Genomic DNA, 288,358 nt, shown 5'->3' with positions numbered 1-288,358 from the left:
GTCAGTTCGATAGTTAAGATTTGATAGCAAAGAAAGCAAAGGTTGGCAAATAATATATGTCTCTTAGCATTTTTTGATATATTCTTAAATGCATAGACTTGTTTAGATTTTTTCTCGTATTGAATTTCGTTTGAAAAGTTTTCCATGTGTGATTGTACATGAGTGCGATTTGTGATAGCAAGCTATGCAATTTCAGACTTTGCGGTGTGGTGTGGTGCAATGTCGTGTCGGGTCGCTGTCGGTGATGTGGTGTTAATGAAATAGCAGCTACCAATTTTCTATACAGCCTGTGCTCCACAAAACCTATCATACTACAGTACCCTTAGGATCAGCAACTCTAAGTGTAACCAGCTAAAGGATAAAATTCAAGCCTCTTTAGTGTAGTTGATTCTGGATTTATAAGCTCACTCAAAGTATGCCAGCCATTTTCTCTTCTCATTCATGGCACCATGTTTCATGTACTAAGTAAGCCTAGAATTGAAAAACTTTCAGACTTGTAGTAAAAGTTGTCTACAAAGTTTCATTATTTAGTTCAGTTTCCTTCTTTTTTGTATATTATTTCTACTAGTACCCTGTGAGCCATGAAAAATCCTCAGGTGTAACAACTATTAACATAACTATTCCAACAAGTAGCATTGTGGTCATTTGATGTGGGTGTGAGAGTGTCAGTTCAGTAAGTTGAATGTCAGAAGTTTATAAAGTATCCACTGCAACCATTTATTATTCCTCAAGAAACTACACCATTTTTAATAATATATAAGGTAATAGATATATGTTTGCAAATATATAAATATGTTCTGTGTATGTATGCTCAACAGACAACTTCATGAAATGAGTCTTTTCTGTGATCTGTCAAGCTCTGCTTGATTGGCTTATTTTATATAGTAATTGCTGGCAGACTCCGCCTATTTAAAACCGACCTACGTTTGAGTCGACCTTTACGACGAAAAGGTCGACTCGGTGGTAAGTTGGTTTTTAGGGGTCGGCTCGATAGCAAGTCAGTTTGCATTTATGTCGTTTGGTTGTCGGTCTGGCTGTCCTTACCGGTCAATGTCAGACCAGCTGCACTTCCGGCCTTTGACTCAACAAGGTAGGTCTTTTCTAGCAGAACCTATCTTACAGCTTGAAGGGTGTAGTGGCGAGAGTTTAGAAGCGCGCCATCGACTGCTCGTGCACTTGCGTAATATGTTTACTTCTCATTCATAAGTATAAGCTATGTTCTTCTAAATGACCAAAAAATGAACATGCAGCTATCCGTTGTATTTGTCGTAAGCGAACAGCTAATTATTATGCTTAAACCTTGAATAGTATATAACTTATGACATATTTAATAAAAATCAGTCTATAGTAGATTGAGCTACATGTATTATAAATATGTTAACAGGGCACAATCTGAAATATTGGCTAACTACATGTAGCTCAACTTTTTGATATTCACATTAAACAACATACAGTCATACTACATAGACAATCCACCTAAAAAAGGTACTTGTAGCAACATTTTGTACTATTTTGTAAAGTTCGAATATGAAAGCTAGTGTCTTGTTAAATGAAGGTATGAATTGCGATTGACAAGTAATTTTTGATACAATCAAATGTTGATAGAAATTATGCTGTAGTAATTTGTTTGAGTTGTAGTTTTACGGTTATCAAGGTTATCAAGAATAAATTGGTGAAACCACAACAACACTTCGCTGACTGCAACAACAGGGTTGAGCCATTATATTGACCTTTGTGTCGTTTTTGGTCCCTTGCGGCCCATCTTTACCCTAGTCTTGACTATTGTTTGCTGCCATGCTCTCTGCCCAATAGAAGCCGTGAGGAGCCTTTTTAGCTCACACGCAGGGAAAAGCGTCTAGTCGGACCGAGGGCCGATGCTGCCTGGCCCCTTTCTCTAGCTAGCGTAACTTCTGTTCAGCATTTGGCTTGTGCCTCTGAGGCCAAACTAAGTCAGCTGTCACATAGGCTAGTTTTCTTCATTGCTGAATATCCTCCAGCAATTGCCAGGCCATCTTCTTTTGCTGGTCATAAAGCAAGAGGCCGACTGTCTGACACATCAAAATATGGGCGAGCCGGTCTTGAAAGTGGCTCGGCTTTGGTGGCAGGTTGACTGAGGAGGCTGGTCTGGTGATAACTGGCTCGTTTATTTATGTTGGTGAAAAGGTAGCTCTAGCACGTCAAGTTGGTGAAGAGGCATCCCTACAGTGTCAATGTGGAGAAGAGGTAACCCTAGAGTGTCTAGTCGACTCCTTACTTCTCTGTGAGTCAACCAGCCTCTTCTATTTTTGCTAGAGGATCATGCCTGTCCTTCTGGACCAGCCTCACAATGTGTTTTTTGCTGATCTGGCAAACTGTAATCAAGGAAGGTGTTCACAGCTCTAGAGAGTCTCCTTGGCTACCCCCACACCTTCAAGAGTGGCAATTATTTGGTTTTGTCAATATGATACACCATGTCTCTGCATTATCATCACTGTGTGCCCCCAGTATTACATGACCTGGTCTCTCGCCACAGGTCCGCCACCAGCAGATACATACATAGATGCTGAAACTTTGAACCAATGGTTGTAACTCCTCCAAACGCTTGAGACCAAGCCACATAGGTCACATATACCCGACTAGTTTCTCAATGCTTCCCGGATCCGATCCCAGGTCTCCTGTGAAATAGAGCATCTGGTTTTCACAATAGCATTCTTTGCTAGTACTTTTGGCACTTGTATCAACATTAGCATGGTAGACTTAGCAGCAGCTTGTAGTGACTTACAAGCTATCCCTTCCGCCAACACGATCTCTATATTTGTTTGAGATATTTGAGCCTTTCCCAAGCTTTAATCTTTTTTCACCTCTTCCAACCACTCACAGCTCTCATAAATCTGAAGGGCAAAAGCTCACCTGAGCTAGACTGGCTGGCAATTCTTCCTAGGTCCTTGCTTGTTTTAGGGCATAATAGTAGCCAGCTTAGGTCAGCTCATAGCAAAGGTTCAGGTGCAAACCATGTGTGAGTCGACATGAGTATTTCTGTTTTTTGAAGCAGAGTCACCCACAGATTCAGCCTGGCCAAGACACTCCACATGTTTTCACTTTTCCTCAGTAGAAAACCCCACTGCATAATCCAACTCTGTCAAGCTCGCGCCTTAACGCCCGGCTACAGGCCCTTCATCTGAGTCTAGAAAGCCATCTAGCAGCTCCTCCTTGTCTGCCTCTAAGAGCCTCAGCTGGCTCAGCATTTTTTCAAAGAATGGTTAAGCTTACTTTGTTGAGAGTCCATGGTGACAGGTTTAAAAGGCTGTGAATGGCTCAATAAAATAGTATCAAAAAAGACTTGAACACATAATTTGCTTGTTTTCACTTCAGAGTAGAAATAGCTGCTTTGCAACTCAGTTTTGAGCTTGGTGCCTTGCTTTTATTTTAATATTGTTTCACCCAAATCATAAAGGATTGGCTATCATCATTGCAAAACATGCCCACTCACCATATCCAGCTTTTGATTGACTGAAGATTGAGCTGGATTGAACCAAGTGACCACTGGAGCCTCTACACTGGGCAGGCTGCCTGTACCAGAATACCAGGTTTTTCTACCTTTGTGTTACTTTTCCTGGGCTCCTCCAGAAAAGCTTCTTCATCATGTTTTGGCTCCCAAGGTTACAGAGCCTTTTTCTTTGGAGTGGAGAGCCCCTACATCACTTCTGGCCAGTTTTGCATTTTTTTCCTGGCATGGCTCTCTTTCTATCGAGGTGTCTACAAGGGATTATCATTGCTGGAGCTCATCTTGACTACTCTGGGTTGGTATGGTATGGCCTAAACTTGCCTTTACTTTTGGTTGAGAATTGTTCCCTCTGCCCGGTCAGATATACATGTATGTGATTAGGCTAAACCTTTATCACTCAGTATGTCTTAACAAATCTAGCTTGCAACTTGGTCAGCATTTAAGGTAACAACACATCCTATTCCTTTTAGCCTTTAGCTAGTGCAGCACTCTGAGTGAGCTACCCAGTTGCTGAGTATTACACTCTACTATTTCATTAGCTTAAAAATGGTATGAGGCTATGTGTGACTTTGCCACATGCCCGAGCTGGTGCAGCTTGGTAAACCCTGCTTTTTTGTTCGTGTAGATCTGTTCTGGCAAACCCGTGTAATAGATGACTTTTTTCATCTAGAGTGCTAGCTACCACTAATGTCTTAGTTTCTGATAGAGCCAAAGCATCCTGCCATCGAGTGAAGTGGTCAGTTAACATTAATATCAACTAATTACTCTTTGGTGTTATTAGCAGTGACTTCACCAGGTCTATTGCTACCTTCTGCCTGGGGCGTGCAGCATACAGTCTCTGCCTGTTTTTGGCTGGTTTTGTCTCACCGTGCTTTGCATGGTTCATCATTTCAGATATGAAATAGATTGTTGGCAAAAAGGTTTGCGCACTTTGGTTTGAGCACTTGTGCAAAGCATATTTTAGTGTGTGCTGCGCTGCTGTGTTTGAAACTTTTGTTAGGCATCATATTTAAGGCCCTGATGACTGAAAAGCCAGCCGAGCTGTTTGTGCTATTACTGACATCAATTGAAAGTTTTTGGACCGCCAGTTGGTTTATTACCTACTTACCCCTTTGCTAGTTCTGGCCAAAAACATTGCAATTATGTAGTTTAGTGCTATCACCATCCAAAAAATTAGCTATGTTACTGATGCTAACATCAGCTGATGTTACTGCTATCATCAGCCTATCTAATCAAAGCTATTTAACACGCATGCCAAAACCATTCATCACAGAGAGCTACGGAGCCATCACAGAGCATGTGAAAAAAAACCTCAGCATAATTAGTATCCGCCCAAACTCCCCAACCAGGCTAGGTGGTGGAGTTTGGGCGCGCAAAGCACGCCCAAACTCCACCCAAGCTTCACCGTGCAAAGCACGGTGAGATAAAAATAGTCAAGAGTCTCACCAACACTTAACTATTCTCCCCACTTTCTTAATCAGTCCTGGCCAGTACTGGGTCAGACAGAGACAAATGGTTGTTCCGCTTATACCAGAGTAGGCCAAAGCCTGTGTTGGCCACACAGTGTTATTATGTACAGCCAGTAGACAGACTGCACACCACCTAGTCTAGTTGTGGAGTTTAGGCGGATACTAATTATGCTGAGGGTTTTTCACATGCCCTGTGATGGCTCCCTAGCCCACTGTGATGAATGATTTTTGCATGTGTGTTAAATAGCTTTGGTGAGATAGGCTGATGATAGCAGTAACATCAGCTGATATTACCATCAGTAACATAGCTGTTTTTTTGGCTGATGATAGCACTGAATTACATCATTGCAAAGTTTTTGGCCAAAAATAGCGGACAGGTAATTAGGTAATAAACCAACTGGCTATTCAAAAGAGGTTCAACTGATGTCGGTGATAGTACAAACAGCACGGTTGGCCATTCAGACATCACGGCCTTAAATATGATGCCTAACAAACATTTCAAACACAGCAGCACAGCAAACACTAAAATGTGCTGTGCACAAGTGCTCAAACCAAAGTGTGCAAACCTCTTTGCCAACAATCTATTTTATATCTGAAATGGTCATGCACATGAAAACCTAAAAATTTTCATCGAAAGGTGTAAATATTTTTTTTATCATTTGTGATTCTGGATGTTGTTTTAGATTATCTGACTATCAGGATGTTTCAAGATTAAAATCGGCACAATCTGATTGCGGATAAACTGTTCAGAAGAAAAATGTATCCAGACTGCCCTAAAAATTGCGTCAGTAGTCATGCATATTTTTTACAAATGATACATACATGATTTCATCAGCATTGGATTTTCATATGTTTTCACAGCATTTCGAAAAATACAATGGGAAAAATTCTAACCAACCTACCTGTAAATCATTTGAAACATTAATACCAATGTATCTGAAGCTATATTTGAAGTTTTATTCCAACAAACATGAGCAAATACAAAATAAAACATATGTCAACAAAAGCGTATAACACGGCAGATTTAACGTATTAGCTAATATCATAACAGAAGAGATAAACAGAAGAGTGACTTGTGATGTCATTATTGAGCAGGCTGTGCACATTGTTTTCTTCTGAGTGTTTTAACAACTCTCAAGTTTTGTTGGTTGTCGAAATTTTGAAAGTCTTTAAAATCACTCATCAGTTCACTAATCTATAGAACAACTAGCTTACTCTGCTTCAACTACGAGCAAAATACACCCAACTAGACAAAAGTGACTACTTCAGCACTGCGTAACCATAAAAACTTAAAATGTTTGGCTAATCTGACCGTTGAACTATGCAAATTAGACAATCGTATATCAATATTTTTTGATTTACTGTAACAACAACAAGTTACCATAAAAACAAAAGCAATCTATTTTATTGATGCTAATAATTCCAAATTATTCATTGTCTAAGTTTGTAATATTTAATCAAGTTTTTGATTACATATTTTTAATGCTTCTTCTTGGAGTAAGGCAATATTAGCGAGTAGAAAAATATGTTGGTCACATTTGCACAAAGCATATATCTTGGGGTAAACCATAGCTGTGTGATTGATTACCAATGGGTGGGTATAGGTTAAATTTTTTTAACAGAAGCTCAAATCAGGAGTGTTTAAATAAGTGGCTCTTCCTAGTATCAAAGAAACTCTCTCTATACCCAAACATACAAACTCTCCAGTGTGTTCATACCTTTTTCTGCTAATTTTTTTTGTTAGTTTATGAATAGACAGCTTTGTTCTATTCAAAATTGTTTTATTTAATTTCACGCTAGGCCATGTTATGCTCCTTCAAACTAGATAAACATTATAAGGTCTATGATATGTGTATGCAATATATGTAGCTTTACAGGAGCTGAGGATAGAAACTAGCCAAAATCCTAACAACTATGAGTAAGTGTTTCAGCCTTTGCATTATATCCTTTCAAAAAGAAATTTTTTTTCCCGTAGCAAGATCCTTTATGTGGCGCTGTTCAAAAAATCTGACCTAATTTACACGACTGGTATGATGATGAATGAGCAAAAAATATGAATGAAATGGTAAATTAGAAATGGAGAGTTAGAAAAGGAAGGAAGCACCATCAAAGAAGTTCAAAATACATCTACAGAAACAAAGAATCAGTAATTATAATTAGAAACAGTCTACATCTGTACTGGTGTAAATCCGATATGCAGTATTGGCTAGCTACTGGCGTCAGAAGCTGTATTTGAAACAAGGTTGTGATAAATAGAAAAAAATCATAACGGCGCATTGTTAATTAATTGCTGATACCCAGATGTAATATACGTTACAGCTATGGTAATACTCTGTCATAAAGTATGCAGTATTAATATTGCATTACATACTGTTACTACTGTTGCATGTATACTGTGTAGTAAGCAGTGTACATGCAACACTATCACTTTCTACTATGCAATGAGGAGTACTTGTGTAATGGTGGTATTGCCAACTGCGCAGTATGCAGTGCTGAATACGATGGAAGTTTTTTTTAGTGTGTACTTGTCATTGTCATGAAATTTGATTGCATAACAAAGTAGGGAGTTGGTTTGCATGCAACCAGAATACATTTTCAAAAAGTGAATGCTGATCAGACTTGGTTACGGGTCGGCCAGCTTGTTGATCGCAGTTGGCATGTTGTATATGCTAGTAGTGGAAAGCTATAATGGTTTTAATATATATGTGCACATGTGCATAGATGTGTGCGTGTGTGTGGGTGTGTGGGTGTGTGAGTGTGTGTGTGGGTGGGTGGGTGCGTGCGTGCGTGTGTGTGTGGATTTATTTCATCAATTAGTAAAGATATAAGATTAGGCAAAATGAAAATATGGTTATAAAATTTATTTAGTTTAACAAAACTAATGAAAGCTTTGTTCCTACTTGTTAAGGCATGATGAGGCCTACATGTGCAGAAGCACTGCAGCTAGCCAAGATGCTAGGCCCACAGGAAATTGCACATTATAATCTTATTCACAATGTATATTGTTAATGAGATTGCAGTAGAAATATAGTGCAACCTCAAAATAGATTTTGATCTGTTCCAGGGTTGGCATCATATAGCGAAACATTTGTATGTAAAGGTACAAAAACCATAGTAATTACATAATGCAAATATCCTCTAGTAAAAATTATCAAAATTCTGTATAAATGGTGTAACTTTTAAAAATTAGTAACAAAATAGTATTTCAACTTCAGTAACTATAGTTAACTACGGTAGCTTTATTGTATTTAGTGTATTTAGTGGTTATGATCTGCAATAAAATTTAACATTCTCGTGCTACATTTTACAGTTATACCATTAGAAGTTTTTACATCCAAGACAGACAGACCTATGAAATAAACTTTAATTTCACCTAAAATAAGTTTAGCTTAATAATCACACATTTAAAGCAAAGTTTTAGAATGTATTTTTAACTATCTTACTGAAATTCAACTTGTTATCACTAAAATGTTATCACTTACCAGTTTCTTTCTTCACTTTTACTATAACTTTTAGCGAACCTGTTTATAACATATTTCTACATGTACTTAAATCAGCAAAAAAAAACAAAAGATGCTGTTTTCGTGAAGTGAATTTTTGCTAGCAGGTTAGGAGAAGTTTTCTGACCACTAGACCCTCTGCATGAAGAAGTCGCAACTCCTATTTTCTTACTGTGCCGTAGGAAAAACATAACCATTTTATACACGTGAGTTGCTGAGCTGAGAGAAATTGGTCAACATGTCTCTTCCAGGAGGTATGAAATATTTTTAACCAATAGCGTTTCAGTGTCTTTGTTACTTTGATGTATGTAATAAGACCACCGACAGCCAAGTTTGAACATGAGCAAATATTTTTTTGTTAAATTCGTATAGAGAAATAAGATTCATTCAGTGAGTTTGAAAATTATCATGTTCCACTTCCTAAGGAGAAAAACTGTAATCAGGGTAATCGTATATTGAGGGTGTACTTTACTCCAATTTTATAGAAGTTGATTGATAACTCCTGCTTTCCTATTGTGAAAATAAATAGATTTTACAGCGCAAGTTCATGAGCTTGCTGATTATACAGTTGGACATGTTTACACACTGCAGTACAGATGTTTGAAAAGCCAGCTATGTCAGTTGACTCATACTATCCACTTCATACTAACGCTCAGTTGCAGTGCACAAACAGTTTCAAATCTTGAAGAATGAGTAATTGCAGTATTCGTATATCGTCGGGATATATATGAGTTATAGATGTACATGTAAATGTGAAGTAGATCTCGGTGGACAACTTTTGCGTGAGGCCAATGTCTGCAAAATCATTTGAATGTTGTGGTGCACTACAAACTCACTGCATACTAAGCTGTGATTATGCAGTGCAGTTCTAATGCGTCATGACCCTGGTTGTAAGTCAATTATAGAAAGATCTTGTTAGATTGTGTCGATAGGGCGTTATTTATTTGAAGTGTCAATTTTTGGTTTACCGGCAAAAATTTACACACAGAAATGGCTATGGCTCAAAGAACAAAATCGGCTTTAATTGTCATTTGACAGTATATAAAAAGAATTGGACATTTGGTTTGCAAAATGATAGCCTGAGTTTCTGAATGCTTCAACTAATTACAAATTATTTCTCAAGTGAACAGTTTGTAATAGTGCAATATTGAATAGTCTCTCTCTGTCTTGTCTTTTTCTGTCTTTCTCTCTTTTTCTCGTTTTATCTTTCCCTCTTACTCTCTTACTGTTTTTCTCTCTGTCTCTCTTTCTCTCTTTCTCTTCATTCTCTCTCATTCTCTCTCACTCTCTCTCATTCTCTCTCATTATCTCTCTCTTTGTCTCGTTTTTTTTCTCTTTTAGTTTCTTTCTCTCTCTGTCTCTCCCCCTCTCTTTCACTCTCTCTCTCTATTTCTCTCACCCTCTTTCACCCTCTCTCACCCTCTATCTCTTCCTCTCTCTCTCTCTCTCTCTCTTTCTTGTTTTCTCTTTCTCTCTTACTCTCTATCTCTCTTTCTTTCGCTCTTTCTCTCTCTTTCTTTCTCTTTTTCTCTTTTCCTCTTTCTCTTTTCTCTTTTTCTCTCTCTCTCTTTCTTTCTATCTCTTTCTTTTTCTCTCTTTCTTTCTTTCTCTCTCTTTTTCTCTCTTTCTTTCACACAATTAGTTTGAAATGGTGTGTAACATATATAACTACTGAAGTTGTAGCTAGAGAATAATGGGTTTTAAAAAATTTTAAATAACTATCAAAATTGTTAAAATCTAATCAAATTTAAAACTACATGTACTGCACGTCACTTTTCTTAGTTTCAAGTCACTAGCTTACTTGTACCCACTGTTAATATTATTTGCATCAAAGCTGCTTAAGATGTGTTGTTTTGCTTAAAAGTATTCATTAGGTTTTTGGAGTTTATTTACACGAGAGTGAAAACCTACTAATAACAAATCACAATAAGTTCAATGCTCGCAGTATAGTAAGCAATAAAAAACCTAAAGATGTGCTCCTCAGTTGGCCCACCACCTAAAGCAAACAAAAACTCTTTAAAAAAACATTCTGATAGCATCTGGTATGCAACAAAACAATATTGACAGAGTTTTACCTTGTATAAGTGTGAATTTAAACCAAGACAATTTATCAAAGTTGCTTCCTTGCTGACAAAGTATTTTTGGTCTAAAACCAAAAAAAATTGTAAAAACAGCCTTTTCCTAGTCGCCGACGTAAGATCGAGTAAATGCAGCATTATTTAGTTTGTTCAATTCTGACTGTCACCGTTAGTAGAGTCCAACACTGATTTGACAAATTATATCTTGCAATGGCTTTGAAAGATCTGTTACAAATATATTAGTTGCATTCACAGTGGATCAGTTTAAAATCAATAATAATTGGTACTTACTATTATTATTGTCCACGCTTGATCAGGACATCTGAAATTCAGGTACTCTTATTTGTGTTTATACTGATAAGCGGTTAAATGAAATAAATATCGATGTTGTATTTTATTGGTTAAAAATTGCCACAGTTTGAATAGTTAGTGTTTAAGCTGGTTTGGTGTAAAGTCTTCGCAAAAATATGTTTTAAATTGTAAATTGACTAGAAGCATGTCGAACTCCAACTCTCAGCAAAAACAAAAATTTGAAAAATTGTTATGAAGTAAACCTTAACCAGAAGCTTACACAGAATAACTAAACTACTTCGATTTTCTCAAAGTTGTAAGTTCAAGCAGACTACCAATGCAATAAACAACTAGCACACTAAACATTGAGCCGCAAAATATTGAAACGGATCCACATCAACTCAAGCCAGTGGTGCCATGGTTTTAAGATCTGTTACGGAATCAAAAAGATCATTAATCTGGAATTGCTTCAAAGATCAAGATGAGCGGAAACATCAGTAATTAAAATATTTTAATATGCAAAATTCATATTATTAACTATTCCGGGTCAAAAACTGGCTTCAAAATTAGCATAAGTCTGTTTACAAGCTTAAAACGTAAAGCAATAAGTTAGCTCATTACTAAAGACTTTATATGTGCTATGAAAAATGAGATGGCTTTCCATATATACTGTATAATTACTACAACATTGCTGTAGTGACTAATAAATCTCAGCCCCGTGTTATGATCATTTACCAATTGTGCAGCAGTGATTAGTAAGTTGACCCAAACAGATTTTGACTTTGATACTTTCCCTAGAATGGCACAGTATATCATATGGTAATATAATTTTCTGGCTATGTCTGGACATAAAGTCATATGTTTTATAGACCATTTTATTGTTTGGGTGACAATCAATAGAATATTATGGTTCAGTTAGCAAGTTTTCCAAAAGATGAACATAATTATGTGGTTCTTTGCCCATTTTTGTAGAATGTTACACTAGCAATGCAGCTAGTAGCTGTTAGTAAGTAAAATCCTTAAGTTGTGTGCTTCCTTTCATCAATTTTTATACACAAACGTAACAAACAGTTCTTTCTAAACTGACATGCAATCAACAGCTTCACTGAGAAATTTGATGTCGGCATCGATGTCAACTTGATAGTGTTATCTAATAGGTTTTAATAACGGTTTTGGGTAAGTACTATGATTTAACACTTCAAAGCCTAATCTTGCAATTACAAAAAGGGCGGGCCCCTCTTGTATATTCAAGACTATATAATCCCAGACTGTATTACTGACATTCCATTGACTGTTAAAGCTCTTAAAATGCTAAAAATCGTTTTAAAAATAACCTACTTTTCGGCTCCAAGCTTTTAAAGCTCATAAAAATCAAATGAACACTTGATTCAAAAGATTGATGTTTCAGAGGTGACTTAAACATATGTATTATTAAAAAAATTATTACAATAAATAAAATCTGATATATGATGTGTAAATTTATTTTGAATAGAATACAAATAGTTTTAATGTCAAGCTTTTGGTGCTGATGGCAAAAAGCTTTCTAGCTTTGTTTATTTTAGGTTTTCAATCGTTTATTATAGTGAGTTTCATTCAGTGTTTCTTTAGAAGTGAATGTATTGTTAGCAGCCACTTTTCTTTTCTTGAATTGGTCAGAAGTGCGTTCGACGTTTTAGTAATAGTAAGTAAGTAATAATCCAATAGATTTTACACTATGAAATTTCACGGAAACATCTTACGCTCAAACCGGCCAAAATTTTGTAACCCATTTTTATATATAATTCTCATAGTTGGGCGTGTGTATTTGTGTATCTGGGTAAGTGTGCGTGTCCAGCTATAGCAATTACAACCTTGGAATTAAAATACCATTTTGTGATGAGTTTGAACTTACCATGAATTCATCCACAAGTTTTGTTATCCAGGCGCTCTACCACTGAGCTACATTATGCATCTTGATCAACAAAGTTATTATATTCCATATACCGTACGCACACGCAAATTTTATTAGCATGGCACCCACGCGTTACGACACCCTTGTTAAGAAATGATTTTAGTAAGGTTCAATTACTATATCTGGGGTCAAGGCCTATTCTTCTCACATAGACAATTATATTATATCTTTAGGAAGGGCCTCAGCATTCTCTCTCCAATCGGTCAGACACAGACAGTACCATATCTCATTTTTACATTTGTGCCAGTATCGTCATATTGAAAGTTTTGATAGATGGCTTCTAGTAAAACAGTAAATTTTTTATACACACACACACCACACACATACCACACACACACACACACGCACGCACGCACACACGCACGCACACACACACTACACACACATCACACACACGCACGCACACCACACCACACACACTACATACACCACACACACCACACACACCACACACACACCACACATGCACTACACACGCATCACACACACACACACCACACTCGCACTACACACGCACCACACACGCACCACACAGGCACCACACACACACCACACACTTCTATGCAAAAACTGTTATTATTAGTTCTACATATCCAGGAATTTTATTTTGTTTTCTCAGTTTGTATTAATTGTATCGTTACCGAATCACCTTTTATTGTGATCATAACAAAACAGACTTAATTTAGCTATTACTTGCTAAATATTTCACATTTACATTTAAGCGCATCTATCTGTTTTATTTTGTTCTTTAACTTATTTGACTTTCACAATGCATTTTCTTTTTGATATGAAGTTCAAAAGTTAGAATTGTTTGACAAAGATTAAAAACCTATACAGTTGCTTTATTTTTTTCTCTTAATTTATTTAAACTGCACAAAACACTTTTCGCATGATATGAAGTTGAAAATATATAATGGTAAATGGTGTATATGTTAAATTAACACAAATTTTCTATCCAAAGACTTCTTCACTACCCGGGCAATGCCAGGAATACAGCTAGTCTATATATAAATCTCGAAGTTTGTGCGTGATTCTGTGTATCCAGCTATAGCTATTGATATCTTGGAATAAAGAATGTGTACTGCATAAGATTAGATCTCAGATACTTCCAGTCCTTACACAATCTGTTAAACCAATGAGCTAGGCAAGATTGATGGATATGTTGGGCGATCTAAGTCGATATCTGAGTGAAACTACGCTTAGCAATATACGTTACGCAAATCACGGCATTAAAACTTGTTTTCACAGCTCTTACTAGTAAGTTTCGCAATAGGTATACTAGCTTACTCAAATTAACCATTGGCACTTTGCCAAGCTAATGGCAAGTGGCAGACAACTACATTACTTCTCATTGTTTATAAGCTGATTTTTATACCCGTGCCAATCCAGGCTTTTCGCTCGTTTTACATAAAACTGAAGAGCACGAAAAAATGAAGCTACACGGCAAAGCTTACTCAGGCAGAAGAGAAATAGAAAAGACAACTTTTCGAATTACTTCAGGTCCAAGTTTTTAAAGCTTAGAAAGTTTTTTCAGGTTTGCAGGATTAACTAAATTCTAAAACTAATGCACAATTTTAAGAAATCCTTTATTATCAACAGTTATTGCCAGAGCTTGCCAGATGTCAGTTGTTATTAATGATTATATAGTAGATAACATCCTTTTTTCTATAACTCCAGTTTTAATATTGTTTCAGCGCCATTACACCTTTTTTTGAGTGACTTCTGCCCTTTAGTTATATTTTCTTTTTGCAAGACCTATTGCCTTTTTACCCTAAAAAATACCAGTATTCTGTTTTTATGCATTTTCAATGTTTCTCTCCAAAATAACTAAAGCTTATGTTGTATAAATTTTTTGAAATTTTCAAATCAAATCAAATTACTATAATATATAAAAAGCAGGTTCAAGTAAAGCAAAATTATTTAACTATATCAACTAAACTAACATAGTCAAAATGATATACTCTTGAAAGATGCTCTAAAGAAATTGGGTTTTTTAAGCTCAATCTGTAGTTACAAAAATAAAAAATCTCTAGTTGAAACTTTGCATTTTGCTGCCTCATTGTAACTCCATGAATAGATTTGCAGAGCAGGCATTGGTGTTAAAATAACAGCATGATTTGTTTACCTTCAGATGTATTATATGATCAGCATGGAAAGGATTTTAGTATGTTTCGCTGCTAATTTTGTTAAACTTAAAACCTTGTAAAAGAAATCTAAGCAGGCATCTTACACGGCCGTCTGCAAAGTATACATTACGGACACTAAACTTAACAACACGCAGCGTAGTATATCGTCATTGAAACTTATTCGAGGACTAATTCAAGCATTTTAGAATGAGGTCACTCAACTGTGATCGATGATAAGTAGGAACTAGAGTGCCATCTGGTGGAAACTTTGAAAAAAGCGGGTTCAACGAGTTCAGTATACTTAAGTCATTTCATATAGCAATGGCTAGCAAGGTGAAAGCAGTCTTTTTGCGCTTGCTTGTGCACTTTTGCCACTATGTTTGGGAGTTCATGGTGCATTTAGTTTGGAAGGCAAATGGTAAGCCTAAAAATTATCAAATTAGTCACCTTTATGCTTTTGAATTATAGACACTGTTCTTTATTTTAACTTTTATTAACTGTTTTTGAATTATAGATAACAATATTTTTAAACTTAATTATCTGATTATTTGCTTAATTTTATGAAATACTACATTTGTAAATAGTAGTAAGTAAATTTCTTTAATTTTCCTTAATTTTCTTTTTATTATAACTACAAATTACTAGCTTAGATTTTAGCTTAAATTACAAATTTGATCTTTTAAACACAAATCAACTTTTGCAATAGTTTGACATAAAAACTATATATTGGTGTTCTTTGGAAAACTATTAAAACATGGTTTTAGCCAATTAGGCACCATTTTAAAAACTATACCATAATACACTTACTTGGTCATTGTTATACTTGCAACCATTCATATCAACACCAAATTGTTGGTGTTTTATTAGGTTGATTATTTGCGTAAATAAATTTAATACAACACGAAATTGATCAATCATGTCTTGCAGTGGTTCCAAAATAAAACGGTGATATATTCAGTTAATTCTTTTAATTGATCAGTTAAAAATACCTTTAATAGCATTAGGTACATTTACATCATTTTGGTTTAAAATAAAATAGAATTAGCAATGAATAATTACTTTAATTATTATTACACATACTTTACAAAGTTTACTTTACAATTTGGAATGGATGTCGATATTGTATTTTATTCGCTAAAACTATAATTGCCCAGCCGTGTATAGTCAAACCTTGATTTGGTTTGATGTTGAGTCTTTACAGAAACCTAACGCAACAACAAAAAATCTTTTTGGTGTAAATTCACCTTAACAACAACTTTACTCAAAATATGTAGAGATGTTTTGTCTTGGGATTATCAAAATTTTGGTTTTACGCAAATTACTACTGCATTATACGACTAACACTCTAAAATTGTGACATAGTTTGTAATCTCTTAAAACTCTTATATATTATCTCTTAATCTTAAAGACTTGCTCTGGTGTTAAAAAGTAATGAATCGAAATTTGCTCGATAGACTAGGACATGAGGAGACATCACAATATTATAATTGACTACGAGGGGTTGTAAACAATCTTCAAAATTACCATATATCTGTCTATGTTATGTCTGGCTATCCGTTGATATCTGTCACGATTAAATTTCAAAAAAAAGGTGAGCTTACCACTAGACAAGCATGTCATTTATCACTAAGCATGTTATTGAAAGAACATGAAAACATAAACCACTCATACCTGGTATACAGCTACTATAGCCTTGTTGCAAAGAATAAAAAATCTCTGCTTAAGAAAGCAGGCAAAAATTTTAGTTAAAGCAAAATACTAAAGATTCAAAAAACAAAATGGTTACACCTATTTATCAACCTAGAATCATTGTCATGTAATCCAATTTTGATTTTTACATTGATCCTGATAATCGAATCTTCAAAAACTACCTTTTTTATTATTGTTTAAAAATGCTCGTAACGAGCTGTTTTGCGTTACAAAGACATAACGTAAACCAAAAAATGGTTTAAAATTAACAAGCTAACTAAAGAAAATGTGCAAAGCAGAAAAAATTAAGCTGGGTTGAAAGTTTAAAATGAGAGTCAGCACTTTTGCTTAATTTTGGTGTATTTCCATCAAGGCGTGAGTTTTTACAAGTTTAGTTAATTGTGTCATGTAGGTCATCCTTGGACAGCGCAGTAGCCATAAAAATGATGTAATTCATTAGTGAATGTATGTGAGCACTCATCGGGTGGTCAAGTGGGATTCACCAACCGGCACAGGATGTAAATACGCTATGTAGTTTAATTGTTCGAAACCATCAACATTCTGTCTGCCTCATCAGTGGAGATTAAAAATCTTTTGCTTTTGCCAAAATAATTACACAAGGAGATAAACAATGGTAACGTAGAAACGTGTACACATGTGTGTACGTGTGTGTATGTGTGTATCTGTGGGTTTGTGACCAATTCATAGTTTAGCGATTGATGATTTTGCTCACATTAATCAAAGATGTACACGCAGAGTTGGTACTGGGCTCAAAAGTCCAAACTGTAATTTAGTAATTAGCCTTATTAATTAATACTATGGCTAAAAGCATTAAATTCATTGTATAGTTATTGTGTTTAAAAGCACCCAAACTGCCTCATTTGAAAAAACGTAATGAGCTTTTAATTTCATGGCACCTTTTAAAATGACAAATGATTAAAAAATGGTGGCATTGCCATTACATTTCTATTTTATATGATAAAGTCTTGCAACCTGTAAAATTATAACAAGATTTGAATTAACACATAGTTAAAAACATTTTAAAAACTCAAAAACTTCAGCAGACAATAGGTTAAAATAATAGAGAAAACAATATACACTGATACATGTACATATAAATATATATATATATATATATATATATATATATATAATAGATAAGTTGTCAGGCCTACTGCTAACAGCACTCTACGCTCTAAAAAGTGTGGAGTGTTATAACTAACTAGAGTGTGGAATAGGTTAATTTTACTTATCTTTGTTCCAGATTGATGTTTTATTCTGGGGTCACGACAGGTCTGTTTCGTGCTGGTGCACTCTTCAGGTGACTTGTGTTGAATGGCGGGTGGAGTTGCCTCTCCTGATGTTGTTGGTGGTGTCTGTAGCTCCGCCTCTGCCTGGATCGTATTGGCTGAGTAGGTATTTCTTGGAGTGTCTGCATGTATTGTTTATTTCATTTCTTTTGTTTAAGGTGGCTGTTTCTGGCCTGCAAATGATGTAATATTTTTCACTAAGGCACAGATGACATTTCTTTGTTTGGTTTGAATAAGGTCTAGCTTTCTGCATAATTTTCCATTTAATCCTGTAGCTTGCATTGTCATTCTTAAGTTTCCAGATGTGTTTACTAAGTTCTGTGCTGTTTTGCTTGTCACTGTGTGTGAAAGAAGCTGTGTGGTTTCTAAATCTGGATTTGAAGTCGGTTGTGCATAGTCCTATGTAGGTGCTCTCGTGCCCGTATCTTCTCTAGTCACTATGGCCTGGTATATTATGTTTGTGGTTAAGCAGTTTCCATCTAGTGGGCAGTTGTTCCTTACTCTACAATTGCAGGCCCTGTTTGTAGTTGTGCTCTGCTGGCTGCTCAGCAGGCGTCTGTTGTGTGAATCTATGTGCTGTTTCATGTTCGGCATGCAAGAGTAGCTGAGTTTTAGTGTGTGTCTGTTAAATACTTTGTGCAGTGAATGGGTAGGCGGGAAGCATGTATCTATAATGTTTATAAATTTTCTGCCTATACTTGTCTGTACGTCGGCGTTAAAAGGGGGGTTGTACCATGTTACGGGTCGCTTACGCTGTCTCTTGTTAGTCGCAGGCTGGGTCGGGATGTGTTTATATTTAAGTGTGTGGTTATAACCACTGTCATTGAGTGCTTTTTGGTAAGGGGGTGCTGCTTTGCTAAATTCATGCTCATTACTGGACAGTGTAGTTAGTCGCAAATTAATGTTGTGTGGTAGATTTTTTATTACAGTAGGTGGGTGGTTACTGTTTTTGTGGACATAGAGTGTTGTATTGCTAGGTTTGGCATAGGGTGAGTAAGTGTTTGCATTAAGGTTAAAGGTTACGTCAAGGAAATTTACAGACTTTTTATATATATATATATATATATTTATATATTTATATATTTATATTTTTATATGTACATGTATCAGTGTATATTGTTTTCTCTATTATTTTAACCTATTGTCTGCTGAAGTTTGGGTCTCTTGCAAGAGAGACCTGGGAGTTTGAACACTCATCTCAAGATTTTATCTGTTCCCAATAGCGTGGCTTATGCAACTCACTTGTTATGATTTTTGATGGTATTTGGGAAATTCACATTTGAAGCGCAGGTGTTATTGCACCTAATGCTTCAGTGATTGCTGAAATTACAGCCGTTCTTATTTGAATGGAACATATTTCTTCAGTAATAATAATAATAATATTTGGAGCATTTATATTTTAGGAACAGCTAATGAACTAGAAACTATGCTTAGAGACAATATGGATTCAGTGCAAGTTCTACGTATAGTCTGGATCAATCCATTTGAAGCGGAGGGCATGGCCTCACCTCGGACCTTTTTTACCACTCATGACAGATTTGCTTCAGCGAAAATCATTTTGAGTAGCAGGCTTCATCTGTTGTTTATCAATTCAAGAATAGCAACTTTCACAGAAGTAGACTGTGATATACTTAATTCAAGAAAACATCCATTCATGTGGCAGGGTCAGAACAAGCATGCCATAAGACTCATTGTGTTGCCAGTGAAAACTTTCTATGAAGCCGCTGAAGAAAATGATGTGAAAGATAGAAGAGTTGTTTGGATGTTTCATACATCGAGATGTGGTTCAACTGCTTGGGTACAAGCGCTCAACTCTTCACCAAAGTGGAAGACATTTTCAGAATCACAATCAATGTATTATAGCATTACGCATGGTGATCACGGCTACCACAGTTTCAACAGTTTTAGTAAATCATCCAACTATAAAAGAATGGTAGTTGCCAACATCAAAATGCATCTTTTACATGCCTCACCCGACGAATTTGTGCTATGGAAAGGAACCGTGTATGATGTGCATATGATTGACACAATTAAAGAACAATTTCCTAAACATCGAATAATGGCTGCATATCGGGACTCCTTGTCGACAATTTCTTCATTTCATCAAGCATTCTCTACAAATGCTATGATTTGTTTCATCGTTGACCATTTTTTACAACATGAACCTTCCGATGACAAATGGTGGTTTAAAATTTTTAATACCTGCTCATTTACTGGTGGATTTGACCACCATTTCTGTAAAAAGGTTATAACATTAGTTCAACCAAAGACTCTCGCTGAATGAAGCTGCTTTTTGTGGGCATCGCAGTTAAAAACTATCCAACTAGCAATTCAGAATGGTGCCAAGATTCAGCCAGTAAAATATGAAAATCTTTTAAAAGACACTCGTGGAACAGTGGCAACAGTGTTTGAATCGTTAAACATTTCTTCAGATATGGTTGGTGTAGCTTGTGAGGCATTGACTGTTGACAGTCAAGCTGAAGTCAAGTTTGCTTGTATGTCAAAAAAGAATCGAGAAAATATACCCAGAATGGGCTGGTTAAATGACGGTAGTGTTGTGAATAGATGCAATCTTATATTAAACAAATTTAATCTTTCAGATGTGTCCAGCTCATTCACTTTTGTGAATAGCTTTTAGGCAAACTAACTCGGTGGCCCAACTCTCTTATTACTGTATAGCCCTTTTAGAAATTTGAGCGTTAGCTCCACTTATTTGCATCTACATGTATTTTTAGATCAGATAATTTTAAAAATAGCCAAGTGATTTTATATCATTTATCAAATTGGTGTGACAGATTAATTTACTTGCTAACACTAGCATTTTACTTATTTGTTTTTGGCGGAAGGTTTGTTTCATTAATATCTAGAAATAGAATGAGGGCAATTACAAACACTTAAGTTGTAGTTGGAACCATACTGCTTTTATCCTTTTGAGATCAATACGTTGTTTTTTTCTCCAAAGAAACGAACATTTTTCATTTGTTCTATTTTCTTGATTATAACTTGAATATGGTTCAAATAAATATCAACTTATTATTTTTAAACACTTTTATGCAGATTTTACCGCATATTTTATTGGTATGACTGAATAATTCATTCTATAGTCAGGTTTTTGTAGCAAAAGCAGTAACAAAAACATTAATTTTCTTGCATGTATTTTTGACAAACTAGGAATTAAGTGAGCAATCCGTCAAAGGTAGAGTATGATTTCTCCTTAGCTGGAAATGGAGCACTGACCTGACCTAGTGGCAAACAACAAGTCAGAAATTCTAGATCCTTTGGTCACAGATGATCTCTCTCCCTCTGTTTCTTTTCTCTGTCTATCTGTTTTTTTTTTCTTTTCTCTCTCTCGCATTCTTTCTCTCTTTTTCTCTTTTCTTCTCTCTTTCTGTGCCAAGGCTGCTTTTAATGAACTACTAGAGCTTAGAAGAACATGTTCCCATGTTTACATCAGCGCTCAGTTCAGTTGTGAAATTATGCCATTTAATTTTTAATTTCAATGCCAAAACTTTAAAATGTTCAAACGTGTCATTTTTTAAATTTACATATTTGGGTAATAGCTGGGTTTTAAAAATCATTGGTATCACAAAGACAGCATGACAGCTTCGAGCAACATACCAGCCAAAGTCATGCAATCTTGTTTTTGCTGATTTTCTTTGTTTACAAACTGGCGAAAAGCTCACGAGGTCCCTAGCTTTAATAAAAGCAAGCATTCTGCTTGCATAGCCAAAAATATTGAGCAATATTTTTAACAGGTGCGTATAGCTAAGAATAGCGTCCTGCTTTTTTATGGTGTACTTAAAATGTAATTTACTCATTAGCCCAGTCGGCTATCAGCTTAATATAAACACTAAATAAACAGTAACTGCAGTATTTCAATTCTTCAACAATTTTAAACACCTAGTAAATAAATATAGCTTGTTAGGCACTGGTTATTTGTTATCAAGCTAGAGTGTAGTCAAGGCCGATTTAAGGAAAGAAAAGGGCTTAGGTAGAACTACCACAATAAAGGTCAGTTAGCTGTATGCATTACTGTATTATAGTAATTTACCATGCCTGACAAGTCTGGTTCACTTCCTTGTGCAAGTAATCTTCTAAGCAAACTAACTCATTAAAAATAAACCATTTTTTTACAAGCACTAAATAGCTTGTAACACTAAATATTGTTTCCACACTTCAAACTGTACAAGAGCATATAACTCCAAAATGAGCTAAAATAGTCCTGACTAAAAGTAGGTTTTATTTATTATATCGATTTTAATTTTGAAATATCCTGGCAATCAGATTCTTTCAAATGTCAGAAACAATCACAAATGATAAAAAAGTATTAAAACTTTGTGATAAAATCTATAAAAAAAAACTTTGTGTACAGTAAATTCATTTTTAAAACTTTTTTTACAGCAGTCATAGACTGAACTAGCATCATGATCATTTCTGATTGATTAAACTCATCCTTGAGCATCCTTAGCATGTTTACTACTGTTTTTAGGTTAACAAAACTCGGAAACATTTTCAACTAATTCATTATTAGCCGTTCTATTTTGTGTAATATATCAAAGAACTGATCTATTTAGTAGTTAATTGTTGAATACAGATAGATTATGAAGTCAAACTACTACATCCTAGAACTTTGTGATACAGATTTTAAACAAGATTTAGTTTAAATTTTGAATGTTGTTATACATGTTTGCCCACAGACATGTTCGCCCATGGACACATGTTTGCAAATGGACACATGTTTGCAAATGGACATATGTTTGCAAATGCACACATGCTTGCAAATGAACACAGGTGCACAAAACAGTTACATGTTCACCCACAGACGCAGGTGCACAAACACAGTTACCTGTTGGCCACAAACACATGTGCAAAAAAAAAGTCACACATCATCTGTGTGGACAACTATTCTTCAACATGAATATTCTGACAAAAAGTAAAGGTTTGTTAGTTTGTCCATAGCTTGTCCATTTGTAAGCATAGCTTGACGATGGTCCTAAAAACTAGTTTGCCAATTATTCTTACAAAAAACCTCTCTCACTATAAGGTCATTAAAGTATTAGTTTGCTGGGGTACACATTAGTATAATTTTAGTAAATTTAATTCTTCTACAATAGCAACGCTCCTATAAAATAATTAGCAAAAAACTTACAACTGAGAGCTGAGAATGATCTGTCATTGTCATAGGCAATCAATCATACAACTTTTAAGAATCCACCCTCTTTCACTTAAATAGTGTCAGTTAAAACAACACCATCAAGTAAGTTTTTATTTTTATAAATAAACTTCCACAAAACCTTAGTGAAGTCTATTAGAAAGTATCAGTATTTTATATTATTAGCAATTGTTTTTGATATTTAAAGTGATTTGACTGCTAGGATGTTTCAAGATTAAAATCGAAAAACACTGAGACTAAAACAATCATAAGAAAAATACGTGCAAATTGATGTCATTAGTTGCTATCAATGCCCTAGTTGATATCAGCTATTGCATTACAGTTGCAGAATTACACGTCTCTATTGCATCGGTTTTTTTACAACTATAGAGATCAAAATTGCCATTTCGCTTGATCTGAACATTTTTTCCGCAAATAAGTCTTGTTGATTTCAATCGTAAAGCATCCTGGCAGTCAGATCACCTCAAACATCAAAAGCATTCGCAATTGATAGCAAATACCAATACTTACTGATAAGTCTACTGAAATCTTACTTTTATACAAATCAAAATTTAATGTTACGCAGAATAGCAAAAGCCTTAAATCAGTAGAACAGCCATTTGTCATTTCATGTGATCATTGGGAATGATTTATTTTTCTGTTTGCTTGGCATTAAATTGCTCCTGATGACCAAAGGCTACTGATTCAATTCATTGACATACACAATTACAAGTTTTTAAGTATGTCATTTATGGTATATACATTTATTATAACCTATCTCCAATATATGTCACTACTGATTTATTTTTGAAGCAAAAAAGAGCTTTTCAGCTAATTGCAAATCTATATAATGTTCAAGCATGTTGTATTCCAATGAGGGATTATTCCTAGTTTTTGCATTTTTCACTTTACCTATGCTAAATGTTTATTTTACATCAATTAAAGGTTTTAACATCTTTCATGGTTTTTGTCTTTGTTTTGGATATGGCAATTAAAAGTTTTCAACAGGTTTCAACTTATGTTATATAAACAAACCGAGGTCATCCAGCATCTTGGTATCACTAAATGAGTGGTTTAGGTGGCACCACTCATACCACTTATTAGCAGGTATTATTAGTACCACTCATGATGTGATTTTATTAGCATTACTCATACAGAGATACTTATCTTGACGATTTATTATAAAGTATATAGAATGCAGCAACATAATTATAACATTGTTTAAAACCACTCAAGCAATAGCATTAGTTTAGTACCACTTGTGGTGTAGTAGCAATTAAAGGCGGGAGTTGTGCACTCGTTGCACCATACAATTAAGCACCACAATGTTTTTGTTTACTGCATTCTAGATATTTTATAATAAATCATCAAGATAAGCATCTCTGTATGAGTGATGCTAATAAGATCCCATCATGAGTGGTACTAATAATACCTGCTAATAAGTGGTATTAGTGGTGGCATCTAAACCACTCATTTAGGGATATTAAGATGTGGGATACACTGAACAAATCGCATACAACCTCTAACAATTATTTTGATAATATCATTGTTCATTTCTTTAACAATCTTCTCCTTAATATCGGGTCTTTTAGTAAAGAAAAGTATTTCATATTTCAAAAGACTATTTGACTATATATGTCAAATAATTTGACAAAATTTGACTATTTGTCAAATTATTTGTTTTGATTTTATTGACTAGCTGTTGCTCTTTTTATTTTATGATTTTTGTATGGAACAATTTGGAAAAGATTTTTGTTTGAAATGAAACTATTGCCTATAATCTATAATTAATATATAAACATAGTATATAAATACAAGCACTGTTTCTAGAAACTCAGTAATCCACCACCACTAACAATTTACCAACGGCATACACAATAGAGAACTGGCAATCTTTTCATTGAGCTTGTCTTGATCTAGATTGAAAGAGTCATTTGCTCTCCTCTTGGAAAAGCTGAGAATCAATGAGGATACACATTTTAATCTAATTTTATTGATAATTAATAATCTTTGCCCTTGACCTTTTTTGGGAATTTACTTCAACTCCCACAAAGATTCTTGGCCACAACCATTACTTTTTAATTTCATAATTTTAGATTAGCTGCAACTTCCCTGTCTCTGTGTGCCAGCATGTGCTTCATTATAAGTAATTTCATCATTTTCCATGAGTGTGTAGTTTGAAGTCATATCGTCTGTTACCGGCAGATAAGATGTCAAGTTCTAGCAAAAGAGTTGTTAGTGGATGTTTGAGCCTACTTTACTTTATCAATTAGATGCATGTCATTGGTTTTCCTCAAACAGCCAGATACAAACACACCTTCCCAGCTAATACAAAATGCTATTTAGTGGTTTTTTTATCATTTTTAAGAATATTGTGTTATTTATTGTGGTAAGAATCGATGTTATTTTCTTTGAGAATATGTTCATTGCGAGCTGATACAACAAAAGATTTATTTTATAATATCACTACAACTGTTGATAATATATTAAATGCATATGAGCAGCACAAAAGTGCTTCAAGTGAATAAAATAAAATAACTCATATTCTGTTTATAGACAGCCTCAGCTCATCGCTATGTAAGCAAATAAGTTGCCTGATTTAGTTTGATATATTAGATTAGTTTTCTTGCTTCAGTTCAAAATATCAAAGTTTTGCTTTTGATCTAACGTGATATACTAAAGGTGTTCTTCTGCTTCTCTGTAACAAATCAGAGTTGTACTTTTGCAACAGTGTAATATATTAGAGTTGTACTTCTGCAACAGTGTAATATAGCAGAGTTATTCTCCTAATTCAATGTAACATATCGAAGTTTTTCTCCTCATTCAGTGTGATATATTTGAAGTGTTCTCCTGCTAGTTTACAAAATACCAAATAAGGATTTGAGTTTCAGTGTGAGTTTCAGCTGTCTAGCAGTGTTAAATAAGTATATTCAGAGAGAATAACTGAAGAGGGTTGTTGAAGGTTGTGGAAGATTGTTGTAGAGTTGGAGTGAGAGCAAGAGTAAAAATGAGAGTAAAAGTATTTTAGGGTTCGCAGTAGAAAGCTTATGTTGAACAAGCCAGTTGACCCTTTGAAGATGAGAAGTCAAAAGTGCGGCATGACACCTCATGACTCAATAACATATGGTGCATAGGATTTTTCTGTGTTTGTTTTAAAGTTTGAAGTATTTTATTATTGTTAGTGTTGAGTTGTCTTCACTGGTGAAGGTTTGACAAATCCTCGTAAAATATGATATTTATTTCGTTGTTGAGTATAATTTGAAGAAGTTGACTTGGTTTGTTATCTCGTTTATGTTGAAAGATGTTGCTTGACAGCACTAAACATGTGCAGCTTTGGCATAATTTTCTAATGTTAAAACTAGACTGTTATACTGTCCATCACTGTTATTTGTCGTAGGTTTTATGTTTCATGTTCATTTTAGTTAGAACTATGCATGCCTAAAATATTTGTACAGAAGATTAAAATTTCAACATTGAACTTGCGTCGAGTTTGAAAGTTGGCCTTTATTCTATTGTAAAAAGTAACAGTGCTTCTTATCAATATTTTTTTGATTTTAGCAGCATTTTAGTTGAACATAGTTTGGTAAATAAGCAATAGAAAGCGCTTAGTTATGGAGATAAGTAGTTTAACAAAGTAGGAGAGATTTCATGAAAATTGTGTTTCAAATAAAATTGTGTTCAAAGAATGAACGCTGCCTTTTAATCACAAGGTTGCATGGCAGAAGTTTATTAAAGTGCTGTAGTAAGACAACCGTGCTCATAAGTAATCATCTTTTGCACATATTTTGTCAACTTTTCTCTTCGCATTTAAACAGCGTACCATAACTTTTCAATAAAAAAAAGCTCTGAATTTAATTCTCTTGTCCAATTTAAGAAAATATTTTTATAATATCTTTATTCTTTTTAGAAAAAAATCAGGATTATGCTTTCAAGTTTCTAGTAATTTCATGAATATTAACTACACCCTTTGTTAAATGTTGTTAGCACCAGTGTGCCTTTTCTGAAAGCGGTTTTCCTGTTTTCAAAAGTTATCCTCACAATAAATAATGATGAATATCTTGTCTCAAAACACCTCATCTGACAACAACGTTTTAATCCACATTTTAAACTAATCTATGGTCACTCCTTAATTGCACCGAATAATTCAGTAGATATGTAATGTATTTCATTGATGACTTTTACCCATTCTAACATTGGTGTCAGAATGGTAAACAAAGTTTTTGATCGATATGTTAGCAGTTTCAAGTCTTCAATTTGATTCCCAGTAATATTTCAAACATTATTTTAAAAAGGAAAACATATTGCCCGTGGCTAATTGTAAGTTTAGATTGTGGCGTAGTGAGCTAGCACTGCACAGATTTTTAAAGTAAGCAGTTCTATTCCGTACAACTATGATTAACTATTGCAGCTAGCTTACCTAATTATTGTAGTACTATAAAAAGAGCTCAAAATAGTTGAAGCAGCAGAGTTTCTATGACCTAATTATTTTAAGCTTCACTTATTTCATTATTACTGTGTATAAACTCTTATTAAACAAATTCTAATTTTGGTCACATTCATTTAAAAAATATTTTTGGACTCGACCCCCATTAGCTTTATGTCCGCCAAGAACATTATTACTGTCATCCAAATGTACTAAAGCTAGGAGCTTGCTGATAGTTGGTTACTAGCTTTACTAGCGAAGTTTACCCAAGTTCATTAGGTAATTGCATTTCTGTTATTCAGGAATCAGCTAGCTTGGCAGGTGAGATTATTACATTATCTATTCATTACCTGAAAGCAGGTTACATATTTTTTAGTTTGTTCATCTTGTTTATCTTCATATTGTGCTTCTCATATGCATTTAGTAAATTATCGACAGCAGTAATCTACTATATAAACGGCAATCGTTGTCTATCTGTGTATCTGTCTGTCCGCTTTATAGAGTACCATACTTTTCGGACTATTAGCCGCTACTTTTATATAAGGGCGTGTCTATTCTGTGGTTTTTTTCACCGCTAGGGCGCATTAACGGGAATCTCCGGTTAGTACACGCCTCTATTATAATACGTAACCCACTATTCATCGTAGGGATGGACGATAAATACTGATATGCTAATAGTATGAGTTGTCTTCTTGATATATTGAGTCACCGATAACTCCCAAATATGAGCAGTATAAATAAATTATATGGCGGTCTTTTTTTTCGATTCGATCGTACGAAGCAAACTTAATTAATATGAGTAAGTAGTAGAATTAAATTAGTAGTAAATATTAGTAGTGAATTAAATAAAATTTACTACTCTTTAAATAAATTCATGAGTAGTAAATTATATCTAATTAATATTTACTGCCAACGTGTACCGGGAAGGTCATGTGAACATTTGTTTCTTGCAATCACTAGAAAAACGCTGTTCTCTGTCTACTATATAAACGGCAATCGTTGTCTGTCTGTTTGATTGAGTGTCCGCCTTATAGAGCGGTCTTTCCTTTTATCGTCGTACGAATTTCGGTCGTACGAAGCGAACTGAATTAATATGTGTAGTAACAGTAAATAAATTATAGAGCGGTCTTTCTTTTTCCATTCGGTCGAACGAAGCCAATCGAAATAATATGATAACTAAATATCGTAATTTTGTAATATGGATTATTAGCCGCTACTTTTCTCTGACGATTGGAGCCAAGCAGCTTATATAAAGGTGTGGCGATTCTGTTGTTTTTCTTTCACCGCTCGGGCGCATTAACCGAAATCCCCGGTTAGCATGCTTTTTAAACAGCAACTTTTCTGCCGTGTTAAAAAGCGCCTTCCTGAGTTCTGCGGCCTATACAAAAGTGTCTATACAGCTATACAAATGTACTATTTATTAAATTAAATAATTTAACAAGTATTTATTTACATGCAATTAATATTTACTGCCAACGTGTACCGAGAAGGTCACGTAAACGTTTGTTTCTTGGAGCCACTGGAAAAACGCATTTCTCACCTACTAAATTTCCACATCAAAAAGGTAAGTGTTTCTTATACGATTTTGTATTGTATATGAATTGCCACATCTCCACTACTTAATAACGTTGGATTTGCCGCTGTTCGTGATAGTGGGTCATGTTCATTTCCTTCAGCAGCCGAGTTACTAATTTTTTTCCAGCTACGAGTAGGCCTATTACAGAACTTTCACGAGTACTCCGAGGGTTGCGATACGCTATTGTGAAAAGAAAGAGAGCAGCTGCTATCGACTTACTGTCACCCTGCATCAGCCATGACCAGCTATACGTCGCCTGCTCAAAAGTAGGCAAACGCCGAAAACTGTTTCTTCATATGCCCGACAGAAAAACCAAAAATGTTGTCTATCCGCAAGTGTTGCGTTGAACTAAGGGATAGAGAGAGAGGGAAAAAGAGGGAGAGAAAGGGAGAGAGAGGGGGGAGAAAGGGAGAGAGAGGGAGAGGGGGAGAGAGGGAGAGGGGGAGAGGGAGAGAGAGAGGGGGAGGGAGAGGGGAGAGAAAGGGAGAGAGCAAGGAAGAGAGAGGGGAGAGAGAGAGAGAAAGGGAGAGAGAGGGAGAGGAGAGGGAGAGAGGGAGAGGGGGGAGAGGGAGAAAGAGAGGGAGAGAAGGGGAGAGAGAGGGAGAGCGAGGAGGAGAAGGGAGGAAAGAGAGAGGGAGAGAAAGCGGGAGAGAGAGGGGGAGAGAGGGGGAGAGAGGGGGAGAGGAAGAGAGAGAGGGAGAGGGGGAAGAGGGAGGGGGAGAGAGAGAGGGGAGAGAGGGAGAGGGGAGAGACAGAGAGAGGGGAGAGACGGAGAGAGGGGAAAGAGGGAGAGAGGAAGAGAAGGAGAAATGGAGAGAGGAAGATGTAACTGCATATTTGGAGTTGTTTTACAATATGAAAGCCAACTCTCAATAAACCTTATGCTGCCCGTGAATCTGTTACTGTAGGCGGGTAATGCAGCTAGTGATATTATAAAGTATTTTTTTATTGTATTAATTCATAATAAACATATAATTAAAGAAACTAACACAGGTATTATACACAAATTTATATAATTATACCATGAGAATAAAGAGAGAAAATCAAAATTCTTGATTTAGGCACCATAAAAATATGAACGATAAATATCTTAAGCAACCTGGAGACACTAATGCAGGGTGAGACAATTTCTAAAGATAACCACAAACAACAGGAGCTGAATGAGTCGCAAAAGTTTCTAGATACTAAAGTATAAAACCTCTAGTTTAAAAATTAAGGTTCTTAAAAATGGTAGAATACCAGCAAGTAGCCTTTGGTATTAACTGGGAAGGTGTGTTTTTATCTGACTGTGTAAATAACTTGGAAGGTGTGTTTGTATCTGGCTGTTTGAGGAAAACCAATGACATGCATTTCCTTGACACAGTAAATTAGGCTCAAACATCCACTAACAACTCTCTTGCCACAACTTGACATCTTATCTACTGGTAGCAGATGATATGACTTCAAACTACACACTCATGGAAAATAGTAACAGACGATATGATCACCAACTACACACACTCATGGAAAATGATAAGGTTACTATCTAAAAGCAAATGCTGGTACACAGAGACAGGGAAATTGCAGCTAATCTAAAAATACGAAATTAAAATGTAATGGATGTGGTAAAGAATCTTGGTGGTAAGGTAAGTTGAAGTGAATGCCCAAAAAGGTCAAGAACAAAGGTTAGTAATTATCAATAAAAATTAGATTAAAAGTTGTATCCTCATTGATTCTCAGTTTTTCCAAGAGGAGAGCAAATGACTCCTTCAATCACATGGTGCTTGATAAATAGATTGCAAGTTTTCTATCGTGTATACCGTTGATAAGTTGCTAGTGGTGTCGAATGACTGGGTTTCTAGGAATTGTGCCTGTAGTTATAGATCATATCTATATATTAAAGTTATGGCTGTAGTTTCATTTCACACAAAAGTGTTACTGGCTCACTCAACATGTTTCAATGTTTCAATTACTGGTTCTATAAAGGAAAGCATAGTGATTATAAATACATTATTTTATTTTCACAAGGCAATGGCTGTGAGTAAAGTCATTTTGCATTTCCTTCAACTGTGACTTATAGCTTAGGAGTGATAGAATGATAATCAGTTATAAACTCATTATTTTACATGATTGACAGTAACTCTTGTTTTCTGTGATAAAGGCTTTAACTTGACCAAAAATTTATTTTTGTTGATTAAACAGATTTATTTGTTTAATTACTAGTGCAACGCCGGTCATTCAGCTAATCATGCATAAAGAGATATTTTTAACTCTTTTTATTACGCTTTCAGTGTCATTTCTATTATATAAACTTATTGAGTGAAAATTCAACAATTCAACTGACATATAAATTGATAAATGATTCCAAAGGTGTCAATCCCCCTAAGCTGCATGCCTGAGTGATACTGTTATGGCCATGCATGACCAGCCGCATCTCCGAACTTGTTTTAACCACCCAAGTAATTGTATGGGTTAATCGGTTGATGTCTGCCTAATCGCAAATTAATGTTTTGGTGATTCACGTGTTCATCCACTATGGCACACACATTTATTGGCAATACTTCAAAACTAGAATACATTGGCCAAATTATTAGTACTTATTGCAAAGATTCCTCACGCCCAATTATTTTGCACCTCATTTGAATTTTTTGACAACTAAAAAATTAATATTTTTTCAAGCGATTTGAAAATAGTAAAAAAGTGAATCTAACGACAAAGTTGTACAGCTGACCAAAGTTAAAGTGATTGTGCTAATGAATGTATTTAACAGCTTGATTAACTCCAATAGGAGTTTTTCTGTCAAAAGTGATTAATATTAATTCGCCGTTTTTCTCTCAACACTAATGGAATGTTTCATAAATGATTTTTTTGAAAAGGGATAATAATGCACTTTGAAAATTAGCAGTATCACCTTTTGTTATTGAAACCATCATTCTTAAACTAGCATAAAAATTAAATTTATTAGTTTTTTTAACAAAATGTCGGTAAAAGTTAACTTGACATATTTAATTATTTTTATTTTAAACAGCCACTTTCATCACCTGGCTTTTCTGTTTTTTAATTTATTATTATTCATTATTATTATTAAAGAAACATTCTGGATGATGCATAATAAAGTTTAAGAAACACAGTTGCGTTTATTATTTTTATGTGCTTGCGATTAGTGCTGTATCCGGTATATTTTACCTGCAAGCACTGCGATACGCTACATTCTATATCAGGGCGACAAAACAGCGTTTTCAGTGGTACGCCATTCATCATACAGACGATAGATCAATCTCTATAAAGAAAGCTGTTAATACAAATAGTTGAAAGATACAACACTTTTGATATACTCTCTCGTTCGCAAAACTCAAGCTATCTTTCTGCATCTACTCTTGCACTTCTGCCACTACCTTTGGGAGTTGATGGTTCACTTTGTTTGAAGGGTTAATGGTAGAATGGAGATATGCTTAACAAGTTTAGTAGCTGTGTTGCAGCATGTCTTTAGACATAAAAAGTCAAAGGTGAAAAAAATTCATGCAATGAATGCAGTCGTTCAGCATAAAAATATGCGAATGTTCATTTTAATTGGAAAGAAAAAACAGACTACTTATTAAAGAGTCACAGGGCGCGGTAAATCTATGTCAGTATATCTCAGTCATGTGATTCACTACTTCAAACATTAATTTAACAAATTTTTTGTTAAAATGGTTGTTGTAATTATTGTTCAGATTTGAGCTGAATATGGCAAGCAGACAATAACTAAACTTGCATGAGTTGTTAAAACATTAATTATTTGATGCAGTGAATAGCTATACATGGATTAAACAGCGTTCAGTGTCTGATTCCACAAAATTTTTAAAATTGAATGCTAGTAATTATCCAATATATAATAGTTTACATCAAACAGCTAACAGCTTAGTGATTGGGTAGCTGATTTGTCTTAATTCTAAACAGTTATATTTCTATAGTTGCCGTAAAAAGAATTGCTTTCATACTATTAAAAAGTTCAAAATGTTACACAACTTCCTACATGAAATTGGAGTGGTTTTTCGCATTTTGAAATAGCATTGATTGTTAGTGGACTGGCCATCAGTGAATTAATTTTTTATTATGTAATACCAAGACACGAGTCGCAGAAGAGTTAAATACTTGGAGAAATTTTACAACGTACTAACTAACAAACTGTTTGTTGTAAAAGATACCATGCTAATTTTGGCCTTTTGAAAGACATTAGCAATTATCAAAAAATTACATTGTTTTAGTTTTACATTAATTAGCCGCATAGGCATTTAGGATAACTAACAAACAATGAGGCCGAACCAAGTGAAAATAATTTGGTTATACTTTCCAGCAAAAATGTTGACTGTTGAAATGCAACAAATTTCTTATTCATGTAGATTGTTTATCAAGCTAACATTATTTATCTATGCTGTTGACTGGCCATTTTGTCACCGCCCACCCCAACTCCATTACAAATTATTTTGTTGTTGGTCTTGTTTATAGGATAGCATAGTAAGAATCAATCATTTATCTCGTAGATTTCAGTTTTAACGGTAAAATATTCATAATTTTCTTTTCCATTTTTGTAAAAAAATATTTTGGAGAACTTTTGCAAGTGGCAGGTTCTTTAACAAAAAAACTATCAGACAAAACAAGATTGCCTTTTGTAATTGCTTGAATTACTAAACTCAGTTTATTTTTAATATTTTTGCACTTTTTGCAAAAGAAATAATTTGTCATTCCATGTTTTTTATTGTGTGCCATAGTTAATTTTGTTGGCATTGAGTTATATTCAATAAAATATTATTATTCCTAAAAATTAAGATGATTCTGTTTCTCAATAATGATATTCTGATTTTTTGATTTCAGGTACCACTAAGGAAAGAGATGAAATGTTTGAACAAAACTTAAATTGTGTACAAGTTCAGCGCATAATCTGGACTAATCCGTGTGAAACCACAAGTATGGCATTGCCTCGCACTTTCTTCACTGTTCATGACAGATTTGCTTCAACCAGTGTTGTTTCAAATAATAGACTTCATCTGTTGTCTATCAATTCAAGAATAGCAACTTTCACAGAAGTAGACTGTGATATACTTAATTCACGAAAACATCCATTCATGTGGCAGAGTCAGAGCAAGCATGCCATAAGACTCATTGTCATGCCTGTAAAAATATTTTATAAAATCGCTGAAAAAATCGATGTGAAAGACAGAAGAGTTGTTTGGATGTTTCATACATCGAGATGTGGTTCAACTGCTTGGGTACAAGCTTTCAACTCGTTACCAAAGTGGAAGACATTTTCGGAATCACAATCGATGTATTATAGCATTACGCATGGTGATCACGGCTACCACAGTGTTGACAGTTTTAGTAAATCATCCTACTATAAAATAATGGTAGTTGCTAACATTAAAATGCATCTTTTACATGCCTCACCCGATGAATCTGTGCTATGGAAAGAAGCTGTGTATGATGTTCATATGATCGACACGATTAAAAGGAACTTTCCTAAACATCAAATGATGGCAGCTTATCGAGACTCCATGACAACAATTTCTTCATTTCATCAAGCATTTTCTACAAATGCCTTACTTAGTTTTACCTTTGAAAATCACTTGCATCACAACCCCTTAGACGATAACTGGTGGTTTAAAATCTCAAACACCTGTTCATTTACTGGTGGCTTTGACCCCCATTTCTGTAAAAAGGTCATTTCAATCGTTAGACCAAAGACTCTCGCTGAGTGGAGTTGTTTTTTTGGGCATCTCAAGTAAAAACTATCCAACTAGCAATTCAGAATGGCTCCACAATTCAGCCAATTAAATATGAGCGCTTGATGAATAACACCCGTAGAACAGTGATTACTGTTTTTCAATACTTGAGTATTCCAACAAGCTTTGTAGATAAAGCCTGTGAGGCATTAACTGCAGATAGTCAAGCTAAAGCAAAGTTTGCTTGTATGTCAAAGAAGAGTAGAGAAAATCTAGACAGAACAGGCTGGTTAAATGACGAATGTGGTGTAAATGGATGCAATCTTATATTGAAGGAGTTTAATCTTCCAGACTTGTCTAGCTCATTTAATTTTGTATAATGTTGCAATAATATAATATAAAGCGTATATATTATATGTAATATTCTATCTATAATTTTACATAATATATAAAATAAACCATATACATTGTGTATAAATTATGTAAAGGAGGTGGGGGTGCATTGGGACAACATTCAATCATTATTGATTCAAATGAGCTATTTTGTAGCAATTTTGATGTAACTCAAAGTAATTGTAAAGTATAATGTTAAGCATCTGTAGCCATAATCATAATGCCATGAGATGAATATTTCAGAATTTATCATCAATTTCCTACTGTCTTTCTAATTTCCCAATGCACCCCAATACTGTGGTGCATCGAGACTATATATTAAACGACTGTAGTAGCGTTAAACAATAAACAGAAGTCTATTTAGGATATTTTATTTCATTCAAATCATAAATTATTAAAATATTAAAAGACTATAGTAGCGTGAAACAATAAAAACGATATCAAAAGCAAGTTCCCTCAGCATCTTTCTTGTGAATTCAGCATGCAGCTTAGATGCCATCAAAAGGTAGTCAGTCATAGTTTTCTTCTGGTCACCATTGAATACTCTGTCATTTCAAACCTCTGATGATAGGTCAAACTGCCTACAGGTTGACTCTGTCCAGTTGAACTTTTTGGCAACATCACGTAAAAGTGTCAACTTTATTTTAATGCGTATGTATGCATATGCATATTCCATTCAAATGGAATGTTTGCATTCCAATGAAGTTGACACTTTAACGTTATGCTGCCAAAGCAAAGAATTCAATTCAACAAGGCCAATTTTCAGGCAGTTCAAATAATCAGCCAAGGTTTGACTATGGCAGAGCACCAGCTAACTCTATATACTCAAAATCGAATGCCTCTAACTTCTTTGTTGTAAAAAATAAAGGCCCTCCTTTCTGCTAAAACAAAAACACTTCAAAACATAGATAATGATTTTGTATTCAGTCACAAAGAATTGGCACCAAAGAATTGGCATAGCATAGTTTCACTACACATATTGGCTCTTAAGGGACTATAGAATACTTTATAGTCCTTTTAGACTATAGAGCACTATAAAGGGCGTATATGAAACCAATCCTTGCATCACATAACATGGGATGCATGACGATTCAAATTGTGTTGTTTTTACAGGTCCAACATTTTTCTTTTGGTAAGTCAGCAATCATTTTACAAAGTTTAATTGCAGTTTTAAAGACCGACGCCATGGCCGAGATGTTCAAAGCGGGATATTCAGCCAATGATGAGCTGACTCGGCAGACCGAGAGAAATTAGTTGATACCACCCAAGGACCAAAAAGACTCATGGGCGGAGCCAGTATATATAAGGAGGCCAGAAAAAAAACAAGAGCTGAGATTACGTCTCTGCCTTATTGCCCTGCACTCGAAAAATTTGATTATTGTGCAGCAGTGTAGGGAACTGGCAATTTCTTTTACAATAAACAAACTTTGTGTGACGTAGGTTTCTTGTATTTTTAGACTACTAAAGATAATTACATCTATTAGTTTTAACTTCTCATTATACAAACACTTGTCTTTTAAAGTTGGTGGCAATTTAAGTAAAAATAATTATGAATAATTTAACTAAGCTGTTTTTATTTGACTTCGGTGTTTAACTAAACTCATAACAAATATAAGCACAAATCCAAAAAAAAATTTAACATGGCAGTAGATGTAAACATTTTTTAACTTTACTAACTACCATTTGTTAATAGCAGAATGATTACCTAAAGCTGTCAATGTTGTGGTAGCCGTGATCACTAAATGTAATAATATAGTATGTCATATGAGATTCGGAAAAAGTTTTCCACTTTGGTAAAGATTTAAAAACTTGTACCCTCAAAATTTAACCACATAGTGATGAGTTTTTCTAAACAATGTATTAGTAATGAACACCATTACTTGATTAGTCATAGCTTCAAAAATGCATGTTGTCCTTATTGAGCAGCTGTTTTAAAACAAGACTTCTTGAAAAGTACCACTCATCTTCTGATGTATTTTTTTTCATCCTTTGGCAACAATGGTAACCATGCTGACGTTTTATTAGTTCAACACATATACTTCTGAAAAACAAAATGCAGCTATATTTAAAATGTCTTTATATGATTCACAACAGAAAGGCATTAGAATTTCTATAGAAATAAAGCAGTATAATATGGAAACCACTCCATGCCTTGCGTTAGCGAAACTTTCAAGAAAATAGTAAGTATGCCTACTTACTATGTTAAGTTACTTTTAAATAAGCAATTCTAATGCATTCACAGACATTTTACATAAAACTATTGTTTGAAAAACAATCATTAACATTATCAAAAATAGGGATACCATAAAAGTTTTGTGAATGTCAGCTCGCCTAAAATGATAAAAATATTTTTAATCTTGTTTCAATAAAAACTTATTGCAACAGCCTTTATTTGTAAAAATAAAAATACACGGTGGAAGCTGGTTTTAGAACAACCAAAATAGACAAATTGTCAGCCAGGTTCTCTGTACGTATAGATTATGGTTAAAATATTGGGTGCTCTAGTTACTTCATTTGAAAAAAATTTTAACTTTTGCTTGTTTGCTGACTTTTTCAATTGGAAAAAAACCAAAGAGTATACACCTGTTACAGTTTTTTTCTTATGTAGCCTGTTGGCAACAACAAACTGGATGAACAATGACTTTTGTCCATTTATGGTTGTCAAAGTAAGATATTCTTAAACTGATTGTTAGTCTAAAAATAGTTATCAAAAAGGGTAATAATTATTACCAAACATAAGCTGGTAGAATACAAATGAAAAGTTGGTGATTCAAGCAAGAGGAGACAATTACAATAAATAGAACAGAACCTTGTTTTCTTTATGTAATTCATATTGGGCTTCACAGATGATGAGACTTGAAAACACAATTAACTCAGCAGCAGCCTGAAGTAGTTTGTTGGGGTAAAATGTATTTTACTACTTGATCAGATCTGGCAGCCTTATGAGCAGAAACTGGAATTTTTTCCAAAAGCAGTTTTACATGAGTTTCTTAGCGACAAGTAGATTGCTATGTTTTAAAGCATCATTTGCAAATTTTTTTTTAATTTTACATTATAAAAAATGTATACAATCATGTGCAAGAGTATAACATTGCCTATTAACTTTCATAATCTTCATATTAATACTTAAACTATAGGACTCAATAAGCCCGATATATTAATATTAGATAGAAGAAAGTTATATATCAGTTTAATTTTAAAAATATACACCTTTCTGTTATTGTAATGTATTGTTTGCGATCTAAAATTTATTCTTCTCAATTTCATAATGCACGTACACAATGAGATATGCTCTGTATCAATGAACCATTAGCAAAATTTAATGGGTAGAAAAAGAAATTTTCATGCCAATGTGTCGCAATCTTTGGTTTTCTCAAATATTTAGCATTTCTGCTTCCCTAGCAGTATATTTTCAGCCATTTTTGACAGTTTAACTACTTAATTCCCAAAATAGCAATCTGTAAATAAGAATATTAACATTTAACACTGCTTAGCGACATAACAGCCAGAGTATTGCTTTCAAAGACTAGTATATAAAGATTTATTTATTTTAAATTTATATTTCTAAGACAAGAATTACAATGATGCCGAATTTTTGTATTCATGTCTTTTTAAGGCAAATTTCAACTGGTTATTTATGCTTAGGGAAAACAAGGTTACTTCAGGCAGTCCGATACATTTGCGCATGACTTTAAATTCAAACTGGAACATAAGACTGGCTAGTACAAAAAGGCAAGACTGTATAATGTATGTAGTATAGTTGAAGATCTGGATTGTTAGAATGAACAGTAAGTTGGAAAACTATTTGCAAAACTGTCCCTTTACAACAATCACATTGAAAATGACAAAGTGCAAGCTATTATTACTGAGGGTCTTACCATGTTTTATGACGATTTTGACGACCTGACGACAGGGATAACTGAAAAGTGACAGACGAGACGACTATTATCACTCTAGGTGACGTTGTCAAGGTGACGATGATTGTGTAAGTAGGATTACTAACTGCCTTATTATTTGTCCATAAATCAACACGAGTTTCAAACCGAAACTTTATTAGTTTTGGTTTGAAGCATCTGGCTCAGCATTTGTAAACTGACAGGTAATTTATGTAAACAGCTATGAAATGCTACAATGCACTGACATCAAATCCCTTTCCAAGTCTGTTACTGACAGTGATTATTGAAAACAATCTCGGTCTATTTTCAGCACAGGAAATGTAGCCCTAAAAACCTAAGACGCCTGTCATTTTCGGCAGAGTAATCAGCAACACTCCCAAACATCACTCATAAGTTTGTGAAGGTCACTGGTTGAGCCATGCTTTTGACTAGCAGAAGTTCAAGCTGAGAAAGTTTCAGGTTTTCAACGCAAACTAGTGCCACCAGAATAGATATTTGTATTAAAATAATAAATGTGAAGAAGAGGTTGTTTTGTTTAACTAAGGAAAAAGGTTATGAAAGTGATGACAGTGATTTAAAAGTGATGAGAGTGATTTTAAAAGTGACTATTCTGATGACAAGTTTGTGTGGTAGGACCCCCCATTACTTGGTCTCATTTCTTGTACAGTAGACAATGAAATAACAATGAAAATAATCCCCTACAAGGAAAATTATGAAATAATCCATTCCAAAAACATTTATGCTCCAGAGATTTTAAATTGCAGTAAAAAACGTGTAAATTGCCCAATTATTTCTAAAATATTCCTCAACACACTATTTTGATCTCTTAAAAGGGTAAAAACTAAACTTGGCTTTTTAATTTGATGGTTGCAGAATACATATTCTATGGTTTGTTTATATTGACAACTTCTCTGTCCTTTAAACCATTTTTACATGGTTCAGTGTTCATGATTACAGTAATTTTACATTAAGTCAAGAGAATTTCACACCTTCAATGCAAATTTAAATTATTTTTGGCTTTCTTTTCAGACAGCAAGGGTCTATGTTACAAATATGTTTACCTCGAAAACAAAATAAAACAAAAATATAACTTTACTATCTCAAGAAAGGTGTCTGTCTGTTCGTTTGTTTGTCTGCAGCCATGGTTAAAGGTTGGGATAAAATATTGCTCTCTAGTAAGGTTATGCTACAGGATGCAGTAGTATAATATTGTATGCTACTGCACCCAGTATCATGGTTAGTAGGTATGAGGATCTATTTGCTCCAAGGCCAAAGAAGCGCTACGCCGAGTGGACATTGTATAAAGCTGTCATTAGACATCTTTTGTCACTGATTACACACACAAAGCATATCTACTTGGCTCAATAATAGCTACACGCATGACCAATCATACAGCTTCAGCCATTGCTTGCTGGTACAAGGTTCAAACATTTACTGGCAGCATGAAGCCTGCTGGATCAAACACTCGTCAATTTACACTCTTGTTTCTCCTTGTCACGATTCCTTGGACACTCTACATCTGTTTCCAGGACCAATCACAAACTGTGGTTAATGGATTCTTTTCTTCTGCTTCAAGCAGGCCTTCTTCAATACAGGTAAGAAAGAAGTGTCAGCTAGGTATCATAGTTTATGTTTTGGTACTAGGTAAGGCTGGTGCACATTATTTTGCTGCCTGTCATAAATCCCATAATACTTTGATTATCATTTGTTATAACAATGTTGACACTATCACCAACCTAAAATATCATTATAAGGTTAAAAAATAAGGTGGCAATGTAACAATGAAAAAGTATTAGCCCTGCAGCAACTGTCGGCAAAAAATGTAGATTATGCAATCCATGACAGCCTATCACAATCATCACAGTAGTGCACATAGTACAGTACATGCCGTGAATTCTTGGCAAACTATCACGAAAGCTAAGACAAAGGCGATAGCTGCAATCTTTCCAGCTATTGCCATTGTTTCAGGGATGTCATAGGTTTACAGTGTACAAAGTCAACCAATAATCGCTAAGAGGACACCGCCTACATACTTCAACATTGTATGAACCAGCCTTTATTATTAACAAGATATTAGTAGTAAACTAGGCATTTGTGATACAGTAGGTTACTAAGGAAGTGATTATATAATCACTAGCTGCATTACCCGCCTACAGTAACAGATTCACAAGCAGCATAAGGTTTATTGAGAGTTGGCTTTCATACTGTAAAACAACTCCAAATATGCAGTTACATCTCCCTCTCTCCATTTCTCCTTCTCTCCCTCTTTCCCCTCTCTCCCTCTCTCCCTCTCTCCGCCTCTCCCCTCTTTCTCCCTTTCTCCCCTCTCCCTCTCTCCCCTCTCTCTCTCTCCCTCCCTCTTCTCCCTCTTTCTCTCCTTCTCTCTCCTTCTCTCTCTCCCCCTCTCCTCCTCGCTCTCCCTCTCTCTCCCCTTCTCTCTCTCTCCCTCTCTCTCTCCCCTCTCTCTCCCCCCCCCCCTCTTCCCCCTCTCTCTCTCTCCCTCTCTCTCCCCCTCTCTCTCCCTCTTTCTCTCCCTCTCTTTCTCCCCCCCCCCTCTCCTCCTCGCTCTCCCTCTCTCTCCCCTTCTCTCCCTCTCTCTCTCCCTCTCTCTCTCTCCCTCTCTCTCTCCCTCTCTCCCCCCTCTCTTCCTCGCTCTCCCTCTCTCTCCCTTTCTCTCCCTTTCTCTCTCTCCCTTAGTTCAACGCAACACTTGCGGATAGACAACATTTTTGGTTTTTCTGTCGGGCGTATGAAGAAACAGTTTTTGGCGTGTGCCTACTTTTGAGCAGGCGACGTATAGCTGGTCATGGCTGATGCAGGGTGACAGTAGGTTGATAGCAGCTGCTCTCTTTCTTTTCACAATAGCGTATCGCAACCCTCGGAGTACTCGTGAAAGTTCTGTAATAGTAAGTTACAGTAGGCCTACTCGTAACTGGAAAAAATTAGTAACTCGGCTGCTGAAGGAAATGAACATGACCCACTATCACGAACAGCGGCAAATCCAATGTTATTAAGTAGTGGAGATGTGGCAATTCATAGACAATACAACATCGTATAAGAAACACTTACCTTTTTGATGTGGAAATTTAGTAGGTGAGAAATGCGTTTTTCCAGTGGCTCCAAGAAACAAACGTTTATGTGACCTTCTCGGTACACGTTGGCAGTAAATATTAATTGCATGTAAATAATTACTCATTAATTTATTTTATTTAATGAATAGTACATTTGTATAGCTGTATAGACACCTTTGTATAGGCCGCAGAACTCAGGAAAGGTGCTTTTTAACACGGCAGAAAATTTGCCGTTTAAAAAGCGTGCTAACCGGGGATTTCGGTTAATGCGCCCAAGTGGTGAAAGAAAAACAACAGAATCGCTACACCTTTATATAAGCCGTTTGGCTCAAATCGTCAGAGAAAAGTAGCGGCTAATAGTCCATATTACGAAATTACGATATTACGATATTACGAAATTACGATAATTAGTACTCATATTAATTCGGTTGGCTTCGTTCGACCGAATGGAAAAAGAAAGACCGCTCTATAATTTATTTACCGTTACTACACATATTAATTCAGTTCGCTTCGTACGACCGAAATTCGTACGACGATAAAAGGAAAGACCGCTCTATAAGGCGGACAATCAATCAATCAGACAGACAACGATTGCCGTTTATATAGTAGATTAGAATAAAATGAGTGGTTTGACCATCATCCAATCGCTGTGCATAAAAATAAGTCAGGACTTGAGACCAAATTACTTATTGTGTTTCCTTCCTATGTATTATTAATCAGTATGCAGTCTACAAAGAGTATTTGGTAAATTTACTGTTTAGTGGATTTAACAGCTACCTCAATAATCATTATTAGTATTCTTGGCAAGCCCTGTGGGGCACTTTCAAAGATAAAAGTGTTTTTTTAAATTAACAACTTCAAGTATGAGTTGTTAAAAGCTACTTAAGTTGTGAAAGGAAATGTATTTTAGTTTCACAGTAAAAAAGAGCAAAATTTTTTATGATTACTGTCAGTAACCTACAATGCATTTCCTACATTTGGCTATGCATTTTTAAACAAGTAGAAGCAATAAAGAGTTTTTAACAAACAATAATAGTTGACTGGGCGCAATTCAAAAATTGAAATATTCCCATTGGCAAAGTTCCATGATCAAAGACTAATAACTCATTTTTATGTCTAAAAATAAAAAATAACCAAATGGCTCATTTTACTCTGGTGAATATTTGCTGGCTACTTCGATATTTTGCTTTTTTCTCTTGTCTCACCTTTTGCCTGTTGATGGTAAGTTTGTTATTAGTTAATTAGGGTATGCCTCTATGTCTAGACAAGACAACAATTGACTGGTTAGCAAAAAAATCTAATCTCTACACACAAGTTAAAGTTACACATAGTCAAAGTTCCTATTTTCCCTGTCGACATAATGCTATTCGTTAATGTTTACTCAAAACAGTTGGTTATGAAATATTCAGTCCAAAGATGATTACTTAGTTTATAATGTTTACATCTTGTAATTAATTTGTTTATATTTAATTTTTATTTAATAATTATATTTAATTCATAATGCACTCTTAAGACTGGTACACTCTATATCGCAGTATGTCAGCATCCTCTTTTCGGTCATCTTTTGTTGACTATGTGCACAGTAAACCGATGGCATATGAAATGGAACGCGGATACTTCGGGAAAGATTGCAGCTATCAAACTTTCTCCATAGTTTGGCGAGCATCTACGCCAGCTTGTACAATGTGCATGCTTTTGAGGATGTGACTGGTTGTCGCGGATTGCTTGATCTGTATTTTTTGCATGACACTTGCTGCGGGACTAATATTTTATCATTTTTGTCATAGCATTGTAAAATGAGAATGCTATGCAGCGGACTAATTTTAGATGTGAATGAGTTTTCCATTGTGTGAACATTGTTATTATAGATGATCACCGAAGTATTGTGTGATTAATACTGATATATATAATATATAATATAATATATGATATATAATACTGATATACAATGTATGGTGGTATAGGGTGAATCAGCCTTAACAAACAGGGAATATAAGGGTAACCTTATTTTAACAGTAGGTTGACAATGTTTTCATTACCCAATCTCCACTCATAATTGTTTAAAAGCAAGTGTTTAGCCAGCCATCAAAGCAGTTGGCTGTGTTTCTATCTCACATATTTTTGCATTCAGGTTGTATATAAAGATTTGTCTAGCTGTCCAGTGCCACCTAAGTATTTTCCAGAGTTTAGAGCTCATTGCTGGGCCACCTGTTACAGTAATGAGTCCTGTTCTTCACCGCCATCAATGAATGATGTAGACGGTAACCGGTAAGTTGTGTGAATAGAATATTTACTTGCTAAAAATCGATTATTTTACATTGGCACTGTAAAACTTGTGCCTGTTTGCTTTAACACCCAATTTTTTGTGGTACGTGGTGATTGATGTGTGGTATATGTAGTGTATGTTGTGAAGATTGAAGTGTCTGTTAGTCTTTATGAATACAACTTGTTTCCACATTTTGGTTGATTTCATCCAAACTTCACAGCATGCTCTGTAACTTCTGCTATATCACTAAAAATGTTTGTTTGAAAACTGGATAGGGTGTTTAAGAAGCTGGGTCTTAAAACTAGCTTCTTAAACATCCACTTGCAGGTTATCTTATTGAAAATAGGAGAAATACTAGACATCCCTTTTCGTACTGCTAGTAATATCTAAAATACTTTTATGGCTAGTATAATATAATATTTAAGCGAGTTTTTCACTGTATGCTGAAAACTGCAACATGCAACATTCCCTGAGTCCTTGATTAAAAATCATTCTACAAATAGATCAAATCTAAAGGTAAAACTTCAAACAAAAATGAAAAATAAACGAACCCAATCTATTTCAGATTTGCATAGCTTTTATCAAAGTAAATTATGTCGCATATCTCTTCAACCATCTTTGCCAATGCATTGCCTGTTTTCTACAATGCTTTCATTTGCCCAGTGTATACTAAGGAGAACATATAATCCAGTATATGATCAGATAAAATTTGTATGCAGAGGTTTTGTGTATAGGTGTATTATTTTATTTACAAATAATAGACCATTGGATTATTCTATAATTATTATATTATTATATTAGTAAACTGAAAGTAATAATACTGCGCTGATGAGTTCATGACATTTGCTAATGAGTTGATTGTTAGATACACAGCTGTTATGGTAAAATTATAAAGTGCTATTGGCCTGTGTCCCTGCTTTATCCCTGAGCATGCTGAACTAATAAATGTGTGCGCATGTGATGCATAGATACGCTCAAGATCACATCACGGTGTGTGGTCTGTGTTTAATTGGTTCAATGAGCAAAGTGTATTGACTACTAAGCAGGGCTCTACTAAGCAGGGCTGTGAAATGGTAACGCTTGACTGAGGTGCAGTATTCTCAAGGCTTGCCATAACGTTGCAAGCAAATCAATGAGAGAACCAAACAAACAAAGCTACCTCTAGTAGCTGCGTCGGTCTTGTCAAACTCAAATATACCAAGCACAAATTTCTTGATTTCAGAGCTAAGCTAATTTGCCTTCCCAACATGCAACTTGCTGGAGTAAGAAAGTCAGGCACAACAGACGTTTCTAAATGGAAGCGATATCGCAAAGACATTTCATTCTCAACAAAGGTTGGTCGCAACTCTACGTCAGGGTCTATGGTGCACAGTTTCCAAATCTTAATCAGTAAGGAGTAGGAAGGTTACATAATCCTTTTCGTCTGCAAGAATGTCATTTGTGACTAATAAATTTCTGGGTGCATTTTCTGAGCTGATAAAAGATAAACTCATAAACTCATTGTGCAGAAAACAAATATAAATGTTTTTGAGTTGGCTTTAGATGCTTCTTATAGTACTGTTAAAGAACCAACTGAGCATTTCAAAAACCTTTCAAAAAGCTCTTGCCTTGCTATCTTAGACTGCTTGCTGTTCAATATTGTGGTAGTTGCCACTCTAGTACTTCAAATTGCCTCCCTTTTAATTGTCTGCTAATCACTAGTGTTATTTGTGTAAATTTCCTTATGTCTCTGTGGTTTGGATTGTATGTTTTATTTCATTTTATACATCATTGCATACCTTTTCACTATTAATTATTGTTATTACTAATTTTTACTGTTAATTACTCGATTAAGTGTATAGTATTTTGATGTAATAAGTAATGATTGCCCTTTGTCGACTGAAAAACCCCGCTCAAGTAGCGCTTTCCCACCCAGATCACTTAGCAAGTATACAAAAAGTGGCTGGAAAACATAAAGAAGCTATCCCTTAGTTAGGCTCTGTAGAGTGACTGGTCGGTAAAATCCAAATGCTAGTTCTCCCTGCACAGACAGAGGCCTGGGGACAGTTACTGTAGCACAGCCACCTCTGAGCTGAGCTCTGTGGATAAATTGGTCAGTGAAATTTTTAGATTGAAACCTGCAGTAATCCCACAGACTGTATCTTAGGGTCAGAAAGCAGTTACATTTACATTTAGCTGAAGTTCAGTAGAAAAAAACCAGTTGGCTAAGCTATATGCCAGAGCTTTCATCCACCAATTCATTTGAAGCTTTTTATTTCCTTGTGATATAGATGGAAAACTAGTAAAATTCTTAGTAGATAGTGAGGTAATGTTAAACTGATGACGAAAGCATTCTTCAAAAATTTTCAACCTCAGTAAAATATAGCAGGAAAGAATTTACATCTCACTGTTCCACGCTGCAAAAGAAATGGAGACTAACAAATGCCCCTAAAAATACAAGTTTGCAATTAGTCACTTCAGGAAGAATGTGATTTTAAGCATCGCTTTTCTGCTGAAATATGTCTTTACTTTAGGCCTAAGCTTTCAGTGCATGCTGAAGTTTGAGTTCTTTAGTGCAGAGAGTTAAGGAGAGGGAGCTGAGTTGTACTACAAAATGCAGCCAGCTGTTGACCTGTACAGCTCAGGTGCCGAAAAGACTGTGCTACCAACCAGCAAAATAGAGAGGAAGAATGTTGAATGCCCTCTCAAGATTTTTACAATAAACAACTTTCCCTTGAAACAAATGATGTTAGCAGTTGACAAAAAAGACAGTTGTTCTGTTTCGATTTCAGAGGGCAACTAGGAAATCACCTCGTGATCACTCGATAGCAAAGAAAATTCAGATAAATTAACAAAAAACCCATAATGAGATTTGAAAAAAGAAACATCCCTGAAAGAAATTTAAAGTTTATTTATAGCTTGAAATTTTGTCATGGTCTTATGATTTAGGGTTTACGTTTACCACTTATGTTTATGATGCCATGCTATTCTTAGATAGTAGTTAAGATTTTTTAATAATAAGTATTTTCTAACAATTCAAGAAAGACCTTGTAACCTACCTTTAACCAACTTTATTGAATCTGGTGTTAAATTTGTTAGTTTCCTAAGTTTTGGATACTTTATTTAATTCCCTACCATAGATATACATGCATGAATGTTGTATTGCAGTGTTTGACATCGTATGCTAACCGCCTCTTCTTTGGGTGCACTACTTTTTCAGAGGCTGTGTGGGGACCTATGCCAGAATGTTTTATGCACTCACAACTCTGAAGGTTTCTCAAAACCAGTCGCCATCAGACGCTATAGCTGAACTGCCTACTCCATAATGACTGGGTCGTTACCTGGTATTATGGCTGTGCTTCCCAGTAACAAATCACCGATAAAGGTTGTTATGGTCATGTTACGGTCTGCCCACCCTTTTGAGACTGCTGGCCACAACCAAATGCTATAGCCAGACAACCAAACCGTCTGCCTTCACAGCCATTTCCACCAGCTACTATGGCCAGTCTACCTAAATGGTTGCCTCAGGAACAGACAGCCACCATCATCTTTCACTACTGCTAAAATTTAACCAATCATTCCTGGTGCCCTCCAAGACATGCCAAACCCAGCAAGCGGAAGAGAATTAGTGGAGTTTGTTTTAAAGGTGCCGGAAAGTATTACCAGCCATAAACTAAAAACAGAAAAGCGGACAGATGTTTCCTAACCACCACACGATTAGAAAAAAATATCGGAAAGACTTATCGTCACTGACTGCACGCTGCCTTAGAAAAACAATATTATGATTAAGATGAGTTTGATTGAGCAAGAATCAACATTAAAACTAATGAGAACACTACATCGTTGGTTATTATACAATTCTATAGTTAATTTCAAACTTTAATATTGCATTGAGACATGGGGCGACGCAATTCCCACCCAACTTATGAAGTTCATAATACTTCAAAGCGCATGATAAGAACCATTCACACAAAAAATCCCGCCTCACTCGCACCAAACCTTTTTTGAAATCATCAGCCATACTACCTACCAGTTTACTATATTCATACTTCATTATACTTTTAGCCGATCATAAATTTTATTGTAATAACATCCCTCACACAATATAACAAACTCAATTCTCAAATTTCTGTCAAAATTTCCCACGATCTTTTGCCCGTGCAAGCCATTGCAAAGTGGATTACCAACAGGCCATTTTCAAGAAAAAATTTAAATCTAGATGAATCTAGAATCTAGATTTAAATTTAGATGACGACAAGCCCGACTAGCTATGCTAATGCGTACTATGGGTCTCATCACTCTTCTAGCTTTTGTTCTTTTGCTTAATGACTATTGTCGATGAAAACAAATCAAAAATCAAAATCAAAAACTTATCATTAGACTTTTAGGGAAAGAATAATGAACAAAATTGTGCAACAAATATTTTAGTCTCGGTAAACAATCTTAGTCATGGCTAGAAGTCGATTTATCTCGATAGCTCAACAACCTAAAAAAGTGCAGCTAGAATAAGTGGTCTATCAAGCCTGGTATAGCGACATGAATGAAGAGTGCGCGAGTTATAGAAATACAAATTGAGGCACTGAAACTGGCATAGAAGTTTCTCAATAGCGCTGTTGGTTAGAAGAGAGCAAGTGTATGAATACTAGCGATGTACTTAAAGGAGCGGAAATATTGATGATTAGAGGGCGTGTCCATTATTATAAAATGAGTCTAGGTGTTGGTTGCAGCGCTAACATTTGAAATTGTTTTCTTTTAATGTCTATTCAATTATTGTTTTTATTTTTGCGAGTTTGCATTCCAATGAAAATATACTGATTTACTCAAAACGCTCTCCATGTGCTTAGAATTACGACTGAGTTTGAAGTACATTTTGCAACTACAGTAGCTAAGATCTTTACAGCAAGGCTCTTACGTCTTTTGGTCGTAGCAACTGGTGGTTGTCCGTTCCTGAGGCAACCATTTAGGTAGACTGGCCATAGTAGCTGGTGGAAATGGCTGTGGAGGCAGACTGTTTGGTCGTCTGGCTATAGCATTTGGTTGTGGCCAGCAGTCTCAAAAGGGTGGGCAGTCTGTAACATGACCATAACAACCTTTATCGGTGATTTGTTACTGGAAAGCACAGCCGTAATACCAGGTAACAACCCAGTCATTATGGAGTAGGCAGTTCAGCTATAGCGTCTGATGGCGACTGGTTTTGAGAAACCTTCAGGGTTTTGAGTGCATAAAACATTCTGGTATAGGTCCCCACACAGCCTTTGGAAAAGTAGTGCACCCAAAGAAGAGGCGGCTAGCATACGATGTCAAACACTGCAATACAACATTCATGCATGTATATCTATGGTAGGGGATTGAAAGAAGTATCTAAAACTTAGGAAACTAACAAATTTAACACCAGATTCAATAGAGTTGGTTAAAGGTAGGTTACAATGTCTTTCTTGAATTGTTAGAAAATTTTTATTATAAAAAATCTTAACTAATATCTAAGAATAGCATAGCATCATAAACATAAGTGGTAAACATAAACCCTAAATCATAAGACCATAACAAAATTTCAAGCTACAAATAAACTTTGAACTTCCTCTTTTGATTACTAGCCAGTTGAGAAATATAGAAATAAAACTTTGCCCCTAACTTCTAAGTTGAAACAATAACCAAAAACTTATGAATTCAAGTCTGCTTTGTGAGTAGATGGCAATATTTTGTTCTAAGCCTAATCTCATTTTATACTTGTTAAATGAGCACCTCTTGCATGTCATCTAGAGTAATTTTCAGAAGAAGAATCTTTAACGGTCAAATAATTACGGATTTATTTAACTTTTTATGAAACATTATGTGAGTAATTTATTCCAATATTTGCAGGATTTCAAAATGCGGATAGCTAATAAAGATGCGTGCCCAGTGAAGTACTTCACGGAAGATCCCATGAAGATAGATGCAGACCATCAACATTTAAAGAAAGGTTTATTTTTAGATGGCCCAGGTAACTATCAAAAGTATTACAAAAGATGGAATCATTTCATGGTTATATAACGGTTAGTGTTATTAGCATTTATTTATGGCAGTTGAAATAAAAGCTTCTAAGTTTATTTAGTTGTTTGTTTAATGCTGACAAAAACCACATAATTTTTGTTTGTATAACAGTTTATACAAACCATGTCTGCCAAAAATATACAGTGAAATATTTCTACCAGCACACGCATATATTGATAAAAAAAACTGTTAAATGTTAGTTCGGTTCGAACCGCCTAAACTTAAAACCTACATATTTCAAGGAAGTTCAGTTAATTCTTGATCTCCGTGTGGCAGCCATCACCAAGGTGACATTGTCACAAAATAAGCCATATGTACTTCCAAAAGCGGATATACATTGTAGATTTAAATTATACAACTACCACGTTTGTGTACAACTCTTCACGCATTTGTCGTCAAAAACGTTGTAGTCTTTGTACGTTTCATACACGTGTAGAGAAAAATGAGAATTGCACAGGATTGGAACTTTAACCCTACAAACCTGAAAACAGGCATGCTAAACCAATAGGCCATGCAATCACATTGCTATACAACAAAATAGCACTTCATACTTATTACGCCGGCCAATCTCAAATGCCGATTGATTGAAATTCTTAGACATCAACGACCACACTTAAAGAACATGATAGAATGTTTGTTCTAACACTGGGTTAAGTTATAATAACGGTTTTTATATGAGTGCTTAAATAATAGCTTGAGTTACTCAAATTCATTGAGTAAAGAAACTTTACCAATTAAAATAAATGTTATGTGCAAAAACTTTTTATTACCCATGCTACAAGGCGTATTCACCTAGTTTACCCATAAATAAATGTTATTAATAATTTATTCAAGAAAGGCATGGTATAGACTGAAATGTAATTGAAAAACTTGATATGTCTGTATTTTGTAGGAAATCTTATGTATCATGCTAAATTATCAGAAAACACAACACACTTGACGCTAGTCACAACTATTCAGTTTCTTGGCTTTATGAGAACACCAGACACAAGATTCTATATTCAGCTAAGACATCCTAGAGAAAGGTATGTACTTGGATATTTGATTCTAACGCTTGTGAGATATGTGATTCTGAAACTGTTAGTGATTGCAACCATTTTGTAGACAATTACTCTAACTGAATGTAAAATCGTTGCAAGCAATAATTAATAAACTATAATTTAAAATAACCACTCATTTTCTCTCGTTTCTTTCTGTTTTCTTTGGCTCACTCATTCTCTTTATCACTTTCTCTCTTTCTCACTCTCTCTCACTCTTTCACTGCAGCTTTCTCTCACACTCTCTCTCGCACTCTTTTGCACTATCTCTTGCAAGCTTTTTCCACTATCTCTCACCCTCTCTTGCACTTTCTCTCACACTCTCTATCTGGTTCTTTTTCTCTCTGTCTCGCACTCTCTCTACCTCTCTTGTTTTCTTTCTCTTTCAATCTCTGACTCACTCTCGCACTTTTTCTTTTGCTATTTCTGTCTCTCTCTCGCTCTCCCGCTTTCTTGCTCTCCAAATCTCTCTCTCACATCCTTGCTTTTTTGCACTCTCTAGCTTAAACTCTGTTCATCTCACATACTTTCCTCCTATTTCTGTCTTCTCTCTCTTTTCTTTTTTAATCTCTTCTTCCCTTTCTATTATTTTTAACTGCTGTTGCTTGTGCTATACACTGCCATTCAACAAATATATACATGTAGATGTATACCCGGTAATTTATCCAATAAGCAAAATCTTCCCATACAAACAACAACCTCCATCATTAGTATTCCACTCACTTTTCTGAACATGGAAAGTTGGTCTTTGACTCAAAAACACAGGCCGGTCATGATTATTTATTGATACTACTATTGGTAAGTCATGAGTATCTATTGATACTACTGTTAGTAGGTCATGAGTACCTATTAATACTAATACTGGTAGTTCATGAGTACGAATTGGTACTACTATTCGTAGGTTATGAGTGTTTATTGATACTACTATTGGTTGTTTATGAGTACTCATTGGTTATAATTATACCAAATTCACATACTGTACCTCTCAGTTTCAGTAAAATTTAGAATCATGTTTTAGAGCTATATCAAATCTATTTTGGGCACACAAGGAAGGCAATATATTCAATGACATCTCTCACGAACAGATGGATGCGCAGAAAGTGGATGGAATTATTCATGAAGAGCTCAACAGACTTAAGAGATGTATAGATACCAATGGAGAGGTTTACTGCGCTTACATGGGTGTTGGATCTGGACGAATAATGGAGGTACAATGAGATATTGGAGTAAACTTTTTTATTTTGCTGCACTGAAAAGTTGAAAGTCACTAGCTAGCAACTAACCAGTCATCATCATTTTGACCCTTAAAATAGCACATTAATATAAAGGTTTTATGAATACGGTTTTCAATTGTCACGATGTGGTGGTGTTTGTCATCAGGCAAGTAGGATTGAAGTCTGCAAAGATTAATGGTTGAGTCAGTTTCGAGGTAGCTGTAGTTGCTGATAAGCGCCGATAGTTTTTTCAGTGCTGCAGAAAAAAATAAGATAGAAAAATAAAATAAAAATACTAGAAAACAAGTTCGAAATACGAGAAAATACAAAAACATACTTTGCAGAGTTGTCTTGAAATATTGTGAATTGCTTATTTAATAAATAACTATTTTAGGCTTAAAAAAGGCTTTGCCCTTGTAAGGTAATTTAGTGTATAATGAACAGAGTATTAACAAATGCAATTTTTGTGCTCTGAAAATATATTCTCAAGGTGAAACGACTATTAGATAACATCTACCTGAAGCAATCTAGTAAATAAGGGACAAAATTTTACTCTGCTATAACTTTTATACCCCAATGTAGCTATCCCTGTATGTTTGGAAATTTGAAAAGCAGCAACAGTCATACTTTTACTAGAAAATGTGGGTTATTTTTATTATATGTAATACAATTCTGATAAAAACTAGAAATGAGAAAGAATTATGAGCTGCCTAAGAATATGAGTTAAGTAAAAACAGTATTATACAAAGCAAAAATAACAGTGAATGCAAACCAACAACATTGCAATTAATCTTTGACATGAAAACCTTTGAGTAAACATACCTACAAATGTATGTTGTTATCTATACGGTAGAACTATGATTAGATGGTTGATGACCACTAAAGGCTTTAAAGTGCTGGGCACATCTGAAGGCTTTAAACTGCACAAGTTCGAAAATTCAACAAGTGGCATGACAGTGTGACAAACATGATGCATGACTTTAGAAGTGCTCACAAACATCACATACCCTACAGGATAAAAATGTTCGGGGAGTTCAGTTTCGCGCAAATCGCCTTTTTCATGCATATTAGCGGACTAATTTTTTCACGGATGAACATCTATTAACATTGATTAACTCTGTTGCAGCTAGCAATAGAGTTAACCCTTCAAATGTGTACACCGTGTGTTTAGACTTCTATTTAACTAAAAACTATGAGTCGATCATGCTAAGCAATGAATTTCTTGCTGTGTCCAGAGGTTATCGCGAATATTCATCACTCTGGAGGGTTTTGATGAACCAACAACTTGTGGTAAGTAATGAGGTTTTTCAAAACCATTTACTAAATTAGTTGAATTTTACTTTGGTTCTTTAATAAAACACAATATTTATTTTTTCCATTTCTACCGCTTCGATATTCATTTTAGTGTGAGAGAGAGTCTAATAATCTGCACGACCCATGTGCAGTAAAGCTAATAAACCCAGACCGCGCAACTGCTGGTCATCTACCCTGTGAAATAAGTAGAGTAAGCAGCTTTTCCGTCATACACAAAGGCACAATGACTGCAAGGGTAGTGGATGTCATTTCTAAAAAATCACCAATCATTCAGGGAGGTCTTGAAATTGAAGTAGAAGTGACCGCAGCTGCTAATGAGGAGAACAAATTTGTTTTAAAAAAGTAACAAAAACGCCTTTACGATCACAAATTTTTGGCCAACCGGCAGAAAATTGCAATAGTAAGCCACGAGACGAGTTGTGATGATAACTGCCTTACCAGCGATGTAGTAGCAAGAGAATTGCTTTCAACATCTACCTAAGACAGTGACAGCGATATAGCGCTGCTATTGCCAAAATAACTAGTTTGAGAGCACCATTAGGCTTACAAGCTAGTATTTACCTATCAAAAGTATCAATTTAATTTTATTGCCAGACAACTGCCATATGGGCCAAACTGTTTTATTTACTCTATTCATTGTTTGTAAATACTTATTTGTATTTAAAATATTTTATTTGTACACTCAAGTTTGTAATTAATTAAATATATAGGCCTATATACATAAAAATATTTTTATATTAATTTTTCTAAAAATCTTTAAAAAATATACATGTAGATTTATATCTATACGTAAAATATGTAAATATATATTTTATATATATACATATTTTACATATATTTTATATATATATACATATTTATATATATATATTTTATATATATATCTACATATGAATATATATATATAATATAATCATGTTTCCAACACTCCTGCCTTGGTGAACTCATTCCATATGGTAGCCCTCTGTGATGGTAACAGAAAGTGCCTGTAAATCCGTGAAAGCAGCTAGCAGTAGAGTAAAACCTTCACGTGCATATACCACGCGTTTAGGTTTCTGTTTAGCTAAGATTTTTATGTCGCTCATGCCAAGCTATAAACTTTTGGCTTCATCCAGAGGTTTTTATGAATGTCCATCATTTTGGAGGCCTTTGGTGAACCAACAACTTGTGGTAAGTTACGATTTTTTTCAATGTAAAGAACTGCAGGATATTTTTTTCTATGATGATGCCGGGCCGAATTCCAAATAACTTTTGGCAGCCTTGAATAATTTTGTAAAGAGGTGTGATGCATGAGCAATGGAGTTAACTCAAAGCCCCGGCAATTATTTTTAAAAAATTTTGTAACTTCGCTACGTTTACTACTTTTGCCTAGCGACTAGTTTTTAGTTTGAGGCAGTAGTTATTCTCCTTTGTGTTTAAAAATAGAACTAATTATTCACGAAATTTAATAATTCGGGGAGTCATCTGTTCGCGAAATCACGAAGTATTAAATCCATCAAATATTTTCATTCTGTAGGGTATAAAGCTCAAACATCAATGATTCTGCTTATTGGTGCCATTAAGTAATTTGTTGGTAGACAAACAGTTGTGGTATAGCTCAGATCATAGTTTTATTCAGAAATCTTTTGTTAGTTTTATTTAAACCTTACTGTCGCTTGTATTCTAACTGTTGCTGTTTTGTTATTGACATTTAGGATATTTTGGCTCACAGCATGTATGTGGTTTACATCAAAGAGGCCTTCAAGTTTATACCTAGAGAGCAGTTTATGTTCAGGACGTCAGAGGAGTACAATGCCCGGACGGTAGGTAGTGCCAGTTTATGACATAAAAGCCGCTTAAAGTTAAATGAACATAATTCTTTCCCTTTTTTCCTTGTTTACAGCAACCATTTAACAAACTTCAAATTGCCACTTATTATTTTTCCCCTTTTTGTATAGCAAATATATTTTGACACTAAAACAGTGGTTCTTAACTTAGTTGAACCTACTGAGTGTCAACACTTACATATGCACTTTCACAAAAACATTAAAATATGGAAAAAATGAGGGAGGGAAAAAGCGGAAAAATAAAGAATAATTTTTTTGCATTTCAGACAGGTACATTTTTTACTGTTGGGTAAAATAAGCTACGCATTAATATAACTGCATTCATTAAACAAAACTAACACGATATTTATACAAACTATTTTTTACAAATTTCGTATTTTGCTTTTAAGCCTGGTTTCCATATGATAGGGCAATGATCGGGCGCGGCCCATTGATCATGCGCAATGTATTTCTTGGGCTGCGACGCAGTGTTTCCATAGCAAGCGTAGGCGCCATGCTTGCATTGGAAAGGGTGGGTAATTTCCTTACTTTTTTGTACAGAGTCCGAGTTCTTTGTAAAACCCCGCTCTCCATTTGAATTGTAGGATGGGTTGAAAAGGTCAAGCGGTGAATTGTGGTATACATCATCGCGTGCACCCGTCGCAAGGATCCATTCTGTTAGATCCTTGCGATCAGCCTATGCACGTCGTGGGATCGTCGTGCGTTGACGTTTCCACATCCCAACTGGCTCATGCACGTCGTCGTGCGCCTTGTTGCGTGCCTTGCGTTGTCATATGGAAACTAAGCTTTATCCTTCTACTTTTAAAAACAGTACTCAATTGATTACATATGAAACACACCATTATTTAATGGCTTTACCATTTCTTCTTTTTTTTGCATTGGATAATAAGCAGACCATGTTTAAGATTTCGGCAGTATGAAACTTTTTGTCAACAATCTTTTAACGAAAGCAATTTTTCTTATTTCAAATCAAGTCTCAAGCCACACTTAAATTCACTTCAATAGTCATTGTTCATTTTTTTATCTAAATGAATTACCAACTAACTGCTAATCAGGACCCAGTCCTGTGTTTAGCTATTCTACTGTTCATGTGGGTCTTTATTGCACTTTTTTTCTTCTATCTTTCATCTTTATGTACTTTTTCTGTAAAAAAAAACAAGCAAACAATGCAAGAACTCACAACAAATTATGAAAAGCTCACTGCAGATTGAATACTTGCTGTTATTTTCTGCAGGGCATAATATAAGTGTATATATGAAAAAAACATTGTTTCCTCGCAACGATTAATTTAAGTACGTGGTAATGTCTACTCAATCTTGGGTTAATACTAGAAATGTGGAAGTTTGAGAACTTGCCTCAAGATCTTAGCCATTCTCAACAGCAGACTTTTCTGCAACTGACTCTTGTTGATTGCTGTCGGTCTTCGGGCAAGCCACATAGCTGCATAGGATGTACCAATTTTATTGTACTCAAAGCTTTCGCGCTTACTGGAATTGCAGTGTTCTCATGGTATATCTTAGGAGGCCTATATAATATTTTTGTATTCTGTAACGGTAGCTGTTTTATCAACAAATCTAGCTTTTTCTCATTAACCAGGTGGTTGTTATTTACCGCTAGGTAATCAACTTGGCAGCAATTTGTATCTTGATGTCATTTGCAGATTACCAAATACAATGGTAAAGTGTTTATGCTTAAATTGAAAATGATTTTATTGGAAATGTAAAAGTTAATAACAAAATTTACAAATTTTCGAATGTAAGTTGACGTGTGTTAAAGGGGTTAGCTTGTTCATTAAACAATGACAATTAAATTATAGGCCTACTAATCTAGTCACTTGTAGGAGCTTTATTGAGAGAAATCCAATTGATACCGTACAGTATACTAAAAATATAAATATTTGTTAAAAAAGTTGATAAGTATTTGAAAAGAAATTTATAGATGTATCTTAAACAAAAAGATTCACAGGCCAAACTATATAACTAACCTAGAATATAATTTAAACAAGTTCAATTATCATTTTTTATTATTCATTCTATTTTTTCTGTGTTTCTATTAAACAAGAATATAATTTGATTGCACTAATTAATTTAGAATATAATTGAAAACAGTTTTTATCTATTTCTAGGTTGACATGATAAAGCAGATGGATAAGGAGTTTTTTAGAATTGAATTCCGGCCTATTCCTCCAGTATTCATGAAGAAAATAAAGCAAACAGGGAAAAAGAATGCAGTTTGGAACTCGACTTTGGCAGCCCTAGATAACTTCTATAGACCTTACAATGAAGAGTTAGCAAAACTGCTTCAGGATGATCAATGGCTGTTTGATTCAGATCGAAAATACTATTGAATTAATCAAGCAGCCACACTCCTGTAGTTGCCTCCATATATGTAGTGATGTAATAATTTAGCGATGTAACAATAATAACTTTGGTAAACCATTATATTGATCTGTTTCTTTTCTTATATTATGAAAGTAAAAGCCATAGCAAAATTTCTGCAACTGTATATACAAATTCTGTAACCTGTGTTTGTGTATAACAATGTTATCGTATAAACTTCATGTGGACCATTTGTTACGCGATTTTCTCTCTCTGCAACCCTTTTATTTTAAAGCTATCTAAAGCTTATCTATAGCTAAAAAAGTAGAGTTAAATTTTACACACTGAAATAAACTGTCAAATTCTTGACTTGGACAACTTTGTGCTGTCAAAAATTATGAGACCACCCAATAATTTACGGTTTGGTTCATTTTGGCACCATTTCTAGTGCCATAATAATCCATTTAATTACCACATATTGTAGACCATTAGCTGAGGGAATTCTTTTTTTAATTAAAAGCCCTTCGGTATTATTTCATAGCAGAGGTGATAGAACTAGTATCATTATGTTACATCTTCAGTTCCTGATTACAAATCTTGTTAGTAATAAAGCATCGCGTCATCCCTCTACGTTGTGCCTTCTGTAACCGCACAGACAAAATTTTGCCGTTTGCGAATAAATTTATTGATTGCGAATAAATTTATTCTGCTCACTTGGGTTCTTTGTTGTAAAAGTTTAGCATGTTTTATTATCATCTAATGATTTATATGGTAGGATATGATTTTTTTTTCAAATATTACAGTTTTGAGAGAGCGTCATGAAAAGGCATTTTTCAACCAGTTTTTACAAGCCATTTGTAAGAGTATATAGGTCACAGAAGAAATTATATTTTCCTAAAACACACTCAAAGTGATTTAAGTTAATAATACAAGCTAAGGAAGTCATTTTTTATTAATTGCTAGTGTGAAGAAATAAAAGATGGTTGATAATTTTGTGCTTAGTACAAGCTAAAAGAAGTTTCATCTATTTTGCATTATCCTAACAAGAAGCTGTCTGTTCAGCGGAAAGAGCGACATTTGTAATTGGTTCTAGCAACCCTGCATTCTTTTATGATATTATTCCAATTCCCGGTCCAAATTCTTAGCTTTGCACGGCTAATAGAATAATGACCTAATAAGTTTGAGTAACTTACCTGAAAAGCTAGATCTTTTCTAAAATCTTTACTAAAACAATGCCAACGTTTTTGGGCCAGCTTAACAATCGTTACACATAAATATCAACAGTGCTAGTTATTAACCTCAAGCAAGTGCTTCAAGCATCTTAACTAATGTAATGACTATTAACCAAATGAATCCATTGTATTCCACGCAGTTTAATGGTTAAGTTTGCCCATGAAGATCTGTAGGTTCAGAGATCAAATCCAGTGCCGAGCGTATTTTTTATTGCTAGATTTTAATTACTATTGCTGCACACAGGGTTCAACAAGACGACAAAAAGACTTTTGACAAAAAACTGAATGTCCTTCCATTGAGAGCTTCAGTAAAAAGTAAAAATATCTTATATTTTTTTCACTTTTGCTGTTTTATGTGCTTTTCAATTTGTCAGCAGACACTCAATGTTTAAGGATGTGCTATGATAGCAATAAAACAGCTCTGCACAAAGGGTGAACTATTAGAAATCAAAGAATTAATAATTATTTTATGGCTCAGATCATAACTTTTTGAGCTTTTGGAAACAGTTTTTTATAGTTTAAACAAATTTTCATCTTTACCTTGTTTTCGTATTTTAAATTTTCATTTGTCTATTCAACTTTTTCAACAAAAACTATATCAAACTGTTTGCTTTGTAAGAAATAAAAACTGTGAAAACAATTTATTCAGAAAACTTCAAAGGTTAAAGGTCAAAGGTTAAATCAACTCTCACTAAACTTGCTCAACTAAGAATTGTCTGTTGTACGAAAATTCACAAAGAAATACGTGAAATGATGACTGGTAATTCATCGGTCCTTAGTTTATGCTTTTATTAGCTAAAATTGGCCAATATAAAACAGACATTTTAAGAGCATTAGGTGTCTAATTATTAAAAAATATAACCAAATCTTTTATAAAAATGCGTAGGCAAATATTTTTGCCTACGCCTTATGCAGGGCTCTGGAAAAAGGGATACAACTGTTATTATAGTAAAGGTTGTCTGCAATAGAAAATTATCCTAGCCTAAAGTATTGAAAGCCAAAAGCCATGTGGTCAGCCAAATAAGCTAAAAATAAAATATCACTCTCATTTTAAAAAATTATTGGATAAATGCAAAAGGTTTACAAAACAACACTAGCAAAACAATTAAAGCTCTATACCATAAGTAATAACTTTCTATAGACTGGGAAGCCAAGATGTTTACTTATATTATTATAGCCCATTCAAGGAGTAAAATGCAAGTAAGTTAGGCATGAAAGTCACAATTCAAGTTACAACTATTCAAGTTAAGAAGATTATCAAATACAATTTGATACCGTGCAAAAAACTTACTATTAATATAAATCCTCTGTGTGATGATAAAATAATAAAAATAATGTAATAATAAATAATAAAATATGATAAAATATAATAATAAAATATATTATCATGTGTGTTGTTTATTTACTGGTCTAGAACCAGGCAATTGTTACACAATTAGAACGCTGTACGATGCACTCAATGTGATGTTTTCATAACTACTATGCACAAACAGTAAGAGGCTTAATGATGTTTATGACTCATGAAGTTCTAGAAAGTTCCCTTTTTATCACTATATAAAGGTGACCATATATCATACAGTGTTTAGAATTAACCAATGAAGGTAATATAAGTCGGTATACACAGTTGAAGTCATGTGAATAAAAACCCAAAGGCGAAAACTCCAGAGTGATACAATAACAGTTGATAAGTATATAAAAATTTATCTTTTATTGTTATCTACTCTCATTTGTCCAAAAATGATATTTTGCATCCTTATCAGTTTGGTTTCAGAAAAAAGTCATTCGCGCACTGTTGCTATTCATAAACTAATCTCAGACTGTGGGGATCTAAAAACCAGAGGTTAAAGGATTTCCATAATGTTTTTGGATTTCAGCAAAGCTTTTGACTGTGTCAATCACAAAATATTATATCATAAACTGAATTTTGCTGGTTTTAGAAATAAATCGTTGCAAATACTTCAATCCTATTTTCACAAAAGGCACCGAAAGGTTGTCATGAATGACAAGGAATCATTGACACAAGAAATAGATGTTGGTGTTCCACTGTGGTCAGTTACTGTTCCTGTATTATTTTTAATATATATAAATGATCTTCTTAGACTTATTCCAAGAGGCTTTGCCTACGCCGATGATACTGTTTTATAAGTTATTAACAAGATGTGCAACTTCTTAAGGCAAACTGCAATCTCATCATGCCAATTATCAGCAACTGGTGTACCTCAAATCATATGACAATCAATTTACAAAAATCACACTTTCTTCTTGATAATACTGATGAAAACCTTTGAAACAGCTTTACTCTTTAGTTTAACAGTCAATCCATCACTTATAGATATGAGACAAAATTGTTAGGATTTGTATTGACAGATCGACTCTCTTGGAATAATCATGTCAACACTATTTGTAGTAAGGTCAAGAAGTCATTGACTCTGCTCCAGTTTTGCAGGCCATACATGAACTCAAAATCTGCTATTGCATTTTATTTGTGAGTTTATATTTTGCCATATTGTTTATGGTATCCACATTTATTATAATCTATCTCCAAGATATGTTACTAAGGATTTATTTTTGTTGCAAAAAAGAGCATATCGACTCATTGCAAATCTACATCATATTCCTGCATATATTATTCTAACAAATGATCTTTCCATCTTCTTACTTTGCCTATGCTAATATTTATTTTACTTCAATTCAATGTTTCAAGATTTTTCATGGTTTGTGTCCTTGTTTTTTACATGACAGTTACAGGTTCTCAACTCATTTCAACTTATGTGATATGAACAAATTGCATACAATCACTAACAATAATTTTGAAAATGTCATTGCCAGCTGCTTTAACAATCTTCCACCAAATATCCGTTCTCTTAGAAAAGAAAGGCATTTTAAGCACTATTTGTCAAACTATTTATTCAAATTTAATGACTAACAGGTTGCTTTTTTTCTTTTTTTGTTTTTGTTTTACTATTGTTGTATGGCCGAAGTTGAAAAACATTTCTATTTGTGGAATTAAATTAGTGCCAATAAAGTACTATATTATTATGATGTGATTATGATTATAACTACTATTATTTATTATGATTATAACCACTATTATTCATTATGATTATAACTACTATTATTCATTATGATTATAACTACTATTATTCATTATGATTATAACTACTATTATTCATTATGATTATAACTACTATTATTTATTATGATTATAACCACTATTATTCATTATGATTATAACTACTATTATTCATTATGATTATAACTACTATTATTCATTATGATTATAACTACTATTATTCATTATGATTATAACTACTATTATTCATTATGATTATAACTACTATTATTCATTATGATTATAACTACTATTATTCATTATGATTATAACTACTATTATTCATTATGATTATAACTACTATTATTCATTATGATTATAACTACTATTATTCATTATGATTATAACTACTATTATTCATTATGATTATAACTACTATTATTCATTATGATTATAACTACTGTTATTCATTATGATTATAACTACTATTATTCATTATGATTATAACTACTATTATTCATTATGATTATAACTACTATTATTCATTATGATTATAACTACTATTATTCAGTATGATTATAACTACTATTATTCATTATGATTATAACTACTATTATTCATTATGATTATAACTATTATTATTCATTATGATTTAAATGGTGTGATTATGTATTTTCCTATCCGATGCAATTCAAATCTTGCTAACAATAATTATCATTACAGATATTTTATACAACATGATTAAAAATTGTATGAAATAATTGTTAGGTCACAATTAAATAAGCGATGGAAAATTACATCAGTGACAAAAAGCTAACATATACTTAGAAGCAAAGGCGTTCACTGAAAGTAACACGGCACATTTTTAATGAGTAGAAATACGAGTAAAGGTGCTAACGAGGTCATCAAAATGCATATTGAGATTTATGGAATAACTTAGTATTGCAAAAAAATGAGACCTGGCTGGAGTAAGATAATTTCCAGCTAACAATGCAGTAAAAGCTTGTTAAAATGGAAGGCAGAATTGATTAAGAAAAACCAAAAAATTTGAGAGAGCTTAATGTTTGCTACTGTCACTAAGAGTCAGTATTATAGGTTGCCACTAAGAGTAAGTATGATTGGTTTTTACTCTCACTAAGAGTAAGTATGATTGGTTATTACTCTCACTAAAAGTAAGTATTATTGCTCATTAGTATTAGCAATAATAACACACATATTCTTTTATTTTTTATAACTGCAAATTTTATTACTAACATAAGAAACATTGATGGACAAATCATTTCAAAAAACCTAGAAATTCTTATAAATGTTGAAAAGATTCAATACAACTTTGTCTAAAACATTCTCAGCATATGGTTAGGTTCGTGTAACAGAAAACAGCCATTTTTCATCACCTAATAACTGTGCTAGCTGCTGATTATACGGTTCATAGAAATCATCTAACAGTTGTTGAGTAGATGGTAACACTGGGTTTTTAATACCAGCATTTACTATTTTCTTCTCTGCTGCCGGTAACTTCACTAGTTGGTCTGGCAGCTCAAAAAATCCTTCCGTTATTGTCTTCGTGACATTTGCCTATATAAATAAAATGCAATCAGTATTAGACAAATTTAACTTTACCAAAATATCTACACAGTAATTTTAATTATTTGAAACAGATTAAAGACAATAAAGATGCCAAACATTCAAATTAGCAGAGGCTTCATAAAAAATGTCGCTTTGTTTAATTCCTATTTCTATTTACTTCGAGGTGATTTGTCAATTTCCCTCATCAACAAAACTATCTTACAAAAGTGTTGCACAGCAGTTAAAAATGCATTTGAATTTAGCAAAACTTATTTTCTTAATTGGTTTTAGATTAGTCTGGCAGTTATGGTTGGTCAGTCATAAAACCAGGACATTCTTTTAGCGCGACATATGCTTAAAAGCGCAAAAATATTTATGCATTGCTTACTGAATCAAGCTTATCAAAGCTTTGTTTAAAAACATTGGTTTTTGATGCTATCTTTGAAGATACTAGCTGTGCTATCCAGCGTTGCCCGCGTAATAGAAGAGTATTTGGACAGAAAATTGATTTGTATTTAACGTATTACAACATTTGCCATTCTAACTTTCAAACTACATATCATGAGAAAAATTTTCGTCTTATAAACAATGAGAAGTACTGAGAGTTTTGCTATTAGGCAGTTTAATAATGTGAGCGAACAGCTTCTCGTGACGTTATGCTATGACCCGCGTCACTCGTTAGCAGCCTAAAGCAGTTAGACATTGCTCTGATATAATGCCTTATATTGGCTGGATAGCAGTTTGACTTCCATAGTCCAGTGGGCTAGGCATAAGACTTGTGAAGGGCTTGGTCCAAGATCAAATCCTCTTTGGTGTGGAATATTTCTTTCAAGATTTTAAGATCTATAGCCGGATTTCTGACACATGGACACACGGACTTAGAAAAATTAATATAGATGAACATACCCACGAAACTTTACCTAGTTTTATCAGAATGAATCGGTATTATTATATCTATCACGATTGTTTTTAGTGTTTGAGTACATCTAACATCCAGAATTTTCCAACATTAAAATTGACAATACTCGATCGCGGGTAAAGCGCTAAAAAAAATCACATGACAAACTGATGACGGTATTTCTCAATGGTCTCGGTCTCGGTCTCTCTCTCTCTTTATTGATATTGGCTATTACGTTCTAGTTGCCATGTTACAGGTTATTATTTTGTTGGCCTCTTTTTCCCGAAGTGAAATTATAGCAACTTAATAGCACTTTCATTTGACTTAGAGCTTTTAACCGCGATCAAGTTTTGTAATTTAAATCTTGAAACAATCTAACAGTCAGGTCATTTCAAACCTCAAAAGCAATTGTAAATGATGAAAAAATGACGATACATTCGAACAAAATCTTCTAAAGAGATAAGTTTTTAAATTTCTATAAGCTCAGAGAATATTGTATAAGTGAGTTAGAGGATTAAAGGTTATAGTTTAAGGGATGTATAATTGTTCGTAGATCTAATCGAGTGCTCAACTTGCTACAGCATAACTACCGAAGTTTGTACAGTCTGTGCTCTAGGTCAAACAGTCGATAAATAATCTAACCACTGCGCTCTGTCTAACCTAAAGGCCCTGCAAGAGATATTCTCACGGTTGTATGCAAAATGCGTGGAAATGTCCAGGCTAGTCCATATTATTAGCCATAGAGAGAGTAAGGATTATTATGCTGGAAAGATGCTATGCTGGGGAGATTATTTTGTGAGACATTCACTGTTTTTTCTTATGATTAACTCTTTAACTGATATGGCTCAGCACAGCAATTTTGTGTGGCCAAGAGCCACGTGATGCGGCTTTATTAGACTTCAAACAAGCCATTTCTGATTGGTTAGTAGATAATCAATTACCCTGTCGTATATTTGTACTTCGGCAAAAGAGAACAACTATCTGCATGTGTTGAGTCAATAGAAAATATGCTTGCAACCCATTCTGAGCGCAACTTCGCTTTGCAAAATTATTTTGTCGCATTTGCTTCTTAGCGATGACAAGCCGTGTCAGATGCATTAGAGCTACAAATTTTAGATATATGGAAGTCGGGTGATCTTTATTATTTGTCTGATTAATTTGGTATTAAACCATTTTAGAGATCTTGTGGTTCAAAAGTAACAACGGATTTATCCCCGTCCTTGTCAAATATTCAGTTTCACCCAGTATATAATTATATCTTGGTAAGAAAACTAAAATTAAGTACATGTATGTTACTGAATCTACAAAGCCCCTCAAAAGTCATAACTTGTAACAAACCATCATATATGCAGTTATAATAATAAAATATATCATTAGCAAGATATTCAGACTCACTGTTTTCTTGCTGTACTCTTCAGTAGTGACGAATAAGAACTGGTCTGTAGGTATAAATCTGAAGGCTTCTTGAATATACACAACATATAAACTGTGCACCAACAGTGCCTAAAATAGAAACATGTTTGTTTTTTTTTTAAACTAATAGTGGCTATTGATCCGCAAAGTTGTCATGGGCATGAAAAATTACAAAAACATTAAAGGATAACTGTAAAAACCAAGTATTAGTGTACTAACCGTAGCAGTAGGTAATAGTACAGATTGAGTTTAATTAAGGATCTGGTGTAATTTCAACCAAATATACCAGATTTCTACGTAATTTTTAAATGTATGGAAAAATTCAACTAAAAAATGCTATGGCACTATGTAGCGTGGTAGCTGTATAGCATCGTAAATATATAGCTATGACGCTATGCAGCTATATCAAAACCGCTCGAATTGAGAACAGGATTATTCAGAAATTGTATGCTCAATTTTTCATTCATAAAAGCAGAGTATGGGCTAATAGATTTTAAACATGACTTTGAGAATAGCTGAGTTTTATGGACACGTTTTTAAATTTTCAATTAAAGCACTATAGTAAAACCTTAACATGCGTATACCACGCGTTTAGGTTTCCATTTAGCTGGGAAATTTATGTCGATCATGCTAAGCTATAAATATATTGCTGCATCCAGAGGTTTTCATGATTATTCATCGATTTAGAGGTCTTTGGTCAACAAAAATTTGTGGTAAAGCCTGAGTTTTTTCGACGTAAAGAACTGCAGGAGAGATTTTTGCAAGGACGATGCCACGCCAAATTTTAAACAACTTGGCCAAGCTTGAATACTTTTGTAAAGAAGTCTGATAAATTGGCACTGGACTTACATGTAACTCAAAGCTCCGGCAATGATTTTAAAAAGGTTTAAAATCATTTTAAAATTTTAAAAAGGTTAAAAGGCACTGGTATTGAACTCGAAACCACCAGTTCTGCAGACAGGCGAGCTAACCACTACATTACATTGTTCTCATCATACTGTGAAATACTTGTGAAACTACTATCAGCCTGAAAAAAATGACTACTGTGGCTATCTAACTGCTATAGGTCAGTCGTTAAATGTAGCGTCAAGCTCATGGCTCGTATTATGGTTAATATTTAGACTAGGTTAAGTTACTTGCTTAAATTACTCAAGTTTATTGAGTAATGATTTTATTCCTCATGCAATGCCAAGCATTTAGTTAATTTTTACTATAAAAAGCCATGTATCTGAAACCACCTTGACATTTGTATGTTCGTGCATCTGAAGTCACGTTTACAGGTTTGGAAAAGGGATTACATTATTTGGGGATCTAACCTGTAACAAAATGGTTGGCCGCCTTTTACCAGCACAATTCTTTTACCTTCACTTGTTTTAAAATTACTAGTACCTTAGAAATCTGGTGCACTATAAGAGGTCACCATGTGTAGTACCTATACGCACACTTATTCCTAAATATGTATAGAAAAATGGTAAATTGGCGCAGATGCTTGCAGACTTGGCTGCAAAACCAATGTTTTTCCCCAACATTTAAGCATGGCTTCAGGCATATGGACAAAACGATGATGTCCTTATTACAGAACATTTGTGCAAATGCTTGTTCTTTGTGTATTGTTGACTCATCTGCCATATTCTCATAGCATACCAGGCTGACAGGGTAGGCTACTGGTAACTAAGCATATTGACAGGGTGGCTTGCTGTCTGTCGAAAATCGAATGTGACTTGCATTTTACGGATGCATGCTTGAATCGAGCGGTATGGTATAAAAGAGTTGACCCAGTTCTCAATATCTACCATTTCCGGAACTATCAGATTAACCTGAACGGATGCCTTTGCATCCTGTCCAGACTGACAGAGCCAGGTAGTCAATCATTTTATTTGCCCAATGTGCAAAAGACACATATTTAGTAAGCCCGCGTTGTCAGCGTAGAGCACGAGGCCTCCGAGTTATGGTCTAGATCCGAAAGACTAAGCAATTTATTTTTGAAAGCTTGCTGAGAACTTTTTGTCAGATTTGCATTAAGCAGGACTGGAACCACCAACCACATGTGTGACAGTCAAAGACAACACCACCAGGCCACCCTGACACCTACTGACAGGGCACTGGTAACTAATCATACTGAAAAGGTACTGGTAACTAATCAGACTGACCGGGTACTGGTGACTAATCATACTGACAGGGTACTGGTAACTAATCATACTGACAGGGTACTTCACAAATCATAAACGCTTTGTGAATAATATGAAAGCTAATATCAAATATTATATACTGCTTATTTATTGGTATAGATTACTTGCCTTTTTTCGAACCACTTTTTGCTAGTGTAGAAAGTAGATACGCCACAAATCGTTAACTAAGCAACCATGCAATAAAAACGTGAGAATTATTCAAAACCTTACATTCATATCTCCGTCTATGCCATCAGTAAGATATGAGCAGTAGGTCACATCATGATCAGTGATACATTTCTTTAGTTTAGTGAGACAGTCTCTTATGACTCTGTCAACAAACTCAGCTGTGAACTCTTTATGAGCCATGTTTGTATATATTAATTTCTCTCGGTGCCAGTGGAATAGATAAGATATAGCTCTGGAACACAAAAGTAAATGAGTATGACATTATCGGTTCCAGACAGTATGTATCTGTAACATAAGGGTAATAGTAACAGTTATGGTAAGGCTCTGCCAGAAAGACAGCTTATCTATCATCTATGATGCATATATGATACAACTTATGTATCATGCATGCTGTATGTAATAGATATACAGCGTATATGAAAGCGTATAAATGTTCATTAGAAGCAAGCTCATCATAGGGAAGGCAAATCAGAATTTGAAAGCTTTAGTAGTCAGAAATTGTAATTTTATCATCTTAGAAAGAAGAGAAAGTCATAAACTCCCATTTAAAATATGTAGTACACTAACATCTGCTTACTTTGTGGTTCACAACCTTACAGAATGAAAGTATAAATAGTACGTCTAAAAAATAAAAATAAAATATAAAGAACAAAAGAAAATAAAAAAGAATAAGTAGAAAGAGAACAGAACTAAAATTAATAAATCTCTCTCATACTCTTGCCCAATGAGATCTTTCCACAATCATGCTATCTGAAAAGCAAAACTCACTAGATGCCATTTTGTAGCAGAAATACAAACCTTCGTTTTTGTATAAGCATTCCTGGATGTGAAAAAAAATTTTAAGTTACATAAGCTCACCAGACAAGAACCGGACAATAAAGAAAAACAGCGGCGTTACCTTGACATGGATACCGTAGGAACCATGAAATTAGGCAAATTGTTTACAGAGATTATCGTGAGAGAATGACGGAAGTTCGAGCAAAGAATAATTGATGTGAGAAACTTGCAGTTTGTGCCATCAGCGGCAATGCAGGCTAAAAACAGTTGGTGTAAAGCAACCTGTCTGCTACTCGAGACTTCATTTATTTTTATATGAAATCAACCCATCTAGTAGCATGCAGCATTACTTTACTACTTCTTGGCTTAGCTTTTAAAATATACTAATTAAAAACATTCAGAAAAAAATCTATATCAAAAACATAAATCTCTCATACTCTTGTCTAATGAGATCTCTAAACGAGCTTCATTGTGATACCAGTCTCGGCAGTTCGCTGTTTCCTGTTACGTTTTGTGAAGAGTTAAAGTGCAAAGTGATTGTCACACCTTTAAGTATGCCTCTTAAACACTCCCCACATTTGCTATTGTATAATGAAGCTAAAGTAAAGGGAAACCTTACAATTTAAAAAATATTACTTTACTAGACGCTAACTGGTTTTTTATTTACCATATACAATAATTACCGTTTCAGGTTTTGAACTTCACATCCCGGGAAAAGTGTTTTTCTGCAGTTCAAATAAATTAAAAGAAAAAATAAACAATGAGTACATAGAAGTGCATGCAAAAGGGTTACTGTGGCAACAGAAGCCCGTTGTATTTAAAGTTCTGGTTAACGGCTAATAGAAAAGTCTTCGCGCTAAAAACTTATTCCTATTGAACATATACAACATTTACCATTCTAACGTTTAAACTTCATATTTAAGAGAAAATATTTTTGTGCGATTCAAATAAATTAAGAGAAAACAAACAATGAATACATAGAAGACCGTGTCTAAAAAGAGTTACTGTTGAAGCAGAAGCCTGTTGTACAGTCATACCTCTACATACGAGTGTCTCAACATACGAAAAACTCAGGATGCGAGCTGAGTTTCCAGCAAGTTTCTTCTTCGAGATACAAGTAATAGTTGAGATATGAGCATACCAGACAGTTCTCCATGGCTACGACACAATATGGCAAAGTATGCCGAAAGGCCTCTTTTGAAAACAACATCACTCGGTCTTTTTCTTCGAATCAGTTAGACAAAAGTTTTTAAAAGGTTGGCTACTGGCTATAGTGAACGTAAGGTAAAACGCAACTAAATGGAAACAGAGATTTAAAATAAGATAAAAAAAACTTGAGTAAGTTTAGTAAAAAATTAAAACTTAGCTTCAAGTGTGTGTTTAGTAAGCTAAAGTCATTCAAGTTTAATTGGCAGTTTCTATTACAAAGGATACCAATTGTTTATATTACTGAATGCGTTGCTCCCAAGTCTCTGATATCCACACTGTCTGTCTCAAAAGTAAAAACTCCATAAAGGAGTGTATAGAGTGGTGTAACATTTTATTGCAGATCATAACCACTAAATGGGTATTTCTTATTTTTAAGCGCATGAACTCAATTACAACAATTAAAAACAAGTTTTTCTACTGTAATACTGATATCGTGTTTAGGTGTTTTTTCATGGTAAGCTAACGATTAATTTGTACTTAGATATTTATATAGGAAATACCGCCTTAAGATGTAAGTAAAGTAGCATACGACGTCAGTCCCAGAATGCATTAAGCTCGTATGTCGAGGTATGACTGTAATCATAATTTTGATGGATGATACTGGTACCTCTCAATACTAATACAATTTTAAAAATGATAAATCGGATTTTCCTTGTCTGACACTTTGTCTGACTAAACAGAGAGATAGAGAGTGTAGAGGCAATTCCACAATGCAAAATTCAAAAGCATTCAGAATCTACAGATTCACAAAACCAGAAAGATAAGTGTAACGGCACATTTCAAATTGCAACAGCACATCTAAAAACAACAATTAAAAAAAACAATAATAAAAAATTAGCTTTAAAAAACTTTTTTAAAATAAGAATTGCAAACAGTAATATTAACAATAAACAGTGTACACTTGGTGTAGGCAGTCACAAAAAGGGTATACAGTATATGGTAAGAGTGATGGAATGATAAGAACGGCTTAGTTTTGGGATTATGCGTGCTTGTTGAGAGACTTCCAAATTTAATTTGGCGAGTTCAAATTTTTTGCTAAGACGATTTTTTTGTTTCTAAGACCATTGCTATAGCTGGACAAACGAATGACAGACAAACATAGAGATTTATAAATAGATGAACAAGTGAGGCAATCGTAACCTAAATCAGTTTCTATGTTATATATGTTTGCTTTTTTTCGGCGTTGACCGTTCCAATTTATCTTAAAACACTGTTGGACATGCATCAATAAACGCAATATAATATATATTCCAATTCACAACGTAAAATGGTCAAGGCAAACTAGAAGTAACATGACTTTGCCATTTTCAACAAACAATGAGAAGCATTCCTGGTTAATTGTTTGCCTTCAACCAGAATTAGATTAGCCAATTGTAGTCTCTTCACAAAATACATTGAGATTATTTGCTTACCTATCAGTAGGATTTCGCAGAAGAGCAAAGTACTTGGTGGTATTCATTGCCATATAACCAAGGTACTGCATAGGGGAAACTAATGTTATGTGTGTAGCATTCACCTCAATCTTCTTGCTCATGACCAAGTTTCCTACAAACACAGCAAATAGCTAAAAGTGTGTGTCAAGGCATGGTTTATAAAATTTCATTTTCCAAAATTTCAGACCGAATAACCTATTAAATGCATATTAATAATCTAATCTGAGTGTGTCCAATATACAACCAAATAAAGTGTTGACTGATTTAATCTTAAAAACAAAAGAATGTCTCCACTAACATTGACAATGTTTGCTGAGGTTTAAATCTAAACAATTTTACAGCACTCAGATCCAAATGAGTCGAGTTTTTTGGTTTACATCAGTTTACGGTAATATGAAAAGAGCAAATTTACAGTAGTAACTAGTGCGGTACACCAACCTGGACCACATGCAAAATAACCATTCTTTATAGAGGAATCTTCTTTAAAACAGTGTTGGAAGTATTCCGTGGGACATTTTATTTTCCCCATGTAGATGTCCTGTAAAATGCAATTACCACGAAACGATTATTCTATTTTGCCCTTTATTGTATGATGCACTCAACAATTGTATTGTTGTCTTTTGATCCTTTGTAAAAAGAGTCGGTAGTTTGAAGTCATTATTGTATAAAATTTTCTTTTTTGCATTTATGACACTGTGAGGCAATACTCTTTTTTGCCTTTCTCTTGTGGCAACATATGTAAAATATTAATATATAAAAATAAATTATAGACCGCAAATTGAAGTTTATATATTCATATTATATATCTATATATATATATATATATATAATTCATATACTTTATTTATATTGCATATATAATATTATATGTATTAAATGCCTATAAATATATATAAATTTAAATATACATGTATATGTATTTATATATGTGTATATATGTATATAAATATATATAGATTTATATCTATATATATATATCTATATATATATAAATATGAATCTCAAAGTTCATGTTCGATTTTGTCCAGCTATAGCTAAGAAAATTCAGTCATTAAATATTCACTTCATGCTGAATTTGATCTCAGAACCTCTCATTCACCAGAGAAATGTCTTACGAATTAAGCTACGCAAAATTGATGGATTCCTTTGGGCAATACATTTCGCTATGTGGGTGAAAACACGCATAATGCTCTGCACGGCGCAATGTCATGCAATGCTTTCATAGCTCTTATTGGTAAGTATTGAAAAGTAGTAGCTTACTCAAATTAGCCAGGGGCAATGTGCCAAGCATATGGCAAGCGGCAAAAAATTACATTACCTGTCAATTTTGATAAGCTGGTTGTTAATACCAATGCAATGCCGAGAATTTTGCTGGTAACTACATATATATATATATATATATAGATATATATATATACACATATATATACACATACATATACATATACATATACATATACACATACATATACACATACACACATGCACACATGCACACATGCACACATACAGCAAATAGCTAGAAGTATGCGTCAAGGCACGCTTTATAATATCGTTAGTGTTTCTCATATTTCATCAATTTTAAACTCGATGTAAGGATTGTAGCGATGTTAGCAGCGAATATAAAAAATTGAATTGTTTCCTCACCCCGGATACCCCGTATGGATGGTAAATTCTGCTCTAACTCGGGTCTCCTACCAGAGACCTAGGGTTTGAGCACTCGCCTCAAGATCTTAGCTGTTCCCAATAGCGCACTTTTTTGCAGCTCACCTGAGTTGATTGTTGTTGGTATTTGGGCAAGCCACATTTTATGCGCCGGTGTTATTTCGCCCAGTGCCCCAATGACTACTGGGATTACAGTTGTTCTTACATTCCAGCATTTTTCAATCTCTTCTCCAAAAGGGAGATATTTCTCTACATTTTTTTTCTTTGCTGGCTATATTGTAGTCATTGGGTACTGCTATATCTATTATACTAGCCCTCTTGTTCTCCTTGTCTACCACCACTATATCTGGTTGGCTTGCTAGGACATGCTTGTCAGTTCGGATGTAGAAGTCTCAGAGGATCTTAGCGCGGTCATTTTCATTGACCTTACCAGGAGCTTCCCACCAGTGTTGTGGTTTATTAAGGCCATACTCATCACATAGACTTCTATACACAACACCTGCGACATGATTATGCCGCTCAGTGTTTGCGTTGCAGCGAATATGTTGGTAATGTATCGGGACCGTGATCATTAGGTCCTCGGTTCAAACCCCAACAACTGCACTTTTCTGGTGGTCCTTAGACAAGACCTTTGCTTGTATAACGCCTACAACCTCTATGATGAGTGCAATAACCAAAGCCAAGCCGGCTCGGACGTCGCCCGGTCAAACAAGGTCCGCGCTGCCTGTAGCTGAACCAGGACAAGGCAGTGAAAAATGGGCTACTGGTTCAAAACGGATGAAATGGACTCGGACTGATAACACGGACCTCATGCAGTGCTACTTTATTAGCAGCAAATATATATATATAAATATATATGTATAGATATATATAAATATATGTATATATATTTATATATAAATATATATATATTTATATATAAATTTATATATATTTTTATATAAATATATATATTTATATATATAAATGTATATATTTAATATTTGTAATAATTTATATAAATTTGAGCTTTGCACAAAGGCACTATTAGCCTTTGTGCAAGGCTCATCACTTTTGTGATTTGAGCACTCTGGTGCCAGCACATTGACTTTCTTACAGTCTGTGAGGCAACCTAGTTGTATCATGGCAGGAAGTCAACTCACATTGGTAATGGGATTTGTTTCCCTTGCCTAAGCTCTGAGCTGCACTGATGAGGCTTCAATAGCTGAGACAGTACTGTCTGTAGCATGAGTATATGCTCCCTCACTTCGGTTTGGTTGAGCAGTCTGTGAGAGGTGCGGCACTATTAGCCTTTGTGCAAAGCTCATCACTTTTGTGATTTGAGCACTCTGGTGCCAGCACATTGACTTTCTTAAAGTATGTGAGGCAACCTAGTTGTATCATGGCAGGAAGTCAACTCTCATTGGTAATGGGATTTGTTTCCCTTGCCTAAGCTCTGAGCTGCACTGATGAGGCTTCAATAGCCGAAACAGTACTGTCTGTAGCATGAGTATATGCTCCCTCACTTCGGTTTGGTTGAGCAGTCTGTGAGAGGTGCGGCACTATTAGCCTTTGTGAAAAGCTCATCGCTTTTGTGATTTGAGCACTCTGGTGCCACCACATCGACTTTCTTAAAGTCTGTGAGGCAACCTAGTTGTATCATGGCAGGAAGTCAACATTCATTAGTAATGGGATTTGTGTTCCTTGCCTAAGCTCTGAGCTGCACTGATGAGGCTTAAATAGCCGAAACAGTACTGTCTGTAGCATGAGTATGTATATATATATATATATATATATATATATATATATATATATATATATATATATATATATATATATATATATTTATATATATAAATATATATGTAACTATACAACTAAATCCTTAGATAGAGTTTAAAACAAATGCATTAAATAAAAGTGTGAATAGTACATGCAAAAATACTAAGATTTATACAAGAAAACCAACAGAACGTCCAGCGTTGCATTGATATTAAAAATGAGCTTATAAACAATGATAGCAATGCCACAATTATTAACTCAGTCTCCAAACAATACCACCTGGTATTAGCCTGGGACATTGCCTATGGCTAATTTAAATAAGCTATTTACGGCTCTTACTAATACATAGAATGACGTTGCATAGTAACAGAGAGCGGTAATGTATTTTCAACCACTTAGTGACAAATATCGGCCAATGAATTCATCCGTCTCGCGCAACTCAAATGGTACGGCGTTTGCTTGGTGATCGAGAGGTTCTGAGATCAAATCTGTTGTGATACGGGTTCTTCACTTCAACATTTTAATAGCGTCAACTGGACAATTGATCTACAAACTTTAAAGGTTGACTTGCAACAAAATTCACATTACAGTTATTTAGTATCAAAATATTTACCATGTCTTACTTTGTTGAAAGGTAGGTGCAAAATGTATGGGAATGCGATTACGAGCTCTTAAAAGCTAAAAAACGAACATATATAAACTTAAGTCTATGAACTTAATCTTGAGTCTTGAGCCATCTATAAACTTAAGTCATGATAAAACAAATACAAATTGCTAATGCTAAACATGGCTGAGTACTGACCCGGTGTTTTGAAGCTATGTCACTCCTGTGTGCCATCCATTTTTGAAAATCTGTAGTTCCACTCTTTCTCACTCCTACTAGGTGAAGGTTGGCAGCACAAACAAATCTAAAAGGTGCATCAAGTAGATGAGGACAATATGATAATAGACGACTATTTAAATATTTTCCCAGTATATATTAGTATACCATATATGCAAATGCACACTATATTTTTTTTTCAGTGTATATATTTCTGCAATATATATTTATGACAGATGCTTGTACAGTATATAGGTATGCGAACGCATAATTGTAAATTAAAATATATTTGTGAAAGTTGTATAGTATATATACAGTGTATTATATGTTAATATATTTTATATACTATATATAAAAACTTTATTTGCATTGATCTCATATATTAACAATGTTTTACGAACATTGCTGGCAACAAAATCTCTAAAGGAAAAACATGGCAGAGCTATTTCATTTTCAAATCTTTATGAAGTGGAATAATATACATGTTGATTGTTTCTTAAAGGATAATATATGATATGAAGCATAACTATAATGGAAAATCAGCAAATTTTGCGAAGAACAATGTCGTCAGATAGGCACGTATCTGAAAAATGTCATAGGCCTATGTGATTGACTCTGAAAAATATGATTAGTTGTAAAATTGAAGGACTCGCAGCATCTTGTAGCACGGATGAAGTCAAAATCATGAGTGATATTTAGTAAGCAGTATTCAAAGTAACACCTTAGGCCAATTATTAATCACATTTAATTTGTTGAAATAGTGATCAATACACATCAATAACTTAGATTACAACTGACACCTTGACACCTTACTTGGAATAAGCTGCAGTATAGCGGGTAGTACCTGTTTTTATGAACACAGTCTGCTTCCCATACAAACAGAGATTATACGTTTTCTAGTTCATAACCTTTTAATGCACTATTCACATTGCCTATAAAATCCATTCATATAAATCAAGGTAAATCAAGGAATTTTTCAGCTTTTGGTCATTTTCTATTTTTCGGGACAAATCCAGCCAACAAAAACTTAAAATTTTCAATGTTGTAAATTCAAAAAAGGATCTACTGCTATTTTTTGTGGTAGGCATAGCATTACTGGGTTGCTATGAACTTTGCTTCATACCGAGCGCCGTTTTCATTTTTGGAAGGTGAACTGCACCCCTTGGTATCTGTCGTCTCATACCAACAATGAGCTTTGTACCCAGGCAGATATTCTGGTTTAGGTGAGCAGTCCGACAGATCGAGGTATATTAACTGAAATATGAGAGAGAAAATACAACAAATGGATCAAGAAATATTAACTGAACCTTAAAAAAGCAAATAAAAACGAAATACAAAAATAATGAAGATGCAGACAGAAAGATTATAACATGGTCGTTAGAAGAAGAGATACAGCAGTATTATGATACATTAACTTCAACCATGCAAGCGGATTTGCAGACAGATATGGATACATTAACTGTACCACAAGAGAGGAGATACAGCCATATAATAATATGTTATTAGCAAGAAAAGAGAGGAAAGGGGAAGAGAAGAGCAGAGGGAGGAGAGGAACAGAAGGCAGAAAAGAGGGGGAAAGAGGAGCAGAGTGGGAAAAAGAAGGAGGAGAGAGGAGTAGAAGAGGGGAAAACAAGGGGGAAAGCAAGTGGGGTAGAGAGGAGTAAAGGGAAAAAAGAGGGGGGGGAGAGGAGCAGAGAGGGAAACGAGGGGAGAAAGGGGCAGAGAAAGAAACGAGGGGGAGAAAGGAGCAGAGAAGAAAAAGAGGGGGAGAAAGAGGAGCAGAAGGGGGGAGAGAGAGAAGCAGGGAGAGAATAGAGAGAGGAGCAGAAAGAGAAAAGAGGGGCGACAGAGGAGCAGATGAGAATAGAGGGGCTAGCAGAAGGGTCATATTGTCCTATTAAATCTCCTTGTTCCAATGTATTGACCTACTAAAGCTTTACATGCTGCTTTGGTAGTATATTGAAGTCTTATTCAATATTTTGGTCAGAAATTTCCAGATTTTAAAAACTCAGGCTATACTAGAATATCAGTTGGAAATGGGCCAAGCCACTTTGTCCTTATCTGACATTATCATAGTACATTGCATTTTTTTATTATTTCTCCTCTTGTTATATAGTACAGCAAAGCACTTGGATTTAGTGGAGGATATTTGTTTGTTCTTACATTCTGGGTTCTTACATTCTTACATTCTTACATTCTTACATTCTAGGTTCTTACACTCCTACATTCTTACATTCTTACATTCTTTCATTCTAGGTTCTTACATTCTTACATTCTTGCATTCTAGGTTCTTTTATTATTACATTATTACATACACACAAGGGTTGCCTGTGCTAAACTAAGGTTACCTGTGTTAAACTATGTTTACCTATGTTAAACAAGGGTTACCTATGCTAAACCAAGGTTACCTGTGCTAAACAAATGTTATCTATGTTAAACAAAAGTTACCTATGTTAAACAAGGGTTACCCAAGTTAAACAAGGGTTACCTGTGCTAAACAAGAGTAACCTATGCTGAACAAGGGTTAACTAAGTTAAACAAATGGTTACTTATGTTAAACAAGGGTTACCTGTGCTAAACAAAAGTAACCTATGTTGAGCAAGGGTTACCTATGTTAAGTAAGGGTAACCTATGTTAAACAAGGGTTACTTATGTTAAACAAATGGTTACTTATGTTAAACAAGGGTTACCTATGTTAAACAAGGGTTACCTAAGTTAAACAAGGGTTACCTGTGCTAAACAAGAGTAACCTATGTTGAGCAAGGGTTACCTATGTTAAATAAGCGTAACCTATGTTAAACAAGTGTTACCTATGCTGAACAAGGGTTACCTAAGTTGAACAAATGGTTACTTATGTTAAACAAGGGTTATCTATGTGAAACAAGGGTTACCTAAGTTAAACAAGGGTTACCTGTGCTAAACAAGAGTAACCTATGTTGAACAAGGGTTACCTATGTTAAATAAGCGTAACCTATGTTAAACAAGGGTTACCTATGTTGAACAAGGGTTACATATTCTAAGTAAAGGTAACCTATGTTGAAGAAAGGGTTACCCAAATTAAAAGAGTTCACTAATATATCAATAAAGTTAATGATTTGCTCGGTAAGCAACTGAAATAAATAATTTTCCACTAAAACTTGATAGACTTATTCAATAACTAAGACAACAAATATAGAAAGCGTAGTATGGTAGTTTTTTATTATAAAAATTTTACTTTGTAATTTAGCTTTTTATCATGTAGTTTCAACTCAACTCCTAAGCAAATGTAAGCTATAACGCATCACCCAATCGTGCCACCCCGCCATGTCACCCAGCCGTGTCACCTGAATCATTTTTGATTTTCAATTTGGGTATGAAAACAAATCTAGCATTGGTTGCTCTGATTATATAGCTCCATACTAGATAATATAAAATAATTAAATTAAAACAAGAGCGGTATTGTTGATGACTTGGGGTCATTTCTTTTCAAAGTATAAAGTAGAAATTTCTTACTTACTGAACTTTTAGTAGCCGTTTGACGTTTCAACATCTTTAGGGGATCATATATAGGCTGCTGCAAAACAGACGAATATTATACGGTTTATTGTTTAAGCAACGTTTTAGTAAAAATCAATAAAAAAATTAATTATACAAAAAGTCTCATTGTGTCTATTCAACTTTTACAAGCTTTTTTCAATATGAAAATTTAATTGAAATTGAACTGCATAGTTTAAAAGTGAAGAATCATTAGGCTCTATTAAATCTTTTAATTAGATTCAAATTAAATTGTTAACCACTTCAATTATGATTAATCTAAAACCAAACTTTTTCAATAGCCAAGCAAATGAGCTTCAAAAGATTTTTAGCTCTGATTTCAAGCAAAATCAACAAATGTAAGCTTAAGCAACTTTCTTTTTAACAAATGAAGATCTAAGATTTTAAAAGAAACTTTACTTTGAACAAGCCCAGTAGTTCTTGTTCTGTACAAATAAGCACCGTGTTATTATATATATTATATTATTATATATTATATTTAAATTATATTGGAGGGCAAAATTAGATCAATCTGTCTTCCATAGCAAGCGTGCAAGTAATAGAGAGTTGTCATTTTTCCCACTTGTACTAAAAGCAGATAACTCCAGCTGAAGACATATAAACAGCACATATTCAATACATCAGCATTTGGTAGCAAGCCCCTAATAGTGTCAAAGTCTTTCAAATCAGAAATCCTGTTATTAGCTCTCATTTAAAAAATTCTTTGTTAAAAACCCTTGTAATTACTTTTTCAAACAATAACAAACTGTGTATCTTTATGTGTGCAAATTTTTTGTTGAGAGATACAGCCAAAATCCTTGCACTGTTTAGCAATTTTTAGACATAAATAAAATAACCGGGAAATAACCTCACCGATGTGATGCATTCTTCCCTCTGGCAAAGTAATTCTGTGGAAGTTCTGTAGAGCTGAATATATACAAAAGTATTTATATACAAAAATAATGACAAAAATATTTTATTACCACATTTATATACATAGCATAATACAATGTATTAAATATAACACACACTAGAATATATTATACCACATTATATACTTACAACATACTGTACTATATAAAAACAAAAATTATAGAAAATAAAATTTGCTATCAACTTTGGTACATATTGTCAAATGATAATGAAAAGGCTAGGCTCACTCACAAATGATATTATAGTTTGGCCTAAGTTTATAAAATCTTGATATTTAAACCATAACTGTCACGAACAACTTTTATTGTATTTACTAGGTAAATCAGACACGCTGATTCCGATTTTGTACTCCAAATAAAGATTAGTCCACTAACCTTCAAAGTCATTTAGGCTTTTTTAAAGCGTTTCAATATCCGTTTCGAAAACAACACAATCGGCATTACAAGCTCCGCCCATAAATATGTGACGAAACCTAGCTTTTTCAGAAACGGAAGTTAGGAAAGTTTAGTCCGATTTAGAATAATAGAGATGGGTGTCTTAAAACCCATTATTATCTAAATCCAGCCTGTAAAATAATTTCAGTTTTTTATGAAAGGGATATAAACTATTTAAAATTGCTCGCAGCTTGTTACATGACGTTTAAATGGGCTGAACGCCGAGAAAAATGAGCTCAAAAAGCGCGGTTTTATCACGAGCTAGCGTTGTTATCGCGCTTTTTAAATATGCAATGCTAAATAGCTTTCAGAAAAGACTGATGTTATTTTTAAAGCTGGATTTAGATATTAATAGATTTTAAAACACCCGTCTCTATTATTCTAAATCGGTCTAAACATCTCCACGTAACTTCTGTTCCTAAAAAGCTAGGTTACGTCAAGTATTTATGGGCGGAGCTTGTTATGCCGATCGTGTTGTTTTCGAGACCGATATTAAAACGCTATAAAAAATCCTTTATTACTCTGAAAGTTAGTGGCCTAATCTTTATTTTGATTACAAAATCGGAATCAGCATGTCTGATTTACTTAGTAAATACGATAAAAGTTGTTCGTGGCAGTTATGGTTTAACTAAAATATTTAAAAAGGCTTCAATATATTACCAAAGCAGCGCGTAAGGCTTTTATGTCTACAAGAGGCAAACAGAAAAAAATACGACATTACATAATGCTGAAAAAATGGCCAGACCTATTTAATGACAAACTAGTTTATCGAAGATTTCTACAATAATACCTTATACTGAAATATATTATAACTAGCTAAACGTTTGGTATTGGCTAGGTAATATAAATCCTTTGGACAAAAAATTATTTTATTCAACATATAACAACATTTACCATTCTCACTTTCAAACTTCACACCACGAAAAAAGTGTTTTCTGCGATTTAAATAAATTGAGAGAAAAAATAAAACGACTATAAAGGTTTTCAAACATTGTCAAACAACTGAAACTTTCAAACTTCATCTCATGAGGAAAATGTTTGTGCAGTTCAAATAAATTAAGAAACAAAATTAAACAGCTATAAAAGTGTTTAAATGTGGATGTGAAAGAATTAGCAAGTAATAGCTAAATTGAGTCTGTTTTGCTATGATTACGATAAAAGATATTTGGTAATGATACAATTAAGACAAACTGAGAAAACAAAATAAAAACCCTGAATATGTTGAACTAATAATAACAGTTTGTGCCTACAAGTGTGTGTCTGTGTGCGTGCGTGTGTGCGTGTGTGCGTGCGTGCATGTATGTAAAAAAAGTTACTGTTTTAGCAAAAGCTATCCATGAAAGCTTTAAATATGACAATAGTAGTACCTCTTGATACTGGTACAAATGTAAAAATGAGATATCAGACTGTCTTTGTCTGGTACTTTGTTTGGCCGAAAAAAGAGAGAATGTAGAGGCTATTCCTACTCAAGATAATACATTTGACCGCGTGAAAAGCATTAACCTTTATAGGTTTAGCAATCGAACCTTATGAAAAACCGGAAGTAAAAATGATAAATGCACACTTGAAGTTGAAACGGCACATTTCAAAATTACAATTTTAAAAATGGGTAATGCTAGCAAAAAAGTTTTTAAACAAATTCAAATAATAACAATTTATGCAAAAGGTAATATTAGTTGATAATCAAAAGTGCACATTTAGTCTGTGCAAATGGTGTATAGTATATGATAAAAGCGGTAGAATGCTAAGAACTGCAGTATAGCTCAGGGGTCAATTGTGTGGTTTGAAACTTGCTGTTGCAATTTTTGTAGGTTCAAATCTAGCACACAGCGAGCTTGTCTTTCCAAGATTTTAATAGCTATTACTCACATGCACACACACAAACTTTGAGAATTATATATATACATGTAAATTTATAAACAATAGCACAACTTAATTGATTTAAACATGATGGAAATTGTTATAATATAGCACATTTTGATAGAATAGAATATATTATAGTACATTATTGTAAGAAAAAGTATTATAAGTGGTATCATATAATGTAATGTGATAAAATGCTATAAAATGCCATGTTATGCAATGCAGTTTAGTATAATACTTGATGATGTAATAGAAAGTGAAATATCATGGTATATTATTTATGATACAATAAAATGAACATTATTATGATAATAATTTTGTTCAATAACGTTGCACTCTTGCACAGATTTGTTTATTTTATATTAGGCAGCATTTGCTTGAGGTCTGAACTATCTGTTTTGTAAGTGTCATGGTTTTTATCAAATCACTTGTTTTATGACTGCATTGCAACATACGTCTTCGACTATGCTACCTAATGAAGGTGCATCTATGAATATGATATTTAAGAATGGTACATCTATAAATATGTTGCTTAAGAATGGTTCATCTATAAATATGTTGTTTAAGCAGAGTTCATCTATGAATATATTTCCCAAGAAGGATACTTTTTGGGAAACAAGAAAACATGTTTCACTTCCTTGACATTTGAATGTCAAACAAGAAGAACATTAAAAAACAACAATTTTAACTTTTGCTGAATGATTTTTTTTATATTTTCATTTAGGAAAAAAAATATTTGACCATTTTAAAAACAAAACTTGCTATTATAATTAAAAAGAACAAAGCTAACCTTGGATGACCTTGGAAGGAAAACGAACAGCGTCAGCAGTGCAAATACACTCACAACTAGAGTATATATCTTCCGATTATGTCTCATCATGATTTCTGTATGGCAACAATTAGGTCTGCCGTGTTCTGCTGCAATACAAAGTAGTTGTTAGGTGGTACTTAGTTTAGTTGACTTCCGAATCATTTGTTACAACCTTTTTACGTAACACAATGCAAAAAGGTTTACGTAAACTCTTTAAGCTAATTGAAATTTATGCAAAAGGAGATTCACATTATTAATAGGGGTCTCTACTGGATATAGTTTAGCTGACCAGTAAAATTATCAGTGAAATTATTCACCTTTGTAGCAGATCCCCTGGTTTTCAGTTATGTTGTCACAAATGGGTGATGTGATACAGTGTATATTTTATTCAAGTTTGTTATTTATGCTTCTCAAAACCGTGAAGCTGCAACAAATCAATAACTTGATTGTCAATAAAGGGTTGTTGGAAGTATGTTATTATACATTTGATCATCTGTGAAACCAATTGGTGACATATAAAATATAATACAAGATGAATGATATAACATTGACCTTAAAAACACATTCAGGAGATTGCTAAATAGTATGTGATTCCCTTCTGGTTAATTCTTGATTACATATGTATTTGATATTAAAATATTGAAGAAACTTATATACAAATACAAGAAAGTACTAGCATTGAAAACAGCTGAAAAAACTACATGTTTACTCAAAGGCCGACAGAAAACTGACTTCGAGGACACGCCTAATCAAGTGTACTACGCTATGGCAAGTCAGACTGCTCAAGATCAACAGATCAACTGGCATTCATTCTGGGCAGGAGCAGTGAATCATGTAAGGTGTCTAGATTTTGAAGTGCACTATCAAATTATGAAATTTAACAAAGACAGCAGAACCCTACAACTTCATTAACAGACTATAAACACCCTGTGCCTGTACTGTAGAGACTAGCAAAAAATACCATGGTCAACTACCGATGATTTAAATGAAATAAAAACTTTTGTAGTGCAAAAACATTTAGCAAATAACTGTACGATGTAAACTGACAAAAAAACGATGCATCAATGTTATTATGAATCGGTATGAGCAATCCCTTGAAGATTAAAAGTTATATCTGTTGAACAGGAAGTAATTCAATGAACATTAACTCATAGATGAGGACAATGTTTACATGAGCCACAAGTCATCAATGTGGTTCTTGACCTTACTTGAACTCAGGTTAGTTTGTTATTGTCAAACTATTGTTTTTACATCCGATGTGTATATATATTCTGGTAGAATTGCAAATAAATCAGTTAGTCAGCATACACCTGAGAAGATATTTCCAACAATATCTGTGTAGCTTACTGCAAGCAGAAGATGTGTTTGTTTTAACGATGTTGTGCAAACAATAGCTGTGACCTTGGCTAGCCATGTCTGAGCCCAGTAGTGAGTGAACCCATGACTAAAGACATGCCCAGTTGCAGAGAGTGAAACTGAATCCCGATCTGGTGTTTGGAGGTCAGGCAGTTTAGACCACATGGCCGTGGCTGCTCTTTATGGATCTATAGTGATTGTCTCTCTAGCATCAGTCTAAAATGGACTGGATAAATACGGTACATTCAGCTTTCTTACATGCAAGACTATAGCTCCCATGAGGCATGCTGATTCCCATTGTTTGTCTCTCATAATTTAAAATATATAAGCGCTTTTGCTTTGATTTACATGTAGGTGGATAATCATGGGGGATAATCAAGTCAGGTGGCATTTGTTGGCAGAAGATAAGTCTGTGCGTAGTGGAGCATTGGTAAAGGTGGTAGCCAAAAATTATAAATTGATAGATATATTAAAATGTAATACTTTATATATACCTTTATAAACATTGCAATATTTTTAATTTTGTGAGAAATGAATACTTCTTCATAGCAAACACAGTCAGTGTTTACTAAATATTTGTAAGCTTATGCATATCATCAATGAAATTATGTTTTTTATTACATGCCAATAAAGAGAAAAAACAAAAATCAAATATTACTTGGTGAGTTGAACAAGTGAGCTTTAGAAGTTGGTAATCTAACAGTATGGCGGAGGAATCGGAATAGTGAACTGTAGGTTGTAGTAACAGAAAGTTCATAAGTTGAAACATAAAATGGTGGGTGTAGTAGTTTGCTGTTGCGAAATAGAAAACATGGTTTGGTATATAAATTGAAGGATAAATAAAAATATTCTCGGAATAGTTTAAGCTAGGGCTGAACTTGGAACCATGTAATAAAATGCAGAAACTAGCAAGTTTAGGACAAAGCAATATGTCCAAAAGTTTGGTGATGTGACGGGTGGGAGTGTGGTGAGCCGTAAATCATGATCGAAACTCAATGCTGCATCTTCTGTCAGAAGATAAATCTATGCATCAATGACTCATCATTAACAGCCCTAGCCAAAGAATTATAAATTCATAAGTCATGTATCAAGAAAGTAATAAGTGAATACCTTTGTTGTACCAGCCAGCAGTTGAACTAAACTGAATCATTATCATTGGTTTATGACTTGTATACTGAACCCAAACCATTTTGATACTGGCAAATTGCTTCAGAGCTGGTACCTTAGAGCTAGTGCCAGCTTCTGAGGCACTGAGCTGTGTCTCAAATGCTGCCGAGCTGGCACCCGGATGTCGTAGAGCTAGAGGCTCAGACGCTGTAGAGCTGAAGCCTTAGACGCCGTAGAGCTGGCTGCTCAGACGCTGTAGAGGTGACACCTCAGACGCTGTCGGACTAGCGCTGCAGAACTGAAGCTGTAGATCTAGCTTCAAAACTATAGGCCTACCTGTTTTTTAGAACCAGTTTAATAAACCTAATTGACCACATCTGCCAAAGCAATCTAATACTTCCAACTAGTTTTCTGCTCACTTAACTGCCAGGAACTAAATTTACCAAAACACCAGTTACTCTACTGTTAGCTGTTGTAACAGAGAACCCATATTGACTTGGCAAACATTTCAGCAGCACCCTTGTGTAATTTAAACTGCATATGCTTAGGCATTGGGAATCAAGTCTAGAAACCAAAAATACACAAAAAGCACAGAAAAGACATATACGAACCTTTCCGCTAACTTTACTACTAGCTTGGGCTAGCCATAAAATCAATATAATTTTGTAATAACTTTGCTGAGGATTACAGACTTGAGCTGAATATAGAAACTATTACATAATGCTCTGCAACCTATTGACTAGCTACATGTATATACTCAAGGACAAATAAGCTAAACTATTATTACTTGTCTCAGGCTTTCCCAAAATGCACTGCATAATACAAGCGTGGAAACCTGACTGCTTTAAGAACATGAATTAAATTAAGCCACAGAAAAAGCATTTGAAAATTTTGAATTATCCAAAAAGTTAGCAAAAATGTTTCATGAACAGTTCCAATTTATGCTTTTAGCTATCACATATATGTCGCGAGAGACAATCTTCATCAGCAAAAATAGACAACTGCGCAACACCACGGGTTGTTGTAATTGTTTTAATAAAATTTTAATGTAATTAACACATGCTAGAAAAAAATAAAAATAAGTCAAGAATGCTATAACTGACTATTTCCAGCAGAAATCACAGTTCTTACTGTCTTAGCTAAATCGACATAGACCAGCATTTTGGCTTCTAAATGACCCACTGACTGTAGGCTGGTGGCTGGCTATAATGCTGGTGAATTAGCAGATTAGTTGGCAGTGCATGCTGCTGGCTAATCGGCTGTCATGGACTTGACCGGTGTACAACAAAAAGTTGACCAATCATATCTCGCTATAGCGCCAAGAATACAAGCATAGAAGAATTGACAGTGTATCCTGTTCTCCCAAATAATCAGTTAAAGGTTCACTTGCAACACATTACAGTTACTTGGTATCAAAATATTCACCATGTTTTATTCTGCCGTGTCGTAGGTGCAAAATATGTGGAAATGTGATTACAAGCTCTTAAAAGCTCAAAAACGAAGTTAATCGCGGCCATCAACTTTTAAAAATAGTATTAAAATTAATAAAGACTGAGCAACTAATTGCTGAGTTGCAGCCAAAAACATTTTCGACTGAATTTAAAGCAATAACGGCTGTCGTTGTAGCTGCAGCACAACATAATAAGCCTAGTAGATAGTTCTTTTTCATCATTGGCTTAAGGCCTTTTTGTTCAACCCGAAACAAGACTATGCAAGATTGCCCTCATTAATGTTAGGGGGTTCAAAGGAAAAAAATAAAGAAGCTCTGCTTTAGTGAGTGTTCAAAAACTTGGTGAGTCAAAAGCATTAACCCTTTTCCTGCCGCTATCACTAGTCCTACAGCTCTACGAAGCGAAGCGCTTTAGTACAGCTAAAAACCAATTGATGTGGCTTAGCAGGCTTTGTACACTACAAATCATTTTTGTTTAGTGAGTAGTTAATTGATTACACTATGTATTGGCATTTGGACAAAAAGAAACAATCATTTGCCTGCGTTGAGTCAGTGCAAAATGTGTTTGTAGCCCACAGTGAACTTAGTTTCGCTTTGCAAACTGTATTTCGTTTATTCTAATTTTTTCCGCAGTGACCAGCCATGTTAGAGGCATTACCGCTAAGGAGGTTTAACAAATTGTAAACCGATGAACTTTAGATGATCATTATTGAACAATAATGCTCCTAAGAGTGATTATTTTTAGTTGGACCAGTGATAATAATGCCGTAAACTGTAATAATATTGATAAATCGTCCGACTCATACATGCCCACAGTCTTTTCAAAAACTACCGAAAAAATGTTTTTTCTCATTCTGCAACGCATTTGTGATATTTTCACGGTATCAGCTAATATAATTTTTATGCTGATTAACTTGGCATTGAAGTATTTTTATAGACAATCTGGCTCTAAAGTTATGACAATTTATCCGTACCTTTATCAAATATTAGGTTTTACCGAATGCGTTATTATGTTATAATTATCAACAATTAATTAAATTATTAATAAATAATTGTAATTAATTGTTATTATTATTATTATTTATTATGTTATAATAGAAAATTAATTTGGTAGCAAAAGAGTTTATTTGCTATTTTTGCTCATAAAATCTTTAATTAGACGTACTCCAACAATCTATCTATGATTATTTTATTTAACATATGTGAATTTTAAAGGGTTGGTTCAGAAAGTCATTTATGAGAAACCAGCAATCAGAACTAATGATTAAAACAAAGTAAATACTTCAATCACAGAGCCATTTAGAATTTATCATTGGCCCATGCCTGTCTTATGCAATTTTACTAGTTAGCTTCTTGTTCATGTGTTTAAGGGGGGCCCAGATCACTCTGCCTAACATGCTCAACACATTAACGGCTCACAGGTCATTCACACTGTATTACGGTAAGCAGGCGCTAATCCTGAAAACTTTTGTGATTGTTTGTGATAACATTGTTTAAATTATTACCACACCCATTCCAATTTACATCAGTCAGTCAATGGTCAGTGGCATTGTGTTTTTATTACACCACACGGTTGCTGAATTAATGATTCAGTCTTTACAACTGAAGTACTAGTCCTGCAGCAACTATAATGAAGAGAAATATAGATAACGCCAAAGTGTTGCACATTGCGCAGACGATCGATCGGCAAAATATTGACAAAGTTTGACAGCTGCAATGTTTCCTGACATATCCGCATATGCCTCAGCAAGGTCATCATTTAATAGTGCACTTAGTCAGCAAGAGGGCAATCCTGACATGTATTTAGTAGCATATGCCAACTAGGCAGTAACCATTACGCTTGGGTGACCTACAGACCAGCAAATTGTCATTACAATTGGCTAACTAAACAAAATTCATACATGCATGCATAACCGTATGCAGGCATCTATATATATATATATATATTTATATTTAGGCTATATATATATATATATAGGCTATATATATATATATATATTTATATATAGGCTATATATATATATATATATATATATATATATATATATATATATATATATATATATATATATACATATATAGGCTATATATATATATATATAGGCTATATATATATATATATATATACATATATATATATACATATATATATATACCTGTATATATATATATATATATATTGCTCAAAGTTTATCATCTGTTTTCTGTTTTTGGTATGTTCAGCTATAGCTACTACTACAATCTTGTAATTAAGAATCCATATCAAAGAAGGTTGGATCTCGGAACCTCCCGTTTGCCAGTCTAGTTCCATACCAATTAGGCCACAGAAATTGATTTCTTGGCCAGCAGATGCATGTTGCTATATGGGAGCAACTACTCGATGGCTTTGCGTACTAGCCAGGGTGATTGCGTAACCTCACATCAGAGAAGAATAGCTCTCAGTAGTAAGCTCGATGAAATTTTCCATTGGCAATGTGCAAGGCTAATAACAATTGGCAGGCAACTCTCATTTCTTCTCATCATTTGTAAGCTGATCTTTAATACCCAGGCAACACCAGTAAACACAGCTAGTAGTCTATATATATAAATCTCAGTGTTTGTCTGTTTTTTGTCTGTCTAGTTGTAGCGATAAAGTTTTAGCAACGAATAATCACTTTTGTACTGTAATTGAACTCTCGATGTTTACATCGCAAGTGTACTAACAAGCGTGCGCAATTACAAGTTTAAGTTGTTGTTTTAACACTTATTGTTCCTACCGTATATTATATGTCTTTTACACTGTTGCACACTTAATGTGCACTTTTTTATTATTAATTCATGCAGTGCGCCCTCGGGTTGCAATGCCCCTGTTATAATATTTTTTGTCTTAATGAGTGCAACAAAATATTTTTCCTTCCTCGCCCCACCAGGAAAAAAAATTTTTAGTTTTCTTTCCATCGTATGATATCAACAAAAAATTTATTAAGATTAAAATTTGGCAGTCGGTGTGCTGGCTACGTAAAAATAATGAAAATACTGATTTGCCATTTGCAGAAATCTCTCCCACAATGCCTGAAAGAGATAAAATGCACAATCACTCTCTATCTCAGTTCAGCGTTATTCGTTATAACTTATAGCAAAAATGAAGCTGAAAACAAGTAGGTGATGAAACTTTAGCTGATGACAAAGTTAGAGTTTAGTTTAGTAAAATACATACTAAAACTTAGCTTTAAGTATGTGTGTTTAGTATGCTAAATTCATTTAAGTTAAATTCAGCGTTTATGTTACATGCCTCTCTTGAAAGTAAAAACTTCCTACAGTATGTACAGCATTTAGTACATTGTAATGTAACATTTTATAGGAGATCATAACAACTATAAATACACTAAAGCTATCGTAGATACTAAATTTTATTATTAATTCAACATGTTCATGATTTGCAATTTGTTTTCTAAGTTTGCATAATTGTATCATTACCAAATCATTTTTATTGTAATCGTAGTAATACAGACTTTATTTAGACATCACTTGCTAATTATTTCATATTCACATTTAAAAGCTTTCACAGTTGTTTAATTTTCTCTCAAATTATTTGATCTGCAGAAAACACTTTTTCTAATGATACGAAGTTCGAAATTTAGAATGGTAACTGGTGTTATATGCTGAATGAAAATTAAGTTTATGCGCGAAAACCTTTTTATTACCCGGGCAACATCTGACATTCACTAGTCTTTACTATAATAAGATCTGTGTTTGTTGTTCATTAGGAAAAAACACTCTACACAGGATTGGGTGGTGTTGATTGAGTAAACCACTGACCAATGCACCACTCCATCACCCTGCAGCATAGTAGAATAACTGTGTATTATGATTACATATGGTGATCTCTCTGCCAATGTACTATCTTCTATATATATTTCTCAAAGTATGTCATATGTGAATGGATATGTTGGTATGCATTCCAGCTATAGATCTTTAAATATTGGAATAAAGATTCTGTACCAAAGTAGATTAGATCTTGCCGTTGACCAGTCCAATGCCCTACCACTAGACTACAAAAATTGAACAGCTAGCTTGCCAATATAAGTCATTATATGAGAGCAGCGTACGACGCGGGTCTTAGCATAACGTCACAAGAAGCTGTTCGCTCAAATTATTAAATGTACTGGATAATAGCGCCCAGGCTAATAGCGAACAACTCTCACTACTTCTCATTGTTTGTAAGACAAAACAGTTTTCTCATGATATGCACAGTATTTTAATAGTTAGAATGGCAAACCTTGTTATATGTTAAATGCAAATCAATTTTCTGTCCAAAGACTTTTCTATTACCCGGGCAATGCCGAGTACCACGGCTATTTACTGTATAACATACATACACTGTATGCATATATGCACATATTGTATACTGTATACGTGCTAATGCTGTATACATGTATAATACTGTATATTACTGTATACATGTATCATCTGACTCAAAAACTTTAAAACAAGTTTATCAAACAAATACCGTACTTTTCAGACTATCAGCCACTATTTTTTTCTGATGATTTGAGCTATTCGGCTTATATAAGGGTGCGGCTATTCTGTAGCTTTTTCTTTCACCGCTAGGGCGCATTAACTAGAATCTCTGGTTAGTGTGCCTCTAGCGATGAAAGAAAAACCGAACCAATGCCTAACGGTACTTTTCCGTTAGACACTAGATTAAAAAGCGTCGGTTAATACGAAATAATGCCGTTAGGCTCTGTTCGGTTTTAACCAGGAAAGTTGCTGCTGCGTTACAAAGCACTGTCCTGAGTTCTGCGGCCTATACAAAGGTGTGGCTTATGTATTGTTTTATTATCATTTTTTTGGAAAATAAAGCAGATCTAGGCTATAAAGCAAATAAAGGCTAATATAGAGGTGTGGTTTACAGCCTGAAAAATACAGTAGTTCTCCTTGGTACACTCATCATCCTGATATTACTGAGAATAAAATAATACAACTTCTAAAATCATGAAACATTATTGGTAATGCTACTCAGCCATATAATGAGCTGCAACAATTGAGAAAGCTACCTTCAATAAGTTACCAGCCATGTATAAAGTTAATTTTTTGGTACTGTTAAGAAAACTGCCGGTCTCTTTAACTCTCCACAAAACAGTCAAACATCAACACTGGGAGTTAAGTGCCAATGAAATGCATATTTACTAAATTAATATATCATTTTACATGCATGAAAGGCAAAAAAAAACAAATTGAAAGCATGCAGAGAGGGTGTGCATACCTCTTTGCTGAAAGGATTAAATCTTCTTCATTTCCTAATTTTACTTTCGTTTTAGGCTCCGCCCTTTTTCCTTCGCTCTACGCTCAGGTTCTCTTCCACAGTCTTCACGGTTTTTTTCAGTCTTTCGGTTTCTTCTCTGTATCTCGAGTGTTATAGCGGTGGCTAGGCTTTCATTAATATCTTGAAGGCTCGGCCCTACGACTTTGGTGACCAGGAGGTCTATTACTGCGGTCCTAATCACAGCTCTCTGCCCTAACAGTACAACATAATCACATTAGGCACACTGTTTTTATTCTGAGCATTGCCAAAATGCTTTTTTAATTGTCTGATCATAACAGGCCCTAAACTTTTATCTTTTAAGTGACAGGTGTCAAGTTCAAGCAAGTCTGATATAATTTCATCTGCATGTTTTGCACGGGAACCTTAAAGACAGTGCGTGTGTTATTCCACAACATGCTATGTCCATTGAAATGCTTATCACATAGTAAATCAATGTGCGCACAATTCCAAATCTGCATAATGGAAACATTGCAAATGGCAATAGAGGTCCATGCTGCTACAAGTAGACAAAATGATCCCGCACTTTATCTATGTGAATATTATCATTTTCATAAAGAACATTTCACTTAGTAACTTTGCTGCTGTATGGTCTTTGGAACACAAAAATCAAAGTAGATCATGCTGGTGTGATTGGCTCCCAGCAAATTAATTTTGACAACAACAATACTGTTGACTTGAAGGTGTTTATGGCTTTGATAGCATTTTACTGAGGCTTATGCTGGGTAGGTAACAAAAGCTTATTTGAAATACTTTTTTTATTTCTATAACTTTTTGATTAGCTCTACATAGCTTTAACTAACATCAGTAATTTCATCATTTGCTACCACCCGCTATAGCCTTGGAATGTAGTATTACTCCCTACTTTACCACAGTTACGTATGGGGTGGGCGTGTTTTTCCTATTTTTCATGCAATTCATTCCGGCCAGCGTATAAGCCAGTCAACTAGCGTAGGTTTAGCCAAGCTACTAATTAGGAAAGTTGCATATGCTACCACCAAATTAGGAAGAAGTCTTACCGCAAAGGCACCTCGTTGTGAATTGACCCTACTTGTTTACCTGCTTTATAGCAAAGTAAAAATTGATTGGTATATCAGTTTTTAACACAAAGAGTTTTATTGCTGCAACATTGGCATAAAGGTTTCATGACCTTTGTAGAGAAATTAACCCTTCATTGGTTCTACTGTCCAGTGAGCAATACTAATGGAATGTTATGAGCTACCAAAAATCACTTAGAGGTGACAAGTCAGCGTTCAGCTATTTTCTTGCTCTCCGGGTGGTCCACTTGATGCTTATTGTTCGGGTTTGGCGCTTGGCGAGCATTGGCCGATTGACGTAAGAGTGGCGGTAAACTTGCACCAATTATTTTACTCTTTTTCTCATTACCTGCTATTTTATCCAGTCGAGTTCTAGTTGCAATTTCTGTCACATCAGTTTAGTTTCTGGTGTCACCATGCTAGCTCATACATTAGAGACAGTTGAGCGTTTTACTATTATTCAGTAGAAGTTTTGTGGCTCTGCCACCCAGTTTGCTTATTACAGCAACTTTAACATCAGAGATAGAAGTGTTAGAGGGTGCACAGACAGCACGAAGGTGTGTAACAATTATGCAATTTACTCGAAGCCTATTATATCATTAATTGCTTTGTTTGTTTCTTTAACTTGTATTTTGTTCTGATTTTGTATACATATTTTAAGCATGGTTATTCATTTTCTAATAGGCTTCACGGTCATCACTTATAAATAAAGAGATCAGTGAACCTCAACCTCTCCAGCACCCTTTATAATTGTCACACTAGAGATCGGCATAAGTCTCTATAACCTTCCCTTACAATTTAAAGAGACGTGGCGTTTTCTAACGCCCACCCGCTAGTTCACACTACTGCTCAAATTTAAGTTGAGCTGGGCCATGGACCGCAATAATTAGCTTCTTTGTTTTCATCACCAATGAAAAGGTAGACACACTATGAGTGATTAGCTGTAGGTGACCACTAAAGCCTGGTTCCCATATATGCCGCAAGCACCGGCGACAGCACCCCAGTGCTCTCAGCGGTGGACTGTGGACCTACGCACTGGGTACCGCCAGTAGTTGATGGCAGTCAATACAAGAGTTCAGCACTGTTCAACTTTCGCGAAGAGCAGCAGACAAAATCTTTTCAAAATGCACTGTATAGGTAAAGGTCAGCCTTTTCTCGACAGCATGGCTAGTGGCCATTTTATGCGATCGCCAGAGACGCATCTTTATGTGAACAGCAGTCGCCGAGCCTAGCGCTGCAAGTGTTTTGCTGCGTAAGATTTTCGCCGAGGTCTCGCATTTGATATGAGAACTCGGCTAAACCAGCCACCAATTAGTACTTACAAAATTGCATTGGTAATATCGAGGGTCCTTTTGTTAACTTGTAATTATTTCTTATTCCAATGGATACTGTTTACAAATATTTGCATCTTTATACTCAACCTACAGTAAATGTTTATTTTATGTTGTTAATAGGTTTGAAGACATTTCATGATTTGTGTTTTTTTTTATTTACAGGACAATTACAGGTATGCAACTCATTTCAGCTTACGTGTTATGAACAAATTGCATAAAACTAAAAATTATTTTGAAAAAGACATTTCAAATATTGTATGCCAAACCATTTAACCATTTTGATCGCCTAACTGTTGCACTTTCCACGATTCCTGTATGGCATAATTGGAAAAAATTTCTGTTTGAAATGAAACTATTATCAATTAAGTAATAGGTTTGATTACGTAATTCGTCACAAGCTTGGTTCTTCGCCATGCTTGTAAATATTGATTAACATTGATCTTCACAACTGTTGAAATTGGGTCCGATGCTGTCAACAAATAGCCAATCAAGATGCTAACAGCAAACAGTTGAGATCATCAGTGTCAAAGGTCAACATGCTGAATGTCTATCGTGTTGTCTGTTGTCTTGAGCAATGATTACGTCGACCCCTCATCACCAGCGGAAACGCATTGTTGCAGTCAATCGCACAGCTAATTGTTGATTGGAGTGTGTCCAGGGTTATAGATAGGTGGCTAAATGAGTGACAGACGCATTTGACAGGAACTAGGTTAAAAAATACCCAAATCTAAACCATTCGACTTGTTAGAAATAGGAGTTCGAATCCTGTACGAAGGGATTTTTCATTCAATCTTTAAATCGGACAAACAATGGAAATAAGTCAAATAGCTGTTAGTAGCATAATAATTTGAACATATCTCTGCTGAACAAGAAGTGTTCTATTACAAAACTACAGCTACCGAGCACAAGGCTGACTTGTAGATAATAGCAAACTTCTTTATACTAAAGAAATTTTGCATATCTCTGTATTCCTTCCTATTTAGCCGCTGTCTAGGACCAAAATTAGGTCAGCCTTGTCAAATATCTATCAATATTTGCTAGCTAACTCCTGGCCATTAGCAAGATCAATATATTAGTCACCTCCTTGATAGCTGACGATAAGAATCTATAATAACTGCAGCTGCCATGCCAGAGATGCGTCAATGTCGATGGTGAGAATTGCAAAATTGTGAGGCTGTGCATTGGTAGTTGCTTTTACTTCTAATTTATAATTTTTTTAAATTTTTTCTTATTTGAAAGTTTTAATTATAGCTTTGGATTTTTACCAGAACTATTGTAGCTGACTGCCCTTTGTGTTAAATTAATTAGTCCAGTGCAGTATGTCACCTGAAGTCTAATGGGCTATTTTGGGCTGACTCATGCTTCCGAATCTGGCCAGTTCCGGCTGGATTAATGCTTTCAGTATTCTTTGCTTTGGGTGCCATCAATGGAGCAGCAATTATTTTGGTGCAGTTTCTGGAGCTTGGCTTAGCGACTCTTGAAATTGGGTGGGTTTATGTCCCATTTTATTGCCTCTGCTTTGGCGTTGTCTGCGGGGAATCAGTGCACCAGATGTTCAGCTTATGACAGTAACCCATTAACCATTTTTTATAACTTTTTACATGCCTGGTACACCATATAAATACACGTCAGCAACTCACCCAGATCAGTCTCTACAACTCATCAAGACAGCAACGTTACAAGTTCGCTCTTCAAAACTTTATTTATCAATTTATGAACATGATACTTTTATTATAGTAGAGACTTTTCAAGCAATTATACCTGTTGGATAAATATTTTAAATATCTTCCAAAGTACTAGCAAGGCTCCAATGTGAGGAGAATAGAGGTACGTTAATTTTTATTCATGACATATACATCTGATTTATTTACCTTTTGTAATATCCGCATACTCTATTTGCATATTTTATTCATACATTTTATCCACTGCTGACATCATCATAATCATATTTTACTTTTTATAATTTCTAGTTTTTACGGGATTTACTGGTCAATAAACCAATTATCTCTGTCCAAAAAACAACTCCAAAAACTCGATATGGGCCTCAGCTACAACTATCAAATTTTTCCAATTATTTAAAATTTTCAATTTCCTATATATTCATACCAGCCAAATGACCGGCGTTGCTCGAGTATTAAAAAGCAGCTTATAAACAGTGGCAGGCAATGTAATTGCCATTGGCTAATGTCAGTAAGCTAGTATCCGTATTGCTAAACTTACAAGTAAAAGCCGTAAGAGCAAGCTTTAGTGACGTTTCGCCGTAACGCAGGGTCGCTATGCATATTTTAGCTTAGATAGTGACTCATATTGTCTATTGAATCCAATTCATTTTGTGCAGGTTGGTTGATTAGCATCTCACTTTGCAAATGGCAGATTCCAAGATCAAATCTTGTGCGATACGGATTTTCATTGCTAGAACTTAATTGCAATAGTTGGGCAGACGAATGACAAACTTCGAGATTTATATATATAAATAATATATATGTATATATATATTATTTATATATATAAATAATATATATGTATATATATATGATATATAGATAATATACAGATATCAGCTTCCTACGAAACTTCCGTTGTCAAGATTGAATTTTCAACTTAAATCATGATATTCAAAATGACTCAGTTTCTTTCAATCTTTGCTGATAGGGTATCGCTCCAGAGGTCATATTATTTCCTTTTAAACGCTGTCAAATGCAAGCAAATGCTGCTCAATAAAAAGTAGAATGACTAGGAAATAACCATGCTGCATGGAACACCAAATATTTAAACCAGTAATATATAATCCTTATTATCAATCACACTAGCATGTTTCAAACAAATGTACTTACAGTTACAAGAACAGGTCCATCAATAATAGATCGATATAGATAAAATCTAGCAAACAGTAATAAAGTTGATGAATAAATCAGAAAAAGAAATACAAATACAGAAATATCTTCACACAGAGCACTTTCTTTCCTATAACCGAATCAGTTAATTACCTCTTGTCTCTAGGCTTGGCGCTTGGCATTAGGCCATTTCTTGAGCGCCGTGATAGTTATTCTATTATGGCTCGCAATTCCCTAGCAGGTTATTGGGTGCTCAGTTTAAAAGCTTATTCTATTGGATTATTGGGTCAACAAGCGGATTTGATTGAATGAGAACAATTCTTGTATATCTACAGTCATTTCATTGGAAGCTTAACAGAGACAGATTGTCCGGCTGCAAGTGACCTTGTCCACACAGTAGTGTATAGGGTTTGCCATTTCAATATATGCAATTTCAACTACAACGGTGTGTCAAATAAACTGGACCCCTTTGTTGGAAAGCTATTATCTACTTTGTTTTTCCACATTTGGTGATAAGCAGGTCTCGTTTCAGGTGTCGGCGATATGAAACTTTCTCTAAACTAACCTTTGACAATTAAGCAATTCTAAGCAATTCAAACCAAGTCTCAAGCAACATCTCATTGATTTACTTGAATAGTCATTGCTCATTTTGTGCAACTATAAACTAACTAACTGCTAACCAGGGCTCAGAGCTATGACAAGTTATGCTAGTGCTCATGTGGGTTCATGTGGGTTCACAGATTCTATTTTCCTATTATTCACTTGTATGTAATCTTTTCTATGAAATAAAACAAACAAACAATGCATTGACTCACAACAAATTATGAAATGCTCACTGCAGACTGAATACTCGCTGTTGTGTTTGAGCAAGTCATAATATATATAATTACATATATATATGTAGTTATATATATTATGACTTGCTCAAACACAACAGCGAGTACTATATATATACTATATATATATATATTTGAAAAATTATTGCGAAAAAAGTAAACTTTTAGTATTTGCGTTACAAGTTTGTTTCGTGCGAAGCACTCATCAGACGCAATTGTACTAAAATGAAAAGCTTTACCGAATGTGCCAAAATATAAGAAATGGGCTCGCTGTGTTAGTCATGTAATTTAGTGCTAGGTGTAACCGAGAAGATAACTCCTAGCATGTCTGCAATTAGAAGCCAGTTCATTTCTTTTATTTAATGTGCCTAAGTGTGGTTTGCATATTATGAAGTATTTTTCAAGTGAACATAATTTGCATCGTTTTGTTTGTATATGGTTGTGCTTGAGCTAATATTTTCCATGTTATGTTGTATGTTGAGTTGCTGTCTTTCAACTTCCAAATGTGCTTGCTCAATTCTGTGTGGTGTTGTTTGTTTTTGTGGTTAAACGAGGCTTTATGGTTGCTGTATCTAGTTTTAAATTTGGTTGAGCAAAGTCCTATGTAGGTCGCTACGTGGTTGTTTGTATTGTTGCTTACTGTTGCTTGATACATCACATTTTTGGCTCTGCATTTTCCTTCCAAAAGGCAGTTGTTCTTTTGTCTGCAGTTGCAACTTTTTTCATTGTCTTCTCTTTGTAGTGTACTGGTTTTGTTAAGGGTTTTGTTGCTCCCATCAATGATTGTTTTCATGTTTGGCATTACTGAGTAGCTCAGTTTTAAGGTTTGTCTATTAAATATTGCTTGGAGTGGGTGTTTCTTTGGGAAGCATGTTGTAACTATGCTGAAGAATTTTTGTCCGATATTGGTTGCAACATTGGCGCTGAATGGTGGGTTGTACCATGTGATTTTTCTTTGTCTGTTACGTTTTTTAGGTTTTTTCATGTTGGTTTCATATTGTAGTTTGCTGTTGTATCCACTCTTGTAGAGTGCTTCTTGGTATGGTTGCACTGTGCTGTTAAATTGTTGTTCATCTGATGAAAGTGCATTTAATCGTTTGTTTATGTTGTCTGGTAAGTTTTTCAATATGGAAGGTGAATGGTTGCTTTGTTTGTGGACATATAATATTGTGTTACCTGGTTTTTGGAAAGGCTTGAAGCTGCCATTTTGTAGATTTAAAGTTACGTCAAGAAAGTTCACTGATCGTTTGTTCGCCTCAATAGTAATTTTCAAGTTGTTTTTATTAAATATGTTGCATATTAGTTTCTTTGTTCTCTCTATAGCTTGGGGTGTACCCTTGCAAACCGCAAGTCCGTCGTCTCTGTATAGTCCAATGCTGCAAGTCAATTCTTTGGGTATTTGAGTCAGTAAGTAAGTCCCTACTGATTCACAAGTCTCCGCTCCGTCGTAGCTACCCATAGTCACGTCAAACAATTTATTAGAGTTCTTCTTTGACCAGGCCGTGTCGTTGTGAAATACAAGCGATCTTTTTGCATGTAGTATGATTGCCTTTTCGTCTTCTGTGATATTTGTTATGCTGCTTGCAAAATCTAATGCTTTTTTTAATAGTGCCTCTGTTATTGAAGGGTAAAATTCACAAACATCAAAAGTAATAAATGCTTGCTGTTGCTTTTCCTTTATTTCTCTAAACCAATTCAGTACGTCACCCGTACTCTGCCATAATTTTACATTAGTTTCTCTTGTCACTTTTTTGCTGATACCTGTGGGCAGGGTATCAACAAAAAAGCTAATGTGACTAAAACCTACAAAAAAGCTGACAAGACAGCAGTAAATCAAATTACATCAAAAGACAAAGAAATAGCGCACAAATTAGGACTTGAGAAAAGAATTGAGACAATAGCAGAGAAACAACCATTCATAACGTTAAAAGACTACAAAGATAACTTCACAAACCACCCCATGTGTAGACTAATCAATCCAACAAAATCTGAAATAAGAAAAATTAGCAAAACCCTGCTCCGCTCGTGTTTGGTCGTGGAATAATAACTTAGAAATGTAACAATCATAATGTTTGTAAACCATTATATTGATCTGTTTCTTTTCTTATATTATGAAAGTAAAAGCCATAGCAAACTTTCTGTATTTGTATATACAAATTCTGTAATTTGTGTTAGTGTATAAAAATGTTATCATATATGCTTACTGTGAACCAACAAATGTTACACAGTTTTCTGCCTCTGCGGCCATTCTAATTTTAAAGCTATCTAAAGTTTTACTATCTAAATAAATAGAGTTCAATTTTACACAAAGAAATTGTTAGATTCTAGACTTGGATAACTTCAGGCTTTCATGAATTACGAAACCACCCAATAATTCACGACTTTGCACCATTGCTGAAGCCATGTTAATCCATTTAATTGCCGCATGTTGTACACTATTAGATGAGGGAAACATGCAATCCCTTCAGTTCCTGATCAGAAATTTATTATCACGTATTGATTTACACGGTAGGTTATGATTTATTTTTTGAAATATTACAATTTTGAGAGAGCGTCAAGAAAAGGCATTTTTCAACCAGCTTTCACAAGCCATCTGTAAAAGTATATTGGTCACAGAGAAAAATGTATTTTTCTAAAACACCTAGAAGTGATTTAAGTTAATACTAACTACAGAAAAATCTAAACTAGTTATGAAGACGCACAATATTGGATCATGTCAATAGGGCTGCTAAAGAAGCTGTCTAAATGTTGCTGTTTAGTTTCCTTAGGCCAGTATCAATTCAGTGTTTAGCCATAACAACAGTTGTAGTTCATATGGTGCTAAGGCTAAACAACAGAAAGTTTTTTTTTTATTTCATGTTAAAACGCTGAGCAAACATAAAAGCTCAGCAAAGCTGAACAACAGAAAGTCGTTGCCAGGTAAAAGCAGATGGAAGACGCTTTTTGTTAATTGCTAGTTTGAAAAAACAAAAGTTTGATAGAGATTTGGTGCTTAGTCCAAGCTAAAAGAAGTTTCATCTATATTGTATTAAGCTAACAAGAATCTGTCTGCTCAGTGCAAAGAGCGCCATTTGTAATTGGTTTTAGCAACCCTGCATTCCTTTATATCACTAGCCAAATTCCCGGCGTTGCACAGGTAATAAAATAATTACCTAATGAATCTGAGTAACTTACCTGAAAAGCTAGATCTTTACTAAAATCATTACTAAAACAATACCAACGTTTTTGGGCCAGCTTAACAATCGTTACGCATAAATATCAACAGTGCTAGTTATTAACCTCAAGCAAGTGCTTCAAGCATCTTAACTAATGTAATGGCTATTTACCAAAGGAATCCATTGTATTCCATGCAGTTTAATGGTTAAGTTTGCCCATGAAGATCTGTAGGTTCAGAGATCAAATCCAGTGCTGAGCGGATTTTTTCATTGCTAGATTTTAATTACTATTGCTGCACACAGGGTTCAACAAGATGACAAAAAGACTTTTGACAAAAAACTGAAGGTCCTTCTATTGAGAGCTTCAGAAAAAAGTAAAAATATCTTATATTGTTTCACTCTGGCTGTTTTATTTGTTTTTCAATTAGTCAACAGACACTTAATGTTAAGGATGTGATATGCTAGCGAGAAAAGAGCTCTGCACAAAGGGTGAACTATTAGAAATCAAAGAATTAAGAATTATTTTATTGCCAAGATCATAACTTTTTGAGATGTATTTAACATCTATAGCTTTTGGAAACAGTTTTTTTACAGTTTAAACTTGTTTTCATCTTTACCTTGTTTTTGTATTTTCAATTGTCAATTTAACTTTTTTACCTAAAACTGTATCAAACTGTTTGCTTTGTAAGGAATCTAAACTTACCAAACAACTTATTTAAAAAGCTTCAAAGGTTAAAGGTCAAAGGTTAAATCAACTCTCACTAAACTTGCTCAACCAAGAATTGTTCGTTGCACTAAAATTATCAAAAATACGTGAAATGATGACCAGTAATTCATCGGTTCTTGGTTTATACTTTTATTAGCTAAAAATTGGCCAATATAAAACAGACATTTTTAAAATCATTAGGTGTCTAACTATTAATAAAAGATAACCAAATCTTTCATAAAAAATGCGTAGGCAAATTTATTTGCCTACGCATTAAGCAGGGCTTTGGAGAAATGGATACCTCTGTCATTATAGTAAAGTTTGTCTCCAATAGAAAACTATCCAGACCCAAAGTATCGAAAGACCATGTGGTCAACAAAATAAGCTACAAATCAAGTATCACTGTAATTTGGATAAATATTGGATAAATGCAAAAACTTTTACAAAACAGTACTAGCAAAATAATTAAAGATCTATACCAGAAGCAAAAACTTCCTATAGACTCAGAAGCAAAGTTGTTCACTTAAATTAATATAGCCCATTTTATGAATATCTATGGGTGATAAGTATATATAAAAAATTATATTTTATTATGATGCGATTATGATAATAATAATTATTATTTATTATGATTGAAATGATGTGATTTTGTATTTTCCTATCCAATGCAATTTAAACCTTGCTAACAACAATTACTATTACAGATTTTTTTACAACATGATAAAAGATTGTATGAAATAATTGTTAGGTCACAATTAAATAAGCGAGGAAGATTACATCAGTGGCAAAAAGCTAACATATACTCAGATGCAAAGACCCTCACTGAAAGTAACACGGCACATTTTCAAGGAGTAGAAATACAAGTAAATGTGCTAAGGAGGTCATCAAAATGCATATTGGGATTTATAGAATAACTTAGTATTGCAAAAAAATGAGAGCTGGCTGGAGTAAGATAGTCTCCGGCTAACGATGTAGTGAAATGGAATTGGTTATATATCTCAAATAAATATCATTCCAAATCAAAAACACGGGTCCTTTGTCTAGTGAGTATTTACTTTATTCCAAATGAATACTATCTGGGTTGTACAACAAGTTGTAGAATCAACCCAGATTCAAAACATACAATACAACGATACAATACAATACAATTTACAATTACGATTACAAATACGACCAGGAAAATTAACAAGTCCGATGGAATTCTATTTACCTCTAACACACTCTTCTTAAAACACGTCCGAATTGACTGAATGATCATCAAAAAGAGAGTGAGTTAAACGCAAAACAAAAAGCTATCTCATTTAAAAGTAAAGCTAGCCATCTGATCACAAAAGAAAAATCACACAATACAAAAAATAATTCTAGGAACATAAGCTATAAAAATTAGTATCATTGGACTCGCCAAAATGTAATTTCATAACATTCTCCGCCCCTAGATGCGACACAGTATCAACATGATCTTAGCATCGATTGCCAACAAAAAGAAATTACATATAAGTTTGTTCTTCGACAATTCGTCGAAACTTATTAATAGGAGAAGTTGTTAAGTTTTACCCCAATTCAACATTGGAAACTCGTACAACTTTAATTCCCTATAAATTTGTGAATCAAATCTCTAGCCATTCCCAGGTGTCTCCCAATTTGCTGGATTTGGGAAAGGTGCTCTTGTACAGTTCCAATCGTCTGTCGAGCGCCTTGGTTTTCCACTCGCAGAGCAATGTTCTCTTCGCGGAGGCGATCACGTTCTGCAGTAACCCTCTTTAACTCCTCTCGAAGTACCAAAACTTCAGCATTGCAGTGTACATTGGTAGTAGCCGTATTTAGCGTAGTTGGTCGGGGAACCGCTGTGAAAGGAGTCGAGGGTCTAACAACACTACCGCTCATTGTTCGTTTCAGGGCAGGTCGGAGGGCAGCAACACATGCCGAGGATGGTTTATGGGATTGTTGTTGCTTTTGTTCCCGACCAGCACGAATGCTTGCTGCGGCAGCAGTCGACTCCTCTTCATTCATAAGTAGCCGAACATCCCGATTCCGTTTGTTGAAAGTCACACTGAGGGATGACGCATCATTAGAAGTGGTGGCTGGGGCAGTTACTGTTTCCACTTTGATGCTGCGAGCACCATCCTTCCTGTGCACCAGTTCTCCAAACGCTGTAGAATCTGGTAACCCCACAAACTGTAGGAAATTCTGGAAAAGCGTTCGGTCCACTTCATAACAACTCGTTATGTCCTGGTGATCGGCGGCCAAGTTCCTCTTCTGCTGTTGAATATGCATGCCGATCAACGATTTGATACTTTCCGACACACCACAGGAGCAGAAAAACCTTGTGAAGTGGGTGCGGATATGCTCCGTAAGTTTGTCAGGGATAGATATGGTAAACGAACACAGTTTGCATCCATTAGGGTGAAGGCGGGCATTCTTGACTTCCACGGATGTTTGTTCATCGACAAACTTTACAGTGCGCAGTCGCTTTCTGACGGGGCTCGTGGTCGTAAGCTGAGTTTCGGGCTCCTCTACATTGACCACCGGTTCTTCAGGTTCCGGTGATACCGTTAAATTTTCGTCTTCATTATTATCCAGCACAATCTGTTCCTCCTCTACGTCTACTTCAATTTGGAGTGGGACCGATTCCGCCATCTGTAGTAAGAGACGTAACCAACTTCAGAATTGGAAGCAAGGAAGAGTTGCTGGTGCCATAAGTAGTTGTAGGTGCAGCATGCTGGTGTGTGCAATGATAGACAGAAAGTCCTTCACCTCGTGCATAGGGAAATAAACCAAACAGTCTATGTTAACAATTACATATGAAAAGAGAATTAGATCTACATGCTCATAATTATCACAACTGACACTACCAAAGAAGTCAATCTACTTAGTTTAGTTTTGCACCGCTACTCAAAACTAATACAATGTGTAATCAAATAAATGCCTCGGTCGGCGTCGAGTCCTTCCTAACCTTCCCGTAGGCAACACAGGTTCTGGAACAACAGGATCACCAGCCAAGTCTGAGTGAACAGACCTGTTGTCAGGTTCATCTGTGTACTCTAGAATAGACTGATGGGTGGTTTGTCCTAAATGAGGAGTTTGTCGACCGTCCGCGTCAGCACAAGGAACAAATAATTTCAATCGACATTCGTTGACTACTCCTCGGCCGTCTATTTTATAGGTGCCATTATTAAATGACTTGCGAATAAAAAAAGGACCCTCGAACTTTGGCAGAAGCTTAGGGTTAACTCCTTTTTTCTTTCGCTTGCGTTGTACCAAAACCAACTCGCCGGGTTTAAATAAGGGTTCCTTGTCAGAGTCAGGCCATCTCATGAGTAAACTCTGTTGGGACCTCAACAGATCATGAGCTGACTCTAGACGCTCCTTTAGTCTTTGGGCATACTCTAGCCTTGTGTTCAGCTCACATGAATACGTACCACCAATCAACTGATCTGGCAGGCGACATTCCCGTCCAAACATGAGAAAGTTGCTAGTTTCCTCAGTTTTTGAATGCGGAGTAGCTCGCAGAGCTCGCATAATTTGAGGTAGCAAACAATCCCAGTTATTCTGTTCTTGTCCGGAACTGAGGAGCATGGATCGAAGTGAGTCACCAAGAGTTCGATTACCCCGTTCCACCACTCCATTAGACTGAGGGTGGTACGGTGTAGTACGTGTTTTAGTTATTCGCCAAAAACGACATAGTTCGGTCATAAGTTCACCTTCAAACTGCGAACCACGATCGCTATGAAGTTCTTCAGGGAGACCAAAATAACAAAAAACTCGACTATCTAAAGCTTTGGCAACAACGGGTGCGGTTGCATCCGAAAGAGGCAACGCATCTTGCCACCGAGTAAAGTGATCGGTAAGAACTAAGACCCACTTATTTCCTCTCAAGGTTTCTGGCAACGGTCCCACTAAATCAATAGCAACTTTTTGCCATGGTCGACCAACCCAGAGTGGCCCAGCCCTGGAAGAGGGAAGAAGGCCCCCGGACTTAGCACGTTGACAAATTTCACAAGTACGTAACAGCCTACGTACATCAGCGGTCATGCCCGGCCAATACCAGGTTAGCCTCAACCTTTTTAAGGTCTTTGTCCGACCGGAATGAGAAAGGGTATGGGTGGACCATATTAAATCCTTTCGCAATGTCTTAGGACAGACAATGACCTCTTTAGTTCTTTGGCCATTGAGAATTCGAACAACCAGGACACCATCGTCTCGAATTCTCATTAATGACATCATTGAATTGAGTTTTCGTAGTTCCCAACTTCCCAAATTGACGATAGATGCATCAATAGCTACCTGGTCATCAACAGCCTTATATACCGTTGAAACTTCTTGTTCCTTCTGAGCGCCACTCAGTACAAGGTTGGTTTCGGTAGAATCAGGCGTTGGTAGCGGTAGAGATACTTGTTCTTCCCCGCTGTCTTGCAGATTGTCTCCATTAACTGGACACACAAGAGAACCATCTCTGGCTTTTTCCTGCAAGACACTATGGCACTCATTAGAGGGATTATCATAGTGACTAACAAAGTCAGAAGCACCATACAGTTGCTCGCCAATAATATCAGTGACAACCGTATCTTCCTGGGTTCTCATGTCTGAGAGTTCTTTACGAATATCAGGTAAACTAGGGCCCCCACCAGTGCGATCCATTCTGTCACACTGTGAACAGTCGCGGCATGGGCGGCGTGACAGGCCATCTGCATTACTGTGGACTCCGCCGGGCCTATGCTCTATACCAAAATTGAATTCACTTAGAATTTCTAGCCATCTAGCCACTTGTGCTGAAGGAGTTGTCTTCCGGCACAGCCAGAGCAGAGAAGCATGATCGGTGCGAATTCTAAATCTTCGACCGTATAGATAAGGTCTGAAATGGATTACCGCCTTCACAATAGCTAGGAGCTCACGACGTGTGACACAGTAATTGCGTTCTGCCGATGAAAGAGCTTTGCTGTAATACGATATCACTTTTTCCTCACCCTTTTGAATTTGGGATAACACTGCGCCCACACCATTTAGAGAGGCATCCGTGTCTAAGATATACTCCAACTGAGGATTAGGATAAGACAGGACAGGTGCGGTCATCAAAGATTGTCGAAGAAAATCAAACGCTTTTTGGCATTCCTCTGACCACTGGAAACGTGTATTTTTCCCAGTTAATTTAGTTAAAGGGCGGGCTTTACATGCAAAGTTGTCGACAAAACGACGATAGTACCCCACGAACCCGAGGAACGATTGCAGCTCTGTCAAGTTCTCTGGAACTGGCCACTCCTGCACAGCGGCTATCTTATCCGGGTCGGTAGACACTCCTGCATCACTAACCACATGACCCAAATATTTCACTTTTTGTTGAAAAATGTGACATTTCGATGGTTTGAGCTTTAACCCGGCAGCGCGAAGACGTGATAGGACCTCTTCTAGATGCAAACATTGTTGCTCAAAGGTTTTACCAATGACAATGATATCGTCTAGATAGAGTAACACTGACTTCCAATGAAGACCGTGGAGAACCCGCTCCATCGTACGTTGGAAAGTGGCCGGGGCGGCGGTCAAACCAAATGGTAAGACTTTCCATCGCCATAACCCTCCCCGAGTACAAAAAGCAGATTTGTTCTTCGCGTCTTCATCTAAAGGAACCTGCCAATATCCACTCATTAAATCAAGAGTAGAAAAATATTGACTATCAGCTAAAGCTTCTAAACTTTCGTCGATTCTGGGAAGTAGGTAAGCATCATGTACCGTGACGGCATTAAGTCGTCGATAATCGATACAAAATCTCCAGCTTCCGTCTTTCTTTTTAACCAGCACCACTGGAGAACTCCACGCCCCCTGTGCTGGTTCAATAAGATCTTGCTCGATCAACTTCTTAACCTGCTTATCGACCTCCACCTCTTTCTCCGCCCCTAGACGACGAGGTGCCTGTTTAATGGGTCTAGTTCCCGGTTCGATAGGAATCGAATGTTGAACCAGAGTTGTGCACCCCATATCGTGATCTCCGGCAGAGAAAACATCTCCAAACCGGTCTAGTAGGCCGGCAATCACTTTCTGTTGTGATGTCAGTGTACAAATGCTACTGGCTTCTCTGTATAGATTTTCCAAGTGTTCTGGTACAGGTTTATCAGATAGCAATTCCCCTTGCTTTGAATTCTGACCTGTGTCACACTCGACTGGCGTTTCGACAAGCTGGTCACTTTCCACACTAAAACATTGACCAATAATTGACCCAGACGGAATGAATACCGTCTTATTTTGTGGATTCAAACATCTGACCACAAACCTATCTCCCTTGGTGCAGGCTACAACACAAGAAGCCAAAGCTAAACCTCTGGAAACTGTCGCTCTACTCATTTCTACCATTCCAACAGAAGAATTGATAACTCTTGATAATTGGCAATCCAACAGTTTTTCAGATTGCGGAGGAACATCTACGTCAGACACTACCTGCACAGAGCTAGTGTAGTCCACTCCATGGCGGTCAGAACATCGTAGAGTTTTACCATTCATTACTAATGTGAAATTACTACAGAAAAGTTGACAATTATTACCTAGCAGAAAAGGCATACCTAAAATGGCGTCAGGTTCAATGTTGGCTACTACCCAAGACACATTGATCATTTCTGATCTAAGTCTACTATCCAACTCTACCTGACCCTCAATTGGCAACCCTGACCCATCTGCCAAGGTTCCAGTATTGCAATGAAAAGGCTTCATACTCTTCTTAGTAACCTGAGGAAGTTTATTAAATATTCTTTTGGAGAGAATGTTGAGGGTACATCCGCTATCCAATAGATAGCGAACTGCTATACGCCCAACTCTTCCAGGCAAATATAACGCAGGTGTGCATGATGCCATGTTCACGGAAAAGTTTTCCGATATTGTGCAAGCAGTGGTTTGGTTCGAAGTAGTCGTAACTGAAGAACCGTACGTTGACGCAGGTAACCTGTTGGTGAGTAGGTGATCAGGCATCTCAACTGGCTCTTTTACCACGTCTCGGCTATCAATGTTAACTACTGTTTCCTCCCCACCACTGTTTATGCGGAAATATGATTCCGGTCTACCACCAGCCTCCGCAGTGTTCTGTGCAGACCTACTTAGTTTTCCGAATTGCTAGAATTTTTAGATTTAGCACTGGTTAATTGTGGACACTCTCGCTTAAAATGCGATGTACTGCCACACTGGTAACAGGCCCGACTATTCTTTTCTGCATTAACACGATTTGAAGAAGAATTAGGCCTCAACAAATTGTCAGTCTGACGTCGGTTACCTTGCTCGTAGAGAGCAAGACGACGTGACTGTTCCTCAATTTGCTTAGTCTGTGCATCCAACTTCTGTGAGAATGAAGCTAACAGTGTTTCAAATTTGTCGGGTTTCGGGCAACCGGCTTTGAATCTTGAAGTTTCGTCAGGTGTGGAGTCCACTACAGCCACTCTAGCACTTCGCTCCAGTCGTGGAGCAGGTTTAGGAGGTACTTGTGCAAGCATTACATAGCGCTCTGCAGCTTTAACAGCTCCATCCAATGTATTGACTTTGGCTAGGGATATATATTGCCTTAATGCTGGGTCGTCTAGCGCTCGATCAAACGCTTCCACAGCAAGAGTACTTTCCACCTCTGAACCAAGACCCCCATAACTAAGACGAGCCAGTCTTCCTACCCGGTTTCCCAAGTTCATATAGCTTTCACCAGGCTCACGTCGGGTTTGATGAAGTTTCTCACGTGCTTCCTCTGGTAAAAGACCAAACATGTATAACAACCGTCGAAACACCTCTTTAACACTATCAGCTCTGCCGGCTTCTTTTGCTCCTTTATCGAGAGCACCTCTCAGCTGTGCTAAAGCCACCCTTTCCTCCCAACCACTCAATGCGCATACATCATTATACTGTTGTATAAACAGATGTACATCTCCTGTACCATCAAAGCGAGGGGTTTTCAATGTTGATTTGACTACATTTGAAGTTGACCTTTCCTCTATAGCGTGGGTGAACTCGTTGACCAAAGTCCGCAACATATCTTCGGTATTACTATTAATTTGAGCTGAGGTTGAAGAATGCAACGGCTTTGGAGCCGACTCAGCAGCACTGGGTTTATGTAACACAGGCAGCCCTGTACTTGCGTAGGCGTCGGAAACCCAAGGAGTCGTTTCAAACTTATTTACAGTTTGGTTAGGCCTACTCAATCTCTTCCCTAAAGAATCAGGATATTGATTTATCCTCACTAATTTTGACCTAGCAGTGGGCACCGGAGAAATGTTTAGGCCTATCTGTGGCTCTGAGCTGGGAAAGCACCTATTATAGGCATCATCTATCACAGTCTCAGCAGATAACGTTTCTCTGGGGGTGACAGAAGGATAAGATGACCCAACTACTACGGTAGATCTAGGCCTAGGTGTAGGAGGAATAGTTCTCTGTGGAATAAATGAAGGTATAGTAGGTAAACCTACAGTGGTAGATTGGAAAGTGTCTTCCCTACTGTCATAAAATATGTCATCTCCATCAATATACCCAGCCTCAACAGAGTCATCATGGTTTGACATAATTGCAATTAGCTACTGCTAACACAGACTGACAAATTCACTAGACAAATAAACTCAAAGTTAAGAATCTTAAATCCCAACTCTAAATTTAAATATCCCGGACAAGCCCCCAATGAAATGGAATTGGTTATATATCTCAAATAAATATCATTCCAAATCAAAAACACGGGTCCTTTGTCTAGTGAGTATTTACTTTATTCCAAATGAATACTATCTGGGTTGTACAACAAGTTGTAGAATCAACCCAGATTCAAAACATACAATACAACGATACAATACAATACAATTTACAATTACGATTACAAATACGACCAGGAAAATTAACAAGTCCGATGGAATTCTATTTACCTCTAACACACTCTTCTTAAAACACGTCCGAATTGACTGAATGATCATCAAAAAGAGAGTGAGTTAAACGCAAAACAAAAAGCTATCTCATTTAAAAGTAAAGCTAGCCATCTGATCACAAAAGAAAAATCACACAATACAAAAAATAATTCTAGGAACATAAGCTATAAAAATTAGTATCATTGGACTCGCCAAAATGTAATTTCATAACAGTAGTGAAAGCTTGTTAAAATGGAAGGCAGAATTGATTAAGAAAAACTAAAATTGTTGAGAGAGCTTAATGTTTGCTACTGTCACTAAGGTTAAGTATTATAGGTTGCCACTAAGAGTAAGTATGATTGGTTATTACTGTCACTACGAGTAAATATTATTGGTTATTACTGTCACTAAGAGTAAGTATTATTGGTTATTACTCTCACCAAGAGTAAGTATGATTGGTTATTACTGTCACTAAGAGTAAGTATTATTGGTTATTACTCTCACTAAGAGTAAGTATTATTGGTTAATATTGTCACTAAGAGTAAGTATGATTGGTTATTACTGTCACTAAGAGTCAGTATGATTGGTTATTACTGTCACTAAGAGTAAGTATTATTGGCTATTACTATTAATAAGAATAAGTATTATTGGTTATTACTGTAACTAAGAGTAAGTATTATTGGTTATTACTCTCACTAAGAGTAAGTATTATTGGTTAATATTGTCACTAAGAGTAAGTATGATTGGTTATTACTGTCACTAAGAGTCAGTATGATTGGTTATTACTGTCACTAAGAGTAAGTATTATTGGCTATTACTATTAATAAGAATAAGTATTATTGGTTATTACTGTAACTAAGAGTAAGTATGATTGGTTATTACTGTAACTAAGAGTCAGTATGATTGGTTATTACTGTCACTAAGAGTAAATATTATTGGTCATTACTATTAATAAGAGTAAGTATTATTGATTATTACTCTCACTACGAGTAAGTATGATTGGTTATTACTGTCAATAAGAGTCAGTATTATTGGTTATTACTGTCAATAAGAGTAAGTATGATTGGTTATTACTGTCAATAAAAGTAAGTATGATTAATTATTACTGTCAATAAGAGTCAGTATTATTGGTTATTACTGTCAATAAAAGTAAGTATGATTAATTATTACTGTCACTAAGAGTAAGTATGATTGGTTATTACTGTCAATAAGAGTAAGTATGATTAATTATTACTGTCACTAAGAGTAAATATTATAACTCATTAGTATAAGCAAGAACAGTGCATATTTTTATAACCGTGATATTTATTACTAACATAAGAAACATTTCTGGACAAATGATTTTAAAAAACCTAGAATTTTTTATAAATGTTGAAAAGATTCAATACAACTTTGTCTAAAACATTCTTAGCATATGGTTGGTTCGTGTAACAGAAAACAGCCATTTGTCATCACCTAATAGCTGTGATAGTTGCCGATTATACGGTTCATAGAAATCATCTAACAGTTGTTGAGTAGATGGTAACACTGGGTTTTTAATACCAGCATTTACTATTTTCTTCTCTGCTGCCGGTAACTTCACTAGTTGGTCTGGCAGCTCAAAAAATCCTTCCGTTATTGTCTTCGTGATATTTGTCTATATAAATAAAAATGCAATCAGTATTAGTCAAATTTAACTTTAGCAAAATTTCTACACAGTAAGTTTAATTATTTGAAACAGATTACAGACATTAAAAATGCCAAATAATCATAAATAATTATAATTTTTATTCGCATGTTCTTGGTCTTTTATTTACCCAAGAGTATACTTTACAAACCATGTGATGTTGCTATTCATTTATTTGGTTTTTAAGTTTTTTACAGACTACTTGCATTTGTTTTTAGACTTTGCGGCGGCATCGTGAGTAAAAGTCAAAATGCAATGTTAATAAATTTTATTACAACCACACACATCAGTAAATTCATAACCTCTCTAAAGTTCAAAAACCTAGCAATGTTTCCACATTACTAAAGAGATAAGTTTTTAAATTTCTATAAGCTCAGAGAATATTGTATAAGTGAGTTAAAGGATTAAAGGTTATAGTTTAAGTAATATATAATTGTTAGTACATCTAATCGAGTGCTCAACTGGCTATAGCATAACTACCGAAGCCTGTACATTCTGTGCTCTGGGTTAAACAGTCGATAAATATCTAACCACTGCGCTAACCACCTGAAGGCCCGGCAAGAGACATTCTCACAGTTGTATGCAAAATGCATAGAAGTGTCCATGCTAGTCCATATTATTAGCCATAGAGAGAGTAAGGATTATTATGCTGGGAAGATGCTATGCTGGGAAAATTATTTTGTGAGACATCAACCGTTTTTCTTATGATTAACCTTTTAACTGATGTGGCTCAACACCCCGCTTTCGTGTGGCCAAGAGCCACGTGAGGGGGTCCTCCCATGTTTTGTGATGATACTGACGACCCGCTGACAGGGATATTTAAAAAGTGACAGATGAGACGACCATTTATCAATGTAGGTGACAAGGTGATGATGATTGTGTAAGTAGGATTACTAAAGGTACGGCGACACGTAACGAATTTTTCGTTAGTTCTGAGTTCTGGCCGAAATCACGAAAAACGCAAAATTAATCAGTCGAAATTCACAGAATTATTTGAGCTGTGCATGCCCACCGAGTTCGTCGATGAAACGCCTATAACAGATTACTGTAAACAAATTACTAGCGAACACGATTCTAGCAGCTTTAGCAATTAGTATAGTCCAAGACATGTATTGTGACACACAATAAAAGTATGAAAGCAATTCAACATAGAATACATCATTTAACTGTTTAAGTTGCGCTATTCTTGGTGAGCGAGCATAACTTTAGCAAAATAATTTTGAAATTTATGTAGTCCGAGAACATGATGCGACACACAAGAAATATGATATGGAAATTCACCATAGTAAATACGATGCAACCGATTTGATTGCGCTAAAGATGGCAACATTTTCTACCACAAAACTTTTGCTGCTAAAAATAAATACAATTAAAAAATAAACAATTTGTAGCTATAGCGTCCAAACAATAAATACATACAATAACGCAATCTAAGCAGTTGCATCGTGTGTACTATGTTGAATTGCACTTATACTTTTATTGTGTGTCATTATACGTCTCTTGGACTATACTAATTGCAAAAGCTGCTGGAATCGTGCTCGCTAGCACGATTCTGGTAGCGCAGAATAATTCTGTGTGTTTCAATCATTTCGTGATTTCGGTTGGAACCAACAAAAAATTTGTTATGTGTAGCCTTACCTTTACTAACTTATTATTTGTCCATAAATCAACACGTTCAACCGAAACTTCACTAGTTTTGGTTTGAAGCACCTGGTCCAACATTTATAGACTGCCAAATAATTAAAGTAAGCAGCAATGAAATGCCACGACATTGACAGCAAATCCGTTTCCAAGTCTTTGACTGACAGTGATTATTAAAGACAATCTCGGTCTATTTTCAGTACAAGAAATGTAGCCCTAAAAGCCTGAGACAGATGTCACTCTTCGAGGAGTAATCAGCAACGCTCCCAAACATTACCAATAAGTTTGTGAAGGTCGCTGGTTGAGCCATGCTTTTGGTTAGCAGAAGTTCAAACTGAGCAAGTTTCAGGGTTTCAACGGAATCCAGTGCCACCAGAATGGATATTTGTATTAAAATAACGAATGTGAAAAAAGAGGTTGTTTTGGTTACCAACTTGAAAAAGGTGACAGTGATTTTAAAAGTGACGACAGTGATTTTAAAAGTGACGACAGTGATTTTAAAAGTGCCTATTCTGACGACAACTTTGTCTGGTAGGACCCCACGTGATGAGGATTGATTAGGTTTCAAACTAACCATTTTTGATTGGTTAGTAGATAATCAAATATTCTGTCATATCTGTACTCAGGTAAAAGGAAACAACTATCTGCATGTGTTGAGTCAATAGAAAATATGCTTTCAACCCCTTTCAACCCACTTCGTAAAATTAATATTGTCACATTTTCTTCTTCGAAATGACAAGCCGTGTCAGAAGCAACGCAGCTACAAATTTTAGATATTTGGATGTTGGGGGAGTTTTATTTAACAATAGGCCTGCTGATTATGATTATTTCTACTTTTCTCAGCAATAATAATGCCGTGAACTGTAATAATATGAATAACTCGTTTGACACGGACACCCTCATACCCGCGAGCTAATTCTGCGCTAATGTCCGAGCTAATTCTACAAAGTATTTGTGGTGTGTTTACTAATACTATCTGATGTAAAACTTTATGTTGATTAATTTGGTATTAAAGCATTTTTAGAGACCATGTGATTCAAAAGTTACAACGATTTATCCTGTCCTTGTCAAATAGTCAGTGTCACCCAGTATATAATCACATCTTGGTAAGAAAACTAAAATTAAGTACGTTACTGAATTTAATAGGTTCAATAGTTTTCTAGTCATTTGTCTGAGAAGCCTTGAGTTAATATATTTAGTTAGCTTGAACAATCAGTCTTGATTTCATGTTCTGATTATCTCTGGCTTTTGGGAAAAAATCCCGTCGCTTTGAAAAACATACTGTTGCTTAAAAAAAAAAGTTTTTTTTTGTGTATACTTAAACTTCCAGGTGCACTTATTTAATGTGAAATGCTATAGTTTTTTTAATTTTGACATTTGTTTATCACAAATAACTGTATATTCAATAAAGGTAAAACGTCAATTTTTTTCCAGTATGATTGGTACGAAATATTCTGTCAGAAAAAAACCAAAAACACAAAAATCTACAAAGCACTACAAGAGTAATATCTTGTCAGAAACCATCATAAATGAAGTTATAATAATAAAATATAAAAATAGCAATGTATTCAGACTCACTGTGTTTTTGCTGTACTCTTCAGTAGTGACGAATAAGAACTGGTCTTTAGGTATAAATTTGAAGGCTTCTTGAATATACACAACATATAAACTGTGCACCAACAGTGCCTAAAAATAGAAACATGTTTGTTCTTTTTTAAACTAATAGTGGCTATTGATTCACAAAGTTGTCATGGGCATGAAAATTTGCCAAAACATTAAAGAGTAACTGTAAAAAACAAAATATTAATGTACTAACAGTAGCAGTAGGTAATAGTACAGATTGAATTTAATTAATAATTTGGTATAACTTCAACCAAATACCAGATTTCAACAAAAATTTTAAATGAATGAAAAAATTCAACCAAAAATTGCTACGGTACTATGTAACATTGTAGCTGCATAGCATCATAACTATATAGCTACAATGCTATGTAGCTGTATCAAAACCGCTCGACTTCTGAACTGGATTATTCGCAAATTTTATGCTCAAAATTCCTATCCATAAAAGCAGAATATGGTCTAATAGATTTTAAACATGACTTTTGAGAATAGCTGAGTTTTATGGACACGCTTTTAAATTTTCAATTAGAGCAATAGCGTAAAACCTTAACATGCGTATACCATGTGTTTAGGTTTCCATTTAGCTGGGAAAATTATGTCGATCATGCTGAGCTATAAATATTTTGCTGCATCCAGAGTTTTTTTTATAAATATTCATCAATTTAGAGGCCTCTGGTCAACCAAAATTTGTGATAAGTTATGAGTTTTTTTTAACATGAAGAACTGCAGGAGAGATTTTTGCAACGGCGATGCCACGCCGAATTTTAAATAACTTGGCCAACCTTGAATACTTTTGTAAAGAATTCTGATACACTGACAATGGGCTTAACTCAAAGCTCTGGCAATGATTTTAAAAAGGTGTGAAACTCAGCTACTCTTACTAACTTTTCCTAGCCGTTAGTTTTTAATTTGAGGTGGTAGCTATTCTCCTTGTGTTAAAAATAAAACTACCTATTCACGGATTTCAAGAATTCGCGGAATTGTCATTACAGGAATTTGCGGAATTGACTACACGAATTCGCGAATTATTAAATCTATTAAACAATTTCATTCTGTGGGGTATATATAAATCACAGTGTTTGTCTGTCTGTTGTCTGTTATTTGTATGTCCAGTTATAGCAATTATAATCTTAACTAAAATATCACTTGGCACTGGTATTGAACTCGGAACCACTAGTTCTGCAGACAGGCGAGCTAACCACTACATTACATTGTTCTCATCATACTGTGAAATACTTGTGAAACTACTATCAGCCTGAAAAAATGACTACTGTAACTATGTAACTGCTATAGGTCAGACGTTACGCGTAACGTCAAGCTAATGGCTTGTATTATGGTTAATATTTAGACTAGGTTAAGTTACTTGCTTAAACTATTCAAATTTATTGGGCAACGATTTTATTCCTCATGCAATGCCAAGAATGTAGTTAATTTTTACTATAAAAAAGCCGTGTATCTGATACTACCTTGACATTTGCATGTTCGTGCATCTGAAGTCACGTTTACAGGTTTGGAAAAGAGATTACATTATTCGGGAATCTAACCTGTAGCAAGATTGTTGGCCGCCTTTTACCAGCACAATTCTTTTACCTTCACTTGTTTTAAAATTACTAGTACCTTAGAAATCTGGTGCACTATAAGAGGTCACCATGTGTAGTACCTATACGCACACTTATTCTTAAATATGTATAGAAAAATGGTAAATTGGCGCAGATGCTTGCAAGCTTGGCTGCAAAACCAATGTTTTTCCCTAACATTTAAGCATGGCTTCAGACATGCAGACAAAAGGATGAGGTCCTTATTACAGTAAAATTTGTGCAGATGCTTGTTCTTTGTGTTTTATTGGCTCATCTGCCAGTTTTTCACAGCATACCAGGCTGACAGGGTAGGCTACTGGTAACTAAGCATATTGACAGGGTGGCTTGCTGTCTGTCGGAAGTCGAACATGGTTAGGGAGGGATGCATGCTTGAATTGAGCAGTATGGTAGAGAAGAGTTGACCCAGTTCTCAATATCTACCACTTCCGGAACTGTTAGATTAACCCGAAGGGATGCCTTTGCAACCTGTCCAGATTGACAGAGCAGGGTAATCATTTTAGTTGCCCGATCATTTTAAGGACAGAGGTGGATCTTTAATGCAGTCAGCGTAGAGCACGGGGCCTCCGAGTTATGATCTAGATCCAAAAGACTCGGCAATTTACGTTTGAAAGCTTGCTGAGAACTTTTTGTGAGATTTGCATTAAGCAGGATTCGAACCACCGACCACATGTGTGATATTCAGAAACACTACCCCCAGGCCACCTGACACCTACTGACAAGGTACTGGTAACTAATCATACTAAAAAGGTAACTAATCAGACTGACCGGGTACTGGTGACTAATCATAAATGCTTTGCAAAGAACATGAAAGCTAATATCAAATATTATATACAGCATATTTATTGGTATAGATTAGTTGCCTTTTTTTCGAACTACCTTTTGCTAGTGTAGAAAGTAGATACGCCACAAATCATTAACTAAGCAACCATGCAATAAAGAAGGGAGAGTTATTCGAAAAACTTACATTCATATCTCCGTCTATGCCATCAGTAAGATACGAGCAGTAAGTCACATCATGATCAGTGATGCATTTCTTTAGATCGGTGAGACAGTCTCTTATAACTCTGTCAACAAACTCAGCTGTGAACTCTTCATGAGTCATGTTTGTATATATTAATTTCTCTCGGTGCCAGTGGAATAGATAGGAAATAGCTCTGGAACACAAAGGTAGATGAGTATGACATTATGGGTTCCAGACAGTATGTATCTATGTACACAAGGATAGTAGTAACAGTTATGGTTGGGCTCTGCCAGAAAGACAGCTTATCTATCATATATGCTGCATATATGATACAACATATATCTATCATGCATACTGTATATAATAGATATACAGCGTATATGAAAGCGCATAGATGTTTATTAGAAGCAAGCTCATCGAAGGAAAGGCAAATCAGAATTTGTAAGCTTTAGTAATCAGAAATGGTAATTTTATTATCTTAGAAAGAAGAGAAAGCCATAAACTCTCATTTAAAATATGTAGTACAGCAATACCTGTTTACTTTGTGGTTCAGAACCTTACAGAATTAAATTATAGGTAGTAAGTGTAAAAATAAAAATAAAATAGAAAGAACATAAGGAGATAAAAAAGAATATGTCAAAAGAGAACAGAACTAAAATTAATAAATCCCTCTCATACTCTTGCCCAATGTGATCTTTCCGCAAACATCCTATCTGAAGAGCGAAACTAGATGCCATTTTGTAGCAGAAATATAAACCTTAGTTTCTGTATAAGCATCCCTGGATTCAAAAAAAAATTTCAAGTTATATAAGCTAACCAGACAAGAGCCGGACAGTAAAGAAAAACAGCGGCGTACCTTTGACATGGATACCGTAGGAACCATGAAATTAGGCAAACTGTTTACAGAGAGTGTTGTGAGAGAATGACAGAAGTTCGAGCAAAGAATAGTTGATGTAAAAAACTTGCATTTTGCATTTAAAAATTAAAATTAAAAACATTCAAAGAAAATAAAAATAAGAAATTAAAATATATCAAATACATAAACCTCTCATAATCTTGTCTAATCAGATCTCTAAACAAGCATCATTGTGATACCATTATTGGCGGTTCGCTGTTTCCCGTTACGTTTTGTGAAGAGTAAAAGTGCAAAGTGATTATCACACCTTTATGTATGCCTCTTATACACTCCCCACATTCACTATTGTATAATGAAGCTAAGAAAAAAGGAAAACCCAACAATTTAAAAAAGATTCCTTCACCAGATGCTAACTGATTTTTTATTTAACATATACAATAATTACCATTTCAGTTTTTAAACTTCACATCCTGAAAAAAGTGTTTTTGTCAGTTCAAATAAATTAAGAGAGCAAATAAGCAATGAGTACATATAAGTGCGTGCAAAAAAGTTACTGTTGCAACAGAAGCCCGTTGTATTTAAAGTTCTGATAGACGGCTAATAAAAAGGTCTTGAAGCTAAGAACTTATTTTTATTGAACATATACAATTTTTACCATTCTAACTTTCAAACTTCATATCTAAGAGAAAAGATTTTTGTGCAGTTCAAATAAATTAAAAGAAAATAAACAACGACTACATAAAAGAGAGTGTATAAAAAGAGTTACTGTTGTAGCAGAAGCTCGTTGTACAGTCATTCCTCTACATACGAGTGTCCCAACAATACGAGAAACTCAAGATACGAGCTGACTTTCCAGCAAGTCTCTTTTTTGAGAGACAAGTAATAGTTGAGATATGAACATACCAGACAGCTCATCATAGCCACTACACAATATGGCAAAGTATGCCGAGAGGCCTTTTTCGAGAACAACATCACTCGGTCTTTTTCTTCGAATCAGTTAGACAAAAGTTTTTAAAAGGTTGGCTACTGGCTATAGTGAACGTAAGGTAAAACGCACCTAAATGGAAACAGAGACTTAAAATAAGATGAAAAGACTCAAGTAAGTTTAGTAGAATATTAAAACTTAGTTTCAAGTGTGTGTTTAGTAAGCTAAAGTCATTCAAGTTTAATTGGCAGTTTCTATTACAAAGGGTAGCAAATGTTGATAGTACCGAATGCGTTGCTCCCAAGTCTCTGCTATTCACAACATCTGTTTCAAAGGTAAAAGCTCCATAAAGGAGTGTATAGAGTGGTGTTACATTTCATTGCAAATTATAACCACGAAATCGGTATTTGTTATTTTTTATCGCATGTACTCAATTACAACAATTAAAAACAAGTTTTTCCACCGTAATGCTGATATCCTGTTTAGGTGTTTTTTTTCATGGTATGCTAACGATTAATTTGTACTTAGATATTTATATAGGAAATAGCGCTTTAAGATGTGAGTAAATTGACATCTGAGCTCAGTCCCGGAATAAATTAAGCTCGTATGTCGAGGTATGAATGTATTCAAAGTTTTGATGGATGATACCGGTACCTCTCAATACTAATACAATTGTAAAAATGGTAAATCGTATTTTCCTTGTCTGATACTTTGTCTGACTAAACAGAGAAAGAGAGCGTGTAGAGGAGGCAATTCCATGATGCAAAATACAAAAGCATTTAGAATTCACAGATTTACAAAACCAGAAAGATGAGTATAACGGCACATTTCAAATTGCAACAGCACATTTAAAAATGACAAATAAAAATAAGTAATAATAGAAAAATTAGCTTTAAAAAAAAATTCTTAAATAGCAAATGCAAACAGTAATATTAACAATAAACAGTGCACACTTGGTGTACGCAGTCGCAAAAAGCGTGTACAGTATATGGTAAGAGCGATGGAATGATAAGAACGGCTTAGTTTGGGATTACGCGAGCTTGTTGAGAGACTTCCGAATTTAATTTGGCAAGTTCAAATTCACTACTAAAACGATTTTTTGCTTCTAAGACTGTTGTTATAGCTGGACAAATGAATGACAGACAAACATAGAGATTTATAAATAGATGAATAAGTGAAGCAATAGTAGCCTATATCAGTTTCTATTTTATAGATTTTTGCTTTTATTCGGCGTTGACCATCCCGATTAATCCTAAAAACTGTACTGAGTTTCTAACATGTTTTAAATTTTTATTCGCTATTATTGGACATGCATCAATAAACGCAATATAATATATATTCCAACTCACAACGTAAAATGCTCAAGGCAAACTAGAAGTGACATGACTTTGCCATTTTCAACAAACAATGAGAAGCATTCCTGGTTTGTTTGCCTTCAATAACAATAATTGAATTAGCCATTTGTAATCTCTTCACAAAATACATTGAGATTATTTGCTTACCTATCAGTAGGATTTCGCAGAAGAGCAAAGTACTTGGTGGTATTCATTGCCATATAACCAAGGTACTGCATAGGGGAAACTAGTGTTATGTGTGTATCATTCACCTCAATCTTTCTGCTCATGACCAAGTTTCCTACAAATGCAGCAAACAGCTAGAAGTGTGCGTCAAGGCATGGTTTATAATATTTCAGTTTTCAAAGCTTCAGACCAAATAACCTATTAAGTGTATATTAATAATCTAATCTGAGTGCCTAAGATATACAATCAAATAGATTGTTGACTTATTTAATCTCAAAAACAAAAAATGCCTCCGCTAACTCTGACAATATTTGCTGAGGTTAAATCTAAACAATTTTACAGCATTCAGATCCAAATGAGTTGAGTTTTTTGTTTACAGCAGTTTACCGTAATACGAAAAAAACAAATTTACAGTAGTAATTAGTGCTGTACACTAACCTGGACCACATGCAAAATAACCATTCTTTATAGCGGAATCTTCTTTAAAACAATGTTGGAAGAATTCCATAGGACATTCTATTTTCCCCATGTAAATGTCCTGTAACATGCAATCACCACAAAACGATTATTTTATTTTGCACTTTACTGAATGATTCACTCAACAATTGTATTGTTGTCCTTTAATCATTTGTAAAAAGACTTAGTAGTTCGAAGTCATTATTGTATAACATTTTAGTTTTTGCATTTATGATACCGCAAGGCCATACTTTTCTTTTTCCTTTTTACTGTGGCACCATATCTAAAACTTTTTTTAATGAAAGTAATTATAGACTCGCCAATCAAAGTGTATATATAAACAGGCATATATATATATATATATATATATATATATATATATTTATATGTATGTATATATGTATGTATATATTGTATACAGGACAGATAGCGCAGTTGGTAAGGTATCGGGATAGTGATCATTAGGTCTTAGGTTCAAACTCTAACAACTGCACCCTTCTGGTGATCCTTAGACAAGACCCTTGATTGTATAATGTCTACAACCTCTATGATGAGTGCAATAACCAAAGCCAAGCCAAACGGTCAAACAAGGTCCGCGCTGCCTGTAGCTGAACCAGAACAAGGCAGTGAAAAATGGACTACTGGTTCAAAACGGTTCAAGACTAATGGACTACTGGACTACTGGATAACATAATGGATAACACTGACCTCATGCAGTGCTACTTTATGAGTGAACCTCAAAAGTGGGGCTATATGGGAAGGATGCGTCAACTGTGGATAAACTGCGCCCTGAATTGCCACTAACCGCTAAGCTACTTGTAGCTCAGAGGAGCAAAGCCACAATAGAAGCTTTAGAATCTGCCAAACAGCAGCTAGTAGCACTCTCAGCATAATAAAACAATGAACAAACTGTTCATCAATAGTCCATCTAAAGTGTATTCTCAGTTAAAAGGTGAACTGCGGAGGCCAATGTCAGATCCTCCCCGATCCAGCACTTCAAAGTTCTGGAAGGACATCTGGGAGAAAGAGACTACTCATAACACCACTGCAAATTGGCTGAAGAGGCTTAAAGAGAGCCACCAACACACTGTGGCTCAGCAAGGACTCACCATCAGTGAAGTGGACATCAAGTGCAGAGTACAGCGTATGAAGAACTGGGCAGCACCTGGCCATGACATGATTCAAGCCTTCTGGTTGCAGAAATTGACATCACTGCACACTAGAATGGCCAAGCAGATGGAATGCCTAATAGAACAAGGTGACCATCCAGAATGGCTGACCAAAGGACGAACTGTACTTCTGATAAAAGATCTAAAGCAGGGGCCGATTCCCAAGAACCATCGACCAATAACGTGCTTGCCCACCACCTGGAAACTGCTCTCAGGAATAGTTGCAGACAAACTGGAAGGGCACATGAGTCGCTATATGACCAGTGCTCAGAAAGGAATTGGGCGCAACGCCCGAGGAGCCAAACATCAGTTACTGGTGGATCGGACAGTTTGTCAAGACAGCAGGAGAAGGCATACCAATCTTGCCATGGATTGGATTGACTACAAAAAGGCCTATGACTCAATTCTTCATAGTTGGATACTTGAGTGCCTCAGTATGTACAATGTTCACCCTGCTATTGTGGCATTCACCAAGATGTCAATGACCAAATGGAAGACGGAACTAGAGGCTAATGGCAAAAAGCTGGCAAGTGTCCAAATTAAGCGAGGCATCTATCAAGGTGACTCCTTATCACCGCTGCTCTTCTGCATATGCCTAAACCCTCTAAGCAATATGCTGGAGAAGACACAATATTGGTACCAGTTTAAGAGTGGCACCAAGATAAGCCACCCCTTCTATATGGATGACATCAAGCTGTACGCTAACAAAGAAAGGGACATTAATTCGCTAATACACCTCACTCAGGTATACAGCAAGGACATCAGAATGACCTTCGGTATTGAGAAATGTGGAAGGCTAATTCTTAAGAAAGACCATTCTATGCTCACAGATGGCCTAAAAATGCCAAATGGTACCATCAAAGATATAGAAGAAAGGTACAAGTACTTGGAGATTATGCAAAGCAACATCAACCACAAAGCCGAGGTACGTCACAAAGCCATTACTGAATACAAAAAACGCCTTCGGCAGGTCCTATGGAGCCAGCTCAATGCCAAGAACTAAGTCATGGCAACAAATACCTACGCACTGCCAGTAATAAGATATCCAGCAGGCATAATAAAGTAGACTGAGGAAGCCATCAAGGAAACAGATATAGCAACTCGTAAACTGCTGACCATGCATGGAGCACTTCACCCAAAATCTGATACTACTAGATTGTATCTCGATAGGAAAGATGGCGATAGGGGACTCAAAAGTGTACAGCAGACAGTGAAAGAAGAGGAGCAAAGCATCAAAGCATATGCAGCCTCCATGGCTACTTCAGATAAGTTGCTAGCTGAATTTCAATTGGCTGCTCTTACAATGGACCTTCGCCCTGATGATAAGGAAATTGACTGGCACGCGAAACCTCTTCATGGTGCTTACCACCGACAAATATCTAAGGTTGGCGATCTTCACCAGACATATATGTGGCTGAACAATAGAAACCTAGCAGCCAATACAGAGGCGCTAATCATGGCAGCCCAGGAGCAATTGCTCCCAACAAGGCAACTCCCAACAAGGCAACTCCAAACAAAAATCTATCACACTAGAGACGATCCTAGATGCAGATTGTGCAAAGATGCACCTGAGACCATCCAACACATCATCAGTGGATGCAAGCAGCTAGCAGAAAACGCATACACTGAGCGGCACAATCATGTCGCAGGTGTCGTGTATAGAAGTCTATGTGAAGAGTATGGCCTTAATAAACCACAACACTGGTGGGAAGCTCCTGGTAAGGTCAATGAAAATGACCGTGCTAAGATCCTCTGGGACTTCTACATTCGGACTGACAAGCATGTCCTGGCAAACCAACCAGATATAGTGATGGTGGACAAGGGGAACAAGAGAGCTACTATAATAGGCATAGCAATACCCAATGGCTACAATATAGCCAGCAAAGAAAAAGAAAAGGTAGAGAAATATCTCCCTCTCTGAGAAGAGATTGAAAAATGCTGGGATGTAAGAACAACTGTAATCCCAGTAGTCATTGGGGCACTGGGCGCACTAACACAGGTGCATAAAATGTGGCTTGCCCAAATACCAACAGCAATCAACTCAGGTGAGTTGCAGAAAAGTGCGCTATTGGGAACAGCTAAGATCTTGAGGCGAGTGCTCAAACTCCCAGGTCTCTGGTAGGAAACCTGAGTGAGAGCAGAAACTACCACCCATACGGGTTAACCGGGGTGAGGAAACAATTTTTTTTATATAAATTAATCTATATATCTATATAAGTATATAGGTATGCCTGTCTGCGGAACTAGAGGTTTTGAGTTCAGATGCAGCTTCTAGCGGATTTTTTTTTGCTATAACTTTGTCACTGTAACTCGACATGCAGAGTGACAAACAGACAAACATCGAGATTAATATATATAGATAAAGATAATCTTTACCTAACTGTAATCTATGTTGTTATGATATTTATTAATGTGTTTATTATTAAATATATTATACTGTATACAAATAGCTGAGCTTTAAAATATCAGCAACTAAATTTTTGCAAAAAATTTAAAAATTTGAAAACTTATATCAGCAGTTGTCATCACAAAAAAAGGTTCTTATTGATTAGCTCCACTTTTTTCCTTTGATTATAATAACACTGTGTGACTTCGAATTCAAATTAAAGCTTGGTATCTGTGACTACTCAGCTATTTTAAATAATGGCTTTGGGTAACATATGTTGACAAATTTATAAAAAATGATGCAGAAAAGCTGTGCGTATAACACATTGTTTGTATATACATGTATATTTACCGAAAGCTTTGCGATACATACTGGCTGTCACAAATGTTGACTGAAGCTTTTGGAGCTGAAGCTTTTAGCTTTTAGCTTCAGCTCCTAATAAGAAAAAAGTTTGAAAGTTTTGCAGTTTTATACTAGAATTTTTACCTTTCATCCTTGCTATGAACTTACCCTATTTTTATTTTTATTAAAATTTATATTGTTATAGTTGTGATGCTTTTGGAATCATTATAAATACCGAATTAAGCTATGTGTAAAAATATCTATCATAATTGAAGGTTTGGGATGAACAGTTTAGGTCTATGCTTATCCAAAAAATTTTGATATTTCACTATTGCCTTGCAACAATAAACTGTCGAAAACAGTAAGACACCCAAACGACTTTTTTGACAGCATCTTTAACATTCACTAAATATGCCTGTAGGCTATATTGCAAGCAGTTAATGACAGTAATTCAAAAAAATTATGTTTATAAGTATTTTGGGCAGTGGTTTTACTGATGCATCAACAAGCTTACAAAACCATTTAGTATCCAATCCACTGCATCAACTACAACAATTTTCTGCAATTATAAACGCCTGTGATTCGTTCTAAATTTTTTTTAGTAAAATGTGGCCTATTGTTTGTGTTAAAAGATGCACTTTTTACAAAACATACTCTTTAGTATGAATCTTATTAACAATAAGTCATGGTAAAACAAATACAAATTGCTAATGCTAAACATGGCTGAGTACTGACCCGGTGTTTTGAAGCTATGTCACTCCTGTGTGCCATCCATTTTTGAAAATCTGTAGTTCCACTCTTTCTCACGCCTACTAGGTGAAGGTTGGCAGCACAAACAAATCTAAAATGTGCATCATGTGGATGAAGGCAATATGGTAATTGATGACTATTTAATTTGATTGATTGATTTTGATGACTATATATATATATATATATATATATATATATATATATGCATGACACATGTTTGTACAGTATATTGGTATATAGACATATCTTTGTAAGCTAAAAATATATTTGTGCAAGTTATATATTTGTATAGTATATATATAGTATAATATATATTAATATATTTTAAATTCTACATATAAGAACTTTATTCGCAATGATTTCATATATTAAAAATGTTTTACAGATGTAGTCGACAACAAAATACCTAAAGAAAAAACATGGCAAAGCTATTTCATCTTCAAATCTTTATAAAGTGGAATAATATATACTAATATATATTAATATATAAATATACATGTTGATTGTTTCTTGAAGAATAATATGTGATATGAAGCATAACTATGATGGCAAATTGGTAAATTAAACAGACAACATTGCCATCAGATAGGCCAGTATCTGGAGAATTAGGTATGTGATTGGCTCTTTAAAAAATATGATTAGTTGTAAGACTGAATGACTCCGCAGCATCTTGTAGCAATGATGAAGTCAAAATCATGAGTGACATTTAGTGAGCAGTATTCAAAGTAACACCTTAGGCCAATTATTAATCACATTTAATTTGTTGAAATAGTGCTCAATGCACATCAATAACTTAAATTACAACTGACACCTTGACACCTTACTTGGAATAAGCTGCAGTATGGTGGGTAGTACCTGATTATATAAACACAGTCTGCTTCCCATACAAACAGAGCTGATACGTTTTCTAGTTCATAACCTTTTAATGCATCATTCTCATTGCCTATAAAATCCTAACCTAAATTATTTTTCAGCCGTTTTTAAATAAATCAAGGTAAATCAAGGAATTTTCTAGATTTTATTCACTTTCCATTTTTTCGGGACAAATCCAGGGGAAAAAACTTAAAATTTTCAATGTTTCTGTGAATTAAAAAAATGATAAACAGATTTTTTTGCAGTAGGCATTGCATTACAGGGTTGCTATGAATATTGCTTTATACCGAGTGCCGTTTTCATTTTTGGAAGGTGAACTGCACTCCTTGGCATCTGTCTTCTCATACCAACAATGAGCTTTGTACTCTGGCAGATATTCTGGTTTAGGTGGGCAGTCCGACAGATTGAGGTATATTAACTGAAATATGAAAGAGAAGATATAGCAAACGGATCAAGAAATATTAACTGAACCTTAAAAAAGCAAATACAAACAAAATACAAAAGGAATGAAGACGCAGACAGAAGGATTATAAAGTGATCCATACGAGAAGAGATACAGCGATATTATGATACATTAACTTTACCACGCAAGCGGGTGTACAGACAGATATGGATATATTAACTGTACCACAAGAGAGGAGATACAGTCAGATAATGATATGTTAATAGCAGGAAAATACGGGGAGGGGAGAAAGGAGCAAGTGGGGGGAAGAGGGGGGCGAGGAAAAAAGGGGGGAAAGAAGAGGGGAGAGAGGAGGAAAAAAAGGGGAAAGAGGGGAACAGAAGAGCAAAGGGGAAAAGAGGGGCTAGCAAAGGGGGGAAGGAGAAAATAGGGAGGAGCAGAGGGGGAGCGAGGGGTCATATTGCCCTATTAAATCCCCTTGTTCCTATGCATTGTCCTATTAAATCTCCTTGTTCCTATGCATTGTCCTATTAAATCTCCTTGTTCCTATGTAGTGTCCTATTAAATCCCCTTGTTCCTATGTATTGACCTATTAAATCCCCTTGTTCCTATGTATTGTCCTACTAAATCCCCTTGTTCCTATGTATTGTCCTATTAAATCCCCTTGTTCCTATGTATTGGCCTATTAAATCCCCTTGTTCCTATGTATTGTCCTATTAGATCTCCTTGTTCCTATGTTTTGACCTATTAAAGCTTTACATACTGCTTTGGTAGTATATTAAAGTTTTATTTAATATTTTAGTAAGAAATTTCAAGATTTTAAGAACTCAGGCTAAACTAGAATTTCAGTTTGAAATGGGCCAAGCCATTTCGTCATTATCTGAAAATATCCTAGAACATAGCATTTTTTATTATTTCTCCTTTTGTTATATAGTACAGCAAAGCAGCTGTATTTACCGCAAAGTGTTTGTTTTTTTTTACATTTTGAGAGGTTATAAGAATATTGCACTTGAAAACTAAACCTACAAACAGATAGAATCTTAGAAAGCATATGACTAATTCAGAAAGGTAGCAAATGAGAGATGGTCAGAGGGTAGCTGCGTTGCATTAGCGTCTGCAAACGTATTGTACATATGCAATGGTATGTGGTTACGTTCACAACTATGCTGCCTCTGCACCATTGCAGATAAGAGAAATCTGCATTAACCAGATATTGGAGCAGTTTCTAAGTTCGCCGTTGCTCCAAGCTGTCGTTTACAGAGTGCCCCGTTAAACAAGGGTTACCTATGCTAAGCAAGGGCTACTTATGCTAAACAAGGGTTACCTATGCTAAAAAAGGGTTACCTATGCTAAAAAAAGGTTACCCATATTAAACAAAGGTTACCTATGTTAAACAAAGGTTACATATATTAAACAAAGGTTACCTATATTAAACAAAGGTTACCTATGTTAAACGAAGGTTTCCTAAGGTAAACAAGGGTTACCTATTTTAAACAAGGGTTACCTATGTTGAACAAGGGTTACATATGCTAAATAAAGGTAACCTATGTTGAAGAAAGGGTTACCTATGTTAAAAGAGTTCACCTAAATCAATAAGTTTAGAGATTCACTCAGTAAGCAACTGAAATAAATAATTTTCCACTAAAACTTGATAGACTTATTCAATAACTAAGACAACAAATAGAGACAGTGTAGTATGGTTGATTTTTTATTTAAAAACTTTTACTTTGGAAATTAGCTTTTTATCATGTAGTTTCAACTCAACTCCTAAGCAAATATAAGCTATAACACATCACCTAACCGGGTTACTCCGCTATGTCACCCAGCCGGGTCACCTACACCATTTTCAAGTTTCAATTTGGCTATAAGAAGAAATCTAGCATCGGTTGCTCTGATTGTATAGCTCCTTACTAGATAATATAAAATAATTAAATTAAAACGAGAGTAGTATTGTTGATGACTTGGTGTCATTTCTCCTCAAGGTATAAAGTAGAAATTTCTTACTTACTGAACTTTTAGTAGCAGTTTGACGTTTCAACATCTTCAGGAGATCATAGATGTATATGGGCTGCTGCAAAATAGACCAATATTATACGGTTCATCGTTTAAACAGCATTGTAGTAAAAATCAAATGAAAAATTAATTACACAAAATAGTCTCATTCTGTTTTTTCAACTTCTACAAGCTTTTTCAATATGAGAATAGGATTGAAGACGAACTGCATAATTTAAAAGTAAAGAAGCATTTGGCTCTATTAATTCTTTTTATTAGATTCAAATTAAATTGTTAACCCTTTCAATTATGGTTAATCTAAAACCAAACTTTTTCAATAGCCAAGCAAATGAGCTTCGAAAGATCTTTAGTTTCGAGGTCAAGCAAAATCAACAAATGTAAGCTTAAAGGTTGACTTGCAACAAAATTCACATTACAGTTATTTGGTATCAAAAGATTCAACATGTCACATTTAACATTCACATTCAACATGTCAACATTGCACATTTAGCGTGTGCAAATGGTGTATGGTGTATGGTGTATGGTGTATGGTGTATGGTGTATGGTGTATGGTGTATCGTGCATGCGTGTGTGTGCATAAAAAAGTTACTTCTTTAGCAAAAGCTATCTATGAAAACTTTAAATATGACATTCCTTTGTTTTCATTCTATCGTTGTCCGCCATATTTATGGACAACTTTTACCGTTAAAAACACGAAGTTTCTGCAATTACTTATTGGAAACGATGCTTTTATTTGCAAATTTGTTATTTTAGTATTAAAACAACACCGAAAAATACTATTAATCAAGAAAATGACGATCGTTTTCTACAAATATGGCAGCTTTTTTGTGGACGAGCGCATGTGCAAACAGGGTGATGACGTCAAAAAAACCGATGAATACCGGTACCTCTTGATAAGGTACAAATGTGAAAATGAGATATAGGACTGTCTTTGTCTGGTACTTTGTTTGGCCAAAAAAGAGAGAATGTAGAGGCTATTCCTACTCGAGATAATACATTTGAACGCGTGAAAAGCATTAGCCTTTATAGGTTTAGCAATCGAACCTTATGAAAAACCAGAAGTGAAAGTGTAAATGCCCACTTGAAATTGAAACGGTGCATTTAAAAATTACAACTTTAAAAAATACGTAATGGTAGCAAAAAGCTTTTAAACAAATTCAAATAATAACAATTTATGCAAAAGGTAATATTAGTTGATAATCAAATGTGCACATTTAGTCTGTGCAAATGGTGTATAGTATATGATAAAAGCGATGGAATGCTAAGGACTGTATAGCTCAGTGGTCAAATGCGTGGTTTATAACTTGCTGTTGCAATCTTAGTGGGTTCGAATCTAGCCCACAGCGAGCTTGTCGCTCCAAGATTTTAATAACTATTACTAGACAAATCGAAGTATGTACACACGCGCACACACAAACTTTGAGATATATAAACTTATAAATAATAGCACAATTTAACAGATTTTACCATGATGTAAAATGTTATAACATAACACATTTTGATAGAATAGGATATATTATAGTACATTATTGTAAGAATAAATATTACAAGCGATATAATGTAATGTGATAGAATACTATGAAATGCAATGTTATGCAATGCAGTTTAACATAAAACTTGATGTAATAGAAAATGAAATATTATAATTTATTATATATGATACAATAAAATGAACATTGTTATGATAATAATTTTGTTCAATAACGTTGCACTCTTGCACAGATTCTTTTATTTTATATTAGGCAGCGTCGCTTGATGTCTGAACTATCTGTTTCGTAAGTGCAGTGGTTTTTATCAAATCACTTGTTTTATGACTGCTTTTCAACATACATCTTTGACTATGCTTCCTAAGGAAAGTAAATCTATGAATATGATACTTAAGAATGGTACATCTATAAATATGTTGTTTAAAGGTTGACTGCAACAAAATTCACATTACAGCTATTTGGTGTCAAAAGATTCACCATGTCTTACTCTGCTGCGTTGTAGGTGCAAGATATGTGGAAATGTGATTACAAGCTCTTAAAAGCTCAAAAACGAACAGTTGATCGCTGCCATCATGAAACTGACGTAGATTAGAATCCCTTTCCAAAACGGCTCAAATGGGACGTGGATGAATAGGATGGCTTCTGTTTACACTTTCATGCAACCTCATCCGTCGAAATGTTTTCACAAATATACTTCACGCATTCAATAAAACCAGGCCTATTGTTTTCACACGTCTATTTCATCATCATTGTAATGCTGTCACTTTGAGCACTGATATCTCAAAACCTACCATAAACATTCGTTAAATTTCTTAACCTTAGTTCAAAGGATTGCATACCATCCTCTGATAAACATGACGAGCCTGTTGGTCACCTGTGATAGTCGGAAAATGCTGCACAAATTATTCGTGCTGTTTGGCAGGAAGTATGGATCACATCATCAGATTACGACTAGACAATAGACTAAGCCGAAACAAAACTGGAAACTAGCGTGCATCTATATTTGGTAAGGGCTCTTCGGTAAAACCCGAAGTGTTTGTCATAAACTAGTGCTACGAGAAGTTTTATTGACCTTTCAATTCACGTGAAAACATCACGTGTCAAAACCATAACCAAATCGTTTGACTACATCAGAAAAATAAATTGATTTCGATCTACGGCGGTTTTGTTATGGCGGCAATTAACTGCTCATTTTTGAGCTTTTAAGAGCTTGTAATCACATTTTCACATATTTTTCCCCTACAACACAGTAGAGTAAGACATGGTGAATTTTTTGATACCAATTAACTGTAATGTGAACTTTATTGCCAGTCGACCTTTAAGAATGGTTCATCTATGAATATGATACTTAAGCAGAGTTCGTCTATGAATATATTTGCCAAGAAGGATACTTATTGGGAAAAAAGAGAAATATGTTTCTCTTCCTTGACATTTGAATGTCAAACAAGAGGAACAAGAAACAACTATTTGAATGTTTGCTAAAAAACATTTTATATTTTTATCTGAAAAAACAGTAATTATCTGAATATGTTAAAAAAAACTAGCCATTAAAATTATAAAAAAAAACAAAGCTAACCTTGGATGACATTGGAAGGAAAACGAATAACGTCAGCAGTGCAAATACACTCACAACTAGAGTATACATCTTCCGATTATGTCTCATCATGATTTCTGTATGGTAACAATTAGGTCTGCCGTGTTCTGCTGCAATACAAAGTAGTTGTTAGGTGGTACTTAGTTTAGTTGACTTCCGAATCATTTGTTACAACCTTTTTACGTAACACAATGCAAAAAGGTTTACGTAAACTCTTTAAGCTAATTGAAATTTATGCAAAAGGAGATTCACATTATTAATAGGGGTCTCTACTGGATATAGTTTAGCTGACCAGTAAAATTATCAGTGAAATTATTCACTTTTGTAGCGGATCCTCGGGTTCTCAGTTATGTTGTCACATACGGGGGATGAGATACAATGTATATTTTATTCAAGTTTGTTATTATTATTTTATGCTTCTCAACACCGTAAAACTACAACAAAACAATAACTCAATTGTCAATAAAGGGTCGTTGAAAGTATATTATTATACAATTGATCATCTGCATGTGAAACCATCGGTAAACATATAAAATAAAACACAAGATGAATGATATAACATTTACCTTAAAGGTTGACTTGCAACAAAATTCACATTACAGTTATTTGGTATCAAAAGATTCACCATTTCTTACTCTGTTGTGTTGTAGGTGCAAAATATGTGGAAATGTGATTACAAGCGCTTAAAACCTCAAAAACGAAAAGCCACCGTAGATTGGAATCAGTTTATTTCTCTGACGTAGTCATTATACTTGGTTATTGTTTTGTCACGTGATGTTCTCACGTAAATTGAAAGGCCAATGAAAGGTTCAATATATAACTTCTCGTAGCACTAGTTTATGTCAAAAACTTCGGGTTTTATCGAAGACCCTGTATCAAATATAGACGTTCGCTACTTTACAGTTTTGTTTCGGCTTGGTCTAATCGTCTAGCCGTAATCTGATGATGTGACCATACTTCCTGCCAGCCAGCGCAAATATCTTCTGCAGCATTTCTCGATTATCACAGGTGACCAACAGGCTCGTCATTTTTATCAGACAATTATATGTACTCCTTCGAGCTAAGGTTAAAAAATTAAACAAATTTTTGCAGTAAGTTATAAGATATCAGTCCTGAAAGTGACAGCATTACAATGACGATAAAATAGATGCGTAAAAACAATAGATATGGTTTTATTGAATGCGTGAAGTATATTTGTGAAAATATTTCGACGAATGAGGTTGCGTGAAAGTGTAAACAGAAGCCATCTTGTACAACTCCCATTTGAGCCGTTTTGGAAAAAGATTCTAATCTACGGTAGTCTCGTGATGGCAGCGATTAACTGTTCGTTTTTTAGCTTTTAAGAGCTTGTAATAACATTTCCACATATTTTGCACCTACAACACAGCAGAGTAAGACATGGTGAATTTTTTTATACCAAAGCTGTAATGTGAATTTTGTTGCAAGTCAACCTTTAACAACACATTCAGGCGATTGCTAAATAGTATGTGATTTCTCTTCTGGTTAATTATTGAATATATATGTGTATGATATTAACATAATGAATAAACTTCTATACAAGGACAATATAGTATCAGCATTGAAAACAGCTGAAAAAACTACACGTTGGCTCAAAGGCTGACAGAAAACTGACTTCAAGGCCACACCTAATCGAATGTACTACACTGTGGCAAGTCAGACAGACCACACAAGACCCACAGACCACTCAAAATCAACAGATCAACTGCAATTCATTTTGGGCAAGAGCAGTGAATCATACAGAATTTCTAGACCGTGATGTGCACTGTAAAATTAAAAATTTGACAGAGACAAGCAGAACCTTGCAACTTTATGAACAGACTATAAACACCCTGTGCCCATACTGTAGAGACTAGCAAAAAGTACCCTGGTCAAATAGCAGTAATTTACATATTATAATTAAAAATTTTGCAATGCAAAAACATTTGGCAAATAGCTGTCTGATGCAAACTGGCAAAAAATGATGCATCAATGCTATTACGAATCTTTGTAAGTAATCCCCCAAAGATTAAATATGATATCTGTGTAGCTTACTGCAAGCAGATGTTTTTTTTGTAAACGATGTTGTGCAAACAATGGCTGTGATCTTGGCTAGACATGTCTGAGCCCAATAGTGAGTGAACCTATGACTAAAGATATGCTCAGTTGCAGAGAGTAAAACTGAAACCCCAATCTGTTGTTTGGAGGTCAGGCAGTTTAGACCACAAGGCCATGGTTGCTCTTTATGAATCTATAGTGATTGTCTGTCTAGCATCAGTCTAATATGGGCTGGATAAATACGGTACATTCAGCTTTCTTACATGCAAGACTATAGCTCCCTTGAGGCATGCTGATTCCCATTGTTTGTCTCTCATAATTTAAAATATATCAGCACTTTAGCCTTGATTTAGGTGGATAATCAAGTCAGGTGGCAATTGTTGTTAGAAGATAAGTCTGTGCGTGGTGGAGCATTGGTAATAGTGGTAACTAAAAATTATAAATTGATAGATATATTAAACTAGAAATTCCCTGCCATACAGCCCACAACCAAAGCGATATTGGAAAAAAGAAAGGGTACTGATGGTTGAGAAATGCAATATTAGCAGTTAAATGGCACTGCAGTGCAATAGGATAACTGCAATGGTAGCTGTAATGTACTGGGTGTGGGTGTTATTATATATACAACAAACAGCAATAATGAAAGGAAAAGATTATATGTTTATATTTCTCCCCTGCAATAGGAGAAATGCAATATTAGAAGTAAAATGCACTGATATTATTAGAATAACCAATATTATTAATATAGTAATACAGTAATAATAGAAAACCAATGCACAATTTTGTTTACATTTCAAAACGTCATAGCTAACAATATCAAGAAGTTGTGATATTTATGTAGATTTTTAGAAAACCTATTTAACAAAACTATTTATAAAAAATGATAGCAGCAACATATTGCCCAACATAGATCACTATATACTTCGAACTTGTAAATTCGAATGCTTATTCTGTTAATTAAATCTTATAAAATCGAATAATTATTATTATAATTAAATATTGTAATAATCTCATAAGAAGCGTTAAAAAATATCATCGTCTTTTTCTTTACTTTCACTGCTTTGGACATCAGTTAGAATACCAAAGTACTCAAAAGTGTCAGAAATGTCAGTTACTTTAAAATCTGCAAAAAAAGAAACGATTATATTTCAGTACTTCTACGTTAATTACAGAAACCTTCGGCAATTCGACAATGCTATAGACTGGTGAAATGGGCACGTTATTTTTTGTAAAATGCGCACGACTTAATGGTTTGATTTTCTGTCGCTCGGTGTTTCGTTTGCCGGTCTTATTTTTGATAAAAATAAAGCTTGTCAAGTTTTAATAACGATTTTAGGTCGAATTAATCTGTCTATTTAAATAACAAAGACTTGGTAACATATCTAAATAGGTTTATATGAGTATTGTATTGTTATTATACTTAAACGACTCCATTGAAAAATGATTAAATTTGTCGATGAGATTTCGGTACAAGGGTTTGCGACGACCGTTTATGAATAATTTTCGTGAATTGTGTGCACATATGCATTTATCATAAATCTCCCAGCAAATTGCTTCACTAGTGTTTGGTCGTGGGAATATAATATTTTATATACCTTTAAAAACATTGTAAGATTTTCAATTTTGTGGGAAATGAATACTTCTTCATGGCAAACGCATTCAGTGTTCACTAAATATTTGTATAACTTTTTTGACATTAATGATCATCAACAAAATTATGTTTTTACAGACCAAAAAAGAGAAAAGACAAAAATCAGGAATTACTTGGAGAGTTGAACAAGTGTGCTTTAGAAGTTGATAATCTAATAGTATTACGGAGATATTGGGATAGTGAGCTGTAGGTTGTAGTAACAGAAAGTTCATAAGTTGAAACATAAAATGGTGGGTGTAGTAGTTTGCTGTCGCGGAATAGAAAACATGGTTTGGTATATGTGTTGAAAAATAAATAAAAATATTCTTGGAATAGTTTAAGCTGGGGTTGGACTTGGAACCATGTAATAAAATGTGGAAACAAGCAAATTTGGGACAAGGCAATAAGTCCAAAAGTTTTGTGATGTGATTAGTGGGAGTGTGGTGAGCCGTAAAGCATGATCGAAATTCAATGTTGCATCTTCTGTCAGAAGATACTTCTATGCATCAGTGACTCATCATTAATAGCCCTAGCCAAAGAATTATAAATTTATAAGTCATGTATCAAGATAGTCATAAATGAATACCTTTGTTGTGCCAGCAGTTGAACTAAACTGAATCACTATCATTGGTTTATGACTTGTATACTGAACCCAAACCATTTTAATACTGGCAAGTTGCTTCAGAGCTGGTACCTTGGAGCTGGTGCCAGCTTCTGAGGCGCTGAGCTGTGTCTCAAATGCTGCCAAGCTGGCACCCACATGTCGTAGAGCTAGAGGCTCAGACGCTGTAGAGCTGGAGCCTTAGACGCCGTACAGCTGGCTGCTCAGACGCTGTAGAAGTGTGCACTGAGCTGTGTCTCAGATGCTGTAGAGCTGGCACCCTGACGCCATAGAGCTGGCATCCAGACGCCATAGAGCTGGCAGCTCAGACGCAGTAGAGCCGACGCCTCAGACGCCGTAGAGCCGACGCCTTAGACGCTGTCGAGCCGACGCCTCAAACGCTGTAGAGCTGGCACTCTAGACGCCATAGAGCCGAGGCCTCAAACACCGTAGAGCTGGTCTGGTAGAACTGAAGCTGTAGAACTAGCTTCAAAACTATACCTGCGTTTTAAAACTAGATTATAAAACCTAATCAACCACATCTGACAAAGCAATCTAACACTTCTTAACTAGGTTTTCACTCACTTAACCACCAGCAACTAAATTTACCAAAACACAGTTACTCTATTGTTAGCTGTTGTAACAGAGAACGCTTATCAACTTGGCAAACATCTCAGCAGTACCTTTGTGTAATATAAACTGCATGTCTATGCATTGAGAATCAAGTCGAGAAACCAAAATACACATAAAGCAAAGAAAAGAAATATACAAACCTATCCGCTACCTTTACTACTAGCTTGGGCTAACCATAAAGTCAATACAATTTTGTAATAGCTTGGATGAAGATTACAGACTTGAGTTCAACATAGAACTATTACATAATGCTAAAGGCTACTCAAGAACAAATAAGCTAAAGTATTATTGCTTGTCACAGGCTTTCCCAAGATGCACTGCATTTTACAAGTGTAGAAGCGTGATTACTTCAAGAACATCACTTAAATATTTGAAATTTGGAATTATCAGAAAACTCAGCAAAAATGTTTCATAAACAGTTTCAATTTATGCTCGTAGCTATCATATATATGTCACGAGAGACTAGCTTCATCAGCAAAAATAGACAACTGCGCAACACCATGTGTTGTTGTTATCGTTGTAGTAAATTTTGAATGTAACTAACACAAGTTAGACAAGAATAAAACCAAGTCAAAAATGTTATAACTGACTATTTCCAGGAATCACAGCTGTTACTGCCTTAGCTAAATCGACATAGAACAGCATTTTGGCTTCTAAATGACCCATCCACCACAGGCTGGTGGCTGGCTAATGCTGGTGAATTAGCAGATTAGCTGGTAGTGCAGGCCGCTGGCTAATCGGCTGTCAAGGACTTGATGGAGTACAACAAAACATTGACCAATCATATCTCGCTATAGCGCCAAGAATACAAGCATAGAAAAATGGCAGTGTATCCCGTTCTCTCAAATGATCAGTTTAAGGTTGACCTGCAACAAAATTCACATTACAGTACTTTGGTATCAAAAGATTCACCATGTCTTACTCTGCTGTGTCGTATGTGCAAAATATGTGGAAATGTGATTACAACCTCTTAAAAGCTCAAAAACGAGCAGTTAATCGCAGCCACATGAGACCGCCGTAGATTGTAATCAGTTTATTTCTCTGACGTAGTCAATCCATTTGGTTATTGTTTTGACACGTGATGTTCTCACGTGAATTGAAAGACCAATAAAAAACTCAATATAAAACTTCTCAGCACTAGCTTATGACAAACACTTCGAGTTTTACCGAAGACCCGTATCAAATATAAATTCTAGCTACTTTACAGTTTTGTTTCAGCTTGGTCTAATGGGCTAGTCGTAATCTGATCATGTGACCCATACTTCCTGCCAAACAGCGCGAGTAATTTCTGCAGCATTTTTCGATTATCACAGGTGATCACCGGGTCGTCATGTTTATCAGAGAATGATATATACTACTTCGAGCTAAGATTAACAAATTAAACGAATTTTCAAGGTATGTTATAAAATATCAGTGCTGAAAGTGACAGCATTACAATGATGATGAAATAGACACATAAGGACAATAGACCTGGTTTTATTGAATGTGTGAAGTGTATTTGTGACAATATTTCGATGAATAGGTTGCATGAAAGTGTAAAAAGAAGCCATCTCATTCAACTACGTCCCATTTGAGCTGTTTAGAAAGAGATTCTAATCTACAGTAGTTTTGTGATGGCGACGATTAATTGTTCGTTTTTTAGCTTTTAAGAGCTTGTAATCACAATTCCACATATTTTGCACTTACGACACAGCAGAGTAAGGCATGGTGAATTTTTTGATACCAAATAACTGTAATGCAAATTTTGTTGCAAGTCAACCTTTAAAAATAGTATTAAATTTGATAAATACTGAGCAACTAATTGCTGAGTTGCAGCCAAAAAGTTTTTTTTGGACTTAGTTTAAAGCAGTATCGGCTGTAGCTATAGCTGCAGCACAACATAATAAGCCTAGTAGATTGTGGTAGACTTGTGCAATAATTGCAAAAACCTACATTAGACAAAGTAAGTTATTATTGCAATCGCTATTACTATAAGAATTACTGAACAAATTAGGATGTATGTAATATGTAGCAATGATGTGACTTCCTTTTGTGTTTATGGTGATAAGGGGGCAAAATAAAATCCATATCAATGTTGTATTTTATTGATTAAAAAGGTGACTCAATTTGAATAGTCAGAGCTTGAGTAGGTTAAGTGTAAAGTCTCTGTGAAAATGTATTTCAAATCATAAACAGACTCAAGCTGTTCCAACTCAGACTCTTTCAGGGTTGAAGCAACTCCAATAAATCGTCCTTGTGTAAACACACTTTTAATTGATTTTTTGATTAAAATGACATTTGAAAGGTAACATGGTCCAAATTAGCTGGTTTATGTTCCCTTAAAACATTGCTTTCCAATTAGAGGTGTTCACACCTCCAAAACAGGTTTTAGGCGTGTTTTCATCACTAATGAGTGCAAGCTGTGGTTTCCGTGCAGCAGGACTTAATTTGCATCTCTTCTATACATTAAACATTAAAGATGTAGTTGCGTCAAAAAAGTCAATTTAATGAAATTAGGACCCATAAAAGGCTAAAACATCAGCTACCATTTGATGCCATTTTTGTCTTTGTAGACCAACCCTGTCCAGAGATATATGCGTTTGAATGAGGCCCTCTTTTAAAAAGCTCACGTTCCAGCGGGTGCCTATTTCGTGACGTCACTAGCAAGGTATCTGAAACGAAACCACGAGCGATAAATATGAGGTCGATTCGTTAGCCAATCATGCGTGCGAAACTTTTATATAGGCCGTAATAAATGTTATCACTCGTAAAACGAGTTGTCTGTGATCTCGAAGATTCTCGACGTTAGAGAATTCATTCTCATCGTTACTGATTCAACGCGTTTCAACAATTACTAAGTTATACATAGTTTTAAAATGGCTTCAAGTTCGAGCGACCGCTACTCAGAGTTATCTGAGCAACTTTTAGTAAAAGATTAGAGTAGACAGCCTATGGCCAAAGCTGACAGGCGTCAGCAGCGTTTTGCTGCAGAAGAAGACAGAATGGAGGTAAATTAACTTAGAGTCTTCTATACTTTAGTAAATATAATATTTTTTATAGTCATAAATACATATACTAATTAATAAAATGATAATTCTTTGCTATCTCCAATCATCGTTTCATAGCTTGTCTGCCGTTTTACCTAGCTATAATATTTTTTTCGAATTTTCTTTGGTAAATTAGAGTCATGATTACAAATTATTTTCACTCGTAGGAAGTGGGTAAAATCGATTGATCATTGCAAATCTTTAATTTCCAAAACCAAAGCTTCGAATCGTCGGCTTGGCGTACTTGTGCCTTTATTAAATGTTTATTCGTTTTTAAAATTACACTCGCAATCTATTTAACTCCCAATTTGGAAGCTGTCAATAGATACGCTTTAGAATGACATATCTATGAATGACATATTTATTGCATCTACTTTGTTTACATTTACTTGTTTTACTGATTACAGAATGTTTATGTCGTCCCACCAGCCGAAGAAGCTTTGTAAGTGTGGAAACTGCCATAAAGGAGAAAGCGAGACTTGAATGCGTGCTGGATGATGTTTTGTTTGAGTTTGTTGCAGTAGATCAATTTGTCTTATTGTATCAGCTAATACTATGTGAGTGGCCACGACTTGATGAATATTTTTAATAAAAGCTTTATGCCGAGATGAAAATATTTTTGCTTGTAAAAATTATATATAATAAAATAGTATTGTTGAAGATAATGCAAAACATGATTTGCAGAATATTGTAGTGAATCGGATATGGTATATGGGTGTCCGCAGAACTGGAGAATGTGAGTTCAAATCCAGTTTGCAGCAGACTTCTCATCCTTAAAACTCTATCCCTGTCTATATTCTTTTCAAAGAGGTGGCTTGCTTATTTCAATTATTTAGCATTCGGTAAGAATACTAGTAAGAAACTAGTACGTAGGCAATAGGTAATAGGCGACATAATGTGGGCGGGGCTTATGGGAGGCTGTATATCGTTTATATGGGTAGCTGCAGAACTGTGCTGATACAAAGACCGCGTTCTACATAAAGTGACTTGACAGAATTACCATAGACCGGTAGAATTGGTAGTCGGTACCCAAATGTTTACACAAAATTTGGAGAAAGTGAGTAGAACAAATTTTCAATTTTCGTTATTCGAGGCCTTTTAAACATTCATAATAATGCATCTGTAGCAGGATTTAAAATTTTATTTTAGCCAACACGAGCAAATACAAAATGAGATATATGCCAATAGAGCCGCGTAAGACTAGACTTTTATCACAAATAGCCGATGTGAATACGAGAGATAGAGACAGGTTGCCAAACGCGTGACATCATTTTTGGCGAGGCTGGGCACGTTTTTGTGGCCTGAGCGTTTTTACGGCGATCAGATTTTTTCGGTTTTAATCTTCAAATATCTTGGCAATGCGATCGCGTAACACAACAAACAACATATCAACTGATAGAGAAAAAAAATGCTTTCTTTTAAGATCAACTTAAATTTTGACGCAACTACATCTTCAATGTCATAACTATATCAATAACTAAAGTGATCTGCACTAAACTACAATGAACTATGTTTTGATCAAATAATAGCAAAGAAGAGGCAGGTAAACATGTAAAAATCATAAAAGAATCTTTTTTATATGCGGCGTGAAAAGGTTAGACTCTTCTTTGAATGACCTTCCAATAATATATTGTTTTCATATATTCCAGATATGTCTGTTTTTCATTGAGTTTTGAGCCTTTTTTGTTCAACCCAAAACAAGACTATGCAAAATTGCCTTCATTAATCTTAGGGGGTTCAGAGGAAAAAAATAAATAAACTCTGCTTTAGTGAGTGTTCAAAAACTTGGTGCGTCAAAAGCATTAACTCCTTCCCTACCGCTATCACTAGTCCTACAGCTCTACAGTAGCTAGCCTGTCAGATAGTCTGTATGGGAAATACTGGGTGCATAATACGAGCACTATTGATATATTTTCAATCCTTTTGTTATGTTTCCTTGATTCCACTAATCTACAAACTTGTGCCATCTACTAGATGGGAACAACAAAAACTTGCAAGTCTATCAAATTTATTACTCATAAGTTTCTTGAATCTTTTATGCTGGTTAAAGATGGAAACGATACCTGTAAATGATAGGCAAGAAAATGTTGTGCAAGCTATTCCATTTTAAACATTTTCCACACCTAAGTCATTCCTCTTTCAATTTGATGAGACAGGGGCCCCACTTTGACCCCTAGAATACTTTATTCATCTTTAGCAAAGTGCCTGTGTTATTCCACAACATGCTAATGTCCATTGAAAAGCTTATCACATACACTATGTTTCCATGATGCGCAGTGCTTCGGAGTTGCGCTATCTCCGAATCATGGAAACGGCGTCTTCGCACTGAAATCACTGCGCACTAATCAGTGCGAAGCCAGTGCAAATTCGCAGCAAGAAAACAGCCACTGCGCAGTGGCTGCGCATAGCTCTCATGCCGTGGAGACGGATTCTTCGAGGGCCATAAACTAGTAGCCTACAAATTTTGTCCTGCTAATCTTGGTTTTTTTCTATTCTTCCGATCTTTTTTCACCTAAATTTAATTATGGTCTGCATTCACAAGGATGATGAGGTGATTACTTTCCTGGACTTTGTTATCGACGCCAACACTTTTCGAAAAATAGGTGGCAAGTCCTAAATTAACGTTTAAATAATATATTACTTAAAAATACTTATTAAAAATATATTACTTTGTAAAAAGTGTGTTAAGGTTTGTAAAACCTTGTGAATGTGTATTGTAAAAAAAAGTATAATGACGACAGAATCATAAAAAGACCGTTTATGACGTTCGGTATACGTGATCGATTCTATTTCTCCACCAGGTGATTCGATTTATACAATTTCTCTTCTCTGGCTAATTTGCTGAAAACCACTGCGCAGCATGGAAACGTATAATCCCCTCGACTTAAGAGGGGGCTGCTTCGCAGTACTGCGCACCATGGAAACATAGTGATAGTAAATCGATGTGCGCACAATTCCAAATCCGCATAATGGAAACATTGCAAATGGCAATTATTATAGAGGTCCATGCTGCTACAAGTAGACAAAATGATCCTGCATTTTATCTATGTAAACATTATCATTTTCATAAAAAAAACATTTCACTTAGTAACTTTGCTGCTGTAGGCCTATGGTCCTTGAAACACAAAAATCTACGTAGATCAAGCTGGAGTGATTGGCTCCCAGCAAGTTAATTTTGACAACAACAACACTGTTGACTTGAAGGTGTTTATGGCTTTGATAGCATTTTACTGAGGCTTATAATGGGTGGGTAACATAAGATTATTTGCAATACTTTTTTATCGTTACGACTTTTTGACTAGCTCTACATAGCTTCAACTACCATCAGTGATGTGTTCATTTGCTACCACCGGCTATAAACCTTGGAATGTAGTATTACTCCTACTTCACCGCAGATAATTTACATAATTTACGGGCTGTGTTTCTCACATTTTTTATGTGACTAATTTCAGCCAGCATATCCGCCAGTGCACTAGTTGGTGATTAGCCAAGCTAATATTTAAAGAAAGTTGCCTATGCCACAGCCAAATCATGAGTAAGACTCACCAGAAAGATGAGGCATTGCAAATTGATCCATGTTTACTTGCTTTGTAGCCAGGTAAACATGGATTATTATACCGGTTTTTTCAACACAACAAAATGTTATTGCTGCAACATTAACATAAAGGTTTCATGACCTTCCCTATAATCTAAAGAGAGTTGGAATTTTCTAAAGCCCATGGACAAGTGCCATGGACGCAACAATTAGCTGTTTTGTTTTCATCAACAGCAAAAGGTGTACACACTATGATCGATTAGCTGTAGGTGACCGCTACAGCTTGGTTCCGATATACGCTGCAAGCACCGGCGACAGCGCCGCAGGACTGTCAGCGGTGGAATGTGAGCCTACGTGCCGAGTACCCTGGGTAGTTGCCGGCGGTGAACGCAAGAGTTCAGTGTTGTTCAATCTTTGCGAAGAGCCACAAGCAGAGCTTTCCCAAAACGCACTGCACAAGTGAAGGTCAGCACTTTCGCGACGACATGGCTAGCGGCCATTTTTATGTGATGGTGATGGTCAGCGACGCAGCTTTATGTGAACATTAGCTGCTGAGCCTAGTGCTGCAAGTGTTTTGCTGAGTAAAATTACTGCCAAGGTCTCACACTTGATAAGGGAATCAGGCAGGCTTAACCAGCTACCAATTAGAAATTACAAAATTGCATTGCAATGTTGCAGGTCTTTTTGTTAATTTTTAATTATTTTATTACATAATTCATCACAGCTTAGTTCTTCGCCACTCTTGTGAATATGGATTGAAATTTATCTTCACAACTGTTGAAATTAGATCTGATGCTGTCAAAAAACAACCAATCAAGATGTTAACAGCGAACAGTTGAGATCATCTGTGTCAAAAGTCAACACGCTGAATGTCAATGCTGAATGTCAATCGCATCGTTGCTAGCAACGATTACGTTGTCCCCTCATTGCCAAATGACATTATAGATAGCAGCCCATCGTTGCAGCCAATCGCACAGCTAATCGTGATTGGAGCAAGAGTGGGTGGGGTGGGGGGTGGGATCGATAAACAGGTAGCCATATGAGTGACAAACAGGCTTGGCAGATGACTGCGACTAGCTTGAAAAATACCCAAATTTAAACTGTTTGACTTGTTACAAATAGAAGTTCGAATCCTGTACAAAGTGATTTTTCATCCCAAACTCAATTCATGGTTTTGAACAGACAAATGGACACAGCTGTTATTATAGTAATAATTTGAACATAGCTCATAGACTTCATAGAACAAGAAGTGCTCCATCACAACACAAAACCTACAAAGCACAAGGCTGACTTTTAGATTATAGCAAACCTCTTCATACTAGAAATATTTTGCACATATCTGTATTCCCTCTAATTTAGCCGCTGTCTAAGACCATAATTACAAAATTAGGTCCGCCTTGTCAAATATCTATCGATAGTTGCTAGCTAGTTTATGGCCATTAGCAAGATCAATAGAGTGGTCACCTCTTTAGTAGCTGATACTAAAAATCTGTTATAACTGCAACTGCCATGCTGGAGATGTTTTAAGGTCGATGGCGGGAATTGCAAAATTGTGAGAATGAGTATTTTTAGTTGCTTTTACCCGTAGTTTTATAATGTTTGAAAATGTTTGGTTACCTGAAAGTTTTAATTATAATTTGTACCAGAATTACCAATTTTTTTACAATTCTCAGTTTCTTATATTTTCCTACTGCCGCATGCCCGGCGTTACTCGGGCATTAAAAAACAGCTTATCAACAGTGACAGACAATGCAGTTGCTAATCGCTAATTTCGGGAAGCTAGTATCCATATTGCTAAACTTACTAATAAGAGCCATGAGAGTAAGCTTTTGTGACGTTGGGCAGTAACGCAGGGTCGCTATGCGTATTTTAGCCAAGATAGTGACTCATATTGCCAAAGGAATCTATTTCATCTCGTGTAGCCTGATTGATTAGCTTCTCGCTTTGAAAATGGGAGAGTCCGAGAACAAATCTTGTGCGATACGGATTTTCATTGCTGGATTTTACTCACTGTAGCTGGCAGACGAAGGACAAACTTCAGAACAAATATACAGAGATAGTGTATAGATCTTAGTTTCCAACGTAACATTCGTTGTGATTATTGACTTTTGCACTTAAATAGTGATATTCATATTGCCTTGACTTCTTCCAACCTTTGCTGGAAGGGTATCGCTTCAAATGCCATATCATTTCTTTTTAAAGGCTGTCAAATGCAAGCAGATACTGCTCAACAAATAAATAGAATGACTAGGAAATAACCATACTGCATGGATCCCCAAATATTTAAACCAGTAATATATAATCATTATTATCAATCACACTAGCATAGTTCAAACAAATGTACTTACAGTTACAAGGGCAAGTCCATCAATAGTAGATCAATATAGGTAGAATCTAGCAAACAGTAATAAAGTTGGTGAATAAGTCAGCAAATGAAATACAAGTAGAGAGATTTATCCCTAATATTGAGATATCTTCACACGAAGCCCTTTCTTTGTTATAACCGAATCAGTTAATTACCTCTTGTCTCTAGGCTTGGCACTTGGCATTAGGCCATTTCATGAGGATTTCAATAGTTATTCTATCATGGCTAGCAAATCCCTAGCAGGTGATTGGTTGCTCAGTTTAAGAGCTTATTCTATTGGATTCTCATGGCAACAAGCTATTCGATTGAATGATAACAATTCTTATACATGTATATCTACAGTCATTTCATTGAAAGCTTAACAGGGACAGATTGTCCTGCTGCAAGTGACCTTGTGCACACAGTACTATATAGGGTTTTATATGCCATTTCAACTACAGCAGTGTGTGAAATAAACTGGACCTCTTTGTTGGAAAGCTAAAATTCTCTTTTACAGCATTGTTACTCATTGTGAATTTAGTCAATAACCGTGAATTATATATTAAATTTAAAATTTAATGCGTAGTTTAAATTAATAATTAATTAATATAATTCAAATTAAATCAATCCAATTTTGTCCAGATTTGAAGTATGCTAACTAAATGGCAGTAATATCATGCTTTTGAATGGTTATGTAAGCTAAATTCTGAACATTCAGTTCGCGTCGTACACCGCTGTAGATTACCTGTAAATTACATCTACATGTGATGTCTAGCTCTCTTTTGCAATCACTCTCTGCTGTTATCAATGAATTCCAAACAATTCCTTACAAAAGTTAGCCTTTGCAATAATGAATGGAATATTAGTCAACTAAACATTTTCATATTAAAAAATTTTGTGCACAACTGGGTAATGTGATACACCAGATACTGACCGTGTGTAGTTTGGCTGGTGAGCCTGATGATTCTTAGAAGGAAGCAAGGCATAGTCATCCCTGCTTTGTAAACTTCTTTTTCTTTTGTACCTGATACGGCAACAACCAACAGCAATAGCAAACAACAACTCTCATACGAGAGACTCACTACCATAGGTCATGCATTACGTTTAACGCACTGTCATGCCGTTACATCGAATGTACGTCATACGTCATACGTAATGTCATACGTATGTAACGTCATACGTTATGTCATGCAACATTATAATGCTATTATGTGGAACGTAATGTCATGCTACTTGCTTAGTTTAACAAACAGCTCAGAGCTATCAGACACACACATCATTTTAAAGCCAATTAAAGCCAACAATCCTAGTGACACTGTTTATATAACAACAAATGTATGTTTGCATCTGTTATTACAATCTGCAGTTTGTTTGTAATTACCCTAGGACACTTATATTTCGCTAGTATTTAGTTTCGTGAGTAGCATACAGAGTAAAATTTCGCTGCAACTTAATTTCGCAGCTCTGATGAGTGCGAAAATATAGTGATGTGAAAATAAATGCAGTGGAACAAACATCATTAGATTCCTCAGGTCCAGGTCACTGGTACGAAATATTTTTCAATTTGGGGCTACAGTACTTTTCAGACTATAAAACGCACCTCTATATAAGCTGCATCTGCTTTATTTTCCAATAAACGATAATAAAACAATACATAAGCCGCACCTTTGAATAGGCCGCAGAACTAAGGACTATGCTTTTTAACGTGGCAGCAACTTTCCTGTATAAAACGGAACAGTGGAGAACGGCAGTTTCGTATTATCCGACGCTTTTTAACTTAGTGCCTAACGGGACAGTACCGTGAGGCATTGTTTCGTATTTTCTTTCTCCGCTAGAAGCCACTAATTGGAGTTTCCCGTTAGTGCGCCCTAGCGGTTAAAGAAAAAGCCACAGATTAGCCGCACCCTTATATAAGCCGCATAGCTCAAATCATCAGAAAAAAATAGCCGCTAATAGTCCGAAAAGTACGGTAGTTTTTATTTGTGAACCACAGGTAGAAATGTGTAGGCGATATCAATAATACAATTTGATCGCTTGCTGCCATTTGTTTCCTGGACTATCAATGACATCAAGGTCCCTGCCGTAGTGAGCTATGTGGTACATATATTAGAATTCAAGTATTTATAGCACGCGGTGGCCATGGCTCCAGGTTGTTATTGCTTTTGGCTGGTAATAAAATTCATCACCACAATAATTATTATTCAATTTTATGACTTTCCCTATTAGACTGTCATCCTCATCAGTTACAAATTCAATGACTAAACTAATATCATCATCTTCCTAATTTGTCTAGGCTTTTCCAAAAAAACTTATTATCTTAATTTGTTTTGCCATGCTGCTCAGTCGGTGTATTAGCTATAATGAGTTTAGCAAAAAATTACCCAATGAGCCAACTACACACGAAACTTGCCTGAATTTCTAATATGACGATTTTATTGTGAATATCAATGAACAAAGCCATTTAATTTCGCGTTTTCGCTCGTTCGTTATGATAGTTTAGTTTCGCTCATGAAATTTTCGTGGGAGTATGTTGCCGCGAAAATGCGAAAGTTAGATGCCGCGAATACATAAGTGTCCTAGGGTAGGGCCTAATGATATTGCCACTCCATATAATACTCTCATTATCTTGATGCATTCCTATGCAGTCTTTCTCATTTACTATGTTCACCAATGTATTAGAGCACATGTGTCAAACTAACGCCGGCGGGCCACATCCAGCTCACCATGTAATCAGATCTGGCCTCCAAGATCATTTTACATAATTGTTATTCGTGGCCCATTGATATGGAGCACTGACAGACATAATACTGCCCAGAACTACAAATCCCATAATGCAATGCGTCAGTTGTCTTGCTGAGTACTTTTTGCATCATCTTAAACTGAAGTTTGTTTCTGAGTGATATTCCTGTATGTCTTTATCCATATTTACATGTATGTTCCAAAAACATTTAGTTTTACTGCATTCAATAAACGCTTATCTTGTTCGGCCCCCTCCCCCCTTGGACCTAGATTGTGTTTTGAAATTTGGCCCCTTGTACAATTGAGACATCTCTGCATTAGACAATAAAAGCATTCTGCATTCTCTACTAAAAGTTGGATCATCGCCGGGGTTCAAATCTCTAAAGATACCACCGACCGCAGCTACATTAATTTTAAACTGACCACATTTACTAACGACATGATAGACCATGCCCTAAATGTAGACCATAATGCGGTGAAGATTAATGTGTTAGAAGCAATGGTAATAGTTACTACTGCTTTCTAGTCCCTGACACCAGCATACTAAGCCATAATCATATGTTTCAGTTTATGAACTTTATGTTACTACAACCTTCATTTCACTATCCCAATTCCTTCACAATTATACTACTTGATTACTAGATTTAAAACACGTCTGTTCAACTAACTCAATAGTTCCCAGTATTTATTTTTTAGCATGTAGCAAAAACACCCTTATATTTGTGGTTACGATTTCTAGTAAATAAGCAACAAAATCCACCTGACTGAGCATTTGTATTAGAATCACCTACTGAATTGATACAGTACAAATATATAAGAGAATGGAAAAGAAGGTAATGCGAATGAACGCAGAAAGAGAACTCAGAAGAAAGGTACTACATCACAGTTACTCAGAGTATCTAACTCACCAAAGAAGCAAAAACAAGGGGGGGGGGGCGCTGCAACCCCCAAGAGCTGCATAACACATTTACTAATAGCTAATCTCAAGCACAAATGATAATAAGAGAATGATTTCAGACAAGACTAAGACAACAACAACCAGACAAAAGACGCATATTAAATTTAATATGATACATACACTCAATTATGGATATACATAACTACATTATTCACAATTAATAATTGCAATAACTTCTTTTTTTGGTCAGATGCGGCTGTATGAACCTGCTATCCATAATACGTGTACCCAGTTTTATGTATTGTATTGCTATATGCATGTACCCATGTTGCCGTTATATGTAACATATAACCATACATGGGTACATGTATGGCTACATACATACATATTATCTATATATATATATATATGGTTACATATATATATATATGTTGTATATATATACATATATACAACACACATCATATATAATATGTATTATATACATACATTATATATGTATATATACATATAGTATATGCAATATATATAAAATATATACTACAACATACAGTTTTTGATATTTTTGATAAAGATTACAACAATGTGATACATGTAAATTTGTAGAAAATTTCTCATTTTCATAAGCAATTTCCAAGTTTTTCGCCCATCACTGTGAATTAGATTGAATAGTTTTTGGCTGAAGTTTTCAAGTCCTGAGGAAAGATTCAGGTCGACCTAATTCACAAACAAGTTCAGAGTTGTGGTCATTTTGCTGAGCAGGATAAGAAGTAATATATGAGTAGGTCAGGCTGCAAGTTAATCTATATTACATCACCGTTGGATTATGCCATACTGAATGATATGTAACCTCGATTGCTAGCTCCGGTAATCAGTCAATTTGAGATTGAGAAGTGGAGAACTTTTCAGAGAACTTTGAGTGTCAGGTAATCTTGGCTCACACAGAGCCTAAACCGGTGCAGTATTTCCTAAATAGAGTAGCCCAAAAATAAGACACCAGCCAAGAACCAAAAATTTAAAAATTCATAACTGCCGTTTAAAATCTTCCAAATTTGAATTCCATTCAAATCTAGATATCTATTTTGTGCCAAATCTTAAGCTCAAATTTTGAGAGAATATTTAAAATACAGGACATTACTCCAATCTAAAAAGGTTCCAACTGGCCTGTGCACTGTGACAGTTGTTTGAAAGAGATGACGGACACCACACACAGTCATACCGACTTTGCGATATGAACCTTTCAAATACTTCATGCTTTTCTCATGCTAGTAAGCATAATTATTGTTAAATAATAAGCTTATCACTGTTATCATTGTAATACTCCGTTTTAAAAAGACATATGCTCTTGCAATTCTACTTGAGCAAATATAAAGTCCTGTATTATTTATAAAATAGAGCTGTCACCGAATATGTTTGACAGTAGCTCTATACTCCATTTAGTCTAGTATTGCATCACCAACAACTCATGAAGCGCTGAAAGCTGGTTCATACAAAAGCACTGTATGTCTGGGTTGACCTCTCGGTTATTATTCGTCGACGGCGTACATCGCAAATCGATTGCACCGCCGAGGCAATGCAGATGCCGGGAAATATTGCAAACTTTGCCTATATTTCGCCGAGAACTTGCAACAGCCTATACAATGCGCACAACTTCAGCAATGGTGATTAGCTCTCGCGGAAAACTTGATTTACAGTTTCTTTCATGATAGTTGCTGCGGGACTAACATTTCATGCATGATGAGAATTTTATGCCATTGATGTAACAGCTTATATGGGTTTGTGAAAGGGATCACTGATGATCCTTGAAGTATATCGACATACTGCGATACTGGGTGAGCCAACTTTAACCAAACAACTAGTCATCCAAACTAAACATAGACAGTACCTAAAGTTCTCTGTCATTACCTAAAACACAGATAATTTAAAAAGGTGTTTCATACCATAGTCTTGTATTATTGGATACAAATACTATATTACATGAAAATGTGTTGTGAATTCAGTCACAGTGATAATTAAAATGTATTGTATTAAAATCAAATAACAGAAAAATAATATCATATAGCTATATAAATCTGCCTCATGGTATCTTCGGGAGTCGTCTCATCAGTGCAAGTGACTACTTCTTTCCTTTTTTCGCAAACTAAAAAGAAACAGTTGAGGGTTATTCCTTGAAACCTCTTCAGAACATGAAAGTTTAATAGCCAATCAACTCGTGAGACCACCTGAATAACAAATAAGAGACGGTGCAGCAGTCAATTTCAGCTGAGCCAAATATTGACATATTGATGGTAGAAAAGCATCTTCATAAACATCACAGCGTCTCAGCTCCAAGCTACTATGCAAAGGAAACACAGATGCTTGAAAGTGTCAACGAGTCTAATATTTGGCACTTATGTAGTGGAAACATATGCTTTTGATTGTATTGACATGTCAGACAGAATACTGGTGCTAGTCACTCCCTGAAGATCAGCGCCCAAAGGCAAATGGTCTGTAAAGCCTGGTTCCCATATACGTCGCAAAGCACCGGCGGTAATATCGCGCAGCAAAACACTTGCGGTGCTCAGCGCAGTTTAATGTTCACATAAAAGCCACATCGTTAATAATATCGTAAACATAATTGCGTAATCAAATAAAATGCTCGCTCGCTACGCCGTTCTTATAATGGTGACCTTTACCCGTACAGTGCATTTCGGGAAGGTTTTGCCTGCGGCCGTTTGCGAAATTTGAACAGCGCTAAAGCCTGGTTCCCATATACGTCGCAAAGCACCGGCGGTAATATCGCGCAGCAAAACACTTGCGGTGCTCAGCGCAGTTTAATGTTCACATAAAAGCCACATCGTTAATAATATCGTAAACATAATTGCGTAATCAAATAAAATGCTCGCTCGCTACGCCGTTCTTATAATGGTGACCTTTACCCGTACAGTGCATTTCGGGAAGGTTTTGCCTGCGGCCGTTTGCGAAATTTGAACAGCGCTAAACTATTGCGATGCCGCCGGCAACTACCGGCGATCCTCGGCGGTCCTCGGCGCATACGTTCCCATTTCATCGCTAATAGCCTGCGGTGTGTCGCCGGTGCTTTGCGACGTATATGGGAACCAGGCTTTAACTATTGCGATGCCGCCGGCAACTACCGGCGATCCTCGGCGGTCCTCGGCGCATACGTTCCCATTTCATCGCTAATAGCCTGCGGTGTGTCGCCGGTGCTTTGCGACGTATATGGGAACCAGGCTTTATAAAGAGAAACTGATAGATAAGCGTGACCAGCTATAAAGGTGTGCTTCGCCTGATAAGATTTGAGAGGACAGCATACTGTGCACTAGCTTATTGAAGTTTTCACTCATACATGCTGACGCATCAGATGCTGCATCAAAAGACCTGCTGACATTACACGACTAATATGCCAATAGGGGGCCAGCAAGCATTATGAGAATCCTTTAAAAAGTGAAGCAGATCTTTGCCTGTGACCATGAACTTAATGAGTTGTTATAACTTATGACCTTCCGGCTTGTTCAGAAATCTAAAACCGCTCGCTCAAACCAACCAAATCGTGAGGCTGGATGAGACTTTAAACAGGTAACCGGTGGTACTCTTGCGAGTTTGTATGTGCTTTGAGAATTATAACCAGCACAGCGAGTAACTGATTATCACGTATTACCAGGTTCAGCTACAGGTATACAAAGCGGATAACTTAAACAGCATTTTATGACTATTGCCACAAAAATGGACTTTTATATAGCGTGTGAAACAATATTTATATATTTTTAACGCCATTCATTAAATATAGACTTGCACAAAACATTTGCAGATTGTATCAGAAAGCATCGGCATTTTTCTATCAGGTTTGTTTGTTTATTTTCATTTATAATATAACTACAAAAATAATATGAAGAATGTTTCTTACAGTATACAAGAACAAGAAAAATAGAAAAAAATGTCACTCCAGGGAAGGTGATGATGAGGTCCCTGTGCGCAATAGCAAGGCTAATCAAGGCGCGGAACCTGAAAATGTGCGACTTTTTTGTTTGAGTCAATCTGACTGTCATGATGTTTCGAGATTAAAGTCGACAAAATTTGATTGCGGTTAAAATTCTTGGAAGAAAATACATGCCAAAATGAGTTGCAAAACTAATTGCTTTGCTGCCTGTCGCTCTCTTTATTAATATCGACTATTTCGTTGTGGTTCTATGGTTACGCGTCTCCAGTCTTTTTGCAACTATAGATCTCAAAATCGCCCTTTCGCTTGAACCTGAGTGTTTTAACTATGGTAAGTTTTGTTGATTTTAATCCATAGAATATAATATATAATAATATATATCAATAAAACAGACTATAACTTTAGATAAAACACTTGATTACTATTAGTTTCTTGCTTGGTAAAATTTGATAGTTTCATGCTCTTACCAAGCATGAAACTAATAATAATAATAAAGTGTTTTATCTAAAGTTATACGTAGTCTGTTTTATTGATTTTAAAGGAGGGAGTGGAAGAGTTTGCGACAAAGAGAGGGTAGAGACGTAAGAAGAGGGATCATTGCATCAGGCTCAGTATTTGCTCAAAAAGACAAGCCTGAAATCAACGGCTTACAGTATATCGTTATTGATTCTACTTTCCTTAAAAGTGTTTTGCATTAGCTATGCGTACTCTAGACCGGATATCAAAAAATATCCTCTTCAGAATGTGAGTAAGTGGTAAGCATTCGTTAAGTCTTATGGGTCCTTGTAAACTTGGAGTTGTCCTCTACATGTCCCTTTCTGCGATATGAAACGGTCACATTAATTACACCGTCGATGACTGGCGAGCAAAAAACATCCTAGAGTGGTGTGCAAAATAAACTGAACGCCTTTGTTGGAAAACTAAATTTCTCATTTACAACATTGTTACTTATCGTGAATTTAGTCAATAATCATAAATCATATATTGAATTAATCCTCGATTGTCCTGAATTCAAATATGTCAGCCAAATAGCTGCGAAATTATGTATGTTTTGAAAGATCATGTAGGCTAAATTCTGAACATTTAACTTTGTTATGGCTAAAAATAACATTCTGTGCATATATGCTTATACTAGCTACATCTGTGTTTGCTTAGTTCAAATCATATCTGCGCATCATAAAAGTAAAAAATGCTGTAAACGAAAGATTTTAGTTTTCCATCTAAAAGTTCCAGTTTATTTCGTGCACCACTGCAGCATATATTGAACTGGTTTGTTAGCAAGCATGTGTGTTTGGCTATTGTAGCCTAAGAACTTTAAATTAGTTATAAAAGTAAAAGGAGGGGGCGCTACTCCAATGCCCATGACCATGCAATCACTAATTCGCGGTCAACGAGACCTAACTCAATTATCCAAACACTAAGTATTCCAAAATGTAGAGCAGTACACGATCGGACTTCAAATATCCCACATTTACCACAGCTATATGATTGCTTCAAGTAAGGAATCTAAAAGCGACCTCGAAGAATGCCCTCAATGACACGGAAACCTGATGAGATGGTAAAAGCTTTCTCTCCAACTTGAAAATAAGCTAAATTATTATAGGTGATCGGCTTCTACCAGCTGACAATAATAACTAATAGATCAACTCATGTCTATGAAGTTAAATTTGTGTATCATGAAGACAATATTGACAAGTGCTCAAGTTCTACACCCGACTAAGTCTAACATGATTCTTACTACACCCACCCGCAGTTGTTGCTTGAGCTCTTCAATTTCATCTTGTTGTGAGGCTAAGTTGCCATTCATAGAGGCCAATGCTTCACTCATCGTCATCAGTTGGGCATCATAACTTTTCTTTGTTGTAAGGAGCTCATCCTGTAAAACGTAGAAAAGATTGAGAACATAACTCTTTTATAACTGGAAAGGATCGTTTTTGGCGCCACTTTTTTATGCCCATTTTTGAACTATTTCGGCTCCAAATTATTTCGGCTCCAAATTATTTCGACTCCAAATTATTTCGACTCCAAATTATTTCGACTCCAAATTATTTCGACTCCACATTATTTCGACTCCAAATTATTTCGACTCCAAATTATTTCGACTACAAATTATTTCGACTCCAAATTATTTCGACTCCAAAATATTTGGCACCCAACAGTGTGGCACCACTTATTATTACTACTGGCCAACTATAATTATTACTTATTGTCGAAATCACTTTTAGAAGTTTTGAGGTTGAACTTTAAATTTACGGATTTTCTACCCATCGCCAAATTTGAAGAAACGATACCAAGCAATTAAGCTAATTTGAATTCTACAGCTTTTGAGCGCCATCAACGAATTTGAAATATTGCATTGTAATTTGCATTATTGTCAAAATAAAGGTTTGCTTACTTGTCTAGTTCAATTAAATCCATACAGTTCAATAATAATATGAAATAATATTTATAACAAATATATTTATTTTTCATTGCATGTCAAAATGATTCTTTTTATTTCGGTGGGCTTATAAAAATAAGTCAAAACATCGATGCCAAAAAGCACTAGACCACTGTATGTAAAGACATGATCTTGATGATATTGTTTACCTTAACCTCTAAACCTGGCTTTGGATAAACATATGGACAGACAGACTCGGCTCATATTATAGTAAAGATATAATTTTGTTTTGCTTTACTTGAGAGAAAAATTTCTTTTTCATTTTCTAGTTGCGGCAAAAACCTTGCTGTCTGTGAAAATATTGATTTAAATTGGCATTGAAAGTGTGTGCTCCCTTCAACTTAGCATAAAATTACACACAGCATAAGACACCCTAAACCAAGGATTAAAAAACCCTAAACCAAGTGATAACAAATTTTTTTTTTGATACAAACTGATAATACTACAGTTACTGTAAATCCTTAAATTAATAAGTTTGGCTTTTTTGTTTTTGAACAGACAAAGGGGTGAGTTTGAAAGACCTTAGAACCGATTATTCACCTGTATTTTACATTTGGTACAACATAAAATTCCTATAATGTAAAAATTCTTGGAACAGACTATTTACATAGTAGGAGCGCCTACTGTAATGTGGAATACCTTCAAGACTTGTTAACTAATGCAATATAAACAGAAACTAAAACAGGAGGAAGACCTATCTGTCCACACAGCAAAGCTTACATAATGGAAGTGTGAGGTGAGCCATTTAAAATTACGTACAATAATAACCTCATCACTCTTAGATGTATGCTAAAACTAATTACAGATCTGTTCCCCCTGATCGGTCCTTATTGTGATGGAACATTGAAATGCTGACAACCAGCCATTTTAATGGCCCACCATGCAATACTTGACAATATAGGATTAAAATAAAACATGGAGCGGTTTTTATATTTTAAAATGTTTAATACAGCTGAAAATGTGAGCTGTTTTTGTGTTATTTAAATAAATTTGATAAAAATAAACAAACTGCAACTAATATCATACTCTACGGCCTTTTGAGCTGTTGCTAAACCGATATAATGCAAGTTGTATTGATAGAATTGATTTAATTGAATTCCTTTGCAATATATACCTAGAGAATTAGGTGTTGCTACAATGTACTTTAAATGAAATGAGCGATATTTGTTTTGGCAAGGAATATTAAATGAGGGGATGACAATTCATGACCCAAAGCGGAAGCTTTTAGTATAGTATACAATAGCTAGAAGAGTGTATTGAAATAACAAAACTGTATGTCTGACCTTTATCACTACTCAAAGTGTAAGCATGTCAAACAATTATTCGTTGTATCATGAGAAACTTCTCTGTTGTCTGCCCTACAACCGCCTGCCACCTTGACGAAACAAAAGATGCAAGTGATTCCCTGGTGAGACCATTGCTTCAAGAGCCTTTTATCACAACTATACTATTGAATGAAATCTGCTAGCTTTGCCTAGTGAAAATGTATCGATGCAATATCACAACATATTGATAAAAAATAAACGACTGCATCAAACTCTCGTGGAATTTAGGTCTGACAAGCTGAACTATGTGAGTTCCAGTTACGTATGAGACAATCTTTTCTACCGATCTCTAACTGGGGCTTCAGACAGACAAGCATTTATTATTTTGGATATGGCAACTACTAGCTATGTTATACTTATAACGTTTATACAGCTATTATTATGCCCCATCAGAATAGCCATTAACATTATATCACTAAAGGTTCTCTTTCTATTATCGATAATTTATATTAGACGGCATGAATACCGCTAAGTACCTGTCACAGGCTGTCAACCTCTTACGCCCACCAGCTATAACCACTGATTATGCAACTGGTGGCTAACAATCGTGGTTATTGATATGTGATGCAAATGCACAAATTCTACCAGTTAGTATTTGTGCATAGACATAAACTCTAGTACCTATAGAGTTGAAATATGCAGGCATATTCTACCTGTATAAATACTTAAATGTTGACAAATTGACAAAATGTTCCTTCCCATAAATTGTTGCGCTAAAACATTAGCGTGTGTTTCCACGCCTTAAACACAAACAAATGCTGCTAATTTTGCTTGTTCTTACCATATACAAATAGTAGTGCGCAAAATTATGGTAATCCCATAAACAGTACAACATGTTATGGTTCATTTAAGGCTGCCATGCTGAAAATTACCAGAATTAAGCAACTCTATCTTATTTTATCAGAATTTGTGAACAGTTCAAATATGCAATTGAAACTTAAAATGTTTCAACTCTGTTGTTTTCTAACAAAAAACCTAATACATGTCTCATGTTGCAAAAATTTAAATTTTAAATTTATTTTGCTGTAGTTTGAACCAAACATTTACATATAGCCAGCTCTTTGCTCTTTGCTCTGCATTGCTGCTGAATTCCTCAGATGTTTTTCGAGATATGCAATGATTAACAAGTTTACTCTGCGTTTTGCAACGAGAGCTCAGCTTAACTTTTAATTATCTGTATGCTAAGAACTAAAAAACTTTATATTTCATTAAATGAAGAGAGTACACACTAAGTTTTAAAATGATGTATAGTTTTATAAACTTCGAGCTGAGATGTTATATGAAGATCTTATAATCAACAACTACATGTAACATAAGGGTACAAAGGTTTTGGACATAACCGCACGAAAAAATTAGGCTTGTCATGGTAACCATAGCGTATTGCTCACTTAGCTAATGAACAGTAGGCTGTACTTAGCTACGATGACATTACATACGCTGTGCACGCATACCTACCAATCGTAAGTTTTTTCAATGAGGAAATAGTTCCTTCTGAGGATAAAAGCATGGTTTCTAACCATTTTTACCAAGTTTGTGCACTTTGCTCATGTTAAACTTCCTTAAAAATTGGTTCTATTTTTCAAGTTTGCAGTTACATAATCATGAATCTATTCTCTAAGCTGACTATTATGCTGAACCCACTCTATTTCTCATCAAGAGACCTTTCCTTGCATCTTTCTCAGATGGTTAATGTTTGGCACCTCCTGTGAAGGGGATACCTGCCGGTTTGCGAATTTTGTTTTCCCAAAAAGGTTTACATATGGCAGTAAAATTTTGATTCCTGATTGGTTTTAGTAATTGAGTTTTAGTAGCCAAAACCTACATCATTACATTAAAAATTAATAGTTATAATTAGAGAGGAACACAAAGTTCCAAATGACTTAGTAAAATTATGTTATCATTCAAAAGGTGCTGTTAAAATGTAAGAGGGCGCTCACTTAAAACTCATTGATTTAAACCATTTTTAATCAAATTTTGAAATTTTGTGTTAGGTTGTTTTGTTTAGGTTTTGGTTACTAAAACTCAATTACTAAAACCAATCAAAAGCCAAGATTTTACTGCCATATGTAAACCAAAAGAATTTCGCTGCCGGGTGAAAAGGGCTAGAAAAAACCATAATTTTGCACATCTCATATTTCTTATGCAAACAAAACACTTGTGAACTAGGTCGCTAACAACAACCACTTATTAGCCATGTATCCTATAATTAAAGTGTCAGTAGCCTTAGTCCTGAAGTGGAGCGCAATGAGCCGAAGTGACTCTTGTCTATAAGAAGAGACTTGGCTAACCACACACCTCTTAGAACACTGCTATGATACATCAACACTGAATTATGATTTATCACAAAGCAAGAGCCCAAGGGTTGAACCATCCTCATTGGAAATATATTACACTGTTAACTATTTGTAACAACTTCTGCAAGACTGGGTAAAAGAACCAAGAATCAACAATACATTTTATTGCTTATCTCATTTCTTATATATTAAACAGTTATTTATTTGTCATTCCTGTTACTGTAACCTTCAAATCACTAACTTGACTCCACAATACAGTCAACAATCCTGTAACATAAATTCCAAATAACGTAAAAAAAATTCAAGTGAAGTTTTTGCTTCCTACTACATAAAATATTTCATATAATGTAAAGTGTAAAGTCGGGCGAGCTCTCAAATTCGATTAGAACGCTACTCGATCTCACCGCACTTGCGAGAGAAAAATATTTACGTGCCTATTATAGCATTATATCTATTTTATAAACAACTTCCATGACATTTTAGTTCGTCGTGACAGATCATCAAATGTGACGACAAAATAGAAAATAGATAACTGCTCAATTGTTCATAAATACTTAAAGGTGATCGATTGGTGCAGGTGTTGCAGCGTTGGTCTACCAATCTGAATGCCATGAGTTGGGAGTATCATAGAAAGTTATCTTTGATCCTAACCTTGACCCCCCAGGCACAGATAGAGGAAGAACAAATAGAATCACTTTTATAGTAAAAAGTTTTTACTGTAACACCGGCACCATTCGATCTCTCAGACATTCCAGAATAATGGTATGTACAGTTATTACACCTGATGACCTGGCGAACTAGACTAGCATAGTACCAGTTCTTATAATCTTTGTTATAATGAGTGAGAAACATCACAAAGTGTTACATATACAATCATTTTTTATTTATAGATTGTGCATAGAGGTTGCCTCAGCGACTTAACGCGAGAGAATGAGCAGGAAATCAACTGCTTTTGAAAGCCTAGGAACCATACCTGCAAATGGCTTATGGTTGAGTTTGCCTGCGTCAACTCATCCTGGGATTTGAGCTTAGCCTTATTATATATTTGGAGTCGTCTGCCCAAAGCTCTGCACTCGGCGTGGCACGCAACTGCTTTGCTATCAGCTAGCTGTAATTGATTAGTCAACTCTTCTATTCTCTTGCTGAGATGGGACTTCAACAGCGACTCCCGTGTAGCCTCATCGGTATCTGAAGCTATGGGAGTTTGGTGGAGAGTGCCCAGCTACAAGAATATGAAGCTGCCTTATGTCATTGCAAACAATATTCTAAAGATACAGAAGAGGCAAAAAGGTTTCAAAAGCGCTAATGTTTAAAATTTGCTGTGTTTGATGGGACGTTATAACAGGTGACATAAGCAAATAGCAGCGATGTATCAAAAAATTTGATTAGACAAATGCGGTGAGATAAAGTCAAATCGATGATTCTAGCATCGATTAAAAAGAATTGCTGTTAGGCCAGTCCGTTACAATATATCAAGGTAGTCATATCTACTTCAAAGCTTTACCTTTATTTAAAACTAAGCTGATTGAATATTCACCTCAAGTATGATCAAAGACTTCCGATTTTAAATTAACTGACCTTATTTAGATTACATTTTTGGCAGCAAAGGTAGCAACATGTAAGGCAATTCCTGGGGCTCTCTGAAGAGCAAATCTACCATTGAAAACTTAGCAAACCGCGTCTGATATAAGGGATAGAATGCTATACATTAAAATTAGCACCATAAAAAGCAAACGATGAATAAACACGCAGCCTGACAAGTAGAAAATGTATTTGCATCATGAACAGTAGAACTATGGTTATTTATGGTACTGTATAATCCCAGTAGAACTATGGTTATTTATGGTACTGTATAATCTCAGTAGAACTGTGGTTATTTATGGTACTGTATAATCCAAGCAGAACTAGTCATTCTTGATACTGTATAATCCCAGTGGAACTATGAGTATTTATGGTACTGTATAATCCAAGCAGAACTATAGTCATTCATGGTACTGTATAATCCCAGTGGAACTATGATTATTTATAGTACTGTATAATCCCAGTAGAACTATGGTTTTTATGGTACTGTATAATTTCAGTAGAACTATGACTATTTATGATACTGTATAATCCCAATAAAACTATGGTTATTTATGGTACTGTATAATTTCATAAGAACTATGGTTATTTATGGTACTGTATAATCTCAGTAGAACTATGGCTATTTATGATACTGTATAATCCCAATAAAACTATGGTTATTTATGGTACTGTATAATCCCATAAGAACTATGGTTATTTATGGTACTGCATAATCCCAGTAGAACTATGGTTATTTATGGTACTGTATAATCCCTTGATACTTCGTGATTCATCTCCCGCGGCTTCAGGACCTCACGGAGTAAAAAATATTAACTGAAAAATTATGAAAAAATTATTAAAATAAAATATAAAAAAAACAATATATATAATATACATAAATCTCTCTAAAACTTTGGCCCAGTGAGATTCCTTAGCAAGCATCAATGGGCTAGACGACATCGCAGTTTGTTATTTATTGTAACATTGAGTTTTGTGAAGTTTAAAAGTACAAATTGCTTGTGACGCCCCTTTATTATGTTTCTTAAATGCCCTCGACTCTCAAAATTGTCCATTGAACCTCCATGAAAAAGAAAAATGTGTACAATTTATAAAAACAAGTGACTTTATTAGATATGAGATTATTAGTTTCAATTTTATGGGTTTTCGCTTATCATGCAGCACATGTCCAGATTAAACGCAAAAAGGGAGGAGTTACTGTAGCCTGATTGACAGAGATTGCAGTAATTTAGACATGGTTGTCACTAGTCGCAATCCATTTTTCAATAATAAACTATCTTTATACGATTCCCAAAAACGACTGTGACTGATTCAGTGTGACAAGCTTGCCGAAATGCCAGCATACCAAAGTAGTGACTTGATACATCGTTAACCGAAATGCCTACAATTATGTCATTAAGGAAGAACATAGTGGGAACAGACCTCGCCATGCTTTATGGAACTGGTAGGTAGTGGAAGGGTGTGGCCTGAACCCTCACCAGCTTGTTGAGCTGAGGCATCTGGTGACACCTGAAATATGTAGTATACTTTTAATTCTTAAACCGCCGTGAAATATAATGTACAAATGTACAATGAAAAACATCACGCTATGTGTAATAAACTTTGAAATATCAAATGTAATATAATATAATATATTTGGAAATACAAAACAGTACGAATAATTTTTTGAAATATTTTAAAATATAACAAACTTTAAAATATATAACATACGATGAAATATAAAGTATATAAAACTTGAAATGCCATGGAACAACATGTACATTCACATGAAACTTTATGGAGAATGCAAAATTCTACAGAACCTAAGATAAAGCAAAATATAAAACCTTATGAATAAAATATGCTTTGAAATATAAATTTACATTTCATAAACTATAAATTGAAGAGAATTTAGTATGTAATGTAATATACAGTGAAACATGGATAACTCGCCCTCGGATATATCGAACACATGGTTAATTCGAATGGATTTGCCTGGTCTGTTCCCACGCAATGATAAATGGCTCTATATAACTCGAACTCAACACTGTTAATTCGAACTTTTTTTTGCCCAACGGCTACTGAAATGGTTGCTATCGCTTTAGAAAATCACTTTATTTCAAGCCAAAGAGGTAAACCTAAACTTTTCTTAATTCATAAGCGCCGTTATTACCACCATCGGCAAAATATTTTTGTCAACGACTTTTCTAAAGGTTTGGTGAAATTTGATTTATACCAAACATCCGCGTAGCGATCGCCTTTCGGAAGCGAGGTAAAGTGAGGTAATCTTTGCATAAACTTCAAGAAAAATCGGCAAAATTGATCATGGGTAAAACGCTCAAAAGAAAAAGATGTCTTTTCTTTTGAGCATTTCAACAACGATCAAGTTTTGCCAATGTCAATCTAAAAAACGTCCTGGCAATAACATCACCTCAAACAACAAACCAATCTCAAGTGATAGAAAAATCTCTATACGTTTTGATAAAAACATTTTAAACTTTACATTAGAAGCATTTAATTTGAAACAAGCCATTTGTGCTTTTGATTTATATTATAGATTGTATATGTACATGTATCTACTAATAAATAAGTAAATACATGGACTTGTGACAGTGCTCTGATAACTTGAACGCTCTGATAATTCGAACACTTTTGCTCGGTCCCTTGAAGTTTGAGTTATCCGAGTTTCACTGTACTTTAAAAGGGTATCTTAACAGCTTGTTACACGATACGTTCCAGAAAACCTTCATCATTATGGTTAGCGTGGCCAATAACAAGTGAACCCAAAAGCAAGCGTCTCAATCCCAAGTTGACCAAAAGGTCAGTGTCTCAATCTGAATTTGACCCAAATGTCAGTGTCTCAATCTGAAGTTGACCCAGGTCACTTTTGTCCTTTTCACAAGACTTCACATATACATCTCCCGAGTCTCTATACAGTATTACCTTGACATACAAGCTTAATCAGTTCTCGGGCGATTTCTTATGTTAAATAATTTGCATAGCAAATCAATTTTTCCACCATGAAAAAAGAACATGTAAGTTAATCTGTTACTAACCTCTGAATAAAACACCTAAAACATGATGTTACAAAGGCAAAATGTGTTTTAATTGGTCTAGTTCACCTTAGATTACTATAGACAGTCAAACAGACTTGCAATAAATTTTGACTTTATGTAGCACTGAACTAAATTCTAATTTTGCTTTCAGTTTCATCTTTTTACTTTTCTTCCAGCTTACCTTTTTCGCCTGAATTTTCACCTTCACCTTTAGCTGGTCTTTATAGACCCTTATTGATCTGATGAAAAAGACCAAGCGACGCTGTTCTCTTAAGCAGCCTTTTGCATGCTGGGCCATCTCGTAGCCGCATTGAAAACCGTTTCGTATGCTCATATCTCAAATTTGTCTCGCATGTCATAGCAAAAACTTGCTCAAAATTTCCCTCGTATCTCACATTTCTCGTATGTTGGGACACTCGTATGTCAAGGTACTACTGTAATAGCTTATAACTAAAAAGTAATGCAGGTTTCCAAGGTTCATTGTCTTGGGAAACACAGATGAGTTTTCAAATTAATCAAAATTTAAAAAATGATTGTTTCTAAACTTTGCTATGAACCAATTTCTGGTTTTACAAAAATGAAAGGTCAAGGATATTCGTGTAACTGCCTGACTAATGAACCAGCATTCATAAAGTCGGACTACTAAGTATATCTCAATGGCCAAAAGGCAAACGTCTGCCATAATAAGCTGTCATCGGTGAATAACATAACGTCTGACAGGGGAGTTGATAACAAAACGAATAGTTGACAAACTAAGAGTTCACCTTTTGTTGCTTTTCATATTTAATTTTAAAAAGTTGTGCTTCTAGCATCCATTTTTCTTTCTCCTCCTCAAGCCTGCTGACCTTCTTGTTAAGTTTCGTAACTTGTTCGTGGAGGCTTTCCCTGCTCTCAGTTGAACTGAATAACGTTTTCATGTTCTCTAATGCCACCTCGTATGGTATTGATGGGGCCACAGGCTACAGGATCAAAGACAATTGTGGTTACAAACTATTTCAGCAGAAGAAGATACATTAGATAAGATTAGAAGATAATTAGGTAAGAAAAATTACCACATACCACTCACTTGACATACCACAAACTCAAGCCACCCGCTCACAACCCAGACCACCCATCCACCACACCACACATCCACCCGCCCAACCCACACCACACACCCACAAACGCATGCCAAAGGACAATTTTGGCATTGTAACTTACCATAGCTTAGGATGAAATGAAAAGACAACTCTAACTCTTTTAAACTCATTCAAACACAGGGGCTAAAGTGTAGGTATTAAACCTTACACAAGGTCTTGTAATCTATCTACATATTGTAAAACCAAGCAAATTCAGCCCTACCCTTTGTATGGCTTTTAAGTAAAGTGATGACTGGAGCTGTAACTGAGTGACTATTGGGTCACTCCTGTTCGTCACGCCTTGTGGCATTCCAGCCAAACTTGTTGAGATATTCGTATAAATCTCCGTCATGAAAATAGATAACTGTAAGAATAAAAGAAAACATACTAACACATAAGTCTATGCGTCTAGAGTAGGCGTGTCTACATGTCTAGACTAAAACAACTAACTATTCAAAGTTGACAAAGAGAAAGGTCCGAAATCGACACAACCGCCTGTCTAGAGTTGACACAACTTCCTGTCTAGAGTTGACGCAGCTACCTGTCTAAAGTTGACACAACGACCTGTCTAAAGTTGACACAACGACCTGTCTAGAGTTGACACAGCTACCTGTCTAGAGTTGACGCAACTACCTGTCTAGAGTTGATACAGCTACCTGTATAGAGTTGACACAGTCACTCATCAGGAATGGGCACAGTCACTAGTTTAAAAATGACATAACTAAAAATCGAGCCAGTTAGGTGTATACAGTTGATACAACCACAGTTCTAGACGCGATGCAGCTACCTGTTAAGGATTGACACAACTAGCTGTCTACAAGTGATACAACTAAGTGTGAGAGTTGACGCAGCTAACTGTCTAGAGTTGATACGTCTACCTGTTTGGAGTTGCCAAAGTACATATCTACAACTGATACAGCACTAGAATACACTCATTACTAAAGAAATTTTACACCGCAAACAACGTTAAAGCCACAACATAACAGAACTGAAGTATGAATCGCGCAAGAAATTGCCTCCACATGTAAAAAAACTTACAAATTCGCATGCAGATGGACAAATGTGAGCATTTGAGTGATTTGGAAAACTAACAAGTTCAATAATATAAAGTCTAAACAAAAGATGTGTAAAATATTCGTGATTTAGCTTGGTAACACCAAATACTTTGTACCTTTTCTAGCTTGGCTAGTGTAGCACTGGTAGATACGAAAGCCTTCATAAGACACTGATCTGTTGATTCTAAATTATCTTGAGCAGTGGGTAGCTGCGTCTCCAGCTGACTCTTCATATTATAAGCAATTCCTAAGGCTACAAAGAATAAATACTGTGTACACAGCGGTCATATATTGATTTACCAAATATACGAAAACATTTGGAAACATGAAAATATTTGGCAGAAACTCACAGAATTGTCAAAGCTGTGCATGCACACCAAAATCATCGACAAAACGCTTTCAATTGGCTGACCAGGCTATTAGCGAGCGTGATTTTAGCAGCTTTCGTGATCGGTGTAGCCCAAAACGCATATAAAAACAAGCAAGACAAATACCAAAGCAGTTCAACAAAGTAAATATGACGCTATTGATACTATTGATTACAGCAAATTTGTTGATTGTTTCAATATATGTATAAGGTAGATATTGTAAGAGTACATATATGTTGTATCAAGTGATTCAAAGGCGCTATGGTAGTCTTCATCAGTTTTCTTTTTCACACGTTTATTGAATCGACTTAAACAGCCTACAAAAGGATGGATTTAGTCATGTGAGAATTTCCACCATCGATTAATAATCTGTTTGTTATTTTTTGTTATAAATTAATAATTTCCTAAAATGAATAAATAATTAACTAGCTAACACTAATTGCTAAAAACTATCATTAGCTTCCAAGAAAGATCCTATATCAAATAGATCTCAGCCATAGACCTATATATGCAAAATGAGCGGGGGGCTGTATTATAGCTTCAGGTTATTCCTTTCTATAACGTTCCTCCTCCACTAACAGAACATAGTTATCACTAGAATGAAATACGGGCTCCAATTTTATGCCCTTTTTAAATTCAAGTGAAGAGTAAACATATTTCACAGTTTCTCTCCCTCCTTCCTTGTCACTCCTTCCTCTTTTCCTTCCCTCCACCTCCCTTTCTCCTTCTCTTCCCCTCTCTCTATCTCTCCCTCTTCCCCTTTCCCCCTCTCTCTCTCCCTTCATTTCTCTCTCTCGGTTGTAGTGTACACTTTTGTTGTATGGTATATCTGTTTACAAGTAAGTCTGATCATTCATTTATCAACTTTCCATGTTTCTTTGGCAATGCAAGACAACTCTATCCATGGTGTATGGCAACTCATTCATCAAATAGCTAATTCAAAAGGTTTATTCAATATTGAATTGCTAGTTACATTCAGCACTGTTAACTCAATTTTGAACAGATTTTAAAATGCCAGAGTTTAAAACTGTCTCTTTTCATATCTACGATAGATGAAGATCATCTCTGACCAGGAATAAGTCTTTGGTCTATAAGCTGAGTTCAAATTACTGATTGATCAATAATCTTTATTCTTTCAGATTTTCCTTGTAGCTATCCAGCTCTTTCAACTTCCTCTTTCCTTATTATAAATTATTATTATTATTGTTGTTATTATTGTAATTTAGTATAATTGTTATTGACCTATTCGCCGGTGTTTGACTACTAGCACCGATGTCATTGCTTATGAAATAGCAGTTTTATAAAAGTTGACAAGAACTCAAGATGCATTCACTTTACAGTGGATACTCCTATAACGTATACCTCCTATAACATAAACTCAAGATAATGTACAAAATGTATGTAAAGTACTTTTGCTTCATACTACATAAAAAAATTCCACCTAATGTAAGGGTCAAGTATTCCACCTAATGTAATGTCAAGTAAGGGCAAATTCTCAAATTCGATGTGAATGGTAACGTATCTCGCTACACTTTTGAGAAAAAACGACGTACGCATAGCACTATATCTATTATATATACAACTTCCACGACATTTTAGTTTGTCATGATAGATCGTCAAATGTGTCGCCAAAACAGAGAATAGGTAGCTGTGCAATTGTTAATAATACTTGAAGACGATCGATTGGTACAGGTGTTACAGCGTCAGTCTATCAATCTGAATGTGAAGAATTGGCAGTATTGCCGAAAGTTAACTTTTATCCTAACCTTGACCCTAGGGATAGATAGAAAATCAACAGGTAAACACAGCTCTTTTTATAGTAAAAAATATATTTTTGTTCTGCTTTATTAAATAAGCATAAAATATTTGTTATTAGTTTTGCTTTGCAGAATAGACCTTGCTGTCTAGGAAAAAACATACAAGCCGTTGTAAATGGACATAGAATATGCGCGTTTCCCATCAATTTTTTGTAAAATTACTGAAATCATTGTCTATAAAACCAGTGAAATTGATCAGAAAAAGATAAATAATATTACAGTTATGATACAGTCAACAAATTAAAAAATTAAGTCCAATTTTTTCTTTCTGTTTGGCCAAAGGGGTGAGTTTTGAAAGATCCTTTACCTGTATTTTACTGTTAGTGTGACGTAAAATCTCTATAATGCAAACATTCCTGAAACAGATTATTCACGTTATAGGAACACCTAATGTATAGAAACCCTTTAACTGTATGCATAGAGCTAACAGAGCACAAGATGGAGCTTACCTTTGCTAGCCTGATGGAGGTGGGAGAGTGACTGAGACAGCAAATCGAGCATCTTGGTCTGGTTTTTCTTTGGGTGTTCATGGACAGCACTACCTGTAGAAGACACGACAAGTTAATAGAATACATCAAACCATGCAAAAAATACAGGAATATTTACAAACTGAATGGACCTGAACAGGATTTTTAAGGTCATGTGAGACATCAGTCAGCGGGTAAACACTCACTTTGAGAGGCGAGAAGCGACAGGTAAGTCGAGGTCTTATCTAGGCTGTTGCTAAAGTTGCTGAAGGCCGCTAGAGTCTTACTATTCTGAGCACTCATAGTCTGAGAACTGATTGACAGCAGGTTCTCCTCTGCTAAACTAAAATATAACTGAACATACAAACCTATCATATATAAAAACACGTAATAAAGGTCAACTCTCCTCATCTACACAAACCTACATGTACAAAGTCTAACATTCTTACATGTGTCTAACTGGTAATCGTGAACTTGGTGACCTAACTCCAAATATTATAAAACAACTTTTAAAAATACGAGGATGAATATATAAATAATGTAGTTTACAGCAACAAACTGCAACCTTGGACTATATTGCCTATGTTAGGGCACTATCCTTAAAAGTATGTTATCTATATCATGTGCCTAGTTATAATATATATTAGGTATTATAACAATAATTTAAAGTTGTGATAATGAAAGTTTATCCATTTTTTAAAACAGCTACAGGACAGACATATTTGTTTTAATTATGCTAGTCTTTGTGCCATGATTTTAATACTTAGGCATGTTTGCGTTCGACCAGTAGCACAGGGCAAGAACTAACACAAATTACTATCAATATTACCATGTGAATGACTATCCAATCAGAATGGTAGTGAAAAACTTCATTCTATCGACAATGCGTGACTCCAAATCAGTATTTGTATATCTGAGGCTTTTCTAGCCCTTGTTTAATTACTCTATTGGTGGTCAATAAAATCAATTTTGCAGCTGATAAAAGAGTGCCTACTCATCAAACTTGAACTGCTCCAGTACACATCGCTAAGGAAGCTGAGTCTAAGACATCATGATATGCTCTCATCATATTATGATTAGAGCATATCATGATCAGGTAAACCAAGTTGGATTTGTCTCCCACTTCATGGGGGACAAATCCAAATTTAGTTTCTGCATAAATCTTAATACATGTACAAAAGAATTATCACTAAGTTATCCTTTTACGTGTAGTGTGAACATATGTTTTCAATATGAAAAGCCATATACTAAAATGTTAAAGTTTCTCATGCATGTAGTACTATATTACAACAGTGTAGTGTTAGTAGTTGCCTTCTTTTTAATTTAATTACATTGCATCATAAGGTCAAGGTCTGAGTTTTGGCAAGAAAACTGAAAGTTTAATAGCAGGGAAGGTTAGCCATATTTTCTACTTCTTTCCCTCTAACCAATAATTACTGATGTACATTATAATGATAGCTTACAATTTTTTCTATCACTGCTTGAACATTACATGAATAAAAAATAATATAAAACTTTGAACAGGAACACATGCTAAACATTAAACTGGCTAAACATTCATTCTTCCACACATGTGTATTCCACACATTCTTCCACACCATACATAGATTGTAACGATCCATTGCCCACACAAACGTACATTGTGTAATAATATAAATCCATTGTAGTATCATACATTGTAGTGTTGTACATTGTAGTATCGTACATTGTAGTATCGTACATTGTAGTATCAGACATTGTAGTATCATACATTGTAATATCATACATTGTAGTATCGTACATTGTAGTATTGTACATTGATAGTATCGTACATTGTAGTATCGTACATTGTAGTATCGTACATTGTAGTATCGTACATTGTAGTATCATACATTGTAGTATCATACAAGAAAGCTGAGATGAATTTTGCGACTATTATTTGTAGTAAACTAAACATAATCTTGACTTACTTTTCTTAGACAATTTAGACACAATGAAGAAATAAAGAAGCGCCGAGATCTACCACGGTGTAACCGCAATAAAGGCAAGTGATAGCGAGGATGATCTGTTAAAAACAATCAATGACGTCTTTAACACTGCGATTGATGATGAAAGTCATTGTGATTCAACTTGGGGTACTCAGTCAGCGGCTCAGAGCAGCAGTGAAAATGAAGATGAGCCAAAACCAAGTCTCTCATTCAGTCACTCTGTTAAACCTATCGGCTCTTCTAGTGCTAGTCACTAGCCGTCTTCTCCTCAATCATTTGTTTCAAACTCTGCCATCCAAATACCTGAAGCTTCCCATGCAGCAGCCCACAATATTATAACTACCCAGCTATGCAAGCAATCGGCCAAGGGTTGTGCACAAAAAACTTGCAAATTGGCACAGGCAACCAAAAGATAGACGATCAATCTTATATGTACCGGCCAACTTAGACTACGGTTTTGCTAAAGCACCGTCATAGTTTACTGGCCAAAATCAAGTTAACACTAACCTTTCTACAACAGAACCCATCAATATTTTCAACCACATCTCTAAAAACCTCATGGAACAAACCATCTACTAGCCCAAATCATATGCTAATCAGGTAAACACAGACAATCCTCTAAGTCTAAACAGAAGTGCTCATGATTTTTCTTGGCATCAGTAGTGCCACGACCAATATGGGGTGCCCCAAGAGTTCACATCTATTAGTCATTCAACCGAGGACCGCGAAGTAGCTTGTCTGCTGACGCTATGTTGGTGAACAGATTTGAGGAAATTCGTCTCTTCATTCACATCACTACCAACACGGAGCTGGAGGCTTCGGAAGACAAAAAAGAAATTAGACCAATCCCAAAACTACTGAAAGCTTTAGGAAAGCTGCATACACAGGAAAATCTCACAGTCATGATGGGATGGTGATAACTTTCTCAGGCAAAAGCTCTTTGAAGCAATACACCAAAAGTAGGCCGTAGAAACTGGGATAGAAAGTTAGGGTTTGTTCAGGTGTCTCCGGATGTTTATGATTATGAAGTTTAACTGAAGGCTAATGTTGAAAGACCTGAAAAAAACTTGGAGTTTGCGGTGAGATAGTTTCAAGGTCGACCAACAACCTTAAAGGTAAAAACCTGCTTACGACAATCACCATACCGCTTGTTCTGCAGAAAAAATATATGCCATCAGACCAGTGAGAAAGAACAGATTCCTAAGAGCAAAGAAACTTTGTTAAAAAAATAAATTAAAATAGATAAATAAAATATGAAAATGTCCTCTACCCATACTACTAGCTAATGCGGCATCGCTGTTGTCAAATATAATGACAACTACTTAGTTTATGCTGCCAGCACCTTGGCTGGCAAACCCACAAGCATTGTATCTCGTTGGGATTATAAGCAAAAGACATACACATAAAATTCGCAACCTTATTTTATGTACAACAAACACATAGGTGTAGTTGATCTAACATAATTTTTTATATCTTGCTATCAACCCACACCCTCAAATACATCTGTGAATATTTTTCACTTCATGAATATTCCTCGACGCACTCACCAGATTATATCCAAGTGGCTAAATTCATCTATCAGAAAATACTACATCTTTAAATGTAGTTTTGCTATTTGACTTCCTGCTAGAGGAGTCACAACGGTCAAAAAACACAGAGGGAAGCGATCAAACAGTCTTCTAGCTCCTTTTGTCAAAACTAGTAGAGTTTCACAAGCATTGAGACCAGATCTTCAAGAGAAGATTCGCTAGAAAACTGCGAGTCAACGTCAATATGAAGTTTGACAAGCAAACAAGGTACTCTTGTGTCATCTGCAAGGTGTAACATGCTTTGGAAGCTATCATAGATAAACACCCTGCATATAAATGCGACTGGTAGGCAGTGCACATGTAAACGTGTGCAAGCAAGTTATGAAACAAATTTGTCTTTTGTTTTTGCTACAAACGATTGTAGTCAGTACTCTTTGAAGATGCTACTGCACTAGAAATATTTTGTCGTAGACAAATCTCAATTTATTTGGGGTAGATTAGAATTCTAAAAATTCTCACTCGTTAACCATTCTGTACGTAACGACCGCATATGTGTCCAGAAACGATCTACATCTACAGAAATGATAAGGCTTCTGCATGCATTCAGTGCAGCACACATGTAGATGTGTGCTGCACTTTGCATATTGCATACTTACATACAATGCAATAAACGAATTGCATGTAAATGTTACACGGTACTGCACTCTTACTTAGCCGTCGTACATTCTATCTGATCAATAACTTTGTTAGATATTTTTTCGCAAGTTATTGATTATGAATTCATTTAAAAAAGTTACAAATGAACATAAAAAACTGCACGCCTTTGAAGGAATGCTACTTTGTGCGCTTGTGTATGTTGCCCTTATGGCTATTGCGGCATGGCGCACACAAATGTAGACATGAAAAAAATTACAGAAATTCTAAACACAAAACTTTGTAAAAGCTGAATATTTATTGTGGTCAGAAAACAAACATGCACAGAAGTTTTAAACAAATTATCATAAACAATTAATTTGTTCATTTCATGGGAGACAAATCCAAATATATTTTTGACAGCGATTCGAACATAAACCATTTATTACGTGTTGGAGTTTCTCCATTTATTGAATCACATTTTCTTTAATAGCGAATGACATACACCAGCGTATCAAAGAAAGCGGGTTCACTTCTACTGAGCAGCTTAGGGAGAATAAGCGTAACGTACAACTAACCTGAGGCTGATATAAGGTATAAGCTTTTTGACATGCAAGTTAAACGACTGGAAGGCATCTTTAACACGCTCCAGGTCTGTTGCTGTATCCTGTGTGTGTAACAGAATCAATGTTAGAGAAATGAGGCTATATATGTGTGTGCAACATTTTGTAAAAAGAGTAACTAAAACTACTATCAATTTCATTGATACGTTTAGGTAAATGATTATATAATTGGATCGGTAAATAAACATACCCATAGCTAAAAATAAGATTAAAAGAACAAATACATGTACGTCTAAAATTTTTGTATCCAAATAACCCTTTTATTTAAAATGAAATCAGCTACAAACTGATTGATTAAAATGAAATCAGCTACAAACTGATTGATTAAAATCAAATCAGCTACAAACTGATTGATTAAAATGAAATCAGCTACAAACTGATTGATTAAAATGAAATCAGCTACAAACTGATTGATTAAAATCAAATCAGCTACAAACTGATTGATTAAAATCAAATCAGCTACAAACTGATTGATTAAAATCAAATCAGCTACAAACTGATTGATTAAAATCAAATCAGCTACAAACTGATTGATTAAAATCAAATCAGCTACAAACTGATTGATTAAAATCAAATCAGCTACAAACTGATTGATTAAAATCAAATCAGCTACAAACTGATTGATTAAAATCAAATCAGCTACAAACTGATTGATTAAAATCAAATCAGCTACAAACTGATTGATTAAAATCAAATCAGCTACAAACTGATTGATTAAAATCAAATCAGCTACAAACTGATTGATTAAAATCAAATCAGCTACAAACTGATTGATTAAAATCAAATCAGCTACAAACTGATTGATTAAAATCAAATCAGCTACAAACTGATTGATTAAAATCAAATCAGCTACAAACTGATTGATTAAAATCAAATCAGCTACAAACTGATTGATTAAAATCAAATCAGCTACAAACTGATTGATTAAAATCAAATCAGCTACAAACTGATTGATTAAAATCAAATCAGCTACAAACTGATTGACTAAAATCAAATCACTTGTTTGAGACAAATGATATCTAACAAAAAACAACAAACCAAAACATTTGCACAAATCAAATCCCAAAATAATAATTTGAAAACATTTGAAAAACTATCATGTCAAATATATATACAGTCAAACATGGATAACTCGCCTACGGATAGCTCAAACACATGGTTAATTCGAACGGTTTCTTTGGTCCGTTCCCATGTAATAATAAATTGCTATAGATAACTCGAACTCAACACTGTTAACTTGAACTGTTTTTTCCCAACGGCTACCGAAACGATTGTTATCGCTTTAGAAAATCACTTTATTCCAGGCCATAGAAGTAAACTACAACTTTTCGTAATTCATAACCGTCGTTAGTACCACCATCGGCAAAAATTTTTGTCAACGACTTTTCTAAAGGTTTGGTGAAATTTGATTTATACCAAACATCCGCTTATATTAGCGATATTATATTAGCGATCGCTCTTCAGAAGCAAGGTAAAGTGAGGTAATCTTTGCATAAACTTCAAGAAAAATCGGCAAAATTGATCATGGGTAAAACGCTCAAAAGAAAAAGATGTCTTTTTTTTAGCATTTCAACAACGATCAAGTTTTGCCAATGTCAATCTAAAAAACGTCCTCGCAATAACATCACCTCAAACAACAAACCAATCTCAAGTGATAGAAAAATCTTTATACTTTTTGATAAAAACGTTTTAAACTTTACATTAGAAGCAGTTAATTTGAAACAAGCCATTTGTGCTTTTGATTTATATTATAGTTTGTATATGTACTGCATGTATCTACTAATAAATAAGTAAATACATGGACTTGTGACAGTGCTCTGATAACTTGAACGCTCTGATAATTTGAACACTTTCGCTCGGTCCCGTGAAGTTTGAGTTATCCATGTTTGACTGTATATATATATAATGTCAAATATATATATATTACATCAAATATATATTATGCCTTATATATTTATATCAAATATATATATTATGTCAAATATATATATATATTATGTTGAAGTCTTATGTCTTATATACATGTATATTAAGTAGAAGAGTACTATCAATGAATAAGAATATCGCGAAAATCTCAGACTAATTGCAGTTAATATCAATTTACCAAGTTAGCTAAGACCAACTCTCAAATGTTAGTGTGAACCAACTAGACAAAGTCAGTAAAATAACCTCACCAAAACCATTAAAGAGCAACTTACCAAAACTAGTAAAGACCAACTCACCAAAACAACTAGTAAAGAGCAACTCACCAAAGTTAGCACCACATCAACAGGTTGATTTTCAGTGAATATACGAAATGCTTCTGATAATGACTTGAGCACAGATGGACTGTTCTTGAGATAAATACAAAGCTGTAAGCAAAGGCAAAGGTTTGATATGGTTCACTAGTTGAAGATATACCCTAATAAACTACTGTGTTAGCTGATGACTATTCCATTGTAACCAGACCATAGTCAACAAAATATGTTAATGATTTTCTGAAAATATTAGTTCAAGAGACAACAACTCCGAATATGAGTAAAAACACTAACTTCAATTGCTAAATAAATACAATAAATCATCACGCAGCTGAGTATGCAGATGCCAACGACAAAATATAATGAAAAAGAATATGAATTATTATATGTCTTTTCAAGTAAAACAATACATTCTTGCACTAAGCTGTTTAAAATGATGACTGTATCGTAACTTATGAATAATGGTTTTTTAAAAAGGATTTCTGCTAGCTGTCAACCCGCGGTTTTACACCAACAAAATGTTAAGCTTTTCCGTAATGTAGACTCAATGATGCAGCTTTACAACCCATGATAATAAGAAATTTTTTTTACAGAAGTCACAAACTTTGCGCAACCATTTTCCTCAATATATAAACTGATTTTCAACACGAAATGCCCAAATTTTCTCAAAATATTGCGGACTAGCTGTGCAACCCGGCGCTGCCTGGGTAATAGAAAAGCCTTTCTGGACAAAAAATTGATTTGTATTTAACATATAACAGCATTTGCCATTCTAACTTTCAAACTACATATCATGAGAAAAGTGTTTTGTCCTATAAACAATGAGAAGTAGTGAGAGCTGCTTGCTATTAGCCTGGCACATTGTCAATGGAAAATTCCGGTAAGCTAGTTAATAATGCCGGTAGGCATGACGTTGTGTCCCAGCGTTGTTGTCCAGCTACGCTATTCTAATTATAACTATAGCTGGATGGACAGACATACTTTCACATTTATATATATATATATATATATAAATATATATATATATAGATAGATTTGTAAACGGATACAATGCATAAAGTTTTTTGTTTAGGTCTACTTGGCTCTAATAATATTAACCAGTGCTCCTTAATTACTGTCAGCTCTATATATATAATTATATACATATATAAGTTATTGAGCATAATATTATAATGTTATATATTAAAACATATTTATATATATACTATATATATTTTATTATAATGAATTCATCATGCCGATAACAAATTTATCCCCAATAATATATTATATATATATAAACGGCAATAAATTCTATATAACAGTTATATATATATATACAGTATATATATATATATATATACAGTATATATATATATATATACAGCATATATATATATACAGCATATATATATATATACAGCATATATATATATATACAGCATATATATATATATATACACATATAGTATACATATAAAATGCAAAACGTGAGGTGTTTTAGCCCCAATAATACCTCTGAACTGACCTTTTTGTAATCCACTTCAAAGTTTGAAAGATATGATCTGGTCCTTACATAATTGCTTTAAGTAATCAGAAAAGAAAATAGTCACAAAATACTTCCGAATTAGCAATTCCACTTCCACCACTTGCACCATTGACACCCCGACTGCAACATACCTGCCTATTGACCTCTAAGCCTTTAGAGCTGAGTGTGTGGTCAGGGTAAATGTGGTACCTCTGTTCAAGGTATGTGAAAACACTAGACAGGTGCTCGCAAAGATCGTGCACATGGGAATTTATCTGTCGAAGCTGCTCGCTGACTTTTATTTGATACCTTCTGTTGTGCGATGGCACGTTATATGAGTTAAAAGCTGTTGATCCTGTTAAAAAAGAGAATTTACTAGCAAAAACCATTTTAAAACATGAAAATACCTAAAGCATAACTCTATGCATAAAGCTATGCATAGAGTTATGCAGCGTGCTAAACCTAAAATGGCCAGCCATAAGTAAGAGGCATTTCCTATGCTTGCGAGATACACACCCGTCACATACAACAGATAGTAGGTTACATAAAAACTTACTAAAAGGCCAGGTTAATCAATAATTTGCCGTTTTTGCTAAAGACTCACTTAAATTGATCTAATTACTAGAATACACATGCTAATTGTTTCATATGAAATCGTGTGTGAAATAAGGAAACGTTTATATAGTAATATCCTTAACTACAGTGGTGTGCAAAGCTGTGGCAATTTTGGTAACAGAAAAACATTTATTGTACTCAAAATTTAAAAATATACCATAAAACTTCTATTTGAACGCCTTAGCGCTCTATTGTTCAACACCTTTCCCTATAGTGATATTTTATTAGAGGTGACGTTCAAATAGAGGGAGAGAGACGCAGTATTTTTTGACTAGCTTACCGGTATTTTTCAACTAGCTCACCCAAATTTAGGAAAAATAGATTTAACCCTTTTACAGGCGACAGCAATGCTAATGTCGCCTATATTTTGCACTCTCCTTCGGGTAGATCGACATTAATGCCATCGGCCTCAGAATTTTTGTTAAACCATTTTTCACATACGGCTAAGTATCAGACCGAGCTAAACAAGGCACTATTTTGTTTATAAAACACTAGCAAAATACAATTATTAATTGTTTCTATGGTGTTGGTTTCAAAGTTTTAAAAAAAATGTACAGCTTTGGAGTTGGAGAATGGACATAGAATTTTTATGTTTTAAAGATGTTTTCAAAGTGAGAATATGCCATAACAACGGTTGTTATGACATCATACGGTATTCCTGAAGAGTATTCTCATCATTCATCAAAACTCATTAAACTCTTCATGGAAGAATGTAAACTACATAATAGATGGACTGAACACAATGGATAACATTCGGACCTTAGTGACTTCGAATCAGAGTGATGTCATTAAATGCCTTTGAATCAAACTGATGTCATTAAATGAAATCTTATGGTGCTGATGCAATACTTACTGATGTCATTAAATGGAATCTTTTCTGCAATGACTCTCTTAGCCTGCTCGAGCTCAGCTGTGATTGCCTTCTCTACGTGCAAGAGCTTGTCGGCGCTGTTAAAAGATAAACATATATGGTTTAAAGAAGTATTTAACGTTTCAAGGTGTGTTTAACAAGACCACAATACTGTTGCATATTAAAGTATCATTCCATACATTTCTTACAGCTAGACAATAGACAGTAGATGATTTAAAAATTGCCATTGTTTAAAGATATATCGCCAATCGTATAAAAGATATAATCGTGTAATGGCGATTTATTTCACACCTGATGATTTTCAGTGTGAGTGATACTGGAACTAAAACGTACGGACCTTCTAGTCTAATAATAAGCTCATTCCATGGCCCTCCATGCCCACCAGGACTCAGGAAATAAATGTGCCTAATTATCACAAACACAAAACAGTTACTCTTAGGTTACAATATGAAATAAATCTTTGAAAAAACTTAAAAGCATTTTTTACATAATCATATATTAGCGATATAGCGTGAATTGTCTATAAAACGACGATTTGCGACATATCACAGCTCGATGCAAAATTACACATTACAATGTCAAGTCATCTGATGATTATCTGGTGATTTTTAGAAATTGCGAAGCTCTAGCCAAAAGCAATACAATTATGTTAAAAACATTGATTCTCATTACAACGAAAGCTATATATAATTATTAACTGAATGAACCGCGAGAGAAAATCAACATGCAGCCTGGTTTTGCATTTCTACTGACTTTAATTCATGCATATTAGAACATTGGTTCAGACAAACCGCGGTCATAAATTCAACTGCAATTGAATACAACACAAGGAGTTGCCTACTTTTTTAAACAGAATGTATCAAAGAGAAGACAATCCGTAGTTTCATACATTCTTTGTAATAAACCCTGCATTATATTCACTATATATTATAGTTCCCTGCACTGCCATCTAAAACAGCAAACAAGGAATGTAATGGTAAGAAGGTATCTTTAGTAACAAACTGACTACATAAGCTGTCAAGCACAATATAGACAGAGTACCCAAACTGTGACCTCAAGTATAGGTAGTCTGAGTACATAATATCTGACCTCTAGTATAGACTGAGTACCAAATCTGTGACCTCGCTTATATTCTGATTACACAATCTCTAACCTACGACATAGACTGGGTACCTAGTCTGTGATAGGAAATGATTTTCCTAAACTAACCAGTAAATACCTACGCAAGAGAAGCTGCAAGTTTAGCTTCCAGTACAGACTTTTCTTGAGTCTCGGCTCTAACTTCAAGAAGTGCTTTTTCTTCTCTCAGTTTGTCAAGCTGTACTTTGTGCTTAGAGGTCAATTGCTCAAGGGTGTCAGAGTGCTGTTTGTCCAAGAATTCAAGACTGTCTATCCTGTCCTTAAGCTATAATAATAATTATTATTATTATCGTAAATAGTACTCTCACAGTCTATTGTGCAGTGAAAGGATATAGCAGCAGTGTTTGTCCGCCGAGATTAAGTAGTAAGTTTGTAAAGATTGCACTAAATAGGATTTGAACTCATGACTTTCAACATGTAAGACCAACTACAGTCTAACAGCTGCACTGCCCACTGATTTCTTGGCATAATCACACCTATAGTTCTTACATTTGACAATCTCTTTGGACATGGGTCCCACCAGGGTATCTTTATGTAGTAGGCACTAATAACCTAACAGAGTCGATGATGCAGCGCCAATAAAGAGTATTCTATATTTGAACTAGCTGTGCCTACCGGTGTTGCCCGGGTATTAAAAATCAGCTTATAAACAATGAGAAGTGATGAGATTTACTCACCACTCTCCAGCAAGTGGCAGGCCATTGTCAAGTGGCCAGGCACATTGCCAATGGAAAATTCCACTAACATAGTAAATAAGCTTCAAATGCTGGTAGGCAATGTCATTGCATCAGCATTGTTGCCCAGCTAAGCTACTCTAATTATAGATATAGCTGGAATGCAGACAGACATACGACATACAGACATAAAACATACTTAGAGAAATATATATACATATATATATATATATATATATATATATATATATATATATATATAGATGAAACAGTGAAGATAAAAAAATAATATACACTCCAGAGAATAATTGTCTTTCACATCTTTTTCTGTCGCTTAAACCACTACGTATACAACCAATATTCTTCTGGTACAAAAGCGCAAACAGACGAAGGAAGTTTTATATACAGTAGGTGAAAAAGTAGCAAAACATTCATTCTTTAAAACAAATTTTGAATTATTAATTTGTAAACAATAATTCTATGTTCCTTTAGATGACCAGTAAAGCGAATATAACAAATTGAATATTATATTTTCCCCAAGAGACTGTCATAGCTATGCTAAATCTAGAGCTAACTGCTGCTGGTTACAATGCTAACAGCGGCTTAACAACTATATAACTTCAAGGAGTAAGAAGGACATTATACAGTCCTTATAAAAACTGAGTAATTGAAAGTTCAACCATGCACTTATCATGTAATTAAAATGCTACAAAGCAAATCGAAGAGTCACGACCTAAATGACTGACCGATTTACAACAACGAACAAAACTAGTGCTTGCCCTTCAGGCCTTTATATACGATTACCTGTATCATGCCTTTATATACACTGTACGATTACTTGTATCATGCAATTATAAAGGATAACAGCACATTATATTATTATAGTTTATCCCTATTTGACCTAATGAAATAAAAAGGCTTTACTTTACTATTGTGCTAGGTAAAAACAAACCTAACAGCTAAAATGAATATTAAAATTATTACCGCGAGCCTGCAGCTTCAAGACTAGAAAAAGTGTCTTGGTGGCATTTAGTTATGAAATAAGACAAAATTAGGTTTGCATGGTTTAGCCGGTAGGGTATCTCCAGATACAACTAATACATTTCCTACATTTGTATATTATGCTATTAGTTTGGTTGTCTAAGACAATTATAGTAAAAATAGCTGATCACAAAAGAACACATTTGACATCTGTTTGGCCAAGAGATGCTACTACAAACCCATAAAAATGACTAATACTAGGGATGAGTAATACGACTGACTAATACTAGGGATGAGTAATACAACTCTGACTAATACTAGGGATAAGTAATACAACTCTGACTAATACTAGGGATGAGTAATACACCTCTGACTAATACTAAGGATGTGTAATACAACTCTGACTAATACTAAGGATGAGTAATACAACTCTGACTAATACTAGGGATGAGTAATACAACTCTGACTAATACTAAGGATGAGTAATACAACTGTGACTAATGCTAGGGATGAGTAATACAACTCTTACTAATACTAGGGATAAGTAACACAACTCTGACTAATACTAGGGATGAGTAATACAACTCTGGCTAATACTAGGGATGAGTCATACAACTCTGACTAATACTAGGGACGAGTAATACGACTCTGACCAATACGAGGGATGAGTAATACGACTCTGACTAATACTAGGAATGAGTAATACAACTATGACTAATACTAGGGATGAGTAATACAACTCTGACTAATACTAGGGATGAGTAATACTACTGTGATGCTAAAACCATTTCTCATAGTGTACCACTATTTACCAACAAACCTACATGGTGTGTACATCAGAAGGGCCGGCATAGAAAGTCCAAAAATACCCTTTTAAGAATGTAAAAGTACAGGGCACTTCTGGGTTACGACATCCCTGTTTTACAGTTTTCTGCTTCACGATGTGGAACATGATGTTTTTTTGGTTATCTAGTTACAGCATTTTTTTGACATCAACAAAAATGTTTCTTGAAACTCAAATTTGGCCGATGTGCCATTCGCTGAAACCTCTCTCACAACGCCTAAAAGAGATATGGTGTTCGCTTGCTCTCTCTCTAAGTTCAGCATTCTTCGTGTTTCGTAAATGCTTGATATTGGGTGAGTAAAACGAAAATGAGTAAAAAGTAACCGAAAGTGAAAACCTATTGCGAATTTTAGCGTTTAATATAGTATTTTCTATAAAATATAACTCGTTGTAGTTATAAAAATATGTAACTACGTATTAAAACAAAAAATGGTACTAAGATTGGTAACGACGTTAAAAGAAGAAGCATCATAACCATAATCATAAGCAGATCATAACCACTAAATATACTAAACTTACTGTAGGTAACTATAGTTACTAAAGTTGATATACTAATTTCTAATTAATGTTTAACATATACGGTACATATATAAATTTTTTAGGTTTTTTCCATTGTGTTTGCATTAGATAATTACTATGAGCTTCTATACCCCTCTATAAGACATTTTCGCCTTACGATGCCAACACCGGAACAAATCAATGTCGTATAGTGGGGGTCCACTGTACAGACTTACAGATTCAAAAAGATAATCTTAGTTGTGTACTCGATGCTATTACCCTGACATCTACTACCTATGGTTGCTACAGTATAAACTTACTAGCATAACCTCGCTGTCTGTCTCCTGCTTTATCTGACTAAGTTCTGTGTGCAGTTTCTCATTTTCTCGAATCCTTCTCCGCAACTCCTCATCCAGAACATTCTGTGGCAGAGCTTCAGCTGATGTATTTGTCCTCGGCCTATGGTCACAAGCTTTAAATCAAGCCTTTGCGATGATCCAGAATCAAACATGTTCACATAATCTCCAAAAATTACAGAGTGTAGACAGGTTTTGGCATTGTTCTATAAGAATGCAGCTGCAATGCTAGCTCGCGTATCTCTGCCATGCAGGTCATTTTTAACTGCGATGCAAAAACTATTCTCTTACCAGAAATATAAGACTAGATTTATACAATTGATGGAATAAGTTTCAGTTGAGCTCTAATTCATGAGCTATCATGGATATTCTTACAAAAAGTATGATAACTCATAGGCTATTTTTGAAAACAATACTGCTTGGAAATTATTAAAAGACGGCGTGGTATTTGATTAGCATAGGTTTAAGACTTGATAAGAACAAGCGCCGTATCACTCACCTAAATGTACTGATGATATTCATACAGTTCAAGACATCATATGAACCGTAGGCTATGAATGAAGTTTCTGAAATGTTTTTTGAATATGAAAAGACATAGAAAAATAAACCACTAACCCTTTGTTGTGGCATTTTGCAAGTAGGATATTATTTGCACCACTTGAATTAATAAAAACTACAAAACATTTAATGAAGTAGACTTCCTAATTGTTGAAATTATTGTTATACTCATATAGAACTATATATTTATATTTGCTCTTTTTTGTAATTTGACATTGTTGTTTGTCACACTACTTGTATGTTGAGGTGTAACATTGACAAGTCACACCTCAACATACAAGTGCCTCAACATACAAGAAAATTGAGATACGTGCAGCATTGCGAGCAAGTTTTTTTCTTGAGATACGCGCATATGAGCCAGTTTCCGATGGCCACTATATGGCCAAGTATGCGAGAGGCCGCTTTTGAGAACAGCAATGCTGGGTCTTTCCCTCAAATCAGTTTAAACAATTTTTTGAAAAGGTCGGCTAAAGGTTATAGTAAACAAGAAACAATAAGTGCCAAACCAGAAATGAAAATAAAAAAATAATATGACAGAATTCAAATAAGTTTAATAAAAGATTAAAACGTAGCTTTAAGTGTGTGTTTAGCTAGCTAAATTCATTTCAATTAAATTCAAAGTTTCTGTTACGTGGCATCACAAAAGTTTAGTGTACCGAACACATTGTTGTTAAGTCTCTCTAAGACCGCCATTAGCCGCTGCATCTGTCTTGAAGGTAAAAACATAGAACAATGTACATAGTAATGTTGCATTTTATTGCAAATGTTAAAAACTAAATAGGTATTTGCTACTTTTTAGCATAGTTACTAAATTACAACAATTAAAAACAGGTTTTATCAACGTAATATTCAGTTTATGTGTTTTTTTATAGCGTGGTAACCAATTAATTTGTATTAGTTAATTTATATAGGAAATATTGCCTCAAGACACGAGTAAGTTGACACGCTAGCTGGGTCCCAAAACGCAATAAGCTCGTATGTCAAGGTATGACTGTATTACACAATGCTTGATGACTGCTGATATGATCAGACTACAAGTGCGCTTGTCTTATGCTAATTGTAAGTTTGTTTTTACTGTTTTGTTAATTATACTGTTCATTGCTATTTTTATTCATTTTGCCAATTGTAGTTCAGTTGCTGTTAATATCTACTATATAACAACAAACAACTACACACACTATTTAGATAAATATCAGAAATTTCATAATAATGCATGTTTACCATGTTAAATGTGCAGAGACTTCAACACATGGTGGAATTTCCATCTACGTGTATAAATGGCATTATATAAAAAATGATCACCTGCGTTTAGATGCTCCGCCCTTGTCAAGCTCATCTTGAAGTACAGACACCCGCTTGGAGAGTTGATCATTCCGAAAAAGAAGACTTTCCAATTCTTGTTCCTGCTTCCGAACCATCTGACCTTTCTCCTTTAACTCATCCTAAATATTACACAGTAAAATCTAAACATACGGTGTATAAAACATACAAGGTATAAAACCTAAACATGCTAATTATAATACCTCAACATAGCAAGTGTAAAACCACAGCGGACGATGTGTAAAACCACAGCGGACGATGTATAAAACCTCAACATAGTATGCATAAAACCTTAAGATATGATGTATAAAACCTCAACATATGATGCATAAAACATCAAGAAATAATGTATAAAATCTCAACATACCAAGTGTAAACCTCAACATACCAAGTGCAAAACCTCAACATACCAAGTATAAAACCTCAACATACCAAGTGTAAACCTCAATACACCAAGTGTAAAACCTCAACATACCAAGTGTAAAGCCTAAACATATGAGATATAAAACCTAAACATATGAAGTATGGTCAATCTAGGATTCACTTTTTTATGAATCTGTAAACCATTCCAGAAACCTAAGATCCCCTATGACAGCTCCTAAGTCCTTAATTTTTAGATGATAGGATAGTCAGAACTTTAAAGGTAAATGATATGGAGGTTGATTTTGTGCTTGATACAGGGGTTGAGGTTTCAACAGTAACCAAAGAAGCAGCCCACAGGTTAGGCTTACAGTTAAAGTGCCATCAACTGTTTTGACTGCAGTAGATGGTTCTGAGTTAAAGGTAGTAGGCAAAGCAGAGGTTCAGTTGAAAAGTAGACACAGATGTATGGTCACTTAGGTTCATGTTATAAAAGGATTGAGCAAAAACGCATTTAAAACGTTTTAAATGCATTGTGTACAAAAGGTTTTAGGCCAGTTACTCAGTTGCCTCTTAGACCTGTTACTGCTGGTGTACGTTGGCATCGTTCAGATGATGGCAAGTTGCAAAACTTGACAAATCAATCTGATAGAAAAGGTAAATTTCCCGGAGACGGGAAAGGACAGGAAGGAAGGTCAACCTATAAAGTTATCAATGAAGGGTGGTACCAGCTCAGAAGATGTTCCACAAACAATGGTGCATGGTCGTAGCAACAGCTACACAGAGGTAGCTAAGGGTAAACTGCAACCTTTCCTGAATCAGGTAAGCGACTTCCTTTATGAAGTTCAGTCTGATTTTATGTCACGTGAGGTTATCCTACAGCGTAAACATGCCCTTGCTGAATGCAGATCCGGAATAGAGGAGGAGTACAGAATGGCTATTGCGGCCGTAGAGGTTGATGAGCGCCAGTTCCAGCCAAAAATTGAGAATGAGCGGAAATTCAAGGCTGCCTTGACAAACTTGGCTACCCTGAAAGACAACATTCTGAAGGATGCTATGCGTCTTGCTACCCAGGGTGAGGTTAAGTTACCTACAGGCAACCAGCTACCTGTAGGCGGGGAGACCCACTTGACTCCCCACACCTCAAATCAGGGAGGTGTAGAGGATGCTGTCTCGACAGCAACCTGTACTAGCCAAGAGGCTAGCCATGCCGAAACAGGTGGCGTAGTAACCCAGGAACATAGTTCTGTCGCTAAAGCGGCTGATGAAGAGGAGATTCTGATCGAGAGCATGTCAGGCACCGAGGAAGAGTTTGGGATATACCCTATATGTGATTTGGAGGACCAGGTGGCGTCGGCAGAGGGCGAGGGTGACCTGGATGTTTAGTCAAGGCACAGGGACAGGTAAAGCAGGAACAGGTATGTGTTCAGGACTTACAAGTTAAAACTGAAGGCAACAGGTTAGGCTGGCGAGAGCTACCATGACCCGAAGAGTAAGTATAGGAGAGGATCACTCAACCCATACAGTTAAGGCCACTTTCGGTTTTAGTACGAGTTAACATCTGGTTCACAGGCTACTTTCATGCTCATGCACAATTGCTAAGCTCCCGTTTAACACATTAGCGAGCTCATGATGATGCAGGCTTTATTAGTGTACCAGAGAATTATAGCATACATGCATGTCAGACACCATCTCTAAAACTTGTTGCCTCCCAACATGATTGGTGGTGAAACCTATGTTTGAACCCCAATAGTTAAAGGTCCTATGTTCAGGCTTCAAAGAAAAAATAAGCATGTTGTATATGCAGGCGTCCCTTGTGCGCCTAACTATGTTACAGGAACCTGGGCTAAGGGAGCCAGATAGGCTTTGGAAGGCAAAGCCTCTCACACAGGCTTGCAGGATTATGTAGCCTTCTCAGCTTATTGATAAAGCTAAGGAATAGCTAAATAGATATGGAGAAGGGTGTATAAGGGAACATTCTTCTTCCCACTACGAGATAGTGAAGTCGTGATGAGTGAATACACAACAATAAGCTGAGAAAGCTACATAATCCTGCAAGCCTGTGTGAGAGGCTTTGCCTCCCAAAGCCTATCTGGCTCCCTTAGCCCAAGTTCCTGTAACATAGTCAGGCACACAAGAGACGCCTGCATATACAACAGTATGCTTTATTTCCACCTCTGATAAACAAATTACAAAGAGGCAATGACTATGTCTAGGTGCTCAATATGAAAACTTTGGATTGATTTTGCTTCACTCGCCTGCTGCTTGCCATCAGATGTTTTGTTGCCCGAATGTTGTATCTATTGCTCCGTCTTTTACGAATGCCAAGCTAATGCAGGTTACCAATAATTTGAAATGGCTTCAGTAGAATACAACTCCAATGGGCAGTGAATAAAAATCCATGCTTGATGGCCAATATTTACTATAATGAGAGCTGTATCAGTCAAAGCCAGAAAAGCTCTCAAACATGCAACTTTCAGATTCGTAAACCAATGCTCTAACAACTGATCATCCATTAGCATTCCAGAATAATTACACACATAGTTTTTACATCTGACGATCTCCAACAGAGCACTAGTTCACCAAAAGTTTGAGTCTAAACGAAATAATTTCCAAAATAACTTTCGGAGTTCCTCGAAAAAAGGCTAGAAAAGATAATGAAATAAAAAACATAAAGTAGGCTAGCTTAGAAATCAATTAGTTCAAGTTGGCACACTTCTATCATCACTTCTAAACGTAAGCAATGCCGAGGCTAAACTAGGTCTTATTAATCTTTAAGGTAAGGTGACATTAAAAGCATTTCCTTTTATTTAATATTACCACATTAATACTCTCAACTTTTTTATATATAGCTTCCATATTATATCGCTTTTACATATAAGTTTTTTTATTTACATGTAGTTATTTTACATAGTTTGACGTGCTAAGTGCCATTACCTCGATTATTTATAGTTAGGTTTTCAAGCACTGATATGACTTAGGCCTAGATGAAATATAGCATTTTCTTATAGAAATATTTGATCCAACATTATAACTCTGACATACAATCCAAATATTAGAATGAATTAAGTTTGGAATATGGCTGTTTCTACAGCATGATTTTTATTGAGGCCTTCTATGAGGCTAGAATTTCTTAACTAAATCAGCATTAACAGTTCTTACTTTTCAAGGTGTCAACTTGCTCATACTGCCTGATCACCCTACAAAACTGAGCTTACACAGCAGTGCTTGGATTTTCACCTTCTTGCTAAAAATGATGGCTGAGCCAATGTCAAGAGACTAATTGCAACACTAAATAAATTAATGAAAAATTATTGTGATTGTTGTAGTTAATAATAGACTGATGGAAGTTGTATCAGTTGTTCAAAGTTGTATGTTTGTTCTGCTATCTGTTTGACATCCAATCTAACAGAATAGAATTTGGATTCTAATAAAATTAGAATCTAAATAATAAAAATACAATTTAATTGCTCAAGCGACAAAAAAGGCACTAAATAAAAGGAATATAAAGAGAACAAATGTTTCCAAACAAGCTCTAATGTTAACTGCTTGAATAAATCATTCAGTTAGCAAATCATATTTAGCAAAGATGATGAAGCAAGCCAAATGCAATAAGATATCTTACCTGACACAAACCAATTTATTTCATTGAACATAAAAAAGTAGTTTAAAAGCTTCATATATGCCAAAAATTATAACAACATGAGTTTTGTTTGCTATTTAAAGGCCCGTTGGCATAATAAATCTCAGAGGCATACCTTTAACGAAACTTCTTTCTGCTGTTCATCAAGAAATGCTTTTCGAAGTACAGGTACCTGAGCCTTCAGCTACATGAAATGACAAAATCATGTTGAAATATTGCTTAGACAATTCACAATTTCAGATAAAAGCGAACTATAGTCTACAAATAAAATTTATTATAATTACAGGGTTTATAGTCCGAACCTTGACTGGTTTGAAACTCGACGAGTTTGTATATCGACAACGGTTAGCCCAATTCTCGACAGCAGTTTTACAATTTTACCATCTACTATTTTCATAGTAAATGAGCGATTTATATGTAAAAGATTTATTTGCGCAAAAATATCTTGTGATCCATTTGATGCAGCACTCCCCAGCTTATGTAAGCCTAACAATATTTTGCCCAACCTAAATATAGAACGAATGCTAAAACAAGTAACAATCGTAAATATGGTTGACTGTTATGCTAGCAAAATGTTTTATTTGAAATCTAAACTTCGGTGAGTAGCTTTGATTTTTATTTTTTGAAGTGAGGATAGAACTGCAAAAAGACATTGATTATTTGTTGAAGATTAAATTATTGTAAAACTGCATCAGCCTTTGTCGATGTTCGGACCAACCTTTGTCTAGATTCGGACCAACCCCTGTCGAGATTGGGACTTGTCTAGGTTCGGACTTGTCGATGTTGGGACTGTTTCCCTAATTACAGTGGAGACAAACTGGCAGTCAGTAAAAAAACTTAGTTTTTCAGGAAAACAAGTACACGAATAATCTAGAATCTTCAACATGCCAGATCACTATTTGTTTTACTTACAAAGAACGCTGCTACAATGCCTCTCCATTAAACACGATTCGCACTGCAACTGAATAATACTTATGCATTAGGACTACCTTTTATTCCCATTTATTGGAAATCCTCACTAAGGAGATCACACAAAAATTTGAGCCGCTATGCTTTCATTTTTATTCGGTATTAAAATAAGATGACAAGTAAAGCTTGAAGAACAAAACACGCATCATACGCAGTAAGTTTTACAGCAATATACACTTTCTAAAAAAATATTGTGAAAGCAACTACCATCATTACAACACAACAATCAAAATGTCCAATAAACTCTATAAAAAGCAATGTATATTGATTTTAAATGGTAACGCTCGGAATAGGTTTTAGCGCATACTGAAGAGTAAATAATATGAGGTTAGCTTACAATAATTCTAAGTTACTCAAATAAGCGCTTTAGCAGATGATATAATATAATACTGACTTTTGCGTACTCTGTTGCTAACTTTCTATATCTTGCATCCGCTTCAGACATATTACAGTCCTGTTTTTATTTTACACAACCTTAAAATGCACGCATTACTTAACAATTTTATTATTTCGCTCTGGGAAAGGAATAAAATCAGAGGAAGTGGGTGTAGCCGAAGAGTAGTATTGTAGCAGTGTGAGACGTCTTGAACGCCCCTTCAATAGATTATGGTAATTAGGTTGCCTAAAGCGAATGCAAGTGGAGCTGTTACATAGCCTAAACTCCGCGAATCTCGGTAATAACGTACAGACCCGTTATAGCGAAATATCTAATCCCTAAAACACAGTGTTAGCTTACAATCACTAAGCTAAACAGCAGGATTCTTTTGCGCGATTTAAGACAAGCTGTTCGTACAAATTATGTTCACAAGTAGTTGAGTAGTTGGGTTGTCGTGGTTGGTTGCTCATAAGCTGTGCTTTTTAGTAGTGTCATGAATCAAGCAACCGTGGTTCTTGGTGCTCAATGGGGGGACGAAGGGAAAGGAAAGATAGTAGATCTCATAGCCGCCCAACAAGATGTAATTTGTCGGTGTCAGGTTAGTAAAAGGTTATTCACCAATTTGGCCTTTAATCATGCTGGTATAAAACTTGTTTGGTGTGTTGAATATTTTAATCAAAACAAGTGCATTTATTTTAGCGTTTAATATCTTTCTTCCTTTCGTCCATTGTGAGTACCAACCGTTTAAACGTTAGTTGAAATCTGAAGCAAGTTGGTTTAAATATGATATACCATATGAATAATGTTAGTTCTCTTGATTCAAACTACAGTTTAAATTATTAGGTATGTAGAATGTGCTTTGTGCACAATTGAAGGGGTCGCTGCTTTGCACTGACTAAATATAATAAAGCTGGAACAAAGAAAGCCTGTTTACTAGCAATGATATACAGCCCCCCCTCCATGGGGACTGTATATCATTGTTACTAGTAACTCCTTAATTAGTGGTAAGTCATCATGAAGCCTAAATAATGTACATTGACATCACTTATTATTTTTGAGTATGTAAATAGTTGAAATAGGTAGAATATTGAACGTCAATAGTTCTTTTTATGTTGCTCCATGTTTCTACAGTGTTTGCAAAACTTTTTCTGAAAAACTGGTTATTGAAGTTTAGTTGTTTTGTTGTACTCGTCACACATGAAAAGAATCTTCAGCAAACCAAGAATGATTCACCATTATATTAAGGGTATTAGATATTGTCACTTTAATTTATGTAGTTTTTTGTGCAATTATATTTGACCTATCACCATATTAACAGTATTTTCATAACCTAACTGTAGGGAGGAAATAATGCTGGACATACAGTGGTCATAGGAGATGTTGCATATGATTTCCATCTTCTGCCCAGTGGCATCATCAATGAAGACTCTTTATCTGTCATAGGAAATGGTGTGGTAATTCATTTGCCAGGTCTCTTCTCTGAGATAGCGGCGAATGAGAAAAAAGGTCTTAGAAACTGGCAGCAGCGTTTAATAATTTCTGATAGAGCTCATTTAGGTGGGTGCAATGTAATATCTCCTTTCTGCCTAACTGCTCTAGTTTTTTCACATTCATGTACCGTCAAACCTCAACAAACGAGGTTCGACTGTACCACTTTGAAGATGCTTTTTGTCTCTATGAAGTCTGTTTTTCTCAAAGATTTTGCTGTGTTGTACTTGTTGATAATAAAAATGACCTATTTTACAACGGAAGCTCTGTATAGACGATCTTCATTATGAAAATCAGTATTGAAAGTGATTTCACCAAAACCCACTCCCACTAAACACTCAGCGGAACTGTGCTCGTATATCATTTCACTCCTATTTAAAATCAAATTTTCTTATATAAAATAACTAAATGTAAATTCATCTATTACCACTCTGTGAAAAAATCTTAAAACAGGTTATTACCATGGCAAACATGTTTATAATGGTTTTATATCCCCACCTACGCTCACAAAGTAATAAGTTACCTACCTAGATGTTATGCGCAACACTTGTGTGATACAATGCAACATAACATAAACTTGAAATTTGCCATAATCCAACTTAGCTTGTTATGCACTCATTTAAATAAAATATTTAATACTATTTAAATGTGGTACACATAACTCATTTTTTCGCTTTTTTTTCCAGATGTTTTTGCAGGGCGTTCACTTTTAGCCGACTATGTTAAATCCTTTTTTGATCTAAAGTGAAAGATTGGTTGAAGCTGTTCTCATTAGTGTCCTTTCGCATACTCGGCCACATAGCGGCATATCGAGAATCGTCTCATATCTCATATTCTTTTTGTATATCAAGAAAAAAAATTTGCTTGGAATTTTTTCCTATTTCAAATGTCTCGAATGTTGGGATAATGGTATGTCAAGTTATTACTGTATTTTAAGGTTTTACAATATGTTCAGTGTGTTGGACTTTTCTAACTACCTATCATCATTATGCGTGTTCTAGAAGTGGTAGCTCATTACTCACAATCATATTTTACTCGCATGGATTTCCCAAGAAATTTTGTTGTACATTCGATCTGTGTTTCGTAAACTTAGTAAGACATAATGCTGCTGAGATCATTTTAACACAATTAAAAATAAAATTAACCAATATATAACAAGAATGAGGCATCTATAAAAAGGTTCATAGAAACATTCATAGAAACGTCCATAGAAACATTCATATAGTTATTATTTGAACTAGGGTCTAGTCTCGACTGACTTATATGATTTATGATCCTTGAATTATTTAGTGAGTGATTGTTACATAAGAGAGGGGTCATTCAACTACCATAAGCTAAAGTTCGTTTTATGGCCAACTCTATACTGTGCAACCTTGGAGACAAGCGGTATGCATATTTGCATATCTTATTGCAATGCTTCCCTTCACTGCGGTGAAAATATTCTAATCGATTCCTTACATTTAACATCGTTCACTGCCCGCTAGCTGTAACCCTCGATGATTGTTCTTAGACAAAAGCGATGCGTTTGGTTGAATGTCTCCATCGTACTTATGCAGTACAGCGCTATTTTAATCTAGTGGGCGCATTATGGAGTAAAACAATGAGCTCTTTTACTTCGGACAATAGTAGCAATGCAACGAAAGGCCATACCGCTATGACCTGTTGGTGGCCAACTTGGCTCTACAAATGTTGCTGCTGTTGGTTTGTGTTTTGTTCATTTTGGCCGGGTCAGTTTTTTCTGCCTTGTGAACAAGAATAACCTATTTTGTTTTTGTTTGATTTTGAGGGCACGTAGTTGAATGAACTATAGTTTGGCAATCGGAAATACATAAATTACTGAGGACGTTTGACACTGGTTCCACAAACAGGTGCATAAACTTATATATGTCTAAATATGCCCATCCTTTTACCTACTTTGCACTGTATATATCTTCATTTGCACTTTCTGTCATTCCTTGATCTGCAAATACTTTCCTTTGTGTGTATTTTGGCATATATACACAATTTTTTTATGCACAGCTCTCGGTCTCTGAAATGTATCAATTCTAGAATACAGTACATCTACAGTAGATAGCCAAACCTCTAGCTCGCCAATCATATAGCTCGTCTTGGTTTCTTGTTACTTTGAGTAAAGCTTCTGTTGCCGTAACTTTTAACTATCAAAGACATAGATCCGCAATGACCATGCCTTTCGACACCCTTGACTATCTAAAACGTAGACTCGCAATGACCTTGACCCTCAACACCCTTGACTATCAAAAACGTAGACCTACAATGACCTTGACCCTCAACAGCCTTGATTATCAAAGTCATCGACCCACAAAGACCTCGTCTATCAACACCCTTGACTGTCAAAGATGTAAACCTACAATTACCTTTTATTTCGACACCCTTGACTATGAAAGACATAGACCTACAATGACCTTGACTCTCAGCAACCTTGGCTGGCAAAGGCTTTGTTTCTCAAGATTTTGGCTTGCAAAAACTTTCAATCCGCTACCGGCATGTTTAGCAAATACCCTATTTATCAGCTTAAACAATGCATATTTTACCTTTGACATGTTTTAATCATTCTTACCTTGACCTTTATTATTTGTAGTGTTTGACTTTCATCAGATGGTAGATGGGATGGAAGAGAGCAGTAGAGGTACCAAGAAGTAGGTGTTACATGATCCTGTTTCAACTCGATGACTATTTGCTTTCTCAGTTTTATTGCATTTTCTGTGCTCAGCTTTGGTTCATTTCTAATCTTTGGCTCATTTCTAATTTCTAATCTAATTATTTCACTGTGTGGAATGTTGGAGTCATCAGCGCTTGTTAATTACTTGACACTAAGCAAGTTTAGATAGTAGACTGATTTGTTTTTAGTCTGGGAACCACTAAAAAAGGAATTGGTCCAACATACTCTAGCAAAGCTGGTCGCAGTGGATTGCGAGTGTCTGATCTACTAGGGGACGAGCAAGCTTTTAGGGAGAGGTAAGGGTGTATTGGTTGGTATTTGCTGTTTTAAGGGGATATACTGATAATTACTTTCTTACAGTTTGGATTAATATTGCAATGCTTGTCAATGCGTTTTATTTACAGTAAAAACTAAATTAGGCTGTTGTTACCGCTTTGGAGTTGTCCGTACAAAAATTTATTTACCAAAGTATTTTTGGTTTTCATAGATCTTGAGTTTTTCAACTGTAGTTTAACGTGGTTCTATATCAAAAAATGGGAGTCATTTGCATATTGCTGTTTCAAGCGTAGACGGATATATTCATTTTCCTGCCAATTGTTCAACTTTCGAAAAAATGCGCATAACAAAGACAAGCGACTGATGGCAAACCAATCACTATTGTAAATATCATAAAATCTTTAGAGCTGAAGAGATTAAAATAAGTATGATTTGTTTCTGGAGCAATTGCTGTCAGTGCTACCAATTGCTGCTGGTAAAGACTAGCATTATCAATTGTTTTTTCTTCTATCGAAATTACGCACATTGGTTACACAGAAATAATTCTCATGCCAGTTATCTGGTTGTTCAAAACATGTAGCTTTAGTTTGTCAATCTCATCAACTTTGTTTGGTTTGAATAGGTTACACGCATAAGCACAACAGATCGATATTTGTTGATAGTGTGGCGTTTACATATACATCGTTCACATTCACAAATGTATTCATCACAAAACCTAGGATATGTATTTATAGTTGCCATTCAACTTATTTCATAGAAATTCTCAGAGATTCAGCTGCGACAGTCGTAGACGGTATAAATGAATAATTTTTTAGAGGGTATGCCATTTCGTTGTTACAAAAACTCGGATTTCAAGGTTTATATGACACCTTCAGGGTATGTTAGGGGCATAACTCATTCGCTTCCACCCGGCTCTGCTTTGTCATAAATACCAAGCTATTTAGTAGCCAAGCTTTGACTTTGACCTCAAATGTTGCTGTCAGAAACGAGCGATAACTTACTTCCAACATTTCCTAGAGCCCTACATAAATATACATTGGGAAGCGAAGAAATTTTTCTACAAGCCTATATATTTTGCTTCTAAATAAAATGGGAAGATCTGATAATCTGAAACACTATTTGTTAGAGCTGCATTGTAGTTTTTTTTTAATATTCTAAATTTGAATTTATTTTCGGATATTAAAAATATGTTTAACAAGGTTGGGAACACACTCGTTGCACGAATTCATAGGTTTGCCGCAGTTGGCAGCAAAACATGGGCTTTCGTGTGCAACAGAAGTTGAGTTAGAAGTCTCAATTCGTCAAAAGTTCAGTTTAGATTACATCATTAGGGTTTCCAAATAGTGTTCTTGAATCCACAAGTTTCTATGTTATATAGTAATACTCAATGAAATGTTACAAATATATATAAAAAAACAAGTGACACATACAAGCAATGTTTATTATACGTACAAAAACTGAAATTAAAACACTTAAAACAATTATTTATAACGATAAGCTTCTTGGTCTCGGCGATCAGTTGTGGCAGGTCGGTAGCTTTCACTCTGACTCATTTTACCTTATCCTAGTTTTTAACTTTTTCTTTGGTGTCTTCCGACTCTTCTTCTTCGCAGCAAACCCAGTCGATATCAGCGTCCAAATGAATATTTTTAGCAATGTAACAACTTTTATATGTAGCCATTTTAAATACTTTTCACGGAATGAAAGAAAATTTTGTCTTGAAAGTGTACAGCTTGCACATGTGCGCTAACCACAAATGCTAGCCTTACAATAGTAGCACAGACGGTATTGTGTTTATTCAAACTGATAGTTAGTTGCTATAACATAAATTCATAACTGACTGAAAGGATTTTAAAAGGCCTTTCAAAAAGTGACTCCCCGGGTGGCATCGTGATTGATACGCTGGGCACAGACACTACCCCTGCTACAGTAGACGGAAATTGTTAAAATTACATTTCTAATATTTATAAGCATTTTCTCTTGAAGTTATTTTTATAAATATGTTTTATAGCCATATTGTTGGCCATTTGGCTATTGCATTAGTAAATTCAAATTTTCTAATTAAAGTTTTGTAATTATGTTTGAAAGCAATAATCTAACAATTTAAGTAGCGTAAGCTATCATTTTGATTGCTATTTATTTAAACAAAATGGTGCTTTACGTAGTTGTTAGAACTGAGCTTCGACTGGCAGCAGAGTAAATCGCATCATCGATCTTCTGTCAGAAAAGTGATTAATCAACTCTTCGGGATTATTTATTCGGTTTATCACATTTTCTTTTTGATTTTTTTGCTTAGCATGCCCTTTTGATAAAGCTTAGCTAGCATATAACCCAACCTTCAGCCGCATGTATTTGTGTATGAAATTCCTGTTTTACAACATTCTTGATTAAACATTGTAAAATGTGAGAATGTTCAAAGTCTGCATTCCTTTCTTTAAATATTTGGATTGTCAGGAATTCGTTATCTATAATAGTTAAACAATGATTTAAATAAACAACCTTTACCATCTATTTAGATTACTATGGATCGGCTAGGTTTGGAATCTTGGGAATGTGTGCCGCATTTGCTGAGTACGCCTCTGTCAGCTGTGGCCCGGTCAAAAGGGTACTAACTGGGTGCTCGTCGCAATACACTCAATAATTTGTACAGGTGCTTTTAGATTTTATCTCATAGAGAATGTAAGCAAACATCTTTGGGTCAGTTCTATAAACAAAATATTCGAGACTAATCTAGCAGTTATAGTGAGCTGGAAGGTGAGTAATGCAAAGAAAGGAAAGCGTGAAATGAGAGAACAATTTCGCCATAAAAATTTTACATAATTTTCATAGAAAATTGCTTTTCAATCAACATATATAACATTTGCCACTTTAACTTTCCCCTTAAATGAAATGAACCTTAAATGAAGGAATCGGTTTATTTCTATGTGTGTCGGGTCAATGCAGAATCCAATTATTCGAAAGCTCGAGGCATATTTTAAAAAATGTTGAAAAACATTTCTTACTTCTTATGCTATATATTCGCTCAGCATTTAAAACAGCTTATGAAAAGTGGCAGATAATTAGTAGCAGTGTTAGTGACAGGGTAGTTACTCAAATGATGACATGGAGACAAATTGAACAAAACATTTTTAGCTTGCCAAAATGTGTTTGCTATCAAGAAATTTTTTGATTAAGGTAAACTAAAAGCATTATATATATATATATATTTATATATATATATATTTATATATGTATATTTATATATATATATACATAAAGGTTGATGGCTACAATTTTTAGTGGTTCTTCACCATGTTTGCACTCATCTGTTGTCAACAGACCTGATGCATTTACTGCCCTGTGTGCCGTGAGTACTTGATCAGAATAGAAGCCTTCACTCATTCCAATCATGTAGGCAATGGAAAAGCCTTGCCATTATTACATGCATTTCCGTTCAACCATTATTGGTATTCAGAGGTAGCTGGGCAAATGCTGACAGCCTTAGTTTGGGCTTGAACAAAGACGCACAAAGATTTCTAGAAATCAATTTGAAGGAAACATATGTAATGTGTCGCTGTCCGGGCCCATGCTGCTCAGAAGTGACTCGAATAAACAGATGGTGCAGTGCCCAGCCATAAGTTTTATTATCGCTGGTGAGGGGCATTACGACGGAAGGAAAGTTTAATTTCTGCAAATGATGATTGACACTTTGTAGTCTGGTTCTGAGATAATTCAGGGAAAAGTTCATTCACATGATCCTACACCCGAGTAAACCCGGCTCGATGGTTTCATTTTGTTTTCTGTACTTCCGGTTTATGTAGAATTACAAAATTTTGGTGGTGTACGCTATTAGCTTTAACTGACAAAGAAATAAAAGATGGCTGGTTACAGAACATTACTTCTTTTTAGATATTTGTACTTCCGGTTTACATAACGTAATGACACTTTGGTATTTGGTACTTTGGTTTCCAGTATAACCACGAAAGTTTAAGTCGATTTCACTATTAGTTCTTCGGATATTGTTAAAATACCGATGGCATTTCTCATCGACTGAAAAATTAAAAATGGCTGCAGTCAGAACATTGGTTTCTATGGACATACTGATTGATATTCTTTGTAATGGAAAAAGGAAAATAGACAAAGTTAGAAAGCTTCTTCTCCTTAACATCAAGAGTTTTATATTAAAACTATTTGTTGTCAATTCATAAAATATATGCACTCTCTCAGGCTCATTTTACGCCAACCTTTATGTTTTTTCAGTTGACTCTAAAATACCACATATTTGAAAGAGTTTGAAAAAACTATTCACTCTGTTTGATTTCTGTTTCTTCTATCGGGTTCTACAAACTGATATCAGACAGTATTAAAAGGAATTGTGCCATTCTAAGGGTTTCAAAACTGATTTGAAGTTGTTAATATGGTCTAAGGTCAGCGGGCTTGCTTATATTTACAAGGTTAGGCTCCAATGTGTTAAAGATGTAGTTGCGTCAAAAATGAAATTAGGACCCATAAAAGGCTAAAACATCAGCTACAATTTGATGCCATTTTTGTCTTTGTAGACCAACCCTGTCCAGAGATATATGCGTTTGAATGAGGCCCTCTTTTAAAAAGCTCACGTTCCAGCGGGTGCCAATTTCGTGACGTCACTAGCTTGTTTTCTGAAACGAAACCACGAGCGATAAATATGAGGTCGCTTCGTTAGCCAATCACGATCGCGAAATTTTTATATAGACCGTAATAAATGTTATCACTCGTAAAACGCGTTGTCTGTGATCTCGAAGATTCTCATCGCTAGAGAATTCATGCTCATCGTGACTGATTCAACGCGTTTCAACAATTACTAAGTTATACATAGTTTTAAAATGGCTTCAAGTTCGAGCGACCGCTACTCAGAGTTATCTGAGCAACGTTTAGTAAAAGATTAGAGTAGACAGCCTATGGCCAAAGCTGACAGGCGTCAGCAGCGTTTTGCTGCAGAAGAAGACAGAATGGAGGTAAATTAACTTAGAGTCTTCTATACTTTAGTAAATGTAATATTTTTTATAGTCATAAATACATATACTAATTAATAAAATGATAATTCTTTGCTATCTCCAATCATCGTTTCATAGCTTATCTGCCGTTTTACCTAGCTATAATATTTTTTTCGAATTTTCTTTGGTAAATTAGAGTCATGATTACAAATTATTTTCACACGTAGGAAGTGGGTAAAATCGATTGATCATTGCAAATCTTTAATTTCCAGAACCAAAGCTTCGAATCGTTGGATTGGCGTACTTGTGCCTTTATTAAATGTTTATTCGTTTTTAAAATTACACTCGCAATCTATTTAACTCCCAATTTGGAAGCTGTCAATAGATACGCTTTAGAATGACATATCTATGAATGACATATTTATTGCATCTACTTTGTTTACATTTACTTGTTTTATTGATTACAGAATGTTTATGTCGTCCCACTAGCCGAAGAAGCTTTGTCAGTGTGAAAACTGCTATAAAGGAGAAAGCAAGACTTGAATGCGTGCTGGATGATGTTTTGTTTGAGTTTGTTGCAGTAGATGAATTTGTCTTATTGTATCAGCTAATACTATGTGAGTGGCCACGACTTGATGAATATTTTTAATAAAAGCTTTATGCCGAGATGTAAATATTTTTGCTTGTAAAAATTATATAATAAAATAATATTGTTGAAGATAATGCAAAACATGATTTGCAGAATATTGTAGTGAATCGGATATGGTATATGGGTGTCCGCAGAACTGGAAAATGTGAGTTCAAATCCAGTTTGCAGCAGACTTCTCATCCTTAAAACTCTATCCCTGTCAATATTCTTTTCAAAGAGGTGGCTTGCTAGTAGTAAGAAACTAGTAAGAAACTAGTACGTAGGTAATAGGCGACATAATGTGGGCGGGGCTTATGGGAGGCTGTATATCGTTTATATGGGTAGCTGCAGAACTGTGCTGATACAAAGACCGCGTTCTACATAAAGTGACTAGACATAATTACCGTAGACCGGTAGAATTGGTAGTCGGTACCCAAATGTTTACACAACATTTGGAGAAAGTGAGTAGAACAAACTTTCAATTTTCGTTATTTGAGGCCTTTTAAACATTCATAATAATGCATCTGTAGCAGGATTTAAAATTTTATTCTAGCCAACACGAGCAAATACAAAATAAGATATATGCCAATAGAGCCGCGTAAGACTAGACTTTTATCGCAAATAGCCGATGTGAATACGAGAGATAGAGACAGGTTGCCAAACGCGTGACATCATTTTTGGCGAGGCTGGGCACGTTTTTGTGGCCTGAGCGTTTTTACGGTGATCAGATTTTTTCGGTTTTAATCTTCAAATATCTTGGCAATGCGATCGCGTAACACAACAAACAACATATCAACTGATAGAGAAAAAAAAATGCTTTCTTTTAAGATCAACTTAAATTTTGACGCAACTACATCTTTAAAATCTAGAATTAATGATTGAGAAAAAAGGGCATCAGTAAAGGGCATAGATCTGGTAGTCAATGATACAAGATGGTACTCTATACAATGATGAACTTTTTTAAGCGGAAAAAATACCAATTCAATTTAATTCACTGTTATTCAACGCTTGTCATTAAATAGTTTTTACTCACAGTGATTGTCCATAGTAGTTATGCTTTTCGGTTTGAAATTTCTCTTTAGTTTTATGCATGTTTTAGTTAAAAATTAATAGCATTATCAATCGGGATATCTATTCCTAAGACCCTATCTATGACCTTATCTATCTACTATTGGAATTTTTGAGCATATGCAAGTTCAGCTCATTATAAAACTTGTGGACCCTCATATATGCATATAGTTGCCAAAAAGTTAGCTTTTGGTCCTTTCATTAGTTATCAGTTAAATATCAATCAGGTGTGATGGTTCTGTCTATTAAAGGATTATTAACTTTTAGTTCAAACAGTTAACAAAAAAAAGAGTTAGGGAAAATCCATCAGGGGAAAATGGTTGCCCTTTGAACACTGTTTGAAATTTTTCACCCACCAATGCTGGATGTTTGGACTTTTGACACTATATTTTATAGCTGTTGATTATAACTACAGTCAAACATGGATAACTCGAACTTCACGGGACCGAGCGAAAGTGTTCGAATTATCAGAGCGTTCAAGTTATCAGAGCACTGTCACAAGTCCATGTATTTACTTATTTATTAGTAGATACATGTACATATACAAACTATAATATAAATCAAAAGCACAAATGGCTTGTTTCAAATTAAATGCTTCTAATGTAAAGTTTAAAACGTTTTTATCAAAAAGTATAGAGATTTTTCTATCACTTGAGATTGCTTTGTTGTTCAAGGTGATGTTATTGCCAGGACGTTTTTTAGATTGACATTGGCAAAACTTGATCGTTGTTGAAATGCTCAAAAGAAAAGACATCTTGTTCTTTTGAGCATTTTACCAACGATCAATTTTGCCGATTTTTTTTAAGTTTATGCAAAGATTACCTTACTTTACCTGGGATTCGTTAAGAGCAACACTCCAAGGCAGTTCAATCAGAAGTTTTACGAGGTTTTACGGTACATTGTATATCACTCACGCTTTTTGAATGAATACTTATTGAATGTACACACGTATTCTGTGTTTAGGTCAAACGATGAATAGTTTTTTTAGCTAAAACAACGTATACGTTTAATTACAACAATTTTTAAGACGTTATAAACATTCAAAATTCCTACATTGATTTAACATGGAATCAACGTCGGAAAACTATTCATCGTTTGACCTAAACACAGAATGCATGTACGTTCAATAAGTATCCATTCAAAAAGCGTGAGTGATAGAGTGATATACAATGTACCGTAAAACCTCGTAAAACTTCTAATTGAACTGCCTCGGAGTGTTGCTCTTAACAAATACCACTTTCCTTGCTTCCGAAGGGCGATCGCTAAGCGGATGTTTGGTATAAATCAAATTTCACCAAACCTTAAGAAAAGTCGTTGACAAAAATATTTTGCCGATGGTGGTAACAACGACGCTTATGAATTACAAAAAGATGAGGTTTACCTCTATGGCTTGGAATAAAGTGATTTTCTAAAGCGATTAAGAACCGTTTCGGTAGCCGTTGGGCAAAAAACAGTTAGAGTTAACAGTGTTGAGTTCGAGTTATCTATAGCAATTTATCATTACGTGGGAACGGACCAAAGAAACCGTTCGAATTAACCATGTGTTCGAGCTATCCGTGGGCGAGTTATCCATGTTTGACTGTATATCAGTTTCACTTCTATGAAAATCAGTTATGTGCTTTAATGAAATTGTCCCAAGGGCTTTCTTCGTGTAAGTTTAACCCTATACGACTCAATTGGCTGATCCACACCAATCATCACTCGGCAACCTTGATAGTTTTTGGGGCCACAGATGTACAGGCCAACGGAATTCATTTGCTTGTTTTTACAGAATTTTGTACAGATTTGTACAGAATGAGAATTTATGGGTAAACATTATTAACTTTGAAATATACTTCACATTCCCACTTGGTCAATGAACAATCAACATCGTAATTACGCCATTGATGAACGGATCCATTAACATTTTTCGTATTCATCGAACATGTCTATTGAATAATGACCACTTTGTTATCATAGCCTATAAATATTAATGATATATGGAATTCCTTATTTGTGAGACAAAATTAACTGGTTGAAAGTTTCACGTTATGAAATAAGGAATAATTCCTAATAACGTCATGAGCAGGCAACTCCTATTTTAGCTCATTGTATTACAAATGGTTCCCATATCTGTTTCACAAACAGTTATAGAACTTCTAGCAGCTACATCAGGTATGATGAGAACCATATCATATTATCGTAGCAGATGAGAAAGCTCCTAGATAACATTTGAAAGCAAATCTGTCAGGCACCTTAATTGCCTTTGTAGTCGGAGAGCATATTGTTAAAAGTTTAACATACAAGCCATTTTATTTGTTTCAGGTTTATGAAGCTTGGTAGGCATTTTGAAAGATTGTTTCCTGATGCAGACTTGAAGTTAGAATCAGAACTACAGACCTTGTTGCAGGTGAGTTCTACCTTATGCCCCTGCAACTATATGTTATGTAGGTACTTTCTCAGTTCACTGCACTCTATACTGGAAGCATGTATTTCATAAGTGTTGGCTGTTCTTCAAATATATCTTTTTGGGTGCCATCAGAGAAGATCATTCCCATCTTTAAAAGGTACATATGTAATGAAAGTAAGCAGATTCCTGACCGAGCCAAATATTAGAGAAATCTCTCAGAGTGCCAGCTGGTCATACATTTTTAGGAAGTCGAGTCACAGACATCAAGTTTTTTATTCTAAACAGCCGGTTTTGCCTTCTATTGTAATCATATAACACTGATGTATTGATGATTTCAGTGGTTCAGACTTTGTATAGTGATTACAAACTAAATAGGCCCACAGTTGTTGACAAGCTTCTTTGTGAACAATGGAGCAGCGTTCACTATTTTTTTTTTCGGCATGGTAACCCTCGTTTTTCGGCATAGTAACCTTCGTTTTCAGCAAGCGTGTTTTAAAAGTTGGTAATCTCATACTATTGCAGAGTTGTGATTGTGAATTGTGAAGGCTGTGGTAACAGAAAGTTCATAAACTGAAACATACGATTGTGGATGTAGTACGTTGGTGTCACGGAATAGAAAACATTGTTTGTTATATGTGTGGAACGATAGATACAAGAATTCTGGGTATAGTTTACACAGGATTTTGAAACCTGTAACACAAATACAGAAATGTGTTTGTTTGAGATAAGACAGCATGTTCAAAGATTATGTGATTTGATTGGCAGCAATCAAATTTGTTTAGATTATTCATAATTGCTGTACTGTATTTAGTGGGCTGAGTTTTGACCGTATAAGGATATCTGAAGGCTAGCGTTCACTGGTGCTGGTTGCATGGCTTAATTGGTCACGTTTTAATATGGTTTGTGTCAATTTAATCTTAGGTCACGTAATGTATTGCTCAAATAATGCGGTATAGGATGTGCTTATAGTAAACAGTGTCATGAGGTCAAATGAACTTTGTTCTGCATAGCTGTCATTCCTGCATCTGATATCACGTTTTTGGTAGCTCGGCTGTCAGTCACCAAGAGTATGTGATGCGAGAGCATTATTGAGAGCATTATTGAGAGCATTATCGTTTCAATCGGTACGATCTGACTCCCAGCTAGCCACACTTGATGCTGTCTGATGCAGTATCTGGTCTGTGCACTAATAGGGTAGATGACAGTAGGTCATATCCAGTCTATATCCTGATATCAGTCAGCTATCGATGTTCTAAGCCATAGTTCTCATCAACTAGGCCTGAAGTTTTGCTCTGCCTATGCTGCAGTATTTCTGGATTTGGGTTTCACTGGAAATAAAATTGGTTACTTCAGTAGCAAAACTTTCTGGATCAGTGAACCGGTCTAGTGCACATGTGTAGATTAAAACAGTATCATACAATAAGATTTCGGTTGTAGCTAGAAAGTCGTTTTTCGACCTAACGATAGGAGCTCCATCTCAAAATTTCAGAGTTTTCATGAAAATTCAACTTATAAGTTAATGTGGTTTTGGATTCTTTAGTTGTATCTCTTCAATGCGAGCATGGAATAAATCTCTCGAGGCATATGCATACCCATTAATCTGGAGTTGTTCTCTATACATGACTCTCAACGATGTGATCGTCACAGTAACGATTGTATAACTGTTTTATTGTCACCTGTAAGCTTGAACTATTTACAAAAGCTTCTACATCAATCTATTGACCAAGTGTACGAAATAAGAAATAGAGACATGAGCTGTGAGCTATTCTTGAGACTCCGGTTTGGTCGATGAGCCATCAAAATAGCAATTATGGCATTCATCAGGAGATCAATGCTTTGTGGTAAACAAACCAAGGTTTTTAGGATGCGAGAAACTGCCCAAGCGATCTGAGCTCAAAATCTTGCTACTGAACAGCTTCAGTCATGACCAATTTAGTTCAGACAGGCCCGACAAAAGCTAGTGTCTTGTTGGACAGTTTTGTGCTAGTGAATGCTTTGTCATGTTACTTTATACTACCATTTTTTATGTTGGTTGTCGGCTAAAATTAGAATCGACAAAAAATTCAGGAATGGTTTGATTTATTGCTTGTAATTAGAATTTAGAACACTGTATTTGTGCTATTTTGTTCATCTACTGAAAACAATGTTTGGTTTGTTATCATGTAGTCAGTCGCTGCCATAATTGGTTGTTTCAGTAGAGATCTGTGTGCTTGTAAAGTTTTCCTTCCTTGTACTAGAAGCTCCCAGTATTGACTATGACTTACTTCATGTCTTCAATTGTAAATAACTGAACACAATAAAACAACCTCCTATCGCACTCAAAGTGATCGTCAAAAAACTGCAAGCTTCAGAGTTGGAAAACGGACTTCGATACAAACAGCAACCACAAAATAATCAATTGTTAATAGTGTAACGACTCATTATTAGTACCATTTTGTAAACACTTTCTTACTGATCACTTGCTATTATGGGTTTGTAAAGATCAAAGGACGTCTTAGTGGCAGTCAAATAGAGGTGGCGTTCAATTAAAGGTTTTATGGTAATTGAACACAAAACTCTACCTATTGCGCTCAAGGTGATTGTCTTGCGTAATTTTGGAAACCTCAAGTTCATCATGCCGTAAATAAAATTGAAGGACGGAAACAATCACTTACATAGTTACACAAAATAATAACGATGTCAAATTTCTATATCATCTTTATATGCTTGTTTTCACCCTTTAAGAATGATAAAACCATTTTCAATGTCAACACTAAAATTATTGCAAATCTCGTTTCTTTAGGACTACAGGGAAAGACTGAGGCCTTTAGTCAGGGATACTGTAGCGCTACTCAACAAGCAGCTATCATTGGGAAAGAAGATTCTTATTGAAGGAGCCAATGCTACAATGCTCGATATAGACTTTGGTAAGTCGTATAAAATGTGTCTCATCCGAAGATTTAGTAGTTTGCGTTTTTTAAGCAGGCAGTTGAAGTGGTCATGAGGATACGCGGCTTTCAAGAACTGTTTTACTGATAGAGATAATCTAGTCGTGAGCAAATTTGGTGTTGCAGGTTCATAGTTTTTTGTCATTGAGACACCTGTATATCTGGAAGAAAACAGTGTCATTATGACCACACATTAAAACAAATCAATAAAATAATGTGTCAATAGTTGTGGTTGAACACACTTAGCGTGGCAACTGACAGAGTACCTAGAATATTGCTGAAGGAGGTTTCGGGTAAAGTTACATGGAGACATGGTAGGGCAGATATAACATGTGAATAGTGTATAACACCAGATTCAATCTCAGTTTTCACGAACGCGTCTTGTAAGTCCTTTGGTTCCTTACCATTAACACGGCACATTCTTCATTGTAAAGGATGAAGTAAGACACATTGTGAAGTATTATTAATTCTGTCTTGTAACGGACCGTCGTGGACTTTGGAAGGCTACACAGCGTGCCGAGGTTAAAAACGCTACACAGCATGCTGAGGTTGGAAACGCTACCCAACATGCAGGGGTTGGAAACGCTACGCAACATGCTGGAGTTGAGAACACTACGCAACATTCTGGGGTTGGGAACGCTACATAGCGTGCTGGAGTTGGGAACAATACACAGCATGCTGGGGTTGGGAACGCTACACAGCATGCTGGGGTTGGGAACGCTACACAGCATGCGGGGGTTGGGAACGCTACACAGCATGCGGGGGTTGGGAACGCTACACAGCATGCTGAAGTTGGGAACGCTACACAGCATGCTGGAGCTGGGAACGCTACACAGCATGCTAGAGTTGGGAACGCTACACAGCATGCTGGAGTTGGAACGCTACACAGCATGCTGGAGTTGGGAACGCTACACAGCATGCTGGGGTTGGGAACGCTACACAGCATGCTGGGGTTGGGAACGCTACACAGCATGCTGGGGTTGGGAACGCTACACAGCCTGCGGGGGTTGGGATTGCTACACAGCATGCTGGAGTTGGGAACACTACACAGCATGCTGGAGCTGGGAACGCTACACAGCATGCTGGAGTTGGGAACGCTACACAGCATGCTGGGGTTGGGAACGCTACACAGCATGCTGGGGTTGGGAACGCTACACAGCATGCGGGGGTTGGGAACGCTACACAGCACGCTGGAGCTGGGAACGCTACACAGCATGCTGGAGCTGGAACGCTACACAGCATGCTGGAGCTGGGAACGCTACACAGCATGCTGGAGCTGGGAACGCTACACAGCATGCGGGGGTTTGAACACTATCGAATTATTCTGGCCTCAACATTCTCATGCCTTTTTATATGACAAAGCTTACAATGTATATAGAATATCTTCAATGTTTAAATTTTGTTTTTTTATCAGTTTTTAGCTCAAGCTGCTTCAATTTTTGATTTCTCAGCTATTATGATAGATTTAAATATCTTTTCGGTGCGTTTTGGCCTTCATTTTAAAACAGTAACTCGCGATCAGCGGCAGATCAGCGATAAATCTGTCAGAATAGAAATAAAAACTGTTAACCCTCGTCGATGTGTTACTGTAACAGCACCTTAAACTCACCATTATATTACTTCTTGTAGTGTTCAGTCATCATTATCAGTCGCGACTTTTAGCCTTAGATTATTCAAAGTTTCGTTTGGTGATGAAGTTATTGATTCAGTGGAAGATCAACTCATTTCTTATTCAAATGCAACCGATCTCCCCACTGTATATAAGGCTTAAAAATAACTAGGGCAATGGTAGCTAGTTGACCTTGGTGCAAAGATAAGCCCTTTAGTCATTTTCTTAAGAAATACTGTCATAATATAATATAATAAGACATATAGCATTTGATATCATAACTAAACAACGTATGAGCGGGAATTGGCCAGCACAGAAGTTGCTTATTAGAAGATAACAGCCAGAGACTGGTCATTATCAGGGTCACAATGTTGTACTGAATTAACATATATCTTACTTATATAAATATTAATTATATTATATTAATTATATTAATTATGTCATATATTAAATATGCACAATGATTCCTTTAGCTCAGTGTTGGTTAATTTTTTCAGGAAAACACACGCAAGCCATAAAACAGGTATTCCCCTGCATTTCACAAAGTTGGATGATATTATGAACATATATTCTCATTCTTATTTGCATTTTTCCCTTTACGTCCTGCATGACCTTCATTTCTCATATTCATATTATTATGAGGCTGTTTATGTTCTATGGTCACTGCTAAGGTTAGCATTAGAGGGAGCCATATCAGTGTTTCTAAGCATGTGCCCTTATTCTGACAAGGGTGGGTATGATCGCCCATCGCAAGTCCCAAGCAATGAAGCAGCACCCTTTTCAACAGGCAATCAGTTTGTCTTCATTTAATATAATGTGATTATCTGCAATTTCCAATCGATAAAAGTACATGTAAGACTTTATCATTGTTGAAGCACTTTGTTATTGGTTTTGCTCCTGCCTAAATAGTATATCAGTATGCAGGGTGACTGAGTAGGACATATGTGGTAGGTAGCTTTAAGGAAAATTAGCTTGTGGTCCTTTCATTAGTTATCAGCTAAATATCAGATGCGCTGTTTGTTTGTATTCGTATTTAAGGCTAACAACTTTCAAGTCAAACGGTCAATGCAAAAAACAGTCCGGGAAAATCCAATAAGGGAAAATAATTGCCCTTTGAACAATGTTACCTTGAGATTTTTCTCTTATCATTAAATGATGTTTACTTTTCTAACTTTAATGGCTGTACACTGGCCTACTAGTGCCACTTCTATGAATATAAGTTATGTCTATTAGAATTTGTCCTGAAGGCCTTACAAGTTTATGTTTACACGGCTCCATTGGCTGATCTACACCAACCATCACTCAGCAACCCAGATAGTTTTTTGGGACAAGGGTGAGGGTTGTTACATTATGCCTGATGACCCGGTCTACCAGAATGAATTTGCTTGTCATCGATCGAAACGTCACATTGTTGTTCGATCAAAACCGTAATCTCCACTTATAGCTGGTACAAAGGTGTCTAAAGGAGTTCAATGTGATGGCCTTGGAGAAGTGATTGGGCGGATTTTACGATGAAGTGCAAACGTCAAACACTAACTGTATCTGCTTGATTAGGTTTTAAAAATTGCCCAGAGAACGAAGCTCCTATGAGGCGACGCTAAATTTTTGGTTGAATACATGAATTCTGCGATGGAAAAATAGTCTGTCAATAAATGATAGTCTTTCTGAAATACTTTAGTTAGCTATAATGATGAATGTATCATAGTGCCACTAGGTTTATAGATTCATATTGCCCTAACACTTCCAACTCTGTCCAATCAGAGACGGAACTGGCATTTTGTTGGAAATATTAGCACGTTTATCTCATCGTCTCATCAAATAGCCTTAGTTCTACAAAACTTCATTGAAAGATCTTGTGAAGGCATGTCTGCCAGTTTAGGTAGCAAGTCACAAATACAATTAGACATGTACATTAGAGTATATATACAGATTATTAAATTAAGAGTTGTCTTCATTTGCTCTTAAGCATTAAAAAAGTAAACAACTCCGTATCACACCCACTTCAGTCAAACTTACTTGAACAACTATCCAAATGATTGTCCCCATATATACAAGTATTCTGGCTGTCTAGTGTGCCATAAGAATTGACGGGTGTAATAAGTAATTCCACGATTATTCCAAAATGCTGGAAGGTGGTCGATTGGTGCAGGTGGAAGAGTGTTTGTCCATCAAGTTGAATGTCATGAGTTTGAATTCCGTACAATGCAATCTTTTTTCATAACCTCTAAGCGTGGCTTTATTATAGTAAAATTTGATCAATCTAAATTATTTCACCTCCATCAAAATATAAAGTTTGCTCTCATTTATACTTTTGAAAAATTATTTTCCTTATTAGCGGAATCTAGTCAATCTACACACTATATCTTTCGGAGTCAGCAATTGCGGGACAATTTATTTCTGTGGTTGACAGACTTGTACAACTGCTCTACTTTAATTTACAGCACAAGTCTTTTAACACAACTTGATGTTCACATTATCAATTTTACTCTGATAAAACGTTCCGTTGTTTTGCTATCTTTTACTGTCTTTCATTAAAAAAATCCATAAACCTAGCATTCCAAATACATTTAATTTGTGTTTTGTAGGTACGTATCCATATGTCACGTCATCTAACTGCTCTGTGGGCGGTGTATGTACTGGGCTGGGAATTCCTTGCCGAGCGGTAGGAGATGTGATCGGAGTGGTTAAAGCCTATACCACAAGAGTCGGCGCAGGCAGACTACCTACTGAGCAGCTCAATGTATGTATTCGTTGTTCTACAAGTTAGTATATATGACCTTATCAATTCTTTGTTGTTCATTCAGGCTTTCTATTCCGCAGCGAGATATCTGAAAGTTATCTTATATTTGTCTGGTATGTTATACAGTAGAACTCTACTTGCGAAAGACTACATACAAAATCTTTAAACCATAACTGTCACGAACCAACTTTTATCGTATTTACTAAGTAAATCAGACACGCTGATTCCGATTTTGCACTCAAAATAAAGATTAGTCCACTAACCTTCAAAGTCATTTAGGCTTTTTTAAAGCATTCCAATATCCGTTTTGAAAACAACACAATCGGCATTACAAGCTCTGCCCATAAATATGTGACGAAACCTAGCTTTTTCAGGAACGGAAGTTAGGAATGTTTAGTCCGATTTAGACTAATAGAGATGGGTGTCTTAAAACCCATTATTATCTAATTCCAGCCTGTAAAATAATTTCAGTTTTTTATGAAAGGGATATAAACTATTTAAAATTGTTCGTAACTTGTTACATGACGTTTAAATGGGCTGAAGGCCGAGAAAAATGAGCTCAAAAAGCGCGGTTTTATCACAAGCTAGCGTTGTTATCGCGCTTTTTTAAATATGCATTGCTAAATAGCTTATCTACCTTTCAGAAAAGACTGATATTATTTTTAAGGCTGAATTTAGATATTAATGGATTTTAAAACACCCATCTCTATTGTTCTAGATCGGTCTAAACATCCCTACGTAACTTCTGTTCCTAAAAAGCTAGGTTACGTCACGTATTTATGGGTGGAGCTTGTTATGCCGATCGTGTTGTTTTCGAGACCGATATTAAAACGCTGTAAAAAGCCTTCATTACTCTGAAAGTTAGTGGACTAATCTTTATTTTGAGTACAAAATCGGAAATCAGCGTGTCTGATTTATCTACTCAATACGATAAAAGTTGTTCGTGACAGTTATGGTTTAAGTTACGAAACATCTTTCAGTAGAGATTTTGCACCGATGCACGAAATATATTTTTAGATATGGACAAGCCTTTGGCACGTGGCCCGTTTGCTAGCTTCATTCTTTAGTCTGTCTTCTTCCCGTGGGTATGACTTAGAACGCATCTCACTCAGTTCACTTAGTTAGCAAAGGTCTCTAAACGACAAATGTTGTTTTTTCGTTCATTGTATAATTCGGAGCTATCACACACCGCATACAGGAAAAGACAACTTTAGTTTACAGCACTTCAAGTTGTTTTTACATAACAGTTTTTAAGCTCATGTCAATGAAAATAAATTTTTCTACTGATGTTTTTTTTAAAAACATTTGCTTTAAGCAAAATTAAACCAAGGAAACGAAACAAAACAACACCCACTTCTTTTGAATGCCTTCATCCGACCTTTTATGGTTTTAGCATTGTCTAGACGGCTAACGCCCATGGTAAACAAACATATCGTTCATATTTTTATTCATTATTTCTGGATTTTTTCAAGTATTTTTTCTATTTATTTAGTAATATAATTGTAGTATGTATTTGTTGCGGGTTTAAACCATCACAGGTATTTATAGTTGAACAAATGTGACATATGAGTTTTTGGAGGTTTGGAATGGATTAGGGCATTTATATAATAACATCAGTTTTACTTACGAAACATTTTCTGGAAGTAGTTACTTTCTTATGTAGATGTGCCACTGTATATATTAGTATCCCGGCAGCCTAATGTTGCTGTGAGAGATTGTCAGGTGTAATAACCATGTGTACAAATATTCAGAAATGCCAGTTAGCCGTTGAGTGGCTCAGTTGTTAGAGTGTATATCTACCTTGCTGAAAGCTGTGAGTTCAGGTTCTGCATAACGTAGTCATTTTTCCCAACTTTCAACTGTGTTGCTAGATGGCTCTTATCATAGTAAAATTATGTATAACTACTAGTACCCTTGCAGTACGGTGCCCCGTGAGAGACCGTCATGTGTAATAAGTATGTGTACAATTGTTCCGAAATGCTGAAAGGTGGTCAGTCAAGTGCCGCAGATGGTAGTATGTCTAGCTGCTATGCTGATTGTCTGAGTTCGAATACTGTAAGGGTGCAATCTTTTTTCCAATATTCAACATTGTAATGCACAGACACAGATATCATTGTAATGAAAAGTTCTTAATATTATACATGAGCTTTTTTCTAAAACCTATATTTAGAACACTTGCCATAAATGAAAATGTCATAGAGAACACAAATTCTCATAATGACAACAGGTCATTTATTAAACTTATTTCAGGCTCACACCGTGCAGTTTATAATATGTAAAACCGACATATGAAATTAATTTGTTCTCATATCTGCTTCCTATGCTAAAGCTATCGTATGCCTGAGATAATAGTACAATAAGATTACACTATCATTAGTTTAATTTGTTTCTCCGCCCAAAAGTAAAAAAATTCCTGCTAGAAATGACACATAATTTAAAAAAATTTTCTCATAAAATTATGAAAAATGCTCATTTATTTGTAAATACTAAACTAATAAAAATAGTAACCAATGAAAAGGTGCGTTCTACCATTGAGACACACCGTCTTTACTTTAGCCAAGCGCGATCATCATGTACACATGTTTACACGACATTCAAAGGTCCATGATTGACTAAATTAGGAACGGTGTAAGCAGGAAGCACGACTATTGATGACATTTTAGGGAATCTTTTTCTTCTGATCATTTTATCCGTGATCAAATTTTGTTGATTTAAATCTTAAACTATCCTGGCATTTAGATCACCTAAAACAACAAAAAAATCTCAAAAATAGAAAAATATTTATACTTTTTATTAAAATCGACTAGAATTTGATGTGATTACATCTTTAAGGTAACAACCACAAGTAGATGTTTGAGTGCGTGTTGTGCGTGATTATTTCGGGTTGACAAGTATGCTAGTACAAGTTGTGTTTAGTCTGCCTCTACCCATACGCCTTTAGTTGGTCATGATGTATTTATTTGTGTTTTATTGTTGTGCTAGGACATAGGAGAAAAACTTCAGACGATTGGCAAAGAGTACGGGGTGACAACTGGTCGAAAGAGACGTTGTGGATGGCTGGACTTGCCCGTGGTTAAATACACTGCCATGATCAATGGATTTTCTGCGTAAGCAGACAACTTCTCCTACTAGCTAATCATGTTTAGGAATTTTCTTATCGTGTTCAACAATGGAAAGCTTAAAACAAACCAACTTCTTGATACAAAGATAATCGTTCTAGATTGTGGTGGGAACTATCGTACAGTTGATCAGGCGTAAATTGCATAGGTTGTGAAGCCAACGACAACCTGTGTTGGCAAAAATCACCTTTGATTTTGTAAACAAAAAGTCAGGTCTGTTGTTGTTGACAGACAGAATGAAAGTTTTAGCTCGCAATCATCTGCTGCAGGCTCGCGATCACAAAACTGGACATCCTCGACTCATTTGAAGAGCTGAAAATCTGTACCTCTTACCTCAAAGATGGGAATCCGATTGACTACTTCCCAGGTGAGGTATTTCAATATAACCATCATGCTCACACTATTGCGTGTTGACTCTTCACTGCAGCATGCCACTCTAGTAGCTAGCTGCATTATTTATCCCGTATGGGACACCACTTTAGAGGTCACTCTATACACCATTAAGAAAAGTATTATTGCTCGGCTAGTACTAGGAGTAGACCTATAATTTCTTATCTTACAAAATGAGCAAAACAGCGTTTCATCCGACTTATTATTACAGTCTTTTCAGAGCTGGAAATATGAAAAATATAATTGTTAGGTTTTTTTCAACTTTAAAATGGATGCTGATTGTAAAGAGATTGTCTTGACTTTGTGCATTAGATGCTACAAATATTTCATCTCATTGGAACTCTGGGGCCTCCTTTAGTAGTAGGGAATATGATTATTTGGATGGTGTCCACGATTTTGTTGTAGATGCTGTTACTAGGAACAGTAAAGTCGAGAGAAATATGTCATGTTAAAGTTCCGAGTTTTTGTAACTGGAATTTAAAAAAATGTAAAAATATTGTTACCAATATTTCAGTTTGTTAAAACTATTCAATCTTGTAAAAAATGTACCACTGATCACTCTCATTTTTATTTTGTGGCAATTTTCAACCTTTAACTCTAATTTTTATCAGACCTTAACAATTTTTACTACATTCAGATAGCTTCGTCAAGTGGCATGGCACATAGGTTTTTTATATCTAATAGATATTTTGTTTCAGCTACGGATGAGGAACTAAGGCAGATAGAGGTGGAATATGTGACGATGCCTGGGTGGTGTTGTGACATCACTGGTGTTCGCTCTTACAACGATATGCCAGTTAATGCTCAAAAGTATATTGAATTCATTAGGTCTTCACTGAATGTACCAGGTATGTTAAACATTTATCGCTTGTAAATATTTATTTGTTAAATCTGCTCTCAGCTACACCGATGTTACCATGGTTTTCATTCTTTACATTGGGAGTTATCTTTTTCAAAACTATTTTAGAAAAATAACTCCCAATTGGCCCTCTCCTATTGGCTTCAGCATGCCTATTAGTATTGATCTATTTTCCGGTAGTTGGATTTTTCGCTGATCAAATTTCAATGCTGTGCTAAAATCTCATTTTTCTCATAAAATGGTTTCATGAAAACATTTATTTATGCTCATATGTTATTTATGCTCACTTGTTGGTTATTGCTTTATGTAACATTGTAGTACGATACGTTGGAGTTGGCCCATCTCGTGATTCTATCATAGAAGTGCCCCAGTAGAGTGAACACCGTATACCCTCAGCCGCAATTATCATGCTTCAATATCAAAATGAGGTGCTTTTTCTTTTGGCTGGTCAAGTCTGTAACTTACCTTATTTATTTCCCTTTGATTTTCCCTTTTATTGATTTTCTGCTGGTTTTAATCTCTCTTGTGGTGATAGATAGATATTGTTCTTGTAATTTCACTATAATAGTGAAATTTGACATAGTATCTGTATTGAACTATCATAGTTAATGTGATGCGCTATCCGCTGGTTCGCAGTTCACTGTACCTTAATATTTTAGAGGGTGTATACACTATATTCTTTTATACTTTTACGGTGACCCGCTGCGGGCCTTTGCTCTACAACTGCTAGATATATTTTTGCAGCAAAGCAAGGTATTAGCTATTTTAATGATCATTACTTTTGTTTTAAAATATAATAATTGTGGTGAAAGGAATTGTCTTCTTTCGGCTGTTTTATTAGCCTCTAGTCAGTTACACTATGCATCGAGTCTGCAGTGACCATGATTGTACTTGCTGTTGTGAAAACTCGCACAAACACAAATATGGGGTTTGTCCCAGACAAATCATCCATAACTGCTGATCGCTTTAGCAATTCAGTTTTACAAACGCAAATATATTTGTTTGCCAATTATTGGCATTACTGTTTTTTACAACATCCTGTGAGTGTTTTTAGCATATTTAAAATCAGTTCAGGGTCAAAAGCCATAGCCAGGCAAACCAGATGCTATTTAAAGTTGCAATGCTGATATATGTTTCATTTGAAAAGACCGAATTCCCTGGCAAACCTTAAGTTTCGATAGAAATATTGAGTTTACAACACTGGAAATTCTATGGAAATACATGATAACATTCGCAGAGTTTTAAAAACAAGCAATATTTCAGCTTTTTACTTGGCAACAACATTAAAAACATAATTTGTGTGCGAAAAATAAAATCACGTGTCCAAGACGATTTGGCCAATGCCCTAAAATTGCACAATATATAGGCATTGACATATGCCTGATGTATAATACTTATTACAATTATTTTAATTTCTTTTACAAATATTAGGTTGCTTCTAATAGTTACTTATCACCAAACTGTTGCCATGAATGTGTTTATTGCATGAAATTTGTCATGAACTTTTCATCGCCGCTATAGCATACGCGTGTTCAACTATCCGTAAAATAAAATTATCAAAATTTATCATGAATGGCAGCTTCTATCACTTATTCCAAACAAGTCAGAAGCATAAGTTACAACATATTCTATTATAATCATCGGTTTCATTTGGCCAATGAACCAATATTCAGCTGCATTATGGGATAGCAATTGCTATGAAGCTGAAATCTAAACCAAAACCAATAACCGTCAGCAATATAAACTTTGAAGTCATTTTTCTCAACCCAATAAAATATGTACGGATTAGGAGAGCATAGCTACTACTTATACTGTATTTGCATATGTTCACTATCCACCTGCAGGTCATCCTTTCAATTGCTGTTGCTACACTTGGCAACCATCATATATGGTCCAAAATAATTGGTCACAATGCATATCTAACTTCTCTTCGTTTCTTCCCTTGAGTGTAAGCAGTATAAAACGTCGTTCGCCATAATCTCGCTAATGTTTTAAATATATTGCATGATATTAAGGCAGTATTGAGGGCAATCCATCGTCAGTAACATACATGTACTTACATCTATAAATGTTTCATGTGCACGAGCCAGGTAACTCACATGAAATCTAAAATCAATATAAAAATGCACAATTTAAACTTTATGTTGTAAAGGTCACAACAAAGGTCAAGTCATTGAAGCAAGCGGCTGAGCGTTTTAAAAAATATTACAGAAAGTATTTCAAGCTTTAAGCTTGGAATCATTCTGAAAACTGCACACCTATTTCAATGATGGGCAGGGTCCGTTTGGTCAGGCAACACCATTAAAACTATCACAAGTCGCTAAATAAACAGCTCTATACAGTGGATAAAAAGGGAGGTTTGTGTTGTGAGCTAGTTGTGAGCTAATAAGCCTTAGGCATCATCAGACTGGTTGAGCTGGGTTTGATGTTGCAGCTGCTTCAGAATGAGATTACTAAAAACACCATCTTTCACTGCCATTAGTTCGTCATACCATCCCGTCTCGACTACCTTGCCTTCAGAGAGCACAACTATGTTATCCGCGTGTCTTATAGTCGACAGTCTGTGTGCAATGACAATAACAGTCCTACCGACCATTATCCGCTGCAATGCTTCCTGTACCAAGGCTTCGCTTTCAGAGTCCAAGGCGCTGTAAGTGAAAGTAAGAAGTTGTCTGCCCAAGAGAGGAGAACTAATGGATTATGAACTCATCTGTTTAAGAAGTTTTTTAATATACGGTCATACCTTGGCTTTCTAAGACTTGGTTTGACCAAATTAGGTTTCAACCTGAAAATTCAAGAGATCTATGCGCCTCAAAGTTCGATCAAAAATTTGGCTTTCAACCAAACCTCGTACCCTAGGCAAGCGTTCAATACCCTACTAAACTGTATTTTTATGTTACAAGTGATCAAAATAGAAGATGAAATCTTTCCGTTGTGCTTTGTGATTTCGCGTGATATTTGCTAAAATGCATTAATTATTGTACTGCTTCAATTGAATATTTTTAGTTTATAGCTTTGGTGTAAGCTATCCTTCACTACATAAATGTTTATGTTAAATTTAGTACGAATAAAACATCGAATTTTCTTAAATCTTATATCAGATATATTTAATTAAAATAAAACACATACTATTACTACATTTTTATATCTTATATGCAGTATACAAGACTGGGTAAACCAGGCTGAGGTAAAAGTTGCATTGGGAATATACTGCACAAATACATCAGTACAGTACAATCCCAAACCTAGTCTAGTCTGTATTTTAAATATTACATGCTTTCCTATAACCGTTGTTAACATAAATAATATAAATATGTAAAACTGTAAAAAGTTGTTTTAAAATTTACAACAGATTAAAGTTATTTACATTAATTGTAATGAGAAAAAGATTTTCATATTTCGAACAAATTGCTTTTGGAACACGTTCTGGAAAAGATTATAGTCGAAAACTGAGGTTTGGCTAAACAATGATCCAAGATGTTTTTTTCTGCTTGAGTCTGAAGATTTATTTGTTTTAGTGAAAGTAAAAACTATAAAAATTAAAAAGAGAAAAGTATAAAGAGAAAAATTTCATTGGCTGAATTGAAACTTTACCTAGACTAAGTTAGAGTTAGCCCCAGCTTTCAGGTACTGACAGGACTCTGTCAGTACCTCTCCTCCAAACCTATACCAACATTTTAGGTCATGCGGCTCTCGGGTAATGCGACAGCAAAACCTCTTCTTATTGAGCACTTATTCATTTATTTTTTACATACATTGTTGTTTCATATTTCATACAATACACTTCTTTAATGCTTGGGTAACTATTCAACACATTTATTTTAAAAATTATGATAAAATCTTGGTCTGCGGAACAAAGTAACGTCAAATCCTACTTTCTACTAAGTTTCGCAGGCATGCTAGTCTAGCAGTGTGATGCCAGTCAGCAAACAGTAGCACAAGGGTTACGTATTTACCTTGTTGCCTCATCCAAGACAAGAATTTTAGGATCTTTGAGAAGTGCCCTGGCCAGAGCTACTCTCTGTTTTTGACCTCCCGACAGCATAATTCCCCTTTCTCCTACCAGCGTGTCTAAGCCTTCAGGAAAGGATGAAATAAAACTAAAAGCACAAAAAAACGGAGGCTTTCAGTTTGCCCAGAAGTTTGAAATTTGATAACCCGCAAGGCCACACACGTTTCCGTACCAGAAAAAATAATCAATCTAACGAAACAAGATGAAAATATATTTTGCTCCGTGTGTGTACCATCCCAAGACTGGGTTGCAATGAAGTCAACATTTTACAAAGCTATGTTTGGCATCTTCTGCAGGTCACATAGCCACTAGACACAATACTTGAGACTTTTCTTAATGCTTTTGCAATAGCCGCTTCTCATTGGTCAATTTCATAACTACGAAGAGGACTTTTAAGGGTTTTAAAAAGTTAGCGGAGGCAATGAGCCAATCATTAGCTTAACTCTACTCTTTTATAATTAAAATCACAAAATGATATTGAAAGAACAACCTAATTGGTTGATATATTAACAAAACAAATATTCAGTATATTTCCATAATGCAGTAATGCTGAATCGGAGTTGTGCACACTTGGGGTTGCCACATGATAAAGTGTTTCAATGGACATGCACATGTTGCGGGTTAACACGGACGCTTTGTTAAAAATATAATTATTTCTATGCGAGAGGTGATAGCGGCACATTTGGAACTGCTCAAATCGAAATAACAATGGCTGAAGTGTGGAAAATGTTTGAAATGGAACATCTTCATCATTCGAAACTGCTGTTTCCATCTTCTGCAAGCATAAAACATTCAGTACAAATTTGCGAGTAGCAAAACTTGCAAACGTTTGTCATTTCCATCTTGCAGATCACAACAAATTTGCAGATTAACCACATCATGGAAATATGGTTTTTACTGAATAATAGGTAAACTAAACATTTCGAAATAAACATCGACAAAAATTATTATTCATTGAATAATAAAAGTTGTGAGCGCCAATATGAACACCCACATAAGAAAATGCTGCCTTGGCTAGTCCACACCAGCTATAAATTAACTCTAAAACAATAAATATAATAATATTTACTATAATAAGAGCTGAACCCTTTCGATTATCCTACATTTTTAGAAAAACAGTTGCATCATGCGGGATTTGATCTCACATTAACCGTTGTAGACCGACACTCTAACACCTGCTCCAATCAATGCCTTACTACATTCTGAATATTTGTGCAAATAGTTATTACAGCTGACAATCTCTCACCAAACGTATATAATAATATAGATTTTTACACAGACAGAAACTGATTCCAAACTCTTTCACAGGCCCCCAAAGTTCACAAGTTTACCTCCAAGCATTAGCTTGCTTTGCTGCCTCCACAATCTGTTCGGTGGTCACTTTGTCCATTTCCATCTCACTAGTTACACCATAGGTAATGTTCTCTCTGATGGATGTAGAAAAGAGCACTGGTTCCTACACAGTCAGCAATAAGAAAGTAATGACTAGCTGCAAATATACTCAACTTATCTATTATTTTGTGACGGGCTCGTCAATCTATATTCCAACAACAAAACTCGGGCTACATATAATCGTATAATCTTCCTATAATCTTATAAATTTTGTTGTTACTTTTACCATATGAAAATATAAACACGATATTTACAGCAATGTTTTTAATATTTTATCACAATTAGCTTTTGAGCTTCACAGATTCAGATGACAGCATAACAGCGAGTCAAATACTTGTGAAAAGCTGAGTAAGGGGAAGATTAATGCCTTCGGAATTGTAAAGGGGAAACAATTTCTCACACCTAGCTCAACAAAACAAGAGATGAGTTGAGGAACCCATTAACAAAATTCTCAACCTGCAGTTTGTGGGAGACAGCAGAACCGTAATAATAAAAATATACTTCATGACTTGAAATGTATTTTTAATCAAATAGCAAACTACTAACACCATAAAGAGAATAAAGTACATATTAAATGAATACCGGCCACCAACTAATATATATCAAGTCTTGCAATCAAAGGATTCAGACAGCCTAATTATTCATTTTAGCATAATAAAAGAGAGAGAACTAAATTTTTGAACAGTTCAAATATATAGCCACTTGGAAATGAATGACAAGACCTTCATCGTTTTACGAATGTACTCTAAGGTTCTGCTTGAAGTAGGCCAGAGGGGTGCATACTATAATGGGTTAATGGGTTCATCAGCATCAATCTTAGTAGATTTTATCAGAAAGGATCGATATTTATCACTTGAGATTTTGTCTGATGTTTTATGCGATGTGACTGCCATGTTTCAAGATTAGAATCAACAAAACTTGACCGTAGTTAAAATGCTTGGAAGAAAAGTATGTGTTTTTCATGTGCTTTATTGCTTGGCTTTAGGTATAACACATTTATTTTAATACTATGTGTAATTACCTGATGCAGTTATTGTTATATTGTCGAGATGTGGAAAGAATTGGATGAAATACAGTATTCTTATTGGAATACTAGCGGAATATCCGGTGTTGCGCAGATATTAAAATCAGCCTATAAACAATGAGAGTTGTAGTTGCCTGTATGACAATGTAGTTACCTGTCACTTGCCATTAGCCTGGCATATTGCCAATGACTAATTTGAGTAAGCTTACTAATAAGAGCTAACTCCTTGCTCTCACGAGAAACCAAGCATAAAATTATGTTGCGCCGTAATGAAAAGCAGTAGCGTATTTTCACCGACATAGCGACATATATCGCCCAATGAATCCATCAATCGCGTAGCTAAATTGGTATGGCTTTTTCCTAGCAAATGGGAGGGTCAGAGATCAAAACTTCTGCGATACGGATTCTTCATTCCAATATTTTAATAGCTATAGATGAACCAACTGAATTACACGCAGATAAACAGACTTTAAGATTTATATACAGTACATGTATATAGATTTGCTTAAGCATTCAATGATCCGAACATTTGAATGAAATCTTAGAATGAATTGATCTGTATGTCAAGATTTAATTGCCACTTAATCTCGACATTGTAATTACCTTATACATGTACAGTTGATGAAGGGAGATATAGCTTTGAAACTATGGCTACAAATCAATTTATTGTCAATCGTCCTTAAACTTGGAACTTTTACACATATTGTTGAGTATTGATAGCCTGTGAAACTTAATTGATAACAACTACGATACCAACTCAATTTATCATCAATGGACATTATTTCATCATCAATCATCATTATTTATATGGACAGCATGGGGACTTGTTCTACACTAACAATTGTCTCCTCAATGTAAGGAGGCAGGAGGCTTCACTAATTGTATATCAATAGACTGCAGACGATTATCTATTGAACAATAGTACCACTGAGAGTTACAATGTTTAGCAGTAATAATAATAATGCCATAAGCTATAATAATATTGATAATTGATCCAGCTCGGAACATGTTCACAGCAGTAGCGAAAAGGACCAAAAAAGTGTCCCAACCCATTCCGCAACACATTTGTAGCATTTTATGGTATCATCAACAGATGTAAAGTTTTATGTTGATAAATTTAGCATTAAAATAATTTCATGTTAAATTAATCAAACAATTTCATTATTAAAGTTCATATATAATTCGCCATATTAGAATAAGTTTAATAGTTATGACCATAGATATAGTAAACCCTAGATATGCGAATAATCAAAACAAGTGAGGCCTATAATTAGCATGACGCAACGTCATGGTGATGTGCAAAGCGAATCAGCTGATCTATTAACTCCTATTGACTTAGCACTAAAAACTGCTCAATTTTTCCATAGTTTGTGCATCTGAGACTGCATATTTTATTGAAAATATGTAAAACTTATATACAGTAATACTTCAACTTACGAGTGCTCTAAAGTACGCGAAACTTGAGGTACGAGCCCGCTTTTAAGCAAGTGTTAGCACTAACATACGAGCCATGTTTGAGATACGAGCACATGAGTCAGTTGCCAAGTATGTCGGAGGTGTTTTATGAGAACAGCATCACTCTGTATTTTTCAACTGCTCAGATTATACTTTTGTACCATGTTTTTTGTGCGCGATTTTCAGCGCTGAATTATGTGAATTAAAAGTACCCTGCGTAGACCGAAAGTTGGCCGGTAAAAGGATAGATAATGCAAAGAAAAAGCGAATGATAACAATTGATATTAAACGGAAAATTATTGAAAGATATGCAAAATATGTATGCGTGATTGAGCTAGCTCAGCAATATGACAGAAATACATCCACAATTATCAAACACAAGGATTATATTCAAGGCATTTAGTTTGCAAAAGGACTAACCATAGTTTCTAAACGACGCAGCGATCTTCACGACCACTGATGGAGAGACTGCTCAGGCTTTAGATAAAAGACAAACAATTGGCCGGTGACTGTGTAACTGAAACGATGCTACGTAAAAAGGCCGGTGCTATTTATCAAGACTATAAAAAATAGACATTCGGACAAGTTGGCTAGTGGTCGAGCATTAACCCTTGGTGACGACACCTGTGTGCGTCCTGATCGCAACATGTTGAAAGGGTGACAAAGGCAAATGTCATTAGATAGGTTTCTCTTAAAACGGCCGGCTGGTCATGAGAGCGAAACAAAAGAAAAATTAGCTAACCAGCGAGAAACTTAAAACTATGAACGCCGAAGAAATTTTAATTACGTTAAGTTAAAGATTAAAGTTTGCTTTTAGGTTTGCTTTTAAGTTTGTCTTTTAAGACTTGAATAAAATCTAAATTTATCAAAGTCAACTGTTGTAATGAAGGATAACTTATCTCTCCCTCTCTGGCAAATGCTAGCGTTAGCTGCTATTGTATGTATTTAATTTTGCATTTTAATTAATCAAATTTCCTTGCATTATTTTTTATTTGTTGCTTTTTGAAAGCATGTGGTAAGTTAGGACAATAACCAACATGTTCTTTCTGTTACAATATATTGTTTTGAGTGTTTTATTTGCATTTTTAGAGTATGGAAACCAATCAATATAATATATTGATATATATATAAATATATTATATTTAATTGTTCTATATATAAATAAATTGCACTAACATGCGAGTAAATTGACATACGAGCTCAGTCTCGGAACGCATTAAGCTCGTAAGTCGAAGTATGACTGTAATGACTTTGGATGAGAAAGGCAAGAATCTTACACACATGGTAATAAATAATACCAATGATTTAGAAGCTTCTATATCATTGATAATACAAAGAGTGACCAAATAGAAATTAAACTAATAACAAACTAATGAATCAAATGAGATTTAGAAGCAGGAAAGCTGGACCCCTGTATTAAACACCCATTAGACATGACTGAAAATAACTAGACAAGATAGTTTTTGTCTAAGGTTGGTTGAACTAGATACCTGCTTTAAAGTGGCATAGTGTATTCTGATTTTAGTATAGCGATTTACTATAGTTTTGAGTAGACTGTTGGCATGCACTAAACATGTAAAACCTTGATTGAGGTTATGTAATAAGACATATATGTTATTGTCTGTGATGTTACTTGTTTAAAAGCTCTCTGTGTGATACCATAGCTCTCCATGTGTGAACGTAGGCACTTTTCTGCAGCAATACATATTCGGCCTATCAATCTGGTCACCAATCATCCTCTGTTTTTAACTGAGATTATGGTAATGCCATCACTATTTTTACTTCCCACTACTTCTACATCGGTCAAGAACTTGATACACTCATCACATTTGAGTTAGAAAACAATCCTCATCACCGAACTCCTCATCTTCACCTTCCTCAGCTTTTGTCTCTTCCTTCTTTTTTTTAGCCAGAGAATGTAGCAGGAGTTGGCCAGTTTTTTCATCCCTGCTCACATCCAGATCAATACAGTTAACATTGGGACTTGGCGTGATATCTGCTTTTATGAACAGTGCTCGAATTGCAGATCTAAAGCGCTGCACATCTGGATTATTGTTATAGCCACCCTTAGATCGTATTGTGGAAAAAAGAATCTCAAATAATCCTGGTTGATCTCAAAGGTTAGGAAGTAGTTGATGTAAGGGTAGTTGCTGAAAAGATATTGAGCAATGCCATGTACAGATTTGGCTGCTGACTCAAAACCAATGACGAAATGATGATGATTTTCCTATTATTTTCCACTAGCAGCTTTCAGCTTGGTGTCTTTAATCGGCATAGACAGCGTATGATATTGTTGAGAACTTCTTGTTTTGAGTTGAAGTTCTGTTTTGTTATGGGCAATTCAGGATATACCTGGGGTGTTGTGGTCTCTTCTGATGACATTTCACTAAGAATTTGGTCTTATTGTTACGTTTATGACTTAAAAACTAGCATGCCAAGCGTGCTTCCACTACTAAACTTATTGCTCAATTGAGACTTTGATGCTGTGATGCACATCACTACGACGTAACGTCGTGAAAACAACAGCCAATTATAGGCCTCACTTTTGCTCCATTGTAATGATAGCTATTCACCAATCTAGGGTTTACTATATCTATGGTTATGACAATTTATATGCACCATTGCCAAATATGGTGTTTTACAGAATATTCAATTATGTCTCAGGTGAAAACATTAATTTGGTAACAAAAACATTAACTGGCTGTCACCAATGCCTACCAGGTAAGAATATCTCTGCAAAAGCATGGAAGGTTAACATAAATACCTGGGCAACAAGTCCAACATGCTCTCTCAGCCACTGTGGGTGTATCGTATCAACTGGAATGTCATCAATAGTAATCCTGCCACCATCTATATTGTACAACCTCAGTAATAAGGCAGCTATGGTAGACTTTCCTGAGCCACTCGGTCCAACAACAGCAGTTACTTTACCTGCAAATGGAAAGCTGTCAGGCTACGAAAGGATGTTTAGTAACAATATGATTGATAAGACAACTCCATAGAGAATGTGGAGTATGCTATATAACACACGCATACTCTAACATGTTATGCATGAGTCATATGTGAACATGCTATACAGGGAGGTATTTTACAGGCACATTTTATGTGGACATATTATACCTAGACGTCTAACATGGGCGTGTTAATAACTAACGGCGCAGTAACGAAATTTTTTAATATTCGAGATTTTATTTGAGAAAAAATGCAAGCAGCCAAAACGTTTGCAGGTAAACAGCTTCAGTCACGCTCAACTTAGTTTTGTCAGTAGGACCTGAAGGTCTCAGTTGATTGGACTGTATGACATCAGCGAATGCAATTATAACTTTTTTCCATGCTAAAAATGGGATCGTCTACAGATAAAACAGCACATCCAGGAACAACTATGCCTGCATCTTTTGAAAAGACAAGACTTTCTTAAATAGAGGTAGATAACTTACCAACAGGATCGAATTACTAACAATGAATGCAAAGTTTCCTTATTTTTGACTATCATTGATTATCTGATAAAAATATCCTTCAGTTCAGGCTTGCAGGAACAAGCAATGCAACTTTCATCAAGAATGTGACCACCTTACAATCTTCAGTTCAGTAAGTATGTTAATACTACATAAGTATGTTATATCAATATTTACCAAAATGTTTGGACAATCTTAGCGCATTTCAGACAAAAACTGTAGGCATCATACCATACAGCCACGCATTTTATTAATATCAGAACAGATAATACATTATCAACTCTACTTGTACAAACTATATACAAAAGAATTCTGCAAGTATCAACACATGAAAACCATCTGAACGTACCGTATTTTCTGCACCATTTCAAAGGGACAGTCTCAATCCCATGGTCTATTTTTGTACTTGACCAATATATAAGGCACACCATATTACAAGATTCATTTTAAACCATACATAAAAAACAACATCAAAGACAAAAAGTACGTTTAGTCAACTTTATTGGATAAAATATTCACTTTTCTTCCACAAAACTGTCAGAATTTTCATCCTCGTTATCCGAATTGATTAAACAGTGGAGCTATTTTAAAATCAGCCATTCCAGGCTCGTCTACATCATTGTCTGAGTCTGAATCGCCAGCCGGTAACAACCTTAATGCCAGTTTTAATAAAGGCTGGCTTTACATTGGCCCATGCGCCCACAGTTCACCAGCACATGATGGCATAACCGGCTCACCATTGCCTCCGAGTTCAAACTGCGCTTACTAAGCATATCGCGCTACCAATGATATTTCACGGGGTTTCTCAAACAAGCAAATAGTTATTAGCAGAGCGACTCTGTTGTATACTTAGCAAGAGTTGTCATTGTTTTAGCAGGAAAAGAACTTCGAAGCGGTAACCGTAGAGCCCTTACCAAAGAAACAAGATATTTTAAAACTCAGTCTATACACAGGATGCACCATTTTAAAATCAATTTTTTGAAAAATTGTAAGCTTTTGAGGGCGAATTACGGTGGAAAAAATTTGGTACTAGTAACTCTCCTATTAACCTTGACTACAAAACGAGACAGACAATCGTGCACGCGATAAAAATACCTTTTAGACTAGAGTCGATCAAAGTTATACATCTCACTGATAAAAGAATAGAAAAAGAGAAGATGAGGAATAACCTGCAGGAACATTGAGACTGAGGTCTGTGAAGATAGGTATGTCTGGGCGGGTAGGGTAAGAGAACTTTACATTAGCTAATGATATATCCCCGGAAAGAGCTCTATCTGGCACAACCCCGACATCTGCCGGAATCTCAGGCTGTCTGTTGATCAACTCAAATAGCCGCGTAGAAGAGCCGAGACCTGGAAAGGAAATGCATCTAGCTTTAGTTACCTGCTGTACCATGTCATAGACTAGCTCTAGGTACCTGCTGTACCATGTCATAGACTAGCTCTGGATACTTGTTGTACTATGTCATAGACTAGCTCTAGATACCTGCTGTACCATGTCATAGACTAGCTCTAGGTACCTGCTGTACCATGTCATAGACTAGCTCTAGGTACCTGCTGTACCATGTCATAGACTAGCTTGAATCACAACTCACCGATGAAGATACCTCCTGTTTGTCCTAGTAATTTCATCAGTCATGTCACATAAATTATACCAAAGTAGCTACAAAAAGAAGCTACCTTTACAACAGTTGAAAAGTACAGTAGACTAGCTATATAACATAAATCTGCTTCTAACTAAACTCCTCTTAACTTAAAGGTTGACTTGCAACAAAATTCACATTACAGTTATTGGGTATCAAAAGATTCACCATGTCGTACTCTGTTGTGTTGTAGGTGCAAAATATGTGGGAATGTGATTACAAGCTCTTAAAAGCTCACAAACGAACAGTTAATCGCAGCCACACGAGACCGACGTAGTTTGGATTCGCTTTCCAAAATGGCTCAAACTGGCTGTAGTTGTTACAGGATGGTTTCTGTTTACACTTTCATGCAACCTCATTCGTCAAAATATTTTCACAAATATACTTCCCACATTCATCGTTTACATCGCAGCTATTTGGTATCAAAAGATTCACCATGTTTTACGCTGATGTGTTGTAGGTGCGAAATATGTGGAAATGTGATTACAAGCTCTTAAAAGCTTAAAAACGAAAAGCCGTGGTAGATTGGAATCTATTTATTTCTCTGATGTAGTCATGACAGTTTGGTTGTTTTGTCACGTGACATTCTCATGTGAATTGAAAGGCCAATAAAAAGCTCAATATAAACTTATCGTAGCACTAGTTTATGACAAACACTTCGGGTTTTACCAAAGACCCCGTATCAAATATAGATGCTCGCTACTTTACAGTTTTGTTTCGGCCTGGTCTAATCGGTAAGTCGTAATCTGATCATGTGACCCAATACTTCGCAAATAATTTTTGCAGCACTTTTCGATTATCACAGGTGACCAACAGGCTCGTCATGATTATCAAACAATGATATGTACTCCTTCGAGCTAAGGTTAAGAAATTACGTGAATTTTTACAGTAAATTATAAGATATCACTGCTAAAAGTGACAGCATTACAATGACGATAAAACAAACGGGTAAGAACAATAGACATGGTTTTATTGAATGCGTGAAGTATATTTGTAAAAATATTTCGACGAATAAGGTTGTATGAAAGTGTAAACGGAAACCATCTACCACAGCTACGTCCCATTTGAGCCGTTTTGGAAAGAGAATCCAAACTACGGCGGTCTCGTGTGGCTGCAATTAACTGTTCGTTTTTGAGCTTTTAAGAGCTTGTAATCACATTCCCTCATATATAGCACCTACAACGCAACAGAGTAAAACATGGTGAATCTTTTAATATCAAATAACTGTAATATGAATTTTGTTGCAAGTCAACCTTTAAGTAATCTGTGTAAAGTTTTTACGTTGCATGACGTAAAAGATTCCATATAACATAAAGCATTACATGTAAATCAGTGCAAATTCTCAAATATGATTTAAGTAATGCGAGTCCCATAGTTCACCTTGAAAATATCATTTTCTCTTTTGCCACACTCAGCAGAGAAAACGATGGATCTTTATTATTCTTGTACCCTGACAGTCTAGTGTGTGATGGGCGATTGTCAGGTGTGACAATAAAGGGCAGGTAATAAGTAGCTGCATAATTATTCCGAAACACCTAAAGGCAGTCGATTGGTGCAGGTGTTAGAGTGTCGGTCTATAGAGTTGAATGTCATGAGTTGGAGTCTCATTGAAAGCTATCTTTTATCTTAACCTCTAACCCTAGCTTCAAACAGATGGACAGACAGATGGATGGACAGACAGACATCGCTCTTATCAAAGTAAAAATGTATTTTCTATCACTTCCTTTAAGACATATACAATATTTTTTCTCTTTTTCTTTACAGCATAGCCCTTGTTGTGTAGAAAGAAGGGAAAAATCAATTTAAATTAGCATTGAAAGGATGCGACCCCTTATCTTCAAGTGAAATTACCGTAATCGTGGACACTAAACAAAGTAAAATTGATAAGGAAAAAGTTGCCGATACAAACCAATTATACTAACGTTACTGTACAGTCATTAAATTAAAAAGTTTAGTTTCTTTTTAGAATGATCCCTTTTCAAAAGGGTGAATTTGGGAATATTTTAGAATTTGGGTAACATAAAATTTCTATAACGTAAAAGTTCTTGGAACGGATTATTTACGTTGTAGGAGAGTCTTTAGTATTTAACAGCTACAGGGTATGCAAACAATCTCTCAGAGAAAGAGAGCAAATTCAATCAGTGAAAAACAAAAGGGCAAGCACTATAATACAAAGCAATTAGGTAAATTTTATTATTTCACATTTCACTCAATGCTTCTTCCCAACCATACTCTTGGTCACTTAAAAGTGAGCTTACACAAAATTCTAGTAGAACTTATCAGAAAGTAGCGGTATGTTTTTATCATTTGAGATTGGTTTTGATGTTTGAGGTGATCGAATTGCCAGGATGTTTCAAGATTAACATCCATAAAACTTCATCGCGATTAAAATGTGAAGATTAAAATGTGCAGGTCAATTGAAAGATTAATTTTTAAAATGCTAGTAGACCAACTTATGGTTATCAGTTACAAAATAAACATTTATTCTTAGTATAGTACAGAAACAAACCCCTAATATTCTACTACATTTCTCATCAAAAGGTCAACTCAAGTTCATGCAGCCACATATTGTCGAAATATAAAGATGGGGAGGTGAAAAATCAGGGGTATCTGTTAGTTGGTTCTCTAAAGGCTGCCAATTGCTGTATGTAATTTCATATATATACATATATGAAATGATACATATATACAAAATATATAAACATAGATATGCAATATTATTCATAAGGATAAAGCAATAATCTAAAGTTAATCTAACAAACAGAAAACAATAAATATAAGTCCTTTGTTTAAAACGAAATTTATCTATGACTGCTTAATAATAATTAAAATCTAACAGCTAATGAAAATTAAATCTGTTTCTAATAATATATTTAAATAGAGGGGACTCTGAGCTTTATTTTGATATATAATACATGCATCTTTAAAGCAATGCTTAGCAACTAAGACAACATATTTACTGAAATTGGTCAAAATTCTGGGGCAGTCCGTTTAGTTTTCACACTCCTATGAGTAAAAAATCAAACATTATAGTAGAGTGAGAGAAGTCAGCGTGAATACCGATATCTAATAGCTGAGGCTAAAGGAAAACCAGGGAGACTGACCTTTCATGAGTTCTGTGTAGAAGGAACTGAGACCGCTGACTGCTGTGCCAGTGAAGACCACGTAAAGCATGAAAGAAGAGAGTTGGCCAATCGTGATAGAGTCAGAGGAGACTAGCATTCCCCCAACATAAAGCACAGATATCACCATCGAGTTGCCGACAAGCCCTACAAGCGTGTCACAAATAATAAGTTAATGAACGTTAATGAGTTAAATGGAATACAAAAACAACTATCACAGGTTGTAACATCACTAACTGGAGACCTATGATCAGACCTAAACAACCAGTCACTTTCTTACAAGTTTATTCTATGAACTTAATACACACTAGAATGATGAAGTATTTGTAGAAAGCAAGCAAGTCCCATCCTAAATCAACTATGTACTTGAACTGGTTGAGTCCATTTTCAGTGGCAGTAGAAATGTGTTCTTTTGCAATATATAAATTGGTCACCGGATTTTACAACTGCAGTTCTTAAAATTTGAATAGAACCAAAATACAGAAACTAATTTTTAGCAAATAAATTTTCAACGTGAACAGGAATCATTATGACCACAGGCTATATGATAAGTTATTGCTTCTAGGGTCTCATTCACACAGCAGTATAACAATGGTGTGAGATACTATTCCTGCTCCTAAACTGAACAATGACAATTTTACTTTCAGCAATATCTGTTCCGGCCTAATGGAGTTGCTTTCTCATTAGCTATAGAAATGAAGAAATTTTCTCAGCATGCTCAATGACAATTTCCGATCAGCTGAAGTAGCTCTACATGGTGTATAAAACGACCGCTATCAGTCGCCCTTGACACTCATCATTGGTAATCACCAAAGGATGCTAGTATGATGTTCAGTTATATCCAGTATAGTTATATGATGCAGACCAAAGGAGTGTAGTTTTACTGTGGGTTCACGTCGCTATTCAAAGGTGTTATGCAATATGACATACCGTAAAACCATAATAGAAAGTTATCGGTAGAAACACGTACACAAAATGAAACTAAGAGAAACATAATTATACATCAATAACAATCAACTCTTTCCTTGTTGTTTTAGTGGTTGCCATGGTGTTAGTGGCAGTGTACCTGAGATGATCGATCGTCACTATCATCAGAAATGCATACTGATTCAAAGTCACTTAGGTCTAAATTTTATCTATTGTCATCAGATTCGTCCACCGTGTGGTTAGCAATCTTACCGGACGGTCTTAAAGTGTTTCGATGAACAATGAAAATACTCTACAGGAAGACTGTATGATGTAATAGCAGCCATGGTTATAGCGTATCAAAGTCCATTTTCTAACGAAACAGCTCTATGTTTTTTTCTTTAAAACTTTGAAAGGGACAGCATCCAAATAAGTCATAGCCGTATCCAGCTAATATGATTTAATCAAAATAGTTCCTTGCTTAACTCAGTCTGATACTTTGGCATATATGAAAAACAGTTTATTTGAAAATGCCCAGGCTGATGGTACTAATGTTGCGACACCCGAAGGAGAATGCAAAATATAGGCGACATTAGTAACATTTTCCCCGTAGAAATATTAAATTTATCTTCCAAAAATCCTGACAAGCTGGTCAAAAAATACAACGCCCATATAGGAAATGGGTTAAAAAATACAGCACCATGTCGTTCAAATAAAGGTTTCACGGTAGTACGTGTCATGTCGGTAAGTTCATGTAAAGACTTGAGTCTAGAAACAGGACAACATTGTCTAGAGTCAGTACAACTATGTCTAGAGTCTAGACCAGTTCTAGAATGTTGTAGACCAGCTATAGCCAAATGACGGATCTAAATCCGGATCTTTCAAGCTTTATTGTGGACCTTTCAACTTGGCTGTCAAAAATAAATTTTTAAAGCATTTATTTTAAAATTTAATTTACAAATTTTTTTGTAAATTTGTTTGGTCATTTAGTTGGTCATCACCTGTAGGGTTCAAAAAGTGCCCAATAACTACTAGTCTAGCTAGAAGACTACTTACTAGCTTTGCCTCAACCTACCTATGTGAATCATTGTTTTCAGTCATGACTTTTAAGAAAAACAATCAAAGAACATGACTTACGAATACTCATGTTCATGAACTTGTAAGAGCTGCTGTAAGTAGCGCTAAACCGCATTTTGATAGTATTGTGAAGTCAAAGTCAACTCATCATTTTTCTCACTGATATCAGACAAATTTATTACAGACAAATTTATTACAATTCATTCATTGACTGATTTTTAGTCAACTTATGTATATAAATAAACTTTTTAATGTGTATTTTATCTTATTTTTATTTTTATCATGTATCTAAATATGTGGATGCTTTTGTATAGTGAAAAAATGCGCATCTTCTGCTCGTTGTGGATCATTCGGTAATTTGTCAAAATCGTTTGGCCATCCTTGGTATAGACAGTGCTGCACTGACAAAATCTGAAATCACTCTAATGGGTCGAATGAGTGAATGAGTTCGGAAAGCAGTAAAAGATTTAAAAGGATGCATAGGAAACAAATGATGGTAGGAGAATATAATTTAATAGCCTCTGCTCACCGGTGAGGCAAAAGAAGCAAGCTCGCGCCAGAGATTCTGAATATGATAGCCTTAGTACATCCTCAACTCTGTCATCATATCGTATAGTCTCATACCGCTCCCTCCCAAATGCTCGCACAGTGCGTATATTAGAGATCCTCTCTTCGGATACCTACACATAGTACTATTGTTCAAGTAATGTCTAGACATTCATAAAACAAAATTATAAATACATTAATATAAATAGTAATACTAAAACGTTAAACTGGTAGCCACCACCAAAAATGGTTATCAGGTAATATTTATTGTTTCTGGCAAAAGATAAAAAATCTGAGTGCAATATAGCCTGTTTTAAACTCACACTTTTCACTGAAGGAAACATTTGTCAGCCCTATATCACTGACTAGCGAAATGCCCGACATTGCACAGGTATTAAAGCTCCGCTTATAAACAGTGACAGGTAATGTAGTTGCTTGCCACTTGCTATTAGCCTGGCACATTGTCAATAGCTAATTTGAGTAAGCTAGTTGATAAACTTATTAGTAAACTTACTAATAAGAGCCGTGAGAGCAAGCATAAAAATACATTGCGCCATACGCATAGAGGTATGCATATTTTCACCCACAGACCGACATATATCGCCTATTGAATTAATTGATAAGATATTTGCCTGGCGAACGGGAGGCTCTGAGATCAAATCTTCTGCGGTACGGAATCTTCATTACAATATTTTAATAGAGCAGGCTCTATAGCTGGACAAACCATATTACACACACAAACTTTGAGATTTATATCTTGACTAGCTGTACTACCCGGCGTTGCCCGGGTAATGAAAAATTCTTTGTACAAAAGGTTTATTTGTATTTAAAGGTTGACTTGCAACAAAATTCACATTACAGTTATTTGATATGAAAAGATTCACCATGTCTTACTCTGTTGTGTCGTAGGTGCAAAATATGTGGAAAGGTGATTACAAGCTCTAAAAAGCTAAAAAACGAACAGAAAATTGCAGCCACACGAGACCGTCGTAGTTTGGATTCCCTTTCCAAAACGGCTCAAATGTGATGTAGTTGTGAAAGATAGTTTCTGTTTACACTTTCATGCAACCTTATTCGTCCAAAAATTTTCAGAAATATACTTCACACATTCAACAAAACTATGTCTATTGTTCTTACGGGTTTGTTTTATCGTCATCGTAATGCTGTCACTTTTAGCACTGATATCTTATAACTTACCGTAAAAACTCGTTTAATTTTTTAGCCTTAGCTTGAAGGAGTACATATCATTGTCTGATAATCATGACGAACCTGTTGGTCACCTGTGAAAATCGAAAAGCGCTGCAAAAATTATTTGCGAAGTATTGGGTCACATGATCAGATTATGACTTGCCGATTAGACCAGGCCGAACCAAAACTGTAAAGTAGCGAGCATCTATATTTGATACGGGGTCTTCGGTAAAACCCGAAGTGTTTGTCATTAACTAGTACTACGGTAAGTTTTATATTGAGCTTTTTGTTGGCCCTTCAATTCACGTGAGAACATACGTGACAAGACAATAACCAAACTTCGTGGCTACGTCAGAGAAATAAAGAGATTCCAATCTACGGAGGCTTTTCGTTTTTGAGCTTTTAAGAGCTTGTAATCACATTTCCAGATATTTGGCACTTACAACACAACAGAGTGAGACATGGTGAATCTTTTGATACTAAATAACTGTAATGTGAATTTTGTTGCAAGTCAACGTTTAACATTATAACAACGTTTGCCATTCTAACTTTTCAACTACATATCATTAGAAAAGTGTTTTGCGTAGTTGAAATAAATTAAGAGAGAAAATAAAAACAACTGTAAAGGTCTTCAAACTTTGTCAAACAACTGTAACTTTTAAACTTCATATCATGAAGAAAGTGTATCGCGCAGGTCAAATGGATTCGAAAAAAATAAAATAATTATAAAAGAGTTTCAATGTAAATGTGAAATAATAAGAAAGCAATAGCTAAATTAAGTCTGTTCTGCTAGACCAAAATAAAAGATGATTTGGTAATGATACGATTAATATGAACTGAGAAAACATCTGAATATGTGACATTATTAATAACAATTCGTGCATAGAAGTGTGTGTGTGTGTGTGTGTGCGTGCGTGCGTGTATAAAAAAGGTCACCGTTCCAGCAAAATTTATCCATCAAAACTTTGAATACAACGATACTGGTACCTCTCGACACTGGTACAAATGCAAAAATGGGATATCGGACTGTCTGTGTCTGACCAAACAGTGAGAGAAGGTAGAGGCCATTTCTACTTGAGATAATACATATGTCCTCGTAAAAATATTGACCTCAACCACGATTTAGCATTTCAACCTTGTGTTCAATAGAGTTTCAAAGATTACGGCATGTGGCAGGTGCATAAGCTATATGGTATATGATAACGTCATTGATCAATACCCCTTGTCTAGCTCAGTGGTAGAGTGCATGGATTAGAAACATGAGGTTGCAATCTCTGTGAGTCCAAATCCACCGGCATGCGTAATTTTAATTCCAAGATTTTAATAGCTATAGCCGGACATACCAAAGGACAGACAGAAGACCAACATTGCAAGATATATCATAAGTGGCACCAATGATATACAGCCCAAAAGGATAGCCGACGGCTATCATATGGGCGGGGTTTAATGATGGAGCTCTATTAGGATTGTGCTAGCCTGGGTTTCAAAGCAAACACAACTCTCGCGGGGCGGTCGCGTTGCCTTGTTAGGTTTTAGAAAACACGAATCGCTGTTATCGTTTCATTAGCTTATTCAGCCAGTAGACCCCGCGGGTCACAATAGCAAACATTGAATTTATGCAATGTAGGGGTAATACCTAACCAAAATAATGTATCTATTCAAAATAAAACATTTCAAATTACCTACTTTTAGTAATTTTAAAATTAGTAAAGGTCGTAGTATATGCCTAAAGTTGAATATAATTACCCGAACAACGGCATTTTTTTTCTAGTTTTTGATTAATATTTTGCCACCCCTAATATAAAATGACAAAGTCTTTCATCGGTTTCACATTGTTTTACCTTGCCAATAAGATGGGACAGCAGGCAAAGCTGTGCAGTGTAGTTTTCATACTCAAAATCTAAATGCAAAACCGAATTTGAGCTATTTTACGATTGTGACTATTAATATCACGAATGCTTGTGAATGGCAACTGACTGATCATAACGGTGACAATATTGGGATACTATATTTATTTGACAACAAAATGAATTCAACAGATAAGTAAAATAACCACTATAGTTCGTAATATTCGTAAATTTACAAGGTGCTTTATTCAGCATATTTGTTTGTTCGGGTGCCGTGTTCGGGTTAATCCCAACAGAGCTTCATCATTAAACCCCGCCCATATGAGCGCCGTCGGCTATCCTTGGGGGCTGTATATCATTGGTGGCACTACTCTTCGCTGTACTTGGTTATACTAACCATAGTCAGAGCAACTAGTATCAGCTATCTTTCTCCTAGTGATGTAAATGCTCTGCAACTAGACAAGGGAGCACCAACCTGTGTAGAGAGAGCCAGACTATCTTGAACTTTTCCACTCAGCTTTTTTATGTACCTCCCAAAAGGAAGTGACATCATAGCAACAAATGGCACAATACCAAGTCCTATCATGGATAGCATAGGGGATGTGTACACCTATGAAATAGAGACTAAAATCTGATAGAATATTCAAGATAATTAAAGGAGGTGGGGTGAACTATCTCCGTGATTCTTAGCTACAATGAGATCACAGTCTATATGGATGGAAAGATGAATTCATTCTACAACTAGCCTTCCCTCAAACTATATAAAGTCAAAACACACTTTCAGTTCACAATAATGCATGATATAACAGTCACACTTTGACATACGAGCTCAATGCGTACAGGACTGAGCTCGTACAGCAACAAATCAATTTTTCATCAATAAAATAACTAAATACAAATTAATCCATGTCCAACCTCTGAAAAAACACTTGAAAACGGAATATTACCATGAAAAGTCAGATTTTTACTTGTTCCAATTCACTACCTTCAATCATAAAGTAATATATACCTATCTAGTGGTCATGATCTGCAGTAAAACATAGTATTATTATGTACAGTAAGTATTGTATGGGAGTTCTTACCTTCTAGACAGACAGTAGTGGCTAACGGCAGTGTGAGAGAAACTTGATAGGAACCCTACATTGGTACACTACACTTTTGTGGCAATACTCATGCACTAACTAACAATACCAAAAATTTTCATTAAACTTAAATGAACTTAGCTTACAACAGAGACACTTTAACAGTAAGTTTTAACCCTACTTTACACTAAACTTTATTATAACTTGGTTTCAATTTTTGGTTTTTTAATTTTTCTTCTCCTGGCTTGTCTCTTTTTCCCTTCACATTCAGTTTTAGCAAGCCTTCTTTAAATTTTTGTCAAACTGATCAAACTGTTATGTGTACATACCACCATACCGGCACATGTTGTATATGTACATACTATCATAACAGTACATGTTATATGTGTACATACTATCATAACAGTACATGTTATATGTGTACATACCATCATAACAGTACATGTTAAATGTGTACATACCATCATACCAGCACATGTTATATGAGTACAAACCATCATACCAGCACATGTTATATATGTATATACCATCATAACAGTAAACGTTATATGTGTACATACCATCATACCAGTACATTCATATATGTACATACCATCATACCAGTATGTGTTATATATGTATATACCAACATACCAGTAAATGTTATATATGTACATACTATCATACCAGTACATGTTACATATGTACATATCATCATACCAGTAAATTTTATGTGTGTATACCATCACACTAGTAAATGGTATATCTGTGCATACCATCATGTCAGTACATGTTACATGTATAACATACAGCATACCAGTAAATGTTATATGTGTACATACCATCATGCCTGTGCTGACAAGAGCTGTAGCACCCGCCCTCAAGCCGTCAGATATATTCTGAGTTACAGAGTTGGCCACAACAGTTGTATCCGAGGACAGCCTGTTGATTAGTTCACCTGTTCGATTCTTATCAAAAAAAGCTGTTTCTTGTTTCATTATTGAAGTGAAAGCTTGACTTCTCAACCTCTTCACTAATCTTTGACCTAAATTACAGACATTTGTTGGTACCATATAAATACGTAGTTTGGAACCTGACAAATGAAAAGTTATTGTGTAAAATCTGTGTTAGAAAAAATTTTGATTCTCTATTACACACCAAACTAAAATCACCTAAGTTTTGAAACCCCCACCTAGGTTTGATCGAACCCTAGGGTTTCGCTGAGGCAGTTCTAGGGGTTCAGTGAAGGTCAAGACATATAAGTGGTCTCTCAAAGGCAACAGCAGAAGTCCAACTGATTTGCAAGCTCATGTCTTTATGAAAAAATATGTAATTTGTGGTGGCTTCATGCATTGTATTAGTTTTTCCTCTAACACAGTGATGCCGATGCACAGTTCATTTTGGACACCAGTAAAACAAATACTTATATCTTGAATGTGAAAAAATCCTAAATGTATTTTATTTTTCAATAAAGGGTGTGGTGAAAGCGCATATGAAACTGAAGGGGTTCAGTACATCCAACAAGGTAAATAACCACTGATCTAGAGCCACATAGACAAATGTAGAAGAAAGTCTTTTCTGTATCGCACTGCCAACAACAATAAGGCATAGACTGACTCACCTGATGTCTGTATAAAATAGACTCTGCCAAAGTTGGCAGCCGCACCAATGACAAAAATGGCAGCTAGCACTTGTGTGATGGGAATCAGCGTGTCTTTTATGTCCCCTCCATCTTTGTGACTCGAATATATCACATCTATGATTCTACCGACAGCGTACGGCAGAGTCATGGTAACACCCGTTGATATGAACAATAATCCGACGGCAGCTGCAAGTTAACAGTACTAACCTCTGACAATGTCAGCTCTGGGTTGATGAGTGATCAATACAAGACTGTTTAATTGCTGGTATAATTGTCCTTTTGTTCACAAGATGTTTTTAAATAAAAGCTGAGTTGCAGTTATAACTCTCTAACAAGTATATTTAAGAGAGTGTTGGTGCTTTTGCCTAAACTGTTTCAACATTAAATATTACTAAACCTGAAAATATTTACCCAAAATAAGCTTATAACAAAATTATAACTTTAAGAGTGTCTGAAATAACTGCAGAACCCATAAGAAGAACCAACCAACAACAAAGCTGTATTAACTACACTCATATTGCGGTAATGATATACTTTTGTTTTACTTTGTTTAGACATTGACAATATAGTTTTATTATTTGTTCTTTGGAGCATCGACCTTACTGTCTAGAAAAAAGTAAACAAATCGAATTAAACTGACATTGAAGGAGTGCGTTCCCCGTAACTTATCATTAAATTATCGTAATCATGGAGCTTAAAACGAGAGAACATGATTGCAAAAATGAAAAAAGTTGTCCATACAAACCAATAACACCAGTTACTGTGCAGTCATTAAATTAATATGTTATGTTTAGTTTTGCTTCTTTGAAGGACCAAGCTGGTGAGTTCATAAAAATCTTGGAACGGATTTCGCACTTTACATGTATTTTACTGTTCGTATAATGTAAAATCTCTATAACGTAAACGTTCTTGGAACGGATGATTCACGCTGTAATGCACTGTGGATACTTTTTACACTATAGTTGAAGCTGCCTGTCAATAATCAGGTAGATCTTATTGAACAACTGGTCAGCGAATCATTCAGAATTATTTTTATTGCTGACTAATCAAAAACTGACAAGCCAACCAGTGAAGCCTCCTACTTCCATTCTATTTCACTCCAATAGCCAACCACGTAAGACTATAGCACCACCATAGCGCGATTTAATTTTGTCATTAACAAATTTAATCAGTAATTCTGAGATTGAAATCGATAAAGATATTATTTGTGTTTAAAAAAAGTACACTGATATGAAACGAAAGTATCATAATATCAGCTTCTATTGTTATGTAATAGAATATTTTGTAAATACTTTTATTAAAAAAGAGTTGTCAGTGAGTCAAAAATTGTGAGTCCTGCGTGTCCATGAACCTTTAAAATACTTTAAGCTATCTTATTAAAATGTCAAGCCCAAAGAACTTAAAGCGTAATAAATTACTAGTTTCAACTGTCATTTCAAGATAAATTAATATTTATTAGAATGGCTCTATGACTTCACTGGCGAAAAATGTGTCACCAAACACATCTAAACAGTGTTATGCATCCTTAGCCTACTAGCTGAACAAAAATTAGCGCATGATTGCATTGTCCGTTGATGAGCTCATTAACATTGGAACTAAAGAGAGTAGTTAAAGCTTACTATCCGATAGTTAGCTAATGTCCATATGATAACAGCAACCATAGCACTAAATTATATAGTATTAAAACTAATTATATTAGGCTATAATTCTGTTTTAATGTTTTACGGATGATACTTAGCTGTTTTCTTCAAGCTATATTTACATGGTGAGACTAAAAACCATAAACTTACACGACCACGAAAAACGATTTACCTATGAGTCTACTTTTCTCAGGCTGAGCCAATGCCAATAGACTCCAGATTTCTCCCTTCCGGGATCTCTTACTATCACTCTGAGCGAATCGTTTCGGTATTTGTTTAAATGACTGTGTGGCATCGACAGGTGCTGACCTCATGAGCAGCAAAGGAACTCCTCGCAGAGAGAGAGGCTTAGCACCCCTGCCATTGCACGGAAAGAGCAGCCGTGACAGCATGCTTTAGAGGAAGCTAAAAATCAATTTGACAAATAAATACCAAACATAGCATGACTGGCTAAACAGCTTGTTCATCCAAAAACTGTTAGTAGTAAAGAAAAGTAATGCTACAAGCATATCTAAACATTTAAATCTAAGGTTAGCAGTAGGTTTATTTATTTAAATTTTACTTGCATCTAAACAGGCTCTAGAGAGCAGTCTTTACAGCCTATCTCTTGATGTTTTTACTCATTTGCCGGTTTTTTTCGTTTGTCTATGGTGCTTTTTAATGACAAATGACTAGATTTTTCATTCTATTATTCCATGTATTATATTTGAGAATAATGTGAGTATAATATAATATGACAGTTGTGCATATCTCTGTATTCTAATGAATGTTGTGACGATTGAAGCAATTTTGAAATAATTAAAAAATAATTTTCGATTAGAGTAATCCCGATCTTTTTACTTATCAATTTTTTGTGAAGCGCCGGTTTTGTCATACCAACATGGACTATTTGTCAAACAGTCTGTACAAAAATCATTCGATAATGTCTAGACGAACAATACCCACTAAATCGAGCAACAGCGCGCTATGTGACTATTCATATATCACCTGCATATAGCATGCATTTTTAATTTTTATGTAATTTTATATATAGACTGAGTTTAAAAGATTTGTTTCCACATCTATACAATATAAAAATGGCATTCCTTATAGACATTTGCCTTGGCATCAATTCTGTCACAAACTCTAGTATTTGTGTTTTCTGTAAGAAAAAAGCTTCATTAAAGGTTCATTCGACTGGCTTCGTTTCAAAGTGGAAAAAACACCAAAAATGAAATACTGTCGGAAGACATTTAGACAACCAAGGAATTTGTAGAGCTTTGTTGAGGGTATAAACTTGGTCTTACAAAATGTTTATAGTTGGTTTTACTTCATTAAAAGAATGATATTCTCATTAGTTCGAATGGCCAGACAAAAGTATCACATTACAACTGTGATGGTGAAGTATATTTAAAATTTTACTTCATTGACTCTTTTTTGAATAATATTTAAGATAGCAGAAGTTGAAAACTTCCAGTGCCAATGAAGACAACCCTTCATCTACAGATTTACTCGCTGGGCTTGAGGCCAGCAAGGCCTCGAGGCGCTGAGCCCACAGAAGTTGGCATAATTTGGTGATGAAGACAACATTCACCATTACACCAAAATTAGAAAAATAGGCTTGAGGATGATTAACTTAGGCTTAACAAGTGGCTTTGGACATCTCTTTCAAAACTACTAAGTGTTGCAATCTTACGTATGTCTATTGGGAGACTTTTCCATTGTGATAGAGCTCTATATTCAATTGTTTTTGATAAGAAGCAGTATAATTAAAATATTGGTAATGTTAGACTGGTTTTCCAAAATCTATTATTATAGTGAGAATTTTTCTTCATTGTATAATCAATTGAATAAAATTTTTAATGTGATAGCAATGATATACAGCCCCCAAGGATAGGCGACGGGCATCATATGGGCGGGGTTTAATGATCGTTCTCGGTTGGGATGAACCCGAACACGGCACCCGAACAAACAAATATGCTGAATAAAGCCCCCTGTAAATTGACAAATATTATGAACTATAGTGATTATTTTACTGATCTGTTGAATTCATTTTGTTGCCAAATAAATATAGTATCCCAATATTGTCACCATTATGATCAGCCAGTTGCCATTCACAAGCATTCGTGATATTAATAGTCACAATCGTAAAATAGCCCAAATTCAGTTTTATAGATTTTGAGTATGAAAACTACACTGCACAGCTTTGCCTGCTGTCCCATCTTATTGGCCAGGTAAAACAATGTGACAACGATGAAAGACTTTGTCATTTTATATTAGGGGTGGCAAAATATTAATCAAAAACTAGGAAAAATGGTTGTTGTTCGGGTAATTTTGGGTAAATTATATTCAACTTTAAGCAAATACTATGGCCTTTACCATTTTAAAATTATTAAAAGTAGGTAACTTGAAATGTTTTATTTTGCATGGATCCATTATTTTGGTTAGGTATTACCCCTACACTGTAGAAATTCAAGGTTTGCTATTGTAAACCGCGGGATCTACTGACTGAATGAGCTAATGAAACGATAACAGCGAGTCGTGTTTTCCAAAACCTAACAAGGCAACGCGACCGCCCCGCGAGAGTTGTGTTAGCTCCGAAACCCAGGCTAGCACAATCCTAACAGAGAACGATCATTAAACCCCGCCTATATGATAGCCGTGGCCTATCCTTGGAGGGTTGTATATCATTGGTGATAGCAATAGAATTTTGCACTGGTAAAGTAAGTACGATAACGTACTTACTAATGATGCACTTACTAGAACTATGTACATGTACTAGCCTTACATAATTGTTTTCCATTATGTGAAAACATAATGGAAAACCTGACCTTTTGGCAATGAAAAGCGTAAGGTTCAAAAGAAAAAACATCCGGTAATCTACTAAAATTAAGAGCTGTGCCATTAGGATTATTGTGATCCGGAACCTTTGAAAATGTGTAGACATATGCACAAATGCTTTTTACATGGTGAAAACGCTGTGCGCTCAAAACTGTTGAATAATAGTGGTTCACATAACTTTTGAACGCAGCAATAAATTAGTGAGGCCAGATTATCAATACTAAGACTGTCCCCAATCAAGACATTTTTAACACACGGCCTAGTTCATACACTATGATGTATCAGAACTGCATTTGGCCAGTTTGATCAAGGTTGCCTTCGAGAGGGTGAATCACGTTGAGCCAGAAAATTTAAGTCAGTATATTTCTAAAATTAAAGCTAAATCGGTGGTTGTTTCCGTTAGCCAAAGAACAGCAATAGTTATGGAAAATACATTTATTTGACAATGGCAACGGTACATATCACTTTGACTATCAGCACGATAAACTTCCAAATTTTAAAAAATTCTCAGCACTAAGTAAATATCGACTTGAACTACTTAGCTTTTACAAAATATATTATTAAAAAACAATGATCAATAATGGCATGGTTTCCACCACTAGCAAAAAGTAAAATCTAGTAAAATCTTTCATGTAAGAAGCCAACAATAAATGTTGTCTACCAGCTGTCATGCAGTATGCTTCTTAAGACTAGCACAATCTCATTTTTCCTCAGATGTTACAAATAAAACAAGAACTTTTTGTCAGCTCAGTAAAACTATCATAATATACCACGTAACTTATAACAGACTATCATAGAAATAGCCGTTAACAGTTTTATGTCAGTTTTGTTGTATGACGGCTGTTTTGCACTACGCATTTCAGATTATTGTAATTTTATGTTATTTTGCATTTTATAAATAAAAAAAATATAACTTTTGCATCTTTGAAGCATATCATATGCTGTCATATAACCTACACTTAAGCACAACACAACATGATGGTCGGTACTAAATAATAATTGGTAAAGCATAGTAATTCTGTGCACCATTAACATAAGTGTTGGCACTAGGATGACCATATGTCCAGTTGAGAGTTGTACCGCATGGCTATGCTAAAGCAGATCCAAGGATGCAGATCCAAGGTTTCATCAAACCCTCTTTGGCAGTGACGCCTAGTTGCTTACTAAATTTTTAAACCTTACCAAACATTTTGCTTTTAATCAGATTCTCTAGGGGTTGTTTCCTAGTTCAGAGATCAATTATGCACTCATGTCAAAAATGCTAGAAAACTTCAGGTGCTATTATGAATATGCCCATATCTGGTTTTGAAAAAGGCCTCCAGAAGAATCCTTGGCTAAAATCAAAAGCGACTTGTCTGTACGCTCTGCAGTTTATGGCCCACTCTCTGATACAATTGAAGAAACCAGTGCTTGTAGAGATGGTATAAGGGGAATATGCATGTGGCTGTATTCAGATGGCAGTAATAAAGTTGTGGCTGATGCTTGTCTTCCAGTAACACTGATGGTCATTACTTTACTATCTAACCTGGGTGCTTAGGAATGTGGAGGCCGACGAGAGGTTCTAGTACTACATTATTCAGTTATCTGTATGCAAAAACAGATCAATCAGTAACCTTTTGCAGGGTTGCCGTGTGATATGGAGTTAGACAAGTTAACTATTTGCGTACAGCGGGTTAGGAAATGTTTTATGTTTTTACGTGATGATGAGCACATATCTGGCCAAAAAAATAGGACTAATGTATTGGCTCCGCCAAAAAAAGTCTTTAACATGACTGATTTGAATTTCCCAAAAGATGTTTCCCAAAAGACAACGGTTTGTCTAGTTCTGTGTTCAACCAATCAGTAAAAGATTGATTTGTCAGGTTAATTTTCACTTTGTACCGTGTAAGGTATTAGCTTACAGTGGAGTAGTTGTGCGACTTTTCAATGATAGCTTTGTTTGTATTAGGTATTTTATCTTTCAATTATTGTAGCGTAGTTTTAGATACACTTTTAGAAATTTGCTGTGAGATTATGCTAACTATTTTAACATAGATTTGTCTTTTATTTTGCTGTATCAACTGTAGTGCCATCCATTTAACAAAGACGAGGCATATTGTATGCCTGTTGTTTAGTCATACACCTTTTGTATGCTGTAAACTGAAGTTATCTTGCTTCTAATCAGTAGAAAGATAAATGAGCAACTTCATTTCTATCTCACTAAAACTACCGTAATTTGTCACATCATCTACTATTACGCATGATACAACAACTCTGATGATGCTAGATAAGATATTTTCCAATAGTATAAAGTGAGAACTTGGGGAACCATCCAGTAAACTGAATACAAATTGTAAAGCACAAATTTATGAATGTTACAGCAAAAGATAAACAAATGTATGGAAAACTTGAGTCTATTAAAAATTGGAACACAAAACGAAATGTGTACAATAGTTAGTAAACACTTAGTTGAATGTTGATTTTGCTTCGGATAGCTATTGCAGAAAAATATCATTATACCGGATACTTCCCTACATAAAAAGTATACCATAGCATTACCATAATAAGTGGAAAAGCATGTCTATCACATTCATGTGAACAGCTTATCACACTCATGTCGCTACCAAGACTGGCCAAAAGATCCGACATATCTTCATATGCTTGTTATAAACAAGTTATGAATATAATCGTGTTATGAACATAATCCTATCGTGATTAAAAGGAATATCTATGAAAGCAGCAAGTAAGTTGGTTTCGACCAGGTCTTCTGTTATTATAGGCTTCAACAACAACTTATCAAATATTTAAATCTTAGCGACTGTTACACCTACTCATACCGAGAGATGGGCAACTGAGTTAATTAACATGCTTGCTCGAGCAAGCCTTAAGGCTCATCTCACAAATGAATTGAAAATAATCAGTTCACTGGTATCTTTTATTTACCGTAAAATTGTATTGACTTGGAGCATCCTACTAGTAAAAATTGAATCGGGTCTTTACTGTTACCATAAAGGAGTTGACTTGATTCTATATTTTCAATCAGTAAAACTACTTCAGTTAAAATTCACCAGCCCTTCATTTTATAGTTACTGCGATGACAGATGATCCATCATGGACAGTAATGTTCTGAGTAACACAATCTGCTACTTGATATGCATTTAAGCAAAAATGTCAGTGCAGTCCCATGTTGCCACCCGCACACGTTTTTAAAAAACTTCGATACCACGGCATATAACTTATCGGTCAATAATATGCACTACGCAGTAGTTTTATGGTTTGCCAATGCACTGACAATCAGTTTATTTATAAGCTTCAAAGCTGCTTGCAAATATAGTTCATTTTATCAAAAAGCCTTTATGACGACGCGACTTTGTACGCAAACAAAAACAAGAACAATCATGCGTCGCAGCGTTAACAGATCCACCAAAAACTTTGCCAAGGTAGATTTAGGAAGTTGAGTGAAAATTGTACCAAAAACGAACCAATTGCATAGTTCATCTTTTACTCACAAAACACAACATAAACCGTGGTTTCGATTCTTCTTAATAATTTCTGCTTCGAGATGAATTTAAATAATATTGTAAACAGCGACCAAAATGTATTTTTGCTTATGAAATCCTTCGAAAGCACTGAACCAATGATATTTTTGCTACTATATTTCAGATTAAATGTTTGTCTGCATTTTGGTCAATCTGCAAAAACTATAGTATTTTTCTTTTGCAGCCAGTTTCACTAAACTACAAATATACTAAACATCACTTTTGTTTTTCAAAAACATTGATTCTTGAGCAGAACTTTTTGATGGTTCTAACAAAATTTAAATTGAACTTATATGACAGAAACTTTTCTTTTACATCAAAAATACCATATAGCCCTATGCCAGGAAAAAGCTAAGCATGACTTACTCTCGACCGAAAAAACAAGAAAACTCCAAGTCAAATAGTTGATATTTGTTATACAGTCAATAGACTGAGCTAACATGTGAAGCTAAATTAGCAATTGTGGGTTATTGTTATTATGATATACATTTTGATGACTGTCATAGGTCAGTTTAAGTAAGAATTTATAAAGAAATAATTTTGTTTATTTAAAATAATTAAATTGAATCGAGTCATTGAAGTTAGGATAGCTAAAGAATTGGGAACAGAATTGTGATGTTTTTGGAATGAATTGAATCGATTCTTGCACGACATATCAGTCAATTCAATTTGATTAATCGCATTCGCCTCTAAATGGGGCATTAGACGATGTAATTATTTAAAACATGAGAAGCTAACTCTTAGTGTACATTATATATTGAGATATACATTATATATTACATATTATATATTGTTTAAAAATATCATATCACTGATATATATCAGGATATTTATTGATATTTTCGATATCTATGATATTTATGATATTTTTGAAGCAAATGACATTTTTGAAGAAAAAAAATTTGAAGCTAGGTTGAACTTGTATGGTGTTTACATTGTGATTGATGTATTTTATAAGTTGTATGGGACCTGTCAGCAATGTTTAATACCAAAAACTTGAACTATTGTAAGCCTAGTATAATAATGATATTTATAAATATAAAAATGTTTGTCAAACATTGTATTGGAAATCATGACATGAATGCAAAGTGCAAACAAAATAGTGCAAATAGTAAATACACACTATGATTGGCCATGCATGTTCTAATGTCCTACTTTTGTCTAATTTAGGTATTTGTGAACAAACACTAGCTTGCCAGCTTTCACCACACCAAGACAATTTCTCAACTTACTGTGATCTAGTCCACATGATGAAAACACACACTCAACACTAGCAGTAGGAGTTATATCATCATATTTATAGATTTTATACTGAGTCAGAATCCTTTGAGGCTAATCATAGAAATATTTTTTACAGAAAATGATGAGATGAGTTACTATGTCATCTCAGTGAGCCAGCGTAATGTGCTTAGAATTCTGTTTCTGGGTGTCAGATTGTTCAATTCCAAATCATGGATTATGAAGTTAAAAAGGTTTTTAGCAGACTGGTCTTCCAATAAGGCAATAAAATATAACAGTTTAACATGAGATAATCAGGTTAGGGAGATAGTACTGGGATGAAGGAATACAATTTAGATCTGAAAAACTCTTAACTCAAACACTAAATAATTGGTCTAGCCAATGTCACCGCCTTGGTCTGGCTGTCTTTGTTTGTCTGTGTTAGATGAGCCTAATAGTCCCCTATGCAAGTATTTGATGAATTTACTTGTTATTTAGCATTTTTAGATTGTTAGCAATAGTTGTAAGGCGAAAACAGAATGATAAAATGGTTATTTTTCAAAAATACCGATTTTCTTTACCCAAAAACATCATGTCTATCGGTGATATATATCGATGAAATATATAAAGCGATATATATCAAACCAACCTTGGTTTGTTGTTAATGATAACTCCAAGATATTTAAAGTGATTGGCAAATGTTAGCTGTTGGACTTTCATTAGGTATTTGTGAAAAAAGGGGCTTTCCTGGGACCATACAAAAGAAATTGTGTTACATTGTGTGATTTAAAATTCCATTTGCCACTTATCAGCCCAGTCTATAAAAGAATCAAAGTCTGATTAGAGATTTGTACATTCTTATCTGGGCCAACGGCTTTGCTGGGGTTTAGTTTTATTAAGTTTTAAGACATTATCATTGGAAACTGTTATTTCTTAGGTTTTTTGTCGTGTAGGATTTGCTGGTTGGTTTTCATTTGTTAGAAAAATGGGGTTAGTGCCATCATCAACCGTAAAAATTTAGGAAAAAGTTTCAGTAAAGGTGTTGGCTATGTTATCAGATGGTTTTCTCGTTTGGTCAGGCAGGGTCGTGAGTGTTGCTGGAGCCTTTTTTGCTGATATAAAATTAAACAGAAGTTTACTATTACCTTCTCTCAATTCATGACAGATGTGAATATTTAGGAAGTTGTTATAGTCCTGTCTTATAAGTTTTGACACTTTTTTATTAGTAACTGCATCATCTCTTTATTATCGGCATACGGTGCAAAATAATTGGGAATTGAGCCTTTAATTTTTTGATAAAATCCAAAAGGAATCGAGCCAATTTTCAAAGCCCTATGACCATCTCTTTTTATAGCACGTAAATTATGCAACTTAATAAAAGTACTACACGTAGCAAAAACTTTATGGAAATGTATCTCGTTTTAATGATTCAAAGAAATGAGGTATTGGAATAAATATCATTTTCAATACATAGAAAATGTATATTTTATATTAGCTAAGATGACGTAATACTAATATTAAAAGTTAATAGCAAATATTACATCATGCTAACCAATAAACATGTACGCGTAAGATACATATTTGCAGTGTAGAGAGCAAGATTTTTCATTACATTATTGACAAGTTAATTCACTCCAAAACATATTAATGAAATAAAAAGCATTTAACACCATTTGATAAAATAAACCACACTGTAATACCACGAGTTGGTAAAAAGTTAAAGAAAAGTAGCAAGGTTTTTGCAAAATCTTCCGAACGGACAGGCGCTATGAGCGCGGCCATGTCGGACTTCGACATCCAATGACTGAAGGCGTATCATGCTATCGATCAATCATAACGCTCCTCGTTCGGAATGTAAAAACTTGACTCGTGGTAGCGTCATCTCTTTGAAGTGTAGACAACCCTGAATAAATGCTTTGCTGTTCGGTTCTGTGTTACGCGTGTTTCAGAATGGTGACGTAACACACATATTTCTCGAAAAGCGTGAGCTTGCCAATCATAGAGACTTCTGCTGTTACCTTCAAGATATGTTGACCTTCACCGAACCTCTAAAACTGACTCAGCGAAACCCTAGGGTTCGATCAAACCCAGTTTAAGAATGATTGATGAGATTTGCCATAGTATTGTTACTGTGAGAGTAATTGACAGTTCCATCAAAAGTACATCTACCTTGTTCATGCTTGTTCTAATTTCAGCCATATACATTTTTGATAGAAAGGTCTGTGATATTTTACTCCACCACTGATTTTCTTTCGATGTATAATAGAGTATCTACAGTTTTTCTAACACAAATTTTGCACAATAACTTTTCATCTGTCAGCTTTCAAACTACGTGTTTATATGGTACCAACAAATGTCTGTAATTTAGGTCTAAGATTAATGAAGAAATTGAAAAGTCAAGCTTTCACTTCAATAATGAAACGGGAAACAGTTGTTTTTGATAAAATTGAAACCAGTGAACTAATCAACAGGCTGTCCTCGGATACAACTGTTGGGGCCAACTTTGTAACTTAGAATATATCTGGTGGCTTGAGGATGGGTGCTACAGCTTTTGTCAGCACAGGCATGATGGTATGTACACATATTACATGTACTAGCATAGTAGTATGTACGCATATAACATGCACTATTATGAAGTATGTTACACATGTAACATGTACTGGCATGTTGGTAGGTACAGATATAACATTTAATAGTATGATGGTATATGTACACAAATAACATTTACTGGCATGATGGTATGTAAAGATACAACATGCACTGACATGATGGTGTGTACATATATAACATGTACGAGTATGATGTATGTTACACATGTTACATGTACTAGCATGTTGGTATGAACAGATATAACACCTACTAGTAGGATGGTATGTACACAGATAACATTTACTGGCATAATTGTATGTACAGATATAGCATGTACTGACATAATGGTACACACATATAACATTTACTGGTATGATGGTATGCACATATAACATTTACTGGTATGATGGTATGTACACACACAACATTTACAGGTATGATGGTATATACATATATAACATGTACAGGTATGATGGTATGCGCATATATACCATGTACTGACATGATGGCATATACATCTTTAACATGTACTGGTATGATGGTATATACATATATAACAAGTACTGGTATGATGGTATACACATATATAACAAGTACTGGTATGATGGTATACACATATATAACAAGTACTGGTATGATGGTATACACATATATAACACGTACTGACATGATGGTGTATACATATTTAACATGTACTAGTATGACGGTATATATATATATATACGTATATATATATATATATATATATATATATATATATACCAACTTATCAAAGTGAAAGCCAGTTTGCCACGCTAGATTTGAGAAAGGTTAGGCCCGCGGTGGACAGCGTTTCTGCCAGTGCCCATGCTTAAGCAGAGAAGACAGTTGGACCTGGCTCTTGTAATCCAAGCCTTGAGGGCGATTTCACAGAGGAAAGCTTGAGTGCGTAGAAGGCCAGGGTGGAAACTGTAGGCGTTGCTAAAAGCTCTATGGAAAAGTCTTTTGAGACACCAGGGTTGTATAAAAGCAACAAGCCTGTTAGTACGACAGATGCTTGCACTGGTCAAGAGGAGTCCGAGACCCTTGACCTAGCTGCAGAGGAAGAGTCCTTGGGAAGCGACGGAGATGATAGAGTATTTGGGATAAAAAGAAAATTGTAGTTTTAATTTTAGAAGTTTGTAACTTGATTGGAAATGATAATATATGAAATTAGGATTTTCTGAGGTAAACTTCTCCTAGGAGAGGAGGCATGGTGTGTAATCGTGTTTTGAGGTCTTATGTAGCCTAACGATGTTTAAGGCATTGGTGAGACGCTAGTGCTAGAAGTTGAGGTAAGTGATACTTTTGCCAGGGTATTAAAGCTATCAGATTAACAGTATAGAATTCTCAGCTTTATTGGCTTGTCGGTGCTATGACATATAGGCTATACGGCAACTCACGGATGAGCTTATTCTGCAGTGTCGTATCAAGGTATGTACCTGCACGGTATTTAACATAGCCTACACATGCATCATCAGTCATAATTAATGACATCATGTACATGTAGCTTTTTTGATGTAATAACGTCCGTTGCTGACCTAATGAGGACAAAAAAGAATGCTCTAGAAAGGTTCATCTGGAAGTCATTTCATCATGATTTCATAATGCTGGCTTATATAAGATGCTGTGCCATAGTTGAACATGTCATTTGCAATTGAGCCAATTAATGCAGTGGGGATAGCAATGGCATCTGCAACAAAACGAACCATTCTCGGAGTTACAATGGAAGCCTCACAAAGTAAATGAAATAGAAACAAATCTACAAGAGAATTCCAAGATGAGTGGATCCTGGAATATGCATTCATTTTTAGGCATGGCAAACCGCAATGTCTATATTGCCAGGAAACGATCTCCGCTAATAAGAAGACGAACATCAAACGACATCATGTGACAAAGCACAGAGCGTTTACTGCAACATTTCCACTGGAATCTTAAGCTAAACATCAAAAACTAGATAAACTTAAAAAATTACCAATTTCTTCAGAAAATATGCTAGTTTCTTTCACAGCTACTGATAAATGCGCTATAGAAGCTTCTCTCCGAGTCCCAAAGATTCTAGCAAAGCAATGCTTCCCTATTCTCATGCTGAGATTGTAAAAGCATGCATGGTTGAGGCTATAGAAACACTTTTTTCAGATAGGCGTGATGGGATTGGTAAAGTCAAGTCAATACCACTTTCTAGAAAAACTTCCACTGGTAGAATTGAAAGCATTAATGATCATCTTAGAATGACTTTGCTAACCCATATAGACCAGGTGGATTACTTTTCAATCACCATTGATGAATCTACTGATATAATGGATGTAGCTCAATTAGCAGCTTTCGTAAGGTATGTAGGCTACTGTGTGTGCACTAACAACTGGTAATCATTTTTACCATGCATTTGCAAGCTGAAGTCATACATGTGCATTTTAAAAGACAGTAAAGAGACAACACAACTACGGTGTAGAAAATGTTGCACTTGTTTTATGATATTTGTTTCAAAGTGACTAACCCACACATTTATACTACATGATTCTTTATGAAGCATCAGTATTTTTCTTTATAAAGCATGGTATTATGCTTTAGTTATATACCCTGTGTTGCGGATTCTTTGATGGTGAAGAAATGAAGGAGGAGCTTCTTACTTTGGTTGGAGTAGAAGGAGAAACCACCGGTCAGGCTACCTATGATGCCCTTGTTAAAAGGCTTGACAAGATGAAGATACCTCTCCACAAATGTATATCTGTAACAACAGATGGCACACCAGCCATGGTTGGAAGAAATCAAGGGCTCATAGCTAAATTGAAGAAGGATATGCCATCAATGCTAGCATTCCATTGCATCATCCACCAAACTGTTTGATGAGGAAAACTAAATGATCACTTTCAACAACTAATGTGTAAGGCTATAAAGATGATCAATTTCCTCAGAAGTCAATCAGCTCTCAGACACAGAAACTTAAGGAAGTTTCCATAGATATAGTAAACCCTAGATATGCGAATAATCAAAAGAAGTGAGGCCTATAAATAGCATGACACAATGTCATGGTGATGTGCAAAGCGAATCAGCTGATCTATTAACTCCTATTGACTTAGCACTAAAAACTGCTCAATTTTTCCATAGTTTGTGCATCTGAGACTGCATATTTTGTTAAAAATATGTAAAACTTATATGCAGTAATACTTCAACTTACGAGTGGCTTAATGTACAAAAAACTTGAGGTACGAGCCAGCTTTTAAGCAAGTTTTAGCACTAACATACGAGCCATGTTTGAGAAATGAGCACATGAGTCAGTTGCCAAGTATATCGGAGGTGTTTTATGAGAACAGCGTCACTCTGTATTTTTCAACTGCTCAGATTATACTTTTGTACCATGTTTTTTGTGCGCGATTTTCAGTGCAGAATTGTGTGAATTAAAAGTACCGTGCATAGACCGAAAGTTGGCCAGTAAAAGGATAAATAATGCAAAGAAAAAGCGAATGATAACAATTGATATTAAACGGAAAATTATTGAAAAATATGCAAAAGATGTATGTGTGATTGAGCTAGCTCAGCAATATGACAGAAATACATTCACAATTATCAAACACAAGGATTATATTCAAGGCATTTAGTCTGCAAAAGGACTAACCATAGTTTCTAAACGATGCAGCGATCTTCACGAACACTGATGGAGAGACTGCCCAGGCTTTGGATAAAAGACAAACAATTGGCCGGTGACTGCGTAACTGAAACGATGCTACGTAAAAAGGCTGGTGCTATCTATCAAGACTATAAAAAATAGACATTCGGTCAAGTTGGCTAGTGGTCGTGCATTAACCTTTTGTGACGACACCTGTGTGCGTCCTGATCGCAACATGTTGAAAGGGCGACAAAGGCAAACGTCATTAGATAGGTTTCTTTTAAAACAGCCGGCTGGTCGAGAGAGCGAAACAAAGGAAAAATTAGCTAACAAGCGAGAAACTTAAAACTATGAACACAGAAGAAATTTTAATTACGTTAAGTTAAAGATTAAAGTTTGCTTTTAGGTTTGCTTTTAAGTTTGTCTTTTAAGACTTGGATAAAATCTAAATTTATCAAAGTCAACTGTTGTAATGAAGGATAACTTATCTCTCCCTCTCTGGCAAATGCTAGCGCTAGCTGCTATTGTATGTATTTAATTTTACATTTTAATTAATCACATTTCCTTGCATTATTTTTATTTGTTGCTTTTTGAAAGCATGTGGTAAATTAGGACAATAACCAACATGTTCTTTCTGTTACAATATATTGTTTTGAGTGTTTTATTTGCATTTTCAGAGTATGGAAAACAATCAATATATATTTAATTGTTCTATATATAAATAAATTGCACCAACATGCGAATAAATTGACATACGAGCTCAGTCCCTGAACGCATTAAGCTCGTAAGTCGAAGTATGACTGTAATGACTTTGGATGAGAAAGGCAAGAATCTTAAACACATGGTAATGGATAATACTAATGATTTAGAAGTTTCTATATCATTGATAATACAAAGAGTGACCAAATAGAAATAAAACTAATAATGAACTAATGAATCAAATGATATTTAGAAGCAGTTACGCTGGACCACTGTATTAAACACCCATTAGACATGACTGAAAATAACTAGACGAGATAGTTTTTGTCTAAGGTTGGTTGAACTAGATTCCTGCTTTGAAGCGACATAGTGTATTCTAATTTTAGTATAGCGATTTACTATGGTTTTGAGTGGACTGTTGGCATGCACTGTACATGTAAAACATTGATGGAGGTTATGCAATAAGACATATATGTTACTGTCTGTGATGTTACTTGTTTAAAAGCTCTCTGTGTGATACCACAGCTCTCCATGTGTGAACGTAGGCACTTCTCTGCAGCAATACATATTCGGCCTATCAATCTGGTCACCAATCCTCCTCTGTTTTAACTGAGATTAGGGTTATGTCATCACTATTTTTACTTCCCACTACTTCTACATCGGTCAAGAACTTGATACACTCATCACATTTGAGTTAGAAAACAATCCTCATCACCGAACTCCTCATCTTCACCTTCTTCAGCTTTTGTCTCTTCTTTCTTTTTTTTAGCCAGAGAATGTAGCAGGAGTTGGCCAGTTTTTTCATCCCTGCTCACATCCAGATCAATACAGTTAACATTGGGACTTGGTGTGATATCTGCTTTTATGAACAGTGCTCGAAATGCAGATCTAAAGCACTGCACATCCGGGTTATTGTTATAGCCACCCTTAGATCGTATTGTGGAAAACAAAATCTCAATGTGATCTTGGTTGATCTTAAAGGTTAGGAAGTAGTTGATGTAAGGGTAGTTGCTGAAAAGATATTGAGCAATGCCATGTACAGATTTGGCTGCTGACTCAAAACCAATGACGAAATGATGATGATTTTCTTATTATTTTCCACTAGCAGCTTTCAGCTTGGTGTCTTTAATCGGCATAGATAGCTTATGATATTGTTGAGAACTTCTTGTTTTGAGTTGAAGTTCTGTTTTGTTATCGGCAATTCAGGATATACCTGGAGTGTTGTGGGCTCTTCTGATGACATTTCACAAAGAATTTGGTCTTATTGTTACGTTTATGACTTAAAAACTAGCATGCCAAGCGTGCTTTCACTACTAAACTCATTGCTCAATAGAAGGCTTTGATGCTGTGATGCACATAGCTACGACGTCACGTCGTGAAAACAACAGCCAATTATAGGCCTCACTTTTGCTCCATTGTAATGATAGCTATTCGCCAATCTAGGGTTTACTATATCTATGGAAGTTTTTCAAAGAGAGCGATGGCACTTACGAAGATTTACTAACCTACAATAACATTAGATGGTTAAGTAAAGGAAATGCTCTGTCGAGGTTGCGGAGTATTCGTCAGGAGCTTACCTCATTTCTATATACATGCGCAAGCCTGAATGCAAGACAGTTTCCAGAGATGATGAGCTCTTTTAAAAATATGAGTGACCTTACCTTCCTTTTTGACATCTGTGGCTATTTGAATGATTTGAACCTCAAACTTCAAGGGAAAAACAAGACTATCATTAATACACTACCAGCTGTTCCAGACTTCTCCCATAAGTTGGAGTTGTTTCTGGTGGATGTGAAAGGTGATATGCTTCACTTTCCAACTCTAAAAGCATTTTTAGAGGTCGATGAAGAAATGGAGTCTTGTACAGCTGAGCACACTCACTTTATAGAAAAGCTGAAACAAGAGTTTAGCAATCGATTTAGTTAGTTTCAATCTTTGAAACATATCATACAACTCATAAAAACACTTCAGAAAGCAAAGCCTAATAAAGAGTGGGTTACTCAGTTGCCATTGAAAGGTGTTAATGTCTCATCTCTGCAACTGGAGTTGTGTAACCTCAAAGGTACAGATATAGATGAAATTTAGGAGGGGTTCTACTTGAAAGCTTCAACAAAGGCTGAATATCCACAGCTTGCTCAACTAGAGAGATGGTTGTACACTGTGTTTGCTGCCACATATATATGTGAATCAACATTTTCATACATGAATAATATCAAGAGCAAGTTGTGATCCACTTTGACCCAAAGTCACTTGTGTCAGTTCCTAAGAATAGCATGCTTCAGTTGAGAGCCAGACTACCAAGAGATAATGAGCAGCCATAAACAATTCCATGTATCTCACGGACTCTTCTGTAAAACCCAAAGTGTTTGTCATAAACTAGTGCTACGAGAAGTTTTATTTCGAGCCTTTTATTGGCTTTTCAATTTATGTGATAACATCACGTGGCAAAACAATAATCATATGTAATGACTACATCAGAGAAATAAACTGATTTCAATCTACGACAGTTTCGTGGTGGCTGTGATTAACTGTTCATTTTTGAGCTTTTAAGAGCTTGTAATCACATTTCCGCATAGCTTGCACCTACAAAACAGCAGAGTAAGACATGGTGAATCTTTTGATACCAAATAACTGTAATGTGAATTTTGTTGCAAGTCAACCTTTAAGGATTTATGTCAAGGATAAAACCAAAAGTGATATGAAACGTTTTCTGAAAACAAACATACAGCAAAGACTTTGGTTACAGATGCTGGATTATCAAGATCTGAACCTCAAATTGTTCACCAACAATACTGTTTTGACAACAAAAAATTAATTTTATGCTATTTCTACAACCCATGTGGAAGGAAGGCTGCTAAAACTAAAACAGCAATCAAGACAGAAAAGTATTCATGCAAAGACAGATGAGTAAAGCTACTCAGGCATTGCCTAAAATACAGCATAGGAAATTCAAAAAAGACCCCACTGCCTACAGTCTGTTTTTAGTTTAATAGGTTGCAACACAAAACAAATACATTAACCCTTTCACTGTCATCCATGTACAAGTTTATCGATCGGCCTACTGCCAGCCATTTCACTAAAAATGGCCGATCTTGCTTCATGATATGTATATAATTTTTTTTTGATTTTAAACTTTATCTAAAAAAATTTTATTTTATATTTTATTTTGCCAACATGTTAACAAATGGTGCTATGCAAATAATTCAATGTATCTATAGTTTGTGCATTGCTAACGCTATGTGAAGCTATGATCACTATGAAGCTAGAATAATCATCTACAGTGTTCCTTACTCTTACAAAACTATTACGTTCACTACCATCAGAGTCAGAGCTTCTTCTGTACTTATCTGTGCAATCACTAAAATCTAAATCTGAATTGGCTATGATGCATCAACATAAGCAATTCTTTGTTTTCTAACTCGGGAGATACTTATGAAAGTCCTAATTACTCTAAATACTTTGCACGCCAGAAATAAAACAATGTATGTTTTTGATTTGAAAACTCCCAAACGAATTTAAATTGTTTCGTGAATTTAAGCTAATGTTATAGATAAATTTTCGGAAAGCACTGTCAATACAATAAAAATTGTGAAATTCATTGGTTGTGTTGCCAATGAATGATAAAAATAAGTTATTACATAACTGCTGGGATATTCGAAAAAATGCACATATGGCATTTGACCATAGATGGCGCATAAATGCCCATACGGCAGTGAAAGGGTTAATTAAACTACCTGTAAGTCTATTTTGAGCTATTGAGGCTCTAGCAGTATCAGAAGACACTGTTTGGGCAGACGGTACTTTGAGGGCCAAGGAGAGTATACTGTGAGACAAACATGTGAAGGGAGAGTTTTTGAAAACTGGACAGATGAGGAACTACACTTACGTGTAGAATAGATATCAAAGATAGTGACAAGTTAGAAAAAACTTAGTGTACCATCTAAAGTAAAAAACAGCAAGGTATACTGCACAAACACCTATGAAGTGTCAAATGCTTGACAACCATCACAGATGAGATATGCGGAATGGCGCTAGTGTCAGACATGTACTAAGATGCAAAAGATGTGTAATAGTATAGCCTACATGTAGAAAAAAAACAGAACGATAAGGAAACTAAGGGATAATTTAAATAAAGTATTTCAAAGAGTATATATTCTAAGGATTTAGATACACCAATAAAAAATCAGATGGAAGATCACCAAGGCTAAACAACCTCAGATGTCTGAAAATGGTTACGGCTTATTTACTGCAAAGAAAGATGCATAGATGAAATAAGGTCTAAACAGTGAGGCTGGACAAGATACTCCAGAAAAATGATAGAATTAATAATGATGCAACGTTTGAAAAGACGGAGGCAAGATGCTACCAGAGTGGTAGTGGAAAAATTCAAGCTAAACAAGAAATGCCATTAGTGACAAACTTTGTAAAGTTTTGGGCTAAAATATAAAAAGATGAAAAAACAAGTGGTAAAGCCATATAGATTAGAAAAGTGAGACACATGATAAGTGATAAGATCACAAAGGTTCATAAATTCAGTGTTACTAAAAGCTGATCCTAAAAAGTGATCAAAAAAAGAACGACTTGGAAAGCTCTTGGAATTGATGAAATTCAAAATTATTGTTGAAAGACTTTCACATCAACATGGAGGGCAACGTGCTTGGCTATGAATAATTGAGTGAAAGACTAATAAACGATACTTGACTGCTTACAAAGGGTTGAGCTGTACTACTACCAAAAGTAGAGGATCTATCATGTGAAAAATTTTATTGACCAATTACCTGTTGAAACACATTGTACAAAATAGTCACAGGAGATCTGACAATGCACATAAAGGAGCTCGCAGGGCAGAATGAAACATCACATAAAAATCAGATGGAAGATGCAATGGTGTGCTGGGGAGATGTGGCCTACTCGTCGATAATAAATCCATTATTAACAAAGTACACTACTAAAATAAAATTTAGCAGTAGCTTAGTATGCTACCAAAAAGTCTATGGCAGAGTACAGGACAATTGGATATGTAAAATCTACAGCTAGATGCAGTACCAAAATGGTGCTCACCCTTTTACTGGGGAAAGGACATAAACGTTGTTAATCAGTTCTGCGGGGACACAACACAAACGTCTTTTTTGGTATATGCTTAAAAAGCTGCCTTGTAATAATAAGCTTGAAAGACAATACTTTCAACTTAACAGCATATAAAAGCTATCAAATTTAAAACACTGGCATTAAGATATTTACCTATAAAATACAATAGGAAACGATTACCTGAAGGTTTTAACATCCTTTTGCTACAAGCCAACAAAATGCGATTGCTGTTCCTATTGCAACAATATAAAATGGAAAGACCAGTAAGCAAGCGATTCAGTTTTCGAAATGAAAGAAAAATATCTCCATTTGGTTCTGCGATAGTCAGTGATCATTTTATTGATCAATACGTTAATAATTCACATGATAGTAGTGATGTCAACTCTAAAAACTTCAAATATATAGATAAAGGTGTTGGTTAAGGTAGCTTGGGCAATGCTATATCAGCATGTACTGCTGTTGTGATCTCTAGAAAAGTGCCTCATTATAGCAACTCTAATACAAGCAACGCTTGTGCTCCTAGCTCTGATGCGCCAGTTGCTACTATTGAGGGATAAGAAAATGAAGCATATATAATCCCACGGTCTTCTAATGGTTGGAAAAATGTTGCTGACTAGGGTCTGCTATTTTTCCTCTTACTCAAGGCTCAGCTGTACACCACTTACTCATACTCTCCTAACTAGTTTGACTACTCCTTCCCTCCTAATAAGCAAGGTAGAAGTAATTTGCAGAAGCTTATGGTAGCAGAACCTAACGAGAAGAAAAGGTTTCCACATACAAAGATTGGAGTTCTGCAACCACGGTCCAAACTGAATTTATGGACAAGTGCTACTGTAACAGTGGAGCGATGCCGGCAATTATTGGACGGTGTCTGAACATGGGTTTGTAAAAGCTCCAAACAAAGTAGCCTGTTTTTAAAAAAAGCATCACATTATAAAACTATTCAGAAAATATCAGATCAAGCCATTTATGTTCATAAGTTACCAGCCTTATTGGATTGTCAACAAAAGATTGCATGACTGTCGGACAACTTTCAAAGACTTTTGCCCAGTGAAAGAGTTAAAAGCATCTTGAAAGCGTTGATGAAAAAGTGGAAAATGTGACTAGAACAATTGAAAGGGGTAAACCTAAAAAAAGCAGATAGATGAACATTAAAGGAAGTTTTCTTCAAAAACATAGTTTTTTATGTATAAGATTTTGTGTGACAGAAGTTCCACTAGCGATGATCTTAGATGACACTGCTCGTAAAATGTTGGAAGCATCTGGAAAAAAAACGTCAAAAGAGCACAGTCTGTTGGTTGATAATTTGAAAGTGTACTAGCCACACTATGAAAGTTGAAAACAGTTAATGAGATGATTGTACACAAAAGATTGGATACAAGAACATGATATGGAGTGGGAAATGTGAGAAAATTTTGCTCAGTAGAAAAAATTAAGAAAGGGGAGGTTCTCTGAGTTCTCAATGAACAGATGAAGAAACTTCGTTTAAAGAAGAAAGAAAGCTATAAATTTCAAGGAAGTTGAAGTTGTTAAGCTGAGGCGATCAAGGAAGCAGTGTATGTCAGGATAATCTTGGTAGTAATTTATGCGATGGATGTGTTGTTTTGAGCAGAGAGTGATTGTATATAGGTGGGTATATTTCTGACAACTGACTGGAGAAGGTAAAGCAGCAACATAAAAGCAACAGCAGATTGAGTAAATACTGAGTAAACATATGAAACAATGATAATGAGATAAACATGAGTTCAGAGCAAAAAACCGCATAGTTAGAATTACCATATAACACTGATAAAAGGCTAAGTATAGAGACAGATGAAAAGTCACATTACATTCCAACAGGACGTGCACAACTTCACTATCTAAAAACTTGATGAGCTTGACAAACTAACCAAGGCAAAATTTCGAGGGAAGAACATGCAAAGGAAAAAAGCATAACAGAATATCAAACATGATGGAAAGGGAGTGAAAAGTATCGAAGATGTGTATGAGAACGCCACTTTGTTACAAGACATATAAAGACAGTAAGCGGACAATGGTGACTTGGGAGAACGAGACCCAGCTAAAGGAAAATTATTAAGCAAATCAAGAACAGGGATGCGATGTTTATTGTATATGGTATCAACAATGTCTTGGGTGGAGACGGAGCCTACTTGATGGTAAAATAGTAATTGGAATGTGCGGGGATTTCTTACACAAGCTGCATTAGAAACTTAAAAAAGAGGACAAAGAGAAAAGTAGAGGGAAAGAAAAAGAAAAAAATGCTAAGCAAATTCTGCAAACATCTGAAGAAAGTAAAAGTGCGAGTGAAGGAGATGCAATATAAATCTAAGGAAAGTGACTGCAATAATCAATTTAAAAAAAAACAATGATTGAGATTAGAGCATGGAACCAGAACAGAGAGCTCACCATTGAATCAGGTTTATGTATACTGCAGAAAATTCTGTGAAGGAGTGATGCATTTAGCATAAGGGTGCCAGCTACTTGCCAGAAACAGATATATGACAAGACACAATGACTTGCTAAATATTCTGGCAACTGCCTTGACTAAAGAGAATAATCTGATGGGTCATAATCAAAGTGGTACACTATGAGATTGGCTAAAAGAACTGTGTAAAAAATGAGGAAGCAAAGTTCTGTTAGGATTTTGAACAATGGCAGAGAAAGAAAACAACAGCCTGTCAACCAGATGTGGCAATAAAGTACAAAAACTAAAAGCTGATTAGATAAAAGACATAGCATGCCGTAATGCTAAAAATGAATGAAAGGACCAAGAAAATACAACATAAGTGCCAACAAATAGCAGATGAAATGGTGAGTAAAGACCATGGTTCAAAGTAAAAAATCTCAGTTATTGTAAGATGCATGGGCAGAGAAGCCTTTAAGCGAAAGGGTGCAATAAAAAGAGTTCTGAGCACTGATTAGAAACTAGGGCATGTGACATGAAGAAAAATGTTGAAAGCTGTATTAGCAAAAAACATGAGAATAATGAGGAAGGTACTATCAAACATCATTACAGAGCCCATAGGAAGAATTAAAACGTCCGCAAATTTTTGTAGCAAACTAAGAACAAGGCTTTAATAGGCTATACTATGTAATAATATTCTTAAGGTTAGTTGTAAGCCAGCCTAGGCCCTACCTAAAAGCTAGAGAGCTGTCACTGTCTTCTACCGTAGATCCTATTTCAAAGTCTGTGCTGTACCTAAAATTGCCATTTTTATACTGTTTAAGGAAACTTCTGTTCCTACATTTGTCAAGTATGATCGGTCAAGTATGTCTCAGGTATGATAATTCAGCTGCTTATTGCTTTGGGAGCTTTAATGACATCTTTGAACACGCATCTCACAACTGTCTGAGTTGAAATTCTAGTTTTATGTACTTTTGGTTACTGCTATCTTCTGTTTTACACCCGTGTATCGCTTAGTATAACTGTGTCAATAGCATGTGCATTGGAAGCTCTGTAACTCTTCAGTAAAGCTCAACAGAAGGTCTGAGAGGTCTGACAACATTGTTGTCTTTCATTAATCATAACACACCGGGCGGTCAAACATTATAGTAGAACGTATTATGACAGAATAGTTTTATATGATTCCAAAGCATGATTAAACTATGAAAATTAGTTTAAACTTACAAAACTTATTACTGGTCCTTTTAGAGTATGTTTGTGCAAATGCAATGTGATTTAAAGAAAATTGACATGCAGCTGCTTACAAAGTGTTGGGTATTTTAAACTGCAAAATGCTTGTTCACTGCGAGTTTCTTAATGCTTTAGGATCAGGTTGCTTCAATACGGATTTCTTATTCAAACTCTTGACTTGTCGCACACAAGAACTCTCGTCCAATCAGAATGCTTTCTAGCCTCTAAATTAATGGTGTGGCTAGATGATGAAAATTCCGTCAATTGTAGATATTGCTCGGGATAAATGTAGCGACGATCGTACACGTCTTAAGGGGTTTGCTATATAGTGAAAAACATATATATATATATATATATATATATATATATATATATATATATATATATATATAACGGCTATAGTGAAAAACAGCAGTGAACAAGCGAAGCATAACTAGCAAAGCAATCAAAACGCATGTTTAACCTAGTAAATAAAGTTTTCCCAATACAGTCGGGCACACTTTCTTCTCTTTATTCACCAAGACCAAGTCTTGTCTTTGTGCGCCACTTTGTCTGTCTGCAAAACCAACACAGTTAACTCTGGGTACAATTTTCTATCTATACACTAAATCAAACCACCAAATCCACCCCAAAAACTTATACAATTAATCTTAGGCCCAGTACTCTATCTATATATTTTTTCAAACAACCAAATTTAGCTTAACAACTCACACAGATCTCTTTAGGTACAGCGTTTTATCTATACTTTAAATAAAATTACCAAATCTAGCTCGAAAACTCATATACAGTTAATTTTAAGCCCGGTGCCCTGTCTATATATTAAATAAAATAACCAAATCTAGCTCGAAAACTCATACAGTTAATTTTAGGCCCGGTGCCCTGTCTATATATTAAATAAAATAACCAAATCTAGCTCGAAAACTCATACAGTTAATTTTAGGCCCAGTGCCCTGTCTATATATTAAATAAAATAACCAATTCTAGCTCGAAAACTCATACAGTTAATTTTAGGCCCAGTGCCCTGTCTATATATTAAATAAAATAATCAAATCTAGCTTGAAAACTCATACAGTTAATTTTAGGCCCAGCGCCCTATCTATATATTAAATAAAATAACCAAATCTAGCCTAAGAACTCACACAGTTCAGTTTATGCAGATAGGTTTTCACACTGTCTATGCTGTATTACATCTATAGATAGCGGCCATAAATGCATTCAAGCCCAACGAGAGTGCTGCAGCAAGTTTTTTTTATTACAAAATTACTTAAAAATCATTGGTTACAAACCTTGCAGTTAACCAGAACAAATTGTTTCTAAAAAAGCATTTTTAGGCTAATGTGCCAGGAATCTTGTTTATGGTACTAAAGCTTGGGAGGGTTAATTCGTCTAAACGCATCTCAGCGCACAGTTGACATAGAGCATATCCTAAAAATAATGCCTTCCAGTGAACTTCTATTTCTTGGTTGCAGACGACTTTGGCTTTGTTATCACTGTACAATGTAATAATACTTGACGGAAAATCGAGCGGAGAATTTTTTTCTTGAAAAAATATTTCTTCAAATGTTGTTTGGTTTCTGTCCGATTCTTCCCTTAGTTTTTCTGTTTTATTTAATGTGTATCCTTGCACATGCTCAACACTGTTGTCAAGCACTTCGCGGTAAAACAACGCATCACTCTCTATGCTTCCTATTTCCCGCCCAAACATTCGAATGACAGCTCTTGTAGATAAGTCAGTCATTTGCATCGTAAAAAGAACATCTCCAACTGGATAATTTTTGACGATAAGTCGTGGACTTAGAAAGCCAGAATGGTATTCTGCAACAAGAATAACTTTGCTGTTGCATGCGAGGTTCGCAATGCTAATGTATATTCTGTGGTCCCCTCTACCCGATGGCATGATTTTCATGGTATACAGCTGTGAAATGCTTGACAATTCGAGATTTAACCCCATTGATCTACCTGTCATCATTGCTGGAATCTGACGGTTAGTATGTACTGACTGTTGACACAAAATTTCATATAGAGCCGATGACTGCCCTTCGCACAAAATAGATTTATATGTTGGTGCAATATTTTCATAGCATTTGACGGCATATATTAAAATCAGAGTTTTTTCCTCTTCATCGAGGCGAGGAGAAGTCTGAATCAGCACACTTCTTCTAATTATTGAACAATAGATATTACTAATAGTTTCTCTGTTGACGATGCAATATCTTTCCATGCCATTACTCTTATCTTCTATTTGCAATCTGCCCAACTCAACACCATTGCAGACAATTCGGTCACGATAAATTGTGCCAAGCATTTTCGAACCAGAATATACTACAGTATCATGCGCTTCCCAGTATGTGTTAGGTGATGTACAAATTGCAGCACTGATAGTTGCATTTGTCATCTTTGTTTGGCCATTTGTCTGCCGGCCTATAACTGCAATAGGTTGGTTAGTTTCAGCTTTCCTTATTGCATAAAACTTACATGTTAGAAATTCTGAGTTTTGATGTGCGAATTCATGGATAATGAAATTGTTAACGTTAGCTAATGGATTGGGGTCAGTCACAGTTTGGCCATCTGTTGTTCTGAGCATTGGCATACAGCGCTCTGGTTGATTTCGATATCCTGGAAGACCGAAATTAGGATCTTCTGCCTCTCGTTCCCAATCTTCACTCTCAAAGTTTGCCGCCATTCTTTGACTTTCTTGTTTGAATAATACTTGATTTGTGATCATGTCATTTCCACACTCATCATTCTTTAAATTTGTAAAATTTTAGCGCAAGCTGATTGGTCATGAACATTTGTGAAATTTTTGTGTTCTACTGAAATTCTTTTAGATAAATTTTATCACTTTATAGTTGAGTCGTGTAAAGCATAAAACTGATCAACCAATTTTTATAGTTATGCTTTTCCATAACAATAAAATTTAGTTTATCAAATGATTCTAAAACAAAAATAACTTATTTAAATAGATAAAGCTTTTTTAAAGATTCAAATATTAAAGAAATTATTTGAGAAAACTCGTGAAGCCTGTTAATATGGGTAATTTACTGCATGTCTGAGCTTACAGTTGTTGTTCATCAGCAAATAGCCTTTATATTGTCTTTTATAAAATGCTATCAATTTGTCGCTCAATAGAACACTGATTGATCTGCTGCCACAAGTCTGCTGTTAGCTTCCAAGCTGCAAACAATTATTAAAAAGCCTCTGCACTCTAGTTTTATGTATTGAATTTGGTTATATAGGTATTGATGATCAAATTTTGGCATGCTCTGATGTTATAACCTTGGGCGCAGGTAGTTGCGTTACAAATGAATGATTTGATTAAAACTTTGCACTTGGGCCGAGTTAACACATGCCCAGACCTTGTTAACACATGCCCAGACCTTGTTAACACATGCCCAGACCTTGTTAACACATGCCCAGACTTTGTTAGCACATGCCCAGACCTTGTTAACACATGCTCAGACCTTGTTAACACATGCCCAGACCTTATTAACACATGCCCAGACCTTGTTAACACATGCCCAGACCTTGTTAACACATGCCCAGACCTTATTAACACATGCCCAGACATTGTTAACACATGCCCAGACCTTGTTAACACATGCCCAGACCTTGTTAACACATGCCCAGACATTGTTAACACATGCCCAGACCTTGTTAACACATGCCCAGACCTTGTTAACACATGCCCAGACATTGTTAACACATGCCCATACCTTGTTTACACATGCCCAGACCTTGTTAACACATGCCCAGACCTTGTTAACACATGCCCAGACCTTGTTAACACATGCCCAGACCTTAGGTACAGAAATAATTAGTTATTTGTGTAACTGATGAGTTTCTCACTATACGTATTGCACTTGATGGACTTATATCATCTTTTATCAACTTGCCTCATGTAAAACTATGCGTACTTTATTGCCTAGAACAGCTATGCCAAATGGCGGATCTTGATCCGAATGCGGATCTCTGTAGCTTTTTTAGGGATCTTCCAAGATGGCAGTCAAAGAGTACTTTTGAAGTATATTTTGAAATTTGGTTTAAAAAAGATTTTTGTAAGCTTTTCTTAGAATTTTTGTAAATTCTTTGTTTTCAGCATTGAATTTTGTGAAAAACATTCATGGTACACGACTCACAAATACTCCTCTTCATAAACTTCAAGAGTCGCTGTAAGTACCAAGAAACCACACTTCGATAGTATTGTGAAGTCAAAGCCCGCTCTTCATTTTTTTCACTGATATCAGACATATTTAGTACACCACATTCATTCATTGGTTTTTATCCAAATTATGTTACAAAGTTTTTTAAAATCGTATTTGACGCTTTGTTTTAAGATGTACACAAATAATTGCATGTTTATATTTGGTAAAAAAAAATGCACATCTTTAGCTCGTTGTGGATCCTTAATTTGTCAGATTTGGCTGTAGCGGATCATGACCGAAATTATTTGGCCATCTCTGGCCTAGAATAAAAGTTAAAGATACAAGTACACAACTTATTTTGGAAAGCTTAGAAAATGACCTTTACCCGCAGTCAATCATTTTAAATTCATTTCCAGTTGATTCACAATGTTATTTAACTTAATAATATACACCGCCAGCACATACGAGAGTTATTATATTTTAATAAGTCAAAACTAACAAAAAAATTTTGAATTGTTGAAAACAAACTTATTTAAAAAACTTGTCTTACTAATTTGGAAAATTCGTGGTAAAATATGTACTTTTAATTTTTGTCAGTTTTTTAATTAATTTAATTGATTTGTAGAGAGTAGAGCAAGACAGTTTAGCTTGTTTTTAGATTAATGAATTACTTAAAAAGTTAATTGCAAATCTTTTAAAAATATTTCGAATTTTCCATCGAATAGGTGGCAAAATGCCATACTTTTACTGAAAAATTACAGGATCTTGCTGCTAATGGCATTGACCTTCTCATTGCCAAACATGCATCACTATAATATCAGTGTTGCCACTTGCGCTAGCCTGGTGAGTGTGACGTTCTTGCCAGCACTGCCACTAGCCTCACTTCCCATGGTGATGCTGACAGCGAGACAGAAACTTTTTTTAATGTTGCTGCTAACCATAGTGTTGTTTACTTCAGCCAGTCGCACCAAGGCCTCATGCATCTGCATGTCTATCTCAACCTTAAGAAATATGCCTTTGTCTCTTGAAGCTTAGCCACAATCCTCTCATAAACTGCTTGAGCTTCCGGTTTCCTTCTGTTCATGTCTGCATCTCTTTCATCAACTTGTTCTTGTGGCATAAAGTCACACGTAATGCTATTCAGTAATGGCTGTACCTTATTGGACACTTGCTGTCTCTTCACTTTAAAATTTGCCCTTTGGTTGATTTTCCTCCGTCACTTTTGGAGAAAAAGCTGTTTTGTCTACATTACACTTAAACATCAGGTGCCCTGCTTCCACACAGCAGCTATATATATACAATATCGCTTTACACTTCTTTTCTTGTCAGCTACTGGAGCTTCCCTATACAAAAACATAGTGCAATTCAAAATATCATTTTAGAATTCACGCTCAAATCAGTAACTATCCTGCTTTTTGCGCTATGTTTTGGAATCACTCATGATGATCTCACAAAATGGAAAAAAAACCTTACCATACTGACGAAGCAATCTGACTTTGTTAACTTATGTTCTTGATGTGCAATCAAGCACACAACAGATGTAAGCATACATAGAAGTAATAACTACGTTTAATGGCCAATGTAAAATTCATTTTAAAACACTTTGCCTTAAACCCTTTATTTCAATGCCATGGTGCTATGCTTTTAACCCTTGCTTTAGAATGGCGCTTTATTAAAAGTGACGTTCACATAAAAAGTGGCATTGTATTTTGCAAATCTCTCATCAGAATTCTGAGAAGACAAATTTAACCCTTTCATGGAATTATATGTCCGGAGAACAAAATATAGGCGAATTATATGTCGCCTATATTTTGTACTCGTCTTCGAGCGATGCGACATTAACTTTTTCTATCCCAAGGAATTTGCTAACTCACCTCCAACTTGTGGTAGACCTTTAAATAGATGCATATATAAAAAAGCTGGTACATGTTTACCAGTTGATATCTATAATAATTGCTTTCAATTAACCTATGATGATCAAATAGCCTTCGTTGCAATTTGTTTGAGTTTTTAAGCTTTTCATTTCCTTTTAAATTTAAAGGCATAATTATTTTTGTTCCATAGCTACATTTAATAAAATTGCAAGAAGCTTATTACACTCATCAATGTGTTTGCTACCGTTTGCAACTAAAACTGGCTTTTTACGTGCAATAGAACAGCTAGGAGTTACGAGAGTCAATTCATTGTAAGCTGGGTTCATATTACAGCAATCATGCTATCAAATAATATGTTATAAATCTGCAAATTTTATAAGCTTTATAATAACTTATTAAATGCTACAGGTATATGTGAAAAAACGACATTAACAAACCATAATTATAGAACATGCAGCAAAATAACATTTTAAAACAACTATTAGCATGTTTAAAACAAAATATTACATCGTTTGCCAGTTGCCTAGCAACTGTAGGTTGCCTAGCCAGTTGCGTTTTGATGAGTGCTTCTGTTTAGAAATATTTCATGTTATTTTGACTGTTTCTTACCTTCCACAATGTATTCTGACCTCAAACCATCTTCTCCGCAGCTAAGCTGGTCGATATTAGTGTCTAAACAATCTTTTACCAGAGCAAAACGTTTATGTGAGTCTATTTTGACTAGAAACTTTTAGCGCAAACAAAAATAAACCTCAAAATAATAGTCTAAAATACGTAGTAGAACATTTTCTATTGTGAATGCAAAAGATTTTTTTTAAACACAACAAGTATCAAGTCAACAACACATTTTACAAAATAAATATAAAACTTAATATTTTTTATGACTTTATGCTAGTCAAAGTGTCAAGATCATTAAAAAGAACTGCTATAAGTCTGATACAGTTACTAATTATTTCTATGGTTACCTGATTTAAGTGGCAACGCGGAGTATTGCAAATAGAAGTGTTGTTCAATTGAATGGCAGCGCTCTATTTTTTAACCGTTTTACCATAGTGGCACTCAAATAGAGGTGGCGTTCAATAAAAGGTTAAGTTCAAATACAGGTTTTACGGTATATATCATCCAGAAGCTCTCTATATGCATCTGTAATGCAATTGCAAAGATGACATGCAGAAATGAGTCTTGCAATTGAAGTAAACTGCTGCTGACAATAACTATTTTTTGGAACAAACAGTTATTCTTTAGAACTTCATGAAGACAACCTCGACAAAGTACCATGAAATTCAATATTTTTATAAAGAAATAGCATCCAAAACGTTTCTCTTTTCTATATAAAGACTTTTAGGCAAGTCTGAGAAAATTGACATAAAGTTTAAAGATGCTCTTTGACATAAAATTTAAAGATTTTTTACTTTGTTAAAAACTGAAGCAATGTTTAGCCTGTTTAAGTATACAAAAAAAGTATTATTCGAACTTTATTTATTGCATATCTGAAGTATTTCAAAAATTTTTCTGGCTTCTTAAATTTAGTGCTATTAGCAACACTAAAGCTTTCGTAGTAAATATTCATTTTTGCTTATTTGAGTGAATACAGATAAATTTACTCTTTACGAACAGCTCGAAAACAGTTTTTTGTTATGTGCAAGATATGATTTGCACCTAATTTTGTTTTTATACAAACAAAAATTTGAGACACGAGCTGTTGAATGTGGGCATTTGTCACTGCATACATGGTATGGCACGCATATTGAACATGAATGTTTTGAATGTATTTTACATCAATTTCTTTCTTTTTTATTGGCTGCAACAGTTGCATTAAGCTAAGTTTTGATGTGCCATCACGGGGGTCACGGGGTCACAGAAAACATCAGAAGCATTAAACAACGGTAGAAATAAAACTGATAAAGTCAATTGAAATAGAGCAAGACATGGGAAAAAGTAGGTGTGGTTTGGAAGACATTGATTTTGTTACCAAAATAAATAAAATATAAATAAATAAAATAAAAACCAAGGAGTGATCAAATAAGAGTGTTTAGCATAAATTAAAAGCTGACATTTTTGTAAATAAAAATATGCATTTGTTTAGCTTTAAGATATTTGAATTTGTAATAAATTTTTTCCTGCTCGACTTTTTGTTATTCTCTGATTGATCGTTACTGTAATAAAAAATGAAATGGGTAAACTAGCTTGCAAAAAGTGCCAGTAGATTAGCACCCAACACTTTCCTATATAGATAGTTGTGTTGTCATTTCCAGTAACAGACTGAATGAAGAAAAAACAAATGATGACAAAAGAAGTGGAAATTAGCTAACCAAAACATATTTTACTTTAAGTTCTTTACTAATATTGTTGCTTTTATTGTCAAATTTAGAAATGCTCTCCATCAATCTTTTTTACTTTGAAAAAAAAGCTATCTTTTACTCTACTTTTCTACATGAAATAAAAAAGCTAAATAATACGTTTTTTTATATAATCTAATTTTTGTGTGTTTTTGATGCAAAGCTAAAGTATATACAAGTACAAACAATTATCATTTGCAAACAATTTTATTTTTGTTCTTTACATTGGCAAAGTGATGTTTTCCATGTCTGGAAAAAGCTCAGTTATTGTAAATGGGTGGGTTAGTTCTGATCTTGATCTGAATCTGATCTTGAAATGAATTGCACTTTCAAGGTTTGTTATTTTTTATTATAATAGGGTTCTAACCACTTGTAAATAGTCTAAAATGAAGTTTTAAGCTGTTTCTAAACATTTGTCATTCATACGCACTTAATTTTAGCTATTTGAAAAGTAACAAATGAAAATTTTATGTAGCCTGTATTTACTCACACACTGGCTTTAAATGATGACAGAATAAGCTCTTCAGCATTTGGAGACAGCAATTCCAACTAATAAAGATTACATAATACTTTATATAACATTTATTTAATCACTTTAGTTTTTAATTTTTGGTTTTCTCTATATATTGTTAATATGCATGCTCCGCTGTTTACTTTTTATTTGCAAGTTTTTAGATTTTTGCTAGAATAACCCACAATTTCAAGAAGAAAGTAGTGAAAATAAAAATGGGAGAAGAACACTTCAACTTGATTTGCTTGAAAAAATAGAATGTTCTGACTCAAACTGAATAGTTGATCGTTTTTAGTGTGTATTCGGAATGCTAATTCATAGTTTTTGTTTTGCTATTTTTAGACTAGTACTCAAGCAACTTTATATAAAACTCATAACATTTACGCAACCGTAAAATACAAAAGTTTACATTTTTCAACTTTTGCATTCCATAAGAAGTAGCAAAAAATGACACTTGTACTACACTTGAATAAAAATAGTAGATTTACTAAATTATTTGACAAAATAAATGAAAAACTGAATATTTTGCATGTTTTTTATGCAAAATGCAAAATTTTATTTTTTTATGTTTTTTGTGTTTTTTTTGCATGATTTTATCAGATGAATTCAGCTTATTGCAAACATACCAGCTGCTAGTCTTTGGTAAATATGCTCGAACTGACAAACATACCAGCTGCTAGTCTTTGGTAAATATGCTAGAACTAACAAACATACCAGCTGCTAAACTTTGGTAAATATGCTCGAACTAACAAAATACCAGCTGCTAGTCTTTGGTAAATATGCTAGAACTAACAAACCTTTTAGCAGCTTTATTGGTAGAATCAGCTAGAGATACCGGAACAAACTCTCTTCTATAGCTTTCATAGGTTCAACGGCTACCAGGGGCTAGAGGAGCTCATATGCCCATACCTTTGTTGATGATAGTGCAATTGACACACACAATGGCATCGTCTTAATAACAACATAGCTATTATCTTGAAACTATCTAAACCAGTTGCAGTCACCAAGGTAGTTACAACATTTGATTTTTAAATGGCGAGCTGTCTGATTTGCGACGTAGTCTACAGGAATAAGAGGTATGCCCTTTACAAGAACCTTTTATTAAATTTGATCATCTTTAAAAACTGAGCTAGCTATCTCGATGTCCAGAACTGTTTGTAATAATTTTGGTCTCAATATACCTGCTTTGCTGTTAGATGTGACTGTTCTTGAATGTCTTTCAATTTTTCTAGTATGTTTGCCAGTCTAGTGCACTGTTAGAAATTGCCATGAGTCATCAGTATTTGGAAAACTATTCTGTGAAGCATAAAAGTTCTCAAGTGGAATACTGGTTGCCTGCTTGCTTTTGAGTTTAATGCCCTTGGTTTGATTCCTGTCTGTGCCATTTTTCTTATCTAATGCTTTTAGTATAGCTTTGAGCAGAAGGACGAATTGACACGACTCTTACACTAAAATCACTATCTTGAGTTGTATGCTGATGTGCAGATAATGCTCAAATTAAAGCTTATATTAGACAGTCTGATGGTGTAGTCTGATGATCCTCACTCAACAGCTATTTTCACCAATCTTTCTGATCAAGTCTTGTACTGGTAAGCTTAAATTTTAGGCAAAAAAATCAGCGATTCCAAAAAATATACCTAAAATAATGAAATCTAGCTTTAGCTTGAACTATAAAATATTCAGTTATTGTTGAAAATTGATAGAACTCAACCAAATTTTCAAGTTGCTAGCAGTAGATTGCATATGCCAGTAGCAGAGCCAAAACTGAAAGTTATTTCAACTATCAGACCATCTAGCTCAGGTATGCTATTAATTAGGTCAAGGTATCAAGTTGGTCAAGGTGTCAATTAGGTGAAGATATAAATTAGGTCATGATATTAATTCGGGCAAGGCATGAATCAGGTCAAGGTCTCAATTAGGTTGAGGTATCAATTAGGTCAAAATGTAAGTTAGGTCAATGAATCAATTAAGTCAATGTATCAATTAGGTCAATGTATCGATTAGGTTAAGATATCAATTAGATCAAGAAGTCAATCAGGTCAAGTATTTGCTTTACTGTTATTTAAAAGATGATTCTTGCTAACATGGAGTGAAATGATGTTGATGAGCGAAAGACTATGTTAAAAATATGCTACACTACAGCTTGCTATCAAATAATATGCTACAAATCTACACATTTATAAGTTATATAATGATAATAATATTTCAAATGCTACAAATACATATTCAAGACTAAGTGGCATACACAAACTATACTTATAATACATAAAAATGCAAAAAATAACATTTTTTATTAATCATGATTTACCAGTTTCAATCTGATTGTTGCTTTCAATGGAACAAACTTTTTTTCTGGCTGTCCAATACCTCTCACAATTTCTTCTTATTTCAACTTTTTTATGCACTGCTGAACTAGTCGATATGAATGTCTATAGCAATTCTTTAGCTGAGCAAACCTTTTACGTGTTGAATTTTGTGCAGAGCAAAGCGTAAAAGCTTTGCTAGCCAAGCACAAATTTTTGCCTAAACCTATTCGTTCATAAAATAACTTAAATGTAAACTGTTTTTTGCATATTCATCAAGTTATCAAAAATCAAAACGTCGCATTAAAAACAAAGATTTACCTTTAATCTGATAAAGTTAATAATTATTTGTATGATGTTGCTTTCAAAGTTTTAACATGAAAAACCGAAAGGCTTTCGCGTTGAAAAACAGACTTCAATATGAAAAGAAACACAATAAAATTAACTGTCTTAAATGTAATGAATCATTTTTATGAGTAACCATTAGTACATTAGTAATTTTCTACTGATCACTTTTATTATGGGTTCGTAAAGGTCAAAGAATGTCAAAGTGGCGATCAAATGGACGTGGCATTTAATAAAAGGGTGGCGCTCTGTAGAGAAATTAGCCCTTCAATGGTTCTACTGTCCAGTGAGCAATACTAATAGAATGTTATGAGCTCCCAAAATCACTTAGAGGTCTCAAGTCAGCGCTTATTTATTTTATTGCTCTCCGGGTGGTCCATTTGATGCTTATTGTTCGAGTTCAGCGCTTTGCAGCTTTGAGAACAATTGAGTAGGAGTGGCGATAAACTTGCACCAATTATTTTACTCTTTTTCTCATTACCTGTTATTTTATTCAATCGAGTTCTAGTTGCAATTTCTGTCACATCAGTTTAGTTTCTGGTCTCACCATGCTAGCTCATACATTAGAGACAGTTGAGAGTTTTACTATGATTCAGTAGAAGTTTTGCCACCCAGGTTGCCTATTACAGTAACTTTAATATCAGAGATAGAAGTGTTAGAGGGTGCACAGACAGCACAAAGGTGTGTAACAATTACGCAATTGACTCGAAGCCTATTATACCATTAATTGCTTTGTTTATTTCTTTAACTTGTATTTTGCTCTGATTTTGTATACATATTTTAAGCATGGTTATTCATTTTCTAACAGGCTTCACGGTCATCAGTTATAAATAAAGAGATCAGTGAACCTCAACCTTTCCAGCACCCTTTATAATTGCTACACTAGAGATCGGCATAAGTCTCTATACGCTCTAATTTTTAATCATTTGTTCTATGGTGGCACCAAGTAGAGGTAGTGTTCAAATAGAGGTGCCTTTCAAATAGGAGTGCCTTTCAAATAGAGGTGCCTTTCAAATAGGTGTGCCTTTCAAATAGGAGTGCCTTTCAAATAGGAGTGTCATTAAAACACAGCTCAATCAGAGGTTTTACGGTGTACGCTGTATACAGGTAGTGGGCAACTGGCCTTAGATTCACAATGGTGGGCACTAACTGCGATGTCAAAATATGCTCTTAATAAAGCTTCAAGCAAAATTACAAGTTAGTTAAATATATACAGGCATCATTTTCTTTTGTGTTTTATTTCATTAAAAGGAATTGCTTTAGTTTAAAACTTCATGAAAAAAATTCAAGACTTTTTATCGAGATTTAGATAACTCTTGATTATGATCATTAGCCATTCTTGTGATGTCAGTTGTTGTTGGCAAATGTTGCCCTATAGTCCTTAAATTAACTCCCTCTGTCATTTTGTAAAGTGACCATCCTAAAAATAAAACATTCCAGATATCATTCCTTGGTGGTCTTAAGTCAACGCACGCACTGCAGTTTGTGTTTAAAGTCATTACTGCTGCTGGTGGGTCATCAAATCTGCTACCCTGGTAAAAATTCCAAACTTGCTGATTTGAATCCTCGTGTACAATTCGACCTTTTGCATGCTCAATATCTTGAGCTCGTCTACTCATCCATACTATCTTGTTGTATGGTAATTCAAATCTGGCTATTTTGTGTTTAAACATGTGAACAGATGCAACTTGTCTATGGCGATGAGAACGATTAACATCAAAAAGCGCATCTGCAGTTGGTAATGTCCTGACAAGCAACCTGGGGCCAAGAAGGTAACAGTCTATCTCTGTGGTAAATATAACTTTCTGGTCCGAGTCTTGGGTAATATAAAAATATGACTTGCTTGTTTTGTCATATTTTGCGACCATCGAAATGTGAACTCGTGACATTTGCGACACTGCTGACATATCTGGATTAAGACATGTATTTTCAATAGTAGCCATATGAGGAATTTCTATCAAGCGGGGATCTTTTTCGCAAAGAATTTCAAATCGCTCCAACGCATTTGAACTTGCTAAACGGATTGCAAAAGTTCGACACCCTTTCATCAATTTATTATACAATTTCAGGGCATATACCATGCTGATCATTCTTTGAATACCAGGGCAATTAAGGTCAAACTGAACTAATAACTTCTCTTGGTTAGGTATGGCTCGTATATGACACATAATATTGTTTGTGACCACAATATAACCTCGATCTTCGTTCTCATCCTCAAGGTAACGTATACCACCCCAAATGTAATGCTCGTATAGAATAGAATTTTTAGTAATTGTACCTTGCACTCCGGAATTAAAATTAACTTGTGTGTTAACGTTCAAGGAACTGTTTACAGTTCCTGTTGTACAGAATGTCACATTTCCAGTTAAGTTTGTTATTTCTGCATGACCATCAAAGTGCTTACAAATTATGCCCAATGGTGTGTTGTCAGCTGCATTTCTCATTGCAAAATATTGCCATTCAAATGGTTGAGATGTCCTTGAACTTTGTGAATATGCAAAGACTTCGATTGTGTAGTTTTGCATGTTGTTGAAACCTTCTATTGTAGTCAGATCAGGTAAGGCACTATAATATCCAGTGTTGACGTAACCTCGAGGTGCTCCTTGTACACACTGAGCAGGTGGTCTGCATAAAGGAGCATCTACTAGATGTATTGCGAGGTTCGGAGCACCAGGAACAGTTCCAATGAATTGTGCAGATGTGGTAGCTCTTCCTCGACCCGCTCTATGAGCACTACCTCTTTCCCTTCCATTACCTAAAGTTTGCTTGTCTACAGTAGTTCTTTGGTTATTAGCCATGCTTTCTTTTATTCTTTTGATTTAATGCAAACAGAAAACATTTAAATTTTGTTAAAATGATTTGAAATTCTTTAAACTCTTTTTGAAATTCTTTTTGAATACTAAAATACCTAGCAAACTTTGTACTTTTGGTGGCTTCTAGTTAGTAAACAGTCACTAGCTACTGGTTAGCTAATAAACAGACTTAAAACCTGAAATAGCAAAACATGCTACTTGTATGTTTGGTAAAAAGCCACAGTCAGTTACCAGATTCAAGCAACATTAAAGGTTGTCTATATTGAAAATACCAGACCATCCACACTTCTACGTGCTTCCATCTATTTTGCAATGCTGAATAAATTTTTGGCCAGTTTGGTATTTTTAAGAGACAATGCATTGCTCATACAGACTGTCGTAGAAGTTAGAATACAAAAATATTGTTTTTTAAAACCACTAAGAAGCACAGCAAACACCAGATCTTAGATGAGCCAAAAAGTTGTTAACACTTTGAGTAGTTGAGCATAACAAATTAGTACATGGGAAGTTTAGAAGACTTATACCCATGATAGCTACTAAGCAGCTAAATAAACGGAGAAAAGTCAGGTCTGTGTTAAACTATGGCAAAGAGTTAACTCAGCATGAATAGCAATCTAGAAACAGATGCAGCTGTTTTTGAGGAAAAGCTTCGTGAATGACGAAAACTTGGTTCAAGTTGATGTATGCTCAATCCAAAGAATGTATACTTGCAGCTGTATGGTGATGACGAGTTTCATACTGTCAGTTCTAGGCGGTTGGATATTGCTGTGTTGATAAAAGTTGTAAAAATAAAGCTTGGTGTAATGTAGAAGTGTTTAGTGTAGAGCCAACATCGCGGGCTAGCAATCATATATTTGGCTCCTTTAATAGCAATGATCTTTTACAATAGCCACATAAGAAAAAAAAGAAAAAGCCATACAATCATAAAGCATTGTGCACTTCAAGTAAAAAGCCTGATCAGCTCATAGCAGAAAGGTTTGAATGTATGGTTTCCACATCATAAAACCTCCTCACTAGCTGAAAGCATCCGCCTTTATTGTTTAGCCTCCCCGAGCGTCTTGGTCGGTCAGATTCATATCGATCTTCCGTTGGCCACGCAGGGTTCTTATGCAGGCATGGCTATGAATGGTTATCAGCTGTGTAAGGTTGATGAATTGCCGGCTCTGCTGTTGAGCCTTCACTGGAAGATTGTTCTTCAGACGGTTTCATATCCTCAACTTTTGGGTGTCGAATCCTTAATTGCTCCGGGTTTTATTTCTAAGTTGGTCATTGGAGCCGAATTTTAACATGGACTGTTCGGGGTCCAAGAACCTTAATAACATTGGCAGGATTTCATATGGACTCTTTGTTCTGGCAGGCGTAGCATAGTGTTCCAACTGCATAGGAGCATATCTTGTTCGCCTCTTGTCCACCTTCCAATTGCATTTGTAGTCATTGTGCGAGATAAATGGGTGCTGGTAATAGGGTATTGATTTTGGCTTGCTGTTTTCTTCTGTTTAGGAGTTTACTAGGTGAATAACCATGTTATAATGGTGTTTTTTACACAACATAAGAAATTCCTGTTTTAAAAAAGGCTTTTTTTTATTTTTTCAGTTACTTCATAGTTTGTTTAAAAAAACTAAGTGAGGCTCTCTTTCGCTACATTCGTCGCTGGGTATAAGCGGCTCCCGTGAGATGATTATTTTATTATTTTTCATCACTGCTGAAATACTTCTGATATGAATACTGGTTCCTTATCTGATATAATAGTATGAGGAAATCCAGAGTGTGCCAAGTCTATTTAAAAAACTGTGGTTGCCTTGCTGAATACTGATGAAGTTGGATGAATGATGGGGTATTTAGTATAGGCGTCTGTCATGACCAATCAATTTGCTCAAAAGAAGTTGATGGCATGCTCATTGTCAAGATTAGTACAAGGTTTCTCCGGCATCATCCATGGGTGATTCGAATATTTTTCTGAATCGCTTCATGTTCGACACATTGAGAGCGTTCTTGACACAAAGTCTTGACATCTTCATTTATCTGTGGCCAGTATACAGCTGTTTTTACTAGCGGCTTCCTGTGCTGCATTCAAAAATTTCTTACATGAAGTATTTGTAGCACTTGTCTTTAAAGTGAGATGATGAGAGTAGGATCCAACCTTTTGAAGCTCGACACTTGATAGTCTTCACATGCTTCCATGTCTTCTGTTTTTCCAGGTCAGCCTTTTCATGTGAATCTCAAATCTTCACTAAGCACCATATCTTACTTGTCTCCTTCTTGAGAATTTTTTGATTGGTTGGATTTAGTTTTGGTCCAATGGTATGTATGATGCAGATTGTGTCCATATCTTCACCATCTTCCTCTCGATCAAAGTTGTTGGCTGGCTCTGCAGACAGATGGCTCAGTGTATCTGCATTTCCATGAGCAGTTGTCGTCCTGTACTTCATTGTTTATTGATACTTGTTGAGTGCGAGTGCCCATTTTGACAGTCTTTTATCAACTATGACTGGTGTTTCATTTTTGGTTTAAAAATTGGTAGGAGTGGTTTATGACCTGTTTTCAAAATGAGTTTTCTGCCAAACAAGAACTGATAAAATTTCTTGAGTGCAAAGATCTTGGATAACACTTTCTTTTGAAGTTGACTGTTTTTTCTGTGTATCAGTGAGCATCTTGTTTGCATAAGCTAAAGACCATTTGCTCCCATTTTAGCAGTAGAATAACACTGCTCTTAGGCCAGCGTCTGATGCGACACATGTAATTAGTGCTAACAAGTTGCTTTGACAGAGTATCTTTTTGAGTTTGTTGAACGCCTCCCGCCTCTTGAGAAGTCTCTTTTCAATGTCTACTTTTCTTTAGTAAATAAAGTAGTGGTGCTGTGATAGTTGACAGATTAGGTGGAAACTTGTTGCAGAACTGAACTGATCCAAAACAACTGTAACAGCGTTTAATCTTTTGAACCCTGGCCGTTCTCATCAATGGGTGTCTGTAACCCTGGGAAATTTCTCCAGAGATCCTAAATTTCTAAACTTTTAGTAAATATATTTAAATGTGCTTATAATACAATGATATTTTGTGAAACACTAGTAAAATAGTTGGGCAACCCACACCAACTCTCATCAAACAGAAAAAAGTATTTCACCATTATTTTGGCTGAAACTATAAAAGTTAGCATGATTTAAAAACTCATAAAAACATTAACAGTAGTATCATATCTATTGAGCATATGTTAATCATAATTTCATGACTCGAAATATACTGAAGAATTATAGCTAGTATAATAAAACTCTTCATTTGCATCACAATCACTTATTACCTACTAACAGATGAGTTGTGTCAATTTTTTCACCATATTGTTTTAAATTCTTTTTAATTATAACGGAGGAAGTAGATCAAGATATTTGAAACTGTTACAAATAGAAATGAAAGTTTTGGTCTAAAATTCTATGCAAAAATTAATTCGATTGGTTTACGCTGCTACTAAGAAACAACTTTTGTAAACAGAGCCATGTGAATGCTGTTTTTCCGACAATTAGTGTTCAAAGGGTTTAATGCTGAATAATGAGCAAGTAATGACTACACAGGGTCTATCACAATTACATTTACAATGAAAAGTGATTTGATAATGAAACATTTAATATGAATTGAGAATAAAAAAAGAAAATCACAAATAACTATGTTGAATTAATCTTAACAATGATTAATAACAGTAACAGTGTTCCCTCGAGTTACGTTAACTCGGTTATTGCAATTTTTCCCTTGAGAATAGAAAACATGATGCTTTGTTTTGCCTTTGCCATATACATATACATGTAACATTTTCTTCTTGTACGATATCAAAAAAAAGATAATTTGGCAGTCGGTGTGCTGAGTACGTCAGATTAACAAAGATTCCTATATGGTATTCGCCGAAATTCTTCCCACAATGCATGAAAGAGATGTGATGATTGCACTCTCTCTGTTCAGTGTTATTCGCTATTGGTTTTAATAAAAATAAAGCTGGAAAGAGATGATTAAATTTTAGCTGAGGATGAAGTTGAAGTTTAGAAAAATACATAATAAATGCTAACTTAAATAATGTGTTTAATAAGCTAAACTCATTCACATAAAATTTAACGTCTACGTTATACGTTTGTCTTAAAGGTAAGAACTCTCTCCGGTACGTACTGCCCAAAGTACATTGTAATGTTACATCTTATTGCAGACTATGACCATTAAATAAACAAAAGTTACTGTAGGTAACTATAGTTACTAAAGTTAATATATCATTTTGTTACTAGTTTTTAATATGAACAGTATACTACACATACAAAATTTTGCAGATTTTTACTGTGGGGGTTTGCATTACATAATTACTATGGGTTTCTCTACCCATACCCTTCTACACGATATTTTCACCTGATGATGCCAACACTGGAATGAATTCAAATCCTATGGCAAGATGTATTAATTAATATTATGTATCGAAGTTGTTTTTTAATTTTACTCAAAAGCTTATTTCTTTTACCATTATATAGTATCTTTTTCATTCGTTATTTTCAAATGTGCCATTTTAATTTCAAATGTGTCATTACACTGATATTTTTGGTGTCGGTAAACTTGTGAAAGCTAAATGCTTTTCACCTAAGCAGTTGTATTCTCTGGTGTAAAAAATGCTTATACATTCTTTCTCCGTTTGGTCAGACAAAGTATCAGATAAAAAAGTCTGATATCTCATTTTTACACTTGTACCAGTATGGAGAGGTTGCTGTATCATTCAAAATTTGTTTCAATACAAAGAGTTTATGCTGCAACAGTAATCTTTTTATAGACTTGCTTCCATTTACTCGTTGTTTTTGTCTCCTAATTTATTAAAGCTGCAGTAAAACACTTTTCTCATGAAGTTTAAAGGTTAGAATGGTAAATGCTGTTTATGTTAAATAAAAATAAATTCTTAGCGCCATTACCTTTTTACTACTCGGGACATTCATCTAGTGCAGTGATTCCCAACTGGTGGTCCATGGACCCCTAGGGGTCCGCAGGAGGTTTTGAGGTGTCCACAGGCTGGTGCCAGTACTGGTTTTTCTAGCTAGATATTTATAGCTATTTCTGTCATAGTGATTGGATCAATGATATAAAACCCTAAAAGGATAGACGATGGCTATCATATGGATGGGGTTTAATGATCGAAGTCTGTTGGGGTTGTGTTAGCCTGGGATTCCGGGCTAATGCAATTCCCGCGGGGTGGTCGCGTTGTCTTGTTAGGTTTTTGGGTTTAGACTTTTATCACCTATGTCAATCGCTAGATAGTACCTGATTTCCGGTTAGTAGTACAAAACAACACAACCTGTAACCAGAAAACACGTAATTCTCTCTTTCCCTCTTTAATTTAAGCGATGTACTAAGATCCATGAAAAATAAAACATTTCAACTTACTTATTTTTACCAATTTTCAGATTGGTAGGGGTCTTAGTATATGCTTAAATTTGAATATAATTTACCCAAAATCAGCCAAACAACGGCATTTTTTCCGTAGTGTTTGATTAATATTTTTCCACCTATAATATGAAATGGCAAAGTCTTTTGTCGTTGTCACATTGTTTGACCTGGCCAATAAGATAGGACAGCAGCAAAGCTGTGCAGTTTAGTTTTCATACTCAAAATCTAAATGTAAAACCAATTTTGGGTCATGTCACAATGGCGACTATTAATATCATGAATGCTTGTTAATGGCAGCTGACTGATCATAATTGTGACAATATTTGGCAACTATATTTATTTGACAACAAAATGAAACCAGCAGATCTGTAAAATAACCAAAGATGTTTATGAAGATAAAGCCATTGAAGAATTTTGGCCTTCCATGATTCATCCACAGACAGCCAAACACACCCTTCGAACTCTGCTCCCATTTGTGTCTACATACATATGCGAGTCCACTTTCTCCTCCATGGCTGTTCTTAAATCGAAACAGCAAAACCAACTAGGACTTGAAAATGACATCCGATGCGCTTTGTCAACCATTTCCCCAAAGATTGAAAATTTGGTGAAAAACAAGAAGTATAATCTATCCCACTAACAAACTGAAAATTAACAGTTAAAACAATTTTGTATAGCATTGCTTTATGTAAGTAAATAAATAGAAACAGGTCAAATCTACTGACTCTTATATTATTCTAATTTATGATGTACGCCAATTTAAAATGCATTGTTATAAACACCATATATTATGATGTTTATAAAGGGGTCCATGACTTTTAGATAAAGAGCTCAGGGGGTCCATGGCTTCAAGGTAGTTGAGAACCACTGATTTAAAGAGCCTTTATATACATGTATAAATCTTAAAGCTTGTCGTCTGCTCAGTTATAGCGGTTACTAGAGTAAATGGAAGTGTGTGTATAAATAAGATTACTGTTGCAGCAAAAGCTTTATGTACATGTATGGACTCACAAATATTGCAACTGAGATTAGAAAACGCGTCCACTTGACCACCGTTATGTTCCTACTGGTCACTTACCAGTAAGAAGAATTGTGAATAAAGACCACGCTGTCTCCGGTCCCCCCACTATATAGCGGCATCTAGCCCTTTTACATCATGTCACGTCCTAATCCTGATCTGGGTTACGTCAAGAGACTCCGTAGTGTCGGAACCTACATATAATATGCATATGCGCATATATAACATGCCCCCTTTTTTCTTCCCTCTCGGAGTCCTGAACATAGACGCTAACTACTGGGGTTCAAACATTAGTTTTACCACCACTTGGAACCATGTTAAGAAGCAACAAGCTTCAGATGTTTCGTCTGACACGCATGTATACTGTCCTCTAGTACACCAGTATTACATCATGTGACCTACTAGGATTAGGATGTCACATGATGTAAAATGACTAGATCCCACTATATAGTGGAAAGAACAGAAGCGGTGTGGTCTTTATTCACGATTCTTCTTACTGGTAAGTGACCAGCAGAAACATAACATGGTGTCGTAGGCAAACTTGGTTTGCGGTGAACGACGATTTTGGTGGTGGGGCTTAATAGTGATACAGGCATTAATGCTCGAGCTTTGATCTTATCAGGGAATTTCCTAAGGCTTTTGAGGGTCTTGGAACGATGCCTGG

General features: G+C 35.3%; 8 protein-coding genes and 1 long non-coding RNA gene across 15 annotated transcripts; 5 read left to right on the top strand and 4 right to left on the bottom strand.

Annotated features, from left to right (window-relative positions):
- The first annotated feature begins 45,576 nt into the window (after window positions 1-45,576).
- Window positions 45,577-51,330, top strand: LOC137399270 (uncharacterized). Its single transcript, XR_010979137.1, has 3 exons — window positions 45,577-45,687; window positions 50,192-50,312; window positions 51,255-51,330. It is a non-coding gene; the product is annotated as an uncharacterized lncRNA (long non-coding RNA).
- Window positions 51,331-52,526: 1,196 nt separating this feature from the next.
- LOC137401156 (carbohydrate sulfotransferase 15-like) lies at window positions 52,527-58,304 on the top strand. The gene is made up of 3 exons (XM_068087536.1): window positions 52,527-52,607; window positions 55,622-55,729; window positions 57,879-58,304. Exons 1-3 carry the CDS (start codon window positions 52,578-52,580, stop codon window positions 58,098-58,100), a joined length of 360 nt encoding a protein of 119 aa, XP_067943637.1. The 5' UTR covers window positions 52,527-52,577; the 3' UTR covers window positions 58,101-58,304.
- Window positions 58,305-63,473: 5,169 nt separating this feature from the next.
- Window positions 63,474-98,395, bottom strand: LOC137399946 (uncharacterized). Of its 3 annotated transcripts, none has more exons than XM_068086215.1 (12): window positions 98,382-98,395; window positions 92,967-93,218; window positions 83,788-83,915; window positions 80,641-80,694; window positions 79,751-79,807; window positions 77,378-77,508; window positions 76,237-76,342; window positions 72,447-72,546; window positions 71,988-72,120; window positions 68,632-68,821; window positions 66,215-66,322; window positions 63,474-63,930 (listed from the first exon to the last, which is right to left on the bottom strand). In XM_068086215.1, exons 3-12 carry the CDS (start codon window positions 83,875-83,877, stop codon window positions 63,712-63,714), a joined length of 1,188 nt encoding a protein of 395 aa, XP_067942316.1. In that variant the 5' UTR covers window positions 83,878-83,915; window positions 92,967-93,218; window positions 98,382-98,395; the 3' UTR covers window positions 63,474-63,711. The 3 variants fall into 3 exon arrangements, with proteins under 3 accessions (XP_067942316.1, XP_067942315.1, XP_067942314.1); XM_068086214.1 differs by lacking the exons at window positions 92,967-93,218; window positions 98,382-98,395 and adding exons at window positions 84,126-84,232; window positions 86,387-86,564; XM_068086213.1 differs by lacking the exons at window positions 92,967-93,218; window positions 98,382-98,395 and adding an exon at window positions 86,387-86,564.
- A 14,666-nt stretch (window positions 98,396-113,061) lies between these two features.
- Window positions 113,062-148,894, bottom strand: LOC137400131 (carbohydrate sulfotransferase 15-like). Of its 5 annotated transcripts, none has more exons than XM_068086447.1 (11): window positions 147,857-148,024; window positions 136,347-136,512; window positions 134,011-134,138; window positions 130,943-131,005; window positions 128,819-128,949; window positions 127,644-127,749; window positions 122,994-123,093; window positions 122,538-122,670; window positions 119,258-119,447; window positions 116,654-116,761; window positions 113,062-113,404 (listed from the first exon to the last, which is right to left on the bottom strand). In XM_068086447.1, the coding sequence occupies exons 2-11, from the start codon at window positions 136,384-136,386 to the stop codon at window positions 113,165-113,167; spliced, it is 1,239 nt and encodes a 412-aa protein (XP_067942548.1). In that variant the 5' UTR covers window positions 136,387-136,512; window positions 147,857-148,024; the 3' UTR covers window positions 113,062-113,164. The 5 variants fall into 5 exon arrangements, with proteins under 5 accessions (XP_067942548.1, XP_067942549.1, XP_067942546.1 ...); XM_068086448.1 differs by lacking the exon at window positions 147,857-148,024 and adding an exon at window positions 138,408-138,432; XM_068086445.1 differs by lacking the exons at window positions 136,347-136,512; window positions 147,857-148,024 and adding an exon at window positions 148,787-148,894.
- Window positions 148,895-153,409: 4,515 nt separating this feature from the next.
- On the bottom strand, window positions 153,410-192,779 carry LOC137399687 (protein phosphatase 1 regulatory subunit 21-like). Its single transcript, XM_068085880.1, has 18 exons — window positions 192,646-192,779; window positions 191,398-191,466; window positions 187,262-187,401; window positions 185,366-185,504; window positions 182,132-182,313; window positions 180,891-180,985; window positions 179,575-179,777; window positions 177,928-178,029; window positions 175,634-175,722; window positions 171,133-171,269; window positions 170,909-171,001; window positions 168,391-168,527; window positions 167,443-167,583; window positions 166,866-167,060; window positions 164,489-164,575; window positions 162,459-162,707; window positions 157,174-157,302; window positions 153,410-153,629 (listed from the first exon to the last, which is right to left on the bottom strand). Exons 1-18 carry the CDS (start codon window positions 192,694-192,696, stop codon window positions 153,606-153,608), a joined length of 2,262 nt encoding a protein of 753 aa, XP_067941981.1. The 5' UTR covers window positions 192,697-192,779; the 3' UTR covers window positions 153,410-153,605.
- A 249-nt stretch (window positions 192,780-193,028) lies between these two features.
- On the top strand, window positions 193,029-218,567 carry LOC137401084 (adenylosuccinate synthetase-like). Its single transcript, XM_068087435.1, has 11 exons — window positions 193,029-193,225; window positions 193,968-194,184; window positions 196,715-196,772; window positions 196,984-197,091; window positions 206,024-206,108; window positions 208,891-209,014; window positions 213,230-213,384; window positions 216,367-216,491; window positions 216,773-216,870; window positions 217,592-217,741; window positions 218,071-218,567. Exons 1-11 carry the CDS (start codon window positions 193,121-193,123, stop codon window positions 218,124-218,126), a joined length of 1,281 nt encoding a protein of 426 aa, XP_067943536.1. The 5' UTR covers window positions 193,029-193,120; the 3' UTR covers window positions 218,127-218,567.
- Window positions 218,568-219,732: 1,165 nt separating this feature from the next.
- Window positions 219,733-244,162, bottom strand: LOC137399378 (ATP-binding cassette sub-family B member 10, mitochondrial-like). Its single transcript, XM_068085459.1, has 11 exons — window positions 243,934-244,162; window positions 242,101-242,307; window positions 241,322-241,524; window positions 239,894-240,028; window positions 236,367-236,517; window positions 233,837-234,001; window positions 230,260-230,442; window positions 228,400-228,566; window positions 223,096-223,220; window positions 221,709-221,852; window positions 219,733-220,400 (listed from the first exon to the last, which is right to left on the bottom strand). The coding sequence occupies exons 1-11, from the start codon at window positions 244,151-244,153 to the stop codon at window positions 220,145-220,147; spliced, it is 1,956 nt and encodes a 651-aa protein (XP_067941560.1). The 5' UTR covers window positions 244,154-244,162; the 3' UTR covers window positions 219,733-220,144.
- A 10,715-nt stretch (window positions 244,163-254,877) lies between these two features.
- On the top strand, window positions 254,878-260,156 carry LOC137400862 (general transcription factor II-I repeat domain-containing protein 2-like). The gene is made up of 3 exons (XM_068087206.1): window positions 254,878-255,021; window positions 256,496-256,681; window positions 259,674-260,156. Exons 1-3 carry the CDS (start codon window positions 254,878-254,880, stop codon window positions 260,154-260,156), a joined length of 813 nt encoding a protein of 270 aa, XP_067943307.1.
- Window positions 260,157-270,254: 10,098 nt separating this feature from the next.
- Window positions 270,255-270,770, top strand: LOC137400861 (MAGE-like protein 2). The gene has a single exon (XM_068087204.1). The coding sequence runs from the start codon at window positions 270,255-270,257 to the stop codon at window positions 270,768-270,770; it is 516 nt and encodes a 171-aa protein (XP_067943305.1).
- Window positions 270,771-288,358: the final 17,588 nt, after the last annotated feature.

Source organism: Watersipora subatra, chromosome 7 (assembly GCF_963576615.1).
Source record: "Watersipora subatra chromosome 7, tzWatSuba1.1, whole genome shotgun sequence".
Classification (NCBI taxonomy): Eukaryota; Metazoa; Bryozoa; class Gymnolaemata; order Cheilostomatida; family Watersiporidae; genus Watersipora; species Watersipora subatra.
Note: the sequence above shows the minus strand (reverse complement) of the source record. Positions and strands in the feature narration are given on the sequence as shown.

What these genes read in the sequence shown, in the direction of transcription:
- LOC137399687 (XM_068085880.1), bottom strand. Translation starts at nt 192,696, where the DNA reads ATGTCTGAAGCGGATGCAAGATATAGAAAGTTAGCAACAGAGTACGCA. An exon ending in GATTCCATTTAATGACATCA is followed by an intron (nt 179,778 to 180,890) that starts GTAAGTATTGCA and finishes CTTTTTTAACAG; the next exon opens with GATCAACAGCTTTTAACTCA. An exon ending in CAACCATAAGCCATTTGCAG is followed by an intron (nt 157,303 to 162,458) that starts GTATGGTTCCTA and finishes TACGTTTTACAG; the next exon opens with GATGAGCTCCTTACAACAAA.
- LOC137400861 (XM_068087204.1), top strand. Translation starts at nt 270,255, where the DNA reads ATGAATGATTTGATTAAAACTTTGCACTTGGGCCGAGTTAACACATGC.
- LOC137400862 (XM_068087206.1), top strand. Translation starts at nt 254,878, where the DNA reads ATGGAAAAGTCTTTTGAGACACCAGGGTTGTATAAAAGCAACAAGCCT. An exon ending in GAAGCGACGGAGATGATAGA is followed by an intron (nt 255,022 to 256,495) that starts GTATTTGGGATA and finishes ATTATGCTTTAG; the next exon opens with TTATATACCCTGTGTTGCGG. An exon ending in CAGATGGCACACCAGCCATG is followed by an intron (nt 256,682 to 259,673) that starts GTTGGAAGAAAT and finishes TCGCCAATCTAG; the next exon opens with GGTTTACTATATCTATGGAA.
- LOC137401084 (XM_068087435.1), top strand. Translation starts at nt 193,121, where the DNA reads ATGAATCAAGCAACCGTGGTTCTTGGTGCTCAATGGGGGGACGAAGGG. An exon ending in AGCAGTAGAGGTACCAAGAA is followed by an intron (nt 196,773 to 196,983) that starts GTAGGTGTTACA and finishes ATTTGTTTTTAG; the next exon opens with TCTGGGAACCACTAAAAAAG. An exon ending in GTCTTCACTGAATGTACCAG is followed by an intron (nt 217,742 to 218,070) that starts GTATGTTAAACA and finishes GTAACATTGTAG; the next exon opens with TACGATACGTTGGAGTTGGC.
- LOC137400131 (XM_068086445.1), bottom strand. Translation starts at nt 148,844, where the DNA reads ATGACTATGCCTTGCTTCCTTCTAAGAATCATCAGGCTCACCAGCCAA. An exon ending in CACCAGCCAAACTACACACG is followed by an intron (nt 134,139 to 148,786) that starts GTCAGTATCTGG and finishes TTTGTATTGCAG; the next exon opens with CAGAACACGGCAGACCTAAT. An exon ending in TTATTTTGCATGTGGTCCAG is followed by an intron (nt 122,671 to 122,993) that starts GTTAGTGTACAG and finishes CTGCATTTGTAG; the next exon opens with GAAACTTGGTCATGAGCAGA.
- LOC137401156 (XM_068087536.1), top strand. Translation starts at nt 52,578, where the DNA reads ATGGGTGTTGGATCTGGACGAATAATGGAG. An exon ending in GATCTGGACGAATAATGGAG is followed by an intron (nt 52,608 to 55,621) that starts GTACAATGAGAT and finishes ATTGACATTTAG; the next exon opens with GATATTTTGGCTCACAGCAT. An exon ending in AGGAGTACAATGCCCGGACG is followed by an intron (nt 55,730 to 57,878) that starts GTAGGTAGTGCC and finishes ATCTATTTCTAG; the next exon opens with GTTGACATGATAAAGCAGAT.
- LOC137399946 (XM_068086215.1), bottom strand. Translation starts at nt 83,877, where the DNA reads ATGATGAGACATAATCGGAAGATATATACTCTAGTTGTGAGTGTATTT. An exon ending in AAAAATGAAAACGGCGCTCG is followed by an intron (nt 76,343 to 77,377) that starts GTATGAAGCAAA and finishes TGCACCTTTTAG; the next exon opens with ATTTGTTTGTGCTGCCAACC. An exon ending in AAGAGTACAGCAAGAAAACA is followed by an intron (nt 63,931 to 66,214) that starts GTGAGTCTGAAT and finishes TTATTTATATAG; the next exon opens with GCAAATGTCACGAAGACAAT.
- LOC137399378 (XM_068085459.1), bottom strand. Translation starts at nt 244,153, where the DNA reads ATGCTGTCACGGCTGCTCTTTCCGTGCAATGGCAGGGGTGCTAAGCCT. An exon ending in CTATTTTATACAGACATCAG is followed by an intron (nt 241,525 to 242,100) that starts GTGAGTCAGTCT and finishes TCTGTAATTTAG; the next exon opens with GTCAAAGATTAGTGAAGAGG. An exon ending in ATGTTGGACTTGTTGCCCAG is followed by an intron (nt 223,221 to 228,399) that starts GTATTTATGTTA and finishes CTGACTGTGTAG; the next exon opens with GAACCAGTGCTCTTTTCTAC.